The 243793-nt window shown below is 43.6% G+C and overlaps 1 protein-coding gene across 1 annotated transcript; it reads left to right on the plus strand.

Moving 5' to 3' along the window:
• Window positions 1–5009: 5009 nt before the first annotated feature.
• slco5a1 (solute carrier organic anion transporter family member 5A1) lies at window positions 5010–240231 on the plus strand. The gene is made up of 9 exons (XM_078540359.1): window positions 5010–8859; window positions 127112–127244; window positions 143713–143930; window positions 182607–182771; window positions 195833–196031; window positions 205227–205386; window positions 208123–208364; window positions 214983–215047; window positions 233456–240231. Exons 1-9 carry the CDS (start codon window positions 8031–8033, stop codon window positions 233911–233913), a joined length of 2469 nt encoding a protein of 822 aa, XP_078396485.1. The 5' UTR covers window positions 5010–8030; the 3' UTR covers window positions 233914–240231.
• Window positions 240232–243793: the final 3562 nt, after the last annotated feature.

Genomic DNA, 243793 nt, shown 5'->3' on the forward strand with positions numbered 1-243793 from the left:
ATGCCGACACTATCACCTCAGCCTGAAGGTGGATGGACTCCTCCATCCTGCCTTGTAATCTGAGGAGTGGAGTTGACATCCCTTCCTGATGTTCCCGAGCTTGCCTTTGCAGCTCAAGCAACTGTGACATGACCGAGTCCAGAGGCGCATCATCTGACTGGGACTCAGCAAGTTTCTGGCCTCCAGCAGTCCTCCGAGTGCCAGACACCTGAGAAGTCCCTGCCGCTGCCTGCTGTGGATCAGAAAGTGTGATGAGCTCACCAGACTGTGATCCCAAGGTTACTCTAAGCTAGGTCGCACTGGGGTGTGTGTCTCTGCGCTGGTGGAGGGTGTGGGTGAGCGCTGTTACGGGTCTTCAATTAAGGTGCCTTCAGATTCCTCTTCAGAGGGCTTGATTGGAGACCCTGGGTCATGGACTCCATCAGCTGTTTCCCAGATGTGCCTGCGAAAGCGGGGAGATAATTAGTGCAGGACAGGGGACAGTGGAACAGGACACATCACCCACAGCATGGTTGCCTGATGGATGCTGCACTGCTGCAACCTCACTTGGTAGAGCATCGCCGACCTCACTGTCAGCACAGGAATGATCCAGATCCTCACCGGCCAGCTGGATGGTTCTATTTTCAAAGTCCGTTAGGACCTTGATTTCAGGATTCCTCCACCACTTTGTGACCTCTCCCTCTTGTTGTGTACCAGCTTGTCCTGCATGAATAGAGATGGCGTGTAAGCAGGACGTCTGCCAGGCCAGATGATAAGTATGCCTGGCATGTGTGGGTGGTGAGTGGTCCCATGGGATGACGACAATGAAGATGTGTGTGAGAGAGTAAATGGTGATGCCCCTTGAACTGGCAGTGAGTGAGACCCCTGTGGATGTGTGATGGGTTTGTGAGTGTGTGAGTTAAGAGTGATGAGAAGAGCAACTTACCCTGGTGGAACAGAGGATTTCATTCATCCTTTTTTGACACTGGGTGGCTGTCCTCTTTTGCAGGGCATTGGTGCTGACCACTGCTGCCACCACCTCCCATGCTGGTTTGTTGCTGCCTCTCCTGTGGACAGAGGGTGGTAGAGGACATCATGGTTGGCCTCCACTGCACCCAAAAGGCACTCGAGGGATACGATATTAAACCAGGGAGCTGCAGTCTTCTTGCCTTTTGGGGCCGTGTCTTCTTTGCAGCAGTCCTGGCCTGGAAGCACAGGGAGATGTTCGCTTTAACTATGGTGCTTGGCATGATGACGTGGTGAGTCGATGGTGTGGTGGACGAATAAGAGCCCACCGTTGAAACATTGAGATTCCCAGGAATGCACAATTAATATGGCAGGATTGGTATGATACAGTGTGGAAAGCGACGATTCTGGCCAGTGGGCAAAACACCCACTAATGCACTTACTGCAAATCTGGGACGATTCTACCCCTGGAGTGGAACTTGAACACAGAGCTTCCAGCTTAGAGGCATGGATGTTACCCACTACACTACAAGACCTCTTTATTCTTATACGTGTATATGATTTTATATTGAGCAGTCTTTTTACATTAAATGTGGAAAGTATATCAGAGATGGTTTAAAATTCATGCAGGGTTTCTTGCTCTTCTTAAAATTCATTAATTGTATGTAGAAATTTGTATCTTGCAAATTATTTTTTAAAATGCTGATTACACCAAAGAACTGAATGAATACCTGGTTTGTAAGGGGATTGAGGGTTATAAAGATAAATAACCAGAGAATTCAGCTGCAGAATTCAGCTGTGTGTAAAAATATTCCTTTAACTTTTGGGATCATGAAAATGTTTGTCAAGGAAGCCACCTACAACACCTCCTTCCTTTTCTCCATCTTATTGTCTGCTTTTCTCCTGAAATGCTTACTTTTGCTGGGGGATAGTCCATAGTATATTGCCAAAGTGACTGCTGTTCATGAATCTGGAGAGTTACTGTGCGCTATTTAGTTATTGACAGCATCATAGCTGATTGTGATTTTGTTCATATTCAATGTCGATACAGGCAGATTATCCAGCCTGAATCACAGAGCAGCAATTATGAACTGGAGCTATACTTAATTTTCCTATTCTTAATGCAGTGAAGCTGAATCCAATTGCAAGCACCTCAGCTGATTCAACTGCTGGCTTGTGTGTGCAACAGTATAATGCTACACTGGGTAGTGTCTTTATTCACATGGCCACCTGGGCAGTACTCAAACTTCTCCTTATTTTATAGGCTGTCTTTTTAGCTCACCTCTTGTCTACTCCTAATCTGTAAAATCTATGTTGAAATCAGGTCTCCTCACAGTCTCCCCTTTTTTATCCAGGCCTCAAAGCTGTAGGACTCTTTGTCTTCCCTGCCTTTGAGGGCGGAATTTAATCCAGGTGATGGAGGTCTCACCGCACCCAACCCCCGATGCCCCAGCTGGAGAGATGGCAATAGCCCTGCATCACCTCCTTTGGGGAAGGTCCACTGCATTAAGACATGCAATATCATGAACCTGGGGTACCTGCCCACTAGTTCCCATTGACGATGCTATAAAATGCTTGGGTTTGATCATTCAGAACAACTCTGGGATCAAGGAAAGGACAAGAAACAGTGAGACTCTTCAACCAATCAGACTGAAAGATCTTCACTAAGATTTGCAGAGTTTACAACAGGAAGCTTAAAGGAGGGAGTACAAATTATATTCAAATCATCTACAACAAGAATAAAGATTGTGAAGTAAAGGTAGGATTAAGAGGGAAAGAGATAAAACTGGCAGACAGAAAAAGTGAAAAAATGTTGTTTGAATTTATATTTTTTAAAGCAGAATCTCCAACACTAATTAATTTTTGAAAGAATGAGATGCCAAACCTGAAAAATTAAATTTTCAGGGTCAGTCAGCTTGTTTAGCAGCAATTATCAAATATCATGGCGCTAAAAATAAGTTTATTTCTGAAAGCACAAACCAAATATTTTATAGTGTCAATGACAGAATTTGTGTGTTTCATTTCACTGCCCATAACCAATGTTTGTATAAGAGGGATGTGTGTTTTCTTACTCGCAGATTGTTTGTCTCAATTAAATGAATCATCAGCAAGCTTTTTGTGAGTTTAAAAATAAAGGTTATTTATTATCACTCACTTACCCCGGATGTTTAAAATGCACTGTCTCGCTGACTCATGGAATACATACAATCACACATACAAAGATTAGATACAGATGAAAGTAAAACAACATGGTTACAACTTATAATTATCTCAGTCTCTTTTATGGCAGGCTTGTAGTTCCTTAAAAGAAGTTGATGCTTTAGCTGAAGTGAAGGTCTTATAAAGCAGAGGATTCTCAGTAATCGAATTTCCAAGAGATTTGTTCTCAGGTGATCTCAAAATTGGAACAGGTTGGGGTGGTTTCCTTTTCCCACTTTCAAAGTATTGCTATTTATTACTTTGGCTGCTTGGATGACTTGCAGCTGGATCACTAAAGTTTAGAAGAATGAGAGGGGATCTGATTGAAACATATAAAATTCTAACAGGGCTAGAGAGACTAGATGCAGGGAGGAAGTTTCCCCTGGTTGGGGAGTCTAGAACCAAGGGCCACAGTCTCAGGATATGGGGCAGGCCATTTAGGACTGAGATGAGGAAAAATTTCTTCGCTTAGAGGGTGATCAACCTGTGGAATTCTCACTGAGTATATTCCAAAGAGAAATTAATAATTCTTTGAATATTAGGGGCATCAAGGGGTATGAAGAGAAAGCGGGAATATGGCATTGAGATAGAGGATCAGCCATGACCATATTGAATGGCGGAGCAGACTCAAAGGGCCAAATGGCCTACTCCTGCTCTTAGTTTCTATGATGGAGTTCAGTGGAGTTCTCTCTCTGCAAGCAGCTTATGTTGAATTCATTGCAGACAGCCAAAATGGCTTCTCATAATGTGACTTGTACAATTTCGAATGCCTTTTTCCAAACAAAAGGTGGTGTGTTGATTACATGTCCTGTGTTGTTGTTTGACCCCTTGAGAGTTTGAGACAGCCAGAATCTTTGTGTTTGAATGACCCGTTCAATTCAAAATTTTGTATTAGTTTCAGGAAACACATTAATACAACATCAGGCTGGAAGGTACCTTTTGTTCCCTCTTGAGACAATGGAGTGGTTTCAATCCACAAAAGAAGTCAGGTGATCCTCAGGCAGCCATCTTTTATAATTTTTTAAAATATAAAGTATTGACTGAAAGTTCATATTATACTGGAACATTAAAATTGCATCTTTAGTGGGAACTAATGGACAGGTACCCCAGGTTCATGGCAAGTCTATTAATCAGGGCTGATACAATGCACCTTTTGGAAGGTCAGGGTATCCCTGACAGCGACATCTGGATTTACGGCACATTGTGGTCATGGAGTCATAGAGGTCTACAGCACAGAAAAAGGCCCTCTGGCCCATCGAGCCTGCACCCTTCAAACAAGTACCTAACTATTCTAATCCCATTTTCCGGCACTAGGCATATAGCTTTGTATGCCATGGCATCGCAAGCGCACATCCAAATACTTCTTAAATGTTATGAGGGTTTCTGCCTCTACCACCCTTTCAGGCAGTGAGTTCCAGATTCCCACCACCCTCTGGGTAAAAACATTCTTCCTCACATCCCCTCTAAACCTCATGCCCCATACCTTAAATCTATGCCCCCTGGTTATTGATCTCTCCACCAAGACGAAAACTTCCTTCCTGCCTACCCTATCTATGCCCCTCATAATTTTATACACCTCAATCATGTCCCCCCTCAATCTCCTCCATGTGGGATTATATCACAGTCCTTCTGCCTGATTTCCATACCCATGTCTTCCCTCTCACTTGTGAACACTGACACAAAGTATTCATTTAGAACCCTACCTACGTCTTCCGGCTCCACACGCAAATTACCACTATGGTCCTTAATGGGCCCTACTCTTTCCCTAGTTATCCTCTTAATGTACTTGTAAAATAACTTTGGATTTTCCTTTATTTTACCTGCCAATGTTTTTTTCATGCCCCTTTTTTGCTCTCCTAATTTCCTTTTTAAGTTCCCCCCTACACATTCTATACTCCTCTAGGGCTTCCGCTGTTTTGAGCCCTCGGTATCTGCCATAAGCCTCCCTTTTTCTCTTTATCCAATCCTTGATATCCCTCGACATCCAGCATTCCCTGGATTTGTTGGTCCCACCCTTTGTCTTTACTGAAATATGTGGCCCTGTACTCTCCCTATTTCCTTCTTGAATGAGTCCCACTGCTCTGACGCAGATTCATCTAAAAGCAGCTGCTCCTAGTCCACTCTGGCCAAATCATATCTGGTCTTATTAAAATCAGCCTTCCCCCAATTTAGAACTCTGATTTCTGGCCCATCCTTGTCCTTTTCCATAACAACCTTGAATCTAACGGAGTTATGATCACTATCTGCAAAATGCTCCCCCACTGGTACCTCTACCACTTGCCCGGCTTCATTCCCTAAAATTAAGCCCAGGACCTCTCTTGTAGGACCTTCTACACACTGGCTTAAAAAGCTCTCCTGGATGCATTTTAAGAATTCCGCTCCCTCTAAACCTATCACACTATGACTAACCCAGTTAATGTTGGGGAAGTTGAAATCCCCCACTATTACTACCCTATTATTTTTACACTTCCCTGAAATTTGCCTACATATCTGCTCTTCTATTTCTCTCTGACTGTTTGGGGGCCTTTAGTACACTCCCAGCAATGTGATTGCTCCTTTTTTGTTTTTAAGTTCTACCCATATGGCTTCATTTGAGGAGCCTTCTAAGATGTCATCCCTCCTTACTGCTGTAATTGATTCCTTGATCAATGTTGTGATACCCCCTCCTCTTTTACCTCCTTCTCGCCTGAAGACCCTATATCCTGGAATATTGAGCTGCCAATCCTGCCCCTCTCTCAACCATATCTCTGTGACAGCAATTACATCATATTTCCATGTGTTAATTTGTACCCTCAATGCATCTGCCTTATTCGTCAGACTCCTTGCATTAAAATAAATACCATCCAACCTTGCCAAACTACCTTGTGCCTTAACTGGCCTATAATTTCTATGCCTTCCAGACTCACTTGCTCTCTCTTCTAATTTTGGCTGTGCATCTCCCCCTGCTGAACCTCCTATCAGGATTCCATTCCCCTGCCAAGTTAGTTTAAACCTTCCCCAACAGTACTTGCAAACCTTCCCGCAAAGATGTTGGTCCCATTCCGGTTCAGGTGCAACCCGTCTGCCTTATACAGGTTCCACCGCCCCCAGAAACAGACTCAATGTTCCAGAAATCTAAAGCCCTCTCTCCTGCACCATCTCTCCAGCCACGTATTCATCTGGACTAACTTTCTATGTCTATACTCACTAGCGCGTGGCACCAGAAGTAATCCAGAGATTACTACTTTTGAGGACCTGTTTTTTAATCGGCTTCCTAGCTCCCTAAATTCTGCTTGCAGGACCTCATCCCTCTTTCTACCTATGTCATTGGTACCAATATGTACCACGATCTCTGTCTGTTTGCCCACCCCCTTTAGAATGCCCTGCAGCTGCTCAGTGACATTCTTGACCCTGGCACCAGGGAGGCAACATACCATCCTGGAGCCACCAAAAGTTGCTGTCCGATTTACTCCATAATATTGGGAAACACTGTCAGCCTCACCATTATTATTAATGCAAGACCTAGGCCAATGGTCTTCTCTTTTCAGCCTCAGTGGTGTTCTGTACTATGAGCCTTTGTCCTTCATCTTGGGATTCTCCAATTAAAAGTTGCCATAAGTATTTGTTTCAGCTTTATCAATGGAGCCAGAGCTAGCTGTTAAAATCCATGATCTTGTTTTCTATAAAATCCAGTAGTATCTGACTCAGTGAGTGCCAGTTAGGGTTGCACTAATATCCCAGAGGAGTTGGGGGCAGAACATGTTCAGCCACGGTTTCGAAAGCTTCCCTTATTTTAGTTGATAATGGGTAATTAATACCGGTTGTTATTTTGGGAAGCAATGTCATGATGCCTGAATTAATTTAAGCTAGATTTCAAAACATGTTGGAGCCATCCTCCCCATGGGTTGACTGATTGACTTGGGGTTGAATTTTTTTTCGATGAACTTTGCCAAAATTGCTTCACTAATGTCATCCCTTCGGACTGCGCCCGTACGATGATCCTTTGAAGTTTATCCATATGTTTTAAACAAAGCAACAATCTTGACTGGTGGCCATTTTTGCTCGAAGGCTTGTAGTCGGGCGACAAGTTGACCACATAGTGAATGAGTATGTTTGTGCAGAAGCGTGTTTGGGTTTAAGGATATATTTTTGAAAAGCGGGAGAGTGGCGGGGCAGAGTGACCTGCGTCCTTGTGGCGGGTGTAACGCGCACGGGTTCTGGGAAATGGAGTTCACAGCTTCAGTCACTGACCGGGAGCACTGGGGCTCGACACAGAGCCAACAAAAGCGAAACAGAGCGGAGTGAGAGAGAGAAAGCTGAGGCTCTGCTCTTCCTCGGCTTGTGTGTGTGTTGCCTGCATCGACCCAGCGGTAACAGTCAGCTTACTCCTCCCTCCTAACTCCGGGGCTGAGAAATGCTGGGCAAACTCCACCCCCCAGCCTGCCCCTGGGGAGGTGGGAAGACCGGCTCCCCGCTCCCTCTTTCTCTGTGTGAACACTGCCAGGCACCGGCTCGGTGGTGGCTGCTGCTGGTTGAATAAGTGCTGAGAGGCGATGGACACCGCGGCAGCTCAGCAGCGTCTCTCACCCGTCCTGCCCGCCGACATGAGTGCGATGGCCGGCGCCCTGAGCCGCCTGCTGCCGTTCCGGTAGAGAGCAGCTGGCAAGCGGGGAATGAGTGAGTGAGTGAGCAGAGCCCGGGCTTTCCTCCCGCCATGTCCCTGCATTTCCTCACATTGTCCCTGGAGCTGTCAGTCACCGCAGCCGAGCAGCCGCCTGGAATCCACTCAACTCACCTCAGCGCCGCCCGCATCCCTCACTCCTGTGGAACCGGCAGCAGCTCCATTGCGGTTTGAATGCATTCATTCGGGGAGTGAGAGACTCCGTGACCGCGGACCACCCTCACTCATGGCTTCAAACCCCCTCCTGGAAGGTAGCGTCCTGGGCAGGCAGCCGCCCGCAGCCGGCGACCATTTCAAATGCAAAAGTTTGCCCACTTTAAATGGCTCGTGTTTGCTGTGGCCGGGAGCCCGGGAATCGGAGACGGCTCCGACCAAGAGCAGCTCGATCGCAGCATTTTCCTCCTCCGCGTCCGGCAGCGGCGGGAAGCCGGCTTCAGCTGGCGGCTCCCTGTCCTCCCCGGCCCCCCAGCCTCCCTGTGCGGCTCGGGGAAGCCGCTGCCCCGGGCTGATGTTCGGCGACTCCAGGTGTTTCCTCCTGTGCATGTGCTGCCTGACTTTCATCCAGTCCCTCATGGTGTCCGGCTACCTCAGCAGCGTTATCACCACCATGGAGAGGAGATACAACCTGAAAAGCTCCGAGTCCGGGCTCCTGGTCAGCTGCTTCGATATCGGCAGTTTGCTGGTGGTGGTTTTTATCAGTTACTTTGGGGGTCGGGGGCACAGACCACGCTGGTTGGCCGTGGGTGGTTTATTCATCGCCATCGGAGCGGCTCTCTTCACCCTCCCTCATTTCATCTCCCCACCGTATCAGATCCAGGAGTTGAACACGTCCGCCTCCAACGAGGGGCTGTGCAGCGGCCTCAATGCCACCGAGGGCAAAGACTCGGATTCCGGCTGTGTCAGCAAGGACTCTTCCAGCCATTACCACTCGCTGTATGTGGCACTTTTTGTCTGTGCTCAGTTCCTCATAGGCGTGGGCTCGACCCCCATTTACACCCTGGGGCCCACCTACCTGGACGATAATGTGAAAACAGAGAACGCATCTCTATACTTGGGTAAGTGATAACTGTACACAATCGCCTGCCCAGCTTCAAGTGCTAAAAGTAAGTGAGAGTAAGAATGCGCCAATAAGTTGTGCTGTGGAGGATAACCTGCTGGTTCGAGCCTTTCAACATGTAACTAAACCCGGTTTGTCAAAAACATTTTGAGTTTGGCTCTCTGCACAGCACATGGTCGTTTCTATTTGGCAGAATGCTGAGATAAGAAGTTTAAAGTGAATCTGGTTAACAGTGTCTTCTTCTCGCTTATGCTCTAATTTTGCTTACTGGCATTACTATGGAAATTTATTGTATCCTTTATCACCATGTTTGAATAACCTAATTGAAAATTGATCAAAAACTACTGCAGACTTAATTAATCATGTTCAAATAAATTGTGCCTATTGTTAGTCTTACAATTATGGTATATACTGAGATAATAATGCTACAAATCATTAGATTTTTGAAGAAATAAATGTTGCTTCAATTAATAGATCAAAAACAATCTTTTGTAGAAGTATAAGGAGTACTACTTGTAGAAGTTTCACTTGATGAATCTGTGTGTTTCACTGCCAATTTTATTTTTGATTTGAAGATTGTTAAATAACAGTGAGTTATTTGCAGAATTGGCCTTAATGATCTGTTCATACACACAATGCCTCCAATAATTATGTGCATTTATCATCATAGCTTTGAAATCTGGCACCATTATTTTGACTGAAGTTAAATTATTACTGTAAGATGGGAAATTTGGATTGTTAAAAAAATTATCATGAATAAAATTTGAATACAAGTATTTTCTTTGACTACCAAAGTAATATACTTGACAACACACTGTACTAAAATTCAATCTGGAGTGTACAGTAACAAATACATTAAATATTACATTTTTCCTTTGCTTCCCTGTGATTTAACAGAGTTTAATTGTTCCTTGAGGTACTCATTGAATTGGCTGAGCGTTTTCAACACTGCTAATGATTTTCAAATAAAAATAATATTATTGACTCTGATATTCTGATTATCAAAAGTTACATTTTACCCAATATATCACAAATGGCCTTGACTATGCAATAATATCCATATGACTTTGCTTCACATACTGCAACACATTCTTGGTAAAATCTGCAACATTGAGGAACTTTCACTTGCGAATGTTACCATGTATCCTATTAAAGTAATGCATGCAGAAAATTAAAAATGAATATGGTAATATAACCTATTGGTATTACAATGGCTTATTTCATATAGCAATACTTGGCAGTAATTTCATCTCAGTACCTGAGTGCAGTCACACTATTGGCAGAGCAGGGAAAGACACCCGAAAGGGCTCTTGTGCACTTCCTAGCAACAAAGTAACATTGATACGTGCCTGCCCACTTTCTTAGATGGGCAAAGATATGTAACTTGAGAAGATTTTCAGAAAAAGGAGTTGGGAGAATTTAAAAAGCTATATAGACAGTCAGTAAGAGAACCATTTGTAACTTTAGACCTTTGAAATTCTTTATGAGTTAATTTCCAATTGTGTAAAGAATTTGTGAGGCTGGTGAAGGACTGCCTATACTTATGTCTGCCTGTCAGAGCAAATGTGTCAGCAGTGATAAATGTAACACTAGCCCTGTTAAAACCATTTGTGAGACCTTTATTTTTGTTTTCAAACTTCATTGCTTCAATATTCTGTGTGTTTAGTTTTCACGTGGAGATTGTTGAATTACTTTCCTTTCATGGATTTAACACAAATTCAATTGCTCGACTTCATTGATGTGAAGTGCTTTCTGTCCTTTGTGCAAACTGCCAACAGGAAATACAAAAATAGATGTTATCCTCTTATACCGGTCAGGGAAATCCAACTGGTTGGACTTTCTAATATCACAGCAAGAACACATGTCATGCTAAATTCAGTATGGAAGATGTAGTATGGCTAAGTTAAAAGCCCTTTTCTCATAAAGATGTTGAATATATCTTAGGGTTTCTGCACTTATAGGATCGAGTTATGTATGTTCTTAGTTTGTAATTGTTGATAACAATGAAATAAATCAGCTACTTTCATGCTGTTGGCAGAAACAGTAAAGCCACTATGAGGTAAATTTCACACCATAATGCAGTATTTCCCTTCATTAAAGCCGGAGTTACTTTATGTGTTTAAGCATAGTCTGCTTCGTAATTTTGCATTTTAATTATAAACTGTGACAGAATAAGATACCATTCTTCTTGTGACTGTGAAAAATCTATATTTTCTTTCCTCTCTTTGAGAGACTGAACAGCTGCAGGTATAGATCTTTGTGGAACATAGATGCTCATAACAGCTGAGAAATTTGTCAAGCCTGAGTGATCAAAGCCATTCAAATTAATAACCATGACTCAGAAGGTCCTAGATGTTTTTTAGTACAGATAGTCCATCACTGAGGCAGCCCATTAGCACAGTACTAATTGTAAACTAGTTCACAGAAATTACCTTTACGTATTAGTAGAATATTTAGACAAAACATGCATGTTAGGAACAGACGTTAATGAAAGCAGCTTAGATTTGCATGAGAAACATTACTTTGGAATTATGATGTGCATTACAAGCAACAATGGTAACAGTTCAGTCAACAAGCTAGCTACCCAGATACACATTAAATGCATATTTGTGATCACTGCAGCTAAACTCTTAATAAAACACAGAAGCATGAAAGCATGTTTGCGGTATCCTCATTTCTTTGTTTGAGTAGAGTAATGAAATAATTACTATCAGTTGTTACAGAATTCTTATTGATGTTTGATGATACACTGTGGTTGATCAATGAATGACTAACTGAGCAATATTCATAGATACTTTCTTCCTCTACTAGTTGTCCGCACTATTTTGCCTTGTAACACATGTATTATAGTGTGTGCAGTATCCAGTGTGTTGGTTATAAAACTGTTTTTGGTTCCTGTAGAATGTGAAGGTTGGAAATGGGCTTTTACAACACTGATCCAATTTAAAAGATGACAATAACAATAGCTGATTTGTCAATAATTTCTACTGGTTAATCAACAAAGTACGAAAACAGTAATGTGCAAAGAGTGATCTATGATACATGGACCAAAATTAAATATAACTAGAAAATATTCCAGTAATCAGAGGTGGTGCTAGTATTTAACTCATAAAACTCAATAAGTGGTATGAGGAAGAAATTTGTTTTGGCAGATATTTTCCAAGTTAAATTCTGTTTAAATATTTGAAAGAACAGAGGAGTCAGATGTGGCAATATTTTACAGCCAGAAAGCACCAGCAGGAGAGAAATTAGTTTATAAATTCCTTGAATCTTCCTTAAATCTATGTCCAAAATCATGCAAAGTTCTTGAATGATTTTGGGAGTGCTAGTTTTCACTAGAAACACAGCTAAGTTGATTTTTATGTTTTGTTCACTCCCATTATAATGTGGAACTGGAGGAGAAAGTGGAAGCTTTGCCAATTTTGATGGTCATGAACGTGTTTTATGAGTGTCATTTTGATTTATAACTATCCAGATGATATAAATTACCTCAATAGAATATAGTTTGTATTTTCATCAAAATTGTAAATGTCAGAATAAGATGCAAAAAGGTTTACCAGCTTCTTGTGTAAGTAAATGTGTAATAACTGTCATGGAGTGATAGCATTTTGACACACCTGCTATTGCATGAGTCCTAGACAACTTAAAAAGGACTCTGCAATAACCTTTGAACTAATTGTTATTTTGCATATAATGGTCTGATGTGTTGTTTATTATGATGCTGTACATTCAAAAGAACAATATTAATCTAGCCAAGTCTTGAGATACCAGGACCTGAAGATCTGTATCCCACTAAAAGTTGATGCTACCAGGAGCAGAAGGGCTAGAAAGGGGCAGAAAAGTGGAGGGAGAAAACTTAGCCCACTCATTTGTCTTACAGTTCTCTTAACAGAATCGGCTTTGTTTTATAAAATTACAAAAAATAATAGACAGGTGAAGACACATTGGTCCATTCAGTCTTTCCCACACAATATTGATACCTTAGGCAGGATTTTCTCTGCAGACTTCTGAACTCTGCCACCTGGCTCAAATAGGGATCCGAAGCCCTCACTCTGAGTGACTGATTCCTACAAAGTGGTTTTGCCTGAATTGGCCAATTAATGGTTAGGGAGCTGGCTGGCTGTCCAATTAAAGATGGCAGTGGGGGGTGGAGTAGGGTGCCCTCGAAACTGGAGGGCTAATAGGAGGTCCTCCAATTTAGAAGGGCAAGAAACTTCCTTTGCACGTAAGTGAGGGAGAGGGCACACAAAGCAAAGATGCCCTCTCTTCACCTTTTAAAAATTTAAAGTAAAAACAATAGATTCAGCACCTGACCATCATTGTTAGGGGGGAATCCATCCGCTGGCCAGCCTGTGGATGCAGCTGAACCCAGGCAGGCAGGAAGGGCCTCTAATATAAAATAAGTACAGAAAATGCTGGAAAAACTCAGCAGGTCTGGCAGCATCTGTGGAGAGAGAAACAGAGTTAACGTTTCGAGTCTGAACGACTCTTCTCTAAGCCTGCCTGGAGCACTGGTCTCCTGATTTGCCGCTGGGAAGCTGTCTCCAGGCAGTGAAACTGTCCCCCGCCACTTGTGGGGACTTCAAAGAAAATTCCTGTCAGCTTCCAACAATTGGCCTTAACTGGCCATTAGCTAGTTCAATCAGCTACCTGGTGCTGCCTTGCTTGGACACCCCCCCCCCCCCCCCCCCACACACACACACACACACACACACACACACATTATTCCTCTGGAAAAATGGCTCGGGGTGGGGTAGAGCCAGGGAACTGGCATGTCGGCAGATCCTGCAAATCTCTGTGCCCGCCTATCTGTCTCTGTTCCCGATGGGGCCTTAAAATCCAGTCTCTTGTGTATCACAATATATACACTCCACCCAAAACCATGTGATCCCGTGAGAGAGGCTAAAACCCAGGCCAGTTTACGGGAAAACATCTGGGAAATGCCTCTCTGATCCATCTAAGCAATCAAAACTAATCCATCAATATCTTGCATTTATATAATGTCTTTAACGTAATCAAATGCCCCAAAGCATTTCACGAGAGTGTTATAAAGCAAACTTTATACTGAGCCACACATTAGAGCAAATGGCCAAAAGTTTGGCCAAAGCGAGGTTTTAAAGACCATCTTAAAGCAGGAAAGTGAAGTAGAAAGATGGAGAGATTTCGGGAGGGTATTCCAGATCTTAGGGGCTAGGCTGCTGAAGTCATAGGCACCAGTGATGGAGTAATTAAAATCAGGGATGCTCAACAGATCAGAATTAGTTGAGCACAGACATCTCAGAAGGTTGTAGGGCTGAAGAAGATTACAGAGATATGGAAGGATGAGGCATACAGGGATTTGAAAACAAGGATAAGCATTTTAAAATCAAGGCATTGTTTGACTGGGAGCAAATGTAGGTCACCAAACACTAGGGTGATGGGTGAACAGGACTTGCTATGAATAAGGACTTACTGTGAATAAGTCTACCTCAATAACTACAATGTTTTATAGCAGGAATTAGTCTAATGACCTTCCTCTGCAACCTTTCAAGAACCTCAATAGCACCCACCATGTGAGGAGACCAAAACTGGACCATGTACCAAATGAGGCCTGACTAAGGTCCGGTGCAAGGACAAAATCGGATGCTTGTCATATAATCAATTATCCTGTGAATGCATCTTAACACCATATTCACTGTAGCTATTGCTTCACAGAATTACTTAATATACATTTAGAGATATATGCACTAGAATATCCAAATCTCTTCCCTTTGCCACCTTCTTTGCCGCTTTTCCCTGAAGGGTGTGTGTATGTTAAGCATTTGCCTGGCACTTGTCCAGATTAAACATAATTTTCCATTCATGAGCCTAATCCCATGAAATATCAAGATCCACCTGAAGACATTGAGCATTGTCTACAGTCCCACCATTCACACAGATCTTAAATTTATCTACAAGTTTGCAGATTGTGCCTTCAATACCTACAACTTGATTATTAATAAAAATAATATAAGCAAATGTTCCACCACTGATCCCTGTAGGACACCAATGGCCTCCAAACAGATTCAGATTCACCTAGATCTATTTTTTAATGAAATCCTTCCAGACAATTTTCAAGAATCTTCAGCCAGAAGTGTTGAGTGGATGATCCATCTCAGCCTCCTCCGGAGGTTCCCATCATCACAGATGCCAGTCTTCAGCCAATTCAATTCACTCCATGTGATAGCAAGAAATGCTGAAGGCACTAGGTATTGCAAAGGCTATGGGCCCTGACAACATTCCAGCAAAAGTGCTGAAGACTTGTGGTTCAGAACTTGCCATGCCCCTAGCCAAGCTGTTCCAGTACAGCTACAACACTGGCATTTACCTGGCAATATGAAAACATGCCCAGGTATGTTCTGTACAGAAGAAGCAGGACAAATCAAACCCAGCCAATTACCACCCCATCAGTCTACTCTCGATCATCAGTATAGTGATGGAAGGGGTCATCAACAGTGCTATCAAGCGGCACTTGCTTAGCAATAACCTGCTCACTAACGCTCAGTTTGGGTTTTGCCAGGGCCACTTGGGTCCTGACCTTATTACAGCCTTGGTTCGAAAATGGACAAAAGAGCTGAACTCCAGAGGTGAGGAGAGAGCGGCTGCCCTTGATCTCAGGGCAGCATTTGACTGAGTGTGGCATCAAGGAGCCCTAGCAAAACAGGGTTCAATGGGAATTGGGAAACTCTCCGCTGGTTAGAGTCATACCTAGCATAAAGGAAGATGGTTGTGGCTGTTGGAGGTCAGTCATCTTAGTTCCAGGGCATCACTGCAGGAGTTCGTCAGGGTCATGTCCTAGGCCCAACAATCTTCAGCTGCTTCACAAATGACATCCCTCTATCATAAGGTCATAAGTGGGGATGTTTGCTGATGATTGCACAATATTCAGCACTATTCACAACTCCTCAGATGCTGAAGCAGTCCATGTCCAAATGGTGCAAGACCTGGACAGTATCCAGGCTTGGGCTGACAAGTGGCAAGTAACATTTGCATCACACAAGAGCCAGGCGACCACCTCCAACAAGGGGGGATCTAACCATCACCCCTTCAATGCCATTACCATCGCTGAATCCCCCACTGTCAACGTTCTTGGGTTACCATTGACCAGAAACTGAATTGGACTAGCCATATAAATACTTATGGCTGCAATAACAGGTTAGAGGCTGGGAGTCCTGCGGCGAGTAACTCACCTCCTGACTCCCCAAAGCCTGTCCACCATCTACAAGGCTCAAGTCAGAAATGTGATGTAATATGATCCATTTGCCTGGATGAGTGTAGCTCCAACAACACCCAAGAAGCTTGCCACCATCCAGGACAAAGCAGCCTGCTTGATTGGCACCTCGTCCACAAACGTTCACTCCCTCCACCACCGACGCACAGTCGCAGCAATGTGTACTATCGACAAGGTGCACTGCAGGAATTCACCAAGCCTCCTTGGACAGCACCTTCCAAACCCACAACCACTACCATTTAGAAGGATAAGGGCAGCGGATAGATGGGAACACCACGGCCTGGAAGTTCCCCTCCAAGTCATTCACCATCCTGATTTGGAAATATATCGCCATTCCTTCACTGTCGCTGGGTCAAAATCCTGGAATTCCCTAACAACACTGTAGGTGTACCTACACCACATGGATTGCAGTGGTTCAAGAAGGGAGTTCACCACCACCTTCTCAAGGGCAATTAGGGATATGCAATAAATGCTGGCCTGGCCAGTGACACTATATAACATGAGTGAATAAAAAAAACTTCTCAATTCCAGCTCAGTATGCTACCACTACTATTAGAGACTTCAATCTTGTAGTGAGGCCTTTTATGTGGTATTTCATCAAAAGTCTTTTGGAATCTAAGACGATGCCTATCCCTTCCACCATCTTGGTGACTTTTTCAAACAAATTCAATCAGATTTGCATGACATGGCCTTTTATGAAACCATGCTGGTTGCCCTAATATGTCCTCTACTATTCAAAAATAATCACAAAATGATTCCCAGAATAAGCTCTTGCTATTACTGATGCCAGGTTAATGGGCCTGTAGTTACCCAGGTCAGTCATGTCACCTTTTGTGGACAACAGTAGCATCTTTCACATCGACGGGAACTATTCCAAAGTGCAGTAAGCTATTATAAATATGGGCTAAGGACTCACACAGCACCTGTCCCACCCCTCTGAGGACCTTGGATAGGTCAGCCCAGCTGCTCACTTTTAAGTTCTTAATTCTGTCTAAAACAATATGTTTGTCTGTTTTAGTGTTACAAGTTTAATTATTAAAATCATTCAATTCTAACAGTCAAGCACTGTCTTCAGGAATGAAAACCGATTTGAAGTACCCATTTAATATTTCCAGCATTTCCAATGTTACCTATCCTTGAATATTTTCCAATGACTCAATACTGTCTTTGACAGTTCTGATTCTTCACATAACTGAAAAAGTTTTTTCTGTTACTTCCACATTTGGCCATGACCCTCTTTATGCTTATTTAAGAAAAACCTTCATTTTCTTGTGGAGAAGCTTGAGCTATAAAAGCTGTAAAATCAAATTAAATGTAAGTATGAGACTTCTGAATTCCTCAAAAAGTTGTGTTTCATTTAAGAAGTCAATTCATGAACTTCAGAATAAATTAGTTGTAATTTTGAATATATTGACATTTACAGTTTGAGATTAAAGCACAGTGGTGTTTTAACCTGAGTGGTTTGAGTATGTAGGGGTAATGTTCAATAGGTATCTGGCTATTTAGCAATGATAATATGGGTGTTTGAAGCCTAAGAATTGAGTTTTGGTCTATCTGTTTGGGTCCTCACTGGAAATATGCTTGGCACCCATTTTGGCTGGCCTTTTTTTTGGACGTATCCCACATGAGTGCATATGAGAAATTAGCTTGTGCCTATTTAATATATTCGAAATTATTTTTTAATATTTGCTTGTTTAAGGACATAAATGCCATTGTTATGCCATTATAGCTGAAAGAGGAGGACATGCAGCTGGTAAGAGCCAAGAGGCCTATTTGCAGCTGCAGAGTGAAGGAGCAGAATCTTGCAAGTGGCTTTACCCCACTGGAGTGTTCACGCCAAGGATTTCATATCTACCATTCAATGAGGAGCAGTGTGTGAGTGGACCCTGGTTTACCAGGGAAACCATCACAGAACTGTATCACCTGCCATAGGACCAACTGTAACCGCACTAGATCAGCACTGGACTAGAACCGCACTAGAACCGCACTGACCAACCGCACTAGATCATAGTCTTCTTGTCTATAGCTCTTTAAGTAACTGATCTCGAATTTTTATAGACTGGAGTCATTCCAGGCTGCATCAAGTAACATGAGCAACATTAGACAATCTTCTGTGGGGGCCTGTATCAAGTAGGTGACAGAATGTGCAATTCACTCAATTCAATAATTTCATTTCCTTTCTTGTGGAGGCTGCGAAGCAGGATGACAGAGCTCTAACCTTTGCTAGGATTCTAGACTTCACCTAGGTGCAGGGCATCATTGACTGTACATACACAGCTACACATGCTCTCAACAGACGACCCTGGAATATATGTGAACAGGAAGGACTTCCACTAGCTGAACTTGTAGTTGGCATGAGATGAAATGCATGCATCATGCAGGTCGGTGCCAAGCATCCTGGCAGATGTCATGATGCCTTCATTCTCCACCAGTCTTCAATTCTCCATTTCTTTTTACCAAACCATCTGTTGAAACACTGACTACTTGGAGACCAGCCCATTTTTAGCAAACAGGGCTTGTAACATCTGTTGGGAATCCATGTACCGATGTCATGCATTCACTAGAACTCTGATAGAGCAAATCATTAACTTGTACAAACAATCCATTTGCTGGACAGTTCAGAAACTTTCCTGTGGTACAGCCCCTAGAGAATCTCCATTTTGTGCTGCATAATCCACAACTTCAGCCATGCAAGGTAGCCAACCTATAGAGTCACCTGCAAGGGAAGATATAGAGATGGAGAAACATGAAGAACAGGAAAACACAACGGATGATGGAAGAGGAGCAAGGTTACCACCAGCTACAAGAGCTCTTTGACAGCACGTCAGCAAGGAGTTTTCAGCCAAATAATTCCTATTCCCTGCACCAACACATTCCTGAGGTTGGTCTGACCACTTCCACTATCCCTAAGATGGCACTTAACATAAACACCAGAAGGGACTTTCAGCCAAATCTTGTTGCCTGATCAACAGAAAATCCCCAATCAAACCCTGCACACCACGAATTGTGTACACAGCTGAATTGACAATAAACATTACCACTTCCATAAACTATTATGTGCCCTGGTGCAAGCCCTTAGGGCCTGACTTTAGTCCCATGCTATCTATTCCGGTACACTTATGAAGTGCATCTCCAGTAGCTTCAGCATGGAAGCGGAAGGCTGTAACCAGAGAAGGTGCACTGATCTGTAGGAGGGCAGACTGCATGAAGAGTGTTACAGCACAAAGGCCCTATCCCTGCCTCCATGAAAACTCTGGAGTGTAGATTTTGAATGATTGGGCTATCTGGCAGGGGCTTTGCATCCTTAAGCAGTGAACAAAAGCTCCTGCTCCCTGGTTATCTCCTCTACCAGAATTTTCACGACACTGCCTGAGAAACGAGGGCTTCAGTTTCATACATTTTGCTTTTAGCTGCAGCACATTTGTGATTCATTACTCATTAAAAGCACTTCCCCTATAAGTTGCCTTTTAACTGTGGGAGCCCTACTGAATATCCTATCTCGGCCAATTGGTGAGCTGTCAACTACAAACATGACTAATGCAACTATCTCCCTCTTAATATGGAAATGAAACTCAAAGTGGTATATGCCTCATATCAGTGGGTCTGGGCAGGCATAGCAGATGCCCTGACTGTTTTATGCCCACTTAGGTACTAATTGAAAATTGCCTCCTGTCTCCTTTCTGCAAAGAATCTGGTGCATTAAGATTAATGGACAGAAAACCATGGACAGTGTAACATTGAGCACCTCTAAAGTGCCTAGAACACAGGATGAACGTATTTTACAATACTGACAGTAAGACATCCTTGAAAGGAAACTTGACATGACAAAAATGTTATTCTGCAGTACTGGGGAATATGCCTATGTGAGAGCAGGTGGGTGAATGAATGAATGTGAAGATAAAAAGGATAATACCATGGTTTTGAGGATGGACCTCTGACCTCTTGGTCTCCTGCCACCTACTCTATGTACCTTTCTCCTGAAAGCAGAGTGAAAAGAGTCAAGTGGTAGAATGATGAAGCTGAGAAAAAATGTGTTGCCTAATTATTCAGCCCAACACCATCTTTGGTGTGTGCATGAATGTACAATATATAGGGATATTGGATTGATGTTGTTGCTTTCCACATTCAGTGGCCCACAGAACCAATGTATTAGCATGGCAACAATACAGATCGCTATATTCATTTGAAAAGTAGCTGAATATTCAGACTATTCAATCACATGAACTGTCACAACTGCTTCTGTTCCTGGCACAGCACCCGTGCATGCATACTGGCACCAGGTGGAGCCATGGCTGATTTTTATTTACCTCTAACATAGACGCTGAGTTTACTTGCAACAGATCTACCAGTGTCCCAGGTTAAGCTGAGACAGGGATTAAATCTGCAAGCTTCTTTGCTGGCACAACTCAACTCCTTATTGCAGACACTCACTGACGAGCCTCCTATTGGTGGAGGATTGCCCAAAAATTTTATCAGGAAAAATTGCCATGACAACTCAGGAGAAAGCAATCACAAAGTGTTGTGACCGGAAGAGTAATGACACCTGGAAAACACTAATAATTAATTAGGTAGGTTAAGTGACATTACTGTAGGAGCTGTTGGTTACAAGCATTTAACTTTAATACAGTTCCAATCCTTTCCATAAAATCCTTTGAGGCCTGAGGGAAAACTGTGATTCAGTGCTATCGGCGGACTGTAGCAAAACCAAACATACTTGGTTACTTTTTCATGATTTCAAAACGTAAACAGCAGTACTTCTTTGGATCGTGATATCTCGTTGAAAGCAAATGCACTTTTTGAAGGACGAAACTGTATAATCTCGACATTATTTTCGTGGATGAAAGCAGTTTCAATTCTTCAGTTGTTTTGGTATTTCCCTGCTTATTTTGTAATACAGTCATCAATACCAAAGGAACTTAGCTAAACCACCCAGAGAGAATACACACTGTCATGTGGCATTTAACTGTCCATTCTGGCAATTTAAGGGGTGAAATTGTGAAGCACAGGTCTTGTGCCAGAAGCACATTAAGAACTTATTTTCTGGGATATTTTGATTTACCAGGGGTGTGAGTACAGAGCTACAAAAATATATGTAAATTAAGGCAGGACTTCACTGCCTCAAAAGTCCCTGTGCTGTGCATTGGGAACTCAAAGTCACTGCTGTGTGCCATATGACTTTCAATCTTTGTCTTTCAATTTGTATCTGTGTCTGTGGCCTACCTTGTATTCTGAGAATTTTGGCCCCAGAATTGCTTGGTTGTTCCAGCAGATTCCTTTGGGGCAATTTTTACCTAATCTGCTCATTGGGAAGCTGACAGAATTAGTAGTTTCAGACTCTGCCCAATTTTACTTTCCATTGAAATCAAAGGGGGATAATATTCGACAGAGTGTAAAGCTGGCATTCCACCTGATCCCATCAATATCCTGCATGGGGCGGGGGTTTTAGTTTAAAATGGTCCCATACTTGCAACTTGAGTCCACTGGAACTGACGAGACCCTAAAAAAGGTAAGTTTTAAATTGTTTTTGTGTGGCTTATAGAGTATGAATGCACCTCTGGCCCCTCCCCACAAAAAATAATCTGGCATACTGCCACTCAGATCTTTCCCCACCACCCCACCCGCCCGAAGTTGCCTTGATGCCCACTGGGTAGCCTCTGGGCTATCTGATATTGTATTGGCCTGAACCCGGTGAGCTGTGTTGGGATGTGGTTTAACTAAATAAGGCCTGAGCCTCAACAACGGCTCCAAACTCTTCGCGGTCAGAATTCTGCTGATCAGCTGCCCTACAGTTAAAATTGGCCGTCATCATTCACTTTTCCATTTTTAAAATTCTTTCATGGGATGTGGGTATTGCTGGCTAGGCCTCCATTTACTGCCCATCCCAAATTGCCCTTGAGAAAAGCGATGGAAGTCTGCCTCGATGTTGGCACGTTGTTGTATGATTCTTCCTGAGAAATATTCACACTGATCAGCTAGACATCAGTAATTGAATGACATGCCATCTGCTGTCAGGCGCTACGCTCCATGCACAAACTGTTGAAGCTGCTTACTGGTGGCTGTCGTGGCACTGCTACATTAAATAATTGCAAGTCTGTCTGCCTCATGGGTGTGGTAATGCTGGCTCAAAACTATAACTATGTGGGAGCGGAACGTCAGCCCCTTTTTTGGTGCTGTAGACTGAAGCCTACTGTTAACCAAGTCAAAGCAGTTAATTTTTTTTAAACAAAACCCATGCCGTATAAACATGATGAGCTACATCAGGAAGCCCTGATTAGGTGACTCCAAGATTGGATTCAGAAAGTCTGAAGATTGGAGGTTGAACTAAAGGCTGAGTGAGGATGGTGAAGGTTCCATCCTTTTAACATCCTGGGAAAGAATGAGATGGACATAGGATGCCAACTCCATCTCTGTGTGTCTGGACAGGAAGTACCGGCATGCTACTTGACATCACATCTGAGCCCAAACATCCTTTCACCCAACTTCTAATTATGTGGACTTCCAGCAAGGGTCACTGCAAGTGATGCAGGAGCATTATGCTGATCAATTTTTCCACCCCTACTTGCTGATTTGAGACCATTTGTAGAAACACCCTGTCCACCAAATTAGTAACGGTAAATTCAACAACATTTACATAGCACCTTCAGCATAACAAAAACTTCAATGTACTACATGGGGTAAGAATGATGGGAGGAATATTAGAAGATTTAATGGCAATAATCAGAGGCATGGTCAAAGCGAAAGGGGAGTAAACTGGATAGCCCCTGAAAACAACCATGGGGATCGTAATGCACAATTAATACCCTGTATCCTCAAAGGGCAGGTGGCCCTCCAGACACACAATGAGAAGGCAGAGGGAACAAATAGTTATGGAGATCAATAAGTGATCAATCAATGAGTGGGCAAGATCAGTGACTGTTTCTTCAAATGTTATAACCTACTAACTGCACCAGTAGTCTCTCACACTGCTCAATTCACCACATCCCCATCACTGACCTAAAAACAAATCTCTATCCATCAGGGTTCATACGTGACATTCATGTGCTTCACCTCACCTCACACACTTAACACTGTTGCAGGCTTCACACTCACTCACAGCTCATATACACTGCCAGCTATTCAACCATGACAGCCATACTGCTCAAACATATTGCACAAGACTCACTGACACATCTCTGTCTTTCAGGAGAACGTGGCACATAGCTGGAGAAAGCATGAGCTAACTGGCGGGGAGGAGGCACACCTGCACATTCTAACCCCCATGGAGGAGGTGGCGCTGTTCGTTATGTGAAGGGCCATTGCTGAGGCAAAGGCCACCAATGGGGCTGAAGCCATTGGAGTTGGAGATATTCTTCAACCTAATTTTCCTTCTTGTATCCCACTTCTCCCTCATCATCCAGTCTCTTTTGAGTTGCAACCTGCTGATGGTGTAAGAATACACTTCGTATTTTCTCATCTCCCCTTACCACGACCTAGCCCTTGTTCCTTTTTCATTTCAGGTAATCAAGAACTGCAACCTGGCTAGGCAGTGGAGAAAGAACATGAAGACAGTGAAGACAGTCACAGCCACTAGTTAAGATACTTCATGTAATTGAGGAAAGTTTAGAGGTGGGATTAGCATGTGGCGGGACTCTGGGCACAAATGCACTGCAGCCAGGGAAGTGGGAAAGGAAAGCACAGGTGGCAGCTCACGGGAGGACAAGGGAGCACATAAGCTCTGCTGCAGAGGACTCAGATGATAACTTTGGGGCAGGCACCGAAGACTTTTGGATGTGCACACCTAAATGCTTGGTACACTGAAAAGCCTGCCAGAAAGCCTGCGTTCAATGTCAGGGTGTATGGAGGAGGAAGGTTCAGCACAGGGTTTTGCACAGAGTTTGGAATCCATCCTTTCCAAGGCAGAATGGTTGGTCACCTCCATCAACGTCCTCTGCACCCAACCATGATGCAATGTCTGATGTTCTATGTCTCAGCTGTCATTGCAACATAAGCAGCATTCACCCAAATTCTGAGTGCTACAGTAGAAACTCAGACTTCTAACATGCAATCTCAGCTTGCAGCCAGGGAAGCTCAGACTGCTGACATCATGGCTCTGGATACCAGTGTGTAAAAGGGATTCCAGAGTGTCACAGCACTCCAGCAATCTATTCTCCAACAGATTTGCTCCCTAAAAACCATCTGCAGTACGATCTTACCCTGAGAGCCCTCTTCCCCCTTCCTCTTCTAGCAGTTTATCCTGCGCTATAGGCCCCTCCTTTCTCCCGACCAAAGACCCACCTGATTTGGGCACTAGACTTTAAGTCAATGTGCTTCAGTGCCATATCAAAAGGTGCATTTAACTAGAGGGTCAGTGGGGTGGTGAGGTTGGATGCAGTTTTAATACAATAATAATTCTGGGGCCGAGGTAACTCTGGATTTAGATTATATTTTAGTGTTCTGATTCACTGAGCTATCATGTTCTGGTCCATCCAAGTCGCTGATGTGTAAATACAATTTTTCTTTGTCTCTCTGAGGGATGTGATTGAAGAATTTTTATAACGACATTTGACTTTGCGTATGTCACGTAGTATGTGGGTACTGAGAACCAACTGTTTCAACTTGTCAACTCATAAACAAGCTCATAAATTTCATTATGATACAGTGCTATAACACTTCTAACCACCTACACAGGATTTGCTATTTGACCTAACTCTTTAAAATATAACGACCATTTCTTTGCTGCTACTTTACAGCTTCTTCTAATTCTTAGGTGTAAAAGAGTCAGAAATAACCTGAAAGGCTGCATTTTTTCAGTGAGAATTAGCAGGACAGTTGTGTCATTCAAAAAGGAGAAAATAATTGAAGATTTTATTTTCTCCAAAGACTGATATAGCAATGGGTGTGTAAGTTATTAATTTAGCTTTACATCCAATTCTTAATACTTGGATTATATACCAGTAATGCTTTTCATGTAAAGCCCACAAAGGACCAAATGGAACATTCATAATTTAAGTTTTCTCTATTTTTAATGACTAACACAATGAAAAAGTGCAGATGATTCCATCGGACTTATGTTATTTCAGGAATAGTTCAGTTAATTTTATTATCGCCGCTACAGTATCATTCAGAGATGTACAACAGGGAGGATGAGAATTGCACAATGACTTTCTCGTTGCACAGTGATTAAATGCACTTCAAGTATGTCATTAATCCATGCAGAACAAAAAGGTCTCATGTTCATTCTGTAGTCTCTGTTAAGACAACTGATTTCAGCCAAAAAACATGTTGGGACCGCCATAATTGGATGGGTTAGGGAATGGAGGATTTCAACCAGGAAAATGTTGCACCTGATCTCCATCGAACAGTCTTTGCTGAAATGTATGGATATGGCTGAAGACAGGATTGGGTTTTTATCTGTGACGTTCTATAAAGTTAATTTGACAATGAAAATCATGCCTAGTTTTTCTGCTGGGTATAATTTTATAATTCTCATCAGAAGGTCCAGGCTGTGATGTATAGGATTACTAATGAAAGATAACAACTTAGGTAAGTTGTAATGTAGGGGGCTGGGGGCTACTGTCATCCATGGGGCTGTGCCTTCGTGTCGTTAAGAGGGGAGAAAGGATAAAAATGGAAATGCACAATGAAAGAGAAGGTGGGCGCTGTTCAGGTAGAAATGGAATCACCCTCAGAGATGTTAATAAAATTTTTTTTAAAAAAGGCCCAAAGCCTGACAGGTCATCAGAATGAAAAGGAACCTCCCGCTAGAGGATTTGTTTCAGCCAGGTTACGTCCTTTCCTGCCTGCGCCCTGTCATTGGGGCTTGGAACCTCGGTTCAGGTGCCCCCGCCTGGTTCTGTGATATGCAGGCGTCTGCTCTGAGGCTGGGAAGATCCCAGCAGAATCATCCTCATCCTCATCATCCTCCTCCTCCTCCTCCTTCATCTCCTCCTTCATCTCCTCCTCCCCTCCCCTCCCCATCCCCCTCCTCCCTCTCATTAGTGCCTTAATTGATCATTAATGGCTACCTGCTGCTGTGTGGGTAGCCGCTGTCATTGTTGACCTGCCTCTGGCAAGACTGCTAGGAGGTGGGAACACATCTGCGCACTGACCCAATGTCTTTTTATCTCCGATATTACTTTCGGTTCTACCTTCAAAGTAGCCTCTGTGGGACTGGGAATATTCTACCTGCTGTGTCAGGAGCCCAGCAACGCATTGGAGGCAGCTTCAAGATGAGAGGAGGGAGTGCCATCATATGATTTTGCACATTCATGTATAAAGGAGCAGATAGGTTGTATGCAGCATATCTGCAGCCAAGTGCATTCTTCTGAAGGCATTTCTCCTACAGACCGATGCTTTTGACGATTCGGACCCTTTTATATGCCATATGGACTATCTCGCAGTGCCCTCTCACTTTCTGTGTGCCTGAGTAGTGCTCACCTTTCTCAGTGGAGCTGCTGGCCACCTGTCCCTTTGGCCTCTCTGATTGGCCCTCCTGTAACTGTGTGCTGTCCATCTGCCCCTAATTCAATGACAAACATGGAGGTGACCTTCTAAATGGATGTTTGCCATAAAATTAACCAGGCGGGCACAATGGAAATGCATAGGCTTCCACGCATGGAGTGGTCTCGACATCGGATACCCAAAGCTCATGGGAAAATTCAGACTACAGTCATAGTATTTATCTGGCTGGTTCAGTTAAATTTCTAGACATTGGTGACTCCCAGGATGTGGATGTCACGTGGATGTGATTAGACTCTCTTCTTGGAAATGGTTATTGCCTGGCACTTAAGTGCTCAGCAATTCTCGTGCCACACATCAGCCCAAGTCCGAATGTTGTCCGCGTCTGCATGTGGACACAGTCAGCTTCATTATTTGAGGAGTTGTAATTGGAAATGAACACTGAAATCATCAACACACATCCCACTTCTGACCACTTGTTGAAGAGAAGGTCATTGATGAAGCAGTTAAAGGAAGTTAGGCCTAGGACACTACCCTAAGGAATTCCTGCAGTGTTGTTTTGAGATTGCTTAGCTCTGTACATAGTATGCTGCTTGTGCATGCATAGTCCTGTGTTATAGCTTCACTAGGTTATCATCTCAGTTTTAAGTATGTCTGGTTCTGCTCCTGGCATTCTCTCCTATACAGCCCATTGAACCAGTTTGGTTCCCCTGGCTTGATGGTAATGGTAGTGTGAGGAATATGCTGAGGTTACAGATTCTGGTTGAATACAATTCTGCTGCTGCTGATAGCTACAGAACTTCATGGATGCCCAGTTTTGAACTGCCAGATCTATTCTGAATCAATCCCATTTAGCATGGGATGGTAGTGCCATACATGCTGGAAGGTGTCCTCAATGTGAAGATGGGACTTGGTCTCCACAAGGATTGTGCGATGGTCACTCAGTACAAATCAGTGTATGGTCTGCCCACTCAGCATACTTATGGCAGATACTCGTGCTTGCATATTAATACCCTTGCCATAGTGGCATTCATTCCTCCAGCATCAGACTTGTGCGCATGTACCACGGATGCCACTTTGGAGTCAAAATGCACTGAACAGCTGGGTGCCATGGAGCTGCATTTGCGACTTTAATGTGTGAATGTTTACTAGGATGTTTTTAACAACTTTTCATTGTCTCAAACACTGTGGTAAATGCTGAATTTTAATCCACTTTGTCAGCAAATGGTATCCTTTAAATTTAAGCTCTTGCAATCTGAATTAACATAATATTGCCATTTTATTATAACTTGCACCAAAAAATGTTTCCAAAAAGTCAGAAATACTAAGATGCAATCAGCATTGAATAATGATAAGCCGCATACATGGGAAATTGACTATTCAAGATTTTAATTTCTTAAGAGCATTAGCTGTTTTTATAAATGTGTTGCTAGGTCAAATAATGTGCTACCTCATAAAGGTGCACCACATGTAAAATTTAATGTGGGGAACATAGATGTACAGATGCCTCTTGTCTGCAATATTTGGAATAAATAATAAATCAGAGAGATCAGGTGACTGGTACAGGTGTTATACAGTTGTGGTTAGTACAATTAATGTAAAACCTGAAACTACAGATAAATCGTAATGATTTTTTGATATACAAACAAAATGTGTTTGGGTTAGAGTTTTGGCTTCGGTTGCAGCTGGTGAAATGGGCATGAATTGTGCCCAAAATTGTCCTCGTTTTTCAACGTTTTTTTTTCTCTCTTGTTCTGCTGAAACTCATTTGTATACCGCTAATGCAAAATCTGCCTAGAACTGGCGCAGTTGGGCAGCATTTCAAAACATTACTTTTAAAAACTATTGCTGTAAAAATATTCCTTAATAAGTGGTATCTTGGCGCAGTTTGATTAATTCAGCTTAAAAAGGGTTTACCACAAAAGGAGAAGTATTTTTAATGTCCATCTACCACCTTAGAGTAACTTCATTTTAAATGACTGAAAATCACTTTTAAAAAATATACAGAACCATTTCCAAGCTTTTGTGAGATACAGCAGTCAGTTTCCTGGTAAATAAAAAAAAATATTTAAAAGCTTTTAAAACATGCTTGTTAATGTCTTTGCTCGCAAAGTTCTAGCTTAAGTTCTAGAACTTTCTTGAAGACCTGGAAACAGAGCAATTAGCAGAAGCTCCCAATGGTGATTAATTTATCTTGGGGGGTGTGAGCAGTTTTATGCGTGGGGCCTGCTTCTAGCCCAATGATTTTTTTTTAAACTAGTGCGAAAGATGGCAGAAATTTGAGTTGTGCTCCACGTAATAAGTGTTTAAAATTCTGGGATTCCTTGCGCTGGTTACACTGATTTCAGACGAATTGCACTGAGCAAACCAGAACAGCTGATGGAAACTGAAAACCCTGGATTTGCTGCAAGAGAGTTATAATACATATATAAAAAAACAGAAAGCCCTTATGCTTAGATAAAAGCAAAATACTGTGGATGCTGGAAATCTGAAACAAAAACAGAAAATGCTGGAAAAACTCAGCTGGTCTGGCTGCATCTGTGGAGAGAAAGAAAAGAGTTAAAGTTCCGAGTCCAGCTCTGAAGAAGAGTCATAAGGACTCGAAACGTTAACTCTTTTTTTTCTCTTCACAGATGCTGTTAGACCTGCTGGGCAGAATTTTGCCGTTGGCGAGCAGGGGGCGGGGCCCGCTCGCCGACACGTAAAATGACGCGGGATGACGTCGAGTGGAACCCCTGATGTCACCCCGCCCCATTTAAATTTTCAGGAAGGCGGGGATGCAGCAAAATCAGCTGTGCGCCTGCCAACCTGTCAATGGCCAATTGAGGCCATTGACAGGGTCAATTATACAATTAAAGGACCTGCCCATCCAACCTTAAGGTTGGCGGACAGACCAGGATCCCTTGCGGCAAACAGATAAAACATGAAACCTCATCCACGGGAGGGATGAGGTTTCATGCAGGGTTTTAAAATTTTTAATAAAGTTATTATATTAATTATGAACATGTCCCATCTCATGTGGCATTGTCACATGAGGAGGACAAGTTAGGAAATTTTTTTTTCTATTTTTAATATTTTCAAAAGTGTCAGAGATCTCCCTGAGGCAGCATTTTGTGCGAGCGCGAAAGAGCACACTCTCGCTTTTGGGGAATCCCCCCCCACCCGCACAGGAAGCGCATAGCGCTTCCCGCCGGACGTCACACTGGGCTGGCCTTAATTGGCCCGCCCACGTAAAATGGCGGCGGGTCCCGCTTTTCCTGCGGGGATTGGCTCCCCGCCCGCTGGAGAATGGGTCGGGCCCGCCTACCCAACAGGCAGAAAGTTCTGCCCGCTGAGTTTTTCCAGCTTGACTATTGGTGGATAAACTTTCAGTAATTAAGCAAAATAAAATTTCTTCATAGTGGGCATTGTACAGAGTGCACCTTGAAAATCCATTGTTAACAAAAAAATGCACCATTGAAATAAAGGATCAATGGACTTTGTAGTATACTTCTGTGTGTCTATCTGACCGTACATTTGTCTATCTTATTTTGAAAATAGTCACCATCAAACCCCTGGAGATGCTTACTGGGGTGGAAGGGGTGACAGGGTGAGGGGGGTGGAAAGGTTTCTTGTGCTGCAAGTCGCCTGATATTCAATTTTTGTGTTAATTTATTCAGTTCCATTGCAAATATATTCATTAGTATTCATCCATTGCAAAACCAGTCAAACTCATTAAATTCACTTGCAAGTTCTCATGCTTGGCATGTTAGCTGATAAACTGTGAAAGACCTGCTATTATTACATGATTTTTTTAAACTTTGGAGTGATAGCAATAAGGTAGAGCTAGTTAGAGAGATAGTCACAGAGGTGAGGGAGAGAAAGAAAGAGGTAAATTTAATCTGAAATGTGATTTTTTTTCTGCATTTATTTAGCAGAAAGCTGGCAGAACAAAAGAGAAACAAATTGAACTTTGAAGTAAACATTTTCAGATTTATTCTTGTGTAAACAGCTGCTCTCTAATTGATCTTGAGAGCACTTTTGCCTTAAAAAGGTGGGGTATTCTGGAAGGTATTGTAGCGTCCTAGTGGGGCCAAAACAAGTGATGCATCAGTTAGAGCTGTTAGGAAGTAGAGATAGTTTAATGTTATATTTGTATTTGTGGGTGTTAGGAATTAAGTTTAGCTTGAAAGTTTAAGTTTGACTTGTATTTCTGTGTCTGTATATTAAGAAAAGGTCAAATTGAATTTTAGTTTCACTTATAAAAGGTGTTTGCAACTTTAATGAGGCTTTTAGGACTGTTGCAGCTAAGGTAAACAAACAAGGGTAGAAAAATTGGGATGTTGCCTAGCAACAGGGGTGCAGAGAGGCAGGTCCCTCCCACAGACACACACACAAGAAGGAAAACAATAGTTTGATTTGGAAGCTGTTTGAGTTCAGTTGGTTTTGAAAGTAGCTGCCAAGAGAGACTGGAGCAAAGGGACAGATAGCCAGTCCCAAGCTAAAGAAAAACCCCAAAATCCAGGGGAATGGTACAGGAGAAAGTCTCAAGAAGACCTTCTAGTCAAAGGGAAGGACAGGAACCTGGGGAAGGTCCTTTAAGTGAAGTTAAGAGTGAGGGGCAGAGAAGGGCTCCAAACTTCAAGTTTAAAGCTTCAAACTGCAGAAAGCAGATGTAAAGTGAGAACAGTTTACAAGAGGCAAGAAGGTCCAAAGAGACAACTGCAGGTCTGTAACTCTTTGCTATGGGCATGTGAGGCAGTGGTTGCACCGGTGAGAGAGAGTGTGGAAGAAAGCTTGAATGCATGTGTGACCCAGGGAAGAGGAACATCAGAAGGAGAGCTCGAAACCCTGGAAGTGAATCCTTGTGGAAGGCATCTGAGAGAAAGCATTGGTTTGGGAGAAGATTCCAAGGCGAGGTCTTGGAGAGTAGAGATTGGAAACCCTCATGCGAAAGACGGATTGCAGTGAGACCGGTTGGCTCATGGTGTGACAAGTGTCTGGGGGGAGTTGAGGAGAGATCCATAGCATCTTATTGAGATGGCACCCATCACTTGGTTTCAGAGTCTGGTGTGTTTGACCACAGGGTGCCTATTGGTACATGGGCTGTGTACTTACTGTAGATATTAGAGTATAAGATAGCTTTTGTAACTTGTGTTATCCTTACAAATCTGTATATACCTGTAAAGGTATAGTTGTGGGTGAAGGAGCATTGTGATATAGTTCATCTTTTCTTGTTCAGTAAATGTTTTATTCTTTTGTCAAAAGTTCATCAGCTGACTCCTGTGACTCTGGTCAGTAGCCACTGTCCACATATCTAAGCAGACAAATAAAATTTAGGATCTGTCAAGCTCAGTTCCACTCTGGGATCAAGCTTGTCCAGGGGTAACGTCAGCTGGGATCATAATAGAGAGAAGGATGAAAGATAAAAACATGCTTAGGATGTACCTGAGGCGCATGTCAGACCATGTTTTTCTGCAGCCCTCCCCTAAGTGCTAACAGCAACTTACCTTTTTATATATAATTTCTATTACAGACTCAATCCAACCTTCCTCAATGCTCCCAGATTCCCAAGACTTCAGATTCTGCTCTCTCAGATACTGGATCCTCATCCCAACACTACAAGACTCTCTAACAGCCTCCTCCCCTGGACTTTCCTCCCTTGCTTCCACAAGGTGCTCTAGCCAGTGTTCACAGATTGTGGATATTCTCATCCCAGTAATCTTACACCCCATTACCACGTTCCAGCTTCACTTGATTCCAGTACAGCTGTCAATGCTGCACACACAGGCATACCCAAGCCCTTTGCTTTTGCAATTAGGGATTCCTCAGATTGTTCCTAAATCATGGACCACCTTCCCTGCTCCCGGACCTTCAGGTAACTCTCCTTGTGCTTTGGCCTCCAATATCCTAGCTGCAGTGCTTCCATTGACTATTTACCCACTTACACTGCTATCAGAGTGTCAGGAAAATATAATAATTTTCATAATGTTATTGGAATTTATTGTAAGATGGAATAGTGTGTGCCTGGGTGTGTGTGGGACTTAATTGAATTAAAGACAGCTGACTTGAAGGCTTTGATGTATCAGGAGAGAAGCTAGATTTGAAATGTTCAATAGGTAAACATGGCTGAAGTTTTAGTATATGAGGTGTAAAGGGAAGATTTGCATTTTTAGATAAGCCAGAGTAATTTGAATTTCAAAAGAGGTGGTGAAATGTTACACTTAGCTGGGAGAAGCCATACTGTGTGTTTATTTTTCCCAAAGCTTACTGATAAAACTGGTACTATGAAAGATTTTTATTATTAGAAAAATAGAATTGAAAAGACATATTGGGACAATGGGATTTACATTAAAATGGGAGAAACCTGTTTAAAAGAGACGAGGTTTGTGTAAGAGGAAGGAATTCTAAGATCTAACAAGTGTGAAAAGCTTTCAGCCTCTAAACCTCAAGCTGCTGTCTGCATGAACTGAGGTGAAGAAAGCTCGCTTAAAATTCGACTGTCCAGGCGTGTTACTTTGCCTCGGTCTTTTAAAATCGATGTGTTTTACTGTTGCCTTAACGGAGGTGTAACTGGGAGTTAGCTTAACTGGGGAGCTAGGAGTTATCATAGTAGTAATTTGTAAACCTATTTATGTGCTTACATTTTTTTTTATTAGTAAGGGCTTAATTTAGTTTTGTAAGAAACCTATACGGCTCGGTGGTCTTATTACTACTGAATTCAAGGCACACATCTCAAAATAAATAAAATTGTAAAATAGTTATGGCAGTTGTTTCAAGTTTCCCTCTGGGATTTGAACAGCTCAGCATTTACCATCCGCTCTGCCATAACACAGATCATGACACCTCACCTCAGTGCATTCTGCTGCTCAGTGCCATCACTCTCAGGATCACCTCAACCCCTGGTGGATCTCCTTAGTTTTCTATATACTATGGTCCAAGCTCCTGGAACCTTTCACTCCCAATGCTGTTAACTCCTGCAGTGCCCCTCCCTCACACTACACTGCTGGAAGACCCCAGAAATTACCCAGTAAATCAAATTCCATATTCCAACTCCAGTCCCATGAAACCAGAGATTCCCTGTCCACAGCATTACCATACCTTTAAAAGCTTCCCCTATCCTGTCGAATTCCAGCACATTCTATAGCTGCTGCTCTCAAATATTGCTGCAAAGAATGGCATCGTTCCTGCATCCTGTTGCATATTGTCACTGTGCACTGTCCTTAGTTCCTCTAAATGTTCTTCAATGAAATACTGACATTTCCTTCGCCACCATTGAGGAACATCATTGTCCAGTCCCAATATCCCCTCTGATTTCCTTGTGGATCACCCAGTGTCCATTCATTACCTAAACTGGGCCAGTGAGTGCGAGTGAGAAGGTGAATAATGTTTTGGGTGACCTTTTTGAGCTGTCACTGCTCTTCCATGTCCTCCCATTAGGTCACTTTCTTTATCAGTGTCCTCCTTATCCTCAATTCCCATAGAAAGAGAAAACAATGAGAAATGTAAAGTTTTTGTACTATCTTTTCTTTGCTGCTCTATCTATATTATGATTAGCTCACAATATGAATTTCAGAAATTAAAATATTTTTTAGTGTTTAACATTGACACTTTTTCTGTACAAACCAACTGTGGGTGCAGAACCTTCTACATTTCCTTCCCCTATCAACACTAACTGAGTTGAATCCTAGTACACCCATTGCTTCCTCCTCCTGCTGAGGTGAGAGATGAATGTCTGCAGTTTCCTCTAATAGCTTGTCATTCATGGGAATTATGTGCCAATTTTCTCTGCGTGAGAACAGAAAGCATTTAAATTTCAGACACAGACTGGTTTATTTTACAACTGTTGCAGAATTCCTAATACTTCCCTGATGGAGCTCCCAGTGGGAAAATTGTGCCTTAAATACCATGCTTGCATTGCAGGATACTCCGGTGAGATAATTTCATTGTTTTATTTGAAGGAGTCTGTAGAGTTCATTGAGTTGACAGGGTTATACCCTTATGTTTGCTACTGCACTTTTAGAATTAATATCAATTTGCAGTCTGAAAAGTTTAAAATTCAAGTGAATGACACCTTGCTGCCTTTACATGTGCTTTTGCTGATCTTGTGGCCATTAAATTCCTTTCTATACTAGGAAGGGACCTGGGGGTTGGAGAGTTGTCATTCACTGACTGCCATCTCATTTCACATGATTCTAACTACAGTACTGCATTGATGAGTTTCCTCCCACCCACTCCCAAAACCCACAATTGCATTGCTCTCGTGCCTTGTTTCAATAAGCAGATGATTAATATCACCCTTTTGTTCACCTTGTTAAGAGCAGGTCCAGCATCAAATGCTGCAGTCATGTCCTTCAGGACTACGTCCTCTGCTCCCCTCCTGAATGAAAATTTCAGGCCACCTTCTGTATGAAATGCTGTAGTCATGTTTTGTAGGTATATCCAGAGTGATATTCAGTGGAGATTTCCAGGGTTTTGACCCAATGATGATGAAAGAGCAGGGAAAAACTTCCAAGTCAGAATGGTGTGACTTGGGGGAAGGAACTTGCTGGTGGTGGTGTTCTCATGAGCCTGCTTATTTTGCTCTTCCAGACAGTGTGGATTTCATGTTTGGAAGGTGGTGTTGAAGAAGCCTTTTGCGAGTTACTGCATCCCCTTGATAATATTACATAAGCGGATATTGGGCAGTATGAGTCAATTCTGTAAGGCCAGAGATGTAGGATCCACTTACAGGAATGACCAGTGCTACTGAACCTGAGAAACCGATTACAGCAGATGGGAAATTTGTAACAACTGTCTGTGGAAACTGGATCTTTTATAGGGCAGCCAGCAACTTCCTGCAAGTTGAAGCCTTTTAGAAGGCTGAAAGTCAGTTGATAGTAATTGATATACTTTAAAACTTAAACATGGGTTTAATAAATACATATATTTCAGAATGTAGCCTGAATACAGACACCAAAAAAAAGATATTGATTGCAAGTGTAACTCCTATGAATGATTGTACCAGATGGTCTAATGGAAATGTGGGGCAAAAAACAGCTTGTCTGGGGTAGGAGGAACAGGAAACATTTTCAGGAAGTCAATAGTTAAAGCTTAGCAAAGATAAAAATACACAGGAGAGAGGGAAGTGGATTTCTTATTCTCTTCTTTTAATACCTCATTTTGCCACCTTGCCTTCTCTGATGAAAGGAACAGATATCTAAAGAGAGAGTCCAGATCCCTGTAGGAACTCAATGACTGAATATTTAAAGGGAGGTGGGGAGGGTGCAGGGCGGGAAGAAACCAACTGACGACCTGGTAGGGCTGAGGACATAGAGATGCTACCAAACTTCATGGTGGGACCTTATTATCATTTCTTCCTTCTGTTTCCCATGGTGGTAGCTTGCCAAATTGACAGCCTGCTGGGCTCCAGAGTGGGAAAACCAGTGGCAGGAGGATGCAGTCTCAGACCCTTAGAGCCGGTTCCCAACAATCGAGAGGAGAAAGTTTGGTGTTTGGGGACAGGGAGAAAATGGCCACAAATGCAGCAAGAAGTAGTCAGCAATGAGAGCTTGGTGTGCTGAAGGGGGAGAGAGGCCATTGTGGAACGGGGGAAGATGGCCTTTGGGGTATGGTGGAATTGGTCATGATCAACTGAAGGCAGAGGTACTTCAGGAACTCGATTTAAACTTGTTAATAAACTGTACCGCCTCTTCATGATGAGACACTTAGATGTCATGAAATCTGCTACCATTTAAAAAAAATATGTGCACAATGGGTTAAGGACGTGTTCTCCATTTTTTTTTTCATTTTTACACAATACCGCCCATTGTGGACATTAGTATCAAAGTCAGTTTCTCTTGGCAGGTTGTACTATGGGACTTTTATCTTCTAATTTTTTCTGAGCCACATTGAAAATTTGACCATGGTCAAAGCATGCTGCTGAAGGTGAATGTGATGAGGGATTATAAGTGAGCAGATCAATATTATGCATAAAGGGGAAGTGCGTAAAAGATAGATCTGGCTTATTTACCTTCAAAGCGTATTGCCTTTCAGAATCTTGCTATATGCATTGCTTGTGTAAGATTGCAATTGCAAACAAAATTGAGGAACACTGCGGCTACAAATATTTAATCTTCTAATCTTTTTGTTAAAATTTACATCAATAACGCTGCAATTATTTTGTTTAAGAATGCTGTTGGGCCTCTTTGATTACACTTTTAAAGTAACTGCAGCTAATGGCATTTGTTGAAATCAGTAATCATCAGTCCTGAGTAGCTTGTCTGTAATTTTTCTTTTGCAAGCTCATCAACCATTTTGGAGAACTTGTTATGGGCATTTGTTTGAATTACTGGCAAATACTTGTCAGTGGAAGCCACAGTTATTTTATTTCGAACCTCTGAGCACCTTGCTCCTTTCCTGGAAAGTTGATTTTGCTAGTGATTGCAATTAAATACACTAAATTGTAGGATTTTGCCTTTTTGTTAGATTTTATAAGCTATTTAGGTGCACTTATAGACAGATAATTCAACAGCTTATTGACACAGGGCAGAATCATAGATTGTAAAATATTTAATTATGTTATATCTCACAAGTTTGTGAGAGGGGGTGAATTATTGAATTCTTTTCAGCTTCAACATATTCACCACTTGGAGATTTCCAAAATATCCAGTGACACATTGTACTTGTGTTTCAAAAAGTTAAATTCAGTATTTAGGGACTGTTTATGATTTTTTTGGAGTTGTTAGTAGATTCAGTTTGTAGATGCTTATATACATTCTTTATTCATTCATCTTCACACCACAAGTAATGATGTGAAATCAACATAGACCATGACAAGGTTTCCTGAGTCATCATTTGGACTGAACATTAGGTTTGGGCATACAAATGCCTTTTCTTTTAGTGGTGATAGTCTTTGTCAAATAGAATATGATGCAAACACATCTGTTAAAATGAAAATATAATCCCATAATTGACAATGGCAGTAGAAACACAAATATTGGTTTCTAACATAATGATATTGGCATAAAGATAGAGCTGAAAAATGCACTTGAAACATATTTTCAGATTTGAAGCATAGTCGTCGTAATGCTATGCTGCCATTAGCAACACGAAGTGTGGGCAGACAGCAGCTGTGTATTCCCATGTTTTGGCATTCTGATTCTGTTTAGCAGGCAGTGCGAGGTACAGTGACAGACATGATAAAAGCACTATTGTGCCAGACAATCCAATTGATCTAGAAAGAGATTGGACCAGCTGGTTTTGGATTTTTCTAAAGCAAAAGGGAAAATAAATCAAAATACCTGTAGAGAATTGAGGGAAGAATGTACCATAATTTAAAATACAGGCATAATACAAATAATACAAATCTTGCTCCTTAAATTTAAAATGTGATTGCTTGTAATCATATATTTTTAAAGGATCAATTAAATGGTAATTTTTACACTATGCGCAAGGAAACAGAGAATAGACATGAATGGGTCATTTTCTGGTTGGCAAGATGTGATGAGTGGAGTGCCACTGGGAAGCCTCAAATATTTACAGTTTATATCAATGACTTGGATGAAGGGACCGAATTTGCTGATGACACAAAGATAGGTAGGAAAGTAAGTTCTGAAGAGGACATAAGTCTACAAAGGGCTATAGATGGGTTAAGTGGGTGGGCAAAAATTTGATAGAGGGAGCATAATGTGGGAAATGTGAACTTGTCCACTTTTGCAGGAAGAATAGAAAAGCAACATATTATTTAAATGGAGAGAGATTTCAGAACTCAGGTACTGAAGGATCTGGGCGTCCTGATATATGAATGACAAAAAGTTAGTTAGCAGATACAGAAAGTGATTAGGGAGGCAAATGGAATGTTGTTGTTTATTGCAAGGGGAATGGAATATAAAAGTAGGAATGTTTTGCTACAGTTGTATAGCGTATTGGTGAGACCACATCTGGAGTACTGTGTACAGTTTTGGTCTCCTTTTTAAGCTGGGATATAAATGAGTTAGAAGCAATTCAGCGAAGGTTCACTAAACTGATACCTGGGATGGAGGCAGGGGTGGGTTATCTTATGAGGAAAGGTTGGACAGGCTGAGTCTGTATCCATTGGAGTTTAAAAGAATGAGGTGATCTTATTGAAACATATAAGATCCTGAAGAGACTTGTCAGGGTGGATGCTGAAAGGATATCTCTCCTTGGAGAGACTAGAACTAAGGGACACAGTTTAAAAATAAAGAGCCTCCCATTTAAGATGGGGTAAAAGAAGAAAGTTTTTCTCTCAGAGCATTGAGAGCGTTTGGCACACCCTTCCCCGGAGAGCGATAGTGGCAGGGGCATTGAATAATTTTAAGGCAGAGGTAAGTAGATTCTTGACTAACAAGGGAGTGAAAGGTTATTGGGGGTAGTTGGAGTGTGGAGTTGAGGCCATGATCAGATTAACCATGATCTTGTTGAATTACGGAGCAGGCTCAAGGGGCTGACTGGCCTACTTCTGCTCTTAAGTCATATGTTCATATGTTTTTTTTATTCTTTAACGGGATGTGGGCTTCACTGGCTGGGCCAGCATTTATTGCCCATCCCTTGTTGCCCTTGTGAAGGTGATGGTGAGCTGCCTTCTTGAACCGCTGCAGTCCATATGGTGTAGGTACACCCACAGTGCTGTTAGGAAGGGAGTTCCAGGATTTTGACCCAGTGACAGTGAAGGAAATGTGATATATTTCCAAGTTAGATGGTCAGTGACTAGGAGGGGAACTTCCAGGTGGTGGTGTTTTCATCTATCTGCTGCCCTTGTCCTTCTAGGTGGTAGTGGTCGTGGATTTGGAAGGTGCTGTCTAAGGAGCCTTGGTGAATTAGTATGCCTTGAATGTTCGTATGTTGAGGGCTGTAATATCTGATGCATGGATTACATAGATCACAGGGGAAAAAAGTGGTCATTGCTGCAGGGATTCCTCAGGATAGAATCCTAGGTGCAACTTTTAACTGCTTCATAAATGTCCTTCCCTCAAAAATGGGAATGTTCGCTGATGTTGCACAATGTTCAACTCTCTTCACAAATTCTCAGGTACTGAAGCAGTCCATACTCCCATGCAGCAATACCTGGGCAACATTCAAGTTTGTGCTAATATGTAGCTTGAATACTACTTGCCACTTAAGTGCCAGGCAATGACCATCTCTAATAACAGAAGATCTAACCACCTCCCCATGATATTCAGTGGCATTACCATTGTGTAATTTCCCCCACCATCAACCACCTAGGGGATTAAGATTGACCAAAAACTTAACTGGACCAGCCATATAAATATTGTGGCTACAAGAGCAGGGAAGAAGCTGGGAATTCTGTGGTGAGTAACCCACCTTCCTGACTTCCCAAAGCCTGTTCACCATTTATAAGGCACCAGTGTGTTGGAATACCCTCCACTTGCCTGGATAAGTGTAGCTCTAACAACACTCAAAAAACTTGACACAATTCAGGACAAAGCAGCCCGCTTGTTTGACACTCCATCCAACACCTTAAACATTCACTCACTCTGTTGCTGGCCTACAGTAGCAGCAGTGTATCATGACGGCAACTCAGCACTCCCCAAACCTGCAACCTCTACCACCTAGAAGAACAAGAGCGGCAGACATGGGATCAGCACCATCTGCAAGTTCCCCTCTAATTTACAATCCATCCTGACTTGAAAATATATTGCCGATCCTTCATCATCACTGGATCAAAATATGGAACTCCCTTCCTAACAGCTCTGTGGAAGTGCCTGTACCACATAGACTACAGCGATTAATGAAGGCCATCACTACCAACTAAGGCAATTAGAGATGGATGATAAATACTTGCAATGATGCCTAAAACCCATGAATAAATAAAAAAAACCTGCTTTCCAGGAATTAATTTATTGGCCTGGGTTTTTGTCTGTGCTCATGAAAGCTTAGGTTAGAAGTTTGTGATCAATTCCTAATTGTCTGCCATGATGACTGCTTCTCTGACTTTTGAAACTCGAATGGGTTTTAAGGTTGCACGGGAGGTGGTTTCTGAACTCCTTTAGCAGGATTAGTTCCCTTAATACCTTGTATGTGTGGTCAGTTTTGAGCACTCATACCCACTGGTCAAATGTGAGCTGTTTAATTATTTCAAACTCGAAGAAGGTTTGAGTGGGCTTTTTGCACCAATTCCTAAATCTCTGGTGGTATGCTTCCGGCACTAGCTCATCAGCACTCAGGATTACACTTTTCACAGCTTGCAGAGCTCTCTGCAGGCAGCAAGGAATAAACTTTAACAGAATTACCTGGAAAAACTCAGCAGGTCTGGCAGCATCGGTGGAGAAGAAATCAGTTAACGTTTCGAGCCTTCATGGCCCTTGCTCGAAACGTTAACTGATTTCTTCTCCGCCGATGCTGCCAGACCTGCTGAGTTTTTCCAGGTAATTCTGTTTTTGTTTTGGATTTCCAGCATCCGCAGTAGCTTTTAGCTTTTTGTTTTTAAGGAATAAACTTTGCAGGCTTTCCCTGTTAGCTGACCCTGCATTAGGAGAGTCCAAACTTCTGCAGGCCACTTTAACTGATCTGCCAGCTTCTCAAGGAGGTGAAGAAGGTTTTGAAATCATCTTCTTGAAACTTGGGTATAATTTAAGAAATCAAAGTTTGTCTCTGAGCCAGGGTTATTTGAATTATCAGTGGCTCTCCCAGTAAGCAAGGGCAATTTCTCTCTAGCCACTTCAATCTGTCTTGATACCCTATCCTTTTGTGCTTGCAATTCCTTCTCAAGCTTCTCCAGCTGGAATGCTCGCTTCAACTCTCTTTCCTGGGACTGACTGACTTGCTGTCACTCTATCCTGGAATTCTGACTCTAGCGTCTGCTCTTCTAGGTGAATTTTGGCTAAGGTAACTTGGTCTGTTTCAGGTTCTGTATCTTCTGCCTGTTCCAGTTCTGGGGTGAGGGAAAGATGCTCAGCTAGTATCTTTACATCTTAGGTTTTATTTTCAACTTTTGTTTTGCTCTAAGTTCCTGCTTAGCTTTTGCTTTCAGGTGTTCTACGGTGTAGGCTGCTAACTTATGCCAAGTTAAGCCCTCCGTCCTATGAATAATTTAACTTCAAAACTAGCTATGCTGGTTTCTAGTGTTAATACACAAAATCTACTGCTGTAGTCCTTTTGTTTTAAAGACCCAATTTTAGCTATTGGACTTGCCATTTTGGCTTACAATTTATATTTTCAATGTCAGATTCAGCTTATTTTAATCTGAGATAAAAACAAAAAGCTAAAAGCTAAAAGCTACTGCGGATGCTGGAAATCCAAAAAAAAAAACAGAATTACCTGGAAAAACTCAGCAGGTCTGGCAGCATCGGTGGAGAAGAAATCAGTTAACGTTTCGAGTCAGAGGGTCATGAAGACTCGAAACGTCAACTGATTTCTTCTCCACCGATGCTGCCAGACCTGCTGAGTTTTTCCAGCTAATTCTGTTATTTTAATCTGATTGGTTCAAACCCCAGATTCAGCACCCAATTTTATTACAGACCGGGTTACGAGTGAGCTGAAACCCTTGCACCCTTTCCCTTACTGTCTGTAATAAGTGTGGTGTTTGGAGAAGAAGATATTTGTATTTCATAGCCCCCAGAGTGTGTGGTCAAATTAAATAACAGCAAGTTTTTTGTGGTTTTAAATAAAGAGGATCATTTATTCATGCATTCATCCTGGAAGTCTAAACACTACATCAGTAACTCAGCACTCACACATATGCTCAAGATAAAATACAGTTAGAGAGAATAGTATACTTTTACAAGTTGTAAACAAAAGAATAATTCATAGTGTTTGGCTCATTGTAGGAGAACAGTTGTTGCCCAGTAAAGGAAGGAATCTTTTCCACTCCTAAATTGAGTTCAAATAGCTGAAGTCAGATATCAGGATTATTGCAGGATTCCCTTCAGGAGATGAATATTCAGCAGATCAGGAAGTTAGGCACTTGAGGTTTTTGTACCAGGTCAAGTTTCTTTGCAGGTGGACTTGGATTTAGAAATCAGGCTGGGAAGCTTATTAAAGATGTAGCAACCCTCAAGTTTCATAAAGCTTCAGTATTACTGCCTTGGTCTGCAGTGATATTCTTTGCAGACTGCCCAGGTTTCTCTGAGTCTTTGAATAATAAAGGATTTTTGCATCAGAAACCAATTTTGGTCACATGATTAACTACAATTATCCAACCAGAATGGTTTGGAAGTCTGAAGCCATTATTACAGAATAGGAGCTTGATAGTGGTCTTTCATACTTATTTGTGGATAACTGGTCTCTTCAAACTCCCTTTAGTTAAATATTGACCTTGGAGACATGGGGGAGAATTTTCTCCCTGTCGGGAGTGGGGTGGGGTTGGACAGTAGTGGGCGCGGGCGGGCACATAGCCGATCGCGGGTGGGTGCTGCCATTTTACGCGGGCGGCCAATTAAGGCCAGCCCAGTGTGACTCGCACCTGGAAGCGCTATGTGCTCCTTGTGCAGGTAGGGGGGGTAGGCTGAGTCGGGGTCTGTGCTCTTTTGCGCACGCACGCCAAAGAGCGCAGAAATCTCCCTGAGGCACAGAGGTCCCTCAGGGAGATTAGTTTGATTTTTGAAAATTTTAATAAAGAAAAAAAAAAATTTCAGACATATCCCCTTATGTGACAGTGTCACATGAGCTGGGACATATTTATGAATTTTACTAAAAATTTTTATTAAACTTTAAAAAGCTTCATGAAACCTCATCCCGTCCATGGATGAGGTTTTATGATAAATGCAAAGGCGGCCTGGGCTCTTTACCTGCCCGCCAACCTTAAGGTTGGATGGACAGCTCAGTTAATTAGTTTAATTGCTGTTTAAATGGCCTTAACAGGCCTTTGACAGTTTGGCGGGCTCGCAGCTGACTCCGGTGCACGCCCACTATACTCAAGATCTGAATGACGCATGGTGATGAAGGGACGCATGCCCGACATCATCGCGTGTCATTTTATGCGTCAGCGTGTGGGCCCCGCCCCTGCTTGCCGACCTGAAGATTCTGGCCATGAAATCTAGAGGTCTATTGACTTCAAGTTTTGGTGAAATCACATCAGTAGCAAATGTAAATTTCACAGGTTCTGTCTGGGTATGTCCATTCAAGGGGGACTCTTTCCCCCCGGCTCCCCTCCAAGCATAATTCAAATAGGAACTTTCTGGAAACTTGCGATAGTCTGTGTTGAAAAAGCAAAGGTTACCTGAACCTTGTCAGCCACCTTAGTCACCCTGCTAGGGTCTATTTTTTAAAAAATAAAAGATCATATGAACAGAGCCTATGTTTGAAGTTATGAATAAGACATGCCTTCCACTGGGCGTGACAAAAGGCAGGTCCTGACTGCTGAAGACTCTGAGGCTGCAGTGGAGATCTGTTGATGGCAGGTCTACAGCTGTGCTGGGTGTGGCCTATAAAGACTCCTCCTTGCACTCCTCCCTCGCTGGCAGAGAATCCCTTGGTTTGTCGGCAGGCTTTTCAGTTTTAAAAGTTGAGAAAACACTGGAAGAAAGTTGCTCCACTCCAAACATGCATCCTTCCTGACTTGGCTGAAGTGGTCCCACCTCGAATGAGGAGACGTGTTTTTTTTAAAGGTTCTAAAACCCATGTAAGTGATGTGTGAAAGGAAATATAATTTCCTATAGTCCTCACAATAGGGACCCTGATCTTCGAAGAAACCTGTGAATGACCACATGAAAATGGCATGGAGTCAGGAAGGCGGAAAAAAATTTATTTCCAACAGAGAAAAAACTAAGTTCAACGTTTCGCGACCCAATTGGAGACTAAATACCAGCCCATTGTGTTTGTTGTAAAGCTTCCATCTAAAAACAATCAGCCAATTAAACTATTGATTAAAAACAGACTATGAGACAATGCCCAGCACATACTGTGATTCAGGCAGAAGAACATTTATAAAAGCAATATCCTACTGTATAAAACAAGTGTTAGTTTCACTCACTTGGAACTGATTTCTGAGTCAAAAGCCAAGTCTGACTGGAGCGCATAGACTGGAATCGTTCCAGATTTGCACTAAGTGCAGTAGTGGGTGGGAAAAAGAATGTTTTACCCACTGGCTGCAATGGTGGCTTTACGTGCCACATCATCCGCTTCCCACATCATTAATTATGCGGCCACAGGATACGCACTGTCTTGCTGGCGGGTGGCCTCTGAATCGCCTGCGCACGCCATTGTGACACCGTTTCCTCACTCCGGTTGCCATATTTAAACTACAGCCGCACACACAGCTCTCAATGCTTGTAGCCCAGGTCTGCTCCAGTGAAGATATGGCCCTGAAAGTCAAGAAGAGTTTAGTGACCCGTCACTGGAATGTCTTTTGGAGGCCCGCTGTGATGTCCTCCACCCCTGCTCTGGCCGCAGAAGGTCCAGCAGTCTTATCACTCCGGCTTGGCAGGATGTGGCACTGGTGGTCAGTGCCAATGCTGCACAAAAGAGGTTGGCCATCCAGTGCCGAAAGAGGGTGAATGATCATATCCATGCTGCCAGGGTAAGGCAACCATCTCATTCTGTTTCAGCTGCTGTGAGGCTGCAGTCCGGGAAAAAGAGAAAAAAGCAACTGTGATGTCACAGGAAACTAGTAAGTTGATTGGCTGGTAAGTGCTCAATCTAAGGGACAGTGTGTGAGAAACCAGCTTAGGACAGGTGAGTTCATGTAGATCTATAAATAAAAAGAACTAAAACTTTAAAATAATAAACCAAAATTTTAAATTTAAAATTAAAATAAAACAATAAAGATAATAAAAAGCAATAAAAATAAAGTAATTTAAAGAGACATCTAAAACACATACCTTTGTAATTAAGAAGCATATACCTTTAGTTGTCAGTGGTACTAGCATTCAATAAACACAGTAAATTGTAGCATACATAGGAAGAAAGTAATTAAAGTAAATTAACTAAATAACATAAGTTAGAATGGCGAGACAGATGTTATGTTGCAGCTGTGGGATGTGGGAGCTTTTGGATACCAAGGCAATCCATGATTAACACGTCTGCAGGAAGTGGAAGCAGCTTTAGGAATTTTGGATCAGGATTATTGATCTGGAAGCTGAAATGCAGACACTGCGCAACATAGGAGAGGGGGAGAAATATCTGGATACTTTGCTCCAGAGGACAGTCACACCTCCTAGAAGAGGGTCATCTGTTTTGGTCAGCAGTGAGGGACAGGAGGATGTGACTGTCAGTGAGGCAGGGACCGAGCAGACAGTAGTGGAGGAGCCTCAGACTTTGCAATTGTCAAACAGGTTTGAGGTGCTCACAATTTGTATGGATGAAAGCGAGGTCTACAAGGTGGATGAGCTGACTGGCCATGGCACTATATTACAGGAAGCCATTCAAGCGGGGTGGGGGGGGGGGGGGGGGGAGGGGGGCACAAAAAGGAATGCAGTGTAGTAGGATAGCATAGTGAGGGGGATGGACACTGTTCTCTGCAGCAAAGAGCGAGAGGCCAGATGGCTATGTTGCCTGTCCGGTACCAGGGTTCAGGACATCTGCTCAGGACTGGAGAGGAACTTGCAGTGGGAGGGGAGGATCCAGTTGTTGTGGTCCATATAGGTACCAATGACATAGGTAGAACTAGAAAAGAGGTTCTGCAAAGTCAGTATGAGGAGCTAGGTACCAAATTAAGAAGCAGGACCTCAAAGGTAATAATCTCTGGATAATTGCCTGAGCCACATGCAAATTGGCATAGGGCAAATAAGATTAGAGAGACAAATGCATGGCTCAAAGACTGGTGTGGGAGAAGTGGGTTCCCGTTTGTGGGGCACTGGCATCCGTACTGTGGAAAGTGGGGGTTGTACCGTTGGAACGGTTTACGCCTGAACCATGCTGGGATGAGTGTCTTCACAAATCACATAACTAGGGAAGTAGAGAGGGCTTTAAACCAAACAAGAGGGGTGAGGGCTCAAGCTTGGGTAGAGGTAGCAATTCAAGGTGTAGAGTCAAGACAAACGGAAAGAATCAGCTTGGTTTTGTGATGGGAAAATCATGTTTAACAAATTTATTGGAGTTTCTTGAAGAAGTAACATGCGCAGTGGATAAAGGGGAGCCTGTAGACGTACGGTACTTGAATTTCCAGAAGGCATTTGATAAGATGCCACATCAAAGGTTATTACGGAAAATAAAAGTGCATGGTATAGGGCCAACATATTAGCATGGATAGAAGATTGGCTGGCTGGCAGAAAGCAGAGAGTATGCAAAAAATGGGTCTTTTTCGGATTGGCAGGATGTCACAAGTGGAGTCCCACAGGGGTCTGTGCTGGGACCTCAAGTTTTTACTGTTTACATCAATGACTTAGATGAGGGAAGTGAAAACATGGTAACTAAATTTACAGATGACACAAAGATAGATAGGAAAGTATGTTGTGAAGAGGACATGAGCTGGCAAATGGATATGGATAGGTTGAGTGAGTGGGCAAAGATCTGGCAAATGGAGTTTAATGTGAGAAAATGTGAAGTTGTTCACTTTGGTAGAAAGAACAAACAAACAGAGTGTTATTTTAACGGAGAATGGCTGCATAATTCTGAGGTGCAGAGTGAACTAGGTGTTTTAGTACATGAGTTATAAAAAGTTAGCATGTAGGTGTAGCAAGTAATTAAGAAGGCTAATAGAATGCTATCTTTTATTACAAGAGGAAGTGAACATAAAAGTAAGAATGTTATGCTTCAGTTATATAGGGCATTGGTGAGACCGCACCTCGAACACTGTGTGCAGTTTGTCTCCATATTTAAGGGAGGATATAAATGCATTGGAGGCGGTTCAAAGGATGTTTACTAGATTGATAGCTGGAATGGGTGGGTTGTCTTATGAGGAAAGGTTGGACAGACTGGGCTTGTTTCTACTGGAATTTAGAAGAGTGAGGTGTGATTTCATTGAAGTATACAAGATCCTGAATAGCCTTGACAAGATAGAGGTCAAAAGGATCTTCCTCTTGTGGGTTAGTCCAGAACTAGGGGGCACTGTTTTAAAATTAGGGGTCACCCTTTTAGGACAGAGATGAGGAGAATTTTTTTCTCTCAGAGGGTGTGACTTCGGAATTCTCTGCCTCAGAAGGTGGTGGAGGCGGGGTCATTGAATATTTTTAAGGCAGAGGTAGATAGATTCTTGTTAGGCAAGGGAATCAAAAGTTATCAGGGTTAGATGGGAATGTGGAAATCGAAACACAAGAAGATCTTATTGCATGATGGAGCAGGCTCGAGGAGCCGAATGGTCTATTCCTGTCCCTATTTCTTATGTCTTTATGTAATAATCTTTAGCCATAAGTACTGAGTGGATGATCTATATTGGCCTCCTCCTGAGGTCCCCAGCATCACAGATGCCAGTCTTCAGCCAATTTGATTCCTTCCTCATGATATCAAGAAATGGCTGAAGGCACTGGATACTGCAAAGGCTTTGTGCTAATTACCAGTAATGGCTTGTATTCATTACAAGCCAACCGACTCCCACAGCTACCTCAACTACAGCTCCTCGCACCCTGCTTCCTGTAAGGACTCCACCCCATTCTGTAAGTTCCTTTGCCTCTGTCACATCTGCTCCGATGATGCTACCCTCCAAAATGGCGCTCTGACATGTTTTTCTTTTTCCTTAAGGGCTCCCCTGCACTGTGGTTGACAGGGCCCTCAACTGTGTCCCACCCATCTCCCGCACCTCTGCACTCACCCCTTCCCCTCCCTCCTAGAACCATAATAGGGTTCCCCATGTCCTCACTTTTCACCCCATCAGCCTTCACATTCAAAGGATCATCCTCCGCCATTTCCGCCAACTCCAGCATGATGCCACCACCAAATACAACTTCCTGTCACCCCCCCCCCCATCAGCATTCCGTAGGGACCGTTCCCTCCATGACACTCTGGTCCACTCCTCCGTCACCCCTAATTCCTCATCCCCTTTCCACGGCACCTTCCTATGCAATTGCAGAAGGTGCAACCCCTGCCCCTTTACCTCCTTTTCTCACCATCCCAGGCCCCAAACACGACTTTCAGGTGAAGCAGATTGTGTGGCTGCTTTGAGGAACACCTTCGCTCAGTCCGCAAGCATGTCCCAGACTTTCCTGTCGCTTGCCATTTCAGTACACCACCCTGCTCTCATGCCCACATGTCCATGCTTGGCCTGCAGCAATGTTCCAGTGAAGCCCAACGCAAACAACACCTCATCTTCCAATTAGACACTTTACAGTCTTCTGGACTTAACATTGAGTTCAACAACTTCAGATCATGAACTCTTTCTTCCATCTTGACCCCTTTTATAATCCAATTGTTAAAAAAAATTTCATTCATTTATTTATTTTTTTTAAAGTTTAATTTTTTTTATCCTTTTTCCCGAACTCCCCCTCCTCCCCCCACAGGACCATCTGTCACTTGTTTCTATGTTGTGCTTTCACAGAGCACCGACCCTTGTGCTATTGACACATTCTGCTATTTTACCTTCATGCCACACTCAGCACCTTCTTTAGTGTTTAACACTATCATTAACTCTCCCTTTGCCTTGTGTCAATGACATATTTGTCAATGTCCTCTGAGGTCCCACCTATCCCTGACCTTCTATTCTACTCCACCTGCTCTGCTCCCTCTTACACGGGTATAAAATCCACCATATTCCTACTTCTCTTTAGCTCTGAAGAGTCATATGGACTTAAAAATGTTAACTCTATTTCTCTCTCCACAGATGGTGCCAGACCTGCTGAGTTTTTGCAGCATTTTCTGTTTTTATTTCAGATTTCCAGCATCCTCATAATTTTGCTTCCATCTCCTCATGACATTCAATAGCATTACCATTGCTGAACACCCTAATATCAACATCCTGGGGGTTACTACTGACCAGAAGCTTGAACTGGACTAGTCATATAAATAGTCTGACTGCAAGGGCAGGTCAGGTGCTGGGAATTCTGCGATGAGTAACTCACCCCCTGACTCCCCGAAGCCTGTCCACCATCTACAAGGCAGTAGTCAGGAGTGTAATGGAATGACGTCACTTGCTTGGATGAGTGCAGCTCCGATAACACTCAAGAAGCTGGACACCATCTGGAACAAAGCAGCCCGCTTGGTTGGCACCCCATCCACCACCTTCAATATTCATTCCCTCCATCACTGACACACTGTAGTAGCAGTGTGTACCATTTACAAGTTGCACTGCAGCAACTCACCAAGGCTCCTTCAACAGCACCTTTCAAGCCCGTGACCTCTACCACCTAGAAGGACATGGGGAGGAGCTGCATGGGAACAGCACCCCCTGCAAGTTCCCTCCAAGCCACACAAAACCCTACCATGGAACTATATCACTGTTCCCTCATTGTCGCTAGGCCAAAATCCTGCGACTCCCTTTCTAACAGTACTGTAGGTGTACCTACACCAAATGGACTGCAGCGGTTCAAGATGGCAGCAATTTGGCAATAAATGCTGGCCCTAGCCAGTGATGCCCACATCAATAAAAAAAGTTGTGTGAAGGGGGTTAATAAATGCAGATCACAGGACAGCGATAGGCGTAATCCAGATTCCTTAGAAATCATTGGAGGTCATTATCACCATCTCTGGTGGTGCAAAACTGGCAGGTTAGGATCGGCTGCCCTTTACACAGCCCACTACACTTCAGTTCTGCCGAAGGGTCATGAAGACTCGAAACGTTGACTGATTTCTTCTCCACTGATGCTGCCAGACCTTCTGAGTTTTTCCAGGTAATTCTGTTTTTGTTTTGGATTTCCAGCATCCGCAGTAGCTTTTAGCTTTTTGTTTTTACCACTACATTTGGTTGACTTCAGTAGAGAATAGAATTGGGAAGGTTGTTTACCTGTCAGCTGATCCTATACTGTCAGTCTTATGTCACCCCCTGCTGAAAACAAAATTGTTTGCATTGCATTGCATTTGCTGACCCTTCCTGAACTCCTCTTTCCCAACCAAACCATGCAATATGTTCCAAGCCCTCCAAAGGAATACCATTCACATTACTTTGCACCATGTAATTTAAATGGCAGCTGCAAACAAAAATCATGCAAGAAAGTATTTTGTAGGGAGTGAGGGGAGAATCCAAAATTCATTAGCTATCAAAACTTACTGATACCTGGAACAAAATGCAGCAGAATGTGATTTGCAAACAGATGTTAAGAGAGACATTTTGAACAACAACTCAAACTGATTTTCTTTTATCAAAGCAACTTGAGCAGGCCTGTGTAACTATTTTGAAATACACATGAAAGCAATTGGCCACAGTACTACTGCCAGAAAGGATGGGATACAGTGAAATACCATGGCAAAAGAGCAGGTCACTCCTTTAAGACTTACACTTAAAATGCTGGTTTATGCTTTATGAATAAAGGCCCTAATTTGGGAAAATTATGTATTGTATCATTTATCATTCGGATGAATCTCTCTGTTTACTTGTAACAGCATAAATGATCCAATGCATGGTCTGCAGATTGGGAATCAGAGTGATCCTCTTGGCAATTTGTTGTAATTATTTTTGATGTTGTTATTAATTAGAGCATTGATAAGAAAACATGCAGTTAGCAATTTTGATTGAACCTGCTTAAGCATAAAATCATGGAATCAGAGAGTGGTTACAGCACAGAAGGAGGTACAGTTCAGCTTGTGTTTGCTCTGGCTCTCTGCAAGAGCAACTCAGCTAATCCCCTGTCTTTTGCCCATAGCCCTGCATTTTTTTTCACTTCAGGTACATATCCAGTTCCTTCTGATAGCCATGATTAAATCTGCCTCTGCCATGTTCTCAGGTATTGCATTCCAGATCCTATAACTACTCACTACGTAAATTGCATTTTTCCTCATATTGCAGTTGGTTCTTTTGCCAGTCTCCTTAAATCTGTGTCCTCTGATTCTTGACCCTTCCACCAATGGGAGCTGTATCTCTCTATCTATTCTGTTTAGACCCCTCATGATTTCAAACACCTCTATCAAATCTCCTCGCAACCTTATCTTAAGAGAATAGCTTCTCTAATCTATCCATGTATACCTTCATCCTGGATCACAGTTGTAAATCTTTTTACACCCTCTATAAAACCTTCACATTTTTCCTGAAGCGTGCAGCACTCCAGTTGAGGTTGAGCCAGTGTTTTCCTAAAGGTTCACCATAAGCCCCTTGCTGTACTCCATGCTTCTATTCAGAAAACCCAGGATGCCATGTGCCTTTTTAACCACTTTCTCAACCTGCCCTGCCACCCTCAATAATGGGCTGAGTTTCCAAGCTCAACAGAGATGTGCTGGGAGGTGAGACCTGGAGCAAAACACTAACCCGTTCCCCCCTCCTAGCAATCTTACTGAAAACAGGGTCTAACCTGTACCGGCTAACTGTCTGACAGTGGTGGGTAGCTAATTAGGCTGAATTAAGCCCCCAGTTGGTAGCAAATTGGTGATGCCTCTGGGATCTTCTCTACTGCAGACAGGCCCCCCTGCTGAGCCCAAAGCCCAGCTATTGAAGCCTTCTTTAAATCCACTCCCTCTACCCAGAGCTGCAGGTGCCAGAAGGCCACAGCTGTAGCTGGAGTCCTTCCTGTGGAGCCATGCCCCCACACCCTCCCAACCAACACTGATGGTCAGGCAGCTGTGGCCACATTTACTTTTAGTAATTTTCTGATTCATTAAAGGCTGCCTAAATCTTGAGGTGAACTAATGTTCTCCTGCCTATATCGACAGAACTCACCTCTCCCAATGGGCCTACCAGCAGACATCATTGTGGGCCCTCGGATTGGGCCTCTCAGTTCCCTGGTCCACCTGCCATCCTTAAATGGATGGGGTTCCCGGAGGCGGCTTCTTAATTGGCTGCTTCTGGAAAATTCAGGTCTGACATCCTGCCATGGTCAGTTCCAGTTTCCCAACCCAGAATTGAGTGGGGGAAAGAAAATCAACTGGAAAAATTCAGCTCGTCTGTTCCTGCACCTTCCTTTAGAATTTTATCCCAGATTTTGCCTCCCTGCATTCTTCCCAATAAAATGTAAAACTTCTCATTTCTCTTCATTAAATTTCATCTGCCACATGTCTGCCATTTCACCAACCAGTTATTGAAGTCAATAACTACCAGCCTCATAGTTTGCAATACTACCACGTTTTGTGCCATCTGCAAATTTTGAAATTGTGCCTTGTCCACCCAAGTCTAGGTCATTAGTGTATATCAAGAAAAATAGTGGTTCTACTACCAACGCCTGGGCAACTCTGTTGTATACATTCATCCAGTCCGAGAAACAACCGTTCACCACTATTCTCAGTTTCCTCTCACTCGACCAACTTCTTATCCATTCTGACATTGTTTCTTTGCTGGCACTGCTGGCAAGCCTATTACATGGCACTTCATGAAGCACCTTTTAAAAATCCATATCCACCATATTACCTGCATCAACCCACTCTGTTGCCACATCAAAAAACTGAATTAAATTTGTCAAACACGATTTGCCTTTGATAAGTCCAATCTACACATGTCAAAGTGACTGTTAATTTTGTCCCAGATTATCACTTCTAAAAGCTTTCCCACCACCGAGCTTCAACTGACTGGTCTGGTTTATCATTATGCCGTTTTTTGAACAAGAATGTAACATTGGCAGTTCTTCATTCCTCTGACAGCACCCCTGTATCTAAGGAGAGCGAAAAGATTATGGCCAGTACTCCTTCAATTTCTGTCCTTACTTCCCTCATCATCCTCGGGCACATTCCATTCGGTCCTGGTGACTTATAAACTTTAAAGTACAGCGATCCTTCCAAATACCACTTCTTTATGAATTTTTAGCCCATCTAGTATCTTAACAACATCTTCTTTCACTATGAATTTGGCAACATCTTCCATGGTAAAGACAGATGCAAAGTACTCATTTAGTATTGAACCATGTCCCCTGCTTCCATCCGTAGATCTCTTTTATGGTGCTGAATCAGCCCCACCCCTCCTCTTACTACTCTTTTTAAATACCTGTAAAAAGACATTTGGATTCCCTTTTATGTTAGCTGTCAGTCTCTTCTCATACTCTCTCTTTGCCTCTCATTTCCTTTTTCACTTAACTTCTGAACTATCTATATCCAGCCTGGATCCTACTTGTATTATCAACCTAACATCTGTTATACAACCCCTCCCCCACCTCTGTTTTCTGTTTCACTTTTGTCATCCAGGGAGCTCTGGTTTTGGTCACCCTACCTTTCCCCCTCATGAAATGTACCCTGAACCATCTGCTCCTTAAAGGCTGCCCATCGCTCTATTACAATTTTGCCTGCCAATCTTTGATTCTAAGATACTGGGGACAGATCTGCTCTCATGCTACTGAAAGTGGCCCTCCTTCATTTAAGTATTGCTACTCTGGATCACTCCTTGTCCTTTTCCACAGATCTCTTCATAAACCATATGGATCTTTTGATCTTTTTTTCCCAGCATCCATCCATCTATGAAAGTTGATGGACACGCAGCAAAAAATCCATTTCAGGTGGCGCACCTTTGCTGATGGCTGAAGAAGCCAATATTTCAGAGACAGGCTCTGCTACAAGTGCTGCACATGAAACTACCAAGTGTAATTGTGGGTTGTTGTCTTTGGTGTTGGTGTCTGTTGTTACACCGCTGTAGACACTGGTCATTGTGGTGGTGCACCCCAGCCCTCAGGAGGTGTCACCATTTTCCTCTGTCATCAGCAGTCACTCCAAGTTGTGATACTCGATGTCTAGCGCCTTCATGTCACGCTTGCAAGCATCCTTTGAAGCTTTGGGCTTCCCACTGGGTCATCTGGCCCCGGCTACCTCATCATACAGAAAGTCCTTGGGTATGTGACTGTCCTTCATCCTGCTGACGTGCCTGAACCTGGTTGATGAGTGTGAACAAGCTTGGGAACTCTGTCTTTGAGAGAACTGCCACATTTGTGATTTTGTCCTGCCAGGATATATCCATAACGTACCACAGACAGCGAAGATGGAAATTGGTGAGCTTCTTCTCTTGATATAAGTCAGCTTGCTGTATGACTGTGATATATGGGCAACCTACAGCTACCAAGAAAAGAAGCTGAACAATTTCCATCATTCTGATCACTGTTCCCTAAATGTTCCCTTATTGGTAATTGATCCACTTGAACCACCTCAATCCCTAGAACCAGATTCAGCAATACCTCCTTCTTCATTAGGCAGGGAATCTGGTGATCAAGAAAATTCTCTTGAATACACTTAACTCTTGAATCCTTCTGCCCTTTATACTACTACAATCCCAGTCTATATTAAGATAATTAAAGTTCCCCATTATCACTACCCTATTGTTTTTACACTTTTTTTAATTTCCTGCAAATGTGCTCCTTTATATCTTTCGCACTGGTTGGTGACCTATAGAAGACATCCAGCAGTGTAATGGCACCTCTATTGTTTCTTAACTCTAACCAAATAGATTTTTGTCCTTGACCCCTCCAGGACATACTCTCTCTTTAGCACTGTGCTATTCCCCTTAATCAATATTGCCACCCTGTCTCCTATCTTCCTAAACACCTTGTATCCAGGAAAATTCAGTGTCCGGTCAACTCTTTTTTTTTTGAGCCAGGTCTCTGTATCGCCATAACATCATATTCCCATGTGGCTATCTGGACCTGCAGCTCACCAACCTTATTTATCAATTTTCATGTATTCACATACATGCACCTTAAACCTAATTTAGACCTTAGTGCATTTCCTCTTCATCTGGCTTCACCGAATACTTCATTCTTCCTTACTCTAGGGCCAACTATCTCTCCCAATCTTTTATGCCCTTTGATTCTCCTTCCAGTGCTACATCCCGGTTCCCATCCTCCGTCAAGCTAGTTTAAAGCCTCCTAAACAGCACCAGTAAGTCACCCCGGCAAGGACATTAGTCCCAGTTCTGTTGAGGTGCAACCTATCAAGTTTGTATAGGTCCCACCTCCCCCAGAATCTATCCCAATGCCCCAGGAATCTAAAATTCTCCCTCCTGCAGCACCTCCCTGGACACACATTCATCTGATGTATCCTCCAATTTCTATAATCACTAGCATGTGGCACTGGGAGTAATCCAGGGATTACTACCTTTGAAGGCCTTCCTAAAATCTGCCACAGTACATCATGCTTCTTTCTAACTATGTCTATTTGTATCAATATGGACCATGACCTCTGGCTATTCCCCTCCCCCCTCAGAGTGCTCTGTACCCGTTCAGTGACATCCTTGACCTTGCCACCATTCTGGAATCTATAGAAACACCTGTCAGTTCTCCTAAGTATAAAATGCTCTATCACTATTGCTTTCCTAACCTTCCGCTTGCCCCACAACCCCCCCAAACCCCACCCCCTACCCCCCCACCCCACCATCCCCAACCTTGCTATGCAGCTGAGCCACCCCTGGAGCCATGGACTTGGTTCTGACTGCACTCCCCAAAGGAACCATCAGCCCACCAGCATTTGAACTAAATACCGGTTGGCAAGCAAGATGCACTCAGGGGATTCCTGCACTACCTGCCTCATCCTATTTGACTGCCTGGTGGTCATCCATTCTCTCTATGCCTGCACATCTTTAAATTGCAGGGTAGCCACCTCTAGAAATGTGCTATCCATGTAACTCTTAGTCTTGTGGATGCATCGCAGTGACTCCAGCTGCTGCTTAAGCTCTGAAACCCAAAGCTTTGAGCTCTTGCAGCTGACGCTGCTTTCTGCATACTTTCTGGAGTTGTCCAGTACATGAGAAGTGTCCTCGTGTTTCCATACGGAGAAGGATGTGCATCTGGGAGGGCTGAGGTGCCCTGCCATACATCTAGTTATTGGATTAGTAACTAATTTTATCAAAGATAAAGCTTAAGACTTTAAAACAAACCTTAAGATTTAAAAGCCAATTTAATTAATCCAGTTCTTTATCTTAGATCTTAGATCCTTATCCCAGTACTTAACCTGAATACAGATCTTAGTTCCCTCAGGCTCTACCGCTCCTTCCTCTCTGCATTAACCCTGACCTCATGGCATTTGTTCAATTTCTGTGTTCTTCCTGGTATAGGTCCTGCTCTGCCACCACACTTTATATTCCACTCTTGTTTTCCTTGAGCTCACCTCCTTCTGGTATAGGCCCTGCTCTGCCACCGTACCTTTTATCAGCCTGGCAGTTTAAAAAGCCTGTCTTCAAAATGAAAGCACAATAAACCATGGCAAAATTTAAATACACAATGTCACCTCCAACAACATCACAGTGCCACATACAAAAATAACCTGGAATGTGTGAACCATATCCCCACGATTAGGCATTCTGACCATCATCGCTCTCATAAAGATGTTTATGTTGATTGCAGTAACAATGAATTAGATCATATTTTATTAGGACATTTTATAAAACGGTAGCTTCAGGATATTGTGACATTAAAACAATCAATTAAAGATGTAAAGTTAAAGTAGAAAATGTTGGAAATACACAGCAGGTGAGTCAATGTGAAGAGAAAAGACAGATTGGGACATTTTGCATAGGTACCTTTCACTGTTCTGATGAAGGATATGAATGTGTTACGGACAGGAGGGGAATTAATTTAAACAGCCCTGATTTCTCCACTCTACTTGTCCATAAACAGAAAGGTGGTTTTTGATTTTCCCCTTTATAAGTGGCCTTCAGTTTTGGAGTTATCTAACCCTCTATCAATAACCCCACAACTCGAGATGAGGTAAAATAAGAGGGGTAGTTTATTTTATACACACACACACACACAACATGGGAAAGGGTTTTGCAATGTCTATCCCTTTTGCATTCATACAATAAAAGAGGGTTAAGGGAAAGAAAGGGGTACAGGGCAAGACCACTATAAGAATAAGAGTTATGGTTTCACTGAGTCCAGAATCAAAAGCCCAGTGGCGTATTCCTTCAGAGGTTAGCAGGCTGAAACTATTGCAGGGTGATCCATCTTTCCAGAAATGATGGGAGAAGGCACATAGAGATGAATTAGTCTTGATGGCACAGATACAGAAGTTCCAATATTCCAGTAGTTCACAGCGTAGATGAAGGCCAGGCACTTTACCCGGACAGAGCTCTTTCTGCTGGTACCTGTTAGATGGTAAAATGGTAGACTGCCTGGATTCAGTTCCACACGGCAATATTACAGGTTCTAGCAGCTTGGGGAAGGTCATGTGACACCCTCCACTCCCCACCCCCCAACTTCTTCTCCTGGGTGTTGGACAAAGGATGTATTTTCCCACATCTGGAATCTTGAGATGTTTAATAGAGGAGTCTGGGTCCCATTTGTCCTTTGCGGGCATACCGTCTCCACTGGCCGGAGCTCTCCTTAGAAATGTAAAGGGGGTGGGTGCAATTCTTTGGAATTTGATTGTCGGCCGTTACAGAGGGCGTTAGCACCTCTTTAAATATAACAAGGTCCCTGCTGGTTTCTGAAGGTTAGAAATTCCTCTGGTATGAGTCATGATTAGTCAGGGTAAAGTCTTATCAATTTTTAAAATAAAAATAATAATTTTATAAAGTGGCCAGGCTTACGTAGATATGTATATATTTTTTCCTTCCTGTTTTCTGGGCACGTGTGAAATATCATAAGCTTTCTTTCCTCTTTCTAGATACTGATTGACCTGCTGTGTATTTTCAGCATTTTCTCATTTATTTCAGGTTGCTAGTGTTTGGGGTTTTTCATTTTTATTTTCAATATGAAAAATATCTTGGAACAACTGGAATTATTGAAGCCAAGTTGTTTTCCTTCACACTCTAGTAAAGGTACTTCCCATTCCTCCCCACTCTAAATATTTGTTTACTTTTGTAAATTTGGTAGTCACAGTCAGGATAGTGAGCCTTCTTGCAGATCAGCTTGAGGAGGATAGAAATAGTGAGCATCTGTCCAGATCCATATTAATAAATCTTACAGAATAGTGATCTGAGGAAAGATGGATAGTGAGCCTCTCTCTGTATCAGCCTGAGGTGTGGTCAGAGTAATGAAAACTACTTTAAATGGGAGAAAAATTCATCTAGGCCTGCTTTTGGGCACAAAATGGTTGCCTGATTGCAGCATGCACCAGAAGTCTGAGGTGCATCCGAAATTGGACCTTGGGTCTCAGTTGAATAAATCATCTGCGCTATAGGTGACTGTTGGACCTCTTGAGCCAGCTTGTTGTATTTGTTTGGACCAATTTGAGCCAGCAATAATGTCAACAGTGATGCTCAGGTAGGTTGTGGGAGAATGGGGAGGCGAACAGAAAGGGACAACCATGGGCCAGCAATAGTCTACAGTTGTGCGGTGGATCTAGGAGGAGCACTCTGCTGCTTTTCCTGGTTCTACACTAAGTAAGTTAAAAAGAAAAAAATGTTACCTTTCATTTGGCGGATTCAAGTGATTAGGCTGAAAAAGAAACTGGAAAAATTGAGTAGAGCCTGCCTGGTGTGGTCAAGAGTCCTTAAACAGGGTTAGGCCACTCAGTAGCATATGGAAAGAACCTGTTTAAGGCAGACACCAGGGATGTCTGAGCCAATATGACATGGGATGTATTTCAGACAAACAAGGCATTGCAAAATCGAACATTTTTGCCCTCATTTCACAGCTGATAAAAAGGCGAAACATGATCCAATTTTAACGCCAATCAGTCTTAAAGTAGACATAAACATCCACCCAGATGTGAGCCTCCCTCAAGAAGTCTTATTTATAGACAGGATAATAGAGGTACTTGTTGCTGGCAGAAGAGGTTTTTTTTTTGAATTTGAGCAATATTATGGTTCCAGGGCCAAAATTTTATCTGAAAGTTAATCTCTTCTCATTAGTAACCAATAAGAACATAGCTTTTTCCTGTATGATATTTACATGTTCAAATGACTACAGTTCCATTTAAAGCTAAAGTTTTGGATAAATGTTTTACTTTCAGTAATGAATCAGATTTTGCACTCATAAAATATGTATTTAGTAATCTGATGAGAACTCATTTAAGAAAATCTATATGTTTGACTCAAAGAAATATTGATACATCATTTTGCTTGTGTTGCATACTTAATCAGAATTTGTTTTTCAAATCGGTTATTGCAAGCTGAAGTCACACTGAGGCAAAACATTAAAATAGCAAAAACACATTTCGCATAAAAATAGTTAATGACCATCTGCTTGGCGTGGCACTCAGTTGACACAGGGCAAATGATTCATGTGTAGCATCTGGAGATGTTTCTGATTGCACGAACCAGCACAAGCACACTGTATATTAGAAAATCCTTTAAAACTGTGATCTTTCTGTTCAGTACATTTTATTATTCTAAATGGCCTCAGGCTCATTTATGAAGAAAGTACAATGCACAGCTCCATTCAATTGTATTCTTTCCTAAATTTCCATTGTTCAACGTTGCATTTTGTTTGTGTTCTATTGTTTGTGAGTGTAGCTGTAATTTTACTACAAAGCTCATGGCCAAGGTCAAGTGCAATCTGCTTTTTTTACACTGAAAGATATTGAATTCAATCATTTTGCCTTTTCCTTTTACTATGCAATCTAAGTTGGAATGTCTCTTTTGTCACCCTTCAGACTTATTGTAGTGCATTTTCTGTTCTTTAATATTTCCTTTATTTTTCTTGTCCCTCCCCTATCCACTGAGCAATAGTAACAGCGGTTTGATTGGAAAATGCTTTGCTTGCAGCTGCCTCCATATCACAGTGGTCCCCTCTGCCTCCTCGGTAATCCATCTGGCTTCTGTTTCTGTCAGCTACTGTCTGTATTTCTCTTAGCTTCTACTTTTGCTGGCTGGGCCCCTGCCTTCTCTGTGCTCTCTCTATTGGAACTTCTTTGTAATGCTTACAATGTCTTACCTCCTTTCCCAACTGTGTAAAAGGCTTTTGTTTCTTGTGGGTGCTTTGGGTCTATATTGATGTATCCTGGTTGGTACTTTTGATTTGTGTAAAGTGGAGCAAATAAAGAAGATGAAGAGAGAAAATATTCTGTATTTGGGACATTTACATTCCTCTGAATGTTGCATATTTGTTTTAAGCTTAGTTGAAATACATTTATTTGGTTCTCCAGGATGCACCTTTGCTTCATTACTATACCTGAATCCCATTAACTACCTTTCTAAATTATCAGGCGCTGATGATACAATCACAGTCTGTCTCTGATTTTGAAAAAAAGAAATGGTAAATGAAGGTATTTCTCACTAGGTGCTGTAGATAACAGCCAGTTTATGTTAAATGCAAACCAAGCAGATACTGACTTTTTTTCATTCCAAGGTCTTGCCAGAGGCCTTTTACTAACCAGCACAAATAGCTTTAACCTTGAGGATGTTAAATCTATTTAAAAAAAAGTCAGTGTAAGTTACATATGATCCTGCTTCAGTAATCATATTATCAAGTTTATCAGCAAAATGTCAGCAGATATAATAGCTTGTAAGAGTGTATTAGATGCTAGAGAATGAGTGGCACAGTTGATTAGAAAATTTTCATTTTCCTTCTGGTACTCAGGCTCAGATCCAACCCAGATAATAAAATGCCAGCTGTAGGGATCGTATGTGAAATTAATGAGGCTACAGCACAAAATTGCCCATAATTTGATACCAACTGGCATTCTCACTCAAACTAGGCATAAGAATGGCTTGTATTGGGCATGTCGTGCTGTACTGTAGAAGGATGGGTCCAAGGCATACTGGTCAAAGTAGATGAAGCTTTACGATATATCTGATGTATTAATTAGACAGTCAGTTGGAAACCAGAATATTCCAAATTTGCCATGTAATCTTTATTCTAAATACCAGTAACACATAATTGGAAATAAACTTGATGTCTTTTTGAGGCAATAATGGGTTCATGACATTTTGAGTATATGATATCTTATTAGCATTTCAAATGCATTACAGTCAAAAGTGTGGTTTCTGCATTACTTGAAATACATTTTGTTCAAATTGAAGAATTTTCCAATTGACTCTTGGTAGTACAGAACCTGAATATTGCTGGAAAAAGAGACACGTTGCTGAAGCTTTTCATCTTGCAAACATCAGGATAAATGCAAGAATCCCAAATTTCAAATGATCAGAACAATTTCTGCTATAGGAGAAAAGGTGTGCTGATTGGTTGGCAAGTTGACTTTGGCTGAGGCATTGCCATGGAGAAAGCAACGGGGAACAAAATACAGCTGGAGCTGTAAATCTTAAATAAAAACAGAAAATGCTGGCAATACTCAGCAGGTCAGGAAGCATCTGTTGAGAGAGAAACAGAGTTAAAATTTCAAGTCATGACCTTTCATCAGAGCTGGGAAAACTTATAAAGTAATCGGTTTTGAGCAGGTGAAATAGGGAGGATGGATAAATAACAAAAGGGAAGGTCTGTAATAGGGTGGAAAACAGGTGACATTATATGACTAAAAAGTTGGTTGTGCAGAGCCAAAGGGAGTGCTAATGGTACAGGTAAAGAAACAAAAGGGTGGGTCCAGAGGAGGTGTGATGAACAGCTGTCGTCTGAAAGCAAAATCAAGAGGAAACCATGAGCAAGACCCCAAATATATGCTATTGTCTTTTATCCAGGCAGCAAGCATTCCTTCAACTGAGGAAAAGCTATAATGATCTGCTAGCCTGAGGGGATTTTGTTACAATTGTTTTACAGATTCCTCTTCAGTCTGATTTGAGATTCGTATGCCTCTGTTTACAGAAGCACTGTGCCAATTATGGGCTCGTTGGTCAAATGAATATCGCTTTGTGCTGCTACAGGCACAGGATGCCCGCTCCAAGTATTTGAATGGTCCTGTCCCTGGGGTTGGGGCAGATTAAATAGTTCTCCATGACAGTGATGCATGTCCCACCCCATCACTGTATAAATATCTAAATAACTTATGAAAATAGATAATATATTCTTCTTAAAGAAGTAATCTTGCTAGTAACGTTATCTTGTACTTCTACTGCTGTTGGTTATCTCGTCCTGTCTGTTGACAGCTCTAGCATTTTTTGATGGTCTTGCATCATGTATTTTTTCTGTTTCTTATTAATAATAGCAGATGTTCCTTTGTGTCTTCATTCACTGACACATTCGTTTTGAGATAGCCCTTGTTCATTCTGTCCCATTTCCTGACTTTGCTCACAGTCTAGAATGACAGTCATGCACAGGTTGTAAAGGTTCAGGTCACAAGTGGGATAAACTCAGCAATCCGATCTATATCATAGTAACCTTTAGTGATGCCACAGAAGTGCACATAGAGGATATTCTATTGCAGAGTACTGCTCTAATCCAAAAAGTCAGGTGCTGAAGGATAGAACTGGATCCAATCTTTATACGCTTTTTATAAGCATTTGTTTAGTGATACACATTACAAGCATGCACTTCCTCGCTCAACAATCACAGTATTAGTATGTGCTTCTATATAGGAGCACAAGTGAATCCCCAGTTAATGCCCACAACCTACATACATTTAAATACAATTAATATACATTTAGCAGATTCCCTTCTCTCTCTTTAAATAAAAATGTTTGCCTACCCCAACCAAGGTTTCAAAACATTTTAAAAGAAAATCCTCCATATTCTGTACAAAACATTACATTATGAAACACCCCTCCCCTAGAACTCCAAACAATTCCTTCATACCTGCATTTCTTTCTGTAAAACTAACAGACAGCTGATGACATGCATCCACTTATTTAATTTTAGAGATTTCCTTTCCAGCATTTGTTTCAAGCCAGCCATAACCTTTATTCACTCACACTTTTCATAGTATACATTATCCTACAATGAGCAATTATCTATGTAACATTCAATGGGTATACTATCTCCATCAGGCCCCTTGTAAAGAATCTCACTTAAAATATTTGACAAATTCACTGCTCCACAAGAGCCAGCAGCTGAACTACTTTTTAACAACCCTGTTTATTTTCTTAGCTTCCCAAACTAAAGGACAACTTTTCCCATTTTCACTCATAAGAAATAATATGAAAGAACCTGCACTAGAATATCCATCAGGAAGATTAGCATGTGAGACATCGCCAATACTGACTAGTGTCATGTTCTCTGGGTCAGCTAAGGGTGGGAATTTAAGTATACATTTCTCAAGATTTAATTTTTAGAAATGTTTTATTTGCCCCTAAAACATTCTGGACTTGAGGATATTTCATCATAGTACTTAATACTAACATATCAAACTAGCGGCTGGTTTAGTCTGAGTGTACAGCCAGTACAACTGACTAATCAAGCTTTGCATTTGCTCTAACTTTTCATTTGCTATAACATCATCTTTCTGTGATGACTTAGTACAATTAACTGGAATGGGAAATAGGATTGTTGATTTTCTGCTAATATCCAAACCGATATATTTGAAAGCCTCACAAGCCTGACTTTCAATTTTACATCCTACAGTAAGTGGTCTACAGTGATATACAGTTGGGAGGGAGTTGCCCTGGGAGTCCTCAACATTAGCTCTGGACCTCATGAAGTCTCATAGCGCCAGGTCAAACATGGGCAAGGAAACCTCCTGCTGATTACCACCTACCGCCCACCCACAGCTGTTGAATCAGTACTCCTCCATGTTAAACACCACTTGGAGGAAGCACTGAGGGTGGCAAGGATGCAGAATGTAGGGGACTTCAATGTCCATCACTAAGAGCGGCTCGGTAGCACCACTACAGACTGAGCTGACGGAGTCCTAAAGGAGATAGCTGCTAGACTGGGTCTGCGCCAGGTGGTGAAGGAACCACCAAGAGGGAAAAACATACTTGACCTCGTCCTCACCAACCTGCCTGCCACACATGCATCTGTCCATGTTGATTTAAAGTTATTTCAGATTGACTCTGCTAATATCTAAACCGAACACCACGCAGTCCTTGTAGAGACGAAGTCCCATCTTCACATTGATAATACCCTCCATTGTATTGTGTGGCACGACCACCGTGCTAAATGGGGTAGAGTTTGAACAGACCTAGCAACTCAAGACTGGGCAACCATGAGGCGCTGTGGGCCATCAGCAGCAGCAGAATTGCACTCATACACAATCTGTAACCTCATGGCCTGGCATATCCCCCACTCTACCATTACCACCAAGCCAAGGGATCAACCATGGTTCAATGAAGAGTGCAGGAGGGCATGCCAGGAGCAGCATCAGGCATACCTAAAAATGAGGTGATAACCTGGTGAAGCTACAACACAGGACTACTTGCGTGCCAAACAACATAAGCAGCAAGTGATAGAACTAAGTGATTCCACAACCAATGGATCAGATCTAAGCTCTGCAGTCCTGCCACATCCAGCCGTGTTGGTGGTGGACAAATAAACAGACACTAGAGGAGGAGGCTCCATAAATATCCCCATCCTCAATGATGGACGAGCTCAGCACATCAGCGCAAAAGATAAAGCTGAAGCATTTGCTACAATCTTCAGCCAAAAATACCGAGTGGATGATCCATCTCAGCCTCCTCCAGAGGTCCACAGCATCACAGATGCCAATCTTCAGCCAATTCAATTCACTCCACGTGATATCAGGAAAGGCTGAAGGCACTAGATGCTGCAAAGGCTATGGGCCCTGACAATATTCCGGCAATATTACTGAAGACTTGTGCTTCAGAACTTGCCGTACACATAGCCAAGCTGTTCCAGCACAGTTACAACACTGGCATCTACCCAGCAATGTGGAAAATTGCCCAGGTATGTCCTGTACAAAAAAAGCAGGACAAATCTAACCTGACTAATTACCTCCCCGTCAGGCTACTCTCCATCATCAGTAAAGTGATGGAAGAAGTCATCAACAATGCTGTCAAGTGGCACTTGCTTAGCATTAGCCTGCTCAGTTTGGGTTCTGCCAGGGCCACTCAGCTCCTGACCTCATTACAGCCTTGGTTCAAACATGGACAAAAGAGCTGAACCCCAGAAGTGAGGTGAGAGTGACTGCCCTTGAGATCAAGGCCCCATTTGACTGAGCGTGGCATCAAGGAGCCCTGGCAAAACTGGAGTCAATGAGAATCGGGGGGAAAACACTCCGTTGGTGAGAATCATACCTAGCAGAAAGGAAGATATTTGTGGTTGTTGGAGGGCAGTCATCTCAGCTCCAGGACATCACTGCAGGAGTTCCTCAAGGTAGAGTCTTAGGTCCAACCGCCTTCAGCTGTTTCATCAATGACCTTCCTTCCATCATAAGGTCAGAAGTGGGGATTTTGCTGATGATTGCTCAAAGTTCAGCACCATTCGCAACTCCGCAGATACTGAAGCAGTCCATGCCCAATGCAGCAAGACCTGGACAACATCCAGGCTTGGTCTGACAAGTGGCATGTAACATTCACGCCATACAATTGCCAGGCAATGTCCATCTCCAACAAGAGGGAATCTAACCATTGCCCCTTGGCATTCAGTGGAATTAGCATTGCTGAATCCTCCACTATCAACATCCTGGGGTTACCATTGACTAGAAACTGAACTAGACTAGCCATATAAATGCTGTGACTACAAGAGCAGGTCAGAGGCTAGGAATTCTGTGACGAGTAACTCACCTCCTGACTCCACAAAGCCTGTCCACCATCTACAAGGCACAAGTCAGGAGTGTGATTGAATACTCTCTCCTTGCCTGGATGTGTGCAGCTCATACAACACTCAAGAAGCTTGACACCATCCAGGACAAAGCAGCCCGCTTAACTGGCACCCCATCCACAAACATTCACTCCCTCCACTACTGACGCACGGTGGCAGCGGTGTGTACCATCTACAAAATGCACTCCAGAAACACCTCAATGCTCCTTAGACAGCACTTTTCCAAACGCACAACCATTACCATCTAGAAGGACAGGGGCAGCAGATACATGGAAACACCACCGCCTGGAAATTCCCCTCCAAGCTACTCACCATCCTGACTTAGAAATATATCACCATTCCTTCACTATTGTTGGGTCAAAATCTTGGAACTCTCTCCCTAACAGCACTGTGGGTGTACCTACACTACATGGACTGCAGAGGTTCAAGAAAGCCGCTCACCACCACCTTCCCAAGGGCAATCAGGGATGGGCAATAATTGCTGACTTAGCCAGAGAAGCCCACATCCCTTGAATGAATAAAAAAAACCTCATCAATAACATATTTTTCAAATTCCACAGTACTGCTCCATAAGAAATCATCAACAAAGATGCCTGAAAGATTCCCCTCATGATACCAATAAAACATTGCAAGATCTGCTTTTAGTTGAACACAACCTATTATCAGCAAAATAGATCTCACTGAAAATACCAAACCCTGGAAACATTGTTCAGGCTGTAAAAGCATTTTGTTTACTTTCTATAGTTTTCCTTCTACATCTGCTGCCTCTTTTGGTGGTATTGGATGTACTCTCTTGGAAAGTATCGTTTTGCACAAATATGGATTTTATGTCGATTGACATACACTCCCATGAACATGTGGCCAGAGGAGCTAAAAAGATTTTTAATATTCCTTTTCCAGATGCATGAGAATCCACTCTAACATCTATACAATCCAGTCACTTTTCAAAACCCTGAGCAACTAGCCTCACTTCACCTTATAAGTCCCATCTGGTATATTTGAATTGAAAATGTCCTATGTGACAAAGCTGGTTGACCATTATCTGATACCTCAGAACAAACTCCAAACTATCTGCAACTATCTAATTCCCTTTGTTTTGCCTTTCCTAATAATTTATCCTTAAGTTTATTGGCAGCTATCAAAGTTTTACGGTCATGAGGACTTCTGCTTCTAGTTCTCTTGCAAGACTGTTCTGTGGCCTTTATTTCATTGTCTAATCCATTCAAGCTATGGCCTCGACATCCACGTTTATATATGCCAGGACTACTGTGCAAGATCTCCTTCTTAAGGAATAGGAGCAGGAGTAGACCAGACAGCCCCATGAGCCTTCTCCGCCATTCAGTATCACCATAGCTGATATTCTGCCTCAATTTCACTTTCCCGCCTGCTCCCTGTATACCTTGATTCTCTGGGAGACCAAAAGGCTATCTCTCTTAGCCTTAAGTATACTCAACAATGGAGCATCCTCTGGGTTAGACGGTTCCAAAGATTCACAACTTTTTGAGCGAAAGAATTTCTCCTCATCTCATTACATAATGATCGACCCCTTATCCTGAGACTCTTCCTCCATGCTGTATTGGAGGCTCTTTGGTATGTGATAGATTTCTGATGGAAGAGTCACTTCCAGACTATCAATACTTTCACTGCGCTTTCTTACTCTCCACTCTTACACACCATTCTGTCAGCCCTTTAACCTCACTCGTTGGCCATCACCCTGAACATTTAGCCAATAACCTCACTCCTTGGCCATCACCCTGAACATTTAGCCAATATTTAAACTTGCCTGGGGCTTTTCTTGCATGTCCCACAATTGTTGCATCACTTAATTTATTAGATCCATCTGGAATATCCTACTTGAGTACCCACTCAGCGAAATTGGGCAGTGGGTGTGATAGCTCTTGTCATGCGTAACATGATCACACACACTACTAGTATACAGCCCTTGATCTACTGCATTCTGTTTCTCAGGACCTTCATCATAATACACATAAACATTTGAGGCACAACTTGCCTCATTTACTTTTATCAGCTACTCAAAGCCTGAGATTTTGTAATTAATTCCAATTACTCGTGATGAAGAACCTTAACTGTCTGATTAGTATGTTTGACAAGTACTCTCGTACCATCATGACCTATTACTTTACCAGAGCCTTTCTATTCCCTATGACCCCCTCTTTTATAGTGCACCAAATCTCCTGAATTGAACTCTGTCTCAGATGGTTTTAATAGATCCCTCATTGCTCTCTAAATTTTCTCCAAGATCTCAGCCTTGAGGAAAGCGAGTCTCCCTGCATATGAAACATTCAGTGTGCAGAAAACAAGGAACTAATTGTGGTACCTTCTAGAGAAGGAAGACTATCTCACAGAATAGAAGGCAATTTAGGATTTTTCTCTCAGATTAATTGATAGGTACCATATCCTCCAACCATCTGAATGAATCCTTTGCATGAACCACTCATGTCAGGATGGGTGTCAACTTGCAGCCACATTGGTCAGCTGAAACATTTGCAGCATTTCATCGATGACCACATGATTCCTTTCACAAAGTCCATTACTGAAAGGACTTTCAGCTGTTATGTTTATGACCATGATTGTCATATTTTCACACGTCTCTGAACTAATCATTGGCAGATTCCCTTCGTTACCAGTTAGAAAATTTGCTGTTGTCCCAAGTCCTGTCCCTATCCGCCTCTCCATAATTTTGTCTAAAATAACCATTGAGCAATATCTTAGAAGTCTACAGCCCAGATTTTTGCTCTGTTGTGGTGAAAATAGTGGAAACGGCTGAAAATCATAAGTGCCGCTCCTGAACATGGCAATCTCCATTTTCTTGGGGGCAGGACACGGTTCCCACATGCCCAGTTTAAAGAGTCAGCTGGCCATTTAAATCATCTGCCGCCTCCACTAAAGTGGTATTTTTGTAGGCTAGGAGTGTGAAGCCCGGAGTGTGCAGATTAGACCAGGTTAGAGTACGTCTGAACTTTGTGGATTCGTTTGGATGACCAGGGGTACCCCCTTGGAGAGGTAAGGGACCCCTTTGGATATGGCCCTGGGACACCTTGGGGGAGGTCATGTGCCCTTTTGAATTGTTAAAAGTAGGCATAAATGTGCATTAAAAAGTACATAAACTCTTTACTGTTAAGCTCATTGGAATTGGCAACAGACCTGTCAAAATCAAGTGTCAGAACTGTCAGAGAAGCACCTGTCAAAGGGAACTGTCAGAGGGAGTTGTCAAGCTGTCAAGGCATTTAAAAGTCCTGCTGTTGAAATCTTTGAAAAAAATGTCTGGAGTTCTAAAAATAAGATTGCTTGCTATTTCACTCTTTCTGTTAACATAAGCCTGAGGATTTCCATTACTGGATCAGTGCTGCATGCCTGATTTCACAACTGTCTATTGTCACAGTAAGGTGCCTGCTATTTTGCAGTTTGATTGATATCTACATATGGTTATAGACTCTTTGATGTGGAACTATGAGTTCCAATGCTTGTTGTTATAAGAGAATGTGCCCTTGAATGAAATGTTTGTTGTTATGAGATTGTGCAATTGAATGAAATATTTGTTGTTATAAGGTTTTATTTAGTCCAAGGAATGCAAATGTTTTCTTGTGAATGAGAGTGCTTTTTTCAATATAGTGAAGTCCACAATAAACACTTAGAAATTTATTTTATCTCATCTCTGCATGGGTGCTTAGGTCTGCCCATGGTGGATACTAGATATTTGGCATAGGAGGCTTAAGGGGAAAGAGTGGTGAGTGGGAGGCATGGGTTGGCATGAGTTGACACTAAATTGGCATAGGGACTCTAAAGGGCCATGGGGGGTAGGTGGAAGGGTATAGGTTATCATGGGGGTATGAGGTGTTTTGGGGGTGGGTGGGGGATTGAGGTGGCATGGATGGGGCATAGGGATTGTGTGGGAGGATGAGGGGGTGGTGAGGAATGGAAGGATGTTTCATGTTTTATTCTTTTTTAAAAAACGTTGGACACAGTGCCGGAGCCCTGAGGCAGGCCTTCCGTCCAGCTTGCCTCTGCACCTGACAGACTTCTCACTTCTTCCAGAATCGCCTACCCCAACTTCTAATCCAGCCCACCCACCAGATCGAAAATCTGGCATCTGGCCAGCCATTGTTAAAGGTCAGGTGTGCAGAACCAGAAATTCTCCTGCCTATCTGAACTTGACCCGGGAGCAAAACCTGGGCCTACATTTGGCTCCAGGTCTATAAAATGTATAACAAAAATATCTCTGTCTTTTGCCCATACCTGTAGATCCATGGCAACTACCTTGTTATGTCATGTGCCAATGGAAGGCTTATAATAAGAAGTGGCAGCATCCTTCAATACATTTTACAGATTTCACAAATCTCAAACCCTTCTATTAACCTCGTAAAATCTTTATCAAACAAATACAAGAAATTTAAACATTTGACAAGCAGGGAAAGCAAATTGTTAATGTAATTTCAAGACACGTTGCTTTTTTTCTCTGATTCTTATCAACTGATGCCATTAATACTTGTCTAACACAGATGAGAACCATCAGGTTTTATAAAAGGGGTACAATAATATCCTGACTGGATAAACTGTAGATCAACTGATTTTCCAAAAATAATTATCTTACCAAGCTCCATGTCAAGTTACATTTGTGCCATTTTTGGAGAAGGTTTGCTGAACAGTGGAGGTATCTCACTAGAGGCTACATCAGTGCATATAAAATGACTTACTCCAGCTATTTTACATGGAATTACAACTCTCTTTAGTGACCTCAAAATGTTGTCATCATCAAGCCTAAAGCAAGTCGCACTTTTATATTCCCTAATCTTGTATCAATCCTCATTACTTTTAACCAATCTGTCCTACACACTGTTAAAGTACAAACACAATCACAGTAAACAGAATCCATGATTGCACATTCCATGACTAACACATTCATTACAGGGCTAAAATTCCTGTGACCAGCATAATTTGTTTGGATTCATTAATATCTTCATCTTCTTTCTCAGGTTTCTCTTCATTAATTGTCAGTTGCCTGTCCATTGGAGACATATTAGCACAACCCCAGTGATCTTGAAACTGATTTTTGTCAATCTTTTGTTCAATCTGTTATGATATATTCTTCCATGGAATGACTATCTAAAATTCATCAAATTCTGACCATGCCTCAAAGGCATTTAAAACAGATCATTTTTCTGATAGAATTCACCCAAGAACTCTTACAATGGGTCCAAACCTTTATTACTGTCCAACTGATGGGTATCCACCTGACAAAATGTTTCTGATTATACTTCTTGAAGGATACGACAATGCCAAAACTATGCATTGTTTTCTCTTTGGTAAGGACATATCCACACTTCCACTGGTCTTATGGTTCAGCCTGAGAATATTGGAGGGTAATAATATCCTGGAAATTTACACTCACTTTCTTCAATTTTCCACAATACCAACAAAAATTTTGGTTTTCTGTCTGAATTTCTTTTCTCTTAGTTCTAATGTTCTAATGCAGAAAACCAGGGAGTGAAGGTTATAACCAGAACCAGACTTCTATTTTCATGAGCAGTTTGACCAGGGTGACATTGTCATCAGAGAGCAACATGCCATTGAAAGTGTAAATCATATACGATATCCTCTTATAGAATATAGTTTCCATTATTTTATTTAGAAACCTTAAGGCCGGAATTTTCTGCTCCTGTTGGCAGCAGGTGTCATGGCGGGCGAGGTGGAAGAGTTTGGTGTGAGGGACAGAAATCGGTTTCACATCAGCATGAAATCACAGTGGGATCGTCCGATGGTGTCCGCCATGGCACATCACAAACCCTGCTGGAAGCCGGTGTGAACCCGGTTAGCATCCCGCTAATGGGACACAGATTAAGGCCCGACCGGAATCGTTCCCCCATGCCCAATATACCGTTACGCTGGCAGGAAAACACGCCGGCTCAGAACACATCTGAACAAGTGTGAAGTGCAGAAGTTGGACTTAGCTTTAGGGCCGTGCTCAGATTGCTGACATCTGAAGAGAATAAAATGCTGGATCCCTGGAGGAACACGTGCATCACATGCTAGGTGGATCCTCATGCACATGGCTCCATCGCAAAGCAGCTCTTGGAAGGTGGGAGGTCGCTACGCAGCAGCTTCGACTTTGCTGAGGTTTCAGAACTTCACGGACTTCACCATGGGCTCGCACCATCTTCCATGGTCTCCATTGATGCTTCGGGCCTGATTCAGAAGTTCACGAACTTCGCCATGAGTTGGTATGGATGATCGGTGATGGGGGGGTGTGGTGGTGAGAGGAAGGAAGGAATGGTGAGTGTGAGAGGGGGCAGAGAGAGCCAGTAGGGTGTGAAGGTGAGGGTACATCAGTACTGGTAGAAGGGGCAGTGAGGGTGGTTGATGGGGACACAGAAGCAAACACGAAACCCTGGGGGTGGGAAGGAGGAGGTCGGGGAGATCAATGTGGACGCGGGTAGGATTCTCATGAAGGTAGGAAACGTGCACGTTCACCTGGACATTCGTGAAGGAGAAGAGTTTGGGCTGTAGGGTAATGGTGGGGAGGCGGAAGGTGATGCTGGGGGGTCGACTGGGCGAAAGGACATGGGTGACTGGGGGAGGGGAAAAGATGGTGGAGCTTACGAGAAACTTAACTATGACCATGTTTTTCAAATCGAAAGTGAGCAGAGCATTGTTTTGGACTGGCACAGGTGCTGCATGGGATTACAATCATTGGGTGGGTAGAGTTTCAGGACAGCTCCGATGGACAACTGAAAGAGGACCCCAGCAGGCAGCATGAAAATACTCGGGACATTGAGATGAGTGTAATGGAAGAAGGCTTCGCGTGTGTGGGAGAGTGTTTAATGAGGCTGCAAAAGGCCCTGCCACATACACACCTCTCTCTCCAGAAACACTTGTGGTCCAGCTGCGTGCAGCTGAACTGCTAGTGGGGGGGAGGAGGGTGTGAAATGCAGTGGGAGGACTCGCGAAACCAGTTAATGAAGCTGAAAGACACCATTACACAATATTCAGTGAAAGTGAATATATTTTCAGATTATTAAGTGACAAAATGTGCTCACCTGTGCAACCACTTGTGATCAGAATATCTTAACTTTTCTGGGCCTACCACTTCCTCTAGGTGCTGCCTGTGATCTGTTGTGTTTCCCATGATTGCATTATTTTTGATGTGGGATGCGCAAGGAAGGGGATGATATGGTGCAAAAATACAACATTGTGGCCAGTGGATTAAACATCGTTTTTCATGCACACTACTGCACTTAGTGCAAACCTGGGACGATTCCACCCTAAGTATATGTAATATAATCTATCAGAATTTTTAGGCTGTTTGATTATTCTTCCAGACAAAGAAAATTTTGATGTGCAAGTTTTGATGATTTTCCAGCAGAACTTAATCTTGCCATTAAGCTTTCCACCACACAGCATCCATTGGATGGTTTATCTCAACCCCTGCAGGCATAAGCAAATGAGTAGTGAGATATGACAGCAATGTCAAACTCGCAATCAGGTGCAGCTCTCACTTGAAAAGACTCAAGTGCATCAGTGTCCACCGCATGAGCCACTAGCCCGTTTCACAGGCCCATTATTTTCTGGAAAAAAACACTTCTTGATATTTGTCCTAGTTCTGGCCTTAACTTAAAATTGCGATCCCTGCTCCCCTCTAATATATTGATTTGAAGTAAGTTGTTTATACAAACACAGTATATTCCCTAAGTCATTTTGGAGACCTTGCTCAAATCACCCCAATATCTTCACTTCACTAAAATGCAAAGTCCCAGCTCTGAATAGATTTTTGAAATATAGGGGAGTTGAGGGTTATGAGGTGCTGGCATGAAAGAGGAGTTGAGACCTGGGGCAGATCAGCCATGATCTTAATGAATGTCAGGGCAGGCATGAGAGGCTGAATGGCCTACACCTGGCTCCTGTTTCTTTGCACCTATCTTAATAACCAAGATGCTTTAAGCTGGGAAAGAATGTAGTGGCCCTCCTCTGCACCCTGTTAAAGCCACAATGTTGCCCACCATATGGTGAGACCAAAACTGGACATGGTATTCTGCAGGGTTACATAGTATGCTTTAAGTACACCACAAAATCTATTTGCTGTAGCCATTGATTCACAACATTGTTTCTGAAGCTTTAGAGATGTGTATACTAGAACTCTCAGGCTCAAAGGGCCGAATGGCCTACTCCTGTTCCTGTTTTGTATGTTTTAAAGTCCCCAGCACATTTAAGCCTGCACATCTGTTTCTTCATAACTATTTCATAGTTTTCATAAGTATATTATATTCTTCAGAGTAATGTTTGAAATGCATACACATACGTTTTTGGGATTTGTATATACAAAGAGGGGCAATTTTCCTAATCTTTGCCACCTAGGTATAATGAGCTGTTCCTAGGGTTCACGGTGGACACTCAGGCCCACATCCTACAGCTTGGAGCAATGGCTGTATGTGGAGTTATGGAACAGCTTCTTTGAAAAGATTCTGAAGGCCTAATTAGCCATACAAATGAGTTAGGATGGTGTTCCCAGCTTCCTGCCTTATTTTCCAGGGACTCCACCCATTAAATGCCTTGGCATAGGGGTTCCCAGTGAAACCTCATGTTACCTGAAGGTGATGACTGATTGATCGAAGGTGGTCTGGAAGCAGGCCAAGTAAAGGAAAATAAACATTTTAATTTTCTCCACTCCCTGTGATGCTTAAGGAACTTGGGGCCTTATAACTTTGAGTTTTCTCCTTCAGAAGGCTTAACCTTAGCAGCTGAGAGGCTTGCAGCTGTGTTCAAAATAACTCCCCCACTTTGTTGACACTGGGTGCAATTTAGGAAATAAAGTGCCACTGGGGCTGTACAACAGCAGCGCATAGGTGCCCTGTTCCGATCCAGTACAGGTGTAAGGGAAAGGGGAAAGAAAATCTCCCCTATAACTTTAGCTCCAGATCCAGTGATTTTCACCAACTTAGTGACATAACTCTTCACTCTCCAAATCTCTAGTAGAGCACACAGTTATTCTTCATTATGTAAACTCTACGGTTGTCAAAGTGATGGAGAATGTCTTCTCCCTTGCAAATTCCACAAGGTGACAGAGTTCTTGCTGGCATTTCCAACAGGAAAGTACAATAATTGCCAATCTTGCACCATTGCTGCAGCCAGTACTGTGTCCAGCCGAACATCATCTGCAATACTGCTAATTCCATTGTTTTGTTATTGGTTGCCTTTTGCATTCTCTGTTTTCTGCTGCTAATTTGACAAGACACTGAGCAAGAAATTGGATTATATAAAAAAGCAATCCTTGATGCATTTTCCTTGCATAATTCATTTCCCTATCTGACAAAATATTTAAAATTTGGTTTAGTAGAAGTCATTCCTTTCACAGATCACACAAATGTACCGCTTTGTTTCCTAAAATTGACAAAGGCTTCTTGCCTTTTCAGCTCTGGCATTCAACAAATCTAATGCAACTTCAAAGTGTTGATGATATAGTTGTTCGTTTATACACACAAAAAAACACATCAAGCAGAATCATTCCCAACATCAAAAGCAACATTCTGAGTCCAAGGTTCTTGAAATGTTTATAGACCTATATTTCTTCCTCTACGATGTTTATGGTCAGTGAAACAATAACACATTTTCTGTAAAAAAAGATGAGAACCAGACTGTAGCATTAGGAAGGATAAGTAACCTGCGCTTAGGATTGGGAGAGACAGATAGCACTAGAGTATGAAATACTGTAGTTAGGTATTAGATAGGCCAGACTAAAACGGAATACAGTAAAATCTTATCAAGTCTATAGTGCACAAAGCATGGTAAATAAAGTTGTTGAGCTGCAGTCACAAATGGCCACTTGGGAATATTATGTTGATGATAACAGAGACCTGGCTCAAAAAGAAATGGTCACTAATCCAAAACAAAGCAGCCTGATTAATTGGCACCCCATCCACTACCTTCAACATTCATTCCTTCTACTACTGACGCACAATGGCAGCAGTGTGTACCATCTACAAGATGCACTGCAGCAACTCACCAAGGTTCCTTCAACAGCACCTTCCAAACCCACAACCTCCACCACCTAGAAGGACAAGGGCAGCTGACGCATGGGAACGCCACAAGTTCCCTGCCAAGCCACACACCATCCTGACTTGGAATTATGTCATATTCCTTCAACGTTGCTGGGTCAAAATCCTGCAACTCCCTCCCTGATAGCACTGTGGGTGTACCTACCCCACATGGACTGCAATGGTTCAAGAGGGCAGCTCATCACCACCTTCTCAAGGGCAATTAGGGATGGGCAATAAATGCTGGCCTAGCCAGCAATGCAAAGAATTTTAAAAATCCCTGGATACAAGGTAGTCATGAAAAATAAGAAGGAATGAAAGGAGGAGGATGGTAGTTTTGATTAGGGAGAATATTACAGTGTTGGTAAGAGAGGATATCCTGGAGCAGTTGAGGACAAAATTTATTTGGGTAGAGTTAAACGACAGAGGTGCCATTACACTGTTTGATGTATTCTATAGGCCACCAACCAGTGGGACAGATACAAAGAAAAAAATTTGTAGGGTAATTACTGAAAGCTGCAAGAAATATAGGGCAACATTTTCCTTCCGTTGGGGGGGGAAGTGCGGGAGTGGGCGCTGGCGGGCGGCCTTCCGATTGGCGCCCCCGGTCAGGGGGGTGGGGGGGTGTGCAGCCATTTGAAGTGGGCGGGCCAATCAAGGCCCGCCCAGCGTGACATCCATCAGGAAGCACTATGTGCTCCCTATGCGGGCTGGGGGGGTGGGGATTCCCTCAGCCAGGAGTGCGCTCTTTCGCGCATGCGCGCAAAGGAGCACACTCATCTCCCTGAGGCAAAGTGCTGTTTTATTTGGAATGCAGGAGATTGAGTGAAGATTTAATTGAGGTATATAAAATTATGAGGGGTCTGGATAGAGTGGGTAGGAAGGACCTATTTCTGTTATCAAAGCGGCCAATAACTAGGGGTCACGTATTTAAAGTAATTGTTAGAAGAACTAGTGGGAGTTGAGGAGAAAGTATTCTACCCAGAGGGTTGTGGGGCCTGGAACTCACTGCCTGGAAGGACGGTAGAGACAGAAAACCTCATCACATTTAAGAAGTTCTAGGATATGCACTTGAAGTGCTGTAACCTACAAACCGAAAGACCTAGAGCTGGAAGGTGGGTTTAGATGAATAAATATTTTCTAGCCAATACCAACACAATGGGGCAAATGGCTTCTTTCTGTTCTCTAAATTTCTATGTTTAAATTAAATGTTAAAAATGTTTAAATGATTCCAGACATTAAGACTCAAAGAGAGATATTTGCAGAACTAACATATGAATTAGGAGCAGGAGTAGGACATTTGGCCCCTTAAGCCTGCTCCACCATTCAATAAGATCATGGCTGATCTGAATGTAACCTCAACCCCACATTCCTGCCTAGCCCCTATAACCTTACACCCCCTTGTTAACCAAGAATCTATCTAGCTGTGCCTTAAAAATATTCAAAGACTCTGCTTCCACTGCCTTTTGAAGAAGAGAGTTCCAAAGACTCACAACCTTCTGAGAGAATTTTTTTCCCTCATCTCTGTCCTAAATGAGTGACCCCTTATTTTTAAACACTGACCCCTAGTTCTAAATTCTCCCACAAGAGGAAACATCCTCTCCACATCCATCCTGTCAAGACCCCTCAGGATCTTAAAGGTTTCAATCAAGTCGCCTCTTACTCTTCTAAATTCCAGTCGATACAAGCCTAGCCTGTCCAACCTTTCCTCACAAGACAACCCACCCATTCCTGATATTAGATTAGTAAACCTTCTCCGAACTGATTCTAATGCATTTACATCTTTTGTTAAGTAAGGAGATCAGTACTATGCACAATACTCCATCTTTGTTCTCACCAATGCCTTGTACAACTGAAGCATAACCTCCCTACTTCTGTAATCAATTCCCCTCACAATAAATAACAACATTCTATTAGCTTTCCTAATTACCCACTGTACCTGCAAGCTAACTTTTTGAGACTCGTGAACTTGGACACCTAGATCCCTCTGAATCTCAGAGTTCTGCAATCTCTCACCATTTAGACAATAAGCTTTTTTATTCTTACTGCCAAAATGAATGATTTCACATTTGTCCACATTATACTCCATTTGCCAGATCTTTGCCCACTCACTTAACCTATCTATGTCACTTTGTAGCCTCCATATGTCTTCTTAACAATTTACTTTCCTACCTATCTTTGTGTCATCAACAAATTTAGTAACCATTCCTTCGGTCCCTTCATCCATGTCATTTATATAAATTGTAGACAGTTGAGGCCCCAGCACTGATCCCTGTGGCACACCACTCGTCACATCCTGCCAACCAGAAAAAGACCCATTTATGCCAACTCTGCTTCCTGTTAGCTAGCCAATCTTCTAACCATGCCAATATGTAACCCCCTACACCATGAGCTTTTATTTTCTGCAATAACCTTGGATGTGGCACTTTATCAAATGGCTTCTGGAAATCTAAGTACAGTTCATCCACCTTGATCCACAGCACATTTGACTCCTTCAAAGAATCCCAATAAATTGGTTAAACATGATTTCCCTTATGTTAAACCATGCTGACTGCCTGATAGCCTTGAATTTTTCTGAGTGCCCTGCCATAACATCTTTAATAATAGCTTCTAACATTTTCCCTATGACAGATGTTAGGCTAACTGACCTATAGTTTCCTTCTTTCTGTCTCTCCCTCCCTTTTTAAATAAAGGAGTTACATTTGCTATTTACCGATCTAATGGAATGTTTCCCGAATCTAGGGAATTTTGGAAAATTAAAACCAGTGCATCAACTATCTCACTAGCCACTCCTTTCAAGACCTTAGGGTGAAGTCGATCTGGACCTGGGGATTTGTCAGCCCGTAGCCCCGACAATTTGCTCAATACCACTTCCAGGTGATTGTAATTTCCCCCCCCAAGTTCCTCTCTCCCTTCCATTTCCTGATTACAGCTATTTCTGGGATGTTACTTGTGTCCTCTATAGTAAAGACCGAAGCAAATACCTGTTTAATTGATCTGCCATCTTCCTACTTTCCATTATCAATTCCCCAGATGCACTTTCTATAGGACCAACGTTCACTTTGTTAACTCTTTTCTTATTTCAATATCTATAGAAACTCTTATGATCCGTCTTTATATTACTAGCTAGCTTTCTCTCATACTCAAAATTTTCCCCTCCTTATTAATCTTCTTGTCATTCTTCGCAGTTCTTTATAGTCTTTCCAATCTTCTGACCTGCCACTCATCTTTGCGTAATTATATGCTAAATATATTTCATGAGCAAAAAATAAGAAAATGAATGATCCATCTTTTCAAATATACAATATACTGAGAGGAACAAATTATATAAAGAACAAAAGAACTCGTGTGACTTTAGAAATTTCCAAAGTGCCACACAGGCAATTAAATACTTTTGAAACTGTCGTGTCTCAGAATATTGAGTGTTTCTTCCTTCGGTATATATGGGAAGTAGATATCTACCCCAGTGTGTATAGTAGGTATACTCCTTTTGGATTCTTTTAAAAAGAGTGACCATTATGTTTTGAAGGCATTTTTATTGAGGGATGATCTGATTCATTTTGATTTTGTTTTTTCCTGCAGCAATTAATAGTTATACCTTGTAATGCTTATTTAACAATGCTGCTTAACTGGTCAGTGGAGGCTGATGGTAGTAACTTAAAGTAAACTAAATCTCCTAGTCTGAAATGGTACTAAACCTACTCCATAGCCACAGACATGCCTGCTGTGTTGTAAAACAAAGAGACCCCAGACAAACTCAACATTGCAGTTCCAAATGAATCAAACCGCAGATTCCCACATCTTTTGTAAGGGTAACATGCTTTGGTTGAAGGTGCAAGAAAAGAAATTGGCTGCTAGTGCTGAGACTCACAGTTAGGAACCTGGATGTTTACTGCAATCTGATGTTGAAACCAGTTACTAGTTTGATACCTTCTTAGCGCTTTCTGCGAATGAAACTTTCAAATACAGAAAACTATTGCTTTTAACATTTGAGGCCAAACAATTTTTATATGATATTCTTGTGTGTTTTGTATTTTCTTTACTTATATTCACCTTATTGCATTCTCTGCTTTATTGAGTCACTCTGCAATGTAGAATTCTCTGTTCAAGGGGATAAGCGACAAGCTGACCAACTCTTCTGCATTCAAGGCCAGATTCATACCTCAGATTCCAAATTTCTGGCTGAGAGTTTCATTCGCCTGTTTTGCATGCTTTGATTGTTTTAGTAATTCTTGAAGGAGATATGCTGACATCTACAGTGGTAGTGAAAATTCTCTATTAAGATGCTAGACCTTAATTAATTCAATAATTGTTGGTGATTTTAGCAGATGAACCTGTAACACATTTGTACGACATTCTGTTGTCTGCTATTTTAATGGAAGCATTAAATTGTTTATCTTAAATGAATTAACACCTCTGCTAAAGTGACGGATACATTTTCTATTGAGCATTCATTTGTGAACATTGGCAACAAGAAATTAATAGACAGAAAATCATGGGTTGCTGAGAGCGTGAAATTGACTGATAGACCTCCACTTTTACAATGCAATGCTGAGGTTGGAGAGTAGTTATGAAAATGGATGCATTTGCTGAGCACCTCTGGTTTGATTGGTGCGACATTTTGGATGTCATGGAGTAGATTTTAACTTTCGCCACAAGCTGTACTCTCAGATTGCAGGAAAAATATATTCTGCTAAAAGGAAAGAATAAACCAAACACTAGTGTGACTCCATGGATGAATAATGATGCAAGGGAGCAATTGAGGGTTAGAAAAGAGACATACATTAAGTATAGATAGTGGAGGGGTGCAGGGTAAGAGGATACAAAAAGATTAGAAGAGAACTCAAAAAAATTAGAAAGGCAAAAAGGAACTATAAAATTAAATGATCATAAAACAAAATAGTAAAATATTTTACAGGCACATCAATAAAAAAGAGGAAGTCTGTGATGGGAATAGGACTATTAAGTGATAGACAGGATAATGCCACAGATAATAGTGAGATGACAGAAATGATAAATAATTATTTTGCACAGTATTTAGCAGGGATGTAGAACAGTTAGACATGACATTGAATGATGAGGTGAGTAATGAGATAAGTACATTTAAAATAAAAAAGGGGACTAAACAAACTCAAAGATGATAAAACCCTGGTCTGGATGGATTGCAAGTATTTTAAAAGAATCTTGGCATTACTAAAGAGGCATTACTAATCATATTCAATAATTCATTTAAAAAAAATTGTTCATGGCATCACTGGCTGGACTAGCTCATCCGTAATTGCTCTTAGGAACTGAATGGCTTGCTAGGCCATTTCAAAGTCAACCACATTGCTGTTGGTCACATGTAAGCCAGACCAGGTAAGGACAGCAGATTTCCCTCCCTAAAGGGCATTAGTGAACCAGATGGGTTTTTAAATCAATTGACAATGGTTTCATTAGACTCTTAATTTTTTTTTACTAAATTCAAATTTCGTAACCTGTCAGGGTGAGATTTGAACCCAGGTCCCCATAGATTACCCTGGGTATCTGTCTAGTGACAATACCACTATACCACCATGGTGTAGTACTAAAGTACTGACAGATAGCTGATGTAGTTCCTTTATTTAAGAAAGGGGACAGAACATGTCCAGGGAATTATAGGTCAATCAGCTTAACATCACTGCTGGAAAAATAATGGTATCCTTACTAAAGGAGAGAATAGAAGAACATCTAGGAATGAGAAACACAATAATGAATAGTCAGCATGGATTTCAAAAGGGAAAATCTTATCGAATTTTTTTGAAGATATAAGAGAGAGTAGATGGCAATTAATGCAGTAGATGTGGTTTATCAAAAGGCCCCATAATAGATCAATGAATATAGTCGGAGAATGTGAAGTCGGAACAAGTGGCTAAATGGGTTGTTAGCAGGCTTCATGACAGAAAACAGGGAATGGGAGTAGAGAGTAGTTGTTCAGAATGGCAGAAAGTGGTGTTCCACAAGGATCAGTTGCTGGGACCACTGCTATTCACAATTTACTCTAACATAGGGCAGAAAATTACGTTCAGCGAGCGTGCATGTGCACAACCTGGCCGAGCGTAAAATGACGCTTGATAACGTCAGGCAAGTATCCCGATGTCATCGCACAGTCCTGCTATATTTCGTTTGGTGGGTGCGCACTGTAGTCGGCAGCGCACCCGCTGACAATTAATAGGCCCTATTAAGGCCATTAAAAAGTTAATTAAATTCAATGGCTGGCGGACATGCAAAAAGGCCAAGTGGCCTTTACATTTTTTAGGCAGCTTCATCCACGGGCGGGGTGAGGGTTTCCTAAAGCAAATAAAAATCACATAAAAATTTTACACATGAATTAAAAACATGTCCCTGCTCATGCGACAGAGTCACATGAGGGGACATGTTTGATGACATTTTTATTTTGTACATTAAGTTTTTTCAAAGAGCGCTTCATCTCCCTGAGGCAGCTCCATGCATCAGGGAGATTGAAGCGCTCTTTTACACGCATGTGCGAATTTCACGCTAGGCCTGCTCGCCCTCTTCCCCCTCCCACACAGGCAGCGCTGAGCACTGCCATTTGCGTTCCACGCTTGGTGGGCCTTAATTGGTCCGCCCGTGTTAAATCACGGTGCAATGCCGATCACAGGTGGCATTCGGCTTATTGACTGCCTCCGCCGAACACCCCACCAAGGGCAAAATCCTGCCCACAGGCCTGAATTTTTCCCTCATCGGGCACGCGCGATTGGTGGGCCCAGGAGCAGTCGGGAAATGGGCCCCCGACTGCTATTCACACTGGCTGGCCAATTAACAGCATCCAGCGTGAAACGTGCACTGAAAAGCTCAGCACTGCCGGGGTGGGGGCAGGAAGAAGGTGGGCAATGATGTCACCGCGGGCGAGGGTGAGCGCTTCAAGAGAGCTCCCTGAAGGCCACAAAGAGCTGCAGACTTGCAAATAATAAAATAGTGCACAAAAAAGCTGCAAAAAAATGTTCCTGCAGCACAGCCAAGCACCTGGAAGCATACCTCATAAAAATGCTGCCCCCAGTTTTTAAAATTTTTTTATTTCCTAACAGAGATTTCATCCCGTCCTTGGATGAGGTTTCATCAAAAATGTAAAGGCCACTTGGCCGATTTGCCCATCCGCCAACCATGAGGTTGGATGGGCCATGAAAAATCACAGACAATTGCGCCGTTAATGGGCTTAATTGCCCGCTTAATTGTCAGCAGGCGCGCTTCCAACTGCCGCGCGTGCCTGCCGAGCAAAATATCGCGCGATGACGTCAGGATGCTCGCCCGACGTCAGCTCGTGTGATTTTACACCTGTTCAGGTAGGGTGCACGTCCACCCGCGGAATGTAAAATTCTGCCCATAATATCTACATATGTGGATGACACCAGATTAGAGGAGGATAGTCAATACTGAGCAGGTCTGCAACTAATTACACAAGGACATAAATAAGTGGCAGAATGGGCAAATAATTGGCAAATGAAGTTCAACGCAGATAAATGTGGTGTAGTTCATTTTGGTAGGAAAGAGCAATCTCTTAATCCTGGGAAGGTGCAAGTCTGGGTCGGATGGAGGAACAAAGGGATCTCAGAGCACAAATATAATCAATCACTAAAAATTGCGCCATAGGTTAGCATGGCCATAAAAAGAGCAAACCAAGCACTAGGCTTTATTTCTAGAGGAATAGAATTGATAAAAGGGAAGTTATGCTGAACCTTATAAACCTTATATCAAACCTTGGTTAGACCACACTTAGAGTACTACATGCACTTCTGGTCAGCATATTGCAAAAAGGGCCTTGGGAGAGAATGCAGAGAAGAATTATAAGGATGATACCAGAAATGTGTGGGTATGCACATCAGGAGAAGATTGATAAGATGGGTTTCCTTTCTCTTGAAAAAGCAGCTGAGGGGTGACCTAATAGAGCTCATTAAAATTATGGAAGGTTTTGATAGAGTGGATTCAGAGACAATGTTTCTTCTCGTGAGGAAGAGCATGACTAGTGGCCATCAATATAAGATAGTCACTAAAAAAAAACAGCCACTAGGGAATTCAGAAGAAACTTATTTATCCAAAAAATGGTGAAAATGTGGAACTTGCTGTCACGGGGAGTGGTTGAAGCAAATAAAATAGGTGCATTTAAGGGGAAGCTGAACAAGCATTTGAGGGAGATGGGAACAGAGGTTTACAATAATAGATTTAGATGAGAAAAGATGTGAGGGAGGGTCGAGTGGAGCAAAAACACCAGCATAGACTGGCGGGGCTGAATGGCCTGTTGCTGTACTGTCTATCCATGCAATCCTACATAATTCTATGTTATTGGCCACCTGATATACACCTGCAGAGGTTTCTTTTTCATTAGCTTCAGCGACCTAACCATTTTTGTTAGTTTTTTTGCCTGGCAGTAAACGATCAATTCTATCCCCCAAGGATAGACATTATTTCATATTAAACTGATTGAAGGAATCTATTCACAAATTTGGAAATGTTCCCTATTCATAAAGTTCAAATATCTGTTTCTGCAATGCTCAGCTGCAAGAAGATGAGGCTAACCTTGTAGTCTCATCCTTTCCTGTGCCTAGTAATATAGGACGATTCCTGAAACATTGCTCCTTATTGTGTTACAGCTTTTTAGAGGCAACATTAATTTACGGTCATTGTTCAAGGGCATTGGGACACAGGAAAGCTGCCAGCCACTGAGAGAAAAAATGCAATAAAAACAGAAAATGCTGGAAATACTCAGCAGGTCTGACAGCATCTGTGGAGAGAGAAACAGAGCTAAAGTTTTGAGTCTGTATGACCCTTCTTCAGAGCTCTGTTGCTCTTGTCCTTCCAGCTGCTAGAACTCGCGGGTGTGGAGGGTGCTGCCAAAGTATCCTTGGGGACCAGCAGCAGTGCATCTGTGATATGGCACACACAGCTGCCAATGGGTCAGTGGTGGAGGGACTTAATGTTGAGGGTGCTGGATGGGGTGTCAATCAAGTGGCCTGTGTAGTCCTGCATGGTGTCCAGCTTCCTGAGTGCTATTGGAGCTACACTTATCCAGGCAAGTGTACAATATTCCATAAAACCCCTCACTTGTGCCTTGTGGACAGGCTTTGGGGATTCCTGCAATCACTTATTCGATGCAGAATTAGCAGCATGCGGCTTGCTCTTGAATCAGAAGTTCTCACAAAACATCTTCTATCTTTACACAGGAGAAGACAGCACACAACAGGTGTCAGAGGGAGAAGATGGGAGGGGGCATGCCTGACATCTGGCCCCTCACACAGTGGGCTGCCAAGCTTGCAGGGGTGGATTGTGACCATGTCTGTGGTGGCAGCGAGGCTGACCTTGCTCTAGCATCCAGTGAGGATTGTGGGGCGAGGTTTATTCTCTACAGGCCGAAACCTGAGGGTGAGGCTCTGTGCAAAGTAGGAGACAGCCTATGCAGTCACTCATTCTCTCCTCTTTCCATCATAAGTACCAGCAGGAAGAAGGTGAGGCCAGACCTGCGTCTGAACTCAGCCCCAGCCCACAGTGGACCTCGGAAGAGGATGAGGACAACAATTTTTCATCTGTAGAACTGTCACAGCATTCACCTTCACCCTCCACCAGCCCAGAGACATGCACCTCGGTGGCTCATAGATCTAGTTTAGGCTGGGGCTTACACTCTGGTGGTCACCTCACAGACATGTGTCCACGGCAGGAGGAGGCAGTGACAGCCAAGGTCTCCGGCACTCAGAGGACTGCTGGTGAAGAAGCCCCTGCCAAGCCTGAGTCAGATGACGAGCTTCTGGGAGCGGTCGTGGAGAAGATGTTGCAGTGTCATTGAGATGCAGGGAACACCAGGCAGAGATGTCAGAGGCTCCATGACATGGAGGAGTGAGTCCTCATGCTCTCAGATGTAGTGGCTTTGACATGTGAACGCATCAAAATCTCCATAGGGAGAATGGTAGATGCCATGGAGACCCTGGTCCAACAGACGCCCTGTTTCTACTGGAGTTGCGCTCAGACTTGCACTCCATCGCTGTAGCCATGGGTGAGCTTTTGCAGTAGCTATGCAAGAAAGGGACTGTGCACCTCGACCTCCCTCCAGGTGCACCTTCTCCTCAAACCGTTAGTGAGGGGCCCTCGGGCACCCAAAGGGAGGAGAAGCGTCAGGCGGAGACCCCAGGAGGGTGTCCAGATGTTTCAACTCCCCTCTGCCTGTGACCTCATCAGCTCCAGCCTCTGAGACTGCTGAGGCTGCACCTGCCCCAGAGCAGAAGACCCAAAGAAGGCTGGGGCCCTCCAGGCCTCTAGTCTCTAGAGGACACCTGCCAAAGTCATCAGAGTCAAGAGGGCATAGTAACCAGCAGGCTGCCTCCACCTCTGCTGCAGGTGTCGGGGAAGCACCTAGACGTGGAGGTAGAGTAAGGAAAATTAAGAAGTATAAAGTTCATGCTGTTGGCGTGGGTATGCAAGCAATGTAAATAATTGTTGCACCTTTGTAAATATATAAATCATTGAACTAGCTGGAGGTCTCCTGGGTTTTTCTTGCTGCAGCTTGTGTTATTACCTGTGCATACTCCTCCCGCCCCCACACCACCCCCTTTCAAGGGTCCGAGCCAGGCTGGGTCTATGTCCTCCTGAATCATGACTGCGCATGGAGGCATCGCTCTTTGCCAAGGCCCATGCAAGCCATGTGCGAGATGCCTTCCAGTCACACTCTTCACTTTCCCTTCATTGCCTTTCTGAGTCTATAGAGAGACCTTTCCCTTGTCAGGATAGATTACGAGAGGTCTCCTTCAGTTGTCCAGTTGAGCTGACCTTCAGCTCCGTCCACCCGATTACCCTCCTCCCCAATGAGCATTTCGTCAGCTGGACATCAAGTGTGTGGACTCAGTGCTCTGTTTTCGCATGAGATGGTGTGCATGACTTTTGAATATCCAACTTTTGATGGTATCCAACACCTTCTACCCTCCTCCTGTAACATAACCTCTCCTCCTCATCACCATTGACACCCTCTGTTTTACCTTCACTCTTTGATCCGTCACCCTTGAGCCAGCCCCCCATCACCCATCACCCTTGAACTGCCTTCCCGCCCTGATGAGCCCACGCCTGTCACAGTCCTCATGCCTACCCTGATCCTGCCCACTCCTAGGATCTGTGTACACCTCTGTGTCCTCTCCAACCACCCAAACTGGCCCTACATGTCACAGACGGACCCCAATCCCCCCACCTTACAGCATCCCACTTCCTCCTCTAACAGTTACAGTGTCCTCCCAGCATCGGTTTACATCACCCTGCCCAAGATTCCACCATCGACACCACAAATCCCTAACCTCTGACCATTTCCCTCCCTCCCCTTCAATGCTCCCTGGTTTCCCCCATGCACTGCTCCCTGGTTCGCCACGGCCCCTGCACTGCTCCCTCCCCCTGCAAGGCTCCATTATTTCCTCCTCCCCCCCCCCCCCCCCCCCACCCACCTTTTGTCTTCCCGCCCCACTTGTGTTTCAGCAAACCCCCCCCAACAACCATCCTGTCTTTCCACATGCCCCACCCGTTTTCCAGCACCCTCTCCCCAGTCATTGTGAACCTTACATCCATGTGGAGCAGGCCAGACTTACCTTTCTAGTAAGTCCCCTCTTGGCATCTCAATGCCACGTTTGTCTGGTCATGGTTTGAACCGGTGTGTATTCCTGCTGGTGGGGTAGATGATATGCCGGGGAGGGAACATTCTGGTCGGCTGCTTATTTGAATTCCGTTAACAATATGTTAATCGGGTTCCCAACGGCCTTCAGCGGGAATGGCAACCCGCCATTATTCCTCCATGGGAGTAAGGACTGCAAGTTCCCGCTACTATTTCTTGCCGTCGGGACCCTGACCTTTTTCATCCCCTCGTATTCTCTGCCCCCACCCGTCACGAACCCCACCACTGGCGGGAGGGGAAAATTCCGGCTATAGTTCTACACTATGTAGCACTACTTAAATTTTTACAGCACAGAAACAGGCCATTCAGCCAAACTGGCCTGTGTGGTGTTGGTGCACTACGCAAGCATCCCTCACCTTACTTCATCTCACCATATTAACAAAGCAAATTGGTACACTTCTAACAAACAACACATTTATTAAATCTCCCCTTAACCTTCTCTGCTCTAAGAAGAATGGACCCCAGAACCAGGAGAGATGGTGGGGGTGCGGTGAAGGAGTAGGACCTACAATTGAGAGGAAGGGTGAACTTGGGGAGATGGCAGGGTTGGTGGGGGAGGAAGTTGGCCAATTGTGGCAGAAGATTTTCTGAAGGGCTGGGGATACAGTCATGCTCCTTGTGGCTCACAGTGATATAAAAAAACACTTAACTGCTTGATCCGGCTGTTCTCTCCTCTCTTTAGCTGCCGGATTCCTGAATGCTGGGAAACCTGGCTGGTCAGTGTAAAATTCAAATGGCAGCCACAATATAGCCAACAGTCTCATTAACATGTTATAATGACAGACCTGCCTCTTCAGAATGGGTTACTAGGATGCCTCCAATTTCACCACAGTTGGAAACAGGTCCGTTCACAGCAGGTTGGGGTCGGGTTTCATATATTTGACATTTAACTCCCCCTCCCAGCATCTCCCCGCCATCCTGCCACTCATCATGGGGCAGGGTGGCAAGGTAACATAACCCCATGTCTTGATAAAACCTTTTGCTTTTTTAACAGCCTTATTGACTTGTGTTGCCACTCACTAAGATTTGTGAATGTGAACCCTCAGTTCTTTTGTTCCTGCGCCTCCTTTAAAACCGTAGCATTTAGTTGTTTTGAATTTTCAGTCAAATGTTGTTCATTTTTCTCCATGCATTAGTTTGTTTTAATTCATTTTACATTTTTTGTCCCGCCACTAATTCATAATTCCTATGTGTTGTTTCTATTTAAATAGCACCAGACTGAGTGATGGGGATGATAATTCCTTTGGGCGTTAGTGATGAAAAGAGGAGTTTATGAGGGGCCAATGAATGAAAATGAATTAACACCTGACGCATTTTGTCTGCATTTGTTACAAAGCTTTATAGAATCCAGCACACCTTTTCCGAACATTTCAGAACAAAATTAACTTTGCTAACTCATAAGGGCAGTTATCAGCCGGGAACTCAATCTAAATTCATACAGGAGCCATTCCAACCTTCATCAATGATGGTAAACCAGAGTCAGCTTCCTGTTATCTAATGTCAAGAAGAGAGCCAACAAGTATCGTCTTGAATGTAGCATTGCACCCGAGTGTGGTTTCAAATTTATTGCTGCCGTTTGAACTTGTGCAACTATATCAGTAAATTCCTGCTATTGAAAGCAGCTACATTTACAGCGATAGTGCCAGAATAGTGAGTGCATTCTTCCAAATTTTTGTGATTGACCACCCTTATCTCAATTGCCATGAGGACAGATCAGTTCTGAATCCAGTGCCAACTCTTTTCTCAAAATAAATTTTAATTTTTCCTTACTTAAGAGGTTACTTAGCTGCACCGGAATGAATGAAAAGTCCACTTCTGAAATGGAGCATAAGCTCCAAGTATGCTCAAAGGCAAGAACAAAGTCTGGTTGTACATTGAGACAGTAGTTTGTTTCAGATCCTTTCTAGGCCTATTACTACTTGTTAACTGGTTAGTGGAACATCTCCAGGATTGTTGCCATTCAGTTGAGTGAAGGCAAGTGAGGACAGAGTGGGGATGTTCAGCAAAGTGGTCACCTCAGCATAGTGAAACTGTGTTATGAATAACAACTACAGCCTACTAGCTTGGAGGAAGGACACATAAACCATTGTTGTACACGGAATAAAGTTTGAGGCTCTGACCATTACTGTTGTACCCATGTTGTATCTGTTATAATATCATGAAAAAGTGCCTAGGACATTAAGTGGGGTGATGGAAGTGTTGAAGTGTTCTATTAGAGTGCAGAGAGAAGAGAAACAGTTGGTGCCAGCAACATAATGTTGATGGCCAAAGAGGATGTAACAGCTGTAGAATGTAGTGGAATGGATATTGAGAACAAAAAATAAAAAAAAGACTTATTTATAAAGTGCTTTTTGGAGCTGCTCAGAAATGTATCTGCCCTATTTGCACTTTTATTGTGAATAGGATTGAATTTCTATACTGGAACTTATCTGTATGCTGTTAAATAAAATTAAAAAATCTGTAGCTGGAAATGTTACTGCGAATTTGTTTAGGGTCCAACTCCCAATTGTTTCAGGAGACATCCAGGAACCAAGTTAATGGTGGAAGTGGAAGATTGCATGAAGTGAAATTTAAAGGGATCAGTTCAATTAAGAGAGTGCCAAATTAGTGGGTGGAATTTAATGGAGCCAACAGGAGTTGTGGCCATTAGCTGGAGAGCCAGCAAGAGCCCTGTGTCGCCACTTTGAGGGAAGGCCTGCCAAATTAGGTGCCACTCAGGTCCTTAACTGGAAAGTGGCAGGCCTTCCCTAGGATCAACGACCCTGGGAGTGGAAGACCTGCCTGCTGAGATCTGCTGCAAATCAGAGGTCAGCATTTCTATTGGACGATAGCACCACCGGGGAGGTGGTGGCTACTGCTGGTACGACACACACCCCAAGGCCTAGTTTTGTTGTTAGATCCCAAGCCACCGGTGAGTGATGAGAGGAGGGGGATCACTGGGTGGGCGTCATGAGGGCAAGGTGGGGAGAAGGGTCAGCAGCAAGGGCAGGGGAGTGGCTCTCGGCGGCCTCCACTTCCTAATGCCAGGCCCCTTGATCAGACATTGAATGCCATTGAACAAGGGACCCTCAACACCCGAAGCCTGAAAGCAACACCACACAGGTTTACTTGTCTTGACCCCCACATGGCAAGCCCTTTGCACGCTGCTGGGTTAATAGCAGCAGCAGTGGGATGAGGCCCTTAAGTGGGCATTAATTGCATCAATTGGTGGTGGGGCAAGAAGGTCATCCATGGTCCTTCCTGCCATGGACTTAATCAGGGTGGAGGTGGGAAAGTGGTGGAGTCCCCACCGACCTCTCTCCCATTGATTAAATGGCCCCTGCCACCAAACTCACCAAGGTACAGGCAAATGATTATGCTGCTCAGCATTCGACCCCAAGGAATATTGGAACAGGAATATGTTTTTCAGTTCCTTGAGCCTGTACCTCAACACCATTTATCTGCCTTGTTCCATTTAGCTTAGATCCAATGTTTTATGATTGTTGAATTAGAGGTGGTGCTGAATGAGGTGAGTGTGAGGAGGATTGCCATCTGTGCTACATCATGGCACCACCCCTTTTCCAGCGTGTGTGCAAGGAAGAAGTGGAACCAATTTTCAGGCAATAGCTGAATTGTTACAGTCATTTGATATGTCAGCCTTATGCTGCATGGTAGCTACAGAAATCCTTCCAGCAGGGGAACAGCTTTACTAACCTGGACCCTAAGGAGACAGTTCCCCATAGCATTGCCAGATAAGTGTGCTGTCACGACAGCAGATCACAGCCCCGAATTACTTACGGGCATTTGAACTTTTTAAGGAAAACGTGTTTCTCTTTTAAAAAACATACAAGCAAAAGCTGGCTGAGAATGTAAAGTGACCACTTTCTGGAAAATTCCAAGGTGGATTATACTTGACTGACTAGTTCAGAGAAACCATGGAATGTCGCACCTAAAAAGGTATCAAGGCCTACTTCAGACAGAGACACTTGAACGGAAGAGATGCAATGCAAAAGACTGAACTTTGATCTCCTCTGATTGCGGAGACAATGGAGGCTGATTACCACATCTCAGCAGAAACCATCTCCTGCTGAGGTATATCTCTGAATGTGGAAATGGTCTGAGTTGAAAGAATGCAGATTCTGGGTGAAAGACATACTTGTTTTCTTCCCTTCCAGGAATACACAAGAAAAGGGGTTAAGAAGCCAGTTGCAAACCTGATCTGTGTGTTCTAGTTCTGGTGTGCCAGTATGTGCTGTGTGAAGAACGTCAACAAAGCATCCCTGCAGCTTGCAGGTAAAAGGCTATCTCTCTCTCTGTTGCTGGAGGCAAGGCAAGTCAGCGAAGCCACAGTCAAGAAGGAAATGGGACAGCTTTTTCAGCTAACCTGCAGAACCAAGTGTCTCCAAATCAACTGATCAGCTGCCAAAGTCAGCTCTACTGGAATCACCCAACTTAATGGCCGCAACGTTTCACCATCTACTCCTCACGGACAAGCCAAAGACTGATTCGTATGCTTTTTAAAAACTTTTGTTTTTGGACTCAGCTTCTCATTTCTGATCTGTGTGTATGTGTGTTGTGTTTTCATTTTTTTTTCTTGGGTTTTAGTTAATAATAAACTTACTCTTTCTTTGGCTCAAGAAAGCCTGGTTAAATTGGCTCCTTCTAAAACATAAACACATTTGGACTGGGAAAATGTATCCATGAGGGAAGGGATCCTTTTTAAATTAACCTTGTTGTGACCAACCCAGTGAGTTGAATAAAGAAGGGGAGCCGGCTCCTTCCTCCTCATGCTGGAACATAGCTAAATTGGAGTCCCGTTTGGTAAGTTAACAATTTGCGGTATCTCGTCCGGGAACATAAATTTGGGGACCTCGCCTGGGGACCAGTCGTAACAGTGTCAGGGCCTAAAAGTATAGCTGTTGGCATCTTGGTAGATGCCACTTGTTGATCACCCTGACATGCCTTTATTGTGCATTATTGCTGAAAACTTGACATATTAATTCTGAGAAAGCAACCACAGAAAGCATTCACAGATCTTAGTTGTAGCATTGCGTTTATGTACGATTACAATACAATTGCCCATAATTGGATGGACTTTGTAAATGAGCCATTATTTCCATGGAAAATCTGTAAGTGACATCAGTGAGCTGGATTTCCTCTCCTACCTGCCTGGCTGGGTTATGCTAATTAATTCGAATAACTGGTAAGGAAATTCAGTGCCTTGCTTTGGGAAACTTTGAACAAAATGCTTTTTTGCCAGGGTTAACATGGCAGCGATGGTAAAATGTTATGATTTTTTTAAAAAAACGTTGGAACAATTCTGATTTTCTTCCACAAACATAGTGAATATTGTAATGTATTGAGAATATGACTTCAGCAATGGATGCAATTCTTGTCAGCTGGGGAACATAATAATGCCAGTTCAGGTGATGATGCCTGTAATAGGTGACAAAGCAAGCAGTCATTTTTTTTCAGCATTTTGCTTAAATCATGTTCTTCTTTTTCTGTCAGAGGCAGCAGCAATTAACCTTTTTGTCTTCAGCTGTCAGTCTTGGCTCAGTGATAGCACTCACATCTCTGAGCCAGAAGGTTATGTGTTCAAGTCCCACTTCAAAAAGGCAAAATCTAGGCTGACATTTTATTGCAGAACTGAGAAAGTGCTGCACTTTCGGAAGTGCTGTCTTTCAGATAAGAGGTCAAATCTGGGTTCTGCTTTCTCTCTCAAGTGGATGTAAAAGATCCCATGGCATTATTCAGAGAGGAACAGGGGTGTTCTACCTAGTGTGCTGGTCAATATTTATCCCTCAACCAATACCACTACAATGGATTATCTGACCATCATCTCATTGCCGTTTGTGGGATCTTGCTGTACACAAATTGCCTCAAATTTCTTATATTACAACATCGACTACACTTAAAAATACTTCATTGTCTGTAAAGCACTTTAGAACGTTCTGAGGTTGTGAAATGTGCTATAAAAATGCAATTTTTTCTTTCTTGGAATTCTTGCTCTCAGGTGGATTTGTAGTATCCATTTGTTTTCTGTTTTATTGGTAAGCAGAATGCTGGATTTTAAGTTGCGGGTCCATGCAGCTTTTGGCAGCAGGCCAAACCATTGACATAACTTTCAGCTGACTTTGGCTCTGAATAGTTTTATTGTGTCCCCTTCTACTTGAGATTGTGGTGCTGCAGAAGGGTTTTGCAGCTGTGCTGTTTAGAGAAAGGCACTTGAGAGCCAACTTCAATCTTCTGCAGAAGCGCTGTTTTCTTGTTTTCGATCTCATGTAGTTAATTTTGGCACCTTTAGTTTTTGTACTAAACCACTGTTGCTATGTTTGGCCATTCTTGAGTGTGTAGTTAATTGATTGTATTTGATATGGTTTTGCACCAAGTTTACATCTCCTGAATTAATGTATGTCAGGGTAAATTTATACGTTATGCCACTTTCATAATTGCTATTCAGCTTCTGTATTTAGAACATCTGCAAATCTGAGAAGCGTTTGTTGACTGGATTCAAGGATACCACAAGGAGGCCTCAATACTCTGCAAATGTTTCCATTGTCCTATCATTTTCACCAGAATACACAAACTGGAGGAAGCTAACAAAAATATTCACAGAAACAAAAGGTTTTAATAATACAAGTGTGATCCATTGAAAGTTGTTTCTGTGTTTCAATTTATAATCTCTGTTTTTTTGAGGGATGGTAATGGAATGTTTTGCTTGTTTTGAACTTACAATTGGCATCAAACTGCTTCAAGAAAGGCCAAATGCAGAGTTTATGCTAGACAAATTCAGCGAGATGCCTTAACCCTGTCTTTGTTCTTCCGCTTTTATTCAACCTCCAGGTACAAATAGAAACTTCTGCTAAATTCTGCTAAATCAAGTATCACCCCACTATATCCTTCTTTGTTCAATTCAGTTCTGATTTATCGAACTTCAGCCCTTGATGTTTTTTTTTCATTTTCAAGCTATATTTGTTTCAGATAGCACCTGTATATGCTGCCTACACTATTGTACAACATTTTGCAGTGTGTAAAAAAAGCATTAAAAATTCAAAACAATAAAAGGTTATTCAACCCACTTACCCACTTCATCCATGTTCCAGGTGTATTAATGCCGTTGGCTTCCTTCTCACACCAACTAATGATCCCCTACTTTGAGGAAAATAAAGTTGCTTTCCTGACGTACCCTGAAAAAAAAATCAAGCATTCTTTTTAAATATCATCATCTCTGTTCTATTGATACTGATCCAACACCTTTATAAAGATAGCAATTCACCTGAAGTCTGTTGTGCATATTAACAATCCTGTATAAAAACAGGTCCCTAAATCCCTAACCTAGTATGATGCTTGTGAATTATGTACTTGTGCTCTTCAGTCTCATGCTAGTTGTCTAAATTTAATACCCCCATTGACTTGTACCTCATTTCTATTTTTATTAGTTTTGAAACCAAAATCACGTGGACCCTCAGTCTTCTTTCCTCCAGCAAAAATATATTTAATTGCTGGACCGTTCTTCGTAGCTATTACTTGGAATGACCCTAGTCACTTTTCTCTGAATATTTGCCAATGCATTTGTATCTATTTTGCCATACAGTGACCAAAACTGCATGCAATACTCGAAATGATCTTGCCATTTATCAGTACAATATCATTATAACTTGTTCTGACTTGTAGTCCAGTGACCTCCAGATAGATTCCAGTATCTGATCTATATTATTAATAACTCCTTCACAATGGTCAGATGCTTCCAGAATATGATCAATGGTTACTTCTGAATTCTTCTTCTATTAATGTTCACAGTTTCACATTATATATTTGTTTACTATTAATTGACCCTGCCTGGTTATCTACATCATTAGTCCATATCTATTCATTACCTGCCCACAGAACTTTGCACCATCAGGGAGTTTAATACTATTACAACACACTCCCTCTGCTGTATCATTTGCAAATATTCCAAGTGTCAGAGATCCCATAAAAATCTCCATGAAACTCCATTGATGACTTTTTCCCTCGTAAAGCATTTTCCATTTAGCGTGAAGCCAAGTCCAAACTGAAGACCCTAATGTGACTGATGCATTTGGCTCAGAGATTGTTCTGGCAGAGTTCAGTTCCTTCAGGCATTACAGAAGCAACACCCCCTTTCCCCCCACCCTTAGCTTCAGGCTGGTGTGTTTTTTCTAGATTTGTAGACACACTGTCCATCTTTTTCTGAGGAAGAAAGGTAAAGTAGAGAAGGCAGGAGGGAAAGGGCTGGTTTTTCAGGAGGTTCCTCAGTCAACAGCTTCTCTATCTAGGTACGCTGTTGACGCAATGCGTAATCTTCTTTTAATAAGCACAGTAAATATTGGTTCTTTGAAGAGGGTCTAATTACAAGCACATGCAAGTGCTGGAAAAGATTCAATTATTGATTTTGTAGAGATTACTGCTTGCCAAATGTTCAGATTTCAATTATCACTTTTTTGATATTTATTTGAAGGCACTGTACTAAGCTGCTCCAGTATTGTCCAGACCTGCTAGACAGGGTCCATCAGAAATGTGTCTCTTTAACCAACTGTCCACATATTTTCTACTAAATATGGAAAGCGTCCAAAAAGCAAAACCCCACCACTTAAAAAAGAAGTCCAAATAACAATTGCATAAGGTTTTTTACTAAGCTCAGTGGGAGAAATGTTTTAATAAGCAAACTAACTGATTTGACTCCATTGGTTGGAATCAGTTGTGGGCTACCATCAGTAACATTTGGCAGATATCTAACCTGCTGCAGCAAGGAGGCTGCCCGTGCCATTTTCTCTATCACATTTGGCATGTCTGAAGAATTTGCAGCTTTCACAATTAACCTGCAGAAAACACTGATGGTAGCAATGTTCTCTAGCAAAGAATTACTGGTAATAAGATGCATGCAACCATTGACAGTTTCAAAATGTATCAGCAGAGTGCATAAAATATCCTCAGAACAACCCTGAAAAGCATGGTTCAGTAGGCACAATGCCTGACCAGTACTGTCCTGACCTGAAAGCAGCCCCCATTTGAACCAAGGAATAATTTGTTCCAGAAGCTGAACATCGGATCCCTGTGATGGGATTGTTATGATTATAATCATGTAATTGTTACTTTCTGTTATTTGGATGATATATTTAAGATGGTACACTGTTGCCAGTCTGTTTGTCTTAAAAATATATTTATTTATGGGGTTAACAATGTGGTCCCAGTCCAGTACCATTAATGATTGCTCTTTCAGTGATCCGCATTCCAACACCGCAGTGAGATAACCAGGCACTGAGGTGCGAGATCAGCTCATTGACATAGATTCGAACCTCTCCCAAGGCACGCAGGAGTGGACCAGGATCAAGGGGCTGGTGGTTGCAGTTCAAGCTGTCCCAATATGGGCAAGTGATGAAATAGCTCAAGCAAGAGCAAGAATGAGAGTTGCTCAGTGAAATGGCTTTGGAGGTCTACCCGTAGGCAGTCCTGTAAAGGAGGCTGGTTCTTTTTTGAGCCGAGGGCCATCCTCCAGTTAGGAACAACACCGGAGCAGCCTGAGTGGCTGAAACACTGAACGCTTTTTCATCCATCGAATCTAGAGGCAGGTGAAAAATAAATTTGTCGCTGGAGCATCAGAGGGGGAGAATGTAGTTCCAAAAGCTCTGGCAAGCTTATGTTTCACCATTCACTTCGAATTGCTCCCATGTCAGTGCATTTGCCTGTGGCGCATTGACTGTAACAAGCAACAAACATCAAGCATGTGCCAAGACAAGAATCACTTGCTGCAAGTCCACAGATGCACATGAGGTATTTAGTGAGGTGGACACTTGAGTGATATGCATCCTGATATATTTTTACTCCAACAACAACAACAACTTGCATTTATATAGTGGCTTTAATGTAGACAAACAGGAGCTAGAATTATCTTGGGTTTCCTGGATGCGTGTATTGCAAGATTTCCTTTGGTCAGTAAATGCATCAGAATTCTGTTTTAACATTTTGATGGCTTGCTCTACCAAGACCCGAGAAGATGCGTATATTTCATTGTATCTCTCTTTATGCCATTATAGGGTATTGCCCTCTGGTGGCTAGGAGCCCATTCTCATATGGGTGTAATCATTTTGGTATTGCTTATTGTATTGCTTGATTTTGCAGTTGTATTAAAGCTCCACATTTTCACTTGATATTGTGATGCAGTTTGTGTCAACCTGAAGTTAGACACAGCCTACTGGCGTTAGGTCTTGTCCATTGGTCTCCGAAGAGCTTATCAGCCAGAGGAAATAAATTAAACAAATGTTTATTTAAGAGCTAACTATGCAAAGCCCATTTTATATGGGCAGAGAGCATTTCTCGTGTTTTTCAGGTGCTGCAAATATGTTATGAAACCAACAAGTCATATACTTAACTTTATGGATCTTAATGAGCTTTGAATGCCTGATGTGCAGGCCCCTAACACAAAAAGCATTTTCCAATTGGATAATGGCCACTGTACACAAAGGACACACAGCAGGGGGCAGGACTCAGGCCTCAGTGCCTCCTAATAATACAGATCACTTTGCTCCAGGTGTATTAGTGCTATGATGCACAGCATCACAGTGATGGCCTATAAATATTTTACTGAATTTTATTCTTTTTAAGCTGAGGGATGTAATTGCTGGGTAAAAGAACAAAAGAACAGAGATTCATTTTTTTTTAACACCTACTGTTAGCATCAAACACTCTTGAGGTCACTTACAATTATAGAATAAAACTCCATTTACTTTGTTACACCACTACTGTGGCAATGTGAATTACATTATGGCCCAAATTTTACCTTTGCCGAGCACGTGCAATCGGTGGCCCTGGGAGTGGTTGGGAAACGGGCCCCCGACCACGATTGGCTCCGACCACGATTTCACGCTGGTTGGCCGTTAATTGGCCAGCCAGCGTGAAATGTGTGCTGAAAAGTTCAGTGCTACCGGGGTGGGGGCGGGAAGAGGGCGGATGATAACATCACCGTGTGCACAGGTGAGCACTGCAAGAGAGCTCCCTGAAGGCAGACAGCTGCCTCAGGGATCTGCAGGCCTGAAGTTGATCAAACAAAGGATGAAAAGCTGAAAAAAATATCCATGCATTGCAATCAAGCACCTGAAAATATAGCTGATAAAAATGCTGCCCACAGATATTTATTTTTATTTTATTTCATCATGGAAATTTCATCCTGCTCTTGCATGCAGTTTGATGAAAAATGCAAAGGCCGCCTGGCCGATTCACCCATCCGTCAACTGTAAGGTTGGACAGGTCATGAAAAATCAGAGACAATTGCGCCATTAATGGGCTTTATTGCCCTCTTAATTGTTGGCAGTGACTTGCGTATGCCCACCAAGTGAAATATCGCGCGAGTGCGTGATGACGTTGGGATATTCGCCCGACGTCTTCTTCTGCGATTTTACGCCCGATCGGGTCCGGTGCGTGTCCGCCTGTGGGCCATAAAAATCTGCCCTATATTGAACTTAGAATAAGGAAATGGACTGTTTGCTCTAACCATCTTGATGCTTATCCTCCCTGTGCACAGTAGTCCTAATCCTCATCGCCTATACTATTCCTATATCCCCTTTCCTTCAACCATTATCCAAAAATCTAGTGGAATAATTCCATTTCCCACACCAGCCACATGTCTGGATTGAGTAAAAATAGCGATCAGTGTCAAGTTGTGGATAACATGGTTGAGACTACCAGACTCATTCTATGCAGGAATATTACAGATTCTCAGAGAGATGAAGCTCTCTTCTCATCAGCCTGGTTTGGATTTACATTCATACTCCAGGATGAATTGACATTCACGTTCCACCACCTAGTCCTGATAAGACTAATTTATTTTTGCTGCTGGGTTTTTGTGGCGAGCATTGACAACTGACATGTTTCATTTATCTGGTGCTTAATTACTTTCTCAATGAAGGACCCAATTGTGATGTAATTACTGTGAGGGTTTAACCTTCAGTAGATTACTGGGAAATAATGCTGCTTGATAAGATTGGCTGCAAAATTGGGCACCAGCATTTTCAATGCTATTTTGATATCAAAATGACATCCTGCTTCATACACGCACATTAATGGTGTGTCCAGTGTCGAATACTATCTCAGAGAGGGCATTAGTGCCGGCGTTAAAAATGTGCATCAGAAGTATGCAGATTGATGTCAGTCAGTATGTAATGTGAATTTGACGTCAGTGCTGCCATTTTCAAAAGAGAACACAAGTTAGGAGCAAGAGTAGGCCATTCAGCCCCTCTATCCAGCTCTGCCATTCAAAAGATCATGGCTGATCTAATTTTGGCCTCAACTCCACTTTCCTCTCTGCTCCCCCATAACCCTTGTTTTCCTTGTCAGTCAAAAATCTGTCTAACTCAGCCTTGAACTTATTCAATGACACAGCCTCCTCTGCTCACAGTGGAAGAGAATTTTTCTCTCAGGGGAAATACACTCAACAGAGAGAGACCAGGAGGGGGAAATACACTCCACAGTGAGAGAGAGAAGACGCGAGCAAGGCTTCAATTGACAAGCAGACGTGAAACTGATCAGATTAACCCTCTGAGAGAAAAAAATTCTCAACTCAAGTCTTAAATGGGAGATTCCTAATTTTTAAACTATGTCTCTAGTTCTAGAAATAGCATCTCAACATCCACCCTGTCAGGTCCCCTCAGGATCTTTTATGTTTCAATAAGATCACCTCTCATTCTTCTAAACTCCAGTGGGCATAGGCTCAACCTGCTCAACCTTTCCTCATAAGCTAACCCTTTCATTCCAGGAATCAGTCAAATGAACCTTCCCTGAACTGCTTCTAATGCAGTTATATCCTTTCTTAAATAGGATCAAAGCTATACACAGTACTCCACATGTGGGGCAGAATTTTCTGCTTGGCATGCTGGCACGCGCTCGACTCCTCGAGCGTGAAATAACGCGTGGTGACGTTGGGCGAGCGTCCCGACGTCATTGTGCACTCGCACGGTATTTCGGTCACGATATTGCGCCCGCCAACAATTAAAAGGCCCATTAAGGCCATTAAAGTAGCAATTGACTGCAATTTTTTGCTGCCCGTCCAACGTTATGGTTGGCGGGCGGGTGATTCGGCCAGGCAGCCTTTGCATTTTTGAGGAAACCTCATCCAAGGGCGGGATGAGGTTTCCGTGATTAATTAAAAAAAAAGATTAAATAGTTTTGAAAAAATTTAACCATCTGTATGTTGAGGTGTCTCATTCAGACATGTGGACATTTTTTTCCCCAATTTTACATTCCGTTTTTATTGATTTTAAATTCTTCAGCTCCCTGAGGCAGCTCTCTGCCTTCAGGGAGCTTTCATTCTGTGCTCCCCTGTGCCAGCGATGACCTCTGCGCTCGCCCTCCTCCCGCCCCCACTCCGGCAGCGCTGAGCCTTTCAGCCTACCTTTCACGCTGGCCAGCGAGCGTGAAATTGTGGTCGGCGGCTGATTGTGGTCGGGGGCTGATTGTGGTCGGCGGTCCATTCCTCGGCCACTCCGGGCCCGCTGACCCGAAAATTCTGCCCATGGTCTCTCTGATCTAGCCTTCAACCTCACTGATCTAACATTTGCAGGTTAGTAGTTACTGATTACTTTCTGTTGAATCTGTTTGAGTTTGTGGAACTGCTGGGTATTTGGTGGAGTTGATTACAGTTGGTCAAGTGCATTGGAGTTATGCTGCATATGCTGCCTTGGTTGTGATTGCAAGGGTTCAGGTCACATTATTTGCTCCCAGTCATTGGTTTGTAGTTACAATTCCCTATGGGATGCAGCATGAGAGCGAGATGGAGCAAAGGCAGCATATAAGAGGACAAGTTTTGTAATGATCTGCTCTGTAGGTCTCACGAAGTGGTTCAGAGACTTGTAAAGTTGAACAGTAGTGTTTATTAGTAACACATAACTACGTATATATGTTCAAAGTATAGCCCAGAGTAGGAGCTAATTTCATGCTGACTTCTACTTGAGTCTCCCCATACAACTCTGTCTCTTAGGCCAGATTTTTTGGTCTTATAATCAGTAAGGGGATCAAGGGTTATGGGGAAAAGACAGGAAAGTGGAGCTGAGGATTATCAGATCAACCATAATCTCACTGAATGGTGGAGCAGACTCGATGGGCTGAATGGGCTACTTCTGCCCCTATGTCTTATGGTCTACTGTCATTTGTCTCTCTTCACACCATACTGTGGGTTGTACTGTTCTCCAGTCCCACATTGACCCTTGCTATGCCAAACACCATTATACTAAACCTCCCCCAAATCTTTACCCAACATATTTACAGTCCAATCTTTCTTTACATTCTATCCCTTCTCCACACTACCACCCCTTTCCCCCACCCCAAAAGTCTCTGACTTTATAAATTTATACGGTCTGGAACCTGACAGTTCTTACAGATCTCATTCTGGTCACACTTAGAGGATGGGTGGGCTCAGTTGCTTTGGGCTAATTTTGTTGGCTTGGAGTTGAAATCATGATATTCTGTGTTTCCAGTACTTGGGTGCCTCCATCTGATTCACTTTCTGCGCTCCTTCATGTTGAATTTCTCTTTATCAACCATCCGCATTCTGTGATCGGATACCATTTCTTTATCCTGTTCCTTCCAGGGGCAACGTTTACTCTGTGCATTCAGAGAGTTACATGTTACAGCTTCCTCAGAGACAGACCTGCCTAACAGTGAAACCAAAATGAGGGACAAGGACAGAGCTCTGCTGCAAAAATGGAACCTTCATTTCCACTTGTATCACAATTTTAGCCAAATATTTGTTCATTGTCTTATTTTCCAGCTTTTTTCAAGCTGATTAATCATTTAATTCAGCTCAGCAACTACTCTGGTGAGTTCAGCTGTCTTTCTTTAGAGTTATCTGCAGAATCCTTATACAGGCTTAATAACTTCACCTGGGCATTCAGTTCCTTTCAGAGTCTTCCTGCCATGGCCACTGAGTGCTCCTTAGACTCTTTCAATTCACTTGTTAGATCCTCAATCTGTTTCTTAGAATTTTCCCTGTCTGATTTTAAAATTTGGATTTGCTCTTCCATCCTGTACATCCCATCTTTCATGTTCTTCAGATTGGAGCAAAGTTCAAGCATTTCATCATTTTTGGCTGTTAATTCCACATTTAATCAACTGTTCTAATTCTTCAGCAATTTCTTCAAGCTTACATTCTTTAATTTTACTTCTGCTAATTGTTTCTGAGACTCTTCACACTCCTTCGTGAAAACTACTTCATCATGCAACTGTTCAACTTTTTCTTGACATTCTAGGTTCTTGATTTTTATTTCAGCCATTTCACCTCAATGATTGTAAGTTTGAGGCATCCAATGCTTTTTTTTCTTGATCTGCTTCATATTTACATTTACATATTCCAATCTTATTTCTGGCTTTTCTTTCTCCGTCTGCAGCAGAGTTTTGTCCTTGTCCTTCATTTTGGTTCCACTTTTAGGCAGGTTTGTCTGCGGCAAAGCTGTAACATGTTTCAGTTCTGTAATTGTGCTACTCATGGCTTCAATATCCACTCGCAGCTTGGAATGCTGTGTGACTTTCCCTTCATACAGAATCAGCTGCCTGCTCAGTACTGCCACCTGATGTTGCAGTCTGGGCAATGTGTTGGCATTTTCAAAAATTTTTATTCTTAAGCCTTCCGGCTGCTTCTCAGCCTCCTGCTTCCTGTGCACTAAACTCTTTGGCTCATGAATCTGATTGCACGGACCTGGGCTGCCACCATTGTGTGGTTTACTTGGGTATTGCCTTTTGCTCTTTTGGTGCTTTATTGGGGGTGTTCTATCCCTCATTAAGATTAAAATACTTGTTAAAGACTTAATACCTCATCAAAGATGGCTGAGGATTCACCAATACCTTGCATTGGGATTATTTCACCGGCAATTTCACAAAATAAATATAAAATGTATTAACTTGGACTTCCTCCGATTTCCTACTTAATCCTGATTTACTCCGGTAACTTAAAAAATTCCTTCTCCGTGGCACCCAATTTTACGTTTGGTTTGGTCCTTACATTAGCCTAAATTGATCTGGAACGGTTGATTTTCAGCTTAAGGGAGTACGGCATTAAATGCTGTTTCACTTTTAAAGATGGCTCTGCAGTAACCATTTTTTCAATGCTTCTTCCCGTTGAATTTTGGCAGTCTCCCATGGTATTCATGAACCCAACCTCAGAGGGATCGATTTCTTGTAGCAAATTTTCTAATTAAAGATTTGGGCCTTTGAGAACATTTTTGAAGTATAGTAGGGTGATTAAAAGACAACTCCTGGCTTTGGCTGAGTTTTTAAAACTTTGTTTTTTTTCTCTATGGAGCATGCTTATCACGTGGTATGGTGCCGACTCTGAACCCGAACTGGTTGCGGTGATTAATGAAACGGACTGTGCTGACTTATTCATAGACTGAAGACTTTTAAAGGCTAGTTCAGCCGTAGAACTGAATTTTCGCTCACCCTTGATAGATCCTTTGACTGCAATCGAAGGGATTCCCAATGGACCTCCATGTGCTCTGGTGGAGTCCTTCAGCTGCGCAGTGGATTTGTCTTCTGCCTCTTAGCCTCCACATCTGCAGTGAAGCTTCTTTTTAGGCAATCTCCAACTGTGTCCTCAGTTCAGGTGCCTTCAGTCAGGTAAGGATGCTGTTCCTTTAGTGTTTCAGATTCCAGGTCCTTCACCACTTTCTTTGGTTCTGGGTTTGTTGAGGAGCTGCCACTATGTTGTAAGGGTTTGTTCAGTAGGTCTCACAAAGAGGTTTAGAAGCTTGTAAGATTGTACAGTAGTGTTTATTGTTAACACATAACTATACACATCTCTACAAAGTATAGCCCGGAGTAAGAGTTAACTTCATGCTGACTTCTACTTGAGTCTCTCCATACAGCTCTGCCTCCTGTCTACTGTCATGTGTCTGTCTACATCACACTGTGGGTGGTACTGTTCTCCATTCCCACATTAACCCTTGCTATGCTGAACACCCTTATACTAAACAAGCTGCTGACATAGGGAGGAGGATGGAAAAAGGTCTCTCTGCAGGAGGTCTTATCCACCTAGGGTCTTCCAGGAGCATTTCACCTACTTCTACCTAAGCCAGGATCAGTTGTTCGTCATCTTCATTTTGCAAGAGAGGTGCTCACAGAACTTTGCCACCTTTTGAATTCAGACCTGTAGTTTCAGAGCAGCATGAGGACAGTGCTGCCAGTTGCAATGAAGTTGTCAGTGGCCCTGAATTGCTTTGCATCGGGATCCTGTGCCATTGTTTCCTCAGTATTTGAACCACTGTGTTAGAAAAAAGGTTAGCAGCTGAATGCCAATAGCAATCAGCTTTACACCTGGCTTATGAGTTCCCTGCACATGTAAGCACATGTGGCCAGCGTGCTTACAGTGAGAACTAGGGGGCCAAGTGAAACGCCATTGAGAAGACCACTGGGGTGCTGAAGCAACGGTACTGCTGCCTCAATGGTTCTGGGGGAACCCACCAGTACTCGCCAGAGCAGATGTCCCAATTCATGGTGGCCCATTGTATTCTCAGCAACCTGGCCAGCGTGAAGGCACAGCCTTTCCATCAGGGATATGGTGAACGCCTCAGGAGGAGCAAGAGCATTAGGTGGAGGCAGAGGAGGAAAGGAGGCAGCCAGCACATCCACTATCTGGCCAAGCTCTCCGTGATCATCTTCAACATTGTGAACAAAATTCCCAATTCCCACCGTACAACAGTTCCACCATCCTTCTGTTACAGACCATCGTAGAATCTTCTTGGCTATAGTGCTGAAATAAAAGCCACCACAAATCAGCCATCCCATTCCAACTTTATCCAAAAAAGCATCCAATATTCCATAGATTATAGGAACATAAGAAATAGGAGCAGGAGTAGCTTATTTGGCCCCTTGAGCCTGCTCTGCCATTCAATAAGAAAATATCTGAACTGATTGTGGCTTTAATTCCACTTTTCTCTTTGCCCCCCCGCGAGAACCCTTGAATCCCTTGTTGATCAAAAATCTGACTAACTCAACTCTGAATATATTCAATGACCCAGCCTCCACTACTCTTTGGGGAAGAGAATGCCAAGTCCAACGACGCTCTGACAGAAAAAAATCACCCTCATTTCCATCTTAAATGGGAGACTCCTTATTTTTAAATTGTGCCCTCTAGTTCTAGACTCCCCCACAAGGGAAAACATCCTTCCAGCATCTACCCTGTCAAGTCCCCTCAGAATATATATTTCAATAAGATCACCTCAATAGGATCATTCTTCTAAATGCCAATGAATATGGGTCTAACCTGCTGAACCTTTCCTCATAAGACAATCCTTTCATCCCAGGAATCAACTAAGAAAACTCAGATAACCACCCTTGTACATTCCCTGTCCTACTGCTCCTATATGGTGCTACCCCAGTGCCACAGCATGGTTAGTGGAAACTGCTGATTTTCACTGCAAGACATTACAGATGGTTTTGTAGGATAACTTTGAGCAACGCTGGGCCTTGAGGGCTCAGCTTCGGACTGCACTACATTGTCATGGGTGACTGCAGTCTGAGTTAGCTGGCTGGCTGAGAGGCAACAGCAAGGGCACTGGTCCTGTGGCAATGGTGGGAGGACAAACGCATTCAGCCTGAGAGGACAACAGCCTCGGGCTCCATAGAGATACTGCGATTCTCCAGGTCGACACCTTCTGAATCTTAGTAATCTGCTATAGGATGCTGGACTGATTTGAGACACTGAAAGATCCTTTGAGCACTGACACCCACAGCCATTAATGGTAGCTGCCTGAGCTTGTATAGTGACAGGCTGGGATATTCAGAACTCCAGACTGAGCTTCCATTGCAGCACTCAGACATTGGGTGGCTTCTGCTTGCAGTGGAAGTTGAGACAGCAGCCTCAGACATTCCATTGTGGGTAGGCCTGTAAGTGTTCACATGCAGTTGACCACCACTTCCCCACTGGGACAGATGGCTTCCAAGCTTTGAACATAGCCCTGTGTCAAGTTGGAGCCAGACTCCTCCAGGCTCCTTGAGAATAACAGCAGGCCTGCCAATGTGCCAAGTAGTACTGTGTGCATGGACATCTGCCATTTTCTGTATGCAGCCCCTTTCATGTCCTCGTCTGAGTTCTCTGCAGCCAAACACGTGAGCAACCTCGCCCACTAGGGAGCTACCCCATGCTATCCTTCCCCCCCAGCCCTGATGGGAGGCCACATATGCCTGGTCAGTCAACACACACCAGTGTCACCTTTATGCTACCCACAGTGCCAATATCTGAGCTGGTGGCTGTGAATGTGAGATTCAGTGACAGTGTTTCTTCACTATTGGTTTCTACTCCTCTTGACCTTCCTGCTCCCATACCTGCACACATTTCAAGAAATCCACTCCATCCAAGCCCTTAACACTATGTCTATCCCAATTAATGTTGGAAAAGTTGAAATCACCTAATATAATTACCCTATTATTGTTTTTACACACCTCCGCAAATTGTGCACATATTTGCCCCTCAATTTCCTGCTGACTATCTGGGGGCCTATAATAAACACCTAACAATGTGGCTGCCCCTTTTTTATTCCTAAGCTCTACCCACAAAGCTTCATTCGATGCCCCCTCCAAGATATCATCTCTACTTACTGCAGTAACTAATAATGGAATGCCTCCTCCTCTTTTACCCCCTCCTCTGTCTCGCCTGAAGATTCTATATCCTGGAATGTTGAGCTGCCATTCCTGTTGTTATGCTTCAGTTATACAGGGCATTGGTGAGACCGCATCTCGATTACTGTTCACATTTTTGTTCTCCTTATTTAAGGAAAGATGTAAATGCGTTGGAGGCGGTTCAAAGGAGGTTTACTAGATTGATACCTGAAATGAGTGGGTTGTCTTATGAGGAAAGGTTGGACAGACTGGGCTTGTTTCCATTGGAATTTCGAAAAGTGAAGAGTGATTTGATTGAAGTATATAAGATCCCGAATACCTTGACAAGGTGGGCATCGAAAGGATGTTTCCTCTTGTGGGTGAGTCCAGAACTAGGGGGCACTGTTTTAAAATTAGGGGCCACCCTTTTAGGACAGAGATGAGGAGAATTTTTTTCTCTCAGAGGGTTGTGCAACTTTGGAACTCTCTGCCTCAGAAGGTGGTGGAGGTGGGGTCATTGAATATTTTTACGGCAGAGGTAGGTAGATTCTTGTTAGTCAAGGGAATCAAACGTTATCGGGGTTAGATGGGAATGTGGAAATCGAAACACAAGAAGATCAGCCATGATCTTATTGAATGGCGGAGCAGGCTCATGGGGCCAAATGGTGTTCTCCTATTCTTATTTCTTACATTCTTATGTTCTTATTATGGTGAACACTGCCTGCTCCACGGGTGTGAGGACATGTCACTTAGCAGCTGCCGCCTCTGGCTTTGTGCCATCATGTGCTGCAAAAATGAAGGAGGTGTGTCGCTGAGTGTGGTGTAATGTGTTTGGGGGACTTGCCTATCATGTTTGAATAGCTAAGTGTGTGTGCAAACTGTAAGATGTGGGTGTGTGACTTGCAGCAGTGCTTAGTGTATGAGGGTGAGGTTCAGCTATGAATATGAAGTATGATCCATGCTTGATAGAGAATATTGATTAGTGATTGTTGGGATGTGGTGAACTGAGTAGTGTTGTATGGTGTTGGCTACAGTTTGGTAGGTCCGAAGGAGTCTTTGTGGTCATATGTAAATTACCTGTAAGTCTTTATTGACTGTTAGGACTATTTACAAATGTACAGTAAAGGATACAAGCTAGCAGCTGTCTCCATGCTTGCTGGTACACACAGCTCTGTCCAACACTCGACTCACCCTGGGTGCGGGTCATGTGATCTCTGACTTCATTGTGTGGGTGGTACTGTACTCAGTCCCACATTAACCCTATATATGCCAGACCCTTATATTATAAGTAGTGTGCTACGCTGTAAGAATATGGCATTTGAAGATGAACTCACTGACCATGACCACTAGTATAAGGTAATTAAACTTTTTGCTGCACTGCATAAAGTCCTTGATGTGACACAATTTGCATTGACTTCCGAAGTTATTTGCTCCCATTCCCTCCGAAGTGCTTGTCTGTAGGGCCTCCTGGCCCCCAATGGGAAGATTAGTTCTTGCCTCCTGTCCACTTCCTGATGAGGGTCTCAAGTGCTGCATCTGAAAATCTGGGAGCCTGCTCTCTGCGATGCAGCACCATCTTCACTTTTCTTATAAATTAGAAATTATTCTACAATGACTTCCAGTACCTGCTTCAGGCAGAATGCACTTTTCCTTTTGAGAGCTGCAGGTTGGCTTTAAATTTGGGTCCTTTTCTGAGGTGTGCAGCCACTCAATTGTTTTTAGCACTGGGCTATATGACACTAGCATTTAAATAAGCATGAAGTTTGTGTGTTGCCTGCAATACTTTGATCAGCCACTATCAAATGTTTTCGTCCATCATATTTAAGGTATATAGGGAAAGTCATTCACAACTAAAAAGTTAAGAAACTACTTGATTCCTTTTAATAGTCTCAATTAAATTGAGTCAAACTTTATTGAACTCACTTCTTAAGATAACTCAAGGAATAGCTTTGACATATTGCTCCATTTTACTGTTGAGTATATCATTGTGAAACTACCTACAGCATGACATTCATGTAAATCTAACTAGGATTTCAAAACTCAGCACATAAGAAGTAGTGCTTTGTATATTGGATAGTTGGTAAAACCCTTATGAATTCATTTTCAATTCTGGGCTTTTCTTTTGAAAAGATGATGCTGTGGAACTGCTGAGAACTGCTTCTATTTGAACAGGCACAGCAGAGAAGTTACAGCATAGTCTGTCTGCAATTTTTAGGTTCATTGGGAGGGGTGAGATTCCCAGCCCTAGAATGTGGAATGTTGTGTTTTGTTTTCATACAAAAATAAAATAACTTGGAGAAGCGGATTTGTGATTAACTGTTAAGTTTTGGATGTCTTTGTAATGGCTATTCCATTTGAACTCAAATCACAGCTAATATGATGAGGTATTTCTGTAAACTTATTGACCCAGATCATCCGACCTCTGGATAGTCTGAGACCGGACATACTTCTGAAGTTGCGCTACAGAACCCCTTGGAAGTTCCAACGCACTGACTCCGTGGGAATTACCTGGGAAGTTTGAACTTCCGAGGGGCTATTCCCCTGCTCCTCTGCAAAAGTCTCCAACTCTGGTTAGAATCGAAGACTTTGGACAGTTCTGACTAACTTAACTGTTTAGTTGCCCAGGAAATGTTAGACAGAAAAATCTTAGTCTAACTCCTGGGTAACCAGACAATTGACCCCCCAATCACTCACACTGACACCCCCAGTACCTCCCTGAACTCCAACTCCCCCCAACTTGACCTGATTAGTCCCCATCACCTGACTATCCCAAACCCTCCCGAACACCCTCCGACCGAACCTGACTAGCCCCACCACGCAAATACCCTCAATTCCTGTCTTCCCCTCAACCCGACCTGAGTAGCCCCCACCACTGGACTACCCCGTTGATCCCCATCACCCCCTCACCCCCCAACTCCCCACCAAACCCATCTCCCCCCAGTGTGACTTGTGTAGCCTCCACCGATTTCCCCCCTAGACCCAACCCTATCACCCAACTCCTCCCGACCCAACCTGCCTAGCGCTCCGACCTTACCTGACTAGCCCGTATCACCCTACTAACCCCCACAACCCTCCACCCTACCTGACTAGCCTCCAACCGTTTTTCAAAAGATGATTTGTGAATGGGTGTTTCTTTTCTCAGCAGTTCCACACATGCCAATGTTGCTATATGGCTCATTGGCTCTGTAGATGGCATATACTGGGTAAATGGGCATGGAAAGGCCAGGAGTTGGCATGGTAGGTTTGAGGGGCTTTTGGAGGTGGGGGAATGAGTTGGCATAGAGGGCATGGAAGTGGTATGGAGAGTGGTTGGGGCTGAGGGGGTGTAAGGGGTGAGGGCTAAAGGGACTAACAACCTTTAGTACAACTGGAGAAACAAGGCGGGCCTTCTAACCAGCCTGCCTCGGCACTCAGCTGCCCCTGTGACTGCCCACACTCTGGTTCTGGGGTTGGCAGGCCCAATTCTATTCTACACCTGTACCCACCCCCCGGACCGAAGATCGTGACACTCGTGGACCTATCTAAAGATGCAGGTCTGGTGACCGAAGCTACCCACCTCAATAGCAAAAATCCAGCCCAATGCTTTGCATGTTCTAGTCAAGGTTCTGTATAAATTTCACATTAGCTCCATGCTTTTGTATTCTAATCCTCTAGAAATGACCTCGTGTGCTTTTGTTTGTACTCTTTATGACCATATCAACCTGCTTTGTTACTTTTAGTGATCTATTCAACTGTATAGCCAGATCTCTTTGCTCCTCTACCGCATTTAGTTTCTTGCTTTCCAAGAAATAAGTACTCTCCTATTCCTCCTTCCAAAATGAACCACTCCTTTTATTTCACTGTATTGAACTTAATTTGCTATTTATTCACCCACTTTGCAAGCCTCTTTATGTCTTCCTACATTTTGGTGCAGTCCTCCACATTATTAGACATGCCCCATATTTGGTTTGAGTCAATGGGGTGAAGTTTAATTTCCAAATTAAGTGGGTGCCTTGGAGTTGGGTGAAATGCAAACATTTTTCAAATTTCAATTCCTTCAAGCTGCCCATGTTGAAGGCTTGATAGATGTCGGAGAGGGGAGGGCAGCCAACTCGCTCCCAGGAGGCGGGATGGCTATTTAAATATTATAAAGAGGTTGGGAGCCTCACTTTAAACTTCCCTTACAGGTTTAACCCTGGCAAACTGGGTTTCTCGGTAAATCTGGCAGCTCAAGGGAGGTGAGGAGAAGGTGGAGGAAAAGGCAAGTGTTTTTACAGCAGTGTGCTCAGAGGAGTGCTTCGTCCCAGCCCGCTAAGCTACCTGCTTACTAAGGTCTCGCGCCCTCCCTCACATGATTGGGGATTAGAACCCTAATGTTGGGTCAGTGACTGGACATCCACCTTCAACCACCACCATGCTCCCACTAATAGCTGAGGGCACCTTACCTGCAGCTACGCCTGCTTGTCAATCATGCTGGCTTCAGGGAGTAATCCAGTCAAAAAAAATATACACGGTCTAAAAAGCTCTACACCATGCATGGAAATCTGGACTTCTGGATCTCCCATCTGATACTCTGTCCCCTGCTTGGGAAACCAATCTTTGTCAGTATTGGGCTGCATACCTTCGGCGATCACCCCCTACCCTACAAGCCATTCTGTACTCACCTTCCCCTGCCCTTAATCTCCGCAGCACAAACTTGCTTGCTCCTCCACTGCAACATTCCGTACCTGACAGGCAATTGAGCCGGTAAACCAGACTGGCAACCGGGCAGCTATCCTGTTTAGAAAAAAAAGCACGCACGTTGCAGAGTCAAAACCCCTGACCAGAACTCCTCCCCCTATCCCTGCTTAGAGATCCCACCCCAGTAAACATTGGAGTAAATATAGGCTTAATTGTTATGCAAACTTCGGGACACCTATGCCTGATTGAAAATCAGGCCCTGGGCTTGCATTTGTTGGCAGCAGAACTGTCTCAGTGGTTTTCCTTCAGGCAGCCTCCATTTAAGGATGGTGGGTAGGCTCCTGGTGCTGTCGGTCCAATCAGAGGCCTGGCAGCTCTCAAGCCTCAAAAGCCCCACCTCAGAACACTGCTGAGGCAGGCAGGACCTGAAAATGGAGGGGCCCTCAGATAGAAATGTAAAAATTAAAAGTTAGGGGACCAAAAATGGTAGGCCCCACAGGATAGAGGGGAAACTCCTCCGGGGAGATTGTTGGTGTTACAGGGGTTGCCTTTCGCGTCCACGGCTGCTCCTTGGGTCATGGAGCCTCTAGCTCTTTTGACCCCCCTAGTCTGTCGCAGGCATGCCATCTCCATGAAGCTGGTGACCTCCCCATGTGCTGGGTGGGGGCACTGGGGAGGGGGGGTGGGGGGGGGGGGGGGGGGCTGCTGACAAATTGCTGGCGGCTGTATAAAATGCCCTGGAGGGCCTATAATTATGCAAATCGTCCGCCCATCTCCGTGGAGTGGGCAGCTAATCCGCCTTGCAGTCTGCCACTAGGAAACTTTCCTGATGGTGGGACAGGGTTGGGAAGTCGGCTTGATGCGATTCCTGCTATTTCACAGGGCCGCCCATTCCCACCACAATTTGGGCTGTAAAATTCAGCCCTAAGTCTCTACAATGTGATCTACATTTCTGACTCCTAATTTGGCTTTTTTGGGGGAAAATTCATTTGGGGTGCTACGCAAACTACCTATGCCCCTGGGGGCAGCCAGTAGCGGCCTCTACTATGCAGCCCGTGCGATATTCTTCAATGACATTAGTGGAAGGGCAGTCACAAGCTGGCATACACAGTTTTGTGAAATGTGCTCCTTGGTACTCCAGAAAGCCAGACAGTGAACGGTACAACTGGAGCCCAATCTTTACACCCTTTATCAGCTTTCATTTACAGAGACACACATTACAAACATGCACCTCCAGAACTCAACAACCACTGTTTTAGGCTGCTTCTGTATATAAGAGCACAAGTGAATCTCCAGTTAATGCCCACTATCTGAATACAAATAAATACTTAACTATATACAACTAACACTTTGCACAGAGGATTTTTATCTCTTAGTAATATATACTGAGGGTATAGCCTTGATAACTACATTTAATTTGTACTGTTTACAAAGGGGTACATATTTTTAATTTGTGAAATCATGTGTATGAGGCACATGATGCATACTTTATTGTTCTGACATTTCAGCAGCTGATCCCATTATGTACTCATACAGAAAGATGACAACCTTTAGAAACTGGCTAAAGGGACATACTCCACAGCACTATCTCATCATTTGAATTATGTAATATGTATTTTTCCACTTACATAATTACGTACATTTTTTCATTCTTTCCTGTCCCCTCTTCTCTGAAGGCTTGCCTGGGTTACCGTTATGTGGATACTGCCAGACCTTTTGTATTTTGCCTGTAAGTCAGTGTTCCTGTGTGAGCCTGGGCAGTGAGTGCTTTAGCTGTAGTGGCATCTCACAACCAAGTAAGGTTTTGCTCTTAGATGGCATCCACACATGGGCAGGCTTAGCATAGTGCTCCAAAATGAGAATTTTTCTCTTACCAAGCTGAGGGACACTAATACCATTTTTAGCAATTCCACCTCTTGACTTACTATTCACTGACCGAGTTATATTCACTGCACCTCATTATATTTAATTAGTCCCTTTCAGAATTAAACAGAGCTACACAAATGTGCTTAAAAATAAGAAGTCAGCATACCTCACATGATTGCTTTGTCAGTGGAGACTCATCTGTCTGAAACAATTAAGGTTAGAATGGAAAAGTTATTTTACTATTCTGTGGAATTTATAATGGAGCACTGAGTTAAAGCTGTACTTCTCCTCCCCCAGGTCATTTGTAGACCTATATTCAACTTATTTCTCTGTGTGGACTAGAATATGGTCTCGAAATACAGGCTCAACATCCATTGGGATACTTGCGTCCAGACAGGCTCACTGGTAATTATTTCCTCTTCTGAGTCAGGAGGACTGGGTTCAGACCTCACTGTAAACAGGCTGATTGATGTCCAGTGGCGGTACTTGGGTCCTATGGGTTTGTGTGCCTGGCCATCCCTCTACCCTCTCATTACAAAGGACGGTCTTGATTGCAGCCCATCCTGGGGAAGGCACTCTGAAGATTAAAAACACTAGTTTAAGTGGCTCAACAACCTCAGGCTTGAGACTTGAGTGAGGTCCTGCCCTAGGTCTGAACACAACAGACAAATTCAATTGATGTGCATAATGTGCATTTGTATAATTTTCCTCAATTGTCCATAGCAGATGAACCACCAGAGAAAATCTATTGGTTGTCTTCCACTCCAAGAGTTCTTAGGCTGTGGTTAATTTGACCTTCCTTTCCCACAACTCATTAGGACTGATGCCCATCTTCACTTCTTTTTCTCAGATGCATCAACTACATCTATTACCCTGCAGTCTGCTGCCTTCAGTGAGACTGTTTGTTTTAGCTAGGACTATTTTTTCCCTTGACTATACTATCTGGTGAAATGTGCAGACACATGGCAGATGGAATTTAACCTAGAAGTGTGAAGTGATGCATTTTGGAAGGAAAAATGAGGGGAAGCAATGCAGATATCCCCTGTTTAGAGGACATTCTACTAACGTGTTTCTGTCTTACAGCAGTTTTAAAATAAGCGAGCTTTCACAAATAGTGTTGCTGGCCCAACTTCAATTTTCGATTTAACGTGGTTCCTGTGTGTGTGTCAAGATGTGTGTTTGGTAAATCTTCAGTGTCTATGTTTCAAAAACTATGCCAATATTAAGTGTACACATTACTTCTTAGTTATTTGTTGGAGCCCAACCCATGAAGGCAATAAGGACCCAGTCTCTGGGAGTAGCATTATTGATGATAGACCCAAGCTACAAAAGGAGATGCACTTCCTTTGCACAGGCTATTCAGTCCGTTCTCCCATTCTCACCTGCACTCACCAAACTTTTGGATATTCTGTGCTGTGCAAGAGGGTTAGCCAAGCTGTGTGTGAATTAACATGAGTGCATGATTTATTAGGACCCAAAATCTGGCTAATAAGATTCATCAGCCTGACAGTGTTGGTCTAGACCATATAATGTTGATGGGGGAATTGCACAGCTCCCCACCTTTTACTAGTCAACATAGGCAGTCCTCACCTGCATGACAAAATAATTCTACTTTAGAATGGGACAGAATCTTTTCCACCTCCAAGATACTGGTTACATCAAAATACAAGTAGGTGGTGTATGCTGTACATTCTGATTTTAGAATGCACGTCTATAATTTAGGTCATCCCAAGCGCTTTGGAATTGATGCACGAACGGATCCAAAGTCCCAGTCATGCATGTGAGATATGAATAATTTAATACATAAAGTACATTAAATTAATACATAAATAGGCTTTTAATATAAAAATTACAGGTCAGGAATGGAACCCACTCTTACTTCATGCTTTTTAAAAATTTATTCTTTCAAGGGATGTGGGTATTGCTGGAAAGGCCAGCATTTAATGCCCATCCCTAATTGCCCTTGAGAAAGTGGTGGTGAGCTGTCTTCTTGAACTGCTGCAGTCCATGTGGTGTAGGGACACCCACAGTGCTATTAGGAAGGGAGTTCAAGGGTTTTGACCCAGTGACAGTGAAAGAACGGTGATATATTTCCAAGTCAGGATGGCGTTTAGCTTGGAGGGAAATTTGGCGGTGTTCCCATGCCTTTGCTGCTCTTGTCCTTCTAGGTGGTAGAGATTGCGGGTTCGAAAGGTACTGTTGAAGCAGCCTTGGCGAATTGCTGCAGTGCATCTTGTACACACTGCTGCCACTGTGCATCGGGGGTGGAGGGAGTGAATGTTTAAGCTGGTCGATGGGATGCTAATCAAGCCGGCCATTTTGTCCTGTATCGTGAAGCTTCTTGAGTGTTGTTGCATCTGCACTCATTCAGGCAAATGGAGAATATTCCATCACACTCCTGTCTTATGCCTTGTAGATGGTGAACAGGCTTTGGGGAGCCAGGAGGAAAGTTACTTTCCATAGAATTCCCAGCCTCTGACCTGCTTTTGTATCCACAGTATTTATATGGCTGGCCCAGTTCAGTTTCTGGTCAATGCTAACTCCCAGAGTGGTGATAATGGGGGATTCAATAATGGTAATGCCATTGAATGTCAAGCGGAGATGGTTAGATTCTCTCTTGCTGGAGCTGGTCATTGCCTGGCACTTGTGTGGTGCGAATGTTACTGGCCACTTATCAGCCCAAGCCTCAATGTTGCCTGGGTCTTGCTGCATTTGGACATGGACTGCTCCAGCATCTGAAGAGTTGTGAATGGTGCTGAACATTGTGCAATCACCAGCGAACATCCCCATTTCTGACCTTATGATGGAGGGAAGGTCATTAAAGAAGCAGCTGAAGATGGTTGGCCAGACTCTACCCTGAGGAACTGCTGTAGCAATGTCCAGGGACTGCGATGATTGACTTCCAACAACCACAACCATCTTCCTTTGTGCTAGGTATGAGTCTAGCCAGTGGAGAGTTTTCCCCTTGATTCCCATTGACTTCAATTTTGCTTGGGATATTTGATGCCATACTCAGTCAAATGCGGCCTTGATGTTAAGGGCAGTCACTCTCACCTCACCTCCTGTGTTCAGCTCTTTTGTCCATGTTTGGATGTAAACTGTAATGCGGTCAGGATCTGAGTGGTCCTGGCAGAACCCAAACTGACCGTCAGTGAGCAGTTTACTGCTGAGTAAGTGCCGCTTGATAGCATTTGATGACCCCTTCCATCACTTTACTGATGGTCGAGAGTAGACTGATGGGGTTATAATTGGCCTAGTTGGATTTGTTCTCCTTTGTGTGGACAGGACATAGCTGGGCAATTTTCCACATTGCTGGGTAGATACCACTGTTGTAGCTGTAGTGGAGCAGCTTGGCTTGGAGTGCAATTAGTTCTGCCGCACAGGTCTTTAGTACTATTGTCAGAATGTTGTCAGGGCCCATAGACTTTTCAGTATTCAGTGCCTTCAGCCATTTCTTGATATCATGTAGAGAGAATCGAATTGGCTGAAGACTGGCATCTGTGATGCTGGGGACCTCAGGAGGAGGCCGAGATGGATCATCCACTCAGCACTTCTGGCTAAAGATGGTTGCAAATGCTTGAGCCTTATCTTTTGCATTGATGTGCTGGTCTCCCCCATCATTGAGGGTGGGGATATTTGTGGAGTCTCCTCCTCCAGTTAGTTTTTTAATTGTCCACCACCATTCATGACTGGATATGGTAGGATGCAGACCTTAGTTTGTTGTGGGATCGCTTAATTCTGTCTATCACTTGCTTATTATGCTGTTTGGTACGCAAGTAGTCCTGTGTTATAGCGTTACCAGGTTGACACCTCATTCTTAGGGATGCCTGGTGCTGCTTCTGGCATGTGTCCTGCACTCTTCATTCTTACAGGAAAGTTATTTTTGTTTAACAGATTTTTGTTTACCAGATTTTTGTTTACCACTCCTTTTCTCAGGAACACATTAGGCATGCTAAACAAGGGACAGCTGTATAAACAAAATGGTATAATTTCAAAACGGGTGCAGGAGCAGAGATGCCTGGGGGTTATTCAATGAGACTAGCACTTAATTCCAGATTTATTAATTAATTGAATTTAAATTCCACCAGCTGTCGTGGTGGGATTTGAACTCATGCCCCCACAGCATTAATTTGGCCTCTGGATTACTAGTTCAGTGACAGTGGCCATGTCCTACCACCTTCAAAGATTTGTGTATGATGAATACAGAGGAACTGTTTCCATTGACAGAGGGTTTGGCAACCAGAGGACATGCATTTACAGTAATTGGAAAAAAAACGAGTAGATATAAGTTTTTTTTTAACACTACAACTTGTAGTGTTAAAAAAAAACTTATATCTACTCGTTTTTTTTCCAATTACTGTAAATGCATGTCCTCTGGTTGCCAAACCCTCTGTCAATGGAAACAGTTCCTCTGTATTCATCATACACAAATCTTTGAAGGTGGTAGGACAAGTCGTTAAAAAAGCATACAATATCCTTGGCTTTATAAATAAAGGCATAAAGTACAAAAACAAGGAGGTTTTGTTAAACCTTTAACAATCACTGATTGGCCCTCAGCTGGGGAATCGGGCACAGTTGTGCGCACCACACTTTAGGAAGGACGTCATGGGGTGCAGAGGAGATTTATTAGAATGATACCAGTGATGAGGGACATCAGTTATGTGGAGAAGCTGGGATTGTTCTCCTTGGAGTAGTGGTTATGGGGAGACTTAATAGAGGTGATTACAATTATGAGGGGTTTTGATATGATGAATACAGAGGAACTGTTTCCATTGGCAACCAGAGGACATGCATTTACAGTAATTGGAAAAAAAACAAGGAGATATAAGTTTTTTTTAAACACTACAAGTTCGAGGCTGTGGCATGGCCACTGTCACTGAACTAGTAATCCAGAGGCCAAATTAATGCTGTGGGGTCATGAGTTCAAATCCCACCACGACAGCTGGTAGAATTTAAATTCAATTAATTAATAAATCTGGAATTAAATGCTAGTCTCATTGAATAACAATTGATGGTGATTTAATCATCACCATGACGATCTGTTGTGACTATCATGTGACTCCAGACGAACAGCAATGTGGTTGCCCTCTGACCTAGCAAGCCACTCAGTTGCACCAAAGTCAAAAAGGAATGAAACCAGATGGATCACCCAGCATTGACCTAGGCACCGACAATGGCACACCCAGCAATGTTAACCTGTTAACCCTGCAAAGTCTTCCTTATTAACATCTGGGAGCTTGTGAACTGTCCCACAGATTAGTCAACAATAACCTGACATAGTCATATTCATGAATAATACCTTATAGACAATGTCCCAGACACCATCATCTCCATCCCATCCATATGTCAGGACAGACCCACCAGAAGTGGCAGCACAGTGTTAAATAGTTGGCAGGGGGTGATGATTACTTCGTACTGCCCCCTCAGTTGATGAATCAGTCCTCCTCCATGTTGAACACCAATTGGAAGAAGCACTGAGGGTGGCAAGGGTGCAGAGTGTACTTTGGGTGGGGATTTTCAACATCCAACACCAAGGCTTGGTAGCAGCACTTCTGGCCAAGTCCTAAAGGACATAGCTGATAGAATGGGCCTGTGGCAGGTTGTGAGGGAACCAACAAGAGGGAAAAACCTGCTTGACTTTATTCTCATCGTCCTACCTGTTGCAGATGCATCTGTCCATGACAGTATTTGTAGGAGTGACCACTGCACAGTCCCTTTGGAGACAAAGCCCTGTATTCACATTGAGGATACCTCCATCATTTTGTTTGTCACTACCACTGCGCTAAATGGACTAGATTTAGGATGGATCTAACAACTCAAAACTGGGCATCCATGAGCTGCTGTGGGCCATCATCAGCAACAGAACAGTATTCAACCACATTCTGTAACTTCATGGCCCGGTATATCCCCCATTCTACCATTACCATAAAGCCAGGGAGCAACCCAATGAAGGGTGCAGGAGCGGCATGTCTAAACCAGCACCTGGCATACCTAAAAATAAGGCGTCAACCTAGTGAAGCTACAGCACAGGACTACATGCGTGCTGAAAAGCAGAAGCAGCATGCAATAGATAGAACTAATCGATCCCACAACTAACAGTTCGGATCTGCAGTTATTCCATATCCAGTTGTGGTGGACAATTAAACAACTCACTGGAGGTGGAGGCTCCACAAATATTTCCATCCTCAATGATGGGGAAGCCCAGCAGAGCAGTGCACAAGAGAAGGCTGAAGCACTTGCAACCATCTTCAGCCAGAAGTGCCGAGTGGATGATCCATCTCAGTTACCTTTTGAGGTCCCCAACATCACAGATGACAGTCTTCAGCCAAATTGATCTGATCCACATGATATCAAGAAATGGCTGAAGTTACTGGATACTGAGAAGGCTATGGACTCTGACAACATTCTAGCAATTATACTGAAGACTCATGTTCCAGAACTAGCCGTGCCCCTGGTCAAGCTGTTCCACTAAAGCTACAATACAGGTATCTACCCGACAATGTGGAAAATTACCCAGGTATGTCCTGTTCACAAAAAGCAGGACAAATCCAACCTGACCAATTACTGCCCTACCAGTCTACTCTCGATCATCAGCAAAGTGATGGAATGTGTTGTCAACAGTGCTATCAAGTGGCACTTACTCAGCAATAATCTGTTCACTGATGCTCAGTTTGGGTTCCACCAGGGTCACTCAGCTCCTGACCTCATTACAGCCTTGGTCCAAACTTGGACAAAAGAGCTGAATTCAAGTGGTGAGGTAAGAGTGACTGCTCTTGACATCAAGGTAGCATTTGACCGAGCGTGGCATCAAGGAGACCTAGAAAAACTGGAGTCAATGGGAATCAGGGAGAAACCTCTCCACTGGTTGGAGTCATACCTAGCACAAAGAAAGATGGTTGTGGTTGTTGGAGGTCAATCATCTTAGTCCCAGGACATCGCTGCAGGAGTTCCTCAGGGTAATGTCCTGGGCCCAACCATCTTCAGTTGATTGATCATGACCTTCTCTCCATCATAAGGTCAGAAGTGGGAATATTTTCTGATGATTGCACAATGATCAGTATCATTCATGCCTCCTCAGATGCTGAAGCAGTCTGTATCCATATGCAGCAAGACATGGACAACATTGAAGCTTGGGCTGTTAAGTGGCAAGTAACATTCATGCCATGCAAGTGCCAGGAAATGACCATCTGCAACAATAGAGGATCTAACCATCATCCCTTGACACTCGTTGGCATTACCATCGCTGAATCCCCCACTATCAACACCCTGGAAACTGAAACTGAACTGGACCAGCCATATAAATACTGTCGCTACAAGAGTAGATCAGAGACTGGGAATTTTACCCACCAACTGCAGAGCACAAGTCAGGTGTGTAATGGAATGATTTCCGCTTGCCTGGATGAGTGCAGCTCCAATAACACTCTAGAAGCTCGACGCCATCCAGGCCAAAGCAGTCCATTTGATTGGCACCCCATCCTCCACCTTAAACATTCACTCCCTCCACCGCTGACTCACAGTGGCAGCAGTTGCACCATATAGCGTCAAAGGATATTGGGGTAGGCGGGAACGTGGAGTTGAGGCCACAGTCAGGTCAGCCATGATCTTATGGAATGGCAAAGCAGGCTTGAGGAGCCAAATGGCCTATTCCTGCTCATAATTTGTATGTTCGCACGTATGTACTGCATATGCACTGCAGCAACTCACCATGGCTTCTTCGACAGCACCTTCCAAACCTGCGACCTCTACCACTTAGGGCAAGGGCAGGAAATGCATGGGAACATCACCACATTGCAAGTTCTCCTCCAAGTTACACACCATTCTGACTTGGAACTATATCGCCTATCCTTCACTATCACTTCACTAAAATCCTGCACCCCACCCACGCATCCACCCCATACCCACAACAGCACTGTGGGTGTGCCTACACCACATGGACTGCAGCAATTCAAGAAAGCAGCTCTCCACCACCTTCTCAAGGGCGACTAGGGATGGATAACAAACGCTGCCCTGGCCATCAATGCCCACATCCCGTGAAAGAATAATAAAAATGTTATGCTCTGGAATCACTGCTTAAAAGGGTAATAGAAACAGATTAAATAATATTTTTCAAAAAGGAATTGGATAAATATCTGAAGGGAGAAAAAAATAAGACTATGGGGCAAGACCAGAAGAGTGGGGCTAAAAGAATAGCTTTGCAAAGAGCTGGCAGAAGCATAATGGGCTAAATAAACTCCTTTGTGGTATATGAGTCTACTTCCAGGATGTGGCTAAATATTTTTGATTCACTTGACTGCAAATAACACTGAGAAAGTTGCTGAGTTGAACAAGTCTGTATTTTGTTATTTTCATGTCTAGATGCTTGTTTGTTGTCTCTGACAGGGGATCAATATCTATAGGGAAGCTATACTTGCTGAGAGTGACATAATGGAAGACAAATAATAGCTGAAAGAATCATGTGAAAAATTCATAATTAACATACTTGTGACTGAAATATGAACCTACTTTATGTTACATCCATTCTCGAACTCTTGCGTCCCTATTTTCCACCTGACTGAGATTATAAAGAGCTCAATAAGAAATCCAGTGCTGCTTTTCTGTAGTAAAAAAAATAACTTTTAAGGACGTTGCAGCACCAGAACAATACTAACATTTTAATAAAGCATAATAATAATACAAACTTAATAAATGCAATTTTTCCTCACGCCCCATTTTAATTTCCTTTTCTATTAAAAATGTTGAGTGGTTCTGGGTTGTGGTTTCACAGGTACCATCCAGCCTTTGGTATCTAAGCATGTGGTTCCTGTTCATGTGTCACAGAATCACACAGTGCAGAAGAGGCCCTTCAGCCCATCGAGTCTGCACCAACACGTGAGAAACACCTGACCTACCTAGCCTAATCCCATTTACCAGCATTTGGCCCATAGCCTTGAATGTTATGATGTGCTAAGTGCTCATCCAGGTACTTTTTAAAGGATGTGAGGCAACCCGCCTCCACCACCCTCCCAGGCAGTGCATTCCAGACGGTCACCACCCTCTGGGTAAAAAAGTTTTTCCTCACATCCCCTCCTAAACCTCCTGCCCCTCACCTTGAACTTATGTCCCCTCATGACTGATCCTTCAAGTAAGGGGAACAGCTACTCCCTATCCACCTTGTCCATGCCCCTCATAATCTTGTACACCTCGATCAGGTCGCCCCTCAGTCTTCTCTGCTCCAACAAAAACAACCCAAGTCTATCCAACCACTCTTTAGTTTAGCCAATGCTGCTAATAATAAGACAGACACCCACATTATCAGATTACAAGCTTAAAATGTGCCCGAGGACAAATATATTTCACATGCATATTTTTGCATCTACAGTGGGTGCCCCTCTCAGTAGGCAGTTAAAATGGAATTGCGGTACTTACTAAGTGGTAAGATTCAGAGGGGCACCTCAGCCACCCAAGAAAACAGTGCATAAAAATCGCTGTATGGTGGGAAATGAGCAGTACCTATGCCGCTTGGATCTTAACTCCCAAACTGTGTGTATCTGACAGGCAGAGGAATTAAAATTCATAGAAATATAGAACAGGAGTACTTCATTCAGTTTCTCAAGCCTGTTCTATCACCTCAATTGATCGTGACTGATCTATACCTTAACTTGTTTGGCTACCATTGTTCCATTTCTTTTGATACCCTCACTGAGGAGAAATCCGTCGATCTCAGTCTTAAAAATATCAATTGACCCAGAATCCATAGCTTCTTAGGGCAGTGAGTTCCAGATTTGCATTACCCTTTGTATGAAAAAGTGTTTCCTGATTTTCACTCTTAAATGGTCTAGTTTTAATTTCTTTGTCAGATTCAAAGACTTTACACTTCCTCACAATGATCTAAATCTGCCATAGTTTTGCCTGCTCTCATGCTCTGTCCATGTACGTTTGCATCATAATGTTCTCATCTACACAACTTACTGTGCCTTTCAGTGGTTTCTGCACATTTAATTATGAAAAATAATAAAAATGAAACTGGTAATTCTTTCAACATGACTTTGTCATCATTAGCTTGGTCTCAGTATAGCTCGGCTAGTCTTTTGAAAACACAATAGACAAGCTCAGTGAAGGAAGTCATTTTGACTGTGCAATAGTGTAAAAATTCAACCTAGATGGTTGAATTCAATGTTAATAAAATTTGAGAGAGATGTAAAAGAGGCTGCTGACTTATTATCACCAGCTTTACATATTGTATCAAAAATTACACCTATTGGGCAGAATTAATTCTGCCCTTGGGAGTGGAATGGGAGGCAGGAGGACTGTATAATTGTTGGGAGGGAAGGCACAGGGTGGAGAGCCCGTCACCCTCCCGACTCTCCCACCCCACTCCAGTTAATTCAGGGGTGAGGAAGGTCAAGGGCGGTCTGTGTGCTCAGAGGCCAATTGAGGCCTTGAAGTTGCCAATTAGTAGCCACTTAAGACCTCATCCCACCGCCGCTGGGGGTGGGGATGTACACCAAGTGGGAGGCCATGCAGTAACAGGTGGCAGCTTCCCTGAAAGCTCAGGGGGGTGGCCCTCCTGACCAGGCACCCTGTGGTCCACGGAGGGCCCTCCTGGCATCAAGGGCCAGCCCCACAGAAAGAACCATGCCCCCTCGCTAAGGCATGCCTGAGTGGCTCTAGTAAGCCCAACCTCACTTACCTTGATTCCGGGGCCTACGCCATGACTGCTGCTTCGAGCCTGCTGCAGTCCCACGAGTGGCCACTGCTCCCCAGTGATGCAGCTGGGACTGAAGAGCTGTCAGCTCACTCTGATTGTCTGGCAGCTCTTGAGGGTAAGTTCTTACAGCCAGCCTCTTAAGTATTTGTGCCATCCAAGCTATAAATCACTGGGAATTCCAGAGTGGGCCTATCCTTAGAACTGCAAGCAAACAAAATACTTCTGATTGTTTAATTAATCCAGAATGGCATCTATGAAAGGTCTGTCCACTGTGGGCCATTTCAATAATTGATCCTTGAAATGTTCTCATTACTTGAAATCCACAAAAGTAAGAAGCATCAACACTAGTGTCTATGATGGGCAAGATTTGACAGCCTCTATGGATAACTAACACTTCAGAATACTGTGGGGCAGAATTTTACGCTCTGCGGACGGGTGCGAGCCCAACCCGAATGGGCGTAAAATTACGCAAGATGACATTGGGCAAGCGTCCCGATGTCATCGCGTACTCGTGCAATATTCCGCTCGGCGGGTGCGTGCGGCATTCGGAAGAGCGCCTGCTGACAATTAAACAGGGCAATATAACAGCCCAATTGTAAGCGATTTTTCGTGGCCCATCCAACCTTACGGTTGGCGGATGGGCCAATAGGCTAGATGGCCTTTACATTTTTGATGGAACCTCATCCAAGGGCGGGATGAAATCTCTGTTAGGATATAAAATAAAAAGAAATATCTGGGGACAGCATTTTTATGAGGTATGCTTTCAGGTGCTTGTTTGTACTGCATAGATTTTTTTTTTGCAGCATTTTTATTTGGAGGTCTGCAGCTCCCTGAGGCAACTGTCTGCCTTCAGGGAGCTCAGTGGAAGTGCTCACCAGCACCCGCGGTGACGTCGGTGCCCGCCCTCTTCCTGCCCTCACCAGCAGTGCTGAGCCTTTCTCAGGGCATGTTTCATGGTGGCTGGCCGTTAATTGGCCAGCCAGCGTGAAATCACAGTCGGTGGACTGCTTCCTGTCCGCTCCCAGGCCCACCAATTGCGCGTACCTGATTAATGCAAAATTCAGGCCCATAATTTTTTATTTATGTGGGATGTGGGTGTCGTTGGCTAGGCCAGTATTTATTGCTCATCCCTAATTGCCATTGAGAAGGTGAGAAGATATACCATAATATACCTGCCTTGCTTATTGAGAAAAATTCCTGACTGTCATATATCAGAAATGTTATAAATAGAAAAAATTGAGTGCAGGTGCTACAAGATCTAAATTGTTATGTTATTTAACATGAAGTCCTTGTAATACCAACTTCATAACATTGTGCTCCTTTGCCCCATTTCATCTCCTTTTTTCACTGAAACCCTGATCCATTTTTTTCTTATCTATTTAACATTTTGAATCCAATCCTTGCTAGTTTCCCAAACACCTCCTCCTTAATTGTTGTAATCTGGAATGCATTTCCTGAAAGATGGCGGAAGCAGGTTCAATAGTGAGTTTCTAAAGAGAATTGGATAAATACTTGAATGGAAAAATAATTGCAGGGCTGTCGGGGGAAGAACAGGGGAATGGGGCTAATTGGATAGCAGTTTCAAAGAGCTTATATGATTCTATGAAATCAAAGCTGCCCACTCTTAGCATTCTCAAAATCACACCAGTATATAATTGATAGTTGCTGTCTAATAATTGTTTTACATGCTGCTTCACAATAAATTTTTGAGCTAATGATAGCTGTTAATAAATCCTCTTTGAAAAAATAAAACTTGTATTCACATAACACCTTTTACATCCTCAACATATTGAAAAACACTTTGCGGCCAATGAAGTACTCTCGAAGTGTCACCTCTGCTGTTTAATAGGAAAATGTAGCAGCCAGTTTGCAAACAGCAAGATTCCACAAACACCCATGATATAAGTGACTATATAACATATTGCAGTGTCAGGACACCAAGAGAATTCCCTGCTCTTTTTAAGTAGTGCCAAGAGATCTAGTAGACCTTCCTGAATGGGAAGTTGGGGCCTTGGTTTAATGGCTGAAATCTTCAGATTCAGAGGAAGTGTAAACTAGCTAAAATTGGATTAGCTGCATATTATACAATCCAGCTGACCTTTCTTCGCATTGACTTCAAAGGAAAGGAAAATCAGGCAATTAAATTGAAAGATGCAGCTAAAACATTCCACAATGAGCTGGACAAAATATATAAGTGACAGAATAATGGCAAATGAAATTTAATACAAACAGCTATTATTGTTTCTTATAGGTATACATGCACATGGTGCTGAAGTAGCTGAAAAGACCTAGGAGCCTCAGTAGCCTTGATGCTAAACATTTCTAATCTGATGTTGCCTGTTTGATACCCCCACCAAAATTGAACGATCTGCCCAATGTCTCATCTGAATAATGGCATCTCCAACCCTGCAGCATTCCCTCAGTACTGCACTAAAGTGGCAGCCTGGATTATGTGCTCCAATCCCCGAGTGGAGCATGAATTCCCAGCCATCTGGCTCAGAGGCAATAGTACTACTACTGAGCCAAGTTAATACTCTTGAAAGGTTATCTCCTCTGCAATATATATCCAAAATTAACACATTGCTATTGTACACAGATTCATCTGGACTTTCTAAAGTATAATTAAGCTTCTATCTAACACTTTCTGTTTGTGCATGTTGTTCCCAATGTTTTACTCAATCTATCTATCATCTCTGCTTTCCAGCCATCATGTATGTAATGGGAGCATTAGGCCCTGCAGCAGGATATCTTCTTGGGGGAGTATTGATTGGCTTCTACGTAGATCCCAGGACCATTGTTCAGATTGACCAGAGTGACCCACGTTTTATTGGAAATTGGTAAGAGAAATGGATAACTTTGATTTTCATATATCACTTTGAATGCACTGTTTTCCTTGTACTTTGTGTAACATATAGTGATCCATTTTTCACCATGTGTATTTGTGATAGATGAGTATGCAGCACAACATGAATGACCTTTTGGTCTTAATTATGTTCCATGTAAAAGAATTATATTGATTATCAACAGTACACTTGAAGATCAACAATAACCTGATAGACATTGATTCAGAAAAGGAGGATACTCTGACCAACTTCCCCAACTACTTTAAAAAAATGAGAACCCAAGTGGAATGGGGCAAACTCTGTGGCACGGTGTATCTTAACTCCCAAAAGGCATTTGGCAAAGTTCTACACAAAAGGCTGTTAATTTCCCTCAGGGTAGATTCAGGGTATGCCCAAAATGGATAAGAAGCTGGTTGAAAAGTAAGGAGCAATAAGTTATCATTAGAGGAGTTATATCAGTGTGTGGAAAAAGTGCTGTGTTGGGTTCCTTAGGGCTCACCGATGTGACCAGTACCATTTTTAATTTACATAAATGGCCTGAATTCAGAAACGTCATACCAAGTGGTTAACTGTGTAAATGATACCAAACTAAGAGGAACAATTTATTCTAATAGACAGCTCAGAAATTGTATTGTTGCTGGCTGGTTAGTCTGGTGAAAGCCACGATGGCTTTTCCATACAGGTCTTTGGGTAAAATTGCAGTTGGGGCTCAATGATGTCATCGAAGCCTGGCCTGCATAAATAAAGAAGTCACCATAGCCTCCTGGAATGTGTCCATCTCACCTACTCAAAAGAACAACTTAGGGCAGAATTTTCCATGCCCGTTGACATTGGGCGCCATGGCGGGCGGGAGTGGACAACATGACGGGAAAGCCAAAAATCGGTTTCACGATGTTACGAAACCAGTTTCTGATCGTCCGCTCTGCCCATCAATGGAGGTCCACCTTTCCTGTCGCCAGATGTCGGGAATTTCATTTTAATACATCTACATATCATTATAAGCCCTGCTTGACAGAATTATCCCCCCACGCTGGATCATCCAGGCAATCATGCCAACCTTTTCACAATTGAACATAAGCGATGTGCACCAATTAAACATAAGCGAGCTGCACTTTGCTCGGTACTTTGAGACTTGTTTGCCTACCTTGTCTTGGGTCATCAGTGCCAGGCTTCGCAGGCAGTGGCACATCACTTTTACGAGACTAGCCGTAAGGTGGGGGTAGCTTTTCAACGGCTGCAGGGCTGTGGCTTACTTGGGGAAGGGGGAGAAGTGGCCTGAGGCAAGGGAAGAGGCTGCAGGTCTAGGGCATTATTAGGGAAAGGGGGTATCACAGGGTGTGCATGGGGGCACATGTTGATCTGTGCAAGTGGCCTCAAGAGGGTGAGAGCTGAGGAGACAATCTCCAGAGGATATAGGTCCAAATGGAGATGTGAGGGTGTGTGTGTGAGAGAGTGAGTGGTGATGTGCCTTGAGCTGGCAGTGAGTGAGATGCCAGTGAATGTGTGATAGGCTTGTGAGTGTGTGAGTTTAGAGTGATGACATGGTTGCCTTACTCTGAGATCATTCATCCTCTTTCTGCACTGGATGGTGAACATCTTCTGTGCAGCATTGGCACTGACTACCACTGTCACCACCTCCCAAGCCAGAGTGGTGACACTGATGGGCCTCCTGTGGCCAGAGCTGGGTAGAGGACAGCTTGGCAGGCTCCAATGGTGGCCAGAAGGAGTCCAAGGGCTGCATCACTGAATCGGGGAGCTGCAGACATCTTGCCTTTCGGGGCCATGTCTTCTGTGCAGCAGTTCTGGGCTGGAAGCACTGAGAGGTGTGCGTGCAGCTGCCCTTTAAATATGGCGCCCGGCGTGAGGAAGCAGCGAGGTGACAGTGTGACGAGCGAATCGGAGGACGTCTGCCAGTGAAATGTCGTGATTCCCAGGAATGAATGATCAGCGAGGTGGGATTGGGATGATACAGCGCAAAAACCTGCCATTGTGGACAGTGGGTAAAACTTCCTTTTTCCTGCCCGCTATCGCATTTAGTGCAAATCTGGGATGATTCCACCCTTAAGTTTACAATCCATGGGAAAGCAGCAGGATCGGTCAGCGCAAGTTACTGCAATAATATGAATTGCACATCTACCTCACCTCTGCTGGGTGAGTAATGTAAAAATTTTCCCTCTAGTTTCTACATTAATTGGAGGCAACTACTCATTGAAGGAACTCCAACGATTGCTGAACTTCTTTTTCTTCTTGTGGGTCTAAGCCTCATCTGTAACCCAAAGTTATGTTCAAAATGTTTGGCTGCCAGTTTTTTTTTCCTGTTAATTTGGATTATCTTCTAATTTTTTTGCAGTCAAGTACCTTTCTTTTACTGCTACTCTCTAGTAGCAACTTTCATTTCAAAGATCTACCTTTTTTTAATTCTTGCATGCTTTGTGGACATCACTGGCTAGGCCAGCATTTATTGCCCATCTCTATTTGCCCTTGAGAAGGTGGTGGTGAGCCACCTTCTTGAACCGCTGCAGTCCAAGTGGTGTAAGTACACCCACAGTGCTGTTAGGAAGGGAGTTCCAGGATTTTGCCAGGTAACACTGAAGGAATGGCGATATATTTCCGAGTCAAGATAGTGTGTGGAGGGGAACTTGCACGTGATGGTGTTCCCATGCATCTGCTGCCCTTGTACTTGTAGGTGGCAGCGGTCGTCGGTTTGGAAGGTGCTATTGAAGCAGCCTTGCTGAGTTGATGCCGTGCATCTTGTAGATGGTACACACTGCTATCACTGTGCATAATGGAGGGAGTGAATGTTGAAGGTGGTGGATGGAGTGCCGGTCAAGGGGGCTTTTTGTCCAGGATAGTGTCGAGCTTCTTGAGTGTTGTTGGAGCTGCGCTCATCCCGGCAGATGGAGAGTATTCCATCACATTCCTGACTTGTGCCTTGTAGATGGTGAGCAGGCTTTGGGGAGTCAAGAGGTGAGTTACTCTCCACAGAATCCCCAGCCTCTGGCCTGGTCTTGGAGCCACAGCATTTATATGGGTGGTCCAGTTCAGTTTCTGGTCAATGGTAGCCTCCAAGATCATGATAGTGGGGGATTCAGCGACAGCAATGCCATTGAATGTCAAGGGGCGATGGTTAGATTTTCTCTTGTTGGAGATGGTCATTGCCTGGCACTTGTGTGGTGCAAAATTTACTTGCGACTTACCAGCCCAAGCCTGAATGTTGTCCAGGTTTGCTTGACATATGGCACGATTGCTTCAGTATCTGAGGAGTTGCGAGTGGTACTGAACATTGTGCAATTATCAGTGAACCTCCCCACTTCTGCCCTTTTAATGGAGGGAAGGTCATTGATGAAACAGCTGAAGATGGTTGGGTCTAGCACACTATCCTGAGGGACTCCTGCAGTGATATCCTGGGATTGAGATGATTGACCTCAAACAGTGATAATCATCTTTCTTTGTGCTAGTTATGACTCTAACTACTGTAGAGTTTTGCCGTTGATTCCCATTGACTCCAGTTTTGCCAGGGCCCCTTGATACCACACTCAGCCAAATGCTCCCTTGATGTCACGGGCAGTCACTCTCACCTCACCTGATGCTGCTTCTCAACACAGTAAAGTTGATGAGGCCTGAGGCCAAGTACCTGGGACTCCTCAGACCTCATCATTCATGTGCAGACGGGTATCACTGAATGGGGGTGTTCTCCAAAATGGCTGCTCTTGAAGTTAGCCCCTCTGTATATTATTCAGTTCCGCTTTCACAAATGATCAATTCTTAAGAAACCTGACTGACACGGTAGCTGGAACTACTAGAAGAAAGGGATAATACAGACATTATTGAGGGAGGGAGCTCAGGGAGTCAATGCCAACTTCCCCACGTCATGAATGCAAAAAAAGATTTCTCATCAAATTGGTCAAGGTAAGTTAAAGCATGAGTGACAAGGCACATCCTGATAGAAAACTACATGTGTAACTCACCTCCACATTTCACGTCCTCACATTGTAAATGAAATGAATGTGGCAATTAATATTCAGAAGGCATTAATCGTTTTCATATGCACTCCTTCCCCACCAATTCATTGTGCCTTATAGTGCCTGAAACTAAAGATAAAGCTCAAATGAAAGAATATCACTGCTAGCCTGGGTCTGAATACATTCTCGATTTGGAATGGTTACAGACACCTGGGTAAAATTAAATACTATCCCTTTCAGGTGTCTTTCTCAAACTGTATTCTCCATGCAAAGGAAAATCATTGGCAAGGAATTGTCAAGGGAAGAGGAAGAAGATGAAGTGTACATAAAGAGGAAGCTCTCCAGCTATACTCAGTGCACAGACAGGCCAAGTCTGGTGCCTGATCAACAATAATCTGTCCAGCTGCCTCTGTAACAACTGCCCCGACCACCACCCCCAGCCCACCCACTTCACCCCATCTCCGTGGGATCCATGGGACAGCTGACCTTATATTTATCAGCTTGCAGCAGACTGTGAGAGACCCTTTCTTAAATGCATAGTTGTGCAACATGCAGCAGTTATTCTTGAGATTTTTTTTTTGGTTGTTTCTGGACTCCCCAGATCTTTCAAGATATCTGAAATGAGATTTCAGTATCTGATTGTCTGCTCACTAAAAACATGGAGATGTTCCAAAGACCTCTTTGTACCTGTTATCCTTGCTGAATGTGGCAATGTCTTACTGTTGTTATCGGCCAAGCTTGCAGGGAGTTCTGCTCTCTTCAGTCAAACAACCCAATACAGTGTTTTCATGCAACAATGAAAGGATGCTTGATGGACAAATTATAAGTGAGCGAGTACTTAAACGAAATATTGTGTGAATAGCATGACACATCAGCTGTACACTAATTGAATTGTACACTTCTGGTTAATAAAACTGAAGGTTGTCAAATAGGACCTTCAATGCTACATGATTACAATCAATGGCACCCTATGCCAGGGGAATCCTGCTACTCTATGGGTGGAATCGTCCCAGATTTGCACTAAGTGTGGTAGCGGGGGGTAAGACAACGTTTTACCCGCTGGCCGCGATAGCGAGTTTTCATGCCGTATCGTCCAAAACCTACCGCGTAACTCATACATTCTCAGGAATCACACTTCTATGGCAGGTGGGCTCTCATTTGCCTGCAACGCCATCGCCTCGCCACTTCATCATGCCAGACACCACATATAAAGTGCAGTACTGCAGCAAAAAAGACATGGCTGTGAAAGGCAAGAAGACGGCAGCCCTCGAGTGTCTTTTGGACACCATGGAGGCCCGCTGTGATACCCTCTACCCCCGCTCTGGCCATAGAAGGGGCAGCAACATTACCTTGTTGGCTTGGTAGGCGATGGCAATGGTGATCAGTGCCCAGTGCTGCAGAGAAGATGTTGGCCATCCAATGCAGAAAGAGGATGAATGATCTCATCTGTGCAGCCAGGGTAAGGCAACCATTTCATCACACTAAACTCACACACTCACAAGCCCATCACACATTCACTGGCATCTCACTCACTGACAGCTCAAGGGACATCACCACTAATTCTCACACACATACTCTCACATGTCCATCTGGCCTCATCTCCTCTGGAGATTGCCTCCTGAGCCCTCACCATCTTGAGGCCGCTTGCATAGATCAACATGTGACCCCACATACACCCTGGGTTACCCTCCTTCCCCAATACAGCCCTTGCCCTGCAGCCTCTTCCCTTGCCTGAGGCCATTTCTCCCCCTTCCCCAAGCAAGCCCAGCTCTGCAGCCGTTGAAAAGCCACCCACCATATGGCTGGTCTGGTAGGCAGAGACCTGCCCGTGAGCCCCCCTAAAAGTGATGGGGTGCCGTCTGCGAAGCCTGGCGCTGATGACTGCGAGTGCTGACCGAAGCAAGGTAGGCTTGAAGTCCCAAGCAAAGTGCAGCCCACCATGTGCATGCCTTATATACACTGTTGTGAAACATGTTGGCACGTTTTCCCACCGAGGTGGGCGAATGATCCAATGGGAGGATATGATTCCAGCGGGCTGGCCTTCTCATGAAATGCTGATGTATTACAATGGGGTTCCTGACATGTGATGGCGGGGAACACGGTCCCCCATTGACGGACTGAGCGGACGATCACAAACTGGTTTCACGACGTTGTGAAACCGATTTTTGGCCTTCTCATTATATTGTCCACTCACACCACCAGCGGGCATGGAAAATCCTGGCCATGGTGTCCTAGAGGTGAGATACCTGAATGAAGACAATAGTTACTGAACATCTTACCTGCGGATCTTTAGAATATTGCGAAGGGATTGTGATTTTTAGAGCCTATGTACATCCTATTTACTTCTGAAGTTTAGTGAGTGCAGATTGGAGAGGGGGGGGGGTGGAATTAATGAGTTTCCCTAAGGGAGTACGTTTATTCCCTTTTTAAGATGAAGATAAGGAGGATGCAAAGATAAACATTAGGTGAGTAAAGCGTTATAGAAATTTTCTCCAGCTGAACTATAGATACCAACTTGACAGGATTTAATTACCTCAGAGTCACCCCTTGACTTCTCCAATCCTGTACGTTAGAAGGCTGCACTTAGTTTCGGAAACTGTTGGGGAATTCTACAAGACAGAGGCCCAGATCAATAAAGAGCTCAGCCTTTCCAGTGGCTGTTATAATTACTCTAGCTCTGAGTCCAAGCAGCCTCGAGCAACCTTGATTAAAACAGTCAATCAGCTTTGATTGGTGTATTGTGAGGGTAACAGATGTTCTGCTCAGGCAGGCACCTCAATTTATTTTGTTCTCAATGGACCCTGCGAAGCAGAGTGGCCAGTTTCGTAGGCTGGGATTTTCTGTGCCCGCTGGTGTCGGGCGTGTTTGGTGGTCTGAGCGAACAATATGGTGAGAAGGCTAAAAATCGGTTTCACGACCTCATGAAACCAGTTTGTGATTGTCGCTCTGCCCACAAATGGTGGGTTGTGTTCCCTGCCATCGGGTGTTGGGAACCTCATTGTAATGCATCAGCATATCATTATAAGGCCAGCCTGCTGGACTCATCCCACCCCCCCACCGGCCCCCTCACCCCACCCCGTTGGATCATCTGCTCACATTGGTGTGGCAAGCGTGCTAACAAAATGATGTGTCCCAGGAATGCATAATTAATACAGCGGGTTTGGGATGATATGGCGTGAAAAACATAGTTTTTCCTGCCCACTACCGCACTTAGTGCAAACCTGGGATGATTCCACCCCATATTGATCTTAACTCATTACATTTAAAACATTGTTGTTTCCCAGGGGTATTATCGGAATGGAAATAGAGGGGCTCACTGAACCAATCCTACCTATCTCAATTTTAGGGGCTGAAGTCACTGTTGAGTCCCGAGAGAAAAGTATTGACAGGCAGTTCAGATAACTTACTGGCCTATTCCCCTCTACTTACTGCTGAGAAACCATCCAAAAAAAAGAGGAGACAAGTTCAGCTCACTGCCTCCAGTGTCTGGGCTGCAATCTCATATCACTTACTGATTATTAATGTCCCCCCACAAATTTAGCTGTGGATTTTGATTGCTCTTAATATGGATGGTATAGATTCTTTCCCCATTTTTTGTAAAGAAACAAAAATAACTTCTACAAAAAAGGCCAATGGTCCAAATCACACATCACAATAGAATGCTGAAGTAAAATTACACCCAGAATCTCTAAATTAAAAAATGAACTAAAGCTCATCATCATTCCAAACTCACTTGTTTTTTTTATTTTCAGCAATTCCACAAATGCTTTGTCAAGAATGCTTAAATAAAGCCACTTAATGCCTTCATGCTTCTTATGTTAAAAAGTAGCAGCTGCAACCAGTCCTGAAAAAGCTTTAATATAAACTAACAGCTGGATATGCCTGGATAACTTAAAAAATGTGTTATATATATAATTTATTTTGAAACAAATACCAAACACATCTGAAATTTTGACTCTCAAGAACTTCTCTTTCAATTTGTACACAACCAACAATTGGAGGAAATAACAGATGGTTAATTGGGACAGACAACCGTCAATCCTGTCCTTCAACCAACTTGGTTGGTTCTAACATCTTTTAGTCCTATCCATCAACAGATCTATGGTTCTGACAGCCTTGAGTCTCATCTTCCAGCTAACCTGATTGATTAATTGATTGATATGAACAGCCTGCAATCTGGATGAAAAAAGCCCATTCTTTTTGTGAAATGCTGGTAAGCTGACATTTGGAGCGAAAGCATTGGTGCCAGCTTAACTTGCTAATGGCTAGCGTGGTAGTTAGACACCTGAAAGAAGAATTCTTAAATAATCAAGGACATGATGAAGTAAGGGTTCTTTTGAAACTTACCCAACTAAATAGTATTCATTTCAAAGCATTATTTTTCTTTAAATCCAAAGATTCTTGTTTACTTGTATTATAGACTCAAGGACGTTTACAGCTCAGAAGGAGGCCATTCGGCCCATCATGTCCGCACTGGTCAACAAAGATCTGACTACACTAATCCCATTTTCCAGCGTTTGGCCCATAGCCCTGGAGGCTATGGCAACACAAGTGAATATCTAAATACTTCATAAATGTTACGAGAGTTTCTGCCTCAACCACCCTTTCAGGCAGAGAGTTCCGGACTCCCATCACCCTCTGGGTGAAAAAGTTTCTCCTCAACTCCCCTCTTAGACTTCTACCCCTTACCTTAAATCTATGCCCCCTGGTTAGTGACCCCTCTACTAATGGAAAAAGTGCCTTCCTATCTACCCTATCTACGCTCCTCATAAATCTTATACACCTCTATCAGGTCCCCTCTCAACATTCGCTGCTCCAAAGAAAACAGTCTCAGCTAAACAATCTGATCTTCAGTACTTTGCAGGGTCCTACCATTCATAATGCAGTCCCTTGCCTTGTTAGCCCTCTCCAAATGCATTACCTCACATTTTTCCGGGTTGAATTCCATTTGCCATTGCTCTGCCCATCTGACCAGTCAATTGATTTCCTCCACCAGTTTACGGCTATCCTCCTCACTATTAACCACCCTACCAATTTTCATGTCATCCGCAAACTTCTTGATCATACCCCATACATTTAAGTGCAAATCATTTATGTACACTACAAATAGCAAGGGCCCCAGCTCTGAGCCATGCGGAACCCCACTGGAAACAGATTTCCAATCGCAGAAACATCCCTCTACCATCACACTCTGCTTCCTGCCTCTCAGCCAATTTTGGATCCAACGTGCCACTTTGCCTTGGATCCCATGTGCTTTTACTTTCTCGACCAGTCTGCCATGAGGGACCTTATCAAAAGCCTTGCTAATGTCCAAGTAGACCACATCAAATACTTTACCCTCATCAACACTCCAGGTTACCTCCTCAAAAAATTTGAACAAATTTGTCAAATACGACCTTGCCTTAACAAATCCGTGCTGACTATCCCTGATTAATCCATGTCTCTCCAAGTGTAGATATATTCTGCCCCTCAGAATTCTTTATAGTAACTTCCCCACCACCGAGGTTAGACTGACTGGCCTGTAATTTCCTGGCCTATCCCTTCCTCCCTTTTTTAATAATGGGACAATGTTAGCAATCCTCTAATCCTCTGGCACCTCACATATGGCCAGAGAGGATTTGAAAATTACTGCCAGGGCCCCTGATATCTCTTCCCTTGCGTCCCTCAACAGCCTGGGATACATCTCATCTGGGCCTGCAGATTTATCCATTTTTAAGGCTGCTAAACTGACTAGTACCACCTCTCTCTTTATGTTAACTTCCTCCAATATTTCACAGTCCTCCACCCTGATGTCTATACCTGCATTGCCCTTTTCCATTGTGAAGATTGACGCAAAGTATTTATTGAGGACTGTACCTACGTCTTCCAGGTCCACACACAGGATAACTCTATAGTCCCTAATTGGCCCTATTCTTTCCCTAATTATTCTCTTGCTCTTTATATATATATAAAAAACCCCTTTGGGTTTTCCTTAATTCTACCCTTAATTCTCACACACTCTCTTAGCTTTCCTAATTTCCTTTTTAAGTTCCCCCTGCACTTTTTATACTCCTCTAGGGACTCTGCCATATTAAGCCTTCAGCATCTGCCATAAGTTCCTCTTTTTTTCTTAATCCTAACCTTTATGTCCCTTGACATCCAGGGTTCTCCGGACTTGATCCCCACCCCCGCCTTTGTCTTCACAGCAACATATTTTCTGTGTAGTCTCTCTATTTGCTCCTTGAATGCCTTCCACTGCTCTGACACAGTTTTATTTGCAAGTAGCTCCCAGTCCACTTGGGCCAAATCATATCTCATCTTAGTAAAATTAGCTTTTCACAGAATCACACAGTGCTGAAGAGGCCCTTCAGCCCATCGAGTCTGCACCGTCACGTAAGAAACACCTGACCTACCTATCTAACCCCATTTACCAGCACTTGGCCCATAGCCTTGAATGTTATGACGTGCCAAGTGCTCATCCAGGTACTTTTTAAAGGATGTGAGGCAACCTGCCTCCACCACCCTCCCAGGCAGTGCATTCCAGACCGTCACCACCCTCTGGGTAAATAAGTTTTTCCTCAAATCCCCCCTAAACCTCTTGCCCCTCACCTTGAACTTAGGTCCCAAGGTGAGGGGCAGGAAGTTTTTCCAATTTAGAACTTTTATTCCCGGCCCAACCTTATCCTTTTCTATAACTATCCTAAATCTAACTCAGTTATGGTCACTATCTCCAAAATGCTCCCCTACTGATATGCCTTCCACCTGCCCGGGCTCATTTCCGAATATTAGGCCCAGAACTGCCCCCTCCCGTGTTGGGCTTTCTATACTGGCTAAAAAAGTTCTCCTGGATGCAACTTAAGAATTTTGCTCCCTTCCTAACTTGTACACTAAAACTATCTCAGTTAATATTTGGGTGGTTAAAATCCCCTACTATTACTGCCTTATTATCCTTACACTTCTCTGAAATTTGATTACGTGTTTCATCCTCTATTTCTCCCTGACTGTTTGGGGACCTATAGTACACACCCAACAGCATGTTTGCCCCTTTTGTGCTTTTTACTTCTACCCATCTGTCCTCATTTGATGATCCTTCCAAGATATCATCCCTCCTCACTGCTATAATTGATTCCTTGATCAATATTGTGACCCCCCCACCCCCCACAACCCCCCCACTCTTCTACCCCCCCTCTCTATCTCGTCTGAATACTCTATAACCAGGAATGCTGAGCTGCCAACCCTGCCCTACTTTTAGCCAAGTCTCGGTCACAGCTATGATATCATTTTCCCACGTGCCTCTCTGTGCCCTCAGCTCATCTGTCTTGCTCCTCAGGTTCCTTGCATTAAAATATATTTCATTTAGCATTGCTCAACTCACACTGCTTATCTAGCCTATGCACAAAAATTTTCGTTCTGCGCGCGGGCACACGCCCGACCCACTCGAGTGCGAAATGATGCACATTGATGTCGGCCGTGCATGCCGATGTCAACGCACACTCCAGCAATACTTTGTGGTGGGCTTGCGCAGGAGCTGGCGGCATGCCTGCCAACAATTAAAATACCTGTTACGGCCATTAAGTAATCAATTGACTTAAACTTTTTGCTGGTGAAAAGGCCAAGTAGCCTTTGCATTTTTTTTTTGGAAACTTCATCCAAGGGCGGGATCCAAAAGCAAATAAAAACAAAATAAAAACTTTAATTTTCATCAATTACATGTCCCTGCTCATGTGACAGTCACATGAGGGGACATGCTTCATTACATTTTTAAAAATTATTTATTTTCATATCTCTTCATCTCCCTGAGGCAGCTCTGTGCCTCAGGGAGATTATGTAGTGCTCATTCGCCCTCCTTCCCCCTCCGCACACATTTCATGCTGGGCGGGCCTTGAGTGGCCCACCAGCATGTAATCGTGGTCTGGTGCAAATCACGGGTGGTGGTCAGCTTCCCGACCGCCCCTGCCCATCCCCGCCGAGCCTGCCCGCCAAGGGCAAAATTCTGCCCTATGTTTCCGCTGCCTTCTAGACTCACTTACTAGCGTTTTAACTTCTAATTCCATCTCAGCTTCTCTCCTCTCTGAACTACTTTTTAGGATCCTATTCCCCAGCCAATTTAGTTCGAATCTGCCCCAATAGCATTGGCAAATCTCCCCGTGAGGATGTTGGTCCCGTTCCTGTTCAGATGTAACCCATCCAACTTGCACAGGTCCCACCTCCCCCAAAAATGGTTTCAATGCCCAAGGAATCTAAAACCCTTACTCCTGCACCATCTCTCCAGCCACACCTTCATCTGCTCTATCCTTCTGTTCCTATACTCACTACTGTGTGGCACCGGAAGTAATCCAGAGATTACTACCTTTAAAATCCTGCTTTTTAATTTCCTACCTAACTTCCTAAAGTCTTCTTGCAGGACCTCATTTCTCTTTCTTCCTATGTCATTGGTCCCAACATGGACCACGACCTCTGGTTGTTCACCCCCCTCCACCCTTCAGAATGCCCTGCAACCGTTCAGTGACATCCTTGACCCTGGCACCTGGGAGGCAACATGCCACCCTGGAGTCATGTTGATGCCCTCAGAAGCGCCTGTCTACTCCCTTCACTAACGAATCCTATACCACTATTGCCCCTCCACACTTTTTCCTCCCCCACTGAACAGCTGGACCACCCACAGTGCCATGGCCTTGGCTCTGGTTGGCCTCCACAGAGGAACCGTCACCCTCACCGTTTTCCGAGGCCGAAAAACAGTTTGCGAGTGAGATGCACTTGGGAGATTCCCTCACTACCTGCCTGGTCCCCTTCTTCTGTCTGGCAGTCATCCATTCCCTCTCTGCTTGCACTTCCTTAAGCTGCGGGGTGACCACTTCCTGAAACATGCTATCCATGCACCTCTCAACCTTATGAATGCACTGTAGTGCATCCAGCTGCCGCTCAAGCTCCAAAACCCAGAGCTCGAGTTGCTCCAGGCGGAGTCACCTCCTGCACTCATGGCATCCAGACCGCCAGGAACGTCTAGGATTTCCCACATAGCGCAGGATGTGCAAAGGACGGGACTGAGCTCCCCTGACATATCTTAACTAAATCGAATATGGATCCTTGCTTTTATTTTATCTTTATTCCTATTTGAGTATAGGCTAGATGCTCGATCCTCTAGATAGACTAGACCCTCTAGGTGCTGCTAACTGCCTGTCCCAGGGTCCTCCTCTCGCACTCTCCTCTCTGTAGGGAATGGCTGCTCCCCTGTGATGTCACACCTTGATTTTTTTTGTTTTGGAATGTGGAAACTAGTTAGAGGTTAGCCCCGCTGTTCTCGCCAACTCTCAGAATGAACTCCCCCTCTCTCTCTCTCTGCGGTTTTAGCCCCTGCTGTTCTCGCCAACTCTGAGTGAACTCCCCCCCTCTCTCTCTCCGTGCTTTTAGCCCCTGCTGTTCTCGCCGACTCTCAGAATGAACTCCCCCCCCGCCCCCCCCTTTCTCTCTCTGCGCTTTTAGCCCTTGTTGTTCTCGCCGACTCTTGGGAAACAATGGATTTTGGCTAGAGGCACAGAAACTGCTTGTGAAACTGCAATTAATGGGCAACATCACATCAATGCCATGCTTCTAGCCTCTTGGACCGTTTTAATTTAACATTTCTAGCCTCCCAGATCAGTCTGCTGATTACCCCCAACCTGAAAAGAACAACAGCAGGTCTCACGGCTGACCAAGCAGCTGACCACCATCTCCCAACTCCTCGAAGCCTGTTTTATTTTAAAAACATTCGACCATCATCTGCCAAACAGTCTGTATACGGAACCTCATCATGCTGCATCCTCATTCACTTTCAAGGATTTTCATGCTGCTGCCTCCAACCAGGAACTCATCTAAACTGAACTCTGTCATGAAGGAAACGCCCTCTGAACTTTGACTACTTTGACTTCCTGGACTCTGGGAATCATGTGAACTAATATTCATTTCTGTGGTTCTTTTACTCTTGTTATCCATAGTTGTAAAAACTCCTTTCCTTACTGTATATATATGTCTGTGAGAGAGAGAGAGATTGTGACATGTTTCCCCCACCCCCCGTACCCCCCCCCGCCGCCACACCAATATTTGACTGTGAAATAAAGTAACCTTCTGAGTTTGCTGCGTGTTATTTATAAGATTGGAGTACACAAACTGAGTGTTTGGGAAACATGCCACAACCTACTTTAAAAATAATTCAAAAACACCTCTGCTTATGGACAGATGGTGAGAGGATAAAGAAGCTCAGTATCCATCTCTCTCCTGTCTGTAACAAAAGGCTTAACAAGCATATCCTTTATAGAGAGGCTCCTACATGAAAATCAGACTCTTTGTATTTTTCAAGCAAAGTATTATTGTAAGAATTGGCATATTCTACTGCTAACGTGTTTAATAATAATGTGTTGATTGTCTCTTGTGTTCCGCAGTTTAAATATGATGCAGGACTGCTGAATTATTTTCCTTCATTGATAATAATATTGATTACCAACCTACTTTTGTTAAGACCGAATATTTGGCTGGAATAAAGTTGTAATGCGTCATGTTCCTGAGTTGGGCCTCCATAGCTGTGGCACAAGTGATTATAAAACTATGGGCGGGATTTTCCGCACCGGCCCGCTGCCGGGATCATCCGATCCCGCCACAAGTCAATGGACTTCTGGCTGGGGCGCTGCCTCGCCCACAGCGGGGCTGGGAAATCCCCTACATCTTCTCTGCCTCCTTGAGGGCTAAATTGGATAGCACCAGAAATGAGTGCAAGGATCATGTGTGGCTCTCCACACTTGTTTAGTGAAATGAAGGGAGTATGCAAATTTAGTGCTGCCTACTCATCATAATGATTGCTGCATGGAACCAGTGCCAATCGTGCTGTTTGATGGCAGCAGAATCAGCAGGGGTCAAAAAAAAAACAGTCACTGCCTTATCTATTTTTTTCCCCACAGTGGGCAGAATTTAACTCCACCTTCAGGAGTGAGCTGGGTGGCAATGAGGGGGAGGGGGAGCCCATAGAATCAGGAGGGAAGGTGGTGGGTGAACTGGCCATCACCTTCCTGGACTCTGATTGGGCTGGATTTTCACTGAGCTGGGATGATTTGGGAGCCTTTTAAAAATGGCGCTGGGACCCGATTCCAGTTTTCCCAACCCCATTCCCAGAGTTTCCGATTTTCAGGAGTGCCTTTTAAGGGTGTAGGCTGGTTCAGGTCAAAAGCCCACATCCAGCACTCCTGACCTGGCTGGTTCCATAGCGGGGATAGGCATGTCTCAGTGCTTCACAATTTTCATGAAGTTGGGCCAGGCTTTCAATGAGTCGTGGTTCATGGCATCTCAGAGCTGTCATGAACCATAGTCTGCATGAGGGGACCTTTAAAAGGTGAATTCAAAAGGTCCTCCGTATGCCCCCCATATTTTAGTACTCTAATGGATGCCTGGGCTCTGTCAAGAATACCTAATGAGGCGTGGCTGAGAACCCAGAAATCTGTTACTGTGTTGAAACACCTGAGCCCCAGAGAAAACATTGGTTGATTGACAGCTCTAGCTCTCTAATCCCTCCTGTCAAATGCACAATGTGTATTTACACAGGGTTAAGAGGTTTCAAATGCTTGCAGTTACAACTATTAAAACTTTAAAGGGTCAGGATGATTAACACTTTTATTGCCTTGTAGTAAAAGGGAGTTTTTTTTAATAGTGGAAAGTTATGAATGATTGATTTTTTGGAAAGCTTTTTTATGTCATATTATCACTATAGGGTTCATTAGTTCTATACAGTATATAATGGGTGAAAGGGCATGAAAGTGTCACAGCTTGATATAGGAGGCATGAGGGACCATTGGGGGGGTAGGTGGAGGTGCATAGTGGGCATGAGGGGCCATGGGTTGGGTGGCAGGGCATCACTTGGCATTGGAGTCATGAGGCGCCATGGTGAGGGGGGGGGATGGACAGGCATAGCTTGACAAAGGAGGCGTGAGGAGCCATGTGGGGTGCATGGAATAGTATAGCTTGGCATGGGAGCATGAAGGGCAATCGAGGTTGTTTGGGGGGGCAAACCTTGGAATGGGTGGCATGAGGGACCATAGGGAGTGGGTAGCATGAGGTGGCATGGATGGGGCATGGTGAGTGTGTGGGGAGCAAGGGAGGGAGGTGAGGGGGTGGAGGGCCTTTCTGCTTTTATTTCAACAGGGACAAAGCCTCTCAGTACTGAGGCAGGGGCACAGTGTATTTTTTTATCTGTATTGGGTTGCCAGGCTGTATCACTTCCAGAACTTTCTTATCAATGTTTTTTTTCCAGAAAGGAGGCTGTCTATTGCTTACTTTTAAACTAGTCTATTTGAAACTAATCACGTAGGTTCGAATTTTATGTGTTTTGAACCAATAACATTTTCCCTTGCTTATGTCATGAATGAAATTCTAGATCCAATGCCATATTTATTGTAGAACTGATTTGTGACTCACAACAATCCAAAAACAAATTCTCATCATGTTTTTGCCTTCTATTCTTTTCTTGTTCCTCCCCCACCCCTAAAATAATCTTGCAGGTGGAGTGGATTTTTGCTTTGTGCAATTGCCATGGTCTTAGTTATAGTTCCAATGTTCACTTTCCCCCACAAACTACCACCTCGACAGAAGAAGAAAAAGAAAATGGGCTCGGGTGATTCAAATAATGATGATGAGATGATGAAAGAGAAGCCTGACAGCAGAGAACATAGAAAGAGTACTGTCACTTCCTCTATGGGTTTTGGAAAGGACATTAAAGGTGGGTGTACTCAGCATGTTATTTTGTGCAATTATCAAAGTAATTTAGCTAAATTGGGTTGTTATCTTCTGGCTGACAATCATATCCATATCTTTCATTAAACACGTCTATTGATCATTACAAAGATGTCTGTAATAATTAATTGCAATAATTTTAAATCTTGATGTAACTAAATTACTAATTATTGAATAAATATTAGCTCTTTAACACCCTCATATAATTAAAAATCACTAACTATTGCTTAAAATTAGCTGTTTAATTTTCTACAGTAATTAAAACATATTATTACATAACTAACATCTCGACAGATGTTAATATAGGTAAGGTAAGCGGACCTCTAATCAGCAGAGAATCATAATTATGAGACTGACTATTTAGGTATAGGCATCTTTTTCAAAAGAAATGGCAGTGGGAAAAAAACCTAAAAACTTAAATTAAGAAAATTGCATTTGTGCCAAACATAGCTGGGCTTGATGCACAAGTAAGAAAGACAAATGGTATCACGATCACCACTGGCACAATCACCTTTGTCATGAGAACTAAGTCCATTGGTATAATATGTGTAATAACATACTATGTCAAAAAAGAGGGTGGTGAATACGCGGAATGGAGCGCATAGGGAGGCAGTGGAGTTGGGTTGTATTGACAAATTCAAAGAGTGAGTTGGTTAGGCAGGATAACATTATAGTAATATAAAAGCAAAATACTGCGATTGCTGGAAATCTGAAACAAAAACAGAAAATACTGGAAAAACTCAGCAGGCCTGACAGCATCTGTGGAGAGGGAAACAGAGCTGACGTTTTGAGTCTGTATGACACTTCTTCGGAGCTACAGAGAAGTAGAAATGTGATGAAATTTATACTGTTTAACGGGGGTGGAGCAGATGAAGCTGGATGGAAGGCCAGCGATAGGTGGGGGCAAAGGAGAGATTGACAAAGATGTCATGAACAAAACGACAAAGGGAGTGTTAATGCTAGTGGGAAGGGCTTAAAAAAGTGTTGATAGTGGCAAAGATAAGGAAGCAGGAAGTGATAATAGCAGAACAAGGATAAGCACTCTGGAAAGAACAACATGAACAAATAACAGATGGCCCTTGTGGGGGTGGAGTGGGAGGAGGGAATGGTGGTGGGGAAAAAAGGGATCAAAAATGGGGGAAAAGGGGATAAAACAATGAATAAATTCATAAAAATAAAAATGAATAAAAATAAGTGGATAAAAAATAAAAATAAATTTTGAAAAAAGAGATAAAAAAAAGGGGGTGAGTTGGAGGAGAGAGTTCATGATCTGAAGTTGTTGAACTCAATGTTAAGTCCAGAAGGCTGTAAAGTGCCTAATCGGCAGATGAGGTGCTGTTCCCCCAGTTTGCGTTGGGCTTCACTGGAACATTGCAGCAGGCCAAGGATGGACATGTGGGCATGAGAGCAGGATATTGGAGACATGGTCCATTCCCTCCCTTTCCTTGACCTCTCTATCTCCATTTCTGGTGATAGATTATCCACCAATATCCATTACAAGCCCACCAACTCCCACAACTACCTCGACTACAGCTCCTCACACCCTGATTCTTGTAAGGACTCCATCCCAACTGTCAGTTCCTTCATCTCCTTCACACCTGTTCCAGTGATGCCACTTTCCAAAATGGCATTTCTGACATGTGTTCCTTCTTCCTTAACTGACATTTCCCACTCACTGTGGTTGACAGGGCCCTCAACTATGTCCGACTCATCTCCCGCATCTTTGTTCTCACACCTTCCTCCCCTCCCAGAACTATGATAGGGTCCCCCTTTTCACCCCACCAGCCTCCACATTCAAAAGCTCATTCTCCGCCATTTCTGCCAACTCCACCACCAAACACATCTTCCCCCCGCCCCGCCCCCGTCAGCATTCCATAGGGACCATTCCCTCTGGGACACGTTGGTCCACTCTTCCATCACCCCCAGCACTTCATCCCCTTCCCATGGCACCTTCCCATGCAATTGCAGAAGGTGCAACACCTGCCCATTTACCTCTTCCCTGCTCACTGTCCAAGGGCCCAAACACTCCTTTCAGGTGAAGCAGTGCTTCACTTGCACCTCCTTCAATTTGCTGTACTGCATTCACTGCTCCCAATGTGGTCTCCTCTACATTCCAGAGACCAAACATAGACTGGGTGACCACTTTGCTGAACACCCTCAGTCTGTTCGCAAGCATGACCCAGACCTTCCTGTTACTTGCCATTTCAACACACCATCCTGCTCTCATGCCCATATGTCCATCCTTGGCCTGCTGCAATGTTCCAGTGAAGCCCAACGCAAACTGGGGGAACAGCATCTCATCTTCTGATTAGGCACTTTACAGCCTTCTGGACTTAACATTGAGTTCAACAACTTCAGACCATCAACTCATTCCTCTATCCTCACCCCTTTTTATTTTTGTTCAAAATTCATTTTTATTTTTTATCCACTTAATTTTATTTTTATTCATTTTTATTTTTATGAATTTATTTATTGTTTTCTTCCTTTTTTATCCCCCCTTTTTATCCTATTTTGATCCCTTTTTCCCCCACCACCACCCCCTCCCCCCACCCCACCCTCACAAGGGCCATCTGTTACTTGTTCATGTTGTTCTTTCCATAGTGCTTACCCTTATTCTGCTATTATCACATTCTGCTTTCTTACCTTTGCCACTATCTGCAACTTTTTTAGCCCTTCCCACTACCATTAACACTCCCTTTGTCCTTCTGTTCATGACATCTTTGTCAATCTCTCCTTTGCCCCCCACCTATCGCTGGCCTTCAATCCAGCTTCACCTGCTCCACCCCCATTAAACAGTATAAATTTCATCACATTTCTACTTCTCTGTAGCTCCGAAGAAGTGTACTTGAAACACACGGACTTGAAACGTCAACTCTGTTTCTCTCTCCATAGATGCTGTCAGACCTACTGAGTTTTTCCAGGATTTTCTGTTTTTGTGACTGACTATAGTGTTGTATGTTTTGGCCTACAGGAGCAGTCAGATGAACTGCAGTAATCTTTTCTGATCCTTTATACTTCCATCTTCCTAAGGACATTACACTGTGTAAAAAATGTGCTCTAAAAATGATTTTTTGGACTTTCATCGATTTTGAATCATCCTTAGGACAGACAGTACATTTTTGAATGTCTGAAACCTGTATCTCCAGGATTCTGTATATTGACATCTACAGGAAATTGAATGTCTGAAGCCTTCATTACCACATCTGGAAAATTGACTGATTGTGATGAATTCTCAGCGTTACCCCAGAAATGACTGTCAAGACTTAAAAATCCCAGTCAACAACAAATCTTGTTTGTGATTTTTTTTTTCTCTGTTTCTCATTGTGTTTTTGTTACTATGACTTTCCAGTCTCTCTTTCTACTCTTTCGTTACTTTTTTCCTACCTTTTTTCCCCCTTCCTCTGATTCTTTTGCCTGATCCTTTGTTGTCTGGTTTTTACCCCTCCTGCCACTAGAAACATTTTTTCGTTACTCTATCAAAACTGTTCATGATTTTGAATGCTGCTATCAAATCTCTTCTTAACCATCTCTGCTCTGAGAAGAACAACTCCAGCTTGTCCAGTCTCTCCAAGTAACTGAAGTTTCTCACCTCTGATGGCATTCCCATGAATCACTTCTGCACCTTCTCTAAGGTCTTGACATCCTTCTTAATGTGTGGTACCCAGAATTAAACACAGTATTCCAGTTGAGGCATAACCAGTGTTTGGGAAAGGTTTAGTGTAACTTCCTTCCTTTTGTACTCTATCCCTCTATTTATAAAGCCACGGACACCATATATTTTGAAAATAGCCTTCTCAACTTGTCTTTACAGCATTAAAGATTTATGTTCACACACCTCCAGGACTTGTCTTTACAGCATTAAAGATTTATGTTCACACACCTCCAGGACTTGTCTTTACAGCATTAAAGACTTATGTTCACACACCTCCAGGACTGTTCCTGCACCCACTTTAAAATGATACCATGGTAATATTGTATTTGCATTTGATGACATTTTAGCTTTCAGACTCATTTTGTAAAAATAGTGGATTTGTTTGCATTTCTAATGACCAATATTTCAGCTTTCACTTGCTTAAAAGGTTTGTTAGAAGCACAGATCATGTAAACAAAACATTGGATATTTACTACATGTTGCAACATCTCATACCCCTGGGACATTTTCTGTCAAAATTTCACAAAATGTTGCATACTGGATATCTGCAAATGAATAGTTCAAATGTAGTCAGCTGTGCCTAAGTAATTCAAATGAAATTCTGTCAAAAAATCTATTTTCAAATGTATGTGAACAATGAACAGATTTGAAATTTTATGAAATGCAAGTAGTGTACATGGATTTCTCCACATACTTCCCATACAGGGAAGACTTGGGGCAGGATCTTTAGGTCGGTGAGCAGGGAGGCAGGGCCCGCTTGCCGATGCGTAAAATGATGTCGGGCAGAACTCCTGATGTCACCCCGCGTCATTTCAATTTTCAGGTCGGTGGGGGCGTAGCCGAATCAGCTGTGCACCCGCCAACCAGTCAACGGCCTATTGAGGCCATTGAAGAAGTCTTTAACCTAATTAGTGAACCTGTCCATCCAACCTTAAGGTTGGCAGGCAGGGCGGGATGAGGTTTCATGAGTGTCTTTAAAAATTTAATAAATGTTTGATTTAAAGTGATGGACATGTCCCAACTCATGTGACAGTGTCATATGAGGGGACATGTCAGGGAAATTTTGTTTTTGTTCCTTTACCATTTTTAAATTTGGAGCCAATCTCCCTGAGACAGCACTTAGCCTCAGGGAGATGAGTGCGCTCTTTCGCGCGCAAGCCTTAAATGGCCCGCCCATGTAAAATGGCAGCGCCCCCCGATTGGGAGCGTTGATCGGAGGCATGCCTGCCCCGTGCCCGCTCCTGCACTTCCCCCCACCGATGGGGGGAAAATTCTTCCCTTGATCTTTAACATTATCTTTCTTTCTGGGATGGGAAGCCCAAACTTATAATTCCTGATTATTAGGTTGAAATCAGGAACACGCCATGTGAGGAATCATAGATTGTAACCGTTTTCTGCTATTCTATAACTACTTAAAAAAAATCCTTGTTATTACTGGAGAGATTTCCTTTGGTTGTTATGTGTAGCAAAATTATAAAGGAGTTTTAAACATTTAGAAGTCCTAATGGCCAGAAAAAGCCGCCTTGCTACGTTTCTATTGTGACTGATACCTAAGCCCCAATTTTAACTTTGGGCAAGTCTTCGGTGAGTGAGTAGCAGGGTGAGTTAGAAACTCTCTGCTGCTTCACAAAACAGATGCGAGTTATTTTAACTCTAGGCTTTTATTTAAATCCTACCAGTCAGGAAGCAGCAAGAAATTAAATAGCCCCAAGGCCACCCACCAACACCACACCAGGTGGGTGGTGGGATTATCTTCTCTTGTGAGACTCTTGTGATCTGGAAGAAGAAATGAGTCCCCAGCAGGGGAGGCCTAAGTTTTATCTGTTACAGTTAGGGCCTCATGCTCCCCTTGGCCCATAAGCAGAAAATACCTGTTCAGGCTTCTTTATCTGTTCTGGCTTCTTCCTGCCCTGATTCTCTTCCCTGTTGCCTTCAGCTGATTGGAAATCCACAGCAGTTTACTGCTCAAGCTGTTGAGTTGAAATTATAAACAGTTGTCTTGTCGTCAGTACCCAAAATGCATATTAAACAAGTACACCACTGGCTTTGGCTGGGTGTCTTGCCACCTGCACAGTAGAGCACATTAGAATCAAGAATGGTTAGCTTTTGGCAGGGTGGTTATATAACCTGAGCCATTTTAACTCCACTGGCCAGATTAGCATCTCCCTATAGAGATCAAAGGAAATCTACCATGTAGGTGGTTGTTTATAATCGCACATATATACACTGTCATTCAATAATGCCATTGTTCAGTCTTCACATTGACTGTTTTGCACAAGTTTTCCACAAGTATGTCCAGACAATGAGAGGCCTGTTGCTAACAGGGGTGATTCCCATTGCTGAATCATGGAAGTGAAAATTCTTCTATGATCAGAACAGTGGCTGAAATCTTTTCTCATCACGACTGCAGTCGGGTAGAAACAGCACTCAGTGGGAAGGGAAAAGAAGGAAATGATTGGAAATGAAGGAGAGAGGGAAAAGGAAAAGGAAAGGGAGTGGAAAATGAGCAGAAGCTGGCAGAAGTCTTTCTGGGTAGGTGAGGAAGGAGCCTTTCAGTATTAACTCAGAGGGAACAGGGAGGCAGAGTTTCAGAATTGTACAAAGTACAAAGCACAGAAACAGCCCAACTGGTCTCTGATTTATACTCTGTATGGTTCTCCTCCCATTCCATCTACTTCATCTTAGCCATACAGCATATTGTTCTTTTCCCTTTTCTATCATGTAAGCCTCATTTCCTTTTGAAAGATTCAAAGCACTTCTGTGGTGGCAAGTTCCACATTTTAACTATTTTTTGAGTAAAGAAATGTCCCCTTATTTCCCTGTTGGGTTTATTGGTAACTGCCTTGTATTCATGGCTGCTAGCTTTGGATTCTCCCACAAATGGAGACATTCTCTCCACACCTACCATGTGTAACCCATTCACAATTCTAAAGTCCTCTATCAGGTCACCTCTCTGTCATCTCTTTTCTAAAGAAAAAAACGCAACCCTGTTCACTGTTTTCCAACAGCTGTCATCTCTCAATTCTGATATCATCCTTGCAAATCTTTTTCACACTTCCTCTAATGTTCCACTGACCCTTTTTAATATAACGAAACCACACTCAGCACAGCATGGTGAATGCTGGCTGCCCAGGTCATCTATAAATTTAGCATAACTTCACTACTTTTGAATTCTGTACTTTGTTTTGGAAGAATTTTTAATTGTTCTGATAGCCTGCAATGCAACTTTTAATGATTTGTTCACCGGTACTGAGGTCTTGTGGTGCACTGGGTAGCGACCCTCCCTCTAAGTCAGAATCTCTGGGTTTGCGACCTACCCCAGGACTTGATGGCTATGGAAGATGAGTTCATAATGTGACCAAATAGATTGATTATCAGCCTGAAAATTCTTCCAACACACGCCAATGCCAGGTGGTAAGAGCAGGAGGCATTCCGGGTGAGCCTTGCGATGGAAAGAAAGTTGGAACCTCTACCATCACTATCCATAATTCCAGACTACAAAATGCATGTTAAAGTGCATGTTAAAGTACATGTTGCCAGAGCAATTCAGATTCCTTGAGTGATCTGTAACTCACCACCACCCCTTTATACTTCCATCCCGTTCAGTTTCTTATTTTCTAACATGTAGGTGATGTTCCTATTTTCCCTACCAAAGTTCATGTTTTTCAATATTTATTCATTCACGGGATCTGGGCATCACTGGCTAGGCCAACATTTATTGCCCATTCCTAATTGCCTTTGAGAAGGTGGTGGTGAGCTGTCCATGTTGTGTAGGTGCACCCACAGTGCTGTTAAGAAGGGAGTTCCAGGATTTTGACTCGGCAACAGTGGAGGAACAGCAATGTAGTTCCAAATCAGGATGATGAATAGCTTGGAGGGGAACTTGCAGGTACTTGCCACTTAACAGTCTAGTTTTCAAGTTTCTAAATGTCTACTGTGTTACCAGAAATGCATGGATATACATAATAGGAAAGGATTGTCAGGCTGAGTCGTATTTCACTTGATAAAAGAAGGTTGTGGGCGACCTAAAGAGGTCTTTAAAATTATGAAAGGTTTCGGTAGGGTGAATATAGAAAGAGGGCTTCTGCTGTTGGGAAAGAGGCCATCAATATAAGATAATCACCAAGAAATCCAAAGAGAATTCAGAAGAAACTTCTTTACCCAAAGAGTGGTGAGAATGTGGAACTCGCTGCCACAGGGAGGGGTTGAAGTGAATAGTATGGATGCATTTAAAGGGAAGCATGTGAGGGAGAAGGGAGTAGATCATTATAATGATAGATTTAGATGAGGAAAGATAGGAGGAGACTCAGATGGAGCATAAACACCATCATGGACGGGTTGTGCCAACAGGTCTGTTTCTGTACTCTATATCCGAAGTAATCTGTGTTATATTGCATTCTTCAGTGTTAGCTACATTCCCAGTTTGGTATCATCCGTGAAATCCAAAACATTTATGTGAATTGTGAATAACAGTGGTCCCAGCACTGATTCTTGTGCAACACTGCTTCCTCCAATCTGAATAACTATCCTTTATCCCTACTTTCTGCTTTTTATTTTTAACAAATTTTCAATCCATTCAGTTATTTTTCCCTGAATCCACCTGCTCCAATCTTCATCATGAGTCTACTGTGTGGTAACCTATTGAAGGCGTTATGAAAATAAAGCATATGACATTTGCATTACCTTTACCTATCTTTCCAAGTGGAAAGACAGTGTCAGCATTAACTGAAAGTGTGTGAAGAGAGCCGAATGAACTGTGGCCAAGGCAAAGAGTATCACAATCAATTGTGGCCTGCAGGAACCAGGAAGTGCTCTCCCTCTTTTATGTTTGGTGACGACTTCCTTTAAGGTCTGACATTTTGGCTGCTGTACACCCAATAAAACTAAGAACATGATGCACCCAGTAGTGCTGCAGTTTGGCAAAAGGGCAGAATAAGGCCCCTTATTTGCATAGATGATGGGCCTATTGATGTTTCTGCCAGGCATCCTGGTTGACTAAGGGCACCCTCACCAATATAGTGTACGATGGACATCCGGTGCAGCATGAGCATGCACATGCCACGCACCATGTTGAACCTATTAGCTCCTGTTTCTTGCCTGAAAAATGAACACACACAATGGGATTTTTAGGCCTTGGTGTTCGTCAAACTGGAACGTGTGTGCTTCTTTATGGCTTAAGGCACTGTACTTACCAGGAGCTACAGGAGAAATTTGCTGTGTGCGAGCTGTTCAGTTTCTGCAGAAATTAGCTACTTCAATCCACATGTGTGGTATATGATTAAATATGTTAAGTCCCATAATTTTTTCTCAGTTTTTCTGTTAATGTGATCACCAGTTCCATATTTTGGTCACCGTGGGCTGAATTTGAGGTCCCACGGGTAGGCGCATGCCCGACCCGATCAGGAGTAAAATCAAGCGCGAAGATGTCGGGTGAGTGTCCCAATGTCATTGCGCACTCGTGCAGTATTTCGCTCGGAGGGTGCATGCAAAAGCCGGAAGTGCGCCCACCAACAACTAAGAGGGCAATTAACAGCGCAATTGTTTCAGAATTTTCATGGCCCGTCCAACCTTACGGTTGGCAGACGGGCGAATCGGCCAGGTGGACTTTGTATTTTTCATCAAACCTCATCCCAGGGCGAAATGAAATTTTCCATCATGAAATAAAATTAAAATAAATATCTGTGGACAGCATTTTTATCAGCTATTTTTCCAGGTGATTAATTATGATGCATGGACACTTTTTTGCAGCTTTTTAAACCTTTATTTTAACTTTTTCAGGTCTCCAGGCCCCCTGAGGCAGCTGCCCGCCTTCAGGGAGCTTTCTCACAGCGCTCACCCGCTCCTGCGGAAATGTCATCACCCGCCCCTTCCCGCTCCCACCTTTAATTGGCCAGCCAGCGTGAAATCGCAGCAGGGGCCCATTTCCCGACCGCTCCCGAGCCTGCTGATTGCACGCGCCCGCCAAAGGTAAAATTCAGGCCCATGAATCACTGCAGATGCTCTGATATTTGTGAAGGAGGAAAATACTGCGAATGCTGGAAATCTAAAACCAGAACAGAAAATGCTGTAAACACTCAGCAGGTTAGGCAGCATCTGTGGCGAGAGAAACAGAGTTAACATTTTAGGTTGATGATCTTTCATCAGAACTGAAAAAAGTTAGAGGTATAGCAGGTTTTAAGCAAGTGAAAGGGGGAGGGTAGAAAAGAAGATCAAAAGGAAAGGTCTGTGATAGGGTGGAAGACAGGGATTAAATGACAAAGGGTTGTGATGCAAACAAAAGGGGCTGGTAATGGGGCAAGTGAAAAACAAAAGACATGTCAAGAGGAGGTGTGAATGGCAGAATCATGAACAAGTGCCATCTGAAAACTACTAACAAAAAAACCACTAACTCCTTGCACCGACTGTAAGGGCGTCAGGAACAGTTGCACATGTGCACTCGACCCACACTGCAGCTGTCGGTGCAATTCTGATGCCTTTCTAGTTGGTGACAGGATCTATCAAAAGCTGTGTAGTCTCACAGTGCATTGGAAGTTGCAATATAAACATTTCCAATGGGAATTCCAAATGTTAAAGTTCAATACTTGCTGCCGATAATATCATCAAGTGGCATTATAATGGGAATTCCACTGTAGCATTTCAGTGTAGCTCTGTAGCACATAGAAAAACACAATTTGCTGGCAATAATACATTTCACTTCCCAATCTGAGACGGGATCGCAATATCATTGAGGTTTTCTGTGATTGCTGCCTCCTTAGGCTAGATCCAGTGTGTTGTGGCTTTGTGCAGGGAATTTTTACAAAGCCCGGGCTGCTCATTTGATAGATAATGGGAGTCTTAATTCCAGGATTACCATTTCAGGCCCCACACTGGGTCCTTTTTCTAAAATATTTTAGTCAAAATACTTTTTAATTGATTTTTTTTTACCAAATAGTGTCCTTAAACTAAATATTATAATCAATTATCGACATCGGGAGTTGGGAATTTCATTTATTGAAATGCCCTGATTATATATCTTCATCTCTTACTAAATCACCAGAAGCGTGTTTTGCGGAGGGAACAGTTGCTAAATGATAGAAGTGCTAGACACAAGAGCTTTCAATTGATTAAGGACTCAACAGACCTAAAATAGGTAATTTGAACTTTATTGTTAGTCTGTGTCAAGCTAACTTGTTTGTTTTAATGCTACCAGCTGACAGAGACTGAGCATGCAACTGAGCATGTGCAGGAAGTGCTCCCCCCAAGTGTTGCAGCAGAAATAAACACATCCAAAAATAATCAAAATGGGGAAACAAAAATGGAAAAAAGTTTAGAGGTCACAATCTGAAATTGTTAAACTTAACGTTGAGACTGAAAGGGTGTAAAGTATCAAATAGAAAGATGAAATGCTGTTTCTCGAACTCATCTTGAGTTTCATTGGAACACTGCAGTTGGCTGAAGAGGTTAGCATGAGAGCAAGGTGGAAAATTAAAATGACGGTGACCAGAAGCTTAGGCTGACTGGAGCTTTCCTGCAAAGTGGTTACCCAATCTGCATTCGACCTCCCCAGTGTAGAAGAGACAGCATCATGAATGTGGTATACTAAATTCAAGAAGCACAAGTAAATCACTGTTTCAGCTGGAAGGAGTGTTTGGGGCCTTGGGTGGTGAGAAGGGAGGAGGTAAAGGGGCAGGTGTTGCATCTCCTGTGCCTGCATAGAAAGGTGCCATGGGAAAAGGAAGGGGTGTTGGGTGTTGTTGAGGAATCAACCAGGGCGTCTTGGAGCGAACGGTCTCTTCAGAAGGCTGAAAGATGAGGGGAGGAGAAGATGAGTTTGGTGGCGGCATCGTGTTGAAGATGGCAGAAATAGAGGAGAATGAACCGTTGAATATGGAGGCTGATGGAGTGGAAGGTGACAACAGGGAGAACTTTATCATGGTTCTGGGAGAGAGGGGAAGGGGTGAGAGCAGAGGTGCATGGTGTAGAATGGAGATAGTCAAGCCCCTGTCAATGTGGTTGTGGGGGAATCCTTGGTTGAGGAATATGGAAGACATTTTAGAAGCACTTGTATGGAAAGTTGCATTGTCAGAACAGATGCGACTAAGACGGGAAACCTAGGGGAATGCAGTGAAGTACTTACAAAAACTGGATGTGAGGAACTGTAGTCAAGGTACTCGTGGAACTCGGTGGGCTTACAATGAATATTTGGCCGACTGAGGAAAAGAGAATTTGAGGACCAGGATCTGAAACCTGAGAATAAGCTCTTGGTTTACCGGGCAGCAGTGATCCCCATGCTCCTCTATGCTTCAGAGATTTGGACAACCTACAGCAGGCATCTCAAAGCACAGGAGAAGTTCCATCAGCAGTGCCTTCGCAAAATCCTCCAAACCCTGTGGCAAGAAAGACCCAACTGCTGTCCCTCTCCCAAGCCAATGTGTTCAGCATCGAGGTGTTATAATGGCTCGAAACCAGGTCTACTGGGCAGGACAAGTTGTTTGTTGATCTGACACCAGCTCCCGAAGCAACTATTTTCTTCAGAACTGGATTGTGACAGGAGACTCCCAGGAGGGCAGTGGAAATGCTTAGGGATGTCCTGAATGCATTCCTGAAGAGATCAAACATACCTGCCGGCTCATAGGAGTCCCTATCTTGTGACCGATCAAAATGGAGAAGGTTCATTTGGGAAGGTACCGAACACATCGAGAGTCTTCGTTGGAAACATGCAGAGGCGAAGTTGAGGCATCAGAGGGAGCGCACAAACCTCCAGACACCTCATCCTCCTGACCCTTCAAACACCACCTACCCCTCATGTGGCAGAGTTTGCAGATCACATATTGGAGTGGAAGCAAGTCATCCTCAGCCCCAAGGGACTGCCTCAGAAGAGAAGATTGATTGAAATCCTATCCGTAGAAATGGAGACAGAAAAGTCAAGGGGTGGAAGGGAAGAGCCAGAGCTGGAAGGTAAGAGAAGGATGGAAATCGGAAGCTATGCTGATGAAATTTTACCATTCGGGCCAAGAGCAGAAAACAGCACTGGGCAAGGAGAGAAAAAATAGGGTCAGCAGAGGGAGAAATCAGTTCAGTGGGGCCGGAGCAGGCTGAGATGACGGGTCTACCAGTGCATTGCTGTTTGTAGATTTTTGGAAGGAGGTAGAAGTGGGCTGTTCAGGGTTGAGGAATCAAGAGTTGGAGGCCATGGAGGGAAGACCTCGAGAGGAGATGAGGTCATTGACAATTCCAATAATTATAAATCTGCAAGGAGCAAATTGATCACTTTCACTTTCTTCTCTGATGTTACTTTGATTTTTTTAACAATTCATTTAAGTTAATATTTGATAACATTTTGAACTTTAATAATTTTTAAGCAAAAGTTGTTGTCTAATGCTCTTTGCTTACAAATAATTTTCTGCCATTTTCACCACACATCTCCTCCTCCTCTCCCAGCTTTCTGAAGAGACCAGTCTCTCTGTCATATTCTGGTTCACTCTCTCATCAGCCATACCATCTGCTGTCCTTCCCTGATGCATTCCCACACAAGCGCAGGAGATAACGTGCCCATTCCTCCCACATAGCTGTCCAGGACTCCAGACACTCCTGTTTGAAACAACATTTACAAATACTTCCTCAACTAATTTTGCTGCATTTGTAACTCTCAATATGGTGTTCTGTACACTGGGGAAACTGAATGTAAATTTTTAAAAATTCATTCATGAGATGTGAGCATCACTGGCTAGGCCAGCATTTATTGCCCCTCCATAATTGCCCTTGAGAAGTTGGTGGTGAGCTGTCTTCATGAACCGCTGCAGTCTATGTGGTGTAGGTACACCCACAGTGCTATTAGGAAGAGAATTCCAGGATTTTGACCCAGTGACAGTGAAGGAACAGTGATATATTTCCAAATCAGGATGGTGAGTGGCTTGGAGGGGAACTTCCAGGTGGTGATGTTCCCATGTGTCTGCTGCCCTTGTCCTTCTAGATGGTAGTGGTCGTGGGTTTGGATAGTGCTGCTTAAGGAGGCTTGGTGAGTTCCTGCAGTGCATCTTGTAGATGGTACACACTGCTGCTACAGTGCGTCGGTGGTGGAGGGAGTGAATGTTTGTGGAATTCTTTGCAGAACACATTTGTCCTTCATCTTTCTACGCCTTGACCCTTGGCTTAACACTGACTTTAACAACTTCAAACCTTAAGTACTCTCTCATTTTTTCTTTGACATTAGGTGCTAGCAAAGCGAGATGGACGTGCAGGCATTTCCAAGATTAGGGGAGGGGGGCTGCTGTTGGGATAGAAAGCAAGTTGTTACTTGGGCTGCGAAAACCCCCTTCAGAACACTACAGTCAGGTGTCCTGTACCCTTGGTGTTGATCTCCATTTTTGTTCCACCCTACTCCCAGGCTACTGGAGCCTGTTTTACCTTTCTGTTTTTCATTTCTATTTATACCCATTAGCCAATTATTCTCTGAAAAAGGGCCATATGGACTCAAAACATTAACTCTGTTTCTCTCCACACAAATGCTGCTAGACCTGCTGAGTTTTTCGAGCATTTTCTGTTTTTGTTTCAGATTTCCAGCATCTGCAGTATTTTTGCTTTTAGTCAATTATTCACTCTGTGTATCTCATATATTTTTTATTTCTTTGCTTTGTCTCATTATGCCTTCTTTGTCTCTTGCTAATAATATCATTCCTGCCATTTAACCATCTCCTGTTCTCTGTCCAAATACTTCACAAGTCATTCAGTTTATTTTCTTGTGTGTTTTTTCTCCTTCCTCCTTTCCCTTACCCCTCTCCTTTTAAAATGCTGCTCATCTGTGATATCTTCCATTTCTGAGGAAATGTTTTCTATCTGAAACATCGGTTGACTGGTTTGTGTTTCTCCACAGGTGCTGCCTAACCTGCTGAGCACTTCCAAGTTTTACCTTAGAAGTGTGATAATCAAATTCAGAAGACATTACTTAATGTCATAGTCTAAATTCAACTAGTGTGGCAATTTTAAACTGTGGATGTGATTTTGCTTAACGATAAATATCTAAGATGGAGATGAAGCATATTTGCTCCTAGTGAACTCAGACATAATGCCCCGAACATTAACGTAAAGCCAGATTCCAAGCGGGGAAAAAGGGAATGCATGCACAAAACTGGGAGATAAAGTCAGTGCATCGGAATCTGTGATTTCAGATTGATTGAGGCAATAAATTTTGACTTCCAGGTTTTGTGTCTCCAAACTACGCAGTGGGCATGAATCACACCTACATGGTGTGATCCGAAGTCCCCAATTTAAGGAGCCAAAGTAGAAATGGAATTTGGAGGAGCCGGAAGATGTTTAGGATGGATGTGCATAGAACAAAAGCAGCAGCCAGATTTAATGACACATGCCTGGAATTATTGCTGGGTGCAGGAGGGGCATGCTTTTCTCTAGCAATGGGAGGAAGAAACCTGCATCTCTCAGAAAGAAGGTGTAGTTGGAAGTAGCTGAGGAGATGAGCAGCAGGACTATTGTGCCTTAGTCTTGGGTGAAGTGCAGCAAGTGGTTTAGTGACCTAACCAGGTCAGGAAAAGTGAGTACATTTGCTGAATCACCCACACCCTGTGGTTTAAGCCCCTGTCACCTTTCACACTGTCTTGCTAAGCATTCTGCATCACATTATTCCTCACACCCACTCAACTTTCAGCAGCACTGAACTATCGCTTTCTCACCTCCCCATATATCTATCCACCACTGCTACTCACTCCAATCTTATGGAGTGTGATGCATCCATTGGGTGAATATCTCACTTTCACTTGCTCACAGATCTGTGGAAGAGAGTGCAAAACATAAGGGAGAGGACAGGATGTGGGCCGCCACAAACAGTGCAGCTGATAGGTGAAGAGGAGGACGCCACGGAGATAAATGGCACATCTGCGTCCCTCTTAATTGGAGATGGAGAAACTGAGAACTCAAAGACAGCAACTTTGCAAGATACCAACAGACATGCTATGCACACTCTTCACAAAAGCAGAAATAATAGAGGAGTGCTACAGGTAATTGTGAGAATGTCTTAGATGGATAGAGTGGCTACTCCACTGGATCTTCAAGCACAGTTCTCAAATAAGTCCATGCAGGCCATTTCCATGGTGTGTCACCCTAACAGGCACCAATATTTTACCCTTATTTTCAGTCATCTTGGTTGGTTTAAGGCAAAATGTGGTTTGTCAATCCATATGGTGTCTCACATAATACCGATTTTTCTTCTAACATTGCAGCCTGGAGTTCCTGCTCGAGTGAGCTCGTTTTTGCAGTGTAATATTGCTTAAATTGATGTAACTGCCACAGAAGATCATTGAATTTTAAGCACAAATTCCTGCAATCTTTTGCACTAGTTTGAAAACATCAGTAATAATGATGTCTGGATATAAAGCAGGTAGCATGGCCACGTGGGCGGGACAGGGCAGATGTGGGAGAGCAATATTGCTGAGGGCCACCCAGTTAATGGCCAGCAAGCATGGGAGCTAGCCAATTAGGAGGTGTGGGCGGGATGTGCTGATTCAGGCACGACTGATATCTTTAAAAGGCAGCAGCCATGGAAAGAACAGTGAGGCAGGCCTGGTAACTGCAGAGATCGGAAAATGACACAAGGAAGAACAGGGGTGGTATCCAGGTTCTCTGATTCCTCCCAGATGCCACTCTAGGCAACACAGGCTCGGAGGGCAGCTCTGTTTCCTCGGGATGGGACAAGGAGGCTGGCTTGGCAAACAAAAAGGGCATGGATGGAGATAGCAGAGGAGGTGAATAACTGTGGATGGTCTCATATACATGGCTACAGTGTCAAAAGAGGATCCATGACATCTGGCAAGGTGAGTGCAACACATAATATTAAGTTTGCAATCTTAAATGTGACTAAAGGTAAGTATAAATGTGGCGAATGGGGTACCTATCCAGCCCGCAGTAATGCCCGGGCAGCAACATTGGCTGTCACTAGGGCTGCCAACCCTCCTGATCTGGCCCAAAGTCTCCAGGAATTGAAGTTCAATCCCCAGGACACTGCCATGGGCAACCCTGGGGAAAAATCATAGGGACATTAAAAAAGATTTTTTTTTTGTCATTACTTTGAACACTTCTCTTTACCTTACGAACATATGAACGTACGAAATAGGAGGTGAAGTAGGCCATTTATTAAGATCATGGCTGATCTGTTTGTGTTTCGAATTCCACATTCTCATCTACCCCCGATGGCCTTTGATTCCCTTCCCTATCAAGAATCTATCTACCTCTGCCTTAAAAATATTCAATGACTCCGCCTCCACCACCTTCTGAGGCAGAGTTCCAAAGTTGCACAACACTCTGAGAGCAAATATTTCTCCTCACCTCTGTCCTAAAAGGGCAACCCCTAATTTTATAACAGTGTGCCCTAGTTCTGGACTCACCCACAAGTGGAAACATCCTTTCCATGTCTGCCTTGTCAAAGCCGTTCAGGATCTTATATACTTCAATCAAGACACCCCTCACTCTTCTAAACTCCAGTGGAAACAGGCCCAGTCTATCCAATCTTTCTTCATAAGTCAACCCATTCACTCTAGGTATCAATCTAGTAAATCTCCTTTGAACCGCCAGCAATGCATTTACATCCTTCTTTAAATAAGGAGACCAAAACTGCATACAGTATTCGAGGTGCAGTCTCACCAATGTCCTGTATAATTGAAGCATAACATCCTTACTTTTACATTCAATTCCTCTCATAATAAAGGTTAGCATTTCACTAGCCTTAATTACTTGCTGTACCTGCATGCTAACTTCTTGTGATTCATGCACTAGAACACCTAGATCCCTCTGCACCTTGGAATTCTGCAGCCGTTCTCCATTTAAGTAATACTCTGCTTTTTTATTGTTCCTGCCAAAGTGAACAACTTCACATTTTCCCACATTATACTCCATTTGCCAGATTTTTGCCCACTCACTCAAGCTACCTATATCCATCTGCAACCTCCTTATGTCCTCTTCACAACATACTTTCCTACCTATCTTTGTGTCATCTGAAAATTTAACTATCATGCCTTCAATCCCCTCATCTAAGTCATTGATATAAATTGTAAAAAGTTGAGGCCTCAGCACAGACCCCTGTGGATTCCATTCATTATATCCTGCCAATCAGAAAAAGATCAATTTATGCATTAATTGTTTTCTGCCAGCCAGCTAATCTTCTATCCATGCGAATACATTACCCCCTACACCCTGAGCTTTTATTTTCCGCAGTAACCTTTGATGTGGCACCTTATCAAATGCCTTCTGGAAATCTGAGTACAGCACATCTAAAGGCTCCCCTTTATCCATTACTCCCTCAAAGAATTCCAATAAATCGGTTAAACACGATTTCCCTTTCACAAAACCATGCTGACTTTTCTCGATTGCCTTGATAAGTGCCCAGCTATAACCTCTTTAATGATTGATCATAACACCTTCTCCACAGTGGACGTCAAGCTAACTAGCCTTTAGTTTCCTGTTTTCTGCCTCCCTCCCTTCTTGAATAGAGGGGTCATATTTACTACTTTCCAGTCTAATGGTACCTTTCCAGAATCTAGAGAATTTTGGAAAATTAATACCAGATATAGAAATATTAAAAATGGAGGGGGGAAAAGGCTATCTTGGCTGACAGTCAAGCATCGTTCAATTGGGCAATGATTCTTTTTACATTCCAAATGACATTGGAAAGCAGTACCTCACAAGGATGGGTGTTTTGGCTGACAAATGGCTGGAGTGTGAGAGCAAGTCGTGTGGTGAAACCTCCAGGAATACATTTAATCAGAGTTGGAAATCCTAGCTGTCACATGCAAGGGAGCCTCTCTGTGGAGGACAGTGGTCAGTCAGAGTTGACCCTGCACTGCCAGTATTGAATGGTCACATGCAGGAGGTGTCCCTGTGGTGCCATGATGGACAGTTAGGCTGCCAACAAAATAGGCGTGGTGTGTCTTCAAGAACAGTTGAATAACAATGTCCATTTAAATGTTTGCAGGAGAGTAGAACTCACAATGCGTAAGAAAGAACCAGAATTGGAGGAGGTGTTCCATATATGGTGATCCTCACGCCAATGGAAGAGGCATTGGAGCTGGAAGGCATGGAGGCAGGGCAGGCTATCACTGATGGTGAGATGGGTATGGAATCCTGAGGGCCTGAGTGACCTAATGCATGGGCACGTAACCCTCTGATGGGCAGAAAGCACAGTGCTTATATGTGTGCCAAATGGTCATCTCAAGTCCCGGCTGATGGAGGTGTTGCAAAGTGCATTGTCCTCTCATCAGTCTTATCTCTGTCACAAGCCATGGACAAGAACAGGTATCTGCAGAGCTGGCAGGACAGCCATCCACCTCTGAGCTGTCTCATCATTGCCCCACACCCTCCCCCAGCACAGATACTCTCATGTTACTGGGCAGCTGCACGTGAGTAGCAAAGGGGTTACATTCTGGTGAGCAGAGTACAGACACAACCAAGCAGCGGACAGAGGCTATGATAGTTGAGGCCACTCACACTTGGAGGACTGTGGGAGGGCATGACGATGCTCAGCTTCAGCCTGCGGGCAAACCTCTGGAATCAACATCAAAGTGGCAGATGCTGGTGCAGGAGCATGAGCATCCGATGGAGCTGCCAGAGGCTGTGATAATGTGAGTGTAGCCAGCACTCTGGCATGTGTGCACATGGCATCCTCCACTGAGAGTGTGATGACCCTCATGGAAAACCATATCCAGCAAATCACCCAGCCGGAGATGCATGTGAAGCTGCAAGCCATCACTACCTCAATGAGCTCTGAAGAGCAATGGCTGGCTGATGGTTGGAGCCATCGCCAGGTCTCAAATCCTCAGATAACCAGTGAGGTGCAGTTGTGCCGTGTAAGGGAAAAGGAACGGTTGTCTGCAACATCAGGGGCTCCTCTCAGGATGCTTCTGGCATGGATGGCAAGTCTTTGTCTCCTCTGATGGTGACACCAGCGTCTCATGAAGATGAGGAGACAGAAGTGGCTCTTGTACGTTTGGAGGGGGCCCACAATATGCCTATCTCCGTCTCAGCTGACAGTGCAGGGGGAGCACCACGTAGGAGCACCTGCAATTGTGTGAAAAAGCCTATTTAACTGTACTTGGGTTTCCTGGGATTCAATGTCACCTTGCTGTTTATTTTTCTTTAATGAAATGTGATATGCTGCACCACAACAAAATGCTTTACTCATTTATTCACTGCTGGGCCATTAACAGTTCGAGAGTGTTGGATGGACCATACCACGTGAGGTCATCACATTTCCCATGCTGTGGCCTGATGTGATGGCAGTTCCAGGGAGATCATAAGGCCATTCAAGGAAAGGCAACAGATTTTGTGCCAGTTTTGGCAATTGCATCCAAAGTAGACACTGTACTTTTAGTTTCCTTTGAGTTCCAATGCTCAAGCTGTATAGTGCAGTTAGAGAATTCTTCTTCCAGGGAGAAGCTACATGCTGACAATGAGCTCTGCAGTACATCACACCTGCATAACCAGGCACCACTTTTCTAGGAGCAGCAAAAGTAACCATGGCTGTCCAGATTCATCCATTCCCTCTAACTAGTTTTCTTAGATTATTGAAAAACTCCTTGGGCATGTCACCTTCCAATAAATCGATTGAGCCTACTTGAAATATATATCTATCAGTTTTACATCGACAATAACAATAGTATTGATATCATCACAGGAATAATACCACAGTGCTTGCACACTTCCTGGAAAAATACACCAATCTGAATCACCACAACTTATACCAACCCATATTCCCATTTGATATGTTGATTTTCATTTATTACCCAACATAAAATTTGGTATCCAATTGTTTCTACATCGTTTAATTGCTGTTTGGATCTGAATTTAGTAGAAAATTCCACCATACATACTAATTTTGAGATCAGTTGTTCCTGATAGTGTTTGTTGTTCTGATAATATCCCCTTTCAGCCTACCTACTCCTTTAAACAGTCCCTTCCAGAGAGAGGAGGGTGAGAAAATGAAGGGCTTTGAAAGCTAGGATGAGAATTTTAAAATGAAGATGTTGCTTGACTGAGAGCCAATGTAGGTCAATGTGCTGTACCATTTCTCTTAGCATTACATGATTATGTAATTGTATGTATGTAAGTTTTAAATTGAAAGACAATAATACAAAAGAAAATTTAACAAAGTAGAAGCTTTTCAGAATTGCAAACCACAATCAGCCCATTATTTGATTCTTTTTCTTGTCTCAAGTAATTTGCTGCTTCATCCTCTTCCAATTTAGTTTTGTTACATATACGATCTTGCCTTTATCCTCTAACATGTCAAGCAATTGCCGCAATTGATGACTTTAATTTATTTCGCTTCACATTGTTGCCAGAAATATGTGAAATTTTAAGTTATGTGTCTATCATTCTGCCAGATAAATATCTGCCCACCTTGCACCATCAGCTGCCATTGGAAAGAGTAGTCAGGTACTCTGGTATCTCCATCCTAACTGATCACAACAAAATCCATTGGAGCAACGAGGAAATCCATGTCATCCTTTCAAACTGAAAAAAAAATTCGCAAAAGTTAGAAATTGACCAGAGATTAACCAAATTTATGGATTGGAAGTAGGAGACCTTTCAGTGGTCCTTCATGACCAGGCATGGCTTCAAAAGCCAAAAAGCATTGGTCCAATATTTTATTGTTATGATCCCCGCTAATGTTACTACTGTACATGCCAAATCCCAGGGTGGAACCTGACTTGATGGATCCTAACTTTTTGTTTAGATTTGTGGAGAGTGGCTACAGAACAGAGTCACAGGAGTCAGCTGATGAACTTTTAACAAAAGAATAAAACATTTGTTAAACAAGAAAAGATGAACTATATTACAATACCCCTTCACCCACAACTATACCTTTACATGTATATACAAATTTGTAAGGATAACACAAGTTACAAAAGCTATCTTATACTCTATTGTTCACAGTAAGTACAGTCCTTGTAAACCAATAGATGACCTGTGATCAGACACACCACACCCTGAAACCAAGTGACTGATGCAATGGATCTCACATCAATTCCACCCAAATACTTGTTACACTGTGAGCCGACCAGTCACACTGAACTCCGTCTTTCACATGAAGGTTTCCAATCTCCACTCTCCAAGGACTTGCTCTGGATTCTTCTCCCAAACAACGCATCCCCTCAGACACCTTCCACAGGGTCCACTTCCAGGGTTTCAAACTCACCTTCTGATGTTCCTCTCCCCTGGGTCATCATGTGCATTCAAGCTTTCTCCCATGCAGTCTCTCTCATTGGCTCAGCCATGTCAACGGAATATCACTGCTTCACATGCTCAAAGTAAATGGTTACAGATCTTTAGCTGTCTCCTTGGACCTTCTGCTCTGCTCCTACATACAAACATTAGAATTAGGAGCAGGAATAGGCTACTCGGCCCCTCGAGCCTGCTCCACCATTCAATAAGAATTTGGCTGATCTGAATGTAACCTCAACCCCACATTCCTGCCTACCCCTGATAACTTTTCACCCCCATGTTTGACTTACTTTCACTTCCACAGAGCAGGACTTTTCCCAGATTCCTGTCCTTGTCTTTTGACTAGAGTGTCCTATTTAGACCTTTCCTGTTCCACTCCCCTGAATTTAGGGATTTCCTTCTTTAGGTTTTGAAACCTGCTTCTGCAGTTTCCTCTCCTGTCTAGCCGTTCTTAGCAGCTGGCTTCAACTTTAGGTTGGGACTTGCTATCTATCCCTCTGCTGTTCAGTCTCTCTGGAATCCTGGCTTCAACTGCACTTTGGTCTGGGAGTGTGTGTGTGTGTGTGTGTGTGTGGACCCCTGGTACTAGGCAAGAGCACAGTTTTTTCACTACTCTTGTTTGCTTTAACTCTCCTTCAAGGCAAGAATTTTCCTGTCGGCAAGCAGGGGCAGGGCCCGCTCGCCGACGCATAAAATGGCGCAGAATGACTTCGGGTGGAACTCCCAACGTCATCCCGCGTCATTTGCATTTTTCAGGTCGGCAGGGGCGCAGCTGAGACAGCTGTGCGCCCGCCGAGCTGTCAATGACCTATTGAGGCCATTTAAAAAGCAATTAAAGCAATTAGTGGATCTGCTCATCCAACCTTAAGGTTGGCAGTCAGGTCGGGAGCACTGGCGGCCACCTGAAAAAGCATGAAACCTCATCCATGGGCGGGATGAGGTTTCATTGCTGAATTAAAAAATTAATGTTCACTTTTAATTAAAGTTATGTCCATGTCCCGACTCATGTGACATTGTCACATGAGGGGATATGGATGGTAAATGAAATTTTCGAAAGAATAATTTTTTCACTTTGGGAACCGATCTCCCTGAGGCAGCATATAGTCTCAGGGAGATCGGAGCACTCCTTCGCGCACATTGCACTTCCGCATTTGCCATTCCCTCCCCGCCCGCACAGGGAGCTCATAGCGATTCCATGCGGACGTCACGCTGGGCGGGCCCTAATTGGCCTGCCCACGAAAAATGGCGGCGTGCCCCTGCTTAGGGGCGTCGTTTGGAGGGCTGCCCACCTTCGCCCACTTCCACACATCCCCCCGACAAGGGGAATATTTTATCCCAAGAGTCATAAAAATCTCATCAGAAAGGCAGGTATAGAGATTTAGACTTGCTGTCTCCACTCAAAAATGAAGCTAGATCCCAGGTTTCACCTTTTATCCCACAAATAGAAAAAATATAAATTGAACATAAACTTAAAGATATACCTTATTCCTAACACACACAAATACAAATGCAACTTACTTAAACTATCTCTATTTCCTAATATTAGATACAGTGTTGGAATTCTCCGGTAAGCATCGGGTCTCTGTTGGAACCATACGGGGGTTCCGAGTCCCCACTTGCTGGCAGCAGCCTGCTGATGCAACTCTACTTGAGATGGCCACCTAATTAGCTCCACGTTTGCTGTCCAATTAAGGACAGTGGGTGGGACAGGGAAGCAGAAACTCCAGCAATATTTGTCTGCGGCCTCACTGGCAAAAAATGTTACAATTTCGGGATTTTCACATCAATTGATGATTTATGGTCAGCAGGTCCAGCAGATGGCAGGTAGCCTTCTGTGAGGCTGAAGATATCTGCCACTACCCAGTGTGACCACCTGAGGCAGTGGAAGCATGACCATTCTGAGAGGTCAAGGGAGCTGCACATCCGGTTTCATGACCTTGACTCCTCTGTTGTCTCCTTTCTGTTGTTCTGTGTCTCCCTCCAGTGCACTTCCCTTCTTTGGACCTCTCCCCTCTGCACGGCTCCACTCAGCATGGCTCTCTTCCGCGCAGCTCCTCTCCGCATGGCTTCCCTCTGCATGGCTCCCCTCTGCACAGCCCCCTACTGCACCACTCCCCTACTGCACGCTCCCCTCTACACCCCTGCCCGCTTCATCTCTCCCCTTTAGACCTCCTTCCTGTGCCCCTCCCACATCCTTCCTTGGATGCCCTCCTCTTTACATAGAGTCATAGAGTTGTTACAACACAGAAGGAGACCATCCGGCATCACATGTCCATGCTGGTCATCTGCAGGAGCTATTCACCTGGTGCCACTCCGACATCTTTTTTCCATAGCCCGGCACATTTTTTCTTTTCCAATAATGATTAATTCTCTTTCCAAGATCTCGATTGAATCTTCCTCCACCACATTTTCAGGCAGTGCATTCCAGATGCCAACCACCTGCTGCATAAAAGTGTTTTTCCTCATGTCTTCACTGCTCCTTTTGCCAATTACCTTCAATCTGTGACCTCTGGTTCTTAATCCTTTCACCAATGGGAACATTTTCTCCCTACCTACTCTGTCCAGACACCTCATGGCTTTGAATACCTATCAAATCTCCTCTCAACCCTCTCTTCTCTAAGACAACAGCCCAAGATTCTCCAATTTAGCTATGTACCTGAAGTTCCTCATCCCTGGAACCATTCTCATGAATTTTTTTTTTTGCAGCTCTTCTATTGCTTCACATTCTTCCTAAAGTGTGGTGCCCAAAACTGAATGCAATACTCCAGTTGAGGCTGAACCTGTGATTGTCATGAACCTATTAATGTATATAATATTTTGGAAAATATTTTTATTTTAAAATCGAGGTTAAGTCTGTGGGTGTGTCTTAATTTGATTAAAGCCAGCTAGTCTGGGTGCTTTGATGTGTACTAGTTTTGATATGAAAGAGAGATAGCGTCCGTTTGCATTTTTTAAATACAGCATTCAAGAAGTGGGGTGATAACTTGACGCTTTTCTAGCAGATACCAAACCATATGTTTATATTACTAATAAAATTGGTACTATGAAAGGGTTGTTAAATTGTTAAAAGGTGAGGTTCAAAGAGGCTGGACAATTTGAATTCAATCCGTGGTGGTAGGTATAAACGTCAGTTTTTGGGTGTGCAGGGCAGAGGCAATGTGAGATCAAAAGGCAGCTGTAAACCTCCAACTGGCTCCACAGTGAAAAGAACCTCATTTTGAATTCGTAAGGTGAAAATGCTTTGCCTGGTGTTTGGTTAAGTCTATTGGTTGCTGTTGCCTTAATGGAGATTAGTTTGGGAATTTGTTATAAGTTATGATAGTGGTAATTTTTAACCATGTGTATAGATTTTAACATGTGTAAATTAATAAAATGTTTCCATTAGTTTAATGTAAAACCTTGAGAACTGGTGGTCTCATTCCTGAATTTAGAGTCGCATCTCAAACATAACACTTAAAATTATAGGTTATGACAATTGTTTAAAGTTTCCCTCAGAATTTTAAATAACTCTGCTTTATCAACTACATCGGTCATAACACAGATTTAACATGACATCCTTGTTTTAGTACTCTACGTCCCTATGTAGCTCAGGCTGCCATATGGTTTATTAACCACGCTTGCAACCTGTCCTGCCACCTTCAATGATTTAGACACATCTTCACCCAAGTCCCTCTGCTCCTGCATCCCTTTAGAATTTGTTTTTTATTGTCTCTCCTCCTATCAAAATGAATCACTTCATGTGTCCTTGCATTAAATTTTGTCTGCCATTTATCCGCCCATTCCTCCAACCTGTTTATGTTCTTTTGAAATTCTACATCATTCTCAAAGTTTACTGTACTTCCAAGTTTTGTGGCATCTGCAAATTTTGAAATTGTGCCCTGTATATCGAGGTCTATTCAATAATATGTCAGAAACAGCAGGTGTCCTAACACTGGTCCCTTGGGAACTTCATTACAAACTTAGTCCAGCCTGAAAAACAATCATTCACCACTATTATCTGCTTCCTGTTACTCAGCCAATTTTATGTTCATGTTGCTACTGTCCTTTTTATTCCATCAGCTCTAACTTTTCTCACAAGTCTTTGTGTGGCAATTTACCAAGTGCCTTTTGATGTTCATGTACACCACATCAACAACGTTATTTTCATCAAATCTCTCAACCTCATCAAAAAGCTCAAACAAGTTAGTTAAACACAATTTGCTGCTAACAAATCCACGCTGGCTTTCCTTAATTAACCTGCATTTGCTCAAGTTAATTAATTTTGTCCTGAATAATTGTTTCTTAAATCTTCCTCACCAACGGGTTAAACTGACTGGCCTGTAGTTGCTGGGCTTATCTTTACACCCTTTTTTGAACAAGTGTGTAACATTTGCAATAACCTAGTCTTCTGGCACCATCCCCGAATCTAAGTAAGACTCGAAAGTCATGGCCAGTGCCTCCGCAATGTCCATTCTCACTTTCCTCAGTATCCTTGGATGCATCTCATCCAGTCCTGGTGTTATGTCAACTTTAAGTGCACCTCTACCCTTTACACTCTCCCCTCTGCATCTCCCTCCTATATACCTTCCTCTTTGGAACCTCCTCCTATGCACCAGTCCCCATTACATCTGCTGATCCCTCCACAGCAAGCTGTTGCTTGATTATTGTCTTCTTTGGATGTCATGTCCAAAGCATCCATGATACCTCCCAACCTGCTGGTGTCTGTTTGATAGAGCTTTTCAAGACAATTGGAGCCAAGTTGACAAGAGCTTCCTGCTAAACGTTTGCCAGATGGAGCTGATAAAGCAGCTATAAGAACGGAACCTCTATTCCAATCAATAAACTGAGGTTTACAGACTTCCATGAACTGCATCTGAAAAGCCCCTCCTTTTCACTGGTGAGGGAGAGAGGAGCTGACAGCAGGAGGCCATACCCACCTATGGTCTTCCGGCAACACTCCTCCTAGCTCTACCCAAGCCAGGAACAGTGAGTTTAGCAGGTGCAATTCACCAAGCGGGTGCTGATCAATCTGTACCACCTGTCAGAACCAGACCATTGGGATGCTGAATTGACAGTTCCACTGCCTCAACCATTCTGGGGTAGACCTCCAGTACTTGTTAGAGCTGGTGCCCTGATTCATGGTGGTCTAGTACATCCTCCACATCTCAGCCGTCATGAGGACATAGATCTTGCCACCGCAGATTTGGAGAGCAGCTCAAAAGGAGGAGGAAGGGAGGAAACAGCCTACACATGCATGGTTTGAATTGGCTGTTCATGAGTGCATCATACTCTGGTTCCCATTCCCAGATCCCTGTTGCTCAGCAGCTTCACAGCTTACCATCTCTCTGTCACAGACCATTATATCCTCTTTGCCTGAAATAGAAGCCACCACAAAGCAACTATCCCATATCAATTTTATCCATCATTTGATTGGCACCCAAGCACCACCTTAAATATTCACTCCCTCCACCAACACTGCAACTTTGCTGTAGCTTATACCATCCACAGTTGAAATGCAGCAACTCACCAAGGCTTCTTCAACACAACCTCCCAAAGCTGTAATCTCTTATCACCTAGAAGGACAGGGCAGCAGGCTCATGGGAATACCCTCACCTGTAAATTCCCCTTCAAGTCACATGCCATTGTAATGATATGGCTGGTGGTAATTGCCGGGCTGACCAAATCCCAAAGGAAAACTTGGCCAAGCTATCATAATGATTTTGCAAGTTGTATTTTTATTACAAGAAGGTATGTATACTGAAGTCAGAAGTAAAGATTCCACTACTACTTTTGGAAATTTTAAATATTAAATTAAAACATTTATTAACAAAAGAAAAGAAAACTTAAACACACAAGATTACAGCTACACAGTTAAATTTAATCTTATAACCTTTCCCAAGTATTTTCTACTTAGCTAGGCTCACAAATAAATACTCTTTTCCAGGCAACAGTCCCTACAGATTCTTAATCTATAAAACATCCAGTAATATTACCTCAAGACACCAACTATGACTATAAGGGAGGTAATTCACAAGCTTCTCTTGCCCTCTCATTCGACTATGGAAATCCAAGGCTTGTAACAAAACCTTGCTTTCTGGAACAACCAGATACTTCTCTGGGGTGGCTTGAAGCTACTTCCTTCACAAGACTGTGCTCGCCCAGCACTCTCTTCAAGATTACATGGCCACACACCGCATACAATTTTCAAAATTCCTTAAATATATTTCTTCCCTTTCCACCTTTAAACCCATTGTTCTTAACTGTCTTTTGAAAGTTACCTTTCCCAGAATCTAAAATCTTTCATGTTGTCTTCATGGCCACCACTTTCGGGAAAAATAAACTTAATAACTTTGCTTTATTTATTTATGACCTTTGCCAGTTGTAAAACTTCCTTTTATATCTCTTTAAAATTATTTATCTCCTAATGCAAATTCCTATTCATGTTGTAGTTACTTGTATCCCACCTTAGCTTGTCCATTTCCACGTCAAAATGCCTGCTTTTACATCTAATCCTTTTGATGACTTAAACCTTGCAGTCTGACTGTCTTCACTCTAATTAAATGAGTTACACACACACACACAACATACACACAACCCCCACAAGCCTGCTTTACAGTATCCCACAGTACTATTGGAAAAAGTGATATTTTCTTTAAATAATTCTGACTTGGAAATAGATTGGCATTTCTTCATCATCACAGGGTAAAAACCCTGGAACTCCCTCTCTAACAGCACTGTGGGTGTACCCACACCACATGGACTGCATTGATCCCAGAAGGCAGATCACCATCACCTTCACATAAACAATTAGAAGTGGACAATAAATGTTGACCTTGTCAGCGATGCCCACATCACATGAATGAAAGAATGAATAAAATTAAAAAGCCGAGAATCAGTGCTGGGACCACTGCTGTTCACAATTTACATTAACAATTTAAACTTTGGAATCAAAAACACAATTTTTAAATTTGCGGATGAAACCAAATTACGGGAGAGGAGGACTGCAATAAATTGCAGGAGGACATTAATAAGCTTTCAGTATCGCAAATAATTGGCAAATGAATTTCAACACAGATAAATATGATATAATACATTTTGGTAGGAAGAATAGGGAGGTCACTTGTTCCTTGGAAGTTTCAAGTCTAGGTGGAGTACAGGGACGAATTATAAATACATCAGTCACTAAATACTGCGCCACAGGGTAGCAGGATCATAAAAAAGCACTAGGTTTTATTTCTAGAGGGATAGATCTGAAAAGTTGGGAAGTTATGCTGAACTTGTATCAAATCTTGATTAGGTCACACTGCGTGCAGTTCTGGCCACCATGTTATAAAATGGATATAGAGGCAATGCGGAGGGTGCAGAGAAGATTTGCAAGGATGATACTATAGTATAAGGGTCTGACACATAAAGGTTTAACTTGGGACTGAGTACAGTACTGCCCACACAGTGATGTAAACAAACACATGACCTCGGGGTCATTGTAGTGTTGGACAGAGCCATGTGTTGAAGCAAGCATGGGGACAGCTCCTAGCTTGGACCTTTACTGTACCTATGTGTATAGTTTCTAGTAGTTAATAAATACTTACTGTTGAACTACCTAGGACTATGAGTACCTTAATAAGACCTACTGAACTACACCCAACACCTGACAACATGATGGCAGCAAATGGAACAACTCAAATCCTGTGAGAGGCTGTAGAAGAAAATTAAAATCCTGAGGCTGAATTTTCCCCCAGTTGGGGGTGTTGGGCAGGCGGGAGCGAGCGCAAACCCGATCGGGGGCGCCGATCGGGTGCACGCCGCCATTTTACGTGGACGGGCCTATTAAGGCCCACCCAGCACAACGCACGCCTGGAAGTGCTGTGCACTCCTTGGGCAGGCCGGGGTGGATTCCCTGAGTCGGGGCACAGAGGTGCCTCAGGGAGATTGGTTTAAGTTTTGAAAAATTTAATAAAGGAAAAAAAATTTTAAGGACATGTCCCCTCATGTGAAACTGTCACATGAGCTGGGACATGTCCATTAATTTAAAAAAAAATTTAAATTTAATTAATAAACCTTTCATGAAATCTCATTCCGCCCGTGGATGAGGTTTCATGAAAAATGTGAAGGCCGCCTGGGCTCTTCGCCAGCATTCGAAACAACTTTAATTGCTTTCTTAATGGCCTTAATAGGCCTTTGACAGTTCGGCGGGCGCACAGCCGACACAGCTGCGCACCCACCGAACTGACAATCAAAACAATGTGCAGTGACGTCGGGACGCAAGCCCAATGTCACCGCGTCATTTTACGCATTGGCGAGCGGGGGCAGACCCAAAAATTCTGCCCCTTGAAAACTGAAGGAAAAATCAAAGAAGCATTCTGACCCGAAGAAAAGCTCAAGAAGTGAAGGCACAGAAGGAAATTGCCAGAGAAAAATCTTCAAAGAAAGACTTGGAAGCTGAAGGCAGAACATAATTTTTTCACTGCAGCAGAAGACTCTATTGAATCCCATGGAGTTCCAGCTTCAATACCCAGAGTGTGCAGAGTCAGCAGACCCAGCAGGAGTGAGCTAAAAAGTTAAAATTCCTGGACAACACAAGTCCTGAAAAAAGTTAAATACTGCGGTGGTCAGAAATTGATGTTTAAATCACAGTCCGAGAAAACTGATTCCATGGCAATGCCTGAACACGTGGCCGCTGAGCTCACTCTGAACAAAGAGAAAAAATTTTAAATTAATCACAACTGAGTAGGCATCTTAAAAAAACCCAGCAAAAGCTGGGATTTTATGCTTCAAAGACCTGAGAACATTGTGCTAAAATGGGGCAGAATCTAACCAGTCTATCGAGGCAGCCACTGTTGAAAAAATGTAAAGGCTGAGATCACGGACGTCATTACTGCGGAAGTCTGCCAAAACTGGAAAGCCTGCGAAAACCCTTTGCGAAGAAACATACGATGGTGCCATCATGGATTTCTTGAAAGCTCGTAAAGCTGAACTTGCAATTTTAAAAATTTTAACCATGGATCAGAAATCTGCTGTTTCAGATTAGTTTGCACTTATCCAAGGCCCAGCTCAATCAGAAAATTGGGAATTTTGGAGAAGGAGATTCCTTAGATACGTGATTGCTTCAGGTCTGGATAAAATGACAGAAGCTGAACAAGTTAACACACTGTTTTATTCAGTAGGCCCAATAGTCGATGATATACTAGCCAGACAAGGAATCAATGAATCATCTGCAAAATATGTTGCAGTTTTAAAATAATTCAACATTTATTTTAACCTCAGAAGAAACAAAATTCTTGAAAGGGCTAAATTTAATAAATGTATCCAGCAGTCCGGAGATCCTGTCGATTCCTTCATTAATAGGCTGTACAGAATGGCTGAAGGCTGTGATTACAGTGACCTGCAATTTGAACTAATCAGGGATAGAATAGTTGTAGGAGTGGCGGACGATGCATTTTCAGATATGTTTCAAGTACAGGAAGATCTAACCCTTGAGAAAGCCATCCAGATTGTCAGGCAATCTGAAATCTGTTTGCAGCACAGATCCATATTAAAGGGAGAAAGCAAACTATGGTAGAAGGTAAACCCCAATGCCCAGTTAATGAAATAGCACAGAAACAGGGACACACCAGGCCAAGGGATGCAATACCCTAAGCGACTAATACAGTGACCATGCCAGCACTGTGGAGCAAAGCACCCCCAGGCGTGATTAATGTCCAGCAATTTCAGCCCAATGCTTTCAATGTAATTGAATAGGACACTTCAGGGAGCTGTGTAAAACCAAAACATCAAAATGCACAGAATATCCCAAGAAGATTCACGAGGTTGAGACAGCACACCAAGAGGATACACAATCATGCTTCTTGGGTGAGGTCAAAGATCCTGGATTTTCATTCTGGAATGCAGACGTCTCGATTAATAGCTTTCTCACAAACTTTAAGTTGGACAGGGGAGCCAGTGTTGCAGTCCTATCAGACAAAGAACCTCAGCTGAGAGACCTTTGGTTACAAACACCTGACACACCACTTTATGGGCTTGGAGGAATCCGGTTTACGGTCATAGGCATCATACTAAAGTATGGCAGCAAATAAATCTTCAAGCTGATGTGAATCATCTGTAACGAGTCTTCTGTCTTGAGTAGAGGTGCCTGTGTAGCCCTGAATCTCCTCAAAATGGCAGAAATGGTCAAGACAACCATTGTCATAAATTATGCAAAACTGCAAGTTCCCAAGAACTCCAACAAGAGAGATACTCTCGACTGTGACTTTAGCTCTGAATTGTCTTCTCTCTTTGCAGCGCAGGGTTGTCCACTTTTGTTACAGGTGCCAGAAATCCCTCATTGCTCAGACCACCAATCACTCAGATATTTACCACGACACCTCGAGTAGCTAACAATCAAGAGAGGAACCAGCAGCAAGAAGAACCTCAACCTCTGGCTCTGCCAATTGGAGAGATAAACCCTGAGATCACAGAGCAGGCACTGCAATCCCCATCCAGCACGACAGTGCCACAAACAATACTGGAACCGAGTGGCAACCATCCATTGACGACAGCGCAGTACACAGCCAAAAGCAAAGGTGAGCCTACTACCATGTCACACCTTCACACCAGGAAGAGCCATGTTCCATCTCAGCGTGCATCACGACAAGCCACACGAAGGAAGAAAAGAGAAAAACACTATAGAGATGGGTCCAGAATTCATCCATCTTGTGAAGAGTGGAATAAACCAACCGCCATTTTTCACTAGAATTGGGGAATCAACAAAGAGTGATTCAGTGCCAAAGAACAGGAAAAGAGGATGAAAAGACACCCAGATGCCAGAACAACCTCTGATTCAACAAAGTTTACCTGCAGCAACAGAGCCTACCACTCCTCTGACAGTAGTGAGAACAAGATGTGGAAAGGCTATGTGGCCTCCAGAACGCCTGAACCTATGAACTCAGAGACTTGAGGGGGGAAGATGGGGTAGTAGCAATGATGCAAAACATGGAGTAAACTGGAGTAACTTGTACATACATTAGATAAAGCTTTAGGGTCAATGTGGGACTGAGTGCAATACCGCCCACACAGTGATGTAAGAGAACACATGATCCACACCTACGGTTCAGCTGTGTGTAGAAGCAAGCATGGAGACAGTTCCTAGCTTGGACCTTTTACTGTACTTATGTATATAGTTTCTACAAATACTTACTGTTGAACTACCTAAGACTACGAATACCTGAATAAGACCTACCAAGCAAAGCCCAACACCTTACAACAGATACTAGAAATGTGTGGGTTTGCATATCAGGAAAGGATTGACAGGCTGGGCTCCTTTTCTCTTGAAAAAAGGCTGAGGTTGACCTAATAGAAATCTTTAAAATTATGAAAGGTTTTGATAGTTTGGATTTTTAAAAAATTCTTTTACAAAACATGAGTGTCGCTGGCTAGGTCAGCATTTATTGCCCATCCAGAATTGCTCTTGAGAAGATGCTGGTGAGCTGCCTTTTTGAACCGCTGCAGTGGTTTGGTGTAGATACACCCACAATGCTGTTAGGGATGGGGTTCCAGGATTTTGACCCAGTGACAGTGCAGGAATGGCGATATATTTCCAAGTCAGGATGGTGTGTGGCTTGGAGGGGAACTTGCAGGTGGTGGTGTTCCCATACATCTGATGCCCTTGTCCTTGTTGGTGGTAGAGGTCATGGGCTTGGAAGGTGGTGTGGAAGGAGACTTCCTGCAGTGCACCTTGTAGATTGTACATGCTGTAGTCACTGTGTGTTGGTGGTGAAGGGAGTGAATATTGAAGGTGGTGGATGAGGTGCCAATCAGGTGGACTGCTTTGTCCTGGATGGTGTCAGGCTTCTTGAGTGTTGTTGAAGCTGCACTCATCCAGGCAAGTGGGGAGTATCCCATCACATTCCTGATTTGCGCCTTGTAGATGGTGGACAGGCTTTGGAGAGTCAGGAGGTGAGTTACTTGCCACAGAATTCCCAGCCTCTGATCTGCTCTTGTAGCCACAGTATTTATATGGCTGGTCCAGTTTAGTTCCTGGTCAACGGTAAGCCCCCAGGATGTTGATTGTGGGGGATTCAGTGATGGTAATGCCATTGAGTGTCAAGGGGCAATGGTTAGATTCTCTCTTGTAGGAGATTGTCATTGCCTGACACTTGTGTGGCACAAATGATACAAAGAGAATGTTTCTTCTTGCATTAGCAGATGCCATCAATATGATAGCAAGAAATTTAATAGAGAATTTGGAGAAAACTTCTATACCCAGAGGGTGGAGAAAATATGGAACTAGTTACTGCAGGGAGTGATTGAAGCGAATAGTCTAGATGCATTTAAGGGGAAGCTAGAAAGCATATGAGGGAGCAGGGAGTAGATGGTTATGATGATAGATTGTCTGAGGAACAACGGGAGGTGGCTCAAGTGGAGCACAAACACTGCATGGACTGGATGGACTGAATGGTCTGTATGGTATGCAAAAAAAAATCCGTTGTTCTTAACCTTGAAAAAATGAATGCCTTCTATGTCTTATTGTAGCAGTATTGCTCAATATTTGGGCTACATCCACAAACCTTACCAAAATGAGGTTCTCTAAATTACATATCTCAAGAAATTATTTCAATACCCGTATTTTCTGGTCCTCAGGAATCTGGAATGAACACAAGCTGTGGTGTGAGCTACTTCTTAATATGAAAATTGGCTGAAAAAGTAACTTGTAAATAAGGCTTTGTGTAAACCTGTCACCAAAAATGGTTTGTCGATTCGTTGGCTGCTTTTTATATTTCAAATAGTTAATAGGTTGAGTCTGTTCCGTGAAACGTAACTGATTAAAGTAAGGAGGATTAGTTTTAAATATGTTGACCTGGATTTTCATCTTCGAGGCAGGTAGCAGATGCCGGGAAAATTCCTGGCATGTATACGCTGAATAGAACCCCTGAACGTTATAATGACAATACGGTGTATAAGAAAAGCTTTAAAAACAGTAATTTTCCTCAATGTTAAAGAAAACTCCTTTTTACTATAGGGCAATAAAAGTATCAATCATCCAGACCCTTTAATTTTCGATAGCGAGACTGCAAGCACGTGAAACCTCTTAATCTTGTGTAAATAAACATTGTGCAATTGACAACAGCAATATATTCTGTGTGTCTCAGGTATTTCAACAAACTAATAGGTTTCTGGGCTCTCAGCCAAGCCTCATTATATATACTTTGGTTTAATACAGTGCATAGTGAGTCAATGGGTATGGAAGTGCCACAGCTTGGCATAGGGGGTGCGAAGGGCCATGGGGTGTGGTTGGAGGGACATAGCTTAGCATGGAGTGCATAAGGGGCCATAGGGGTTATTTGGGGGTGTATAGATTGGCATGGGAGCCATGAGGGCCATAGGGCTGAGTGGGGTGCATACCTTGGCATGGGGGTGCTTGAAAACCCATAAGGGCTGTTTGTGAGGCGTACTTTGGCATGAGGGTATGAGGGATGATAGGGGTTATTTGGAGGGGCATACCTTGGCTGGGTGCATGAGAGGCCACAGGGTGGGTATAGGGGGAATACTCTGGCATTGGGGACATGAGGATGACCTATTGAACTTACTTATTAAAAAGTCACCTCATATGACTATAATTCATGACACCCCTGAGGTGTCCTGAATCACAATTCATTGAAAACCTCGCCCAACTCCATGAAATTTATGGAGGACTAGGATGCGTCTATCCGTACAATGGAATCCGCCAGGTTGGGAGTACAGGGTGCGGACATTTGACCCAAACCAACCCACACCCTTAAAAGGCATTCCCAAACATCAGAAACCCCAAGGGCAGAATTTTGCCGTTGGCGAGCAGGGGGCGGGGCTGACTCGCCGATGCGTAAAATGACGCGGGATGACGTCGAGCGGAACCCCCGACGTCACCCCGCCCCATTTAAATTTTCAGGAAGGCGGCGGTGCAGCAAAATCAACTGTCGCCCGCCGACGTGTCAATGGCCAATTGAGGCCATTGACAGAATCGTTTAAACAATTAAAAGACCTGCCTGTCCAACCTTAAGGTTGGCGGGCAGGCCAGGAGCCCCGGCGGGGAATAGGAAAAACATGAAACCTCATCCACCAACGGGATGAGGTTTCATGCAGGGTTTTAAACAGTTTAAGAAAGTTTTACTGTAATTTATGAACATGTCCCATCTCGTGTGACATTGTCACCTGAGGGGGACATGTTAGGGATTTAAAAAAATTTCTATTTTTAATCTTTTTAAAAGTGTCAGCGATCTCCCTGAGGCAGCACTTAGCCTCAGGGAGATGTGCGCTCTTTCGTGCACATGCGCAAAACAGCGCACTCTGGTTTTTGGGGAATTCCCCCCGCCCACACAGGAAGCACATAGCGCTTCCCGCCGGGCGTCACGCTGGGCGGGCCTTAATTGGCCTGCCCACGTAAAATGGCGGTGGGGCCCACTTCTTCGGCGGGGATCGGCTCCCCGCCCGCCGGAGATTGGGTTGGGCCCGTCCGCCCGACAGGCAGAAAATCTTGTCCCACGAATGGGGTCGGCAATCCCGGAATTGGGTCCAAGGCACCATTTTTAAAGGTTTCCCGAGTCAGCCTGACTCAGTGATAAGCAGCCCTTTGTATTTAAGGACATCTGCAAGGCACCTACAAGCAACCTACCCATTCACACCAAATGCTGTCATTTAGATTTACTTGTAAAGAAGGACATGCATTTGATAGAATTCTGACTTGTACTCTGCTCATATGGCCTTAAGAAGGTTTGCCTTCTTCCTATATTAGGGAAATAACCAATGATATTTGTAGGTAACGCATTAAAAGGGAACGCATTGAGCTCACTTTTAAGTATCATATCTACATTATCCACATTGTGTTACCTTTCACGTATCATATCTTGATCTAGTGTTAATTGGGATTTTCTGTTTGGGCTTTTGCATTTTGGTATGCCTGAATTATTAATCAAGCACACATATGCATTTGAAGCATAATATAATGACCTCCTGTATTTATGAGGAGGTAATGAGCATGGGGGGAAGGCTTAAGACAGCAGAAGAATTTGGCTGAAGATGCAGTAATCCAGTTGAACCTAACAGCAGGACCTTATTAACCATTTTTTGGATATATTTGCCAGTCAGCAGCCAGCCAAATCCACAGCTTGGCCGGTTGTCAGGAGGGAAAACTAGCAACGGCAGACCCAGGGAACGGCAGAGAGGTGGAAGAAAGCACATTGCAACTGATGGGAAGAGGATCAAGGATTTGGGGGAGAGTTTGATGGGCAGAGGGCAGGCCAAAGGCTTTCTTGCATGGCCTGGGGGGAGCACCTTTGCTTCTCTTAGATGACAAGGAGTACTGGAAAAGGCACTAACCGATCCAGCAGCTCCCGCCTGCCTCCCTGGGTTGGGAAACCCATGCAATAACGGTTAATTTTAAATCAGCCTCCCACTTGCTCTAAGTTAATGAAGTTTCCTGCCTCTCCAATCGGAAGCCAGAAAGCCTGGCACAGTAAAAATGGCAATCTGCACGGAGTTAGGGTCATGTTTCACGCTTTTGACAGTTTAACATCAGCCCCTGGCTTATTGAGGCTAATGGTCCAGTCAACAAATTGTTCTTTTGGTGAACAAGATTCATTAGTTTATCCCTGATTGGATTAATAACAGGATGGGTAGAATTCTAAGTTGTTCACTTACTCTTGTGTGACTGAGTCTCCTTTAAGGAAAAGTCAGGTAACCACTTGGGGCGTAAAGTACGCAGCATGAGGAGGGAACTGTAATGCAGGTGTAAGATCACTTATAAGGGCAGATATTGCTTTTCACTTCTGTTGTTAGATTGCTTTCAAACCCATAATATGTAGAGAATATTTTTCAAGGAGCATTGAATGTTATATGAAAAGGTGAATTATTTCTCTCTTAATTTCATTGTGAAAGTTTCAGATTCAAATGAAACCAATTCAACCATGCCAAAAATTTGGTTTTTATTATCAATAATGTTCCAATAGAATATATTCCACTGCTGGGTGACTAGTTGCCTAAAACAATGAACCCTATCTGTTTAATGTAAAACACGATCTGATTATTAAATAGCATTTTAATTTACGCCATGAGTAGTACAGTCCATTAATTATTTTTGTGGAACTATGTCAATTGGTTAAATAGAGGCAATAACATATACTGAATGTTTGATCCCCAGATACCACTTTTCATTTATCTATGCTCTGCTAAAATCCATGCCCAATATCACATGTTGCTATAGTGTCCAAACTGTCATTAAAGAATAGTGGAGCTAAATTGTTCAATTAGAACAGTTGATGCACAACTATGGCAATAATACAGACCTAGTGACATGCAGTGGTATGCAATACATCACAAGACACTATGTCATCTTGAACCTTGGTAAGTACTTCACTTCTGGTTCTTTTCTTTTTTGACTTGTTTTAAGCTCTAAACTTAACTGGTTATGTTTGTTGCCATCCAGATTAATGAAAATGTGTCCATTATTTACACAGTGTGGGGACCCAACATAAACTAAGGATTGCCTACTTGTGTTATTTGACTGAGCCCATCTGTTGTTTAAATTTATTTACTGTGTTCCCTGTGTTTTCTCTATTTTGGTTGGTTTGAATGAGGTATCCTTTAGAAAGGAATTCCTAGAACTGTATGGTAAAGTGCAAGTGTTCCACCTGTTCTGAGAACTTTGCATACATTGCTTTGTTCATTTTCCATCTGTTTTAAGAAGAAATGCAGGCATTGTCATTTACAATGTGCGAATGGGCTGCTTTACATTAGCTGTAAAGTTTCTTGGTGTTGGTAGGTGCTCCTCTCCATTGTGTTTCATTCATGGTGAAAGTGTTTCTCTTGTCATTTTTATAGACATTCCCAAAGCTGCTGTCAGGATCTTGAGCAACATGACATTCCTATTTGTGAGTTTGTCATACACAGCAGAAAGTGCCATCGTCACCGCTTTTATTACCTTCATTCCCAAGTTCATTGAATCTCAGTTTGGCATCCCAGCATCTAATGCAAGCATTTACACTGGTAAGATGTGTACATTAACCTTTTGGGTTGCAAAGTTACTTTTAGCAACAGAAATATGGATGTTGCCAGTCCATAGATCAGGTTAAAATAGCTGAATTATGGACCCATACCTCACACATGACCAAATAGATCAGATTGCCAGTCCCTGTGCCTGCTATATTCGATCAGATGTGGAGGTTTGCATGCCCATAAGCAAACCTGCCAAGTTCCCCATCTATTGATGTAAATAGACAGAGAGTAAGGCCTTACGGATGCTTGTTTCTCCCTGACAAATTTTCTTCTATGCGCTGTTTTGAGGTAGAAGAAAGTGAAAATCTACCCCAATATAGTGGAAATAATTTTAGAAATTTAATGTAATTGTCTTTAACATTAGAACCTTGGACCAAATACTTAGGGGAAAAGATTAACCTCTAAAGGTACTCCAATCAGATTTGTCCATAATCACGGATATGATACATCTTCTAACTTATTGAGCTGTTTGCATCAAGAGGATTATTTTAATGAAAGATTATCACAAGGAGGGTAACCAAAGGTTGATCTGGAAATGATCAGACATTCTCCTGTCTAGTTTTTCTTCTATAGTGAAGGAATGTAATTCCATGGGAGCTAACTGATTGGCAGTTCCTCATGGGTAAACATACCGAAACTGTGAATAGCAGTCAGCTATTTGTCCAAATCAAACCTCACATCTGACCCTAAACCTGTCTGCACTCAACATCTACAAAGATGCACTTTCCCGTAGGAGTCACTGGATGGTGATCAGGAGCAAGAACTTCAGCTGATTTTCCTCTGCCACCCGTGCCCCCGCCCCCCACCTCAGTAATGGGCAATTGAAGCCAAATATAGCTGAGCCATGGTCAACTCCTTCAGCTTCATAATAAGTGATGTGCTTACCTCTTGACCCATCAACGGAGCTAGAGAAATTATGTCACCTGAAATGTTTGTTGACGTGCCAACAGAGGCTAAATGTGGAAACTCAATGGAATAATTCCCAAAGACAGTGAGGACAATTGCTAGTTTTTGCAAGATTTTGCATTTTTCATATGATCCTGTTGATTACCCTTGCCTGATAACTTTACCTAATGATGTAAGAAGGTTGACTAAGGCATTTACAAATAAGGCCTTAGCAAATAAAATTTCAGTTATAGATTGGCTTTAGTAAAAGTTTAAACTGAAATATTATGACAATATTCAATATATTTTTTTAAAGAATCTGAGTTCTGCTGAATGCTTACAGCTCAAATTAATTTTAGTTGAAGTTTGCATAGATGAAACCATTACAGGTGACTGCATAAACCATGCTTATCATTCGCTATTTGATATTACCAGTTTATTAGTACGGTAGTGTGCTATGTCTTTCCCATACATTAATCAGGTGCTTTAACACAACAATATACATTGTCTCAATATAATTTGCTCATCATCCTTCTGCAGGCCCTTGGTATGAGGTTTATGTATTCTGTTGACTTTCATAAATAACTGACTTGTGAAGATAACTCTGGTTTGGGAAAGAACACCAATCTCATCTGTCTTTTTCAGGAATTTTTCTAGTTTAATATAAACATGTGTTTAGATTTACTGTTCCCTGGTCACTGCCTCAGGCTGCACAGGCTGTTTGTTACCTCAACATCCTACTTGTCATTCAGCTGAACTTCTAATCCCATGTTCTCACCATTACGAAGACCACCTATTTCCATCTCCGTACTATTGCCCATCTCCACTCTTGCCTCAGTCCATCTTCCCCTGAAACCTGCATCCATGCTTTTGTTATTTCCAGACTCAGCTATTTCAATGCTATCCTGGCTCCAAACTTGCATCTCCCATAAACTTCAGCTCATCTCAAACCCTGTTGCTAGTTTCATATCTCACACCTAGTCCCACTCACCCATCACTCTGTGCTCACTGATAAACATTGACTCTCGGTCTATTAATGCCTTGATTTGTAAATTCTTATCTGTGTCCACACCCCTTTATGACTGCTTTTTCCTATCTCTGTAGTTTCTTCCAGCCTTACAAATCTACAAGAACTCTACGTTCCATCAATTGTGGTCTTTTGTGCATCCCTCCTTCTATTTGCCCCACTATTGGTAGTTGTGCCTTCAGCTGTCTAAGCCTTAAGCTCTGGAATTCTTCCCTAAACCTCTCTGTCTCTCCGCTTCTGCCTCCTTAAGACATACCTCTTTGACCAAGCTTTTAGGCACCCCTCTTACTATCTCCTTCTTTGGTTCTGTGCCTAGTTTTGTCTGATTTCATTCCTGTGAAATGCCTTGAGGTGTTTTATGACATGAAAAGCACTATAACAATGCAAGTTGTTGTTGTTATGATACCAGAGTGAAAGTGAACTCATAGCCCAAAGTAGAGTTGTTTTCCATCCTAATGTGCAAGAGAAAATTGTTATTTTTAAATCTGTAGAGAGCACTGAGACCATTTTAGACACTTGATCTTACAGGAATGTTTAATAAAAATAATAATTTTGTTGGCCATGGACAGCATATATTCTCTAGTGGAATGTATTTGGCAGGTGCACTACCAAAGTTTCAGTTCCTGCCACTGCACCATTCTTAGCTGTATATCACGAATCATGCCAAATAGAATGAATTCCATTTTCTTGTCACCCGATATGATATTACATAGCAGAGCTCAACAGTCTTAACAGTTGCCAGGGGTTGTTGCCAAGGGTAACAGAAGAAATAAACCGGGACAGGAAAATTTAATTGGGAAAATTCATAAGTAGAAAAATAAATGGGAAAGCACTTTTTAAGGATGGTTGAATATATTGATGACTGAAACATGCTGTAAATCATCTCTCACTCATATGTAAATATTTTTGTTTAAAAATTATGAACTAAAAATTGGTCCACGACGTTTTTTGGCCACCGGTATCAGGACTCACAACTTACCATTGCAAATTTGGTGCTGTCTCGTCATTTACCTGACTGTACCCTTGGTTCGAGTGGGGTCCACGCTGCTGGTCTCTTAAGCCAGTTAGAAGGTGCCCAAGCAGTGTTCATACAGAGGGTATCGTACAGTCAGCCTGTTCCCGTTAAAGGCAGTTTGTTCCTCTTAAAGGGGACCTGCATTTAATGGAAGGGAGCTACTGCAAGCTGCAAGTTAGAGCTGCTTAGATGGGGCACTGCTTAGAGAGGGCTCCAATTGTGATGGATGTGGCAGTGGAAGCCTTATGATGGAGGTGGACAGGAGGAGACAGCCAATTTTCTGCATGAGGCCAGAATGCCCTTAAGGATCACCTTCAGAAGGGATTGGAAGTAGGTGGTCTGGGAGGCCAATTCATGGGGAAGAATTTTGAGGTCGGCAGGCAGGTGTAGTCGGGACCGGGAGCAGCCAGAAAACAGCCCGCTGCCCGTGATCGGCCCACAACCGCAACTTCACGCTGGCGGGCCAATTAAGGTCCGCCCAGCATGAAACGTGGCCTTTCACTGGTCAGGAAGGGCCAAGCGGGAGTAGGGACCTGTCGGCCGCTGGGTTCAATAGCAACCCAGCGGACGGTTTCAAAACAGCCCAGGCAGCCCCAGAATGGCTGCCAGGAAAGGTTTGTTCTGCATTGTCTTGATGGAGTTGAGTGTGGCTGGAGACGCCAGGCGGGAGGGCAGGTCGAGTGGACACTCAGCCCCCCCTACTTTTCAGACGAGTGCCTTGCGGTCCTGTTGTGGGAGCTGGCTGCCAGGAGGGACACCCTTATCCCCAGAGGTGGGAGGAGGAGGCCACCACACCTCACAAAAAGGCATGCGAGGAGGTGACAGCACTGGCGAGCAGCCATGGCATGGTGCAGAGCACATGGGTGCAGTGCCGGAAGCGGTTGAATGGCTTGCTGCACTCAGGAAGGGCGAGTACCGTGTTGGCATGTGTCAGTGTGCAGAAGTGTGAAGGTGTGGCTGTCCCCCCATGGAGCTCAGGGCTGTTAGAGTCTGAGTGCCAACTGTCAATGACGCTGGAGCTGGCCAAGGGGGTGAGCCCTGGCTACTTGGGCCTGAGTGCCTTGCGGCTCGTGGGCCACGACTCGAATGTGCCCTGTCAGGTGTTCCTCAGTCGGGGTTGGCCAGGCTGCGATGAAGCTGCAGGTAGAGAGTGGACTAATCAAGGCTCCTCTGTCCTTTCAGGAGAAGACGAGCTATAACCAAGCAGTGAGGGCACGTACAGGTGGAGACCCACCCAACCTGCTGCTGCTCACTAGGTTCGAGCAGGACATCCTTGAGCTGGAGAACCAGCACACTCCACATGCAACCGGGTATGGAGAGGTGGGGGTGCCAGATGAATGTAAGAGGTAGTGCACAGAGGTGAGAGTTTCGGATCATGCAACCATTCTAGTGTAGTCTCTTAACTGATGGGAGCCTCAAACCTGGAGTTCCCATTGATCATTGAAAGACGATGGCACCATGATGCAGATCTCCATTGTCTCACCAGGGTGCCTGGCATGCACAGTGACAGTGTGATGACTTTAACTAATGGCATGTCCTTGTTCTCCCTTTTAGGTTCACCAGCACGCACTCGCTCTCCGGACCCTAAAGGGCCACACTGACGATGGAGGATCACCAGGCTCCCCTTGTACCTGCGTCACACCCGCTCTTTGAAGCAGGCACCAGCGCAGATACCAGCACCTTGGTGGGCATTAGATTGGCGGCTAGAATGTTGGCCACAGCGGTGAGGGCACTTCATACTCGCTTGAGGTGCAGGCGGAGGCAGAGAGTGCCCAGGTCGCCAGCAGTCGGAGGATGCTCAGATGATGAGCCTCTGGAGTCGTCCATTAGGTGACAGGTGCTGGATGTCCAGCGGGATGTGCAGGAGGATCTGATGGAGATCCATTTGGGTCTGTGTGTCATGGTTTCCATTGTGGAGGAGTCCATGCGGAGCGTGAGCACTGCGTTGACCCTTATGGCCGAGCGCACTGCCTCCTCCATTAAGAGAGTAGCGACCCTCGTGAGAGGCAGCTCCAGGGACAGATTCAGGGGCTCCTGGGGTTGCACTCGGACCTGCAAGCCCTCACACAGGCAATGACCTCAGGTGGTCAATGCCATTGTGGGAGATGGGTGAGGCACCCAGTATTCCAGCTAGGTGCCCATCCATCAATGGTGAGCAGGGAGGTCCAGAGCTCCCGTTGGCGCATGAGCTGCTTGTCGTCTCTGCGAACTGCTCGCAGGGTGCTCTGGATGGTGGCAGCAACTCTTCCGTCCCTCTGCTAGTGACCGTCGCATCTGATGAGGCTGCAAAGGCTGGGGGGGATGCCAGCTGTGGCACTGGCCACTCCCTTCCAGGCATGGCCACAACAGACTCCACTGGCCAGAGGACAACTGTCAAGGTCATCAAGGCCAACAAAACATTGGCTGCCTCCAATGCCAGTGCCAGCAAGGGGGCGGGGAATGGGGGGAGGGGTGCACCAAGATGTAGCACTCACAAACGTAAGTTTAAGGTACCATGAGCATGAGAGGGACAGTTCATGGGTGATTTTCTGTTCTCTTATGTTTGGTTTATATGTCTGCTGGTGTGGACATCAACACCAGTAATGGTAATGTCATAATGATTTCAATGTGACGATAACATTAAATTTGCTTTGGTTCTGATGACCTGAGTATGCTTCACATTTTTTCTTTCTGGTGCAGGGTATGCCAGTATGTAATGCTGGACATGAGTGGCTGGGCTCTTTATTGCACAAGCATTGAGTGGAATTTGGATGCAAATGAAAGGGTCATTTCAGACATTCGGGATGGAGGTGGCAGCCCCGGTGTGAGGTTGAAACTGATCTTTGGTAGCCTAGCTGAAGAAGCGTTGGATCAAGGCATCCCTAGTGCTCCTGCCTCCCAGGAGGTTACCGAGGTCTGCCTCCACATCCTCAGCATTCTCCTCACCGTGCTCCTCTTCTGACTCACTGTTGGATTCATCATCTGTGCCCTATGGAGCTGTGTCAAGATCCTCTTCCTCCAGTGGGTCCCCCCTTGCCAGAGCCAGATTGTGGAGAGCGCAGCATGCACCCACTCTCAGTGGCACCCACACTGGGGGGTATTATAGTACATCCCCTGAACGGTCCAGCCATCGGAAGCGCATATTGAGAAGACCTATGGCTCTCTCTATTACCGCCCTTGTGGAGGAATGACTCCAATTGTAACGCTGCTCTGCCTCTGTTCTTGGTAGTGGAGAGGCGTCATGAGCCACCTTTTCAGGGGATAGCCCTTGTCATCCAGCAGCCATCCATCCAGTCAGGCTGGAGCATTGAAGAGCCCCAACACCTGGGAGCATCTCAGGATTTAGGCATCGTGGGAGCTGCCTGGGTATCTTGCACAGACTTGCAGAATCTGCATCCTGTGATCCCACACTATATGCATGTTCATGGAGTGGAAGCCCTTCTTGTTGACGAAGGCACCGGGCTCACCTGCTGGTGCCTTGATGGCCACATGTGTACAGCCGATTGCACCCTGGACGTGGAGGAAGCCAGCAATGGCCGCGAAGCCTCTGGCTCACTGTGTCTGGCTGACCTCATCCGTACGATAAAGAATGAAGGTCTGTACCCGCCTGAACAGAGCTTCTGTCACCAGCTTGATGCAACTGTGGACAGCTGATTGGGAGACTCCACAAAGATCCCCCACTGAGCCCTGGAAAGAACCGGAGGCATAGAAGTTAAGGGCCGCTGTGACCTTCAGAGCCACTGGCATGGGGTGTCCACCCACAAAGTCGGAGCTGATTTCAGGCCCAATCATCTGACAGATGGAGGTCACTGTCTCCCCTGAGAGGTGGAGCTTCCTCTGGCATTGCACCTTGGACATATTGAGGTAGCTGCATCACCGCCTGTAAATCCTGGCAGCAGGATAGTGGCATCTTCTGCGGCCCCTTCCACCTTGGGCTTCCTGCTGGTCCTGCACACCTTGTGCCTGCGCCTCTCCTCCTACAGGTCGCTCCCCGGGAAGTTGTATTGGGACACCTGGCCTCCTCTCCCTTCTGCCTCCCTCTACCCCCTCAGAGGAAGTGCCTCCAGCAGAGACCACAATCCCCATTACCAGGGTAACAGAAAACTGCCTGATACCTGGAAGGGTCCACACGGTCTTAATCTTCCAGGGGCTTTGGAGACACCAAGGAGTCCTGAAATAAGCCTGGAAATGCTAAGAATGAAGCCTTGAACAGAGGTGAAGCTGCCAAGTAACAATAAATCACCAGCAGCAAACTATTTATAAATCTCCCCGCTTCTCACACTGCTGCTGACTCCTTTAATCCTGCCTGTGGATGAGGTTTTTGAAATTGTTGGCTGGCCGCCTGCCCGTTTTGCCTGTGACGAGCGAGAAATCGCATGGGCAATGGAAAATCCCCGTCAGTTGGCTTTTTAATGGCCTGAAGTGGCCTCTGAATTAATGGCAGGCGCATCTCCGGCACTCGCACCTGCCAACCAATATATCACATGAGTGCACGGCGACGTTGGGATGCTCACCTGACTTCATCATGCGCTATTTTACCCCCTCATCGGGTCCGGCATGCACCCGCTTGCGGGATGTACAATTCTGCCCATGGCAGTTGGACCGGAGGACCTGGAGCAGTAGCACAAGAAGTCTAATTGCCTCACCTGGGTAGTCAAGGGCAGTGAATGTATCTTCACATGACATGTCCTACTCGCCACAACACCAACCGTTCACATTGCTCAATGCACCACAACTCCATCACTGACCCATCAGCAGTCACTGACATTCAGTGCCTAACATCCAGATACTCCATTTCATCCTCACGCACATTGCAATGGTCATAGCCTCACTTCCAGAACCCACTGCTTCCACATGCCTTGAGCTATTCAACTGTGGCTTTCACATAATTCAAACACAGTGCAACACAGCCACTGATGTTCTGTCTTCTGCCTTGCAGGACAAAATCACCTGTGGCTGTTAGGAGCAGAGCAGAACTCGTAGGGGACAAGGAAGATAGTATCCCCTCAACCCTATGGAGGAGATAGTTCTCTGCATCGTGGGGCTCGTTGCAACAAAGCTGGTGGCATCTGCTGGGAACATTGAGGATGACAGTATGTTGCTGCTTTTTGCCCCTTTTCAATTCCCAGCTCATTTCATCCTGCTGTTTGGCATGATGAGCAAGCTGCAGATGGTGTGACCATGGACCTCTTGCTTTCCAACCCCGCCACTTTCCTCACCTCAAACTTCCCCTCTGTTTTCCTTTTTTCAGAAACCCAGCCAAACATCCCCAGAAGGTGGAGAGAGAGCAACACCACAGCACAGATGAAAAGACCTTGACAGTTGATGTGACACTTGTATCACCAGTTCAGATCCAGCACTTTTCTTTGAGGCCCCTATAGAGTTGGGATTTGCACTTAGCGAGTCACCTGGAATGAGTAGTCTGCAATAGGCCAGGGGGAAAAGATAGTTTGTGTACCAGCTCACTGGATGGCGAGATGACAGGCAAGTTCTGCTGAGGACCTTGATGACATGGTATACAGGAGGGCACAGATGAGGATGCACACTGAGATGCTGGGTGCATTGTCTAGCCTGCCAGCCAGCCTCATAGCATTGTTAATGTGCATGTAAGAATCTAACTCCTCCAAGTTGGCAGAGCGCATCGTATAGAGCTTCCCCTTTCCACAGCCTCTTCTCCATCACCCTGTTGTGTTGCCACTGCTGTCCCCATACCTGTTTGACGCTTTGTGAGGACAGGTCACCATCTCCTCTGCCCTTTCTATGCAGATGTAGCAACTCTCCTTACCAAATCCAGCAACACCTCCAAAAACTCCACAGTGTTTCTAGAGACTTTGCAATCGCATAGGTTAGTCTAAATCACCTTACCTGCAAGTTGGGTGCCTGGCTTTTAAATAAAACTAGTGGTGGGACCCTCATCCAGCAGAATGCATGCTTTTTTGTGAATAAAAGGCAAACATGTTGAATGGACCTTTATGGTCCATGTTTGTATATTAGTGCAAAAATAAGCCAGAGTGGCTGCTTGATGTCATGACAGCACCAGTTGGAAGGCTTCTGGCACATGCAGGGGTTACAAATGCCCTTCGCAACATGGGATATTGCATCGGTAACTGGAGGTACTGTGCACCCCACTTGGAGGGCCTCCTACTTCTGTATTACTGTCTCCAGTCGCACTACCATTCCGAATTTCTTGCCTGAAATGTTTTGCTTTTATATTGCAAATCTTTAGTTGATGCAAAACCTGTTGCTTGATTGTAAAGCCCTGACTCAGCAGGACCACAAACATACTTCAAAACAAGTGAAGCTCTGGCTAGAAGCTGTGTGCCAGTGCTGACTATCCCTTGGCTAGAGACCAAAAGATGAACCAAGAAGTATGTACAGCAAAATGCTGGATAACATAGCAATTTTCTGATCACATCTAGAAAGTTATAATGCAAACTAACAGGAGGACAGGAGGATTCTCTCATAGATGCTAAATCCTCACAGGCAGCACTCTTGCATATCCTCAAATGCTTAAAACAACTTTTCTGTCTTTCCTTGTCCAAGGATATATGCCTGCACACTTCCAAAATCACAGCTGGATTTTACAATCGCCTGCCAGGGGTGGGGGGGTCAGGGCCTGCTGGGGGTGGGTGATTGGGCCTAGTTGTTGTGGGGGGAGGTCACAGCCTGTTGAGGGGATGGAGATCAGGGTCTGATTGGGGTTGGGAATGAGATCAGTTCCAGATGGGGGAGTAGGTATCTGTGTTGGCTGGAGGGGTGAGAGCAAAACTTAGTGGGAGGATGAGGGGGAGATTGGGGCCTGGTGGGGTGGCATCGAGGCCTTGTGGCAGGTTGCAGGAGGGAGGTCGATGGTCTTGGGTAAAGGTCATGTGTTTTGGAGCCTCCTCAGGCTAGCACCTGGATCCAGGAGGTTGGTGTGGAGGCACTGACCCCCTGAATCCACCAAGTCCTTGGCTTTGATGAAGCTGCTGAATTTCCCGGCAGCTTGGGAAACCAGGCCAGCAGCAATAAAAGGGCAAAAGATGCTTAAAAATGAACCTTGCAGCCTCATTATCATACTTAAAGTTCCAACCTGCTTCCTCGGGTTTGTCGCCTGCTGAGCTCCTGGCTTCAGTTAAAGCTCGCATTGGGCAGGTTGGAGGCAGGTTTGGGTCAGGAAAATGACTTTTCTGATTTTCATCTCCCACCTGATCCAAACCCACCCATTTATTTCAGTTAAAATCCTCCTTATGTATTTCCCAGGTGTCAGAATAAACCAAGGTGATCTCAGTAGATGCAAGGCATCCGTCTGCAGATGAAATGAATGTTGATAACATTCTGTCCAACTGGGACAGCATCAGTAGTCTAAGATAAAAGCAAAAAACTGTGGATGCTGGAAATCCAAAACAAAAACAAAAATACCTGGAAAAACTCAGCAGGTCTGACAGCATCTGCGGAGAGGAACACAGTTAACGTTTCGAGTCGGTATGACTCTTCAACAGAACTAAGCAAAAATAGAAAAGAGGTGAAATATAAGCTGGTTTAAGGTGGGGGTGGGACAGGTAGAGCTGGTTAGAGGGCCAGTGATAGGTGGAGATAACCAAAAGATGTCACAGACAAAAGGACAAAGAGGTGTTGAAGGTGGTGATATTATCTAAGGAATGTGATAATAGGTGACATTAAGGGTAGAAAGCAGGACGAGCAAGGTACAGATAGCCCTAGTTGGGGGGGGGAGGAATCAAAATAGGCTAAAAGGTAGAGATAAAACAATGGATGGAAATACATTTAAAAATAATGGAAATAGCTGGGAAAAGAAAAATCTATATAAATTATTGGAAAAAGGGGATCAGAAAGGGGTTGGGGATGGAGGAGAGAGTTCATAATCTAAAATTGTTGAACTCAATATTCAGTCCGGAAGGCTGTAAAGTGCCTAGTGGAAGATGAGGTGCTGTTCCTCCAGTTTGCGTTGAGCTTCACTGGAACAATGCAGCAGGCCAAGGACGGACATGTGGGCATGAGAGCAGGGTGGAGTGTTGAAATGGCAAGCGACAGGGAGATCTGGGTCATGCTTGCGGACAGACCGAAGATGTTCCGCAAAGCGGTCACCCAGTCTGCGTTTGGTCTCTCCAATGTAGAGGAAACCGCACTGGGAGCAGGGAATGCAGTAGACTAAATTGAGGGAAATGCAAGTGAAATGCTGCTTCACTTGAAAGGAGTGTTTGGGCCCTTAGACGGTGCGGAGAGGGGAAGTAAAGGGGCAGGTGTTGCACCTTCTGCGGTTGCATGGGAAGGTGCCGTGGGAGGGGGTTGAGGTGTAGGGGGTGATGGAGGAGTGGACCAGGGTGTCCAGTAATCTAACCTCAGCATTAGCATATAATGAAACCACGTTTTAGCAATGAATCTCAATATGCCTGATGTAAGTATGATCTGAAATAATACTTCAACCTAATGTCTTTGTTTTGCTTGCCCAATGAGCATGATTGATTTACAGTGCTATAATAACTTTTCTCTTTTAGCTCTACAAATTCCCTATGTTCAGCTGCCTTTCATGTGAGAGTGTAACCGTCAAGTTCACAAACCATTTCATGGGCTCTTTGTTACTTCTCTTTGATCTAGCCTATCTCGACACCCACTTGAGTTGTGTGGGAAGGAACCTGCTGCCTGGAGTCCCTTTGCTGCATGAGCCAGCTGTACCTAACTGAACAAGAAGCCAGAGTTCAAATGTCTTGGGATTATGAAGCAAGTGCATCTTAATGAGCTGATCAGTGGTGCAACACTGTCAGTTGTAATTGGCCGTCATCAGAATTGGCTATAAAACACTTTGGAAGGTCTTGAGTTCATGAAAGGCACTATAGAAATGCAAGTCTTTTCTTGTCAAATTATAATTACACTTTCTGGTGACTTGGTGCTCCACCTGTGAGCTTCAGAATTTCCAGCTAAATTAGTTCCTCAGCATTTAATTTTTATTTTCAAATTTTGGACTTTGTCTCACTTATTTAGCATTAATTATCTTTTTTTTTAAGTTGGGACCTTAAAGTGTTTGCCCTCCTTTATGTTTGCTTGTCCTAGCTATCTCTGCTTGCCAGCATTCATATTTTTTAAACAAACTTGGTGGTCAGAACTATATGGCACAGCATTTGGATTTATTTTAATAATTAAAATAAATTGATTTTAATTGAAAAAGTCAGCTCCCTGGAAACTTAAGCTTTTTGATGGCATGCCTCCACTGAATAATTCCTGATGACCCTTTAGCTCAGCTGACTCGAAAACCAAATTCTCAGTCATGCCTCCTAAACTCTTCCTCCCACAGTCAGTATTTGTTTTCCTTAGACTTTTCTGTGAAGCATCTTTGCCATTTTAACAATTAAAATAATACTATATAAATTGAAGCAAGATGGATCTCCGTCTGAGGGTACATGCAGAAGCAAATTTCATTTGTTTAGGCACGGTAAATTTAGAAGATAGCCAATACCAATCAATTGTTCAAAATGGCATCCCTAGGAATTCTTGAACTGGAGCTTAAGAACTGGTTGAAAAAATTGTGACATACGTTCATTCAAGAATGGAAAGGCAATAAATTCAAGCCAGTGTGAATCTTTGAAAGCAGATATAATGAATATTCTCATGTTTCACATACTACAGTTTGTTGGAGAAACTGAAAAGGTGGGAATTTTGAAATGGGTAGCGTATTGGTCAGATAGACATGAAACAGAGGGCTGTTTAATTAAATTTAATTGCTCAATTACTTTGAGTAACTCTAACCAGCATAATACCTTAATATTTGTACTGGGATCCTTGCTATACCAATTTCTTGTGAATAAAATTGCTTGTCTAATCTGCAGATAATACAAAATTGTATGGGAAGGTTGTTAAGAAATGCATAGTTAAAGAGATCTTCAGGTTTAATTTGGGAATGGTAGCAAGGGGAGGCACAGTTAAAGGGAGGGAGTAATTAAGAATGAAGAAATTATCAATAAAATACTGAATAGCCTCATCCACCCTATGACCTTCATGTTCCAATACTTATGCAACCGGGGATGATATGCTGTGAACTATGGTGCTAGCGAACAAAAATCACTCATGAGTAGGAGTTTTAGAGCTGCGCATTGAAGTGTGATTTTCTGTTTAATAAATCATTTGTAAGCTGGTGCTCTGATTTAATTCCAGGTGTGATCATTGTTCCCAGTGCTGGTGTTGGCATTATCCTAGGGGGCTACATTATTAAGAAGCTCAAGCTTGGTGCACGGGAATCGGCTAAGCTTGCTATGATCTGCAGTGGGGTTTCTTTGTTGTGCTTCTCTACACTCTTCATTGTTGGCTGTGAAACCATTAACCTTGGGGGCATTAATATACCATATACCACAGGGTAAGAATGATCTTTCTTTATGTTTTGGTCTTCTGTTCTGTGAATGCAAAGTATTGCCTGTGAGGGTGAAATTTGTCTTCAGTGGTAGTGCAAAATCAGTGATAGCAAATTGACAGCCTGTTTTACACTGCAACTGATTTTCTTCTCTGTTGATTTCAAACAAAAATAAAACAAGACACGGTGTAAAATGAGCTGTCGATTCACTATCAGAAAAGACCAATTTTACCCTCTGTGTGACAAAACAGGTCATATAATAGTTGTTATATAGCATGAACAAGTAAAGTGTTTTCAATTATAGATTCCAATTAAACTACAGATTTTGGACTATTTTTGTTAAAATGAAATGGTGCAATGTAGAGAATTGGCAGGACTCTACTGAATTTTACTCCATGGTTGTTTCACATTCATTGTTGCAAGGATTAAATGTGACCATCACACAGATTATTCTGCAAAGTGGCATCAGCTGATGACAGTCTTCAAATTCTGGCAAATGTTGAGTCCTTATTAAAATAATGAGGCCCTGTGTTCTGAATGATGTTCTTAGAAGACAAAAACAGAAGAAGGAGAAGCAGGAGTAAGCAATTTGGACCCTCAAGCTTCCCCCACTATTCAATAAGATCATGGCTGATGATCTGCTTCAGCTACACCTCCCTGCTCTTGATTCCTATTAAGTAAAAATATCCGAGTCCATTTAATGCTTGATCCATTTATAACTATTGGCAAAAATAAACAACATTTTACTCCTAATTACCCAAGTAAACAGCTTGGCTTCATGACTCACAGAGAACTCTGGTCTCATCATATTTTCTATTTTTGGCATAATTTATACCAGAATAGATATTGACATTTTAAAGTAGTTCAAATGTTGTTGGACTGTTTCCACCCAATACTCTGTGGTCAGCTCATTAGCATAGTTTCAGTTGCAGATTTAATGAAGATACACCATATTAGATTTAGTAATGAGTCAAATTTAGTTAACAGTGTGTGAACTGTTAGCGATTGAATAGTGATCATAATATGATCTATAGTTTAATGTAGCGTTTGAAAGGGAGAAAAGTGAAAAAGCTACTATGATTGTAGATTTAGGTAAGGCTGACTTCAATGTGATGACACAGAGACTGGTCGCACTAAACTGCGCAAATCTGTCAATGGGCAAAATAATAAAGGATCAATGGGAGGTGTTCAAAAAATAATTTAATGTGATTCACACCTAGTTAAAACCCCTAAGGGGCAAGAGCTCTACTTGCCAATAAGACAGCTGAGGACAACTGAAGAGACAACAAAAAATTAAAAGAAAAAGCATACAAAAATGCAAAAAAAAGCACACATTTTGGCGAACAGTAAAGATACAAAAAATAGCAAAAGATGATAAAAAAACAAATAAAAACTACAAAGGGGGAATATGTAAAAAAAAAACACTTCCAAGGGATATCAAAATCAACACAAAAAATTGTTAGAATTACATTAGAAAAAAGAGAGTGGTCAGGAGCAATGTGGTCGCTGAAAAACTGATAATGGCAATGTTGTCACTGCAAATAAGGAAATGGCAGAAACGTTGAAAAATGACTTTGCATCAGTATTTACCGTGGAGGAAGAGATCAGCATGGCAGACATCCCAAGGAAACTATTACTGAGTCAGGGACTGCCAAAATTAACACAAGCAAAATAACAGTAATGAAGGAAATAATGGACTGGATTTAATGCAGCCCATCATGGCAGGAACCATGGTGACCAGGCCCTCTTAAGCACGGGAGAGGTCCTGTGTCTGTCTCCTGGCCAGGAGAACTTCCCTTGATTAAGTCAGAGATGGGGCTGACGCGATGGGCTGCCGATGGGATGTTAATTAGGCCCATTAATGAACCAATTGACACCCAATAGCCCTGAGGCCACCACAATTTAGTGGTGCATCAGGAATTTAATGAAGTGTACAGCTTTCCAGGCTACCCACTGAACTCTGCCGGTTTTGCCAGCGGTCTCCCAAGGGGTTGCGGGCAGGGAGGTCCCTCATTCTCAGGCAGTCTGCTGCTGAAACCCACCCTCCCTCCCTTGCCTTCAACATCACCCCCTCTCCCACGACCCACACCTCGCGACCCCCTTCCTGCATTCACTCAGCTTTGGTCTAGGATTCTGCAACATTTCTAGGCCTCTGGTGGGTGCAGTATTGCCAGCAGCCACTGCTCTCACTGGCAGTGGCGGCGGTGACTTGCTGCTGGCCTCTGATTGGCAAGCAGCTCTCGGTGGGCAGGACTTCAGCCATCGGGGACCTCAGTTGTGGGGGAGGCCTAACGGTAGCCACTTAAGTGCCTGAAGGGCTCTTGATTCTGTTGGGCTTCCCCCATCTAACTAATAGAGATCTCTGAACAGTGGGCAAATCCAGCCCAATGCCATTAAAGAGTGACAGTTCCCCAGACTTTTAATCTCAGGGCTTTAAAGAAAGTAGGTGGGAACATTGTAGATGCCCTGATTATATCTTACGAAGTCCTCTCAGTTCAGGAACCCTTCCTTTAGATTGGAAAATTATGTATGTCACTCCATTATTTAAGAAAGGTGAGAGAGGGAAACCAGGGAATTATAGACCAGTTAACCTAACATCTATTGTTGGGAAATTGCTAGAGTCTATAATTAAGGATAGCATGACTGAACGCCTTGAAAATTTTCAGCTTATCAGAGAACGCCAGGATGGATGTGTAAAGGGTAGGTCATGCCTGACAAAACTGATCAAAATTTTTTGATGTGATGACTAAAGTAGTGGACAGAAGAATTCTATGAATGTTATTTGTATGGACTTCCAGAAGGCATTTGATAAAGCCCCTGTAAGTCTCACTATTGCCATCTCCTCACTCTGGCTGGATCAAAATCCTGGAACTCCCTTCCTAACAGTACTGTCGGCCTACAATACTACATCACATGGACTGCACCGATTCAAGAATACGGCTTACCACCATCTTCTCAAGGGCAATAAGGGATAGGCAGTAAATGCTGGCCTAGCCAGCTATGCCCATATCCCATGAACAAATAAATAAAAAATAAGAGACTACTAGCTAAAGTTGAAGCTCATGGAATTAAAGGCAAATTGTTGACCTTGTTAGAAAATTAGCTGCGTGGCAAGAGACAGTAGTGATAATGGACAGTTGCTCTAATTGGTAGGATGTGATTAATGGTCTCACAAGGTTCTGTGTTGGGTCCTCAACTATTCACTATTTATTAATGACTTAGATGATGGGATAGAAAGCCACATACCCAAATTTGTTGATGACACAGATATAGGCAGCGCTATAAGCTGAGTAGATGGAAGCATTAAATTATGAAGAAATATTGATAAAGTAAACAGAAAATTGTTTTGATTTTGATTTCACCCTTTATAAGCAGTGGCGTATTTCCCAAACTCTCGGTTTTGATGTGATCCAATTTCTAGTAATAACCTCACAGCCAACTCGGGATAGGATGAATTCAAAGGGATTAGTTTATTTGCACACTCTCAAAATGCGGAGGGGGTGTCGTTATCCCAGTGCATTCATGCAATAAATAAGGGATAAGGAGAAAATAAATTTACAGGGCAAAGACCACAGAGTAAAGAATTAATGTTTCCCATGAGTCCAGAATCAAAGTTCAAGGATGTATTCCTTCACAGAGGTCAGCAGGTTGAAAACTGATGCTGGATAATTCACTTTTCCAGTAGAGATGACTTCCACGATGAGATAGGCACACAGAGATGAATTAGTCTTCTACATGATATAGAAATTCAGATGTCCCAGTAGAAACAGTATAGATGAGGGCCAGGCATTCAAACCTGGACAGAGCCCCTTTTCTGTGCTGTTGCTTGGTAGATGGAAGATGGCAGACTGATTTACAGTACAGCAATTCAGTAAAACTGGCTCTCCCACCTCTGCACTTTGGCTTTGACAAAGGGTGTATATTGTTTTGTCTGGATTCCTGAGATTGTTAATGTTCCAGCCATTAAGAATTTGCAAGGCAGGTTGCAGAGCCCTTTGTCCTAGCAGACGACTCAGCTCTGGTTGACCAGGCCTGGCTTATGAAATGTAGACGGCCTTTGTATAATTCCCTTTGAATTTGGTCTTTGCAGTCCACAGAGGTTGTTAGCATCTCTTCAGAGATAATGAGTCACAAATTTCTTTGATCCTGCCAGATTAGCTCCTCTTGTTTGAAGGTCACAGCCAGACATGGTTTCAGCCATTTTAAAAGGTCATTGTCCGGTTTTAAAATTTTAGACCCTGTTACAATAGACAAAACTGTAGCAAATAGATTTCAGTATATGCAAATATGAGGTAATCCACTTTGGACCCAATAAGGATAGGAAAGAGTACTTTCTAAATAATGAAAATGTAGAAACATAGATCATTAAAATGTCACGAACCAGAGGACACCGATTTAAGGTGTTTGGCTAAAGAATTAATAGTGACATGCGAAAAAGCTTTTTTGCCCAATGGGTAGTTAGGATCTGCAATGCACTGCTTGATAGAATGGTCGAGGCAGATTCAGTCGTGGCTTCCAAAAGGAAGTTGGAGATGTGCCTGAAGAGAAAAAAAATTGCAGGGCTATGGGGAAAAGGTGGGGGAGTGAAATGTAAGATCATAAGAAATGGAAGCAGGAGTAGGCCATTCGGCCTCTCGAGCCTACTCCACCAATTAATAAGATCATGGCTGATCTGATTGTGGCCTTTACTTTCCTGCCTGCCCCCATCACCTTTGACTCCCTTATCGATTAAAAAATCTACCTAACTCAGCCTTAAATATATTCAAGATTCAGCCTCCACTGCTCTGTGTAAAAGAGAATTTTAAAGTCCAACAATCTTCTAAGAGTAAAAGTTCTTCCTCATTTCCATCTTAAATTGGAGACCCCTAATTTTTAAACTGTGTCCCCTAGTTCTAGACTACCCACAAGGGGAAACATCCTCCCAGCATCCACCCTATCAAGTTCCCTCAGAATCTTATAAGTTTCAATAAGATTGGTCTAAACTCCAATGGGTGTAAGTCTAAGCTGCTCAACCTTTCCTCATAAGACAACCCCTTCATCTCAGGAATCAGCCTCCTCTGAACTGTTTCCAAAGCAATTATTTCCCTTCTTAAGAAGATCAAAACTGTACACAGTACTCAGATGCAATCTGGCTAAGGCCCTGTACAGCTGTAGCAAACACTTCCCTACTTTTATATTCCATTTTCCTTTGCTTTCCCAGTCACTTGCTATACCGGCATGCTTGCTTTTTGTGATTCATGTACCAGGACACCCAGAGCCTTCTGCACCACAGATTTCTGCAGTCTCTCTCCATTTAAATAATATTCTGCTTTTCTGTTCTTCTTGCCAAGGTAGGGATCCCCAAATTTTCCCACATTATACTGTAGTTCACCTGCCAAATTTTTGCCCATTCACTTAACCTATTTAAATCCTTTTCAAACTCTTTGGCCTGGATTTTTGCTCCTGAGGCGGGTATGCAGAGCCAGGAAATCTCCCAGCTTGCTGCACCCACCTTGAAAAAGTGCCCCGAATGGAGGGTCTTTGTTTGGGGGGTAGGCCGGTTGCAGGATAGAGTCAGGTGCTTTGCCTTTGAACCTGCTGTGTGCTGAGGCGGGCTGGTTAACAGGCCTACCTTGGTTCTCTGTGATTTTATCCCAGTTGTTTTCTTAACCATTAGGCCCTTTAGCCTCACCCATCACAGCCCTTCATTCTCCCACCAACTCCCCATGCCTCCTTATAGCCCCTCGGCCAACTTAGTGCAAACCCAAGCCAACCAATGGCCCCTACCCATGGCCATGGTCCCATTTAGCCCCTATGCCAACTTAGTACCAACTCATGCCAACCCATGCCCTCCAGCCACCCCACTACTCCTTATAAACCCTCTGCCAACTATTGACCCCTCACCCATTCCCAAGGCCCAATATAACCCTTATGCCAACAGTGCCAACTCATGCCCTCCCTCCACCACCCTTTGCTCTTACACCCTCCATGCCAACTCACCTAGTATCCACCATGGGCAGACATCCGGAGCCTGGCTTAAATGTAATAAAATAAAGTTCTAAGTATCTATTACAGACTTCACAATGTTAAAAAGCACTCTCATTCATGAAAGGCCATTCAATACATTTAAATCCCCTCAATCACTCAATCCTTTATAAAATCAAACATTTGTATTCATAACCCCACATTAAAGACAACTAACCCTTTAATAACCTCTTTGAGCTGTCAATCAAACTGTGAACTTACAACCCCACTGCATTAATGATAGGTTGTGGAAAGCAGTCAAGCATTAATAATGTTATAATGATAGCATTTAGGGTTATATCAACAAACAACTGTTTAAACTGCTGGAACACATGTTTTACAACTTGCAGACACAGGCAGGCAGTTTTTTTAAAAGCTGGCTATCTAAGTAACTTGACCTCTGCAGATGTTATCCACCCTTCACAAGCACTTATGACTTCTCTAAAATGTCATAACTCCCACACTGCAGGTTAAGGTCCTCGCTGCAATGAAATTAGGATCTGTTTGAATTTATCATTGAGTTCAAATGGCCCTGCTGAGTTCAGGTTTCCCACATGTGGGAGTCATGTCCCACCCCGAAGCACCCTCATGAAAATGTTTTCTGCTGGCAATGGAGGTGGGACTTCTGGATCCAGGGTCCATTCGTCATTTTGGATATGCCACAGACTCTCTATGACTTCATGAAAATCCAGCCCTTTGTGTCCTCTTTACAATTTGCTTTCCTAACTACCTTCTCAAGGGCAATTAGGGATGGGCAATTAATGCTGGCCGAGGCAGCAAGATCCACATCCCATAAAAGAACCAAAAATAAATGTCCTATTGTCTCCTTAATAATGGATTCAAGTATTTTCCCTGTGAAAGATGTTAGGCTAACTGGCCTAGAGTTTCCTGCTTTCTGTCTCCCTCCTTTCTTGATAGAGGTGTTACATACACTGTTTTCCAATCTGTTGAGACTTTTACAGAATCCAGGGAAATTTGGAAGATTACACCCGTCAGCTCCACTATCTCTCTAGCCACTTATTTTAAGCGCTGATGATGCAGGCCATCAGGTTCAGGGGACTTGTCAACCTTTCATCGGAATAGTTTGGGGAAGGAATTTCAAATTTCCTAAGGTCCTCACAATGGTGACCAGGATCTCAGAAGAGGAGCATGCGGGGGTTCGCACTTAAGGCCTTTCCAAATCACGAAAAGGCCACATAAAGATAGCATGGGGCCTGGAAGGCACCACAAATTGGAATTTGCAGCCAAAAGTCCTATTTTTCTTTTTACTTTCCGGACCCCATTACCGCCTTCATTGGAAGTCGAAAATCCAGCTCTTGGATTCCAAGGGTTAAATTACAAGGAGAGATTACACAAACTAGGATTGTATTTCCTGAAATTTAGAAGGTTAAGGGATGATTTGAACAAATTTTCAAGGTGTTAAGGAGAACAGATCAGGTAAATAGAGAGAAAATATTTCCATTGGTTGGTGAATTTTGGACTAACCTTTCAAGGGTGAAATTGGAAAACACTTCAACATACAAAGGGTGGTAGAATTTAGGAACTCTCTTCCACAAATGTCAATTTATGCAAGATCAGTTGTAAATTTTAAATCTGAGATTGATAGACTTTAAGGGATATAGGGCAAAAATTTTACCCGCCAGCCGCAATGGCGGCTTTTCATGCCGTATTGTCCGAAACCCATCACATTAATTATACATTCCCAGGAAACATGCTGTTTCCATGGCGGGTGGGCTGTCATTCGCCCGCCATGCCATCACCTCAACGCATCAGCATGTTGGGTGCCATATTTAAAGTGCATCCATGCGCCAAGTGTCTTGGTGCTTCCAGCCCAAGTCTGCTGCACAGAAGGCAGGATGGCCCCAAAAAGCAAAAAGACTGCAGCCCCCAGGTTTAGTGACGTGACCCTCAAGTGCCTTTTGAATGTAGCGGAGGCCCGCCGTGATGCCTCCTACTCCCACTCTGGCTGCAGCAGGGCCAGCAACATTACCATTCCGGCTTGGTAGGTGATGGCAGTGGTGATCAGTGCCAGTGCTGCACAGAGGAGGTTGGCCCGAATGACCTAATCTGTGCAGCCAGGTAATCATCTCATCACTCTAAACTCACACACTCAAGGCCATCACACATTCATTGGCATCTCACTCACTGCCAGCTCAAGGGACTTCACCACTCACTCTCTCTCACACACCCTCACATTTCAATCTGGCCTCATCTCCTCTGGAGACTGCCTCCTCGGCCCTCACAGGCTTGAGGCCACTTGCACAGATCAACTTGTACCCCCACATAAACTCTGGGATAACACCCTTCCCCAGTACAGCCTCACCCTGAGCCTCTTCTCTTGCCTGAGGCCATTTCTCCCCCTTCCCCAAGCAAGCCCGAGCCCTGCAGCCGTACAAAGCCACCCCTACCTTATGGCTCATCTAGTAGGTAGAGACCTACCCGTGAGACCCCTAAGAGTGATGTGGTGCTGTCTGTGAAGCCTGGTGCTGATGACCATGAGCGCTGCCCGAAGCAAGGTAGGCAAACAAACCTTGAAGCCCCAAGCGAAGTGCAGCTCGCCAGGTGCATGTTGCTTATGTGCTGTTGTGAAACACGTCTGCGTGTTATCTTGCCCATGTGGGCGGACGATTCAGCCTTTGGGGATGAGTCCGGCGGGCTGGCCTTATAATGATATGCTGATGTATTATAATGATGTTCCCGACCTCCGATGGCAGGAAATGCGGTCCATCGATGGGCTGAGCGGTCAATCACAAACTGGTTTCACGACAACGTCAAACTGATTTTTGGCCTTCTCACCATATTGTCCGCTAACGCCACCGAACACGCCCGGCACATGCAGGCACGGATGACTCTGCTCTATGTTTCGAAATTTCCACTGAAAGCGCTGGAGCAAAAAAAAGCTTACACCAATTGACATAGGAAAGGAAAAATTGAAAATGGTTAAGAAATGATTGAAATATACTTACCTTATTATTATTTTTCCCTTTATATGAGTTCCAAAATAATTAACGGTCACTTAACATCCTGGGGCATAGATTCACATGGACGCCACAATGTCTGCCTCAACCTCTCTACCGTCAGCAAAAAAATAAATCTTGATGCTTTCGTTCTGTTTGAAAGGCATAATGAATTAGCAAGCTCAGTGTTTTTTTGCAGAAGGAATGATGGCAATAGCAGCTCTTTTTGTTTTCCTTTCAGCCCTTCGCTTACAATGGCGCACAGAAATCTAACAGGTGGCTGCAATGTTAACTGTGCGTGCAGAATCCATGAGTATGAGCCTGTCTGTGGATCAGATGGGATCACGTACTTCAGCCCTTGCTTGGCTGGCTGCTCAAACGTTGTCAATGAAAGCACAGGGGTGAGTTACAGTTACCACACAGTCGTGAATGTCAAAATAACATTCCCATATGATTGACAGACTCATGCACAGTAGAGACACGCTGAGGGTAATTTTGATTTTGTGCAATAGTGTAAATGGGTGATTTTCATTTCCATTGAAGTTAATAGAGATATCTATCAACGTTAAAGCTATAATGTAACACCATCAAAGAATTATAGAAAGAATTCAAGTCATTCTTTCAATATATACTGATTTCTGAGCATTGCTGTGATAAAAGACAGTTGTAATTCTTAAATTGAGACAGTATGAAACTCTATGATGCGAAGGTAAAGACAATATCGCAGAATATAATTGCAGCACCTACTTTGACTCCATTTGACTTCTTAAGAAAGGTGAGGTGAAGAAAAACCAGGAATTTAAAGAAGTGTTTTCTAACATCTCTTGTGAGAAATGTTGGGCAATTTATTATTAAAGAAGGGGCAACAGGTCACTTGGAGAATCACAATTTAATTTGACAAAGTCAAATGAATTTATGTAAGGAAAATCATATTTTACAAATCTACTGCATTTGAGTTTTTTCAGGGTGTAACTATCAGGGAAGGTAAACTGCAACCAGTAGGTGTAGTTTGGATTTTTAGAAGGCTTTCAGTAAGGTGTCACAGAAGAGGTTATTCATGAAATATGAAATATTTGCTTAAAATTAGTCCTCATGAGAAAGGGGTAATTTTTAACATGGATTAAGAATTAGTTAATAGGCAGAAAACAGTAAGAATAAATAGGTCACTTTCAGGATGGCAGGATCCAACTAGTGGAGTACCATAAGGCTCAGCGCTTGGGCCTCAGCAATTTACAATCTAATGACTTAGATGAGGGGACCAAGTGTAATGTATCCAAGTTTGCTGATGATACAAAGCAAAGTAGGATAGTAAGCTGTGAGGAGGTTGCAAAGAGGCTGCAAAGGGATATAGTCAGGTTAAGTGATTGGACAAGAAGGTGGCAGATATAAGGCAGAATCTTCTGCAGGTGATGGGGGTCTTGGTCACCAGCTGTCAAGAATCTCATGTCGCTTATTTTTGAGAAGAACTGCCTCATCTTGCCACTCAGGCACTTGATAAGCCAGCGGCGGGCCTTCCCCCAGGCAAGGTCCCCGTTGATGAGGAGCCTGCATGCAAATACGCCAGGGTTTGTTTGTCATGCTCCCTGCAGGGCGAGCCGCCCCCAGCCATTTCTGGGTTAATACCAGTGGCAGCAAGATGAGGCCCTTAAGTGGGCAATAATTGGCAGCATGGCAGAAGGGCTATCCGTGGGCCTTCTCACCCCACATTTAATAGGAATGGAAGCAGGAAGGTGGCAGGGTCCCTTCCTGCCAGCGTCCCACTTGGTTAAAAGATCCCCCGCCACCAAACTTGCCATGGGAGAGGGCACAAGATTCCACCCATACTTTAGGGAAATGTAGAATTATCCACATTGATAGGAAGAATGGAAAAGCAGAATGTTTTTTAAAAGGTGAGATACTAGAAAGTGTTGGTATTCAAAGGGATTTGGGGGTTCCTGTGCACAAATCACAGAAAATTAACATGTGTGTACAGCAAGAAATTAGGAAGGCAAGTAGTCTGTTAGTCATTATTGTCAGGGGATTGGAGAATAAGAATAGTCTTGCGGCAATTATATAGGGCTTTGATGAAACCACACCTGGAGTACTGTGTACAGTTTTGGCCTCATTATCTAACATAGCTGCCTGTGAAGGGTTGTAGTGAAGGTTCGTCAGACTGGTATCTTTGAGAGGGCTTTCCTATGAGGAGAAATTGAGTTGAATGTGCCTCCTATATTCTCTGGAGTTTAGAAGAATGAAAGGCAACCTAATTGTAACATATACAATTATTTACATCAACACAGTCAACCCCTCCAAGAGATTGTTTTCCCTGCCTGGAGAATCTGGAACTATAGGATCACAGTCTCAGAATAAGGGGTTTGTCACTTAGGACTGAGATGAAGAGAAATTTCCTCATTCAGGGGATTGTAATTTTGAAATAGACTTGAGGGAATGGCTGGCCTGTTCCTGTGATCTCAAAATCACTATTGAGCACCTGGAAATTGAGCCAAGAGTGCAGAGATATCTAGTTTTTGGTCCTGGATCTAGCAGTTGTATAGTATGCCAGTTATCGGTTCAAAGGTTGGCTGTTGACCCAGGTGCTATCCCTTTCATACTGCAGTAATCTTTTTTGCATTGCTTTCTGAACTGTAACATGATATTGGGTTCTTTTTATCTGGACATCCTGTCAGGTGGTGATCTATGAAAGTACTGCCATTAGCTTATTCAATGATATAGTGTAAAGGAGAATAACTACTAATGCAGTGTAAAAGAGTTAACTACTGACTGATGTAGTGTAAAGGGAATAAATACTAACTGATGTGTAAAGGAGCAATAACTATAACATAGTGTAAAAGGGTAACTACTGACTGGTGTAGTGCAAAGGAGAATACATATTAGCTATAGTGTAACACTAGATATCTCTCTAGTAATAGAAATTTTCTTCGATATCTGAATAAAGTCAAAAGTTTCTGTTGTTTTCTTATGAAATTGGTTTACTGACGTATTGTAGGAAAAGAGCTGAATGATATTAAAAATCAGCTGTATTAGAAATGTTACTGCCTTGCACATTCATTATCTCAAGAATTCTTGCAGTGACTGAAAGTAGACTTTAATTAATCTCAAGCAGTGCTCCTTCCTGAGTCTTGAACATGTTTTTACAGATGAGGAACTACACTGACTGCACCTGTGTTCAAAGCCGGCAGGTGATAACCCCGCCTACAGTTGGACAGAGAAATCAGCTCCGATTGGTTATTGTGAAAACGTATTTGAATGAGAATGGCTATGCAGTGTCTGGCAAGTGTGAGCGGACGTGCAATACGCTGATCCCTTTTCTGATATTCCTGTTCATCGTCACGTTGATAACAGCTTGTGCACAGCCATCAGTAATCATAGTAACACTCAGGTAAGAGCTCACTGCAGCGGAATGAAACCAACTAGGCATGTCAACTCAGGTGGTATTAGAAGAATACACTCAGCAACACTTTTATTGTCATATGATATTTTGGTGCAGATCATGTGACATATATTTAATGATGCAATTATGTGACAGGAAGCAAGGAGCATCCATTCAGAAAACTCTGGAAGTAAATATTCCAAGCCTCATTTGAAATGGAATGAACACGCTGTGTGTCTCTGTGCTCCATATGTATTTGCTGCTGACTGCAGTGTGATGAAGCAAGGATGTAAGAACAAACAACTACTGTGTGCCACTCACTGTACCCATGGCAATTGCTGTCACTGGCATTTTACTCTTAACCATGAAATTATGTGAAAAAGAATTACCCAGGACATACGCAGGGGCAAGTATTTTATACTCCTGGTACTTGCCTAACACTAAGGTTTCGACAATCTACAGGCCATTGCTCCTTTAGTGAATATTATTGAATCATAGAAGCATAGAATGGTTACAGCACAGCAGGAGACCATTTGGCCCATTGTGTCTATACTGGCACTCTGTTAGAGCTAATCAGCTAGTCCCATTCCCCTGCCTTTTCCTGTAACCCTGCAAATTTTTTCTCTTCAGATAATTATCCAATTCCATTTTGAAAGCCATTCTCAGTGCATTCCAGATCCTGACCATTTGCTGCATAAAAAGCTTTCTTCAAGTTGCTTCTTTAGCTCTGGTTCTCGACTGTTCCTCCAACGGGAACAGTCTCTCCCTGTTTAATCTGTCCAGACCCCTCATAATTGTGAAAACCTTTATCTCCACTCAACCCTCTCTTCTCTAAAGAGAAAAACCCAGCTTTGTCAATCAACCCTCGTAACTGAAGTCTCTCACCCCTTGAATCATTCTTGTGAATCTTTTCTCCACCCTCTCAAATGCCTTCACATCCTCCCTAAAGTGCACTGCCCAGTACTGGGCACAATACTCCAGTTGAGGCCAAACTAGGTTCACCATAACTTCCTTGCTTTTGTACCCTGTGCCTTTATTGATAAAGCTCAGAATTCCATATGCCTTATTAATTGCTTTCTCAACCTCTCATGCCACCTTCAATGATTTGTACACATATACCTCAGGTCCTGCATTTCTGCGTTCCTCCTCCCCCCCCCTCCCCCCAGACTTCCCAGTGTTGTGTCCCTCAATTAGACACTGAATGCCTTTCAATGAGGGATTCCTCCTGGGAGCCAACAGGCAAACACGACAAGATTTGCGTTTCGGGCTGGACACGGGTTGTGCCCCTCCTGCTTCTGGTTGAATACTAGCTGAGGTGGGATGATGCCCTTAACTGTGCCTTAATTATCCACTTCTGGACCTCATTTGGCGTCAGGGCAGGAAGGCATCCACGAGCCTTCCCACCCTGGACTTAATCAGGCTGAAGTGGGAAGGCAGTGGGGTCACCACCTGGTACCCTCCCATGCAATTAAATGCTCCTCCGTCTCCAAACTTGCCTTGGGGGAGAGCATTAAATTTCACCCATCGTTGCTGGGTTTATCCTTATACCTTTTTTGAACCAAGGTATAACATTTACAATTCTGCAGTCCTCTGGCACCACCCCTATACCTAGGGAGGATGAGAATATTATGGTCAGTGCCTCTTCAATTTCCAGCCATACTCCCCTCAGTATCCTCAGATGCACCTCATCTGGCCCTGGTGCCCTACCAACTTCAAGTACAGTCTGCCCTTCTAACAATGTCTCTTTATCAATTTTTTAGCCTTTCCATTATCCCAACTATCTTCACTGAACTTTTAATATTTAGCCTGGTTCTCACTTGTATTATGAACTTGACTTCTGTCTTCCAGGCAGTCTGACTTGGCTTGTTGTAACTTTCCCCCTCGTGGGAATGCACTTCAACTGTATTTGAACTATTTCCTTTTTAAAGACAGCTCATCGTTCTGTTACAGTTTAGTCTGTTAATCAATTTACCTGAGCCAAATCTGCTCCTGCCCCATTAAACTTGGCCCTCCCCAATTAATTATATTCACTTTGGGTTTCTCTTTGAACACTTCCATAGCTAACCTAAACCTTATAGATACTATGATCATTGTCCCCTAAATGTTCCTCTATTGAGGCTTGATCCACTTGTCCCAACACATTCCTAGAACCAGACCCAGTAATGTTTCCTTTCTCATTGGATTGGAAATGGAGAAAATTCTCCTGAATGCACTTTAGAAACTCTGCCCTTTACACTATTACTAACCCAGTCTAAATTTGGATAATTAAAGTCCCCCATTATCACTACTTCATAATTTTTGAACCTCTGTAATTTCCTTGCAAATTTAAGCCCATAAATTTCCTTGAAGTTGCTCCCACTGGTGTAACGCCAGTGAAAGTGTCACGGAAATTTTGTTTGTCCATGCCATGAATATGTCCCATTCATTTCTTAATATAAGTTAATACTTGGTCCATTTGATCTCCTAGAATGATTTTGATCACCTGAACATGGGGAAGGCAGATGTACTTGTTGCTAGAGAGGAATTCTATAGAGTATTAGTTCCTTATTGGTGTTATTTTTTTCCTGTTTTTTTGCCAGATTACATGTTGCGTGGGTGGATGCGTGATGGTAGGATGAGAGGAGTTGTCGGGGGAGAAGAATGGGAAGGATGGTTTTAGCCATGATGGTCAGCCATTGTGGTGTGGGGCAGGCTGGTCTTTTCCTACCCATCATTTTGGATGTTGCTACATATGACTGACATGTTAGATACACCCATCGAATACAATGCAAGCTGATTGACTTACGGGTTACAATTATGAACAAGTAACCAAGAAAAACACTGTTCACTTTCTTTCAATCATCTCAGTCACCTCCTTGAAAATACTTTTAAATTCCTGCAGAAGGATTATTGGCTCCCTACTAAATGTTCCTAAAAATAAGGTTTATAGAACAATAAGTCTAAGAAATTCAACAGTTTGGGAAAAAAAACCCACTAAACAAACTCATAATTTTACCCATACCCCATCTTTCAGTCTTTACAACCATTTCTCTCACTTGAGTTGCCCCTCTGTTTGACACTTCAGGCTTGTCTTCTGCTTTGTTCTGGAGCTGGGATCTTTCAGCATTGCCTCACTCATGATTCTTTTCTTGCTCAATGTATGCATGCACTTGATGACCCGCAGTGTCAAGGCTCAAATGCAGGTCATGACTCCACACCATGTCGGAAGCAATCACCCACATTAATTTTGGCTGGATTGGCCATTTAGCGGCCAGAGGGTGGCTAAGATGGTGTGTGGGCTGTCAAAGCTGGAGGGCCAATAGGAGGCTTTCCAGCATGGAAGGAGTTGCAGCCTGACATTACAGGTAAGGGGGATATAAACCCAGTTCATGTGTAATTGGCAGAAAACTCATTTAACCTGTAGATTTCACAAAAATTTAAAATGTATAAAAAGTTATGACCCAGATTTTTGGTCAGCGTGAAGTAATAGCACTCATCCCTGACTTTGTAAAAAGCTATTCGCAAAGATTTAATAACCTCTGTGTCACAGACTTCCCCTTTCCCACCAGCGGTTAAAGTCTGGTGTCAATTCAAGAGGATGCAGCAGCAGTGATGTTAGAAAGCAGGGGAAGCAGCTAATTGCAAGATAAATGGTTATGATTGGATTAAGAGAGAAACTAAAATAAAGATATAATCATTTTTTTTCAAAGTGGAATTTTTTTCACCATAATGACAAAATTTGACATTCCACAAACATAAACTAAGCTTTTCAGGGCCAGTGAGGGTGTTTAGCAGTAATTATGAAGTTAATATGCCATTAAAAATCCAGTTACACTGCATAAAGCAAAGTGTAGCTTTATGAATGTTTTTTTACAGTGAGTCTAACAGCGTAAGAGTGGAAGTTTTCATCAGTTCATAGGTTTCTTATTAATTGCAGTCTCAGGGAGCCTTAACAGCGCACACCCCGGAGAAGCATAGAATCACTAATAGAAACTTCTAGATTTATGCATATGGGATTTATGTATACGGTTATAGAGTACAAAACCAAGGAAGTTTTGATAAACCTGCATAAATCTCTAGTTCGGCCTCAACTGGAGTATTGCTTTCAGTTCTGGGTAGCACACTTCAGGAAGGATGTGATAGCATGAGAGTGGGTGCAGAAAAGATTTAAGGGTATGTTTTCAGGGATGAGGAACTTGAGTTACTTAGATAGATAGGAGAAACTGGGTTAGTTCTCCTTGGAGAAGAGAAGGTTGAGAGGATTTGATGGAGGTATTTAAAATCATGAGGGGGCTGGACAGTGTAGGCAGGAGAAACTGTTCCCATTGGTGAAAGGATCTAGTACCAGAGAGCAGAGATTTATTGTGACTGACAAAAGAAAGCAATGGTGACATGTGGAGAAACTTCCTTATGCAGCAAATTGTTATGATCTCGAATACACTGCCTGAGGGTGTGTTGGTGACAGATTCAACTGTGGTTTTCACAAGAGAATTGGATAATTATCTGAAAAGGGGAAAGGGAAATGTGATAAACTGGCACTAGGTACATTGCCCTTGCAGAGAACCAGCACAGACATGACAGGCTGAATGGCCTCTTCTGTGCTGTAACCATTCCTGAAGTCCTGTCATTTGCAGTGGAGTGATGACAGTGAATGCTGACAGTTTTGCCATCATTCCGGCCATAAAATCTGGGCCTACTTATTTCCTTTAAGTATTAAAAAGCTACTAAAGTGTTTATTGGATGTTCAAATTGTTCAGTGATCCCACAGGTTATCTGTGAATGGCAGAAACCCCACAAAACCTTATGAAACCCCCACTAACTCTTCCCTTTTAATGTCTGCCTTCTGTACTCTCAGCTGCTTACTGTGGACCCAAAATAGAATTACAAAACAGTTTAATAAAAGAAGCATAACATAAAGAAACAAAGTCACATGAATCTCATATTGAGAGAACAGCCTAGTCACCAACAAGAGCACAGAAGCCACAGAAGTTAAAAAAAAATTATTGAAGTTGCTGATATGCAACGTATGAGTTCCTGATGTACTATAGCTTCCAGATACAGTAGCTGAAAGCAGAAGTTGTCCGGTACGTAATATAGTTAATTGCAGAGAAGATGTAACTTTGGCTTTGATACCTCCATAGACATCACGTCTTGATTTCACCTGACCTCCTTTATTATGAAATTACAGCAAGCTGTTTATTGTTACCTATGTCAACTGGCAGTAAGAATTCACAACATGCTTAATTTTCCAAATGGTCATCAATGGTAGCATGCTGGTTATTTACTGGATGAGTAATCCAGAGAATGTGAGTTCAAATCCCACAATGGCAGTTTGATGTTCTGAATTTAGTTCAGAATAAAGAGAAATAAACAGCTGTTATCAGTTTAAAAAAAGGGGGACAGGAACTTGTTGGACTGTTGTAAAAGCCCAACTGGCTCTCAAATGTTCTTTAGGGAAGGAAATCTCCCGTCTTTACCAAATCTGATATGTGTGTGATGCTAGGCCAATACCAACACGGCTGACCTGCCTAGCGACCCACTAAGTTGTATCAAAATGCTCTGAAGGAAGGCTCACCCATCGAGAGGTGGCTTTCCCAATGAGACCCTCTTCCTCAGAATGAACATTAAAAAAATGCTGGTTTAGTTCATCTTTTAGCTGTGCCTGCTAATTTCTGTTTTTAAACTGGGATGCCAATAAATGTCATAATTCTGATGAGGCGTATGTAATTTTGCAATTTCGAGTCTGCTATGTAACATGGGGCTGGTGTGGTTAACTTAGATGGCTAGTGTGTGGTTCAGAGTAACACCAACAGCATGGGTTCAATTTCCATTCTGGCTGAGGTAGACTTAGGACCTGCCTCCTTGCCTGCCCCATGCTTGATGTGGAGTGGTACCCCTCAAGCTATATAACCAATTCTCTCTCTCTCACTGTCTGAGATGCCCACAGTCCCTCGTGAATTAATTACCAACCTACCAGGTAACTTGGGCACATTTGATTCTGTACTGCTAGCCACATTGTTACTATCTGATACGAGATTACACTCACCCAACGGGAAATCAATGGTTGGACACATTTTCGTCAAAGGTTGCAGCAAAAGCAGATAAATAAAAAATGAGCTATTGTGCTTACAGGCACATCACAAGAGGAATCAAGCAGTCCTGGGGTTAGCTAGCTTTCAGCGAGTAAGTAATATTTCTATTAAAATCTAGACTGCTAAAACATCTATCTGCCTTCACTTTCAACATGCCCATGGGGTTAGCAACACACTTGGATCCCCATTCTATTTTGCTGGGAGGAGGGGGAAGGATTAAAGCCTTGGTGAAGCAGTGCCCAACAAGTAGTAAGGAAACATTCCCTCCCCATCCATGTCCTCAGCTATAGAACAGAAACGATAGAGACCTAGGAATAGGCCACATGCCGTTCTTATTAGCTGGAAATTGGTGCAAGAAGGAATTAGTTTAAAAACATGGAGAAGAACTTCTGATCTTAATTTTATAACAGTCTTTGGTAGCTGGGTATGAACAGCACAGTGTAGGAATGTGTGGTGAATTGAGGATTAGAGACGGGTAATGTTCTGAGCCCTCAAAACAAGTATGATTTTTCATAACATAATGGAACAAATTAAATTAAATACTTTTCTGTTTTAGGTCTGTAGAAGATCAGGAGAGACCTTTTGCGCTGGGCATGCAATTTGTTCTCTTACGAACCCTTGGTAAGTGACTAGTTTCTTTTATTGCCTGATAACGAATACTTAGTAAAGTTACATACACATAAAGCATTTTTAGAATGCATTTTAACTAATACAGTGGAGCACCATGTATTTAAATACTACAAGAGCAGGCTAAGAGTCTGTGATGCCTTTGATAGTATTTTATTCGATTAATTATTTCCACTTAGTTCAAACTAAAGAGCAGACTGGTGTTGAGCAATGAAAGAAAGACTTGCATTCATCTAACATCTTTTACAACTTTAGGATGGTCCATAGTCCTTAACAGCAAATATAATATCTTTGAAGCGTAGGCATTGTTGCAATGTAGGAAATGTGGCAAGCAATTTTCACACTGCAAGACCTCATAAACAGCAAAATGATAATGGCCAAATAATCAATTCTTGTGAGATTGGTTAATGGTGAACATGGGCCTGGAAAGACACTAGCGAGGACGCTCCTTTTCACCTTCAAAATAGTGCCATGGGATCTTATATGTTCAGCCGAGATGCAAACAGGGCCTTGTTTAACATCCTATCCAAAAAAAATGGCATTTCTGAGAGTACAGTACTTCCTTGGGACCACAGTTCCTTGTCAGCCTAGATTTTGTGCTCAATTCTCTGGAGTGTGTCTTGAGCCCACAACCTTCTGACTCAGGCTACCACTGAGGCATGGCTAACACTGAACAGAGTAAGAGGGACATTGTGCCTTGGAGTTCTGGAACATGTGGTTGCTTCTACAATTTCACACGTGCTGAATTATCCATTTCAACCACCTTGCCAAGGCTTGAGCAGAAAGAAGTGTCTTTTTTTGTACTCTGAGAAGGAAAGTTGGCAGAAGAACCATTCAATGGTTATTCTGGCAGGTCTTCTAAATAATTAAGAGTAACATTGACAAAGGCAGAGAAGGTCCAAGTCATCATACACTCATTAACCTAAAAAATAAAAGAAAATGTGACTGTTGTTATATAGGCATATGCTCGAACTGTGAATGCTGATTCAGTATTACCATACTTTTGGCCTCCATATGACATGATTTTCTGCGAGAAGTTTTTCACTTGTCTGCTAAATTCACTGGACAGACCTCCATAAAAATGGAAATTCATCTTCCCTAGGTCTCTGGCCAGAAGGGGTCAAAACTTCCAATAGAAAAACAGAAACAAAGGTTTAGCTTTCACTGTTGCTTCATGTATAGAAGTAATTAGTTATTGGGCTGGATTTTGCAGCCGCAAATCAACTGTCTCCCTTCACCAGCCCCTTCCCCCGCCCCCGCCCACCACCCCACCGCACCACACTTAGGTAGAATTCGGCGTGATGACGTCAGGTCAGCAACCTGATATCACACCAGTCTTCAATGTTGCAGAATTGAGGAAATCCTAAATCTTTTGGCCATTTTAAAAAAGACAATTAAAGAACAATTGAATTTGTTAAACACCCAGTCAACTATGATTTTACACTGCCCTATGATTTTACACTGCTCACTCCATTTTTTGTTAGTGGGAAAAGGGTTGCGTCTGAGCCACACCAAGTGTGAGGAGGTGGTGCAAGGGCAGAGGACCATGGCTGCATTTAGCAGTAAAGTCTGCTGGTGAAGGTGGCAGCATTTCAATCTCATTGCACTTTATTCACTTTTTTATGGCTGCCTTAACAAAGGAGAGGGTGTGAGGGAAGGTGGCCTAGGAACAGGAACACACTGAAGATTGAGGACCCCAGCAGAGGAACCAGAGCTCACTGTTGCCCATGGGGTTTGTGCACTCTGGAAGAGGCTCCTCCAGTAAGGAGGAGAAGGAGACAGAGGAGGGCAGCAGTAGGGACAGGAACACCCTGCGGCGCAGGCAGGTGAGGGGCCTGCCGCTGCGCAAGGGCCTGCAGAAGAGAGACAACAACAGCAAGCTGGCTATGGTAGGAGAAGACACCATCCTACACAGAGAGTGTACAGGCAAAGGATGAATCACCTTCAGCTCTCAGAGTACCAGTGTCGAGTACCAGTGTCTTCACAGATTGCGTCTCTCCAGGGAGACAGTGACATCCCTTTGTGAATTGCTGGCTGGGGAGATCAGTTCAAATTGCAATTGGTGGCCACCCTATCCCTGTCACTCTGAAGATAATAGTGGCCTTGAACTTTTACGCATCGGGGTCATTCCAGGTACCAGCTGGAGACCTTTGTGGCATCTCACAAACTTCAGCTCATCATTTCATAAAGATAGTGACAGATGCAATGTTTAGGCAAGCAAATGGCTTCATTTCATTTAGCACAGATAACGTTAGTCAGGCCAAGAGAGCCAGAGGCTTCATAAGTGTAGCCGCATTCCCCACAGTTCATGGTGTCATCGATTGCACACACGTGGCCTTCAGAGTTCCATCGGGACAGCCAGGGCCATTTGTGAGCCAAAAAGGTTTTCACTCCATCAATCCCACCTCTTCACACCCTTCCCAAATTCCCACCCTCCCTCACCGCCTTCAGTGCAATCTGGAGAGAGCTTTGGGCGCTTGGAATCTCAGCACCTTGGGGTGTCCTCCAGCCTCTCCACGGCCAGTGGCACAGCACCATTGCTTGGCTGCCATCTCCCAAACAACCTCTCCAGAGAAGTCAAAATGGCCAGGTTGGGCACTCCTCCTCCAGTCTGTGACCTCTCATAGGCATTAGATGTCCTCTTCTTCTGCAAAGAAAAAGGGACATTGTCATGAATCTTCAATGGCAAGATCCTGGTGTTACGTGTGTGTCCAACATATATGTTGTTGGCAGCCACCGCTTTGCAATGATCCTTGCAAACTAACAGGTCTTGCACTTCCGACATTCCACTCAGAATCCCCGGTGCCATGCAGTGTGGCATGTCTGCTTCATTCTGCCTTCCGCACAGTGGCCCGGTGACCCAAACACTAGGCAACCCCACACTTAACCTGTGTCACACCCTCCCATATAGCTCTGTCTACAAAATAGTTGTGCACTCACCCTTGCCGAATGTAAGAATTCATTCAGGCCTTAGGGCACAGCAGCAAAGTCCTTTGGGTGAACCCATGGCTGGTGACCTCCCCTGCGACCCCATCCAGGCTTCTTTGGTTTGGTGGGGAGGTCTCCTATTGCCATCGCTTGGCATTAGGATCTCCCACTGATCACCACAGCCTGGAGAAGAACTTACAGAGAGTCCTTGTTAAATCATGGGATTGAACTTGGTCTGGACCCCTCCATTTGGCTTGGCAGATGAAAGACGCGAAGATTCAAATGTGAGCCTGTTGGAAACAGGCAGGTTGAGTATCTTCCTCTGTGGAGAGATAAACAGAGTTAAAGGGGAGAATAGGACTCTTTTTCTGAACAATTGTTTTTCCAAAGGGAAATGGGACAGGTGTGCTTAGATATTCTTTCCTCCCTGGCAAGGGTCCTGAAGGAGTCACAGGTGGCACAATGGTCACCAGAATGGAAAAACATGTTCTCACTTGCTGCTGCTCCAGTGTTTCAGTGTTACCAATGGATTCTGTCTTCCTACCGGTCTTCTTTCAAACAACCTTTTTTAAACACGTGTGAATCTCTCCTCAAATTGCTGGCGTTTCTTTAAATGGATGACCATGACTGACTTCTGGTTCACAGCCTGACACTTCTTGTCCGAAATGCCCGATTGGATGTGGAGCCCCCTTCACACAGCTAGTTGGTTGCCTTCTCGCCAGGCAACTACTAATTGGCTGCATTGCACTTGATTTGCTGTGATGAGATGGTGGGGGTGGGACTGAGAGACCCCACGCAACCTGTAAGCAGTATGTATATAACAAAAGCCATGTCCCACATAAAACGTAATCGAACAGACCATTAGGGAGCTTGAGCAATGTTACACTGTCTGGAGGAGCCCTGCAGCAGTTGATAAAGCTGGTGTCAAGATACATCATGGTCTGCTGCATCTTGCGCAACCTCACCATCATGAAGGCACAGCCCTTGCCATCAGGTTCATGGTCCAGGTGCCACTGCGACTCCCACAAGGCGGCGCCTGAGTAAACCGAGCACTAGGTTGGAGGACATGTCACTGGACTACTGTGAAATCCATTAAATACTGGTATTAGCAGTTATGATGGCAACAGTCCTAGCTTGCATGGCAGCAAACTAAACTTGCATGACAGCACTCTGAGCTTGGGAGGCAGCAAGTGGAGCTTGCATAGCTTCAGTCTGAGCTTCCACTGCAGCATTCATGTGTTAGGGGTTTATGTTTGTGCTGCAAAGGAAGCTAAGGTAGCAGCCTCTGCATCCACCCTTCCCTCAGCACAATCACTGCCTTGTACCTTTTTCCTCTCAGTTACCCAAGAATTGCAATCTGGGCAGCAGTGGTTGAAGAACAGGAACACAGTGATGAAGAAGAAGAAAAACTGCCACTCGCATACTCGCAGCCACCAGCTCAGACACTGACATTGTGTGCACTTTAGAGGGTTGCTTAGAGGTGAGATCTGCATGTGGTGAGACACTGGGAACCAGTGACCTGCAGCCAGGGCAAGGAGCAAAGGTAGTGCAGGTGCCAGCTGCAGAGGACTCAGATGAGGACTTTGATAGGATGGCATATAAGAAAAGACTGATGGGTATGCACACTGAAATGCTTAGAGATCAGAGAGCCTGCAGTCAATGTCAAGGAACATGGAGGAGTCCAGCACTAACTTGGCAGAGGGCTTTGCACAGAGCTTGGAATCCAATCTTTACAGCATGGAAGTGGTGGCCAACATTATGAGGAAACTTGCAGACCCTAGAGGGCTGTGAAAAGGACGATTACATATGAGGATCCCATCGTCTTTGATGGTTTCAGCTCCGCTGCTTGCCACAGCCTCAGCCATGGCTGCTCCAGTGATATAAAGCACCATCTGCTCCATTGGGATAAGGACATGCAGCCGTGCCTGTTCCCTTCCAGTTGGATACTGCTTTCTCCGGTCATGTGTCACCTTGTCCTGCAAGAGAGAGGGAAGTGTGTCAGTGGGTGTGGAGCAATGTCTTTTGGGTGATGTGACTGTCACTGTTGAATACTTGGCAGTATGTGCAAACTGTGAGATGTGGGTGTGAGGCTTGCAACAATGCTAATTGTGAGGGTGAGATGAGGCTATGAATATCAGGCATGAGTCATGATTGATAAAGATTGTAGATAGGTGAGTGAGGGTGGTATTGAGTGGAGTAGTGTATGAGGCTAGTGGTGCAGTTAGTGGGACATGGCATTTGAAGATGAATGCACTGACCTTGACTACTCGTGTGAGGTCACTGAACTTCTTGTGGCACTGTATCCAGGTCTTCAGAAGTAGGCTCATGGCATAGACCACAAGCCATCCACTTTCACTGCCTTTGCAAAGTTTCTCTGGAGGGCTTCCTAGTCCCTTATGGACAGAGAATCTCTCTCCTCCTGTCACCTGCTCTATCAAGACAACCAGTGCAGCGTCATGGGAGCTTGGAGCATGCCTCCTGCCTTGTTGTGCCATAATCAGTGTTCTTGCTGAAAGCAGTTCCAGCCTACATGATGTTAGTGTCACACAAATTTGGGCCCTTTGCTGAAGTGTGCAGCCACTCACAAAGTGTTTAGGGCTATCTGTATGCAAATGTCATGCAAATCAGCAAATAGTATGATGTTGATGTTTTCGGGCCCTGTCCAATTTCATGACCCAGGCTCCCATAATCTGACCTGCTGCTGAGTAGGAACTACAACATTCAAATCGTCCATGTGTTTGTGCACTACACCAGTGCCACCTTCTGTTAAGACAATGGTATTGCATCCTACAATCTGGGTTTTTTATTCATTCAAGGGATACGGATGTCACTGTTATTGCCCACCCCTGATTGCCCTTGAGAAGGTGGTGGTAAGCAGCCTTTTTGAACCATTGCAGTTTGCTTTGTGAAGGTAATCCCACAGCCTTGTTAAGTTCCAGGATTTTGACCCAGCAATGATGAAGGAACAACAGAATATTTCCAAGTCAGGGTGGTGTGTGACATGGAGGGGAACTTGGATGAGGTGATGTTCCCATGCGCTTACTGCCCTTGTTCTTCTAGGTGGTAATGGTCATGGGTTTGGAATGTGCTGTAAAAGAAGTCTTGAGAAGTTGTTGCAGTATATCTTGCATACACACTGCAATCACACTGCGTTGGTAGTGGAGGGAGTTAATGTTTAAGATGAAGAACTCCTGCAACAGTGTTTTGGGGCTGAGATGATTGGCATCCATCAATAGCAAACACCTTCCTTTGTGATGGGTTTGACACCAAACAACGGATAGTTTTACCCCTGATCTCCAGTGACTTTAATTTTATTAGGGCTCCTTGGTTCAACACTTGATCAAATGCAGGCCTGGTGTCCATGGCAGCCACTCTCACCACACCTCTGGAATTCAGCTCTTTTTCCATGGTTGGATCAAGGCTTTAATGAAGTCTGGAGCCAAGTGGCCCTGGCAGAACCCAAACTAAGCACTGGTGAGCAGGTTGTTGGCGACTAAGTGCTATTGATGGCGTCTTCCATTTCTTTGCTGATGATTGAGAGTAGGCTGATGGGGCGGTAATTGGCTGGATTGGATTTGGCCTGCTTTTAATGGACAGGGCATATGTGGGAAATTTTCCACTTTATCGAGTAGAGACTAGCGTTGTGGGTGCACTGGAACAGCTTGGCCAGAAGAGTGACTAGTTCTGGGGTACAGGTCCCCAGTACTACAGCTGTGATGGCCCATATCCTTTGCTGTAGGCAATGTTTTTGCTCCTTTCCTCATATCATATGGAGTGAATTGAATGAGCTGAAGACTGGCTTCTGTGTTGTGTGGACCTCAGGAGGAGGCTGAGATGGATCGTCCAAATCGCACATTTGGTTGAACATGGCATGATCATTTAAACAATTTGATTTTAAATATTATTTAAAAAATCGATAATATTTGTAATTATTAGTAGAAATCTTGTGATCCTTCCCAAATCTTGAACATTTTCTCTTGATAAGGAGCGGAATTGTCCCAGATTTGCACAATGGCGGCTTCTCATGCTGTATTGTCCCAATCCTGCTGCATTAATCACGCATCGCTGGGAACATGCCGTTTCCATGGCAGGCGGGCTCTCATTAATCCACCATGCCATCACATCACTGCTTCATCACGCTAGGCACCATGTCTAAAGTGCAGCTGCGCACACACCTCTCAGTGCATCCAGCCCATCATTGCTGCAAAGAAGACATGGCCCTGGAAGGCAAGAAGACTGCAGCCCCCCAATTCAGTGACATGCCCCTGGAATGCCTTTTGGACGCAGTGGAGGCCTGTCATGATGTCCTCTACCCCCGTTCTGCCGCAGGATGGGCAGCAACATCACCAATCCGGCTTGGGAGGTGGTGGCAGCGGTGGTCAGTGCCAATGCCCTGCAAAAGAGGACAGCCACCCAGTGCCGCAAGAGGATGAATGATCTCCGTTCTGTCAGGGTAAGTCACTCTTCTTATCTCCCTCAACTCACACACTCACAAACCCATCACACATCCACAGGACCCTCACTTACTGCCAGTTCAAGGGACATCACCATTCACACTCTAACACACACCTTCATTGTCCTCATCCTGTCCATGGGAGAAATCACCACCCACACATGCCAGACATACTAATCATCTGGCCTGGCAGGCATCCTGCTTACACTCTCTCCATCTCTATACACGCAGGATAAGCTGGCACACAACAAGAGGGAGAGGTCACAGACTGGTGGAGGAATGCCTGAAATCAAGGTCCTCGTGGACTTCGAAAATCGAGTCATTCAGCTGGACCGTTCCTGTGCTGACAGTGAGGTCGGTGATGCTCTACCAAGTGAGGATCCAGCAGTGCAACATCCATCAGACAACCATACTGTGAGTGATGTGTCCTATTTCATAGGCCACTGCCATGTACTAATTATCTCCCCTTGCTTTCGCAGGCACAGCTGTCAAACAGCCGACAGAGTCCATGACCCAGGGCCTCCAAATAAGCTCATTTGGAAGCTCAGAAGAGGAATCTGCTGAAACCCTGCCTGGAGACCCATCACAGGGCTTACCCACACCCTCCACCAAAGCAGAGACACACACTTCAGTGGGACCTCGCTTAAGAGTAGCCTCGGGATCACAGTCTGTTGAGCACATTGCACTTTCTGATCCACAGCAGGCGGAGGCAGGGACTTCCCAGGTGTCTGGCACTCAGAGGACTGCTGGAGGCCAGAATGTTGCTGAGTCCGAGTCAGATGAGGAGCCTCTGGACTCGGTCATACCTCAGTTGCTGGAGCTGCAAAGGCAGCTCGAGAACATCAGGAAGGGATGTCCGCTGCACTCCTCAGATTGCAAGGCACGACGGAGGAATACATCCGCCTTCAGGCTGAGGTGATAGCGCCAGCATGCCAATGCACCGAGGTCAACACTGGTAGGATGGCAGCCGCCATGGAGACCTTGGTCTAGGACATCACTCCTGCAAGGCAGCGTGGGCTGAACTCCATCACCAACATCATAGTTGGCCTCCAACAGTGTGTTCGTGAGAGGGGTGTGGGGCAGCTCGATCTCACTCCAGCTTCCGCATCTCCTCAAGGAGTCACTCAGGGCCCTCGGGCACCCATAGGGAGGTGGATCAGCAGGTGTACTCCCGCCCCCCCAACCCCTGGGGCCAACCATCCAGGGAGTGTCCGGCATATCCGAATCCCCTCTTCCTGTGACCTCAGCAGCTCCAGCTCCACAACTCAAGCAGGGTGCCACTGCCACACAGCAGGACCCTGAAAGCAGGGCGAGGCCCTCCAGGCCTCAGCCTTCCAGAGAGCGCCCACCAAGGTCATCACAGATAGGGCGTAGCAGTCAGCAGGCTGCCTCCAACTCTGCTGTGGATGTCTGGGGAGCATCAAGTCGTAGCGACAGGGTTAGGAAGGTGTAACTCTTTCGAGTTATCAACAGTCACAGATTGTAACTCTTTCGAGTACATTCAAAGTTCTTGGTTTCCGGGAGTGGGACATGAACCCACAACCTTCTGATTCAAAGGCGAGGGTGCTATGAACTGAGCCACAGCTGACACCTCGTTAAAGGTGGGCTCGAACCCACGACCCTTACACTCAAGGTCGCATGCGCTGCCGACTGAGCAGCCTGGGCACGGAAGTTAATCACATGTACATAATGTTCAATATTGTAAATAAACTCCCAAGAATGTCTCTCTGCCTATGGCTCCTTGTTCTGATGAGCAGTGTTCATGTCACTCAGATGTGAAACCTTTCTGCACAAGATAAAGGCAGGTGTCTCAATCCAGGGCCTCTTCCCTGTGCTCTCTACAGCCTTCAGACTCCCTGGGCATATTAGTGATGCCTGCACCTCAATGGTGCTTGTCATTTTTGCCAGAATGTCGTAGGCAGGCATCACAGAGTTCTGTCATTCTCTCTGTGTGCTCTTAGCACCTTTAAGGTGGGGCTGGCCCCCATCTCTTCAGCATCTGTGACCAGTGATGCTGTGCTCCTGAAGGGGTTATGTGCTGAAGGCAGACAAGGGAACAGGTGCTATTAAAGTTTCACAGTATCGACATAGTACCACAGTATCTTTACAGTGCAGAAGGAGGCCATTCAGCCCATCGAGTCTGCACTGGCTCTCTGAAAGAGTATTCCACCTAGTCCCACTCCCCTGCCTTATCCCCTTGCACATTCTCTCTTTTCAGGTAACAATCCAATTCCCTTTAGAATACCTTGATCGAACCTACCTCCACCACCCTTGTTCCAGACTCCACCCACCCTCTGGATGAAAAAATCTTTCCTCACATCACATTTATTCCTTTTGCCAATTATTTTAAATCTGTGCCCTCTAGTTCTTGATGTTCTTTTGAGTGGAAACAGTTTCTCAATATTTACCCTGTCCATACCCCTCAGGATCTTGGATACCTCTATCAAGTCTCCTCTCAGCCTTCTTTTCTCCAAGGAAAAGAGTCCCAACCTCTCCAATCTATCCTCATAGCTACAGTTCTTTATCCCTGGAATCATCCTTGCGAATCTCCTCTGTACTCTCTCCAATGCCTTCACATCCTTCTTCATGTATGGCACCCAGAACTGGACACAGTACTCCAGATGAGGCCTAACTAGTGTCTTATACAAATTCAACATGACTTCCTTACTCTTGTACTCAATGCCCCCATTAATAAAGTCTAAGATACTATATGCTTTATTAACTCTCAACATGCCCTGCCACTTTCAATGACCTATATACGTATTATGCTGAGGCCCCTCTGTTCCTGCACCCCCTTTAGAGACTTTCCCTGTATTTTATACTTTCTCACTATATTTTTCCTGCGAAAATGAATCACCTCACACTTCTCTGCATTGAACTTCATCTGCCGCTTGTCTGCCTAATCCACCAATGTGTCTATGTCCTTTTGAAGTTCAAGACTATCCCCAGGATTAGACAAAGTCAGCATGGGTTAATGAAAGGGAAATCATGCTTAACTAATCTACTGGAGTTTTTTGAGGATGTAACTAGTAGAATAGATAAGGGAGAACCAGTGGATGTGGTGTATTTGGATTTTAAGAAGACTTTTAATAAGGTCCCACGTAAGAGGCTAGTGGGCAAAATTAAAGCACATGGGATCGGGGGTAATATACTGGCACGGATTGAGAATTGGTTGACAGACCAGAAATAGAGAGTGGGAATAAATGGGTCTTTTTCCGGATGGCAGTCGGTGACTAGTGATGTACCGCAGGGATCAGTGCTTGGGCCCCAGCCATTCACGATGCTGAGGTCAAACTGACTGGTCTGTGGTTGCCAGCTTTATCCTTGCACCCCTTTTTTATAAGGGCATAATATTCACAATTCTTCAGCCCTCCGATACCCACCCTGTGTCTAAGGAAGACACTGAAAGATTATCACTAGTGCCTCTGCAATTTCCACTCTTACTTCCCCCAGTACCCTTGGATGCATCTCATCCAGTTCTGGTGTCTTATCTATTTTAAATAAAGATAGCCTTTCCAACACCTCCTTCCTCTCAATTATAAATTCTTCTAGTATACTAGTTACCTCCTCTCTCACTTTGGCCTGGGTAAGATCCTCTTCCTTTGTAAAGACAGATGCAAAGTACTCGTTCAACACCTGAGCTATTTCTCCTGCCTCCACATGCAAGTCCCCTTTTTTATCCCTAATCGGCCCTACTCTTTCTTTTACCACCCTTTTATTATTTATATGCTTATAAAAGACCTTGGGATTCACTTTTATGTTGGCTGCCAGTCTCTTTTCATGCTCTCTCCTTGCTTTTCTTAGTAGTTTCTTCACTTTCCCTCTGGTACCCCTATATTCACCCTGATTCTTCACTGTATTTTCTACCTGACATCAGTCATATACGCACTTCTTCCTTTTCATCTTTACCTCTAACTCTCTCATCATTCAGGGTGCTCTGGATTTATTTGTCCTACATTTCCCCTTCAAGGGGATACATCTTGATATTGCCTGCAGTACTTTCTCTTTGAAGGTGGTCCATTGTTCAGCCACCATCTTTTCTGCCAACATTTGATTCCAATTCACTCGACTCAGATGCATTCTCGTCCCATTGAAGTTGGCTTTCCCCCGATTAATTATCCCTGCTCTGAAATGTTCCCGGTCCTTTTCCATGATTAATCTAAACTTTATGATACAATGGTCACTGTTCCCTAGAGGCTCTCCCACTGATATGACCCTGATCACAAAGCACAAGCGAGCTGCCCTTAGACAGACAGGAGTCAGACATTCTCTGAGGCTATGTGAAGATTTATGGAGTGTCCTCACTGCATGTCATCATCATCCTCCAGCAATCAAGCGACTATTAAACCTCCACTGTGTCTCCATTATAGGAGCATTATCATAGAGGGTACGTGCACTGTCATAAGCCAGACTGGAGTCAAATGTTCATAGATGCAATGTGAGGATCTATGGTGTCTCCTCACTGCATGTTGTCATCATCCTCTACAAATCTAGCAGCTATGAGGGCCTCCTGAGCATGCCTGCCTTACCTTGCCAGTGCGAGGGCCTCATCACCGTCACTGTCGCCTTTGAGGACCTCCTCGTCCTCATCCCCATAAACGTCCTCCTCATTGGAGGAGACCTCCAGCTCCCCCATCTCCACCTCAGCCAGGTCATCTCCCTGTTGCAGCACCAGGTTGTAAAGAGCACAGCAGGCAACGACAATGTGTGACACCCTCAGTGGACTGTATTGCAGGACTCCACCAGACCGGTCCAGGTACCGGAAACTCATTTTCAGCATCCCGATGGTTTGTTGCGAGCTGCAGCATGAGCCTCATTATAGCTTCGGTCTGCTGCAGTCTGAGGCCACCGCATGGGTGTCATCAGCCACGTCCTCTGTGGGTAGCCCTTGTCCCCAAGGAGCCATCCCTGCAGCCTTTTTGGACCCTGGAAGACGTCAGGGATCTGTGACTGACCGAAAATGTAAGAGTCATGGATACTCCCTGGAAAACATACGCAGACCTGCAGGATGTGTTTGTGGTGGTCGCAGACCAGCTGCACATTCAGTGAATGGAATCCCTTGCAGTTGACATAGTTGACCACTAGTTGAGACGGAGATCTGAGCGCCCAGTGAGTGCAGTTGATCACACCCTGCACCTGTGGGAAACCTGAGATCTAGGCAAATCCAATCGATCTTGCATCTTGTCTCTCTTGGTCCCGGGCGAAATGCACAAAGTTGTGGGTGGAGGCTTGTGATAGCCCACTGAGGTCACCTGTGGAGCCCTGAGAGGAGCCACTGGGATAAAAATTGAGCGCCGCAGTCACTTTCACGGCCACTGGCAGCGGATGCCCTCCATGTCCCGTGGCGCCAAATCCTGCAGTAACTGGCAGATGTACTTGCCAGTTGCCTAGACATGCACAGTCTTCAGCGACACTGGTTGTCATCTGCAGGAATGAAAGGCATTGTCTATAGACCCTGGCTCCGGCTAGGCGCCGACCATCGATGGTTCGCTGTGGCTCTTCAGCGGCATGTGTGGGAACCCCAGCCGCCCCTTATTCCTGAGGGTGCTGTTCCTCCCTCTGCGCAGCCAGGCACCTCCGTTGCTGTCTTCTCTGTTGTCTCTGTCCTCTGTACATCACGAGGCATAAAGTTAGTTCACCAGGCTCCATGCTGTCCTCCTTCTGCAGGATGAAAGAGACAGATGCGCGGGTTAGCTTGGGTGTACTAAGAACCTGTCTTGGTTAAGTCTGAAGGCTCCTTAATGTATCCTGTAGAATTCTGGCCACCACTTGGATGGCCAGAGGTTAGTGCGCTGCATGGCTGCCCGAAACCCCAACCACTTCCGCCACATTCAACCTGACCGATTGGTGGCAGCTTTGCCCACTGGACTGCATGCTGTGCTCTCAGCTCAGGCGCAGGCATTCTCCTAACCCGCATTGCAAGGCTGCACTGTTATCTTGAACCATGGGGGAGACTTGTCCAAACCTGAATGATGACATTTCAAGAGGCTATGGGCACCTCCAACAGTACCTGCTCCATCACCAGCTTTAGCAAGGAGATTGTACAATGTGCCCAATCGTGCAACTGTTCTGCAGTCCAATAAATCACTCATTAATTTTCAGTCTGTGGCCAAGGGGTGAAAAGCTCTAGTGCATTTGGTGGCACTTTCTTGCCTCTGCGTTGCTTGAGTCGGCAGATAAGCTAGAGGCCTGACTCCATGCATGTCAATGTGGCTGCATCTGAACTGTCTCAGCTGCAGAATGGTCACTTTATACAAGGTTTCCCTAACGTGTGGCCGCTTCCCTCGCCTACGCTCGCCCCCCCACCCCCCACCAACCCCACACACGCTTGTGCTCTACCTTCAACCACAGGGCAGCCCTTGCCCCCCTCCCCCCAACGCACCTCAACTTTGAAGTCCAACAGGCTCCGCAACATTGCTGTACACTCACCTCTGAGTTCCCCTCAAAGTACAGTCTGCCAAGTGCACACCTTATATATGCGCCATATGAGCGGATGATCACAAACTGGTTTCACGACGTCGTAAGACTGATTTCTGGCCTTCTCGCCATATTGTCCACTCACACCGCCAAGCACGCCCGATGCCAGCTGGCATGGAAAATTCTGCCCAAGATCTACAAGTTTAACTTGCTGAACAGCATTACCTACCAGATACTTGAAGTGACCTGTGTTTTTAGTGTTAAGTTTGAATAATGGTGACTTGCTTTAATAGCCATTTATAAATATTAGTTTATCTCATTTAGCAGTTACCTTGCTTCTGGATCAGAAGATTATGGTTCTGGCCCCCAATCAGAATATGAATTCCTGCAGTCCAGTGCAGTCTGAGGACCTGCAGAATTGTAGCACATGCTGTCCTCCAAATGAAACATAAACCAAAGAGGGTATGAAAGATCCAACAGCAGTATTTAAAGAGGAACAGAGAACAGGGGGTGACCAAGATTCCTCCCTTAATCAATTACCATCAAGAAACTAATTTGTCACATTGCTATTTGTTAAACTTTATTGGCACAGGCCTTGCACTTTGAAACAATTCTTTGACTGAATTATTTTGAGATGTTTTAATAAAGGCCCTATATGCATGTAATTATTCTTAAAGAACAATTTGTGGAAGAATTGTTTTGAGCACAGCAGTCAGCAGTTATTTCTCTGAAGTTGCAGCTATTTATATGTCTTTAACGTCACATTCCATTTCTGTGACAGCACAATTTTAGATATGGCTTCCAGCTCTTTCACTTTGCACTTACTTGTTCTAACCTGAGATTAAAAATTGCACTCAAAAAAGTCAAAGCTTTGAACGTTTGAGTACTAAGACTAGAGACAAATGTGCACCAGTCATATTTTTAAACATTACTTTAGATTTTTTGCATGGTGTATTTAAAGTTTTAGAGCATACGTATAGGGCAAGCAATTCAGACTAGAGCACTGCTGGAGGTGACACTACAGGAGCCCCTCTGAGTGGAGAGTTGCAACATCTCCTGCAACTCCCGAGCAGTACCCCATGCTGAGAAGGGCAATCGTGCAGGCATCCTCTGTGCAGCAGTGTCAGATCAAGAGACAATGGCTGGAATTTTCCAGTCCTCACCCTTCTGGTCCTGCCGATGTGAATGGAGATTTCAATGGCTCGCCGGCCCTGCCGGGGGGAAACCCACCATGGGGTGGGGTGGGGTGGGGAGCTGGAAATTTCCGGCCGTTGCCTCTTCATCAGTGTAGTGGTGTTGCTCTCTCTCCCCTCCTCCTGGGGCTGCTGTAGCTGGGCTGGCAGCAGTTCCTGGGTGTCTGATAGCAGGAAATCAGAAAGGGAAATGCTGGGGTGAGGAAAGAGGGGTGTAGGTTGGAAAGGAAGGGATTCCATGGTCACACTATCTGTAGCCTGTGCATCAGACCAGATGGCAGGATGAGGATGAGTTAGAAGTTGAGATAAGGATAATAAGGCTGTAACATACCATCATCAGTGTTCTCAGTGACACTGGATCCCAATTGCTGATTTGGCGCTCTATTTACAAACTTGGACCACAAAGGCCATTTAATTAGTTTGCTTGCCCACTCACTAAAGAACATGCACACAGCTGCAAGAGGCATGCAGTAGCATTACTTACAATGCAAGGCACCCAACTTGCAGCTAAGGAAATTTAGGATACTTCCTGCTATCGCAAAACCTCTCAAAGTACTGTGGTGTGCTTTTAGAGTTGCTCCGGTAAGTTCCTGCATTTGGCAGTCTGTTGTTGCATTCTCACAGGGAGGGCAGACGATTAGGTGACTTATGCACACAAAGGCTGCAACAGGTATGGGGACTATTGTTGCAATGTCTCTTCATCTGCAACACACCAGGTAGCTGGAGCAGAGGTTGCAGAGAGGGCAAGCTCTGCGTGGCGCCCTCTGCCTGGCGCCCTCTGCCTGGTTTCATGTGGACTCTAACACAAAAGCAAGATTCCGGGGATGCTGGAAATCTGAAATAAAAACACAACATGTTGGAAATACTCAGCAGGTCTGGCAGCATCTGTGGAGAGAGAAACAGAGTTAATGTTTCAGTTCAACGATCTTTCATCACAACTAGGCAAAGTTAGGTTTTAAGTAAGTGAAAGGACATAGGGTGGAAAAAGAACAAAAGAAGAAGGTCTGTGATAGGGTGGAAGGCAGAAGAGATTAAATAACAAAAGTAAAAGAAACAAAAGATGTGCCGAGAGGAGAAGTGAAGGGCAGAATGATGAACAGCTGCTGTCCAAAAGCAAGAACGAAACTAGAGCAAGACCAAAACATGCAATGATTAAAGAAAAAAAATGGGAGCAGTGGTTATAATATGAAACACAATGTTGAGTCTGGAAGGCTGTAAAATGCCTAATTGAGAGATGAAGTGTTCCTCAAGTTTATGTTGAGCTTCATTGGAAGACTGCATTAGGCTGAGGACAGAGAGGTCAACATGAGAGCAAGGTGGTGAATTAAAATAACAGGCAACCAGAAGCTTGGATTCATGTGGACTGAACGGAAGAGTTCTGTAAAATGGTCCCCCAATTTATGCTAGGTCTCGCCATTGTAAAGAAGAATGCTTTGTGAGCAGTACGTACTACGTACAGTTCATACATGCCCTTTTACCTTCTCTCTCCTCACCGTCCAAGGCCTCAAACCCTTCTTGCAGGTGAAACAGCAATTTACGTGTACTCCCTTCAACTTAGTATACTATATTCACTGCTAAATAGCTGGAGATACAGTATGTGGAAACAGCAGGAGGTGGGTATGAAGCTGGCATCATTGGAATGCCTGTAAAGATGAGGTGGAGTCTGAATGTTAGGCCTGAGTCCTGAATGCTAGGGACTCCTGATGGGTAAATGATGAGGGTGCATTGAGCAACGTGAGATGTTGGTGGTGCAGTGGATAGGAGATTTCATGTGAAGATACATGAGGTCATGACACTTCTTGTGGCACGGCTACCAGGTCCTCAGAGCCAGACTCTGGGCATTGACCTCCCCAACCACCTACTCTCATTCTCTACGGAGGGTGTTCCTTGAGGGGCTCTTGCACTCCCCCCTGCAGAAACATGGCCTCTCTCCTCATGACCACCTCCACCACTAAGGCCTCAGCATCACATTCATGACTTTGAAACCCTCTTTCTGCCCTGGTTTTTCACTTTCTTTATTTAGAATTGCAGCCTTGAAATTTATCGGAAGCCACTTGTGAATAAGTGCAGCTTCCCTTTAAGAGCGACCAACTGCCTTTAAGAAGAGCAGTCTGTCTGCGCCACGTGTTCTCTATGAAAGCTGTTTGGATCTCTGCTGCGCACTGGCAGCAGCAGTGCTGAAGAGGAAATGTTACGCTCTCCAATCCTGCAACGACCACACGAGACTCAGGCTCCCTTTTAACTGGTTTTATTCAAGCATATGCAAGGGAGCCGCAATCATTCCTAAGAATGAAGACCCAGCTCCCAGATTGATTACATTTCACTACTTTTGTACCTTTTCTTATCATAACACATTTGAATAAATTTGAATACATCCAATTGGTAATCGACACACCGGGTCCATTATCTCTATCTTATTGAGTACATAAACATGTGATTTTGCTATCCAATTATTCTAAAGCATGTATACATAACTATATTATCGAGTCAGGATTAAGGCATGTATACATGAATCTTGATTCTTGCAACTTAAGACTGTTTGTTTTTCATCAAAGCCCCCTCTTTGTCCATTGTTCATCTTCCCATATCTAAGCTAAAACCATCTGCCCCTTCCCTATCTGAGGGAGGCGTACACTTAATCTAATTTATGTCTTACTTTTGTCTCCAGTCTGACTCTCAAGGTTGTGCAATGTTCATCTGGTAATCTTCAACTCTTAATATGTTTAGCAGCCATGTCTGCCTGGAGAGTTTAGGGGTTTTTCAGTAAATTCTTACTCTATTCTCTTTTAGTATTTTTAATTTCCCCCTAACAAGTGCGAACCCTGCTCCGACCTGTTTGTGAGCTACCTATCTCCTGGCAAAGGATGCAGGCAGGTGGTGAATCATGATACCCAACATCCCATCCATAATGTGCACATGAGGCCACTTCTGATCTGACGGCCCTCTGAAATTAAGTATAATATCATAATAATCAAATTCTAATTATGTCAATAAGTTATTTCACAGCAAAAACTCTTACTGCATTCCACAAAATAAGTTATTAATTGTGTTGAGACTCTGCAAGCAGCAGTACGCCAGTAGCCAGATTACTGAAGAGTATGGTTCTGCTCCTTTCAGTTCAGTGAAGTTACACCTCATTGGTTTCTGTACAGGTTATTTATGGAAGTCTGCCCTTCAAACTAGCATACAAACTGTTGCAGTGCACATACAATTTGTAGTTATTCTGTTATATAATTAATGTCTAATTATATCCATCAAAATGGTTCAGGATAGATTGAAAGCCCTTTGTGATTTGAATATCATCTAACTTTTTCATCGCCAGTTATGTATATACTTTAAGTAATTTTTAAAAATACATTCCACACAGCATGATCTTTCCTGATATGAATATAACTTTTTCCCCCTTTACAGCTTACATTCCGACTCCAATCTACTTCGGGGCTGTGATTGACACAACCTGCATGCTTTGGCAACAGGAATGTGGTGTTATTGGCTCCTGCTGGGAATACGATGTCACATCATTCAGATTCGTCTACTTTGGACTGGCAGCAGGCCTCAAGTTTGTCGGTTTTATTTTTATCTTTGTGGCCTGGTACTCAATTAAACATAAAGAAGACCAGTTGCAAAGGTGGAGACGTAGAACCTCACCCATAAGCACTGTCAGTGAGCTGATCAGTAACCCAGGGACCCAGCACAACTATGCACAGACTCAATCATGTCCTACCTTTCAAACAAGGGCTGAAGACAGTGAATATGTAACGCAGTCCGGACCAGTCCAGCATGTAGCACAGACATTTCCTGGGACATTCCAGGAGGCAGTAAAATTCATAGCTAAGAATACACTGGACGAGATGGCAGTTGATCTTTAGGTGAATTCATGTATATGCCGCCTTAGGCATTTAGTTATCAAACACAAATACTGATGGCTGATTTGAAGTTTAGTTCTTTGACAAGCGCCCTTTGGGAAGTTTCTCCAGGTAAACCACAGAACCTGTGCCTTTTCAATTTAAAAAAATGAGATACACAGACCAACAGAAACAGATATACCAACCACAGCAAGCTGGAGGGCCAGATACCTCAACGAAATTAGAAATCTCAGATACCTGGTATCATTTTTAATCTTATGGAGTGATCATTTGCACTCATGCTCTGAGTAAATTTTAAGTTGGTGTTTGGAGGAATAAGAAACAGATAATTGGTGAACAAGCAGAGACATGAAAATAGAATTAATGTAAGTGAAACATTTTATTTTGACAAGCTCCCATATCATTTTTAATTAAATGCTATTCTTATCTGTTCTAGGTGATGTGTTAGAAATCTCTGCTTGTTCAAGCTGCGAGCTGTTACAAGATCCGCGGGAGGTAGATTTCTAACTTGGTGCTGAGGCCTAAAACTGTCATTAAGATGAGCAGCCCATGTTAGAACCTGCCTGCCTGTCAGCTCCATGGTGTTTCTATAAGGTGTAGCCAGTGTCATGCCAGATGGCATGAAAATCAACTCCAACGTCACTCGGGCCGAATAGATTATGTGCAAGTAGCCATTTTCTAATGCAATTATTTAAAATCTTGAGAAACATTTTACAAGACATTAAATTATGACATCTTGTAAAAGTAAAACAAAAAATGCTGGAAATTGAAAAAAAAGATCAGATTTTGACAGCCTTGCTCTGTATTTGCAATATTTTCTGTTTTTATTTCCAATACCTGTAACATTGCCTTGTGCCTTTGCAGGGTGGGCAGAAATCTTAAATGCCAGATCTTTCCAATGCCCACTTTTGGTAGCCCAGTAGAAGATGGCATAATGACGCAGTTCTGAGGAGCAGCACCCATACTCACAATAGGGCATCAAACCTGTAAACTCCAAGACTAAGCATTAGTTCGGCAACACTCAGTACTGCCATGGACACCCAGTGCTCAAAATATTCAGAAAAGGTTTGGACAAAAACCTGTGGACACTGTAGATAAGAAAAAAATCCATAAACACTGCAAACGAGAAATAAAAACGAGGAACGTTGTAAATAGATAGCAAATTTGTCAGCATCTGTTAAGAGAAAGAAAGACGAACTTTTCAGGTGTGAGCTTTCATTGATTCTGAAACAATAGCTTGTCTTCCTCTTTCAGGTCCCAACTACCTGTTGTGCATTTTGAGCATCTTTCTGTATTTTATGTAAGGGGATATTGTGTTATCTATGGGATACCAGCTGGTTAATTCACGTGGAACAAAATGAAGCATGCTAACTGTAAAATTAAATGAAAATAGGTACAGACTGTTATGCTGTAGCTAATGCACTCTGTTTCACCCATGTGTGCAATTGATGCCAGCCTGACACTGAGACTTGAGTTAGGTACGAATAGAAACCCTGGAGCAAAATTTCCTTGGCTGTTCCAGTAGATTTCTGCTGTAAGTCTGACGGATCTGCTTGGAAAATACAGCAGGCCCAGTCATCCTTGAGAAGGAGGGAGCTTCCCCTTGTGTCTAACAAGGCAGCTATGTCAGATATACTGGGGCCCTGATATTTACTCAGAGACAGGAAGAGAGCATGTTGGAAGTTGTGAAGTTTTGGACGGGAATCCACAAAGAGCGTGTTGCCTGCACATCCTGCCATATTTAAACAGGAGGATGTCATTTTAAATGTTTCAACAGTTTTCCCAGCCAAGAGGCAGGCTGCTTGTCAGATAGAAATAACTAGGGGGGCAAATGTCAATTAAGACTTGACATTCCTAGGGTGGGGCTGTTGAATCGAATCGGACATGGTTGGGGAGATACGGATATTGTAGCAGAGGGGAAGGTGGGGAGTGAATCGGACATCATAGGTGGGTCCGAGTCCTGCTGCTCCTCTTGACTTAGGAGCAATGCACTAAAGCCACATACCTCACAGATCTGACCATTTTTGCATCTTTTTACCTGCTGGGAATTCTGACCTCCAAGTTAAAAATAAGAACCGAGTTAAAATGGAGGTACACAGCCTCCTGAAAAGATTTTAGTGACTGACCTGCCTCCTGGGACCCAATTGCTTATTTACCTCTTGTGTTCACCCATTTCTGTTAAAACTGGAAGTGGGTGGGATGGGGTTGGATTCTAGAATTCTACATTTTTTACCTTCCCTCCTGTTCCCATTTTTGGGGATTAAAACTCCTCCCACACGTCTCTAGTTTTAGCATTAAAATGGTGGCAATTTCCAGGAGGTCGGAATTGAGGGCACAAGCCATAGACAGAGCTTGAACAGCCAAAGGTAGAGAGAGCTTAAAAGTTTGAGGACAGACCTCCTTACACAGGGTGCCCAGGGGCAATGCTTGAGATCCCTAGCCTTAATACTGGCCAGGCACTGGAGTTCCCAGCCATTGCTGCAGGTCAAAATTGCTCTCTAACATATTCTAACGTAATACCAGCTAACTCTGTACAAATCCAATTTCCTCCCATGAAACCTGAAATCTCTGTGGTGGTGGGGCTGGGGTGCTAAAGGTCACTGGGGACACAATGCCAATATGACTGCTTTGCATTTTCACAGCCCATGGGGTGAAAATTGCTTTAGGCTTATTTTCTGATCTGGACTGAGTGGCCCACTGGGTGTTCCCCAACAGGGAGGCCTCGAGCTCACTCGCGTTATTTGGGTGAGCTGCCGACATTTGTTACACCTCCACAAGCAGCTCATCCATGTCTAAAAGATGAATTTCAGGCCACGGGCCCAAAGGTTAGTCCCAGGATGGAGTGTTGGAGTGACAATGGAGTGAGGGGTGGTGGGGGGTGGGAATGCCAATTGGGATACTGTGGAGTGAGGCAGGCACCCTTGCTGCTCTTGGCTCCACAAGAAATTCTTTTAAATTTTGATTTTCAAAACTCACCATTTGTCAGCAGTGGCCGAAGAATCCAGAGAGCAGCAAGTCCGACTCCTGCTCTGCTCTGCAATGTCCAGTTTCCCACAAGAAGCCTAAAACAGATGTCGGGCCCCCCATTTACACATTGAAAATGGTTCAACTCAATATCAGGTCAGACCTTAGTTCCTGAAATTGGCCACTGTTGTGCCCATTTTACTTTTGTAAAAAAGCTGCAGCAACATTCATTTCCTTTGGATGGCCACACAGGCGATATCAGTGATGAACTGTCTACGATATTTCCACTGTGATCATTAACAGGGTTGAAGTATTAATTCATCTAAATTAAATGGGATTTTTTGGTTTTGTAAAAGCATTTGCTGATTTTTAAAAATTAGTTTGCGAAATACGCCAATGCATTTTAATACAATTCATATAGTAGCATCATGTGTTTGTAAACAAACAAAGGAAAAAAATTGCCACAAAGTATGTCATGAAGTCATGTTTCTTTAAACACAAAAATGCGAGATCAGAATTTTATTAACTAATATATATTTTAATAGGATACCAAATGGGTAATCACTAGATCTAAAAATGATCATTGGTTATTTAACAGATGAACACTTAACATGAGCAAATTCCATCTCTTTGCCCACTATTTTAACACAGCTGTTAATATGTTTATCTTAAATTATTTAACATCTCTAACAGAAGAATGCCATAAGAGCATGTTAAGCATTCATCAGCTAATATTGCCATTGCAATTTCTAGGCTTAGATCAGGTTCAACTTTGGTTTTAGTCAGTTATTACTGACAGAGTTACATATCCAAGGCAACTATCAAAAATGTGCACAGCAATATATATTACCACTGTATTAAAAGCATATGCCAAGATGAAATGTATTGATTTTCATAAATGAGATTGAAAGCAAAGTTCAGAGTCTGCAAGAACTAGTGTACAAGTTGCTTTCGGTCTCTTTGCAGCTATTTCATTTAAGGCACTCGAAGTACTGTCCACTGCTAAGTATATATAACCACTATGTTTGTTGGGTTTTGTTACTTAGCAACAGTGTCTTGATCATTTTTAACTTGATTACAGAGCAAATAGAATAGAATTTAATAAAAACTTGTTATTGCACTTAATAGCAGAAAAAATAATTGGATTGGAACATGTAATATATTTCCAAAGTTTTTTTTTATAATTGCAACACACTTTTTTGTTATAAAAACATAACTGGTGCAGGAAAACTTTGAAATACTTGAATATTGAAGCGCAATATTGCATGCGTGTTTACTACTGTTCATCTGCATGCACTTTTTAAGTTTCCTTTATGACAGGAAGCTGCCTGGACAGTTCTCATGCAGTATTACACAGATTGTAATTTATCCAACACAAATTATCTCAAATTATTTAACATAACCTGTAGAACAATATTTAAATTGTGTACTGTCACATTAGTATGGTTTCTAAAGGTAAGATGTTTTTCACATTTCTACACTTTAGATCTCATATATAGGTACTGTAGAAGTTAGCTGGATGTAGTTTAGGGAGTCCAATAGCAGATAATTCAGTTGAAACTGTATAGTCAAAGACAGCTAGTGAACTCAAAATGTATTTAATGATTGCCGAGACTATTAATTGGAGCAACTCTTATACTCGCAACTCGTCTTAAAGTACCGATGTCCCTCCTATTGTTAGTATTTTTTTAAAAAATTAACTTGCCCACCTTTTATTACTCCTCTCTGACCTCAATTCTACAAAGTCCCATTTGTCTCTCTTTCTTTTCTTGTTATGTTCCAACATTTCAATGATCTAAATCTGGCTCATTCCTTTGAGTTCAAAGATATTTTTAATAAGAATATAATAAATTGAATATGAGGTAGAGGTACGTGTGTATGTCTTTTGACCCATAGCACATCCTGTCACTCAGGGCAATGTACTCACGGGCATACATCTGACATTACATCCTCTCCAGACAGCATATTCTATATGCCATGTTGAACAGCAGCTCTTTTGTATAAACACCGTTGTTCAAGGACAAAGAAATAGATAAACAAAAAAACGATGATATAATTATGTGTAATAGAAAATCTTAATGCTGCTGTGTTTTTACTCTGTGGAGAGTGAAATGTCACTGATCTCAAATTGATTTGATAATTAGTATGTATTTATCCAGGTTGAATGAGAGATGGTTTACAGTATGATAAATTCCTGAATATAGTGCAACTCCACGTTTGTGGCCAGGTTCTAAAATGAAAGACTGGGCAGTTGGCACTGGGGAAAAGTGGCTGCTGAAAGCAGGTGATTATTAATACAAGTTATACTGTATTTTAAATAGCTCACTTAAATTTAATTAAGATCGCTTTGTGGTTGTGATTTTTAGGAAGGTGGGGTGAGAGTAAGAAAGATATGTTAGCATACTTTATTGAGAGCACTCCTTGGCCTAACGCCATAGCCTGCAATATCTGCCTAGGATTAACTGTGCCAGGAGTATCTTGTTCCACAATTATTCTTAGCTACCTACATGTTTTGCCAATTTTGCTTTGCCAATGTCATATCGGCCCTGCTATCCAAAAGGTGGTGATTCCTTGCTGAGATTTAATGGGTGGCTTGTTCCTCTCAGGTACCTCACCCAATTATTCATGTATGTGTACTGACAGTGAATGTTGGCAGATTACTCAACTAGCAGAGCTCCAGAGGCGAGCTCAATCCATTCAGACTTACCATTTCCAGCAGGGGTCACTGGATAGCAGCCAGGACCTGGGACATGGCGGGTTACTCACCCAAAGCACTGCAGACCCTTTACTGCCTTCCTGGCTAAAATCAGGTAACCAAGCACACATTATATGCCTCAACTACTCACTGGATTAAAAACAAGATAAATAAAAGCAGTAAAGGATCATTGAGCGCAGGTAAATTAAATTCTTATACAATTTTTGGAGTGGGCATTTTTAACCAAACACATACCTCTACCAGCAGCAGCATCCTCCTTCCACAGGCGGAACATTCAATGGGAACAGGAGTTGACTTGTACTTTTCAAAACAGTGTTGAAACAATCACATCAATTGTACTGGATATATATGAGGTGTGCTTGTGATGAACAAAGAAATGGGAAATGACTGATTTAAGTCCTTTTGTTTTTGGAATATATTGTAGTCAATATTTGAGTTTTCTAAATAATTGGTTTATTGATAATGTATTTATTTCAAAGACTAATAATGATTATTGTAAAACCTTTAATTGCTTCTGTTTATTATCAGGAACACCTGTAAACATCATGTTCATCAACAACCTGTTTACAATAAATACTTGATATGTTGTCAATAAAAAAAGAAAAAAACATGCTGGTGGAATGTTTAATTGGAGCATCTTGAATTAAACAACTGAAAACTTGGGAAGGTTTTTAAGTCTTATTTTACGCATATGACACAAGTGACCAACATTCTGTCTGTTTTGAATAAGTACAGTTGGAAAACACTGATATTTACATTTAACATATAGAGCTGTTTTTTCCACCACCAACTTCTAGAAACTCAGCAAGGAGATGTATTCTTCTTAAAGATCCCACGGGACTATTTCAAAAAAGAGCAAGGGAGTTCTTCACAGTGGGCTGGCCAATATTTAACTCTCAATCACTATGAGTAAATCAGATTATCTGACCATCATCACATTACTGTTTGTGGGAGTTTGTTCAGTGCAAATTGGCTGCTGCTTTTCCTACGCCACAACACCAAATACACTTCAAAAGTACTTCATTAACTGTAAAGCACTTTGAGAGATCCTGAGGTCATGAAAGGCGCTATGTATTTGCTTTGCAAGTCTTTTTTCTTTTTTAAGTTGGGTTTTATAGGGCGGAATCGTCCCAGATTTGTACTAAGTGCGGTAGCAGGCGGGAAAAAGGACGTTTTACCCGCTGGCCGCAATGGCGGATTTTCGGGCCTTATCGTCCTAATCCTGCCTCATTAATCAAGCATTCCAGAGAAACATGTTGTACGGCTGGCGGGCAGGCTGATTCACCTGCCACACCATTACCTCGCCGCTTCCTCATGCCAGGCGCCATATTTAAAGTGCAGGCACACGCACACCTCTCAGTGCTTCCTGCCCAGGACTGTACAGAAGACATGGCCCCAAAAGGCAAGAAGAGTGCAACCCCCCCCAATTCAGTGACACGTCCCTGGAGCGCCTTTTGAACGCTGGTGAGGCCTGCCGTGATGCCTTCTACCCTCGCTCTGGCCGCAGGAGGGGCAGTAACATCAGCAATCCAGCTTGTGAGGTAGTGGCAGTGGTGGTCAGTGCCAATGCTGCCCACAAGAGATCAGCCATCCAGTGCAGAAAGAGGAAGAACGATCTCATCTGTGCCAGTAGGGTAACCATCTCATCACTCTAAACTCAAACACTCACGCATTCACTGGCATCTCATTCATTGCCAACTCAAGGGACATCACCACTCGCTCTCTCACACACACCCTCACATCTCCATCTGGCCTTCTGGCTCCTCATTCACTTTGAGGAGTGTGCCATCGCGCCTACTGGGGAGGACGTGGACTGTGCCTGTGACGACGGTGAGGTCAGCGGCGAACACCCACATGAGGATCCTGCACCACATCATCCCTCTCTCAACGCAACTATGAGTGCTCTCTCTCCTGCTTTTGACTTTGCTGCCATGCACTAATTATCTCTACTTTGGTTCACCGGGAGCTTGGCCAAGTGAATGACATCTTCAGCCAACCAGTCCCTCAGCTCCATCCACATTCTCACCTCCAGCCAAGAGAACACCTCCTCCACTGAAGAGCAGGAAATAAGCAGCCTGGAAGACTCATCACAGCTCTTACCCACACCCTCCACCGGTGCAGAGACACACACCTCAGTGGTACCTACATCTAGAGCAGGCTTGGGTTCACAGCCTGGTGGTCACCGCATGGTCACATGTCCACAGCTGGAGGAGGCAGCTTCAGCTGAGCTCCCTGGCACTTGGAGGACTACTGGGGAAGAGGCATCTGGGAGGCCCGAGCTAGATGATTTAGATTCGGCCTCCAACTCATTGTGCAGAGTTAGCAGAAGGTGTGGGGACATCGCGGAGAGCTGTTGGAAGCCCTCAACAGAGTGACACGCGAGTCGGAGTGCGTTCACCTGCTCTCTGATGAAGTGGTGTCCACATGTGCATGTATGGAGGTCTCCATGGGGGGATGGCAGACGCCATGGAGACTCTGGTCCAGCAGAATGTGGAGGTGTGCACAGACCGGCGCATTTCCACCCCTACAGCAGATGTCAGGGCAGCAGAAGAAGTGGTAGGCTTAGAAAAGTTAAGAAATTCTGATCACAAGTGGTCGCGAGGATGAACACATTTTCTCACTTTATAATCTAAAAATATATTCACTTTCATTGAGCAATGTATAATGGTGTCTTCCAGCTTCATTGACAGGCTTCGCAAGTCCTCCCCCTGCACCTACCCCACTAGCAGTTCAGTTACACACAGCCGGCCCATGAGTGATTCTGGAGGAAGAAGTGTGTTTGCGTGGCAGGGCCTTTCAGAGCCTGGTGCAAGCACTCTCCCACACATGAAGATCCTTCCACCCTCACACTCATCTCGCTGTCCCGAGCATTTTCAATGCTGCCTGCTGGGATTCGCTTTCCATCTGAGCTGAGCTGCATCTTCACCCACCCACTGATCACACTCCCATGCAGCACCTGTGTCCATCCAACATGAGGCTCCGCTCACTTTCAATTTTGCAAAATGGTTGTAGTGAAATATTTCCTCAGCCTCCCTATCCTTTCCCTTCCCCCAGTCACCCGTGTCCTTTCCCCCATCACTGTTGACCCCCATGGCATCACCTTCCACCTCACCACCGTCACCCACCAGCCAGAACCCTTTTCTTTTTGGGATGTCCAGGTGAACATGCACATTCCCTATCTTTCCGAGAATCCCACCCCCATCCACGTTGACCTTCCCGACCTCCTCCCCACTACCTCGGGGTCTGTGTCTGCCTCCGAGTCCCCACTAACCACCTTCACCGTCCCTGCTACTGCCTCACCCTCACCCTCCCACTCTACCGACTCACTCTGCCCTCATTCTCACCATTCCCTCCTACCACGCCCACCCTCATTTCGCTCCCCAGGAGGCAGTCATTGACTCCACAGACCCTTCACTTGCATATTTATCTGGACATCCCTCCTCCCCCCATTACTCCTTCCCACCCCCACTCCTTCCTCCCCCCCCCCAGAATCCTTCATCCTCCCCACCACAGACTTCTTCCTTCCCCCCCCCAAACGGACTCCTTCCCCCCCCACCGCCCGACCCCCGGACTCCTTCCTCCTTCTGAAGTCCTTCCCCCCTCCAAACTCCTTCCCTTACACCTTCCTCTCCCCAACATCTACCTCCTCAGTTGCTACATTCTCCCCTGTTACACCCTCCTCCCCCGCCCTCCCTCCTTCCCCCCCAACTGCCCCCACTCCCGACAGCATCGCTTCCACTCCACTAACCTCACTGCCCTTGCAACATCATCGCTCCCCCCTTCTATACCCTCACTACCCCACCCCCACTCCTGGTACACCTTCCTCTTCCAGTCAAACCTGGACCATCCTCTTCCACCCCCTTGCCAATCATCCATTGCAGCCCATGGCCAAGACACTGATGTCCTGAAGCAGACCCTCAATGGTGACCTTCCACCTTTCATGAGCTGCTTCGCAGCAGAGCCATGTGCATGAGAATCCACCCAGCATGCAACGCACGTGTTCCCCTCGGGCCAGTTTCTGTAAGGCTCCAGCATTTTCCACTCCTCGGTCGTCCGCGATGTGAACGTGGTCCTGACGGTAAGTCCTGTGTTCTGCAATAGCGTGTTTTCCTGTCAACGTGGGCAGTAAATTTGATGTGGGGGTGGGGCGGGGGGGGATGATTCCGGTGAGCAGGGCTGATAATGATATTCAGTGGTATTGAA

This window comes from Cetorhinus maximus, chromosome 4, assembly GCF_964194155.1.
Source record: "Cetorhinus maximus chromosome 4, sCetMax3.hap1.1, whole genome shotgun sequence".
Taxonomy (NCBI): domain Eukaryota; kingdom Metazoa; phylum Chordata; class Chondrichthyes; order Lamniformes; family Cetorhinidae; genus Cetorhinus; species Cetorhinus maximus.

Bases quoted from the DNA above. Each gene is read 5' to 3' on its own strand.
- slco5a1 (XM_078540359.1), top strand. From the start codon at position 8,031: ATGGCTTCAAACCCCCTCCTGGAAGGTAGCGTCCTGGGCAGGCAGCCG. The intron at 8,860-127,111 runs GTAAGTGATAAC...TCTGCTTTCCAG, and splicing joins GAACGCATCTCTATACTTGG to CCATCATGTATGTAATGGGA. The intron at 143,931-182,606 runs GTGGGTGTACTC...TCATTTTTATAG, and splicing joins TTTTGGAAAGGACATTAAAG to ACATTCCCAAAGCTGCTGTC.